Genomic DNA, 288,358 nt, shown 5'->3' with positions numbered 1-288,358 from the left:
CAGACACACATGCAGACAGGCACACATGCATCTATATAGTCATTTCACAGTTTCTCACAGATTCAAACTCCAAAATGTGAGTCATGAAGTCTAAACACCTCATGATACAAGTCATTCTGATCTTTCAGAAACAATTTCCATTTTCCTTCCTTCTCTTGCTTTCTTTTGGAATAACTTTACTGTATGCTCATAGAACAGACATGTTACAAATGAGATTTCTTTATCATCACAGTTGTTCTTCAGAGAGAGTAATAAAGTTAACTAGTACAATAGGTAAGCTATTTGTAGGTTGGTTTTCCGCAGTAGTTACTGTTTTTGTTTGATCTGTTCAAAACTTTCCGCAGTTTTTTTGAATATCCCAATGTGTCAGACAATGCAACAATGACTTAACCAATGATATGAGTTTGGGGCGGGACTATCTGTTCATCTGACCAATAGCAGACTGAGCAGTCTGTTTGAAATCAGTCATAGAGTCATATCACTAGAAAACTTAAACTTCTGGTCCCAGATTCATTTCTTTAATGTGTTTTTGGTGAAATGTCTGAAATAAGGTAAGCCTGAAAGCTTTTTGTCAAGGGAAGCAGGGTATTGGGCTACAAAATGACATCATCCCTGCAGCACTCTATTATTTTAGCAGTTCTGTTTGGTGAAAAAAAATGGAAAAATGACAGTAGGAAAAATCTTACGGTGTCTTATTGCAGTGATTTACGTGAACAAAGACATTTTAGTGTACATCAAGTTCGATCCACCAGATTATAAATGACAAAGAGGGAATACTTCAGGGAATACGGGTGTAATTTTTGTTCACACAAAACTATTGCATGACTTCATAAGATTTAAACTAAGCAAATTAGTCAAATAGACTTGCTTTTTGTGTTTTAAAAAGGGAACGTAACAAACAACACATTTGAAAACCATTGTTTTATTCTAGTACAGTACGAAAGGACAGTATTAATTTAAATCTCATTAAAACACCATCTGAGAATAACTCAAATGTTTGTATGCATTATGCTAATGAGAATTTGTACTGTAGGTGAAAACCTCATGTTTTTGTGAGATTCATCCTTTAGCCTCATTTGAATGCTTAATATCATGGACAGAGAGAATAAGAAGGTTTTAAGCTGAACATATTCACCGTCTTTTCTGCAACCCCATCAATCTCAGTCACAGTCCATCACTCTCCTAAAGTCTCATACACTCTCAAACACACTCAGAGAACCAGCTGATTAAAGAGCGCTGAATGAACCACAGGTTTCCCCACGCGTCCGGGTGCAAGCAGGGTGCATTGAGCCGGCGTGGCCTGCAGCAACGGCCTCCTGACCCCAGCTTTCACTGCCTAACTCAGCGTGAACGCTCACCGTAATTAGATATGGTGTGACAGCGGCTCATTATTCCTGGAATGCCTACAACTGAAGGTGAGCGTGTGTGCGAAGATTGTCATACAGCCTGTGGAGAGCATCTGCTGTGAGAACGGGCTCTTTGCTTGAAAGATCCAGGAAGATCAGCTTTGATAAATGACGGCTCTATCATGCCCTAGATCGATCTAGTGGAGAAAAAAAAAAACACCTGGATGGAGAAGCGAGAAGATTTTCTGGCCATCGCAGTGCTAAAAAGAGGACAAGGGGGAAAAAAATGTGCACTCATTTCTTCTCGCTGACCTTGTCTCATAAGCTTCGGCTCCTTTTCAGCACACAGACACACACGGACTGTAAACACAACATTCACGTCATCTACTGTATGCCACAGAGAGACAGAGCTTGTGACAGCACATCACACATACTCATACTCACTCAAGTGTGTCAGCACAAGACACAAAACTGCCCTCTACTTATGAAGTTCAAACTCTAAGCTGTGTTGAGTTTCCCAGAAGACATTTCTGCAGGAGAACGTAATGAGATTTCATCCAACATAGCAAGATTTCACCTCTATAATACATATCTGCAAGATAAAAACACTCACATAGCTAATTTAACTGCACATGATTCCACAGGAACAAATGTTTGTTTTCATTCAAATCTAATAAACTTCTTTGCCTTTTCTCCTCTGCTGATGCAATCAGAGCAGTGTGGGTGGGGCAAATAATATTAACCAATAAAATCGTCATCTAACATCCAATAGTGTCAAAATATAAATCACAACTATAATGATAACAACACAGATGAATATCATTGGACTCACTTTTAGGACATTTTGCCAGTACATTCCCATTTTTTGGTTGTCAAAACATTGACAACCAATCAGAATACATCCTTGCTTTAAAGAGCTTGAACATTTAAAGTGGCAGATGACAAAACATGTTTGTGCAGTGCCTGCTTGATAAACAGGATATTATTGTGCATTGTTGTGGATGCTAATTAAGTTATAATTATAGGGTCACACTTTATTTTAGGGTCCAATTCTCACTATTAACTAACCATTAACTTTGACTTTTGCCTCAATTAACTCCTTATTTGCTGCTTATTAATAGTATATAAGGTAGTTGTTAAGTTTAGGGTATTGGGTATGATTATGGATGTCATGCATTATATGTACTTTATAATGCATTATATGTACTAATAAACAGCCAATATGTTAATAAAAGACATGCTAATATGCAACTAGTTATTAGTGTGAATTGGACCCTATACTAAAGTGTTACCAAAAGAATTTACATACTGCTAACGAAACAGTACACAATGTATACAGTTACTTTTTCAAATAGCAGAAAAAACTATATAATATCAAACACTACAAATGTCAAACAGTATTATGCCAAATTGTTGTCTCATGCATTTCGATACAGCATACTGTATGTGTATTATGCATCATCTCTAAATGAAATTTAGGCTTTTTTCTAAACATTTAACACTGGGCAGTCCAATCAAATTAAAATTCTAGAAATTAAAATTAAATATAATTTCAGTTCATTTCTTTCATTGAAACTGAAATGTTAACTTGATCAAACTGCATTATCAGACATTATATACTGCACATATGCACTAGATCATTCATGTGTGTAGTCTCATCAGTATGCATACTAGCATAAGCTCAATAGCACAATACAGGTATGATAGCTTTGATACCTTGTTAGTAGGGATTCACACAGAACACATTTTTGCTTTAAAAAAAAGTGTTCTGTGTGGGCACTGGAATGGGGAAAAACACAAGGTCTCAAAATGTTTCTTTTTAAGCTGAACTTATTTTAACTTGAGTGCCATATTTTTTTTTTTTAGAATATTATGTAATGCACGGGATGCTGCAAAAGATGTAAGATGCAAATGCAACAGTTAAACGGGTCCATCTAGCACATTTACATAGAAAAACAATGGAAAGGCAGCACCGTGGAATGGAAGAACGTGTTCTGTGTGAACATCCCCTTATACATTCTAATCAATACCCTGCAATAATACCTCAAAACCCTAACACACACTGTATCCTACACAAATATTAAGAGTACATTTACATTCAAGCGTTTGTAGATGCTTTCGTCAATAGCAACTTACGAAGGATTCAATGTATAGATTTCATGTATTCTCTGGGAATCGAACCCATGTTATTAAGCTACATTAGCGCTGTAGCATGACAGTATGCTGCTCTGAACATTGCCACTGTCTTCCCACCAGACCAGACACATTGCTGAAACATCAATGCGCTCCGTCTGTACATACTCGGCTCTCTACTGTGTCATCTTCTGTCTTATCCAGTAAGACTCTGAGAAGAACAACTGGTCCTTTGTTTGAAGTGTTCTGATATTTTTCAAGGCTTGTTTTTTCTCTCTTTTTTCATTTCTTTTTTATGTGAAGGTCTCGACTGGTTTAGAGAGGCTTGGTAATTGAATGCTGAACACTTCATGAAAAGAGACTTGACTTTTCACCAAGTTCTGATACAGTGGACAAAGGTGTCAGTTTCCATAACGCGTCACCTCTTGCTAACAAACAGTCAGAAAAGTAAAGAGTAAAAAACCACAGATACATACATAGATGCCTCATTAGCAGCTGTTTCTAAAGGCAGCTATACTAAGGGTGACCAAACGTGCCATTTTCCCAGGACAAATCCTGGCCAGGATTTATATATTGCCTAAAATATCCACGTTTTGGCTTTGTTTGTGCTGTGCAGAACAATTGTTGTATGAGAAAGTACTGTGATGTCATACACCAATCGGTATGCTCAGTGCTCCTACAAGTCCAACAGTAATATGTGCACGTATTTGCATTGCTTTGACCGTTCTCTATAGATCCCACCTTCTCACTCACCACGACTGGTCAATTACGTACAATGTCTGCATGTTACTGGTCAAACGATCATTACCTTGCTTGATAAACAGGATATTATTGTGCGTTGTTGTGGATGCTAATTAAGTTATAATTATAGTTATCTTAATAGATTTTTTTTATTTGAACGGGCCTTTATAAATAAGTAATTTAGCTTCTGTTTCATAAAAAAAAAAAAAAATTACATACTGCTAACGAAACAGTACACAATGTATACAGTTACTTTTTCACATAGCAGATAAAACTATATAATATCAAACACTACAAATGTCAAACAGTATTGTGCCACATTGTTGTCTCATGCATTTCGATACAGCATAATGTATGTGTATTATGCATCATCTCCAAATCATATTTAGGGTTTTTTCTAAACATTTAACATTGGACAGTCCAATCAAATTAAAATTCTAGAAAAACGATCATTACCTTCATTAAGTATGAAAACAGGAAACCAAAGCCAAAACGTGGATATTTTAGGCAATATAGAAATGTCCAGTCCTGGGAAAAAGGCCCTTTCGGTCACCCTAAGCTATACAAGTCCATGAACACTTAATAATAAATGTCTTTACTGACACATTTGATCAATTGGGTACTTTCTGTATAAAATTATTATATTACATTAAATTATATTATAATATAATACACACATTTTTGCTTCCAGAAGACATTTATTATAATTATATAATTATATAATTATAATTATTATATTATATTATATTATATTATATTATATTATATTATATTATATTATATTATATTATATTATATTATATTATATTATATTATATTATATTATATTATATTACAAACATTTCCAGAAGACCACCGAAGACCCAAATTACACACCTCTTTATACTACCTGGAGGTGAGGAAGGAAAGAAAGAAAGAAAGAAAGAAAGAAAGAAAGAAAGAAAGAAAGAAAGAAAGAAAGAAAGAAAGAAAAATACTTGGTCTGTCACACAACTCTACAATATTAATTACATCAGAGCAGCTTGTGAATAATTAAGAATGCCTATTTAACAGCTCTGAATAATTTAGTTCTAGTCAGGGCATGTGTGCATAATGTGATCGATAAGCACAGAGTTTAACCAATGAATCAGCAAAGGTCTCTATAAGAAGGCGGTGTGCCTGCGTATCTATCCACTGCTGAGGCAGTCAATCATAACGTGTGAAAGCCATGATTTCTATATCTGTGCTTTTCCTGCAGCAATTAAACAAAGCATTTCTACAATGCAGTACATTTTCATTCATGAGATATTTTAAAATAAAACAAATATTTATAAACATGCAAATCATATAAGTCAATTTCATATATCAAATATCACAAAAAGCTAAATATAATCCTGCAATTATATATATATATATATATATATATATATATATATATATATATATATATATATATATATATATATATATATATATAGCTCACTATTTCCATCTCTTCTGACTGCATTCTTGCTATTGTGTACAGTAAATGTAAATAATCGAGACACAATTAATAAAGTGGCGGAACAACTTTCAATCATTCACACAAGCACTAACAGAAAGACATACAGAATGTCAGACAGAAGTCGTCTTGTAAAAGCCTGTGAATCATACAGCAATTTCCGATGTGGACACAAAAAACGATATTAGTATTCTATGGAAGTTGTTCTCCCTCACTGAAACATGTTATTGAAGCTATAGCAAAACCCCGCGGCACTTTGTGCTAATGTGCGCTCGGACTTGGTTTGCGTGTCCTCTGCAGAAGCGGCGTGTTAAAGCGTGTGACCGCTGACAGCTTCCTAAATGGTTTGTGGCTGTGGAATGAGGAGAAAGCCAGCTTTTCATGATATCTATTACAGTTTATTTAGGAAAGTGTCAGGAGGGATATTGCTGTGTCAAAACAGAAAACACACACGCTGGAGGAATGCTATAGACAGGCTACAAAACAGATTTACTGGAAAAGTGTCAGAAATGCGACCGCCTCACTTTCAGGCTCGCAGGAGAGGCCGACTGTGGAACAGATGTGTTTAGAAAAATCACAGGGAATATCAGTGGCGTGTTACATTGCATTTGCAAATGAGCGATGCTGATAAAATATTAAGGTATGATGCGTTAATTTATGCCTGACAGTAAGAGGAATGTGTCCTGAAATGTTCTTAACAGGTGGTACTGAAAATTAATCTGATGTCTCTAAAGAAATCATCTTTAATACAGGTTAAGCTCTATGAACAGCACCTGTTGCATTTTGTTGGAATGAAAAAGTGAAGTGCAGAAATCTATTGTAATCTTTTTACATTTTTAATTTCACTTTGAATCAATATGATGCATACTTGCTGAATAAAAGTAATAATTCCTTAAAAAATACAAAATTTTGACCCCCAATAATAAAACTTTTCCTCAGCAAGGATACATTTAATTGATAAAAGGGCTGGTAAAGACATTTAAATGTTACAAATATTTTCTAATATCTAATATTTTGTTCTTTTATGTAATAAGGAATCCTGAAATCATGTTTTACACGAAAAAAAAAAAAAATTAAGCAGTTTCAACAGTGATAATAACAAGAAATAATAAGAAGACATGAGTAGCTGTAGCTTTGCATCAAATAAATACATTGCATTTTAAAATGTATTACTTAAGAAGACAGTTATTTTCAAATGTAATAATATTTCATATTATTAGTATTTTAACTGTATTTATGTTCAAATAAATGCTGACATGGTGAACACAAGAGACTTCTTTCAACAATTATCTTTGACCCCTAACTATATTTATATCCATATAAATAAATATAAAACAGACATAAATATAAAAACTAAACATACATTTTAAACTATATATGAAGAAAATATGACTATGGCTGGTTGCTTTACATGCATCTTCCTGTTGGAAATACAGTCAAAAGGTTTTATGAAGGAAATCTGACTACAATAATATGCATTCATTTCTGTCAAGTCAATCGCATATGTGAGTCTAAATCAGCGCAGCTTTCAGACACACTGAGTAGGTTCATTAATACATGAGAAACATTGACATCCTGAGAATAACTTGCAAATTAACTCAGAGCTGCTCCTGTGTACACACAAGTGTGTGTGTGTGTGTGTGTGCAGAAAAAGGACAATACAATTAATCAGACCGGAGCGTGGCTCTAGTCCCAGAGAAACTGATGTATACACACAGTAAAGGACTTAATTCACAAATAAACAGGGTTATAATTCAGAGAGAGCAGAGGACAGTGAAAGCAGGCCATAAATATGTATTGCATTGGGAGCAATATCATACATGCCAGAGAGAGAATAAAGAGAAAGACAGAGAGAAAGACGGAGAGATGAAGGGGGAGGAAACTTCAGAGGAACAGACACTGCATGCATATATCATCATAAAATGTGCTCTTTCAAACACACACAGAGTGATATTCCACGTCCTGTCCTCAAGCTATAACAGGTAGTAGTCACATGCTCACAGGAAAGAAGAATCACAAATGAGATCATCAGAAGTCTCGTTTGTTTCTCTTAGACAGGAATTAAATGAACTGAGACATTTGCACACTTATTTTTCTCCTGGGACAAAGCCTCAGTTATCTCATATGTAAAACTATTAGAGTTTCAGAAGATGGCTGTGCTCAGATTTACATAGATACTGAAGTCTGTGATCAAAAGTCTGAGGGCCCTATTCATACGCCCGGTGCAATATGGCACTAGGTGCAGCACAAGTGTGCGCCCATTTGTGGATTCATGGGCGTGCTGGTCTAAAAAAGAGGTGTGTTTAGGTGCATTGCTGGTACCTTGCTAACTGAAAATAGACTGCACCATAGACCAACTCAAACCTGGTCTAAAGTCTAAAGTCAATGCTGCAATATATACATACATACATACATATAAATATATATATATATAAAACATTATGTTATTTAAAGAGTGCGTTTGTAGAAAATGCACCTCTGGGAAGGTCCACATCGCGCATTCACTTTGCTTATTACACACAGGGATGCGCAGCAGCACACAAACATTTTTAAATATGAAGCAATAAAAGATTAAAATGTAAAAGATTATTATTGTGTAGGCTACATGAATATAAAAGTGCCTACATGTTACAATGGATAGCCATTGCATGTATCAGAAATAGACTACCTATTCGCTTGAACACAAGCAGCTCCGTTTCATCTCAGAGACGTGTTCTGTCTTTGCGCTCCTCCGTGTAAATAGCAAATCCATCATGGCACGAGCACAACTGCCTCTTAAAGGGAATGGGAGATGACACTCTGATTGGTTTATTGCACGTTATGCCCAAAAAACACTGATAGGGACAACCCATTAGACCATGCACCAGTTTTCCTTAGGTTACAAAATGAAAAAAAAAAAAAAGATACATTTATGTATTTACAACACCAAAGTTGTGTTCCTAAAGGACAGATATCAGAAAATCTAATATGTGCAAGTACATTTTTTACTTTTTTTCAAATCAGGAGGAAACCAATCTGACCCTATTTCCTTTCTTAAAGCATGTTCTTGGTTTTACTGTGAATGATTCATTGGTAAATGTGTGTTTGTAATCTTACCAGCTACCACCGTTTACAGAGCACAGAATTATCTATAAAATAAAATCCATCAAATCAGAGAAGTAAAATGGGCTGTGAATGTTATTTCATGTTCACTGATAGTAGCAGGAAGTGGAAGAAGACTGTATGTTAAGATTGCTATAGCACCCCTCGTGGCAACACTGATAATGCAATGCACATTTTCAATTGTGTTATGACACGTTTATAGTTGGCTTCAGGCCTTACACTCGCACACACACACACACACACACATATGTACAACAAAGTGAGATGTGGTACAGTAGACAATCAGCTTTTCATAAGTAAATTCAATAACCTACTCTCTCATTTCACAGCTACAGAGAGTCTGATGAAAGCAATAACAGCTTTTAGCGGCTCATGAGACTTAATGCACAGAAAGATCATCTGGCTATTCATTAGAGAGAGTTTCCTTCTGGATTCTGTGTGTGTGTGTGGTGTGTGTGTGTGTGTGTGTGTGTGTGTGTGTGTGTGTGTGTGTGTGTGCGTGTGTGTGTGTGTGTGTGTGTGTGTGTGTGTGTGTGTGAGCTGCAATCTCATTACACGTATCTAATCTAACTATTACATTCAGCTTCCTACTCTGAGAGCTTTTAAATTACATCACACTCATGTACACACAGAGATGCATCTCAGTGAACACATATAAATGCATGTAACACAGACCCATGTATAAAACTTTGCATAGATTTCATCCTAAAAGTTATATTTTGCATACGTACAAAAGTTTTCAGGTTTTTAAAACCCCGCATTCGCCAGAACATGCGCAAAAATCCCTTTATGAATCCCAGTCAGCAGAAGATTGTGCGCACGTGCCTCTCCACCCTGAAATCACTATAAATGGAGCTTACAACGTCGAGTTTTACTATGCATAACCATGACACCATGATTAACACAGTTAACACACTGTGATGGAAATGACTTAAAATTTACACTAGCTTTCAGAATTGAAATAACTCTCTTACTCTCACCAAGGCTGCATTTATTTAATCAAAAATGCAGTAAAACAGAAATACTGTGAAATATTAGCCTACTTATTTCAAGTTAAGATGACTTGATTCCATTTGACTATATTTTAAACAGTAGTTTATCCCTGTGATGACAAAGCTGATTTTTCAGCAGTCAATATTCCAGTCTTCAGCGAAGTCCTATTAATCATCATAATATGCTAAACTGGCTCTCAAGAAACATTTATTATTATTCATGTTTAAAATAGTTGTGTAGCAGTTCCGTGCAATTTAATGCATGCTCGCTGAACCAAAGTATGAAATGCTTTCAAACCAAAAACTTCACTGATCCCAAACATTTGATTGGTATAGTGTATTCCTGTTTGATTACTGTTGCATGTTTTTAAATTAAAATAAAGAGTTTAAAGTGCAAAAAGTCTAGAAAAAGCCAAACATGGCATAGAGTTTACCACTGAACTGAGATCAGCCTGCTGACCTATTTTTTAACATTTTCAGCATTTTGACTGAAGAAAATATTCCAACATTTTCCAAATGTATTTAAACAAGATAAAATGTGTAAAGCAAAGTGTACCATATTCCATTCATTAAAAGCATAATCAAATCAGCCAAAATGCTTAAGTAAACATGCAACTGATGAGTAGCCTATGTGTATATCTTTGTGAATGACTACAGTCACTAAAGTCTCAAATCCTCAAGCTTCCTGTGGAGTTCTGCAGGCACAGTTTCCGCGTGGGCCAGTAATGAGACACACTCCTGCTCATCTCATACACACACACTCGTTTCATATAGAGAAAAAAGACAGACTCTCTACCATTCAATTCCTCTGTCACTAAAGCACAAGACATTCAGCCCCTTCACTGATTGAATACATCTCTCTCATCTACTCGGCTTCTCATTTTTGGGATGTAACTGCTGAGAAACAATGAAACTCTTTTCCATCATCCCTCATTTTATGTATTGTCCCATCACACTGTCTTTCATTTTTCTCCCTTTCTTTGCACGTCCATCTTTTCCCATTTCTCTGTGCACTCAAAGTTTACAGTTCTGTACCTCAAATCATCCTGCAGTGCAAACGGTCCACATTTTACTTTCAATAAGTGGTCATTTTTGGACTGTTTCGCAGAAGGATTTGAGTTCTGAAAGTTTCAATACAGTACTTATTCATAGTATGATGAACGGAATAAATAGAAACCGTAATTTAAGCTTTAGGGGCCGTTCACATATCGTGCCTAAAACGCGTGGAAAACGATATGCGCGCCGCTTTCTCCTTCTTTCCAAAGCGCTCGGGCAGTTGCGCCCCTGAGGTGTCTGCCTTTGCTAAGCAACCATGACGTGCTCTCTCCATGAAGACGCGGAAATTTCAGCAAAGGATAAATAGATTTGCAGCTCTAAAAATCGCTTGCAGTAGCTCTGCTACTAAATTAATTTCAAAATTGCAATCCATATACAACTATGATCAGCTGTTTCTTCATCTTGGCTGAGCTTTCAACATTGTTACGGGAAAGGATGAAGCTGATTGGTTAGTTCTTGTCACATGACCCGTGGTGCGCTTGCGGCATTCTGAAAAGTTGAGATGTTTTTAACTCGATGTGGTGTGGACGCGCCTGGAAAAAACAGGCGTGTCGCACCGCGTGCTTCCTTTATGAGCGTGCATACCGCGCGCCTACATTGGAAATAATGAACTTGCACGCGCAAAAGACGCGATATGTGAACGTCCCCTAAATTTGGCCAAATATAAACTTTAATTATCAATTAATTTAATTGATTAACTTTAAGTTAATCAAAACTTTCATTGTATCAATTAAAAACTCAAATAAAATCTTAGCCTTATGCAAACATTAAACTGCAGTTTTTATATTAACTTTTTAATTATATAAATATGTTTCTACTCCAATACCTTTTTGAAATATAAACATTTAAATAGTGGCTGTAATTAACACTTGCTTTCAAGACATTAAATAATTAATAACGATAAAATAATACATCTCATCTTCATATAAGGCTTCATATTAACGTTTTTTTTTTTCATCCATCAACTGAAAACAGCATAGACTAAAATATTAAGAATATATCTATTTTTTGTAATTAAAGAATTGCTGTAGGTTTAACAAAATAAATGTAAAAAATAAAATCAATGTGGAATTGTAAATCAACATGATTTTGGCTGTTTTTCTTATTTTTGCTTTTGTTTTTTTGCTGTTTCAGATGGATATTTTGCATGTGTGCATCACTGCTTATTTCAAAATATCAAGAGAAATATGATGCATGGCCCATTCAAAGAATGGGTTTTATCACAATATATATGTTTTAAGCCTTTAAAAGAACATGAAAAAATAATGTACACATTTGTAAATGATATGAAAAACAGTGTTTGCTCATTCCTGCTGTTAACGCAGGATACAGATACATTAGAGCCGTTACTCCGATCACACACATTCCTAACAGAAAGGCGACCAAGGTTTATTTTGTGCTCTAACTGCTAATCCATCAAAGTCTTCCCTATCTTTACAAGAATGAAAATGCACTGAGCAGAAAATCCAGCGTATGTCTTACAAACTTGCAAGAGTTTTCAGCTAATTCTCACTAAAGAGGGGATTTGAGTGCTGCTCTCATGTGCAAACCTACGTGCCGATGCCCTGCAGTCAGATTGCGGTTTAAAGCCTTTTTAGCACAGCCTCAGTTAAACTAAAGATTAGGCTTAAATGCAATTGGGTGTCTCATAAGGGTTCAGAGGCAGTGTTATGAGAAGTGATGCTGTGTGCGTATGGATGGACTGGTATCTTCTGGAAGAAATGAGAGAGATAGATGAGAAGCATATTGTCTCGTTCAGGCAGCAGTTAGTGGGAATTTATTGTTGGCAGAATGTGTGCGTGTGGATATGAATGTAGTGTTGATGTTTGTGTTCACACTTACAGAGAGGTTGACGTGTGCGTGTGCAATAGCGGCCCACTAATCTGGCAATTTTAAGATTATCAGACAGTAACTGCACCCAACTGACCAAATTTCCTATATACCTCTCAACCCTATTGCATACTAACAACAAGGCTTCAGCTGCTCTCAGTTCTTCTGTACTTTTGTTTGACTTCTTTGACCGGAAAGGCCTCCTTTGTTGGCCCAGCAATCTAACTGACCTGATATGAGACAAACCACTCCAAATATACCTCCATTCTCCTCCCTCACTTCCAAAAAAAATAGGAAGTACAAGACAGAAGACTAACTCAGGAGTCAAGTGCAAAGAAAAGGAGAGCAGGGGAGAGTAAGAGTATCATTCTCTAAAAAGACATGCTATGTTCAGTGTGTTAGAATAGCATACTACTTTTACTTATTCTGCAGATTACAGTATATATACAACACATTTTTAACATCTCTAAGTTCTTATTGAATGCATGTTCAGAATAGCATATCCCCATAATGCTCAAACTGTACTATGTGCATTGTGCTAATTTTCTGATTGCACCAGAAAAAAATTATTGATGAAAATTGCTAAATGTGCAGCAGACAGTGCACACTGCACGTCACAGTGTATCCCACAATGCAATGCACTCTCGATCTCCCTCATTCAGTGTGGTAAAATAACTGCATGTAATACAAGCTGCAACTTGTTGGAAGAAAATGCACTTACAGGAATACCTGGGAATCAATACAAGTCAAGCTCATCCATCAGCATTTGTGGAATAAAAGTGATTATCACCAAAAAAAAGTGAAGAAGGCCAATCTGTAAATACTCAATGTTTCAATAGTTTAGCAAAAATACATAAACAATATGTGTTGTTGGACAACAACAATTTTACAACTTTGTTTCCATCATGCCATGACAAAGAAATGCAGCTGTCACTGGGACGAAATCCTTTCAACTAAAATGTATCATTTAGGAACTAATATGTATACTAATATGCATACTTAATGTATTAAAATGTGAACTTTAGGTGTAAACATGGTACAAAGGTGCATCTTTTAATAAGGTCCTGCTCCATTGATTCAGATTTTGTATTTTTTTAAAGTGTACTGTATATGTAAATGTTAACCCTCATGGTTGTCTAGTTTACTTGCTACCATGTACTTCAAACAAAACTCAAAGTTCTGATGCCACTGACATGACAAACAACGCAAATCCAGTGACCAGTTCTTTCTCAAAAGCACTCATTGCATAAACACGACTTTGCTCCAATAAGTCAGTCAGATGAAAGTGCCGTTTAAGTGCAGTGTGCATCAAACGGTCAGTGAAGGGACTTTGAGGCTGACGCATCTTTACTGTCCAACAAACAGAGCATGTGGAAAGTGGCAGAAATGATTAGTGCAGGCCAGACATGTGTGTGCATTTCCTCTAGTGTAAAAGCATGAGGTTTTCATCTCGTGCAGATCTCTCCGTCTCAGAACAGAGTTGATGATCAGAGACTTTCCCAGGATCTACACTGCTGAGCTGCTGCTTCATCATGGAGAGTTTCTCAGAAGAGAATGTGTGTCGTGTTGCATCTCTGGAGTCCAAAGCAGGTGCAGGAGTGTGTCTCTCTCACACACACACACACACACACACACACACACTCACACACTCACACACTCACAGCCAAAATCTTGGCACGCAGACAGGCATTAATTTTCTCTCGTTCATCAAGCACAAATCACAGCAAACAATGCTTAATCAATGAGCAGGCCTCATTGACAAACGTCTGCAGTGAGACACAAGTGAACAAAGAGCTCAAACCAGAGGAGAAAAGAGCGAAATCATTCACCCAGTGAAATTAGGCACACCTGCAATCTCCTCTGAGGACGAACACACACGTGTACGTGTTCACAAGGCCAGTGCTAATGGGGTGAGCAGTGGGAATGATTCTAGGGGTCCATGGGGACCCCACAAATTTTCCAGGAGGATTCAGTGGAGTAATACAATGTACTTTTTACGTCACAACAAAATTGACTAATTCATACTCCATCCACTACGTGATGCAAGTAAATTTAAAGGAACAGTGCATCCAAAAATTTTACTTCTGTTAACATTTATTCACCCCTAAATATAATTTATAAGAAATTTGTATTTTATTCAGCAAAGATATTGATCAAAATTGACAGTGTAGAAACTTATAATGTTACAGTTTCCTTTAAAATGTCTATTCATTACAGAATCCTGGGAGAAAAAGTATCACAGTCTCCACAAAAACATTAAGCAGCACAACTGTTTTCAACTTTATTAATAAAAAGAAATGTTTCTTGAGCAGCAAATCAGCATATTAGAATGATTTCTGAAGGAACATGTGACACTGAAGACTGAAGGAATGATGCTGACAATTCAGCTGTGCATCACATGAATAAATATAAGAAATCTTTATTTTATTTTATTTTTTTATGATCCCAAGTTTTTGATGAAAGATCAAATAAAAAGTGTCAACAGGGCCAATATAGGATCATTTTTAATTTAAACTTTGCACTATGACTCAACACGCTCACAAACATGCACACTGTCCTTTTCTATCAAGACTCAGCAGACCTGTCAGTCATATCGCTGCCCTGATACCCACAACCATGGTGACTACATATCTCGGGATATCTTCACAAAAATAGACATATGCTGATTTGATTTTTCATTTTTGGTCCTGAGGATACGTGTGAGTCACACCATAGAGAGCATCGAATCCTACTTTCCTGACAGCGGCGTGTGTGTGCGTACTGAGCGACGGTGACGTGGTCTGTCCTGCGTTTGGCTTCACCGCTCAAGAAACACTTGTTGAGCTCTGATCACATGTGTATTCATCAGTGTGTAAGAGAGAAATGAGAGTCAGACTGAGTCAGAGATGAGTAAGGAAACACACACTACGCTCACAGAATAAACGCCATAATCCATGAATACAGTATGCTTCGGTGGGAATTTAATAAAGCACTACAGACACAAATCTCATTACCCATCCAAAAATCACATCCATTTATTTATTTATTTTTTTGCCCTTATCCCATCTCAGAGGTCTTAACCTTCTTGAAGGTATTGTTCAAAATTCAAATCATACAAAAGAATCATAACTATGACATATCTACTGAAAACTTCTAATTAATTCAATGGAGCAAAATTAGAGGATTAATTATTGCATTCAAAAAAATGTACAAATTATTTCATATTCCTTAAATATTAATTATTATTTACTCATGTTACTGACCAAAAATTGTATATATGGTACCGTAACTGTCCCACATTCTGTGCATGGCTTAAGTAAATAAACTCTATTTTCTATACTCTTCCTTTTACATTTATATTAATTACATTTTAAAATATATTCAAATATAAAAGTTATTTTATAACAACATTTCATAATATTACTGTTTTACTAAATGTTTTATCTATTATTTCCTCAGTGAGAAAAAAAAAATCTTACATTAAAAAAAATAATATATATATATATATATATATATATATATATATATATATATATATATATATCATTTTTATTTTACTTTTTACCAGTAGTGTAAGAAAATATTGCTTGTATAAAATAAATAAGTCATTTAAATAAATAATACATTTATTCATATTTACTTTGACCTCCTGAGGCTGACAATCCATATTTTCCAAAGGTTAACCACCTCCTTTTGCTGAACATTGGTTGAAAGCAAAAAGATAGAAAGCAGAGTGTATAAGAGTCTTTAAAATAACTGGCTATGGAATATGATGAGCACTGTTGGGAACGTTACTTTAAAAAAGTAATTAGTTATAGTTACTCACTACTTGTTCCAAAAAGTAATTGAGTTAGTAACTAAATTACTCTATAATAAAAGTAACTCGTTAACAGGGAAAGTAAGTATTTGCGTTATTGTAGAAAAAAAAAAAGAAAGAAATTGATAAATGTCAAAGAATGTTGTTTTTTTTTAAGCAGTTTTCACAAGTCATTTAAAATGAGTAGGACAGACATAACTTTCGATATTTATTGCACGTCAACAGACAGCAAGAGTTTTATCCTGCACTTCAAGTATTATCTTTGTAAGAACAGTGTTTTTGGCCACTAGCTTTGGATGCGTGTGACACACATTATGTACACATTACATGCACGTTCTTGCCTTTGACCACATTTAATTTGAATTAGTGCTTATATCTTCACCTTGAAAATGCCAACTTTTCATCGGATTGCTCCTGACTCGCCATCTCTGCTGCTGCTGCGAATCTCTGTGTAGCTGAGCTGTTGTGTGTTTGTGTATGTGTGTGTGTGTGTGTGTGTTTGGCGCCACTGATAAAGTGGCGCCAAAGTAAATAAAGAAACACAGTGCAAATGCTCACAATATGGGGAGAAAATAAAGAATTTTTTTAAGTGTATTTTGCAGCACTTTATTTGATTGTGTTGTGAGCATTTGCAGCACGCGTGTTGTCAAACTGATTAAGTTGTTTTCTTAATTTGAGCCCTCTTGGCCACCATACAGTGCAGTAATACAATCTTTCATCAATTATTCAATGCTTCTTACTTTTGCATTTACTTCTAGATTTATATATAAAGTTGCTAAAACAAAACATTTAAACTACTTTTCTTACTTTATCACAAACATTCTAAATTAAAACTTACCATTGACAGAAACAGTCAGGTCTACTGCCCTTTCTTTTGCATTTAAATCTTTATCACAAGAAATCTTGCGGTTCATAAAGAACTTTAATTAAGAACTTTAAAATTATTGCCTTGTTTATAAAAATAAAAAAATACAATTTATAAACTTTAATGAGGATCCGACACTGCCTTGATAGTGCAAGTGACTATTCGTGTGTCAACTGTGCAGCTCACTTTAGAGCAGACGTGATGTGATTTCAAGCCATTTGCATTTTGAGAGAGAAAGAGAGAGCGTGCTGTGATTCATTCACGCTGTTTGTGAAATTATGTCTTACAGAAACTTTTTCAAATTACTTTATAAGTTATTTAATGAAGAAATATGAATTGTACCTTACCTAAAGCATTATAATTATTTCAGCCTTTTTAGAGACCACCGATCAATTTTCCCAAAGAGAATATCGGCCAATTGTGATCTGTAGCCGATCCATCCGAGCACCCAGAAATATAATATTATTTAATTTGGGGTCTAAAAAAGTTATGTTTTCATGAAAATCACCTACATAATAAACATAAGTCAAACAGAAAACATGCATTTGAGTGATCTCACACCCCTACAGCCCCTACTCACACACACACACACACACACACACACGCCCCAGTTCTGCTGTGTAGTGGTGCTAAAGCATTAATAATGCAGAGCTGTTTGGAGGAGGTGCTGTTTATTCTGCATGAAGAACGAGAGGGAACAAGAAAGAAAAGAGTGAGCTGTACAGAGAAGTTTAGGTAAAGAATCAATGATCGAGGTGAGGAACGCGTGAGCTGAAGGCAAGAAACGTCTGAGGAAGAAGCACTGACAGACAACAGCAGGAACAAACAGATGATAGATGAATGATGCTGCTCTGAAAGACTGAGGGACACACAGACAGGAGAAAGACAATCTGTGGGCCGACAACTCTTTCTTCCTCCAACCAGGCAACATGCTCAATTCCAAAAAGTTACGCTGCCTCCGTGTGTGAAGCGTTCCCTGTACATATGTCAGTCCTGTGGGTTGTCATTACCTCATCATGATCTCATCGTAACCTCCTTTGGCCGCGTCGGGGCCGGCTACTAAAAGCATGAGCAGACTGTAAACACATGCAAGGGGGCTTTGGGAATAGGCCTCTGCTGGTAGATGCCACAACCACATCAATATGTGGGCAAAAAAGCATATTTTTCTGACTAATTAAATAAAAGCAACAAATAAATTCCAAAACCGCAACAAAACAAGTAAAGACGAGAGCAACGGGTCACATACTTCTGGAAGAGCTGAGATTGGAGATGAACTGTGATGCTCACCACTTTCTCCAGGTATATAACAGCTTCCTGAGTCTAGCTGGTGAAAACAAATCTATTTAAACGTATATAAACAAAGATATACAAAGAGAGAAATGTGGATTAAATGTGAATCATGCTGTCAGGGTTTGATATTAACAACTACTTTAGGATGGAAACTGAGGCAAAAAAGAAGAGCCGTTCAGGTCAAGTTAATCAAGTCGGTAAAACCATGTGAAAGAAGTTTAGATAAAACAGATGAGACAGTCAGATGTGCTGCTTTTACTTTGTTTCCTGAAAATTAAATCTAATCGTGCAGGATTTTATTTTGAGACCCTATGATCTCATTGCAAGACTTTTACATTTTGACCACATAAACATTGTACCTTATAATACAGTTTGGTTTTTGTATCTAATCTGCCTTGGCAATGTAAAACCAGCCATTCCAGAAATATGAGCATATACTACTTCAAAATGTAATCAAGATACTTTACAAGATACAGTAAAGTATTTAAATGTCTTTAAAATAAGTTGTGCTCAACAAGGTTGCATTTATTTAAATAATAATAAAAGAGTATTTTTTTTCTATTTGGATATACTGTAAAATGCATCATCACTCCAGACTTCTGTGTCACATGATCTTCAGAAATCATTCTAGTATACTGATTTGCTGCTCATGAAACATTTAATATTATTATCAATGTTGAAAAAATTTGCTTCTTAATGTTTTTGTTGAAACTGTGAATTTTTGTATTTATTTTTTTAGAATTCCATGTTAAATAAAAACCTTTTTTTAACATTATAAATGTCTTTACCCTCACTTTTGATCAATGTAATGCATCTTTTCTGAAAAGGGTATTCATTTCTCTTTAAAAAAAAAAAGAAAAACCTTACTAACCTAAAAACTTTTGCACAGTAGTGTACTGTATGTTACGGGATTAGAACATGTACTGTAGGTCAAAGGTCCCGGGCTGTTGTGGCGCAGGAGATAATGTATGGCAGACTAAGTGAAAAGGCAAGGAATCCTATGAATGACAGACTCCAGTTTCTCTTTCTGGAGGATTCTGATAAACAGGGATTACAGGGCAGTTTCTGACTGACAGACAGCAGCCATCTGCTTCTCAAACCCTTTCTTCCAGTCCACACACTAACTACTAGGAAAAGCTAGAGGTGGAGAAGCGTTCCTCCTCTCAACTAGATACCTTGAACCAAACTGTGATTAATGAAATTTGACACGTTATATATACACATGATGTCCACAGGCAGGTGGACAGAAGTACACCTTCTGTCTATATACTCCTGTCTCTCTTCTTGACCTTTCCACCAAATCACTTCCTGAACAAATACCTGCCAGTTTCTCACTGCCAGAAACTGATGTTTTTTCCCCTCGACCACAAAAAATACATACACACCTCAAACAGAGATGAATGAGAGGAGTCGTGTTGTATTATTGAACACAAGAGCTGGTCTGAGAGAGAGAGAGAGAGAGAGATAGAGAGATAGAGAGAGAGAGGGGCCTTGGTTACTAACAGAGAATTCTGTTTATATATTGAATTATGCTGTACCAGACATCTGCACTTTCGAATAGATCTCTCATCATGTGACGTTAAAGAAAAAGCAATGAAAGGAATATGTTGAAAATGCCACTAAAAACAGTCTAAAATTAAATCTAATCACACTAAAAATTAAGCTTCTTTGTTTAACATTTGAACATAGTTGTGACTGGATTCAGATTACAGTAAAACGAAAGTTACACAATTATTTTTACGACTGAACATTTCTGACATTTTCAAAAACTCAAATACTAGTTCTGATCTCTAATAAGTTCACATGCCTTTGTAATTGCAAATGCTTTTAAAATGCTTCCTTGTTTGACTCGTGGTTATAAAGCTCTGTTCAAGAGCATTTGACATGACAAAAGTATCCAATGTGAATCCACTGGGATCAGACCTAGCACTTGAGTCCTTGGAAGTGTTAGTATGCAATGTAAACTAGTACATATTGCTTATCCCAGGGCATAAAGGAGTTTTAAACTGACTTTAATGGTCTTAAAGGGTTAGTTCACCTGCGCAAACAGTTGTACGGCTTCATTTACAACTGTGAGGAGAAGCTAGATTCAAGTGATTCAAGTAAGTTTTGAATTTGGATATTTTTCTTACAAAAACGCATCGATTCACACCAGGAAGTGTGCAAGACAATTTTTTTGTATGCGCTTTTTATTAAACTTCTCTTGGACTGATGCATTGAGACACCCGCTGACAGGCAAACAGCTTGAAAGATCAAAGACAATTTTTAAAATAACTCTGACTGGATTTGTCTGAAAGTCATATACTTCAGGGTGAAACTTCAGAAGGAGTAATTTATGGCCTAATTTTCATTTCTGAGTGAATTAACCCTTTACTAACATGCTTAATTTACTTAAAAATATAGTTTTTAACTTAATAAATATCATTTTAATGTATAATACATTTTATTTAGAAAATAAAATAATTTTAATATATCATAATAAATATATCAAATAAATAATTAAAAAAATAATACAATTTAAATTGTACTTTTGATTGTCACTGGGACAGTATCATCAAAGGTACACCACTGTGCCTTATTTACCACTAACATTGCAAATAAATTCCACAATGCAAATATCAATGTCTTTAAATTAAATTAAATTAAATTAAATTAAATTAAATTAAATTAAATTAAATTAAATTAAATTAAATTAAATTAAATTAAATTAAATTAAATTAAATTGAATTGAATTAAATTAAATTAAAAATTAACCCAGGATATAACCCACACTGTCAGAAAAAAATACTTCACAATCGCAGCTTTGATGCCATCCGCTGAATCTGTGCTTTTCAATGGTGTGGATATTCTATGTCAGGCTTGAAGAGATGTTGCAAAGTCAACGGTCTGAAGAAGAAAGATTCGGAGGAATTGGCATTCAGTGCTGCTTTACAGAAGCCAGACAGCCAACCACTATTCACACACTCGAACGCTGCCGCTATTTCCCCCCAGCATCCGTGCACCCCATACTTTCAGAACCACTGCCTCAAAGTAATAATATTCATACTTTAAGCACTAATGTGTACCCTTTAAGATGCTCATTTGCATCCTTTAGGGGTAGATAAGGCACAACAGTGTAGCTTTGAGAGTACTGCCCCTGTAAAAGCAGTTACACCCCTAAAGTTGTCGTTTTACTATTTTCTCTGGCAGTGCAGAATATTATGAAATGCCTGTAGTCTTTTTGGATAGTCTTTGATGGTATCTTCTTCCCCCTGCCCAGATTCTCATGCATTAGTCAAAGTATGCCAACTGTTCACTCTCACAAACTCTTTGTCATGTCCGCCTGTGGACAAGCACACATCACCTTCTGTCCACTCACACTGCGCACATTTACCCACACTTCTTTGTGTTTGCATAACCATTCACCTCTGACCTATATCCAGACGTAAACCAGGTGAAAATACACTGAGTTGCTTTCAGTGTCATAAAATTCAGCTTCAGGGTTGATCGCCATTGATCCCCGGAGAATCCCCTTCACTGACACATACATGGCATGGACAGCTAAAGCTAAAATAAAACTGCAGTCACCATAAGCCAAACATGCTGACCCACAGGTTAATAGAATTTTAGCAGAGTGACAAACACACATACACATCAAAACTACACAGTAAATAACTGAAGCAGAGAACTGTAGAGAAACGCAGTACAGATGGGAAGAGGAAGATGAAAAGAGTGACAAAGCAGAGAAGAAGGAGAGAGTGCATGACAGGCCATGGAAAAAAGCAAGCAAGAGAGATAGTCTGATGAGATAGTAACGAAACCATTCAGCTGCATGGAGAAACATACTGGATTCAATGAGAAGAAAGAGTGAGAGGAGGGACATTAACACACAAGAGACACAGATCTTCTGAGAGGGGGGACGCCGAAAACTTCCAACAGAATATTCAGGACATATTTGATCCCAAAAATTAAAAGAAAAAATATGATTTGCTGAAAGAAAATGTCAACATGAAATGCAGTTAACAATCATAAAAAACTGCCCAATTATTTGAGGCAGGAATTTTTAAGTTGGCTGAAATAGAAAGTTGTTTGAGAAAATATATTTTTAATAACATACACAGATTATTTATGCACTGTAAGACCAGAAACATTATATTATAATTTAAACAGGGTCATTATTCAAGTTGATTTTTGCATCATTTTAGTATCTTTTTTTACAAAGATAACAATACATTACTGTATTAGCATTAATTATATTACTATTTTTATGTTAAAACGTTAAAATGTTAAATATTAAAATGACACTTTTTGATTATTGTTAAATAATACAAATAGAAATTAGCATAGCCATAGAGAATAACAGGGATTACAAACAAACAAATAAAAAAATAAGTTAAGCATCCAGAGATTTTTGGATAGGGAAAAATACTTAATTATGTAATTACTGTCAGTCACAATGAAAAAAAAAATGTCTTAATAATATTTCACAATGCTTTTATTTACTTTAATAATAATTATGAAAAAATGTTAGTATATAATAAAATATCATTTTATTCTGTAATTATTTAAAAAATAATTACGTTTTTTTTTTTTAAGTTTGAAAAATAAAATAAAATAATCAACCTACATGACTTGGACATGTTTTGTGAGATGAATCCAGTAAAAGTAAAGCATCTGAACACTGATTAAAGTCACAATCCCAGAGAGTTAACAGCCCCCATAGCAGAGACATAAAGTGGGAAGAGGAGTGCGAGTGAAGTCTCGCTCACTCTGGGGCTTTGCCGCCCTTAATTAACTGAGCTGGCATTCTCTCTCGCACCATTAAGGAGGTTCTTACTCCGCTCCCAGCAAGGAGGCCTTCACAACAAAATTAAACTTGGCGCACTCGGATGACTAAAAGTAATAAAGACTAAAAAGGTCAGTCAACATTGTCTTACTGTGATTGGGGTAGAAACGCATTGCTTGACATTAATTTTAAAAGTCGGATGGCGTGTGCGTGATGAGATATGAAGATAAAAAGATGAGAGTGTGAGAGGAAGATGTCATCCAGCTACACATAGAGGACTTATAGAGGACTTAAAGAGCCACACAGATGGGAAATCAAAAATTACCTGTTTTACAGTGTATGATGTAGCTGTCCATCAGTGTAAACAATGTGCGAAGTAATTAAACCAAAAAGTACACGATTTATAAAGTTATTGGCTTCTAAAGTAAGGAATCGACTCTGAATCACTGAAACGAGTCGTTATAGATTTAAAATCTTTTACCCATCTCTATGTACGTCACTAGGAACACTTTGCATAATAATCTCCGCCTACCGTCTTGGGAGAAACGAAGCTCTGACCTGCCCCACCCCCCCACACAGACGCTCTGGTTGGTGTTATAGCATCATGTCGAGGAGACAGTGTGTTTTTAATTGTAAAGGCAAGTTTGTTTTATTTTCACTTCCAAAGAATGAAGATCAGAAGAACCAATGGCTAAAATTCATTTTTACCACAATACCAGAGCAGTACAACAAATCCCTTTTGTTGTGTTCACAACATTTCACTGCTTTTCTAATCTCGGTGAGTACAGCGGGATTTTCAAAGCGTTTGGCCATAAAAGAGGGTTCATTACCAACTTTATTTAGACCAACAAGCATCTACGAATCACAACGCGAAGTATGATTATGAAGTTATGTGTTTGTTTTCTCCCGAGCGTCTTATCAGTATGTGTGCTGTCTGCAGCCTTTGTCTGTGCTGATCTTCATTTAAAAACACGTCATTAAAATGAAGTGTAACAAGTGCTGCTAACAGATATTCTGTGATAAAGTAATCCATATGAAAACAACGCGATGTCCGTTTTTCACGTCTCCCTTCATTATATCTAATGTGACCACGCCTCCGCGCTGAACGCGCTATTCAGATTCAAACTGAAGCGCACGGCTTGAATACACCCACACAGAAGAAAAAGCAGCGAGACTGTTCAAGTTTTTTATTTTACTGTTTGCTTCGCGATGAGAGGAATAAGACATAATTCACCCCAAAAAGATGCAAACGCATTTTTTACCATGAAGTTGTGTGCGGAACAACCAATCAAAACTGACCATGTTAGTTGACCAATCAGAACACAGTATGCTACCGAAAGGTAGGGTTTAAGGAAACAGAAACTTCTGAACACCTTTGCGCGAACCGTTTGGGGATCTCTGAGAATTGAGGTAATTTTAAAATGATATTTTGACAAAATGACAATGTTTTTTAACCTTGGATGGATTAAAACCTATTGTACATGACTTATAAACAGTGATAGGAAGCTTAGAATTTTCATCTTACTGGCTCTTTAATAAAGTAAATTAATATTCTGGGTGAAATACAAGCATATAGTTTAAACTCATTCTGCAGTTTACTAAAAGACCACTCGTGGTGGACTAGCAGAATGCAATCTAAACAACCAAAGGCAAATATCACACATTTGCATTCTTTATTTCTTAAATGGAACTTAAACACTGCTGCTTTTACACAAAGATGGATACATTAGTGTAATGCAATGCAGATATTACTGAATACCACAAAAATGCAATGTCTTATTTGTGCCATCACGAATGTACTACACATAATATCGACGAAGATCCTACAGAGAGTGAATAATTAGAGTTCACCGTTCATTTGGTATTCGAGATTTTAACATCTTAAAAAAAAAAAAAACAAACCAAATAACCTTTTTTTTTTTAACATGGCATAATGTTCCAGAGGCTCTAAATGTTCTCTCAATTTGACAAACTGAGACAAGTGTTTCTCTCTTCACCGCACATTTAATTGAGCTCTTTAAAGTCCTTTTACAAACTGACAGTAAGTGCAGTAAATGCAGACGGTACACCAATATAAAAAGATTAATTATGCAAAGAAGAAATCATTTTTGGCAAGCACCGAGGTGAATGAGTGTCTTCCCAGACAGAAATTACTGCACATTTACGCGAACGCGACCTTGCAGCGTAACAAATGGAGAAAAAACGTGAATAACGCTACAGTCTACAATTATCATAATCATGTGATGTAATAAGAGTCTTTGATGAACGCTCCTAAAGATTTTTAAGTATTTATCCTACTTAAAAAATGGTCTAATTGAACAGAGTCATTGAGTTTGTGTTAATAGACTGATATCACTCTGCAAAACTGTCATACCTGCTTGCGATGACCTACTACTAGTTACATTTGTCATATCTGAAATTCCAACAGGCATAGCATCTCTCATGAGAGAGAAAAACTATGTTGGGATGTTGAATGTGCTGGAAACGAGTGTGGCACGGTCTTGTCATGCAGGAAATACCAATATCCTGTAACAGGATGCCCTGTGACCACTGTAGCACAACTCAGGTGAGACTAACCCACCCAACCCCTAAAAAGACACATATTTTCTCCTTACCGTAAACTCCTTGCGTTTGCACGTAGCGAAGGAATACAGAAAAGAATATAATCCAGAAAAGCTCCATCTTCAGGTGCGATCCCTCATTACCTGCAGGGAAAAACAAGGATAGCCCAAATCACTGCACAGGACACCACAGCACCGCAAGAGCTCAAGCGTTAAAATGAGTGCTCCTGCAGCCAGAATCATTCCATCATCATCCTCATCATTAAAGTGGCCTAACAAAACATTATTCACCGGTTGAAGTATTTTTATCCTTGCATTGTTCCAGTGCATGCATGCACGGGGGTTAAGAACAGACAATTCATTTGCCAAACCTTGGATTATCTGCAGATTACAGGAACTGTGCTATTGTTTGATGGGATTGAATGCGGCAATCATGGGTTATTTCTGAAATTGGTGGGCGGTTAAGGACAATCGAATACATGATTTATTAAACCTGACCGGAATTAAGTGTCATGCTGGTCAGGGCAAGAAAGACAACTTTTTGCTGTGAAAAAAAATAAATAAATCTCTATTTTGGTTTCTAGATTTCCAACCATCTTGGACCAGAATCAAAACCTGCTACCAGCAGGTAATATCAGTTTAGGGTGGTCAAACTGTTTTTTGTTGGTTTGGTTGATGTTGTTGTTTTTTTTTTTTTTTTTGTAAAATGGTAACATTAGCTTCAGCGAATGGTCATCTTAAACTGTTTTTCCAAAAGAGGTCTGAGAAATTATGTTAGAAGGTTGTTCAATCAACTTTATGACTGGTTCGGACTGTATTTGTTTGATCTAAACATCGAAAAGAGCATTTAGTAACTAATAGGCATTGACAATAAACAAATAATGACATTATTTAGCACTTTACATTTCACATAGGCCTACAAAACGCTAATATTTTACAAAATGATTAATAAATTTCAACAACACAGAAATCTCTAAAGAAATTCTTCAGAAATAGTCATTAAAAACACTTCAATTCTATTAGCAAGTAGGCTATACTTTGAATACATAGAGCTATACTACGCTACATAACTTAAATGTGCAATAAAACATCTTAAAGACAGTTTTAAAAAACACAAACGTTTTCTGTGATAAATTTGCCGCTTAAAAATATTTATCCTGACGAAGAGTCCTCGCGCAGCGTACTGTTGCTATAGTAACTGCCTCAGGCGACCGCGACTTCGAGGATGTCTATTGTTCTACTCACTTCTAAGTCTTACTTTTATGGTCATTAAAATGCTGTTAAAAGTTATATACGTGTATGTTTTTAAGACCCCCAACCACTGTTTGCCTTTTTTGAACGTTGAAGCCTGAATCAAGCGGACGTTGAACCCCCAGATGTCGCGATAGGAATAAACCTGTGGTAAGTGTAACGTTACTAGAAGCACCAGTTCAGCGAGGCATGTTAGTATAAGAATTCAAGAGTTAATAATATTTCAGAATTTCTCAACAGTCTGAAGTTTAAATTCATGAACACTTAGTCGCAGCTCATTTGAAATCCATCTGAACAGGTTCATACATTAATAATCTAGCAGCGCTAAAAGTCACACACTCGTTAGTAAGAAAAGTTCTCTCGTGTCTGGTACGCAGTATTAAAAGTGAGAATGTGTATCAACTTCTACCTGATTTTAATGTTAAAAATGAATTTCAGTTATGTTGTTTATGCAGTCTGGCTATTTGGGACTAAACCCGTGTTAAATGAGATGATGCGTTTTTAGGATACCTCACAAAACACCCCAGTATTTGGGTGTGGACGTCGAGCGTTTACATTTCAAAACCTCTCTAAAGAAAAAAAAACAAGTAGCGCCTACCTTTCTCAGTCTGTAGAGCGCTGCCTTTCGAAATAATTCCCTTAGAAAAGCACGACTTTCAGCAGAACGCTAGAGTTCCAGGTGTTTAGTTTGTTGCGTGCTCGGCGGGAGCGCGCCGGTGTCTCTGCGTCCAGAAGATGAAGACTAAATTCCAACACATTCTTCCGAGCAACTTCAGCTGAGGTGAAACTCTCGAAGGCGGCGCTCATCCACACATCCAAGAGCGAAATCGAGGAAAGCGATGTGATCTCCGACTGAAACTCTTGTCCTGTGATGCTCTCCTGTCAGAGGCGTGCTCGTCGGTGGCTCTCTCAAGAGTGAGGCGGATGGAGAGGTTGCGCGTCAGTGTGGAGATGCGCGCACAGATCTCACTGGGTGATGCGCGTCTGAGATCTGGAGTGTCTCTGCGTAAAGCGTGTCCAGGTCTGCTGATGTGGTTTATAAGAAGTGACCGGGGTCTAAACTGTATAAACTCTGGGCTTTTTCCAATAGTGTTTTGGTGGAATCTCCAGCTGCGCAGCTGCGAACGAAGGACTCGCCCCGGTTCCCGGAGGACCAATTAAAGAAGAAGAAGAAAATAAATCACAATGTCTCAGCCACCCCTCCTCTTTATTCCCCCTCTCTCCTCCTCCCGCTTTCTACTCCATCTCCCTTTCCATCAGTTTATCGGTGTCTGTCGTCACTGATGGTGCGGATACTTTTTGAACTGAAGTGCGCTGCTGCTCTTGGCCGATAGGTGGCGTGTTTGAGCTAATTATAATTCCAGAGAGCGCTCGCCATCACTCCTGCCCTTATTCATGACGGGGAAAAAAATCGTTCGTTAGTTCAAGAATCGAAAGGCTCTGTAATACGTCAGTATATTATATCAAGACATCGTGTAGGGTGTGTGGTGTCAGAGTTGTCTTGTGGTTTTGTTTCGAGGTGAATGTCACTAAAACATGTCTTTAGGTTACATGTGTTCAGGTAACATTTCACCTCAGATTCAAAAAGCAAAAAAATAATAATAAAAAAAAAAAAAAAAATCAAATATTTCTAAATATATTTTGCCTAATAAATACCTTTCCTTACTATGGAATTTTTTTCTCAAAATGTATAGACATTTTATTTTTTAACTAACGTTATTTATTTAATCATAAAAGCTAATACAGCAAACAGGGCCATAATAAATATACCTTTTCGTAAATGTATGACACATTCAGTATTGCAACATAAACACATAATCAAACACGCTAACTTTGGAATAAATTTGAGCTAATTCAAGCTAAATTAAGTGGTTTTCTTATGGTCATTACAAATATTACTTATGAATTAAAAAACCTGACTAAATAAAGTAATTTTAAGGTTTAGATCATAGATAGAAACACGCTCTTGAAAAGTTTTGAAAATTTCACAAATAAAATGTCTCTACCTGAATAGCTGAATTGTCCTTGGGGGCGGGGCTTTGCAAAGGGGGCGTGCCACTTGGGAAAAAAAGACAGTTTAGTGAAAAACTTCATTGTTACAGAAAACGTCATATTACCTGATGCATATTTCTAAAATAAGTGTGCTGAGACACCACACAAATCTCAGTGAAAGTAGAGAAAACAGTTTTTCTTAGATCTCAAATATAATGACATTAATGGCATTTTTATCCTATCAGAAACACTCTCTGGCCATCAATCGTTTTTCATGTCGGAGCTTGCTGACCTGTTTTTGGAGGGTGCAGTTTTCCAGAGAAGGTGAGTCAGTTTTAAAAATTTAGCAAAAAACTACATTTTCACTTTTTAAAGTGAGAGATAGTACATCCGAATCCAGAGAATTAACGCCATTCTCAAATCCACTGGGAAGCCCTGCCTGGGACGGAGAGAAATTAAACATCAGTTTAATGTACAGACAAATCTAGAAGCAGAAAATATGCTGAAATTAAAAATCAGTTCCAGGATGTACTGTAGAAGAGACCGCCAGTCTGTCTAAATCCTCCTCTCTCTCCCTTTTTCCGTCTTGCTCCCGTGTTTGGGAGACAGCCAGCAGCCTTGGCAAGGATCGTGAAGAGAACATCATAGTTTAGTTCATCACAGTAAATGTGTGTGAGAGGCTGGCAGAGCCGGACGGGCGGCTGACATGCCCGCTGCACGCCCCAGGTGTGTCCTCTCCTGCCCAGGGCTAGCGCATGGCACATGAAAGCAGGATGAGTGCTCTCTGGACTAGAGTGGAAGACAGAGAAATACTCTGGCCAAATGAATGTGTGAGCCAGGGGAATGCTGTCAGCAAGCATGTGTCAGTGTGTGGGAGGATGTCAGCTTTCCCAGACTCCTCTTGTGCGGGCCACAAAGGAGTACACTTCTCTTACTTCAGATTGAAAAATTTTCTCAACGAAACGTTAATTAACGGGATGCTCTGCTTACAGTTTGCATCGCCACAAATCCCTGGGTTTATTCTTGTTTATACATATTTAACATTTAAAGGGAAAGTTCACGCAGAAATTAAATTTCTGACATCACTCATCCTGCATGATTTTCTTTCTTCTGTGGGACAGAAAATGAAACTTTTGAGTAATGAAAAAATGGATGGTGGATTACTGTTAGTACAATAAAAGACAAAACAGCAGCATATAATTATCATACAGTACAGACCAAAAGTTTGGAAACATTACTATTTATAATGTTTTTGAAAGAAGTTTCTTCTGCTCATCAAGCCTGCATTTGATCAAAAATACAGAAAAAAACTTTGATACTTTGATACTTCGATGAATAAAAAGTGGACAAAAAAAAAAGAAGCAGCAGCCATGTTTTTAAAATGAAATTCAGCTTTGCATCACAGGATTAAACTATTATTTTTAAGTATATTCAAATAGAAAACTATTATTTTGAGTTGTAATAATATTTCACAATATTACTGTTTTTCTGTATTTTTGATCAAATAAATGCAGGCTATATATATATATATATATATATATATATATATATATATATATATATATATATATATATATATATATATATAAATTAATACATTTGCTTATTTATTTTTCTGAAGCCATGTGAAAAGTACAGGCCAATTTAAATAGCACTTTACTTCAATTCTTGCTTTCTATCATTGTTTTCAAAAGTAAAACTTTCACTTATTCAGACCTTATGTGTTTGGAGTCTCTAAGATCAATCTTGACACAACATTTCATATTTACTTTATAAATGTATATATGAGATTGAGATGTAAAACGAAAAGAGAACTTTTCAGGGAACAATGAATCTTGACAATGAATGTGTTCTTCAGAAGTATTTCTGCAGATTATATAAATAGAGGAACAGAAGACAATTGATTTTGTAATTAAGATTTTAATTGAAACAATTTCTTATATATAAGAACTTTATTTTTCTAATTTATACTTTTGTAATTAAGAACTTTCTCTTTGTAACTTGCAAAGAAAAGACATCTGTTTTCATAATTTTCATTAGGGAGGCACTACAGCAGAATAGGTTAAAAATACAATATCCAAATGATTATTACAATTTTATTTGGTATTTCAATTAGTATTTTATTTAGTATTACAATAATATATGTGTGTGTGCTGTATATATTTATTATGTATATATAAATACACACAAATGCATGTATATATTTCAGAAAAATATGTTGTTTATATATTAAATATATTTATTTATTATATAAATTAGATGAATATAAATATAGACATATAAATGCACATAAATATTTTCCAAATATATACTGTATGATTGTGTATTTAAATTAAAAATATATATATATGCATTTAGCAGACGCTTTTATCCAAAGCGACTTACAGTGCATTCAGGCTATAAATTTTTACCTATCATGTATCTATATTGTGTATTTATATATACATAATAAATATACACAGAATACACACATATTATGCAGACAAAAACTTTTATTTTGTATGCAATTATTATTATTATTATTATTTGCAAAAAAAAATGTGTAAGTGGACATCAGAGAGCAAAAAATGTATTTTTTTTTTATAAAACTTATGTTTGACTCTTAAAAAAAAACAAAAAACGGGAGGTACTACAGCAGAATAGGTTAAAAATACAATATTCCTTTGAAATATCCTTTTAAAAAATCCAAATGCTTTTTCAAAATTTTATTTTTGCCACCATAACACTACTTTTTCAGAATTTACAATATTTCAAGAAAAAAAAAATGTATGACAGGTTCCACAAATATGACAGGTTTCAATTTATTTCTAAAAGTCTTACAGATGCCAAACTTTTGAGTTGTAGCGCGACAAAACAACTATCCCAGAACCTTAACAAATATAGAAAAAAAGGGGTAAAAACACTGTTTTGGCAAGTGACAGCAGCCTAAATCACAAACCCTAGAGAGCAAGAGCCACTAAAGCTGGACTGCTCTAATAGAGAAGCATTTACAGAGTCTGCCAGATGTTCACACTTTCAGAAACGTGAACACAGACTTCTCAGCAGCAGCACAAAAGTTTGGTTAACTCTGCAGCTTAAAGCTAGAATAAAGAATAAACACTGAAAACTTCAAGTATGTAAGATCACATCAATTGAAAGTAGCAGCTTACTAAAATAAGGCTGTAATCGATTGGTTCTAAATAGTATGGCTGAGTAACTGATTTGAAAAAGTGTTACAAAAAAAAGGTTACAGTTGATAAGGCGCTAATAATGGGAGATTTTAATATTCACGTTGATAATTCAAATGATGCATTAGGACTTGCGTTTACTGACCTAATAAACTCTTCTCACTCATCATTTTAATCATACACTAGATTTAATTATATCTCATGGAATCGATCTTACTGATATAGATATCGTACCTCAGTGTGATGATGTTACAGACCATTTCCTTGTATCGTGCATGCTGCGTATCACTGATATTAACTATATGTCTCAGCGTTACCGTCTGGGCAGAGCTATTGTTCCAGTCACCAAAGACAGATTCGCAAATAACCTCGCGATCTATCTCAACTGCTATTTGTACCCAAAAATACACATGAACTATAGACGAAATGACTGGTAACATGGGCACTATTTTCTCTAATACATTAGAAGCTGTTGCCCCCATTAAATTGAAAAAGGTTAGAGAAAAACGTACTGTGCCATGGTATAACAGTAATACTCACTCTCTCAAGAAACAAACTCGTAGTCTTGAACGCAAATGGAGAAAAACTAACTTGGAAGTCCAGCTATAGACAGGCTCTAAAATCTGCTAGGTGATGATCAATAATTTTCGCCTATTAAATTCAGATAAGACAGAGATATTAATTATTAGACCAAAAAAACCGTACACAGAATCTTGTAGATTACAATTTACAACTAGACAGATGTACTGTTACTACCTTACAAGTCAAAAATCTGGGTGTTATATTAGACAGCAAATTGTCTTTTAAAAATCATATTTCCCAGTGTTACAAAAACTGCATTCTTCCATCTGAGAAACATTGCCAAGCTACGAAACATGTTATCTGTGTCTGATGCAGAAAAGCTAGTTCATGCATTCATGACCTCTAGACTGGACTATTGTAATGCACTTCTAGGTGGTTGTCCTGCTTCATCAATAAACAAGCTACAGGTATACATGTAGTCCAAAATGCAGCAGCTAGAGTCCTTAACAGGTCAAGAAAATACGATCATATTACCCCAATTTTACAGTCTCTGCACTGGCTACATATTAAGTTCTGTATCAGTTACAAATTATCATTACTTACCTTTAAGGCCCTAAATTGTTTAGCTCCAGTGTACCTAACTAGCCTTCTACCACGCTACAACCCATCACTCAACCTAAAGTCACAAAATGCTGGACTTTTGTTAGTTCCTAGGATAGCAGAGTCCACTAAAGGAGGTAGAGCTTTTTCACATTTGGCCCCACAAACTCTGGAATAGCCTTCCAGGTAATGTTCAGGGTTCAGACACACACTCTCTGTTTAAATCTAGATTAAAAACACATCTCTTTCGCCAAGCATTCGCATAATGTATCTCTTAAATTGTGAGTGTAGTTGCATCTGATCAAATGTGCATTCTTATTCTTTAGCTTGGGTTAAACTAATTAATTTTACTTTGTTGGAACAGCAGCTATGCTAATGATGTCTCTATTTGTTTCTATGTTTTGCCACATAACTAGGATTAACACAAGCTCCAGTCTGGATCCAGAACACCTGAGAAGAGATGATGCTGACCCTCAGAGGACCTCAGATGATGCTAACCCTGAATCAAAAACAGAACTAACAAATATTGCTACAGGTGTGACTGCATCATATAATAATTGCTGTAACTAATGTTCATCGTCTAGCTGACTACGTCTTGTATTAATTTTTCTGGAAAATCCTGTCATACGTGCACAAACTGACAGTCACCACTTATAAGCTACTACTAAATATTGTAGAAACGTAATTTCCTGTAAAGTTGCTTTGTAACGATTTGTATTGTAAAAAGCACTGTACAAATAAACTTAAATTGAATTGAATTGAAATAAATGGAAAAGTGCACTCTTCAACTCGGATTGCAATGACGTCTTTCCAGTCAGACCTGACTGCGCCTAATTTCCGGTCCAGTCAGAGTTCTGGTCAGGTCTGGTCATCCTCTGGTGTATATATACTGTATGTATCAGACTCCAGCTGAGGCATGTCAGCCGCCTCCATGGGGGCAATTATTCAGAGGTGTAATTGGCAGAGCGGCGCACGGAGATGCCCTTGGGAGCCAACAATTCATAACTCGCTCAAAGCCAATATCCGATACCTGAAAATGTGCTGAGACAAGAGACGGGTGTGTGAGAAGAGATCACATAGTGAGATGGACTGCTTCACCAGAGAGAAGTAATGGCTGTGTATTGATTGCTCTCAGCCCGATACTCCGATTTCATGTTTAAAACAACACTGATCCTCATTAGGCCGGGGAGGGAGTACAGAGAGACAAACACTCAGCTATCACTTCCAAGGACACACAAGTGCACAGAGAAAGAGGTGAAACCAGGAGGAGAGGAGCAGTTGAGGACAAGAACGGCCAGGAGTTTCAATCCTTAAAGGGGTCAAAATATGAGGCATCAAATTTTCATTGATCTTTTGAGGTGAAAGAGTTCAATGTAGCATGAAAACATTCTGTTACACTTTCATTACTTCAAACATCCTCCACGGTGGAAAGAAAAAAAAAGTGTATGTTCAGAAACTTATCTACGGAAATGATTCACATGAACTTCCCAAAACTTTCTGACATCTAGCACATGAATCATCTCAACATGACCACTCACATTCAACACCTATGAGACATACAGAAACTCTTTACTGGATATATATTACTGTTACAATTATTATTAACATAAAAACTGTATTCTGTCATTAGTTTTTCATTAGTTTTTCAAATGTTTATGAATAATAATTATTATTATTGTTGTATTATGGTAACAATAATAATAAAAATAACAACAACAACAACAATAATAATTAAAGCTGCAAGCAGCATTTTACGGGGTTCAAGCATTTAAGGCCTCTGAGGTGGTCTGAGCCAACCTGGATGTACGGATGACAGTTAAACACATCCAAAACGGAGAATAGGCTGACAGACAGACACACGCACTGAAATTAAATGATTAAACTAGTTTTAAGAGTTTGGATGTCATTTTCAGGTTTCACTGTAATCATAATTTGGCAAAATTTTAAAAACTGGTAAGTCTGTATGAACAAAATGGAAAACTTTAACTCAGTGAGATTTAAAATGTTGTAACAGTGTTTTTTTTTTATTGTTTAGGCATGAATTCATAAATCTTCTCAAAAGTACTGTTTCAATTTGCTGAATGAGCCCATTAGTGGTCTTCCGCTGCCATCTAGTGGTTGCATTTACTCAAACAACACTGTTTTTAAACATAACTGTTATAGTGTAAAGTTTTTTGCCCAATCTCTCTTAAATTTTGCATGCTTGTTTAGAATGAAATTAGGCTTTATTTTACACAGTTTTGATAGTTTGTGGGCTTTCTGTTTGTATAAATAGGCCTTTGTGTACACTGTGAAAAGAACATATTATACAATCACTGGTTTATAGTTGTCCAAATGCAATTTTTCAACATGTTTTTCATTATTATTGACCTTCAGAGTCTAGAGAATTGTACTTCAGTGGTTTTATTGATTTTCAGCTTAAAGCCTTGGACTACTTTGCCAAAGTAACTTTTTTAAATAATCTTCAATATTTAATTAACAGCTTTATTGAAAACATTGGTCCCAAAAGTTGTTCAGAATGAGGAGATCTATCATATGATATGAAGATCTAGTGTTTATGTGAATATATAAGCATTTTCAGACAATTTGAGGCCATTTACCATATCAATCTTATGTTTTGAGACCTTTTCTACTGTCATAGCGCCACCTGTGGTCCGATCTCCATGAAAATTTGCATGCTTGTTAAGAGTCACCTGATACATGATTCCACGAAGTTTCATAAAGTTTTGAGTTTTCGTTTAGGTTTTATATGCTTTTGGGTATGTTTGGCCACACCCCTTTTACTAAATTACTAACCCTTTTCTAATTTAGCCAGTTAAAGCTAACCAAAGGACAAAATTCAACATTTTTTTGATAATTATTGATCTAGAGAGTCCAGAGAAAATTACTGCAGTGGTTTGGTTTCGATCGGGTAAAAAATCTGGGACTAGTTCGCAAAAGTAAGTTTTTAACATATTTGTGAATAACAATTGAACGATTTGATTGACATCTTCGCTCCTTGAGGCAAAGTTGTTCACCAAGAGGAGATCTATCATATGATATGAAGATCTAGTGTTTGTGTGAATGTATGAACATGTCCTACAAATTGTGATCATTTTCTATTGAAAATGTGTGTTTTTGAGGCTTTTTCAACTGTTATAGCGCCACCTATGATCCGATCTCCATGAAACTTTGCATGCTTGTTAAGAGTCACCTGATACATGATTCCACGAAGTTTCATAAAGTTTTGAGTTTTCGTTTAGGTTTTATAGGCTTTGGGGTATGTTTGGCCACACCCCTTTTACTAAATTACCCCTTTACAGCTAACCAAAGGACAAAATTCAAATTTTTTTTGATAATTATTGATCTAGAGAGTCCACAGAATATTACTGCAGTGGTTTGGTTCCGATCGGACAAAAAACCTAGGACTAGTTCGTAAAAGTAGGTTTTTAACATATTTGTGAATAACATTTGAACGATTTGATTGACAGCAATGGTTCTTGTGGCAAAGTTGTGCATTATGAGGAGATCTATCAAATGATATGCATATTGTGTTGATAAGTGAAACACCACGTGATTACAGAGCCAATAAACTCGTTAGCGCCAACTAGTGGCCGATTTCTTTCAAAATTCTTACAGACCTTAAGGTTCATGAGTCGAACGCACCCAGCGAGTTTCGTTCCGATCAACATCCGTTAACCCTTTCAAATAGGTGCTTAAAATTGTTTGGCCAATGGCGGCCATGTTTTTTGAGATATGCAAATGTCCTCATAGGTACTTGTGCCGCTTCAAACAAAGACACTGCATACCAATTTTTAGGTCGATCGAGCCAACGGTAGCCTAGTTATAGCCATTTATGTGTTTTTTCTTTTTATAGCGCCCCCAAGTGGCAGAGGTGTGCAATTTTTTTTTATTTGACCAAAGTTTTAGGTCTTACAAATGTGTAGCAAGTTTGGTTAAGATATCTTATTTCTTTCACGAGTTATAGCCTGTTGCGTAAAATTGCTCCTCGACTTTCGAACGTTTTGGCATCCCATTACGACAGCGAGTCGAAATTTCAACTTTTTTTTGATAATTATTGATATTCCCTGGCCAGAGAACATTTCTGCAGTGGTTTGGTTCAGATTGGGCGAAAAACCTAGGACTAGTTCGCAAAAGTAGGTTTTGGACATACGTCAAATTTGCGAAAAAACGAGGCCTCCTAGACCCAAAATCAGAGTGACCGTTTTTAATTTCGGTTGACCCACAGATTCCAGAAATGTAAAATTTTTGGGTCTATGACAAGCGGTTTAGGAGCTATTAGCAAAAACGCACTTTTGATCACTGTAGCGCCCCCCATAGGCCAATTAAGCTGAGACTTTGTCAGAATGTCCCCTCGGGGAGCTCTACCTTCTGGCCAAGTTTCAGCTCTCTAGGCCTTACGGTTTGGTCTGCACGATCAGTTTTAGCGGAGAAAAATAATAATAATTAAAGCTGCAAGCAGCATTTACCGGGGTTCAAGCACATTAAGGCCTCTGAGGTGGTCAGAGCCAACCTGGATGTTTGGATGACATTTAAACACATCCAAAATGGAGAACAGGCTAACAGACAGACACACACACTGACAGCAAATGATTAGACTAATATATGTATACTCTATAAGCATATGCACACACACACACACACAAAGACACACATATACATGGACACACATTTTGTTGCAGATATAGGTATTTGAAATAAGTGATAGGTGACAAACTTATTGCAAGTCTTCTCTTTTTTAGAGTTTAGATGTCATTTTCAGGTTAAACTGTAATCATAATGTGGCAAAATTGTAAAAACTGATACATCTGTATGAACAAAATGGAAAACATTGATTCAGTAAGATTTAAAATGTTATAACAGTTAATTTATTAATGTTTTGGCAAGAATTCATGAAAACAGTGCTGTTCAACTTAGCTGAATGAGCCCATTAGTGGTCTTCCGCTGCCATCTAGTGGTTATAAATTGCATTTACTCAAACAACCCTGGTTTTGAACATAACTGTTATAGTGTTGTTATTTTTTTTTCCCAATCTCTCTTAAATTTTGCATGCTTGTTTAGAATGAAATTATGCATTATTTTACACAGTTTTGATAATTTGTGGGCTTTCTGTTTGTATTAATAGGCCTTTGTGTACACTATGCAAATAACATATTATAAAATTATTGGTTTATAGTTGCCCAAATGCAATTGTTCAACATGTTTTTGATAATTATTGACCTTCTGAGTCTAGAGAATTGTACTTCAGTGGTTTTATAGATTTTCATCTTAAACCGTATCACAAGTATGCCAAAGTAACTTTTTTAAATAATCTTGAATATTTAATTAACAGCTTTATTGACAACATTGGTCCCAGAGGCAAAGTTGTTCAGAATGAGGAGATTTATCATATGATATGAAGATCTAGTGTTTTTGAGTGAATATATTAACATTTTCAAACACTTTGAGGCCTTTTACCATATAAATCTTGTGTTTTGAGACCTTTTCTACTGTTATAGCGCCACCTATGGTCTGATCTCCATGAAACTTTGCATGCTTGTTAAGAGTCACCTGCTACATGATTTCACTGAGTTTCATAAAGTTTTGAGTTTTCGTTTAGGTTTTATAGGCTTTGGGGTATGTTTGGCCACACCCCTTTTTCTATATTACCCCTTTACAGCTAACCAAAGGACAAAATTCAACATTTTTTTAATAATTATTGATCTAGAGAGTCCACAGAATATTACTGCAGTGGTTTGGTTCCGATCGGACAAAAAACCAAGGACTAGTTCGCAAAAGTAGGTTTTTAACATATTTGTGAATAACAATTGAACGATTTGATTGACAGCAATGGTTCTTGAGGCAAAGTTGTGCATTACGAGGAGATCTATCAAATGATATGCATATTGTGTTGATATGTGAAACACCACGTGATTACAGAGCCATAAAACTCGTTAGCGACAACTAGTGGCCGATTTCTTTCAAAATTCTTACAGACCTTAAGGTTCATGAGTCGAACGTACCCAGCGAGTTTTGTTCCGATCAACATCCGTTAACCCTTTCAAATAGGTGCTTAAATTTGTTTGGCCAATGGCGGCCATGTTTTTTGAGATATGCAAATGTCCTCATAGGTACTTGTGCCCCTTCAGACCAAGACACTACATACCGATTTTCAAGTCGATCGAGCCAACGGTTGCCTAGTTATAGCAATTTATGTGTTTTTTCTATCTTATAGCGCCCCCAAGTGGCAGAGATGCGCAATTTTTTTGATTTGACCAAAGATTGAGCTCATACATATGTGTACCGAGTTTGGTGAAGATATCTCATTCCGTACAAGAGTTATAGTCAAAATAGCATTTGGCTAACGTTAGCATAGACGCTTTTTGGTGGACTGTTTCGCGTGAGAATTGAAATTTCAACTTTTTTTTGATAATTATTGATATTGAGTGTCCAGGGAATATTTATGAATTGGTTTGGTTCTGATTGGTTGAAAATCCTAGGACTAGTTCGCAAAAGTAGGTTTCGGATATAGCTCGATTTTGCGAGAAAACGGTGCGTCGTAGACCCCAAAAAGGCGCCGTGCACTTTTGTTCGGGCTAACCCAAGGATTGCAACAATGCCATGTTTTTGAGTCTATGGCTAACGGTTTACACTTTACGGCCAAAAATGTCAAAATTTTTTGTTTTTTGCGCTGTAGCGCCCCCGTTAGGCCGATTGGGTCGAGACTCGGTATCTAACAAGAAGGCCGGACTACTACATTCTGACCAAATTTCAGCTTTCTAGGACTTACGGTTTGGGCTGCACGAACAGTTTGAGTGGAGAATAATAATAATAATAATAATAATTAAAGCTGCAAGCAGCATTTTACCGGGGTTCAAGCATTTAAGGCATCTGAAGTGGTCAGAGCCAACCTGGATGTTTGGATGACATTTAAACACATCCAAAATGGAGAACAGGTTAACAGACAGGCACACACACTGAAAGTAAATGATTAGACTAATATATGTATACTCTATAAGCATATGCACACACACACACACACAAAGACACACATATACATGCACAAACATTTTGTTGCAGATATAGGTATTTGAAATAAGCACATTAAGGCCTCTGAGGTGGTCAGAGCCAACCTGGATGTTTGGATGACATTTAAACACATCCAAAATGGAGAACAGGCTAACAGACAGACACACACACTGACAGCAAATGATTAGACTAATATATGTATACTCTATAAGCATATGCACACACAAACACACACACAAAGACACACATATACATGGACACACATTTTGTTGCAGATATAGGTATTTGACATAAGTGATAGGTGACAATAAACTTATTGCAAGTCTTCTCTTTTTTAGAGTTTAGATGTCATTTTCAGGTTAAACTGTAATCATAATGTGGCAAAATTGTAAAAACTGATACATCTGTATGAACAAAATGGAAAACATTGACTCAATGAGATTTAAAATGTTATAAAAGTTCATTTTTTAATGTGTTGGCATGAATTCATGAATCCTTTCAACAGTACTGTTCAACTTTACTGAATGAGCCCATTAGTGTTCTTCCGCTGCCATCTAGTGGTTATAAATTGCATTTACTCAAACAACACTGTGTTTTAAACATAAATGTTATAGTGTTGTTATTTTTTTTTTGCCCAATCTCTCTTAAATTTTGCATGCTTGTTTAGAATGAAATCATGCGTTATTTTACACAGTTTTGATAATTTGTGGGCTTTCTGTTTGTATTAATAGGCCTTTGTGTACACTATGCAAATAACATATTATAAAATTACTGGTTTATAGTTGTCTAAATGCAATTGTTCAACATGTTTTTGATAATTATTGACCTTCAGAGTCTAGAGAATTGTACTTCAGTGGTTTTATTGATTTTCATCTTAAACCCTTTCACTAGTATGCCAAAGTAACTTTTTAAAATAATCTTGAATATTTAATTAACAGCTTTATTGACAACATTGGTCCCAAAGGCAAAGTTGTTCAGAATGAGGAGATCTATCATATGATATGAATATCTAGTGTTTTTGAGTGAATATATGATCATTTTCAAACAATTTGAGGCCATTTACCATCTAAATATTGTGTTTTGAGACCTGTTGTACTGTTTTAGCGCCACCTATGCTTCGATCTCCATGAAACTTTGCATGCTTGTTAAGAGTCACCTGTTACATGTTCTCACCGAGTTTCATAAAGTTTTGAGTTTTCGTTTAGGTTTTATAGACTTTGGAGTATGTTTGGCCACACCCCTTTTTCTAAATTATCCCTTAACAGCTAACCAGAGGACAAAATTCAACATTTTTTTAATAATTATTGATCTAGAGAGTCCACAGAATATTACTGCAGTGGTTTGGTTCTGATCGGACAAAAAACCTAGGACTAGTTCGCAAAAGTAGGTTTTTAACAAATTTGTTAATAACAATTGAACGATTTGATTGACAGCAATGGTTCTTGAGGCAAAGTTGTGCATTATGAGGAGATCTATCAAATGATATGCATATTGTGTTGATAGGTAAAACACCACGTGATTACAGAGCCATAAAACTCGTTAGCGCCAACTAGTGGCCGATTTCTTTCAAAATTCTTACAGACCTTAAGGTTCATGAGTCGAACGTACCCAGCGAGTTTCGTTCCGATCAACATCCGTTAACCCTTTCAAATAGGTGCTTAAAGTTTTTTGGCCAATGGCGGCCATGTTTTTTTGAGATATGCAAATGTCCTCATAGGTACTTGTGTCCCATCAGACCAAGACACTGCATACCAATTTTCAAGTCGATCGAGCCAACGGTTGCCTAGTTATAGCCATTTATGTGGTTTTTCTATCATATTGCGCCCCCAAGTGGCAGAGATGCGCAATTTTTTTTATTTGACCCAAAATTGAGCTCATACATATGTGTACCAAGTTTGGTGAAGTTATCTCATTCCGTTCAAGAGTTATAGTTAAAATAGCATTTGGCCAACGTTAGCATAGACACTTTTTGGCGTACTGTTTCGCGTAAGAATTGAAATTTCAACTTTTTTTTGATAATTATTGATATTGAGTGTCCAGGGAATATATCTGAAGTGGTCTGGTTCTGATTGGTTGAAAATCCTAGGACTAGTTCGCAAAAGTAGGTTTCAGATATAGCTCGATTTTGCGAGAAAACGGTGCGTCGCAGACCCCAAAAAGGCGCCGTACACTTTTGTTCGGGCTAACCCAAGGATTGCTACGATGCCATGTTTTTGAGTTTATGGCTAACGGTTTACGATTCACGGCCAAAAATGTCCAAAATTTTTGTTTTTTGCGCTGTAGCGCCCCCGTTTGGCCGATTGGGCTGAGACTTTGATAAGTTCTCCCCAAAATGAGCTCTACGATCTGTCCAAATTTCAGCTCTCTAGGCCTTACGGTTTGGGCTGCACGTTCAGTTCTAGGGCGGAAGAATAATAATAATAATAATAATAAAAATCCTAACAATTACAATAGGGTTTCAGCACTGCGTGCTTGAACCCCTAATAAAAATCCTAACAATTACAATAGGGTTTCAGCACTGCGTGCTTGAACCCCTAATTAAAGCTGCAAGCAGCATTTTACGGGGTTCAAGCATTTAAGGCCTCTGAGGTGGTCTTGGCTAACCTGGATGCATGGATGACAGTTAAAGACATCCAAAATGAAGAATAGGCTGGCAGACAGACACAAACACTGAAATTAAATGATTAAACTAGTTTTTAACAGTTTAGATGTCATTTTCAGGTTAAACTGTAATCACAATGTGGCAAAATTGTAAAAACTGATATATCTGTATGAACAAAATGGAAAACATTGACTCAATGAGATTTAAAATGTTATAACAGTTAATTTTGTTTATGTTTTGGCATGAATTAATGAATCCTTTCAACAGTACTGTTCAACTTTGCTGAATGAGCCCATTAGTGGTCTCCCGCTGCCATCTAGTGGTTCTAAATTGCATTTACTCAAGCAACACTGTGTTTTTAAATATAACTGTTATAGTGTTGTTATTTTTTTTGACCAATCTCTCTTAAATTTTGCATGCTTGTTTAGAATGAAATTATGCATTATTTTACACAGTTTTGATAATTTGTGGGCTTTCTGTTTGTATTAATAGGCCTTAGTGTACACTATGCAAATAACATATTATAAAATTACTGGTTTATAGTTGTCCAAATGCAACTGTTCAACATGTTTTTGATAATTATTGACCTTCAGAGTCTAGAGAATTGTACTTCAGTGGTTTTATTGATTTTCAGCTTATACCCTATCACTAGTTTGCCAAAGTAACTTTTTGAAATAATCTTGAATATTTAATTAACAGCTTTATTGACAACATTGGTCCCAGAGGCAAAGTTGTTCAGAATGAGGAGATCTATCATATGATATGAAGATCTAGTGTTTTTGAGTGAATATATGAGCATTTTCAAACAATTTGAGGCCATTTACCATATAAATCTTGTGTTTTGAGACCTTTTCTACTGTTATAGCGCCACCTATGGTGCGATCTCCATGAAACTTTGCATGCTTGTTAAGAGTTACCTGTTACATGTTCTCACCACGTTTCATAAAGTTTTGAGTTTTCGTTTAGGTTTTATAGGCTTTGGGGTATGTTTGGCCACACCCCTTTTCTTAATTACCCATTTAACGCTAACCAAAGTACAAAATTGAAAATTTTTTTGATAATTATTGATCTAGACAGTCCACAGAATATTACTGCAGTGGTTTGGTTCCGATCGGACAAAAAACCTAGGACTAGTTCGCAAAAGTAGTTTTTTAACATATTTGTGAATAACAATTGAACGATTTGATTGACAGCAATGGTTCTTGAGGCAAAGTTGTGCATTATGAGGAGATCTATCAAATGATATGCATATTGTGTTGATATGTGAAACACCACGTGATTACAGAGCCATAAAACTCGTTAGCGCCAACTAGTGGCCGATTTCTTTCAAAATTCTTACAGACCTTAAGGTTCATGAGTCGAACGTACCCAGCGAGTTTCGTTCCGAACAACATCCGTTAACCCTTTCAAATAGGTGCTTAAAATTGTTTGGCCAATGGCAGCCATGTTTTTTGAGATATGCAAATGTCCTCATAGGTACTTGTGCCCCTTCAGACCAAGACACTGCATACCAATTTTCAAGTCGATCGAGCCAACGGTTGCCTAGTTATAGCCATTTATGTGTTTTTTCTATCTTATTGCGCCCCCAAGTGGCAGAGATGCGCAATTTTTTTTTATTTGACCAAAGATTTAGCTCATACATATGTGTACCAAGTTTGGTCAAGATATCTCATTCCGTTCAAGAGTTATAGTCAAAATAACATTTGGCTAACGTTAGCATAGACGCTTCTTGGCGTACTGTTTCGCGTAAGAATCGAAATTTCAACTTTTTTTTGATAATTATTTATATTGAGTGTCCAGGGAATATTTCTGCAGTGGTTTCGTTCCGATTGGTTGAAAATCCTAGGACTAGTTCGCAAAAGTAGGTTTCGGATATAGCTCGATTTTGCGAGAAAACGGTGCGTCGTAGAGCAAAAAATGCAGCTGTGCACTTTTGTTCGGGCTAACCCAAGGATTGCAACGATGCCTTGTTTTTGAGTCTACGGCTAACGGTTTACGACCTGCGGCCAAAAATGTCAAAAATTTTAGTTTTTTGCGCTGTAGCGCCCCCGTTAGGCCGATTGGGCCGGTTCTTTGTATCTGAGTAGCGAGCAAGACTACTACCATCTGACCAAGTTTCAGCTCTCTAGGCCTTACGGTTTGGGCTGCACGTTCAGTTTTAAGGCGGAAAAATAATAATAATAATAAAAATCTTAACAATTACAATAGGGTTTCAGCACTGCGTGCTTGAACCCCTAATAATAATAAAAATCCTAACAAATACAATAGGGTTTCAGCACTGCGTGCTTGAACCCCTAATAATAATTAAAGCTGCAAGCAGCATTTTACCGGGGTTCAAGCACATTAAGGCCTCTGAGGTGGTCAGAGCCAACCTGGATGCATGGATGACAGTTAAACACATCCAAAATGGAGAACAGGCTAACAGACAGACACACACACACAATGAAAGTAAATGATTAGACTAATATATTAATACTCTATAAGCATATGCACACACACACACACACACACACACACACACACACACACAAAGACACACATATACATGGACACACATTTTGTTGCAGATACAGGTATTTGAAATAAGGTGACAATAAACTTATTGCAAGTCTTCTCTTTTTTAGAGTTTAGATGTCATTTTCAGGTTAAACTGTAATCATAATGTGGCAAAATTGTAAAAACTGATACATATGTATGAACAAAATGGAAAACATTGATTCAGTAAGATATAAAATGTTATAACAGTTAATTTATTAATGTTTTGGCAAGAATTCATGAAAACAGTGCTGTTCAACTTAGCTGAATGAGCCCATTAGTGGTCTTCCGCTGCCATCTAGTGGTTATAAATTGCATTTACTCAAACAACCCTGGTTTAAAACATAACTGTTATAGTGTTGTTATTTTTTTTTGCCCAATCTCTCTTAAATTTTGCATGCTTGTTTAGAATGAAATTATGCATTATTTTACACAGTTTTGATAATTTGTGGGCTTTCTGTTTGTATTAATAGGCCTTTGTGTACACTATGCAAATAACATATTATAAAATTATTGATTTATAGTTGCCCAAATGCAATTGTTCAACATGTTTTTGATAATTATTGACCTTCAGAGTCTAGAGAATTGTACTTCAGTGGTTTTATTGATTTTCATCTTAAACTGTATCACAAGTATGCCAAAGTAACTTTTTTAAATAATCTTGAATATTTAATTAACAGCTTCATTGACAACATTGGTCCCAGAGGCAAAGTTTTCAGAATGAGGAGATTTATCATATGATATGAAGATTTAGTGTTTTTGAGTGAATATATGAACATTTTCAAACAATTTGAGGCCATTTACCATATAAATCTTGTGTTTTGAGACATTTTCTACTGTTATAGCGCCACCTATGGTCTGATCTCCATGAAACTTTGCATGCTTGTTAAGAGTCACCTGTTACATGATTTCCCTGAGTTTCATAAAGTTTTGAGTTTTCCTTTAGGTTTTATAGGCTTTGGGGTATGTTTGGCCACACCCCTTTTTCTAAATTACCCCGTTACAGCTAACCAAAGGACAAAATTCAACATTTTTTTAATAATTATTGATCTAGAGAGTCCACAGAATATTACTGCAGTGGTTTGGTTCCGATCGGGCAAAAAACCTAGGACTAGTTCGCAAAAGTAGGTTTTTAACATATTTGTGAATAACAATTGAACGATTTGATTGACAGCAATGGTTCTTGAGGCAAAGTTGTGCATTACGAGGAGATCTATCAAATGTTATGCATATTGTGTTGATATGTGAAACACCACGTGATTACAGAGCCATAAAACTCTTTAGCGCCAACTAGTGGCCGATTTCTTTCAAAATTCTTACAGACCTTAAGGTTCATGAGTCGAACGTACCCAGCGAGTTTTGTTCCGATCAACATCCGTTAACCCTTTCAAATAGGTGCTTAAATTTGTTTGGCCAATGGCGGCCATGTTTTTTGAGATATGCAAATGTCCTCATAGGTACTTGTGCCCCTTCAGACCAAGACACTGCATACCGATTTTCAAGTCGATCGAGCCAACGGTTGCCTAGTTATAGCAATTTATGTGTTTTTTCTATCTTATTGCGCCCCCAAGTGGCAGAGATGCGCAATTTTTTTGATTTGACCAAAGATTGAGCTCATACATATGTATACCGAGTTTGGTGAAGATATCTCATTCCGTTCAAGAGTTATAGTTAAAATAGCATTTGGCTAACGTTAGCATAGATGCTTTTTGGTGTACTGTTTCGCGTAAGAATTGAAATTTCAACTTTTTTTTAATAATTATTGATATTGAGTGTCCAGGGAATATTTCTGAAGTGGTTTGGTTCTGATTGGTTGAAAATCCTAGGACTAGTTCGCAAAAGTAGGTTTCGGATATAGCTCGATTTTGCGAGAAAACGGTGCGTCGTAGACCCCAAAAAGGCGCCGTGCACTTTTGTTCGGGCTAACCCAAGGATTGCAACAATGCCATGTTTTTGAGTTTATGGCTAACGGTATACGATTTACGGCCAAAAATGTCCAAAATTTTTGTTTTTTGCGCTGTAGCGCCCCCGTTAGGCCGATTGGGCCGGTTCTTTGTATCTGAGTAGCGAGCAAGACTACTACGATCTGACCAAGTTTCAGCTCTCTAGGCCTTACGGTTTGGGCTGCACGTTCAGTTTTAAGGCGGAAGAATAATAATAATAATTAAAGCTGCAAGCAGCATTTACGGGGTTCAAGCACATTAAGGCCTCTGAGGTGGTCTGAGCCAACCTGGATGTATGGATGACAGTTAAACACATCCAAAATGGAGAATAGGCTGACAGACTGACACACGCACTGAATTTAAATGATTAAACTAGTTTGTAAGAGTTTGGATGTCATTTTCAGGTTTCACTGTAATCACAATGTGGCCAAATTTTAAAAACTGATAAGTCTGTATGAACAAAATGGAAAACTTTAACTCAGTGAGATTTAAAATGTTGTAACAGTGTTTTTTTTTTTTATTGTTTAGGCATGAATTCATAAATCTTTTCAAAAGTACGGTTTCATTTTGCTGAATCAGCCCATTAGTGGTCTTCCGCTGCCATCTAGTGGTTATAAATTGCTTTTACTCAAACAACACTGTTTTTAAACATAACTGTTATAGTGTTATGTTTTTTGCCCAATCTCTCTTAAATTTTGCATGCTTGTTTAGAATGAAATTAGGCATTATTTTACACAGTTTTGATAATTTGTGGGCTTTCTGTTTGTATTAATAGGCCTTTGTGTACACTGTGAAAAGAACATATTATACAATCACTGGTTTATAGTTGTCCAAATGCAATTGTAATTATTGACCTTCAGAGTCTATAGAATTGTACTTCAGTGGTTTTATTGATTTTCAGCTTAAAGCCTTGGACTACTTTACCAAAGTAACTTTTTAAAATAATCTTGAATATTTAATTAACAGCTTTATTGACAACATTGGTCCCAGAAGTTGTTCAGAATGAGGAGATCTATCATATGATATGAAGATCTAGTGTTTATGTGAATATATGAGCATTTTCAGACAATTTAAGGCCATTTACCATGTAAATCTTATGTTTTGAGACCTTTTCTACTGTTATAGCGCCACCTATGGTCCGATCTCCATGAAAATTTGCTTGCTTGTTAAGAGTCACCTTTTACATGTTTTCACCAAGTTTCATAAAGTTTTGAGTTTTCGTTTAGGTATTTTGGTCACGCCCCTTTTCTAATTTAGCCGGTTATGGCTAACCAAAGGACAAAATTCAACATTTTTTTGATAATTATTGATCTAGACAGTCCAGAGAAAATTACTGCAGTGGTTTGGTTTCGATCAGGTAAAAAACCTGGGACTAGTTCGCAAAAGTAAGTTTTTAACATATTTGTGAATAACAATTGAAAGATTTGATTGACATCTTAGCTCCTTGAGGCAAAGTTGTTCACAGAGAGGAGATCTATCATATGATATGAAGATTTAGTGTTTGTGTGAATGTATGAACATGTCCTACAAATTGTGATCATTTTCCATTGAAAATGTGTGTTTTTGAGGCTTTTTCAACTGTGATAGCGCCACCTATGATCCGATCTCCATGACACTTTGCATGCTTGTTAAGAGTAATGTGTTACATGTTTTCACCTAGTTTCATAAAGTTTTGAGTTTTCGTTTAGGTTTTATAGGCTTTGGGGTATGTTTGGCCACACCCCTTTTCTAAATTACCCATTTAAAGCTAACCAAAGGACAAAATTCAACATTTTATTGATAATTATTGATCTAGAGAGTCCACAGAATATTACTGCAGTGGTTTGGTTCCGATCGGGCAAAAAACCTAGGACTAGTTCGCAAAAGTAGGTTTTAAACATATTTATGAATAACAATTGAACGATTTGATTGACAGCGATGGTTCTTGAGGCAAAGTTGTGCATTATGAGGAGATCTATCAAATGATATGCATATTGTGTTGATATGTGAAACACCACGTGATTACAGAGCCATAAAACTCGTTAGCGCCAACTAGTGGCCGATTTCTTTCAAAATTCTTACAGACCTTAAGGTTCATGAGTCGAACGTACCCAGCGAGTTTCGTTCCGATCAACATCCGTTAACCCTTTCAAATAGGTGCTTAAAATTGTTTGGCCAATGGCAGCCATGTTTTTTGAGATATGCAAATGTCCTCATTGGTACTTGTGCCCCTTCAGACCAAGACACTGCATACCAATTTTCAAGTCGATCGAGCCAACGGTTGCCTAGTTATAGCAATTAATGTGTTTTTTCTATCTTATAGCGCCCCCAAGTGGCAGAGATGCGCAATTTTTTTGATTTTTCCAAGGATTGAGCTCATACATATGTGTACCGAGTTTGGTGAAGATATCTCATTCTGTTCAAGAGTTATAGTCAAAATAGCATTTGGCTAACGTTAGCATAGACGCTTTTTGGTGTACTGTTTCGCGTAAGAATTGAAATTTCAACTTTTTTTTGATAATTATTGATATTGAGTGTCCAGGGAATATTTATGAAGTGGTTTGGTTCTGATTGGTTGAAAATCCTAGGACTAGTTCGCAAAAGTAGGTTTCGGATATAGCTCGATTTTGCGAGAAAACGGTGCGTCGTAGACCCCAAAAAGGCACCGTGCACTTTTGTTCGGGCTAACCCAAGGATTGCAACGATGCCTTGTTTTTGAGTCTACGGCTAACGGTTTACGATCTGCGGCCAAAAATGTCCAAAATTTTAGTTTTTTGCGCTGTAGCGCCCCCGTTAGGCCGATTGGGCTGAGACTTTGATAAGTTCTCCCCAAAATGAGCTCTACGATCTGTCCAAATTTCAGCTCTCTAGGCCTTACGGTTTGGGCTGCACGTTCAGTTCTAGGGCAGAAGAATAATAATAATAATTAAAGCTGCAAGCAGCATTTACCGGGGTTCAAGCACATTAAGGCCTCTGAGGTGGTCTGAGCCAACCTGGATGCATGGATGACATTTAAACACATCCAAAATGGAGAACAGGCTAACAGACAGACACACACACTGAAAGTAAATGATTAGACTAATATATGTATACTCTATAAGCATATGCACACACACACACACAGAAAGACACACATATACATGCACAAACATTTTGTTGCAGATATAGGTATTTGAAATAAGTGATAGGTGACAATAAACTTATTGCAAGTCTTCTCTTTTTAAGAGTTTAGATGTCATTTTCAGGTTAAACTGTAATCACAATTTGGCAAAATAGTAAAAACTGATATATCTGTAAGAACAAAATGGAAAACATTGACTCAATGAGATTTAAAATGTTATAACAGTTACATTGTTAATGTTTTGGGATGAATTCATGAATCCTTTCAACAGTACTGTTCAACTTAACTGAATGAGCCCATTAGTGGTCTTCCACTGCCATCTAGAGGTTATAAATTGCATTTACTCAAGCAACACTGTTTTTAAACATAACTGTTATAGTGTTTTTTTTTTTTTTGCCCAATCTCTCTTAAATTTTGCATGCTTGTTTAGAATGAAATTATGCATTGTTTTACACAGTTTTGATAATGTGTGGGCTTTCTGTTTGTATTAATAGGCCTTTGTGTACACTATGAAAAGAACATATTATAAAATTACTGGTTTATAGTTGTCCAAATGCAATTGTTCAACATGTTTTTGATAATTATTGACCTTCAGAGTCTACAGAATTGTACTTCAGTGGTTTTATTGATTTTCATCTTAAACCGTATCACAAGTATGCCAAAGTAACTTTTTAAAATAATCTTGAATATTTAATTAACAGCTTTATTGACAACATTGGTCCCAAAAGTTGTTCAGAATGAGGAGATCTATCATATGATATGAAGATTTAGTGTTTTTGAGTGAATATATGAGCATTTTCAAACAATTTGATGCCATTTACCATATAAATCTTGTGTTTTGAGACCTTTTCTACTGTTATAGCGCCACCTATGGTCTGATCTCCATGAAACTTTGCATGCTTGTTAAGAGTCATCTGTTACATGATTTCACGAAGGCTCATAAAGTTTTGAGTTTTCCTTTAGGTTTTATAGGCTTTGGGGTATGCTTGGCCACACCCCTTTTCCTAAATTACCCCTTTACAGCTAACCAAAGGACAAAATTCAACATTTTTTTAATAATTATTGATCTAGAGAGTCCACAGAATATTACTGCAGTGGTTTGGTTCCGATCGGACAAAAAACCTAGGACTAGTTCGCAAAAGTAGGTTTTTAACATATTTGTGAATAACAATTGAACGATTTGATTGACAGCAATGGTTCTTGAGGCAAAGTTGTGCATTATGAGGAGATCTATCAAATGATATGCATATTGTGTTGATATGTGAAACACCACGTGATTACAGAGCCATAAAACTCGTTAGCGCCAACTAGTGGCCGATTTCTTTCAAAATTCTTACAGACCTTAAGGTTCATGAGTCGAACGTACCCAGCGAGTTTCGTTCCGATCAACATCCGTTAACCCTTTCAAATAGGTGCTTAAATTTGTTTGGCCAATGGCGGCCATGTTTTTTGAGATATGCAAATGTCCTCATAGGTACTTGTGCCCCTTCAGACCAAGACACTGCATACCAATTTTCAAGTCGATCGAGCCAACGGTTGCCTAGTTATAGCAATTTATGTGTTTTTTCTATCTTATAGCGCCCCCAAGTGGCAGAGATGCGCAATTTTTTTGATTTGACCAAAGATTGAGCTCGTACATATGTATACCGAGTTTGGTGAAGATATCTCATTCCGTTCAAGAGTTATAGTCAAAATAGCATTTGGCTAACGTTAGCATAGACGCTTTTTGGTGTACTGTTTCGCGTAAGAATTGAAATTTCAACTTTTTTTTGATAATTATTGATATTGAGTGTCCAGGGAATATTTCTGAAGTGGTTTGGTTCTGATTGGTTGAAAATCCTAGGACTAGTTCGCAAAAGTAGGTTTCGGATATAGCTCGATTTTGCGAGAAAACGGTGCGTCGTAGACCCCAAAAAGGCGCCGTTCACTTTTGTTCGGGCTAACCCAAGGATTGCAACAATGCCATGTTTTTGAGTCTACGGCTAACGGTATACGATTTACGGCCAAAAATGTCCAAAAATTTTGCTTTTTGCGCTGTAGCGCCCCCGTTAGGCCGATTGGGCTGAGACTTTGATAAGTTCTCCCCAAATTGAGCTCTACGATCTGTCCAAATTTCAGCTCTCTAGGCCTTACGGTTTGGGCTGCACGTTCAGTTCTAGGGCAGAAGAATAATAATAATAATTAAAGCTGCAAGCAGCATTTTACCGGGGTTCAAGCATTTAAGGCATCTGAGGTGGTTAGAGCCAACCTGGATGTTTGGATGACATTTAAACACATCCAAAATGGAGAACAGGTTAACAGACAGACACACACACTGAAAGTAAATGATTAGACTAATATATGTATACTCTATAAGCATATGCACAAAGACACACATATACATGCACAAACATTTTGTTGCAGATATAGGTATTTGAAATAAGTGATAGGTGACATTAAATTATTGCAAGTCCTCTCTTTTTCAGAGTTTAGATGTCATTTTCAGGTTAAACTGTAAACATAATGTGGCAAAATTGTAAAAACTGATACATCTGTATAAACAAAATGGAAAACATCAATTCAATGAGATTTAAAATGTTATAACAGTTAATTTATTAATGTTTTGTCATGAATTCATGAAAACAGTACTGTTTAACTTAGCTGAATGAGCCCATTAGTGGTCTTCCGCTGCCATCTAGTGGTTATAAATTGCATTTACTCAAACAACACTGTGTTTTAAAACATAACTGTTATAGTGTTGTAATTTTTTTTTGCCCAATCTCTCTTAAATTTTGTATGCTTGTTTAGAATGAAATCATGCATTATTTTACACAGTTTTGATAATTTGTGGGCTTTCTGTTTGTATAAATAGGCCTTTGTGTACACAATGCAAATAACATATTATAAAATTATTGGTTTATAGTTGCCCAAATGCAATTGTTCAACATGTTTTTGATAATTATTGACCTTCAGAGTCTAGAGAATTGTACTTCAGTGGTTTTATTGATTTTCAGCTTAAACCGTATCACAAGTATGCCAAAGTAACTTTTAAAAATAATCTTGAATATTTAATTAACAGCTTTATTGACAACATTGGTCCCAGAGGCAAAGTTGTTCAGAATGAGGAGATTTATCATATGATATGAAGATTTAGTGTTTTTGAGTGAATATATGAACATTTTCAAACAATTTGAGGCCATTTACCATATAAATCTTGTGTTTTGAGACCTTTTCTACTGTTATAGCGCCACCTATGGTCTGATCTCCATGAAACTTTGCATGCTTGTTAAGAGTCACCTGTTACATGATTTCACTTAGTTTCATAAAGTTTTGAGTTTTCCTTTAGGTTTTATAGGCTTTGGGGTATGTTTGGCCACACCCCTTTTTTTAATTACCCCGTTACAGCTAACCAAAGGACAAAATTCAACATTTTTTTAATAATTATTGATCTAGAGAGTCCACAGAATATTATTGCAGTGGTTTGGTTCCGATCGGACAAAAAACCTAGGACTAGTTCGCAAAAGTAGGTTTTTAACATATTTGTGAATAACAATTGAACGATTTGATTGACAGCAATGGTTCTTGAGGCAAAGTTGTGCACTATGAGGAGATCTATCAAATGATATGCATATTGTGTTGATATGTGTAATACCACGTGATTACAGAGCCATAAAACTCGTTAGCGCCAACTAGTGGCCGATTTCTTTCAAAATTCTTACAGACCTTAAGGTTCATGAGTTGAACGTACCCAGTGAGTTTCGTTCCGATCAACATCCGTTAACCCTTTCAAATAGGTGCTTAAAATTGTTTGGCCAATGGCAGCCATGTTTTTTGAGATATGCAAATGTCCTCATAGGTACTTGTGCCCCTTCAGACCAAGACACTACATACCGATTTTCAAGTCGATCGAGTCAACGGTTGCCTAGTTATAGCCATTTATGTGTTTTTTCTTTTAATAGCGCCCCCAAGTGGCAGAGGTGTGCAATTTTTTTTATTTGACCAAAGATTGAGCTCATAGATATGTATACCGAGTTTGGTTAAGATATCTCATTTCATTCATGAGTTATAGCCTGTTGCGTAAAATTGGTCCTCGACTTTCGGACATTTTGGCGTCCCATTACGACAGAGAGTCGAAATTTCTACTTTTTTTTGATAATTATTGATATTCACTGGACAGAGAACATTTCTGCAGTGGTTTGGTTCAGATTGGGCGAAAAACCTAGGACTAGTTCGCAAAAGTAGGTTTTGGACATACGTCAAGTTTGCGAAAAAACGAGGCCTCCTAGACCCAAATTCAGAGTGACCGTTTTTAATTTCGCATGACCCACGGATTCCAGAAATGTAAAATTTTTGGCTCTATCACAAGCGGTTTAGGAGCTATTAGCAAAAACGCATTTTCGATCACTGTAGCGCCCCCTATTGGCCAATTGGGCTGAGACTTTGATAGGTTCTCCCCAAATTGAGCTCTATCATCTGACCAAGTTTCAAGTCTCTAGGCCTTACGGTTTGGGCTGCACGTTCAGTTCTAGGGCAGAAGAATAATAATAATAATAATAAAAATCCTAACAATTACAATAGGGTTTCAGCACTGCGTGCTTGAACCCCTAATTAAAGCTGCAAGCAGCATTTTACCGGGGTTCAAGCACATTAAGGCCTCTGAGGTGGTCAGAGCCAACCTGGATGTTTGGATGACAGTTAAACACATCCAAAATGGAGAACAGGCTAACAGACACACACACTGAAAGCAAATGATTAGACTAATATATGTATACTCTATAAGCATATGCACACACACACACACACACACACACACAAAGACACACAAAGATACACATATACATGCACAAACATTTTGTTGCAGATATAGGTATTTGAAATTAGTGATAGGTGACAATAAACTTATTGCAAGTCTTCTCTTTTTTAGAGTTTAAATGTCATTTTCAGATTAAACTGTAATCATAATGTGGCAAAATTGTTAAAACTGATACATCTGTATGAACAAAATGGAAAACATCAATTCAATGAGATTTAAAATGTTATAACAGTTAATTTATTAATGTTTTGGCATGAATAAATAAAAACAGTACTAGCTGAATGAGCCCATTAGTGGTCTTCCAGTGCCATCTAGTGGTTATAAATTGCATTTACTCAAACAACACTGTGTTTTTAAACATAACTGTTAAAGTGTTGTTGTTGGTTTTTTTTGCCCTATCTCTCTTAAATTTTGCATGCTTGTTTAGAATGAAATTATGCATTACTTTACACAGTTTTGATAATTTGTGGGATTTCTGTTTGTATTAATAGGCCTTTGTGCCTCTGGGATGGTCTCTGCCAACCAGGATGTATGGATGACATTTAAACACATCCAAAAGACAGACACACACACACTGAAACTAGTTTAAATGATTAAACTAGTTTTTAAGAGTTTAGATGTCATTCAGGTTTCACTGTAATTACAATGTGGCAAAATTGTAAAAAATGATGTGTCTGTATGAACAAAATGGAAAACATTGATTCAATAAGATTTAACATGTTATAACAGTTAATTTATTAATGTTTTGGCATGAATTCATGAATCCTTTCTACAGTACTGTTCATTTTAACTGAATGAGCCCATTAGTGGTCTTCCGCTGCCATCTAGTGGTTATAAATTGCATTTACTAAAACAACACTATGTTTCTAAACATAACTGTTATAGTGTTGTTATTTTTTTTTTTTTGCCCAATCTCTCTTAAATTTTGCATGCTTGTTTAGAATGAAATCATGCATTATTTTACACAGTTTTGATCATTTCTGGGATTTCTGTTTGTATTAATAGGCCTTTGTGTACACTATGCAAATAACATATTATAAAATGACTGGTTTACAGTTGTCTAAATGCAATTGTTCAACATGTTTTTGATAATTATTGACCTTCAGAGTCTAGAGAATTGTACTTCAATGGTTTTATTGATTTTCATCTTATACCCTATCACTAGTTTGCCAAAGTATCTTTTTAAAATAATCTTGAATATTTAATTAACAACTTTATTGACAACATTGGTCCCAGAGGCAAAGTTGTTCAGAATGAGGAGATCTGTCATATGATATGAAGATCTAGTGTTTTTGAGTGAATATATGAGCATTTTCAAACAATTTGAGGCCATTTACCATATAAATCTTGTGTTTTGAGACCTTTTCTACTGTTATAGCGCCACCTATGGTCCGATCTCCATGAAACGTTGCATGCTTGTTAAGAGTCACCTGTTACATGTTCTCACCTAGTTTCATAAAGTTTTGAGTTTTCGTTTAGGTTTTATAGGCTTTGGGGTATGTTTGGCCACACCCCTTTTTCTAAATTATCCCTTTACAGCTAACCAAAGGACAAAATTCAACATTTTTTTAATAATTATTGATCTAGAGAGTCCACAGAATATTACTGCAGTGGTTTGGTTCCGATCGGGCAAAAAACCTAGGACTAGTTCGCAAAAGTAGGTTTTTAACATATTTGTGAATAACAATTGAACGATTTGATTGACAGCAATGGTTCTTGAGGCAAAGTTGTGCATTATGAGGATATCTATCAAATGATATGCATATTGCGTTGATATGTGAAACACCACGTGATTACAGAGCCATAAAACTCGTTAGCGCCAACTAGTGGCCGATTTCTTTCAAAATTCTTACAGACCTTAAGGTTCATGAGTCGAACGTACCCAGCGAGTTTCGTTCCGAACAACCTCCGTTAACCCTTTCAAATGGGTGCTTAAAATTGTTTGGCCAATGGCGGCCATGTTTTTTTGAGATATGCAAATGTCCTCATAGGTACTTGTGCCCCTTCAGACCAAGACACTGCATACCAATTTTCAAGTCGATCGAGCCAACGGTTGCCTAGTTATAGCCATTTATGTGTTTTTTCTATCTTATTGCGCCCCCAAGTGGCAGAGATGCGCAATTTTTTTTGTTTGACCAAAGATTGAGCTCATACATATATGTACCGAGTTTGGTGAAGATATCTCATTCCGTTCAAGAGTTATAGTCAAAATAGCATTTGGCTAACGTTAGCATAGACACTTTTTGGTGTACTGTTTCGCATAAGAATTGAAATTTCAACTTTTTTTTGATAATTATTGATATTGAGTGTCCAGGGAATATTTATGAAGCGGTTTGGTTCTGATTGGTTGAAAATCCTAGGACTAGTTCGCAAAAGTAGGTTTCGGATATAGCTCGATTTTGCGAGAAAACGGTGCGTCGTAGACCCCAAAAAGGCGCCGTGCACTTTTGTTCGTGCTAACCCAAGGATTGCAACAATGGCATGTTTTTGAGTCTACGGCTAACGGTTTAAGTTTTACGCCCAAAATTGTCCAAAATTTTTGTTTTTTGCGCTGTAGCGCCCCCGTTAGGCTGATTGGGCCGGTTCTTTGTATCTGAGTAGCGAGCAAGACTACTACCATCTGACCAAGTTTCAGCTTTCTAGGCCTTACGGTTTGGGCTGCACGTTCAGTTTTAAGGCGGAAGAATAATAATAATAATAATAATAATAATAATAAAAATCCTAACAAATACAATAGGGTTTCAGCACTGCGTGCTTGAACCCCTAATAATAATTAAAGCTGCAAGCAGCATTTACGGGGTTCAAGCATTTAAGGCATCTTAGGTGGTCAGAGCCAACCTGGACGTATGGATGACCGTTAAACACATCAAAAATGGAGAATAGGCTAACAGACAGACACACACACTGAAATTAAATGATTAAACTCGTTTTTAAGATTTTAGATGTCATTTTCAGGTTTCACTGTAATCATAATGTGGCAAAATTTTAAAAACTGATATGTCTGAATGAACAAAATGGAAAACTTTAACTCAATGAGATTTGAAATGTTGTAAGAGTGTTTTTTTATTGTTTAGGCATTAATTCATACATCTTTTCAACTGTACTGTTTAAGTTAGCTGAATGAGCCCATTAAGTGGTTTTCCGCTGCCATCTAGTGGTTATAAATGGCAATTTCTCATACATCAATGTGTTAATCCTTTATAACTCTTAGTGTTTTTTTGCCCAATGTTTCTTAAATATTGCATGCTTGTTTAGAATGAAATTATGCATTATTTTACACATTTTTATAATTTGTGGGCTTTCTGTTTGTATTAATAGGCCTTTGTGTACACTATAAAAATAACATATTATAAAATTACTGGTTTATAGTTGTCCGAATTCAATTGTTCAACATGTTTTTGATAATTATTGACCTTCAGAGTCTAGAGAATTGTTCTTCAGTGGTTTTATTGATTTTCATCTTAAACCGTATCACAAGTATGCCAAAGTAATTTTTTAAAATAATCTTGAATATTTAATTAACAGCTTTATTGACAACATTGGTCCCAGAGGCAAAGTTGTTCAGAATGAAGAGATTTATCATATGATATGAAGATCTAGTGTTTTTGAGTGAATATATGAACATTTTCAAACAATTTGAGGCCATTTACCATATAAATCTTGTGTTTTGAGACCTTTTCTACTGTTATAGCGCCACCTATGGTCTGATGTCCATGAAACTTTGCATGCTTGTTAAGAGTCACCTGTTACATGATTTCACTGAGTTTCATAAAGTTTTGAGTTTTCGTTTAGGTTTTATAGGCTTTGGGGTATGTTTGGCCACACCCCTTTTTCTATATTGCCCCTTTACAGCTAACCAAAGTACAAAATTCAACATTTTTTTGATAATTATTGATCTAGAGAGTCCACAGAATATTACTGCAGTAGTTTGGTTCCGATCGGGCAAAAAACCTAGGACTAGTTCGTAAAAGTAGGTTTTTAACATATTTGTGAATAACAATTGAACGATTTCATTGACAGCAATGGTTCTTGAGGCAAAGTTGTGCATTATGAGGAGATCTATCAAATGATATGCATATTGTGTTGATATGTGAAACACCACGTGATTACAGAGCCATAAAACTCGTTAGCGCCAACTAGTGGCCAATTTCTTTCAAAATTCTTACAGACCTTAAGGTTCATGAGTCGAACGTACCCAGCGAGTTTCGTTCCAATCAACATCCGTTAACCCTTTCAAATAGGTGCTTAAAATTGTTTGGCCAATGGCGGCCATGTTTTTTGAGATATGCAAATGTCCTCATAGGTACTTATGCCCCTTCAGACCAAGACACTGCATACCAATTTTCAAGTCGATCGAGCGAACGGTTGCCTAGTTATAGCCATTTATGTGTTTTTTAAATCTCATTGCGCCCCCAAGTGGCAGAGCTGCGCAATTTTTTTTATTTGACCAAAGATTGAGCTCATACATATGTGTACCAATTTTGGTGAAGATATCTCATTCCGTTCAAGAGTTATAGTCAAAATAGCATTTGGCTAACGTTAGCATAGACGCTTTTTGGTGTACTGTTTCGCGTAAGAATTGAAATTTCAACCTTTTTTTGATAATTATTGATATTGAGTGTCCAGGGAATATTTCTGAAGTGGTTTGGTTCTGATTGGTTGAAAATCCTAGGACTAGTTCGCAAAAGTAGGTTTCGGATATAGCTCGATTTTGCGAGAAAACGGTGCGTCGTAGACCCCAAAAAGGCGCCATACACTTTTGTTCGGGCTAACCAAAGGATTGCAACGATGCCATGTTTTTGAGTCTACGGCTAACGGTTTACGATTTACGGCCCAAAATGTCAAATTTTTTTGTTTTTTTGCGCTGTAGCGCCCCCATTTGGCCGATTGGGGTGAGACTTTGTCAGAATGTCCCCTCGGGGAGCTCTACATTCTGGCCAAGTTTCAGCTCTCTAGGCCTTACGGTTTGGTCTGCACAATCAGTTTTAGCGGAGAAAAATAATAATAATAAATTAAAGCTGCAAGCAGCATTTACGGGGTTCAAGCACATTAAGGCCTCTGAGGTGGTCAGAGCCAACCTGGATGTATGGATGACAGTTAAACACATCCAAAACGGAGAATAGGCTGACAGACAGACACATGCACTGAAATTAAATGATTAAACTAGTTTTTAAGAGTTTGGATGTCATTTTCAGGTTTCACTGTAATCATAATGTGGCAAAATTTTAAAAACTGGTAAGTCTGTATGAACAAAATGGAAAACTTTAACTCAGTGAGATTTAAAATGTTGTAACAGTGTTTTTTTTTTATTGTTTAGCCATGAATTCATAAATCTTCTCAAAAGTACTGTTTCAATTTGCTGAATGAGCCCATTAGTGGTCTTCCGCTGCCATCTAGTGGTTGCATTTACTCAAACAACACTGTTTTTAAACATAACTGTTATAGTGTAAAGTTTTTTGCCCAATCTCTCTTAAATTTTGCATGCTTGTTTAGAATGAAATTAGGCTTTATTTTACACAGTTTTGATAATTTGTGGGCTTTCTGTTTGTATAAATAGGCCTTTGTGTACACTGTGAAAAGAACATATTATACAATCACTGGTTTATAGTTGTCCAAATGCAATTTTTCAACATGTTTTTAATTATTATTGACCTTCAGAGTCTAGAGAATTGTACTTCAGTGGTTTTATTGATTATCAGCTTAAAGCCTTGGACTACTTTGCCAAAGTAACTTTTTTAAATAATCTTCAATATTTAATTAACAGCTTTATTGACAACATTGGTCCCAAAAGTTGTTCAGAATGAGGAGATCTATCATATGATATGAAGATCTAGTGTTTATGTGAATATATGAGCATTTTCAGACAATTTGAGGCCATTTACCATATCAATCTTATGTTTTGAGACCTTTTCTACTGTTATAGCGCCACCTGTGGTCCGATCTCCATGAAAATTTGCATGCTTGTTAAGAGTCACCTGTTACATGTTTTCACCAAGTTTCATAAAGTTTTGAGTTTTCGTTTAGGTTTTATATGCTTTTGGGTATTTTGGTCACGCCCCTTTTCTAATTTAGCCAGTTAAAGCTAACCAAAGGACAAAATTCAACATTTTTTTGATAATTATTGATCTAGAGAGTCCAGATAAAATTACTGCAGTGGTTTGGTTTTGATCGGGTAAAAAATCTGGGACTAGTTCGCAAAAGTAAGTTTTTAACATATTTGTGAATAACAATTGAACGATTTGATTGACATCTTCGCTCCTTGAGGCAAAGTTGTTCACAAAGAGGAGATCTATCATATGATATGAAGATCTAGTGTTTGTGTGAATGTATGAACATGTCCTACAAATTGAGATCATTTTCTATTGAAAATGTGTGTTTTTGAGGCTTTTTCAACTGTTATAGCGCCACCTATGATCCGATCTCCATGAAACTTTGCATGCTTGTTAAGAGTCACCTGATACATGATTCCACGAAGTTTCATAAAGTTTTGAGTTTTCGTTTAGGTTTTATAGGCTTTGGGGTATGTTTGGCCACACCCCTTTTACTAAATTACCCCTTTACAGCTAACCAAAGGACAAAATTCAACATTTTTTTGATAATTTTTGATCTAGAGAGTCCACAGAATATTACTGCAGTGGTTTGGTTCCGATCGGACAAAAAACCTAGGACTAGTTCATAAAAGTAGGTTTTTAACATATTTGTGAATAACATTTGAACAATTTGATTGACAGCAATGGTTCTTGAGGCAAAGTTGTGCATTATGAGGAGATCTATCAAATGATATGCATATTGTGTTGATAAGTGAAACACCACGTGATTACAGAGCCAATAAACTCGTTAGCGCCAACTAGTGGCCGATTTCTTTCAAAATTCTTACAGACCTTAAGGTTCATGAGTCGAACGCACCCAGTGAGTTTCGTTCCGATCAACATCCGTTAACCCTTTCAAATAGGTGCTTAAAATTGTTTGGCCAATGGCGGCCATGTTTTTTGAGATATGCAAATGTCCTCATAGGCACTTGTGCCCCTTCAAACAAAGACACTGCATACCAATTTTTAGGTCGATCGAGCCAACGGTAGCCTAGTTATAGCCATTTATGTGTTTTTTCTTTTTATAGCGCCCCCAAGTGGCAGAGGTGTGCAATTTTTTTTATTTGACCAAAGTTTTAGGTCTTACAAATGTGTAGCAAGTTTGGTTAAGATATCTTATTTCTTTTACGAGTTATAGCCTGTTGCGTAAAATTGCTCCTCGACTTTCGAACGTTTTGGCATCCCATTACGACAGCGAGTCGAAATTTCAACTTTTTTTTGATAATTATTGATAATCCCTGGCCAGAGAACATTTCTGCAGTGGTTTGGTTCAGATTGGGCGAAAAACCTAGGACTAGTTCGCAAAAGTAGGTTTTGGACATACGTCAAGTTTGTGAAAAAACGAGGCCTCCTAGACCCAAAATCAGAGTGACCGTTTTTAATTTCGCTTGACCCAAGGATTCCAGAAATGTTAAATTTTTGGGTCTATGACAAGCGGTTTAGGAGCTATAAGCAAAAACGCATTTTTGATCACTGTAGCGCCCCCCATAGGCCAATTAAGCTGAGACTTTGTCAGAATGTCCCCTCGGGGAGCTCTACCTTCTGGCCAAGTTTCAGCTCTCTAAGCCTTACGGTTTGGTCTGCACGATCAGTTTTAGCGGAGAAAAATAATAATAATAATAAAAAAAATCCTAACAGATACAATAGGGTTTCAGCACTGCGTGCTTGAACCCCTAATTAAAGCTGCAAGCAGCATTTACGGGGTTCAAGCACATTAAGGCCTCTGAGGTGGTCTGAGCCAACCTGGATGTATGGATGACAGTTAAACACATCCAAAACGGAGAATAGGCTGACAGACAGACACACGCACTGAAATTAAATGATTAAACTAGTTTTTAAGAGTTTGGATGTCATTTTCAGGTTTCACTGTAATCATTAAGTGGCAAAATTTTAAAAACTGATAAGTCTGTATGAAAAAAATGGAAAACTTTAACTCAGTGAGATTTAAAATGTTGTAACAGTGTTTTTTTTTTCTATTGTTTAAGCATGAATTCATAAATCTTTTCAAAAGTACGCTTTCAATTTGCTGAATGAGCCCATTAGTGGTCTTCCGCTGCCATCTAGTGGTTATAAATTGCATTTACTCAAACAGCACTGTGTTTAAACATAACTGATATAGTGTTGTTTTTTGCCCGAACTCTCTTGAATTTTGCATGCTTGTTTAGAATGAAGTTAGGCATTATTTTACACAGTTTTGATCATTTGTGGGCTTTCTGTTTGTATTAATAGGCCTTTGTGTACACTGTGAAAAGAACATATTATACAATCACTGGTTTATAGTTGTCCAAATGCAATTGTTCAACATGTTTTTGATAATTATTGTCCTTCAGAGTCTAGAGAATTGTACTTCAGTGGTTTTATTGATTTTCAGCTTAAAGCCTTGGACTACTTTGCCTAAGTAACTTTTTTAAATAATCTTGAATATTTAATTAACAGCTTTATTGACAACATTGGTCCCAGAAGTTGTTCAGAATGAGGAGATCTATCATATGATATGAAGATCTAGTGTTTATGTGAATTTATGAGCATTTTCAGACAATTTGAGGCCATTTACCATATAAATCTTATGTTTTGAGACCTTTTCTACTGTTATAGCGCCACCTATGATCCGATCTCCATGAAAATTTGCATGCTTGTTAAGAGTCACCTGTTACATGTTTTCACCAAGTTTCATAAAGTTTTGAGTTTTCGTTTAGGTTTTATATGCTTTGGGGTATTTTGGTCACGCCCCTTTTCTAATTTAGCCAGTTATAGCTAACCAAAGGATAAAATTCAACAATTTTTTGATAATTATTGATCTAGAGAGTCCAGAGAAAATTACTGCAGTGGTTTGGTTTCAATCGAGTAAAAAACCTGGGACTAGTTCGCAAAAGTAAGTTTTTCACATATTTGTGAATAACAATTGAACGATTTGATTGACATCTTCGCTCCTTGAGGCAAAGTTGTTCACAAAGAGGAGATCTATCATATGATATGAAGACCTAGTGTTTGTGTGAATGTATGAACATGTCCTACAAATTGTGATCATTTTCTATTGAAAATGTGTGTTTTTGAGGCTTTTTCAACTGTTATAGCGCCACCTAAGATCCGATCTCCATGAAACTTTGCATGCTTGTTAAGAGTCACCTGATACATGATTCCACGAAGTTTCATAAAGTTTTGAGTTTTCGTTTAGGTTTTATAGGCTTTGGGGTATGTTTGGCCACACCCCTTTTACTAAATTACCCCTTTACAGCTAACCAAAGAACAAAATTAAACATTTTTTTGATAATTATTGATCTAGAGAGTCCACAGAATATTACTGCAGTGGTTTGGTTCCGATCGGACAAAAAACCTAGGACTAGTTCGTAAAAGTAGGTTTTTAACATATTTGTGAATAACATTTGAACGATTTGATTGACAGCAATGGTTCTTGAGGCAAAGTTGTGCATTATGAGGAGATCTATCAAATGATATGCATATTGTGTTGATAAGTGAAACACCACGTGATTACAGAGCCAATAAACTCGTTAGCGCCAACTAGTGGCCGATTTCTTTCAAAATTCTTACAGACCTTAAGGTTCATGAGTCGAACGCACCCAGCGAGTTTCGTTCCGATCAACATCCGTTAACCCTTTCAAATAGGTGCTTAAAATTGTTGGGCCAATGGTGGCCATGTTTTTTGAGATATGCAAATGTCCTCATAGGTACTTGTGCCCCTTCAGACAAAGACACTGCATACCAATTTTTAGGTCGATCGAGCCAACGGTAGCCTAGTTATAGCCATTTATGTGTTTTTTCTTTTTATAGCGCCCCCAAGTGGCAGAGGTGTGCAATTTTTTTTATTTGACCAAAGTTTTAGGTCTTACAAATGTGTAGCAAGTTTGGTTAAGATATCTTATTTCTTTCACGAGTTATAGCCTGTTGCGTAAAATTGCTCCTCGACTTTCGAACGTTTTGGCATCCCATTACGACAGCGAGTCGAAATTTCAACTTTTTTTTGATAATTATTGATATTCCCTGGCCAGAGAACATTTCTGCAGTGGTTTGGTTCAGATTGGGCGAAAAACCTAGGACTAGTTCGCAAAAGTAGGTTTTGGACATACGTCAAATTTGCGAAAAAACGAGGCCTCCTAGACCCAAAATCAGAGTGACCGTTTTTAATTTCGCATGACCCACGGATTCCGGAAATGTAAAATTTTTGGCTCTATGATAAGCGGTTTAGGAGTTATTAGCACTAACGCATTTTTGATCACTGTAGCGCCCCCTTTAGGCCGATTGGGGCGAGCCTTTGGATCTGACAAGAAGGCCGGACTTCTACCATCTGACCAAGTTTCAGCTCTCTAGGCTTTACGGTTTGGGCTGCACGATCAGTTTGAGTGGAGAATAATAATAATAATAATTAAAGCTGCAAGCAGCATTTTACGGGGTTCAAGCATTTAAGGCCTCTGAGGTGGTCTTGGCTAACCTGGATGCATGGATGACAGTTAAAGACATCCAAAATGAAGAATAGGCTGGCAGACAGACACAAACACTGAAATTAAATGATTAAACTAGTTTTTAACAGTTTAGATGTCATTTTCAGGTTAAACTGTAATCACAATGTGGCAAAATTGTAAAAACTGATATATCTGTATGAACAAAATGGAAAACATTGACTCAATGAGATTTAAAATGTTATAACAGTTAATTTTTTTTATGTTTTGGCATGAATTAATGAATCCTTTCAACAGTACTGTTCAACTTTGCTGAATGAGCCCATTAGTGGTCTCCCGCTGCCATCTAGTGGTTCTAAATTGCATTTACTCAAGCAACACTGTGTTTTTAAATATAACTGTTATAGTGTTGTTATTTTTTTTTGACCAATCTCTCTTAAATTTTGCATGCTTGTTTAGAATGAAATTATGCATTATTTTACACAGTTTTGATAATTTGTGGGCTTTCTGTTTGTATTAATAGGCCTTAGTGTACACTATGCAAATAACATATTATAAAATTACTGGTTTATAGTTGTCCAAATGCAACTGTTCAACATGTTTTTGATAATTATTGACCTTCAGAGTCTAGAGAATTGTACTTCAGTGGTTTTATTGATTTTCAGCTTATACCCTATCACTAGTTTGCCAAAGTAACTTTTTGAAATAATCTTGAATATTTAATTAACAGCTTTATTGACAACATTGGTCCCAGAGGCAAAGTTGTTCAGAATGAGGAGATCTATCATATGATATGAAGATCTAGTGTTTTTGAGTGAATATATGAGCATTTTCAAACAATTTGAGGCCATTTACCATATAAATCTTGTGTTTTGAGACCTTTTCTACTGTTATAGCGCCACCTATGGTGCGATCTCCATGAAACTTTGCATGCTTGTTAAGAGTTACCTGTTACATGTTCTCACCACGTTTCATAAAGTTTTGAGTTTTCGTTTAGGTTTTATAGGCTTTGGGGTATGTTTGGCCACACCCCTTTTCTTAATTACCCATTTAACGCTAACCAAAGTACAAAATTGAACATTTTTTTGATAATTATTGATCTAGACAGTCCACAGAATATTACTGCAGTGGTTTGGTTCCGATCGGACAAAAAACCTAGGACTAGTTCGCAAAAGTAGTTTTTTAACATATTTGTGAATAACAATTGAACGATTTGATTGACAGCAATGGTTCTTGAGGCAAAGTTGTGCATTATGAGGAGATCTATCAAATGATATGCATATTGTGTTGATATGTGAAACACCACGTGATTACAGAGCCATAAAACTCGTTAGCGCCAACTAGTGGCCGATTTCTTTCAAAATTCTTACAGACCTTAAGGTTCATGAGTCGAACGTACCCAGCGAGTTTCGTTCCGAACAACGTCCGTTAACCCTTTCAAATAGGTGCTTAAAATTGTTTGGCCAATGGCAGCCATGTTTTTTGAGATATGCAAATGTCCTCATAGGTACTTGTGCCCCTTCAGACCAAGACACTGCATACCAATTTTCAAGTCGATCGAGCCAACGGTTGCCTAGTTATAGCCATTTATGTGTTTTTTTAATCTTATTGCGCCCCCAAGTGGCAGAGATGCGCAATTTTTTTTTATTTGACCAAAGATTGAGCTCATACATATGTGTACCAAGTTTGGTCAAGATATCTCATTCCGTTCAAGAGTTATAGTCAAAATAACATTTGGCTAACGTTAGCATAGACGCTTTTTGGCGTACTGTTTCGCGTAAGAATCGAAATTTCAACTTTTTTTTGATAATTATTTATATTGAGTGTCCAGGGAATATTTCTGCAGTGGTTTCGTTCCGATTGGTTGAAAATCCTAGGACTAGTTCGCAAAAGTAGGTTTCGGATATAGCTCGATTTTGCGAGAAAACGGTGCGTCGTAGAGCAAAAAATGCAGTTGTGCACTTTTGTTCGGGCTAACCCAAGGATTGCAACGATGCCTTGTTTTTGAGTCTACGGCTAACGGTTTACGACCTGCGGCCAAAAATGTCAAAAATTTTAGTTTTTTGCGCTGTAGCGCCCCCGTTAGGCCGATTGGGCCGGTTCTTTGTATCTGAGTAGCGAGCAAGACTACTACCATCTGACCAAGTTTCAGCTCTCTAGGCCTTACGGTTTGGGCTGCACGTTCAGTTTTAAGGCGGAAAAATAATAATAATAATAAAAATCTTAACAATTACAATAGGGTTTCAGCACTGCGTGCTTGAACCCCTAATAAAAATCCTAACAATTACAATAGGGTTTCAGCACTGCGTGCTTGAACCCCTAATAAAAATCCTAACAATTACAATAGGGTTTCAGCACTGCGTGCTTGAACCCCTAATAATAATTAAAGCTGCAAGCAGCATTTTACCGGGGTTCAAGCACATTAAGGCCTCTGAGGTGGTCAGAGCCAACCTGGATGTTTGGATGACATTGAAACACATCCAAAATGTAGTACAGGCTGGCAGACAGACACAAACACTGAAATTAAATGATTAGACTTATATATTAATTCTATATAAACATGTGCACACACACAAACACAAAGACAAAGACACACATTTACATGCACACACATTTTGTTGCAGATATATGTATTTGACATAAGTGATAGGTGACTAACTTATTGCAAGTCTTCTCTTTTTTTAGAGTTTTAATGTCATTTTCAGGTTAAACTGTAATCATAATGTGGCAAAATTGTAAAAACTGATATATCTGTATGAACAAAATGTAAAACATTGACTCAATGAGATTTAAAATGTTATAACAGTTCATTTTTTAATGTGTTGGCATGAATTCATGAATAATTTCAACAGTACTGTTCAACTTTACTGAATGAGCCCATTAGTGGTCTTCCGCTGCCATCTAGTGGTTATAAATTGCATTTACTCAAACAACACTGTGTTTTAAAACACAACTGTTATAGTGTTGTAATTTTTTTTTGCCCAATCTCTCTTAAATTTTGCATGCTTGTTTAGAATGAAATCATGCATTATTTTACACAGTTTTGATAATTTGTGGGCTTTCTGTTTGTATAAATAGGCCTTTGTGTACACTATGCAAATAACATATTATAAAATTATTGGTTTATAGTTGCCCAAATGCAATTGTTCAACATGTTTTTGATAATTATTGACCTTCAGAGTCTAGAGAATTGTACTTCAGTGGTTTTATTGATTTTCATCTTAAACCGTATCACAAGTATGCCAAAGTAACTTTTTTAAATAATCTTGAATATTTAATTAACAGCTTTATTGACAACATAGGTCCCAGAGGCAAAGTTGTTCAGAATGAGGAGATTTATCATATGATATGAAGATTTAGTGTTTTTGAGTGAATATATGGACATTTTCAAACAATTTGAGGCCATTTACCATATAAATCTTGTGTTTTGAGACCTTTTCTACTGTTATAGCGCCACCTATGGTCTGATCTACATGAAACTTTGCATGCTTGTTAAGAGTCACATGTTACATGATTTCACTGAGTTTCATAAAGTTTGGAGTTTTCCTTTAGGTTTTATAGGCTTTGGGGTATGTTTGGCCACACCCCTTTTTCTAAATTACCCCGTTACAGCTAACCAAAAGACAAAATTCAACATTTTTTTAATAATTATTGATCTACACAGTCCACAGAATATTACTGCAGTGGTTTGGTTCCGATCGGGCAAAAAACCTAGGACTAGTTCGCAAAAGTAGGTTTTTAACATATTTGTGAATAACAATTGAACGATTTGATTGACAGCAATGGTTCTTGAGGCAAAGTTGTGCATTATGAGGAGATCTATCAAATGATATGCATATTGTGTTGATATGTGAAACACCACGTGATTACAGAGCCATAAAACTCGTTAGCGCCAACTAGTGGCCGATTTCTTTCAAAATTCTTGCAGTCCTTTAGGGCTATGAGTCAAACATGCCCACCGAGTTTCGTTCCGATTGACATCCGTTAACCTTGTTAAATAGATGCTCAAACTTCTTTGGCCAATGGCGGCCATGTTTTTTGAGATACGCGAATGTCCTCATAGATACTTGTGCCACTTCTGACAAAGACATGACATGCCAATTTTCAAGTCGATCGGACCAACGGTTGCTTAGTTATAGCCATTTATGTGTTTTTTCTGTCTTATAGCGCCCCCAAGTGGCAGAGGTGTGCAATTTTTTTTATTTGATCAAAGTTTTTGCTCTTACAAATGTCCAGCAAGTTTGGTTAAGATATCTCATTTCATTCACAAGTTATAGCCTGTTGCTTAAAATTGGTCCTCGACTTTCAAACGTTTTGGCAGCCCATTACAACAGTGAGTCGAAATTTCAACTTTTTTTTGATAATTATTGATATTCACTGTCCAGAGAAAACTTCTGCAGTAGTTTGGTTCTGATTGGGTGAAAAACCTAGGACTAGTTCGCAAAAGTAGGTTTTGGACATACGTGAAGTTTGCGAAAAAACGAGGCCTCCTAGACCCAAAATCAGAGTGACCGTTTTTAATTTCGCTTGACCCAAGGATTCCAGAAATGTTAAATTTTTGAGTCTACGATAAGCGGTTTAGGAGCTATTAGCAAAAACGCATATTTGATCGCTGTAGCGCCCCCCACTGGCCGAATGGGCTGGATCTTTGTATCTGAGTAGCGAGCAAGACTACTACCGTTTGACCAAGTTTCAGCTCTCTAGGCCTTACGGTTTGGGCTGACCGTTCAGTTTTAAGGCGGAAGAATAATAATAATAATAATAAAAATCCTAACAATTACAATAGGGTTTCAGCACTGCGTGCTTGAACCCCTAATTAAAGCTGCAAGCAGCATTTACGGGGTTCAAGCATTTAAGGCATCTTAGGTGGTCAGAGCCAACCTAGACGTATGGATGACCGTTAAACACATCCAAAATGGAGAATAGGCTAACAGACAGACACACACACTGAAATTAAATGATTAAACTCATTTTTAAGATTTTCGATGTCATTTTCAGGTTTCACTGTAATCATAATGTGGCAAAATTTTAAAAACTGATACGTCTGAATGAACAAAATGGAAAACTTTAACTCAATGAGATTTGAAATGTTGTAAGAGTGTTTTTTTATTGTTTAGGCATTAATTCATACATCCTTTCAACTGTACTGTTTAAGTTAGCTGAATGAGCCCATTAGTGGTTTTCCACTGCCATCTAGTGGTTATAAATGGCAATTTCTCATACATCAATGTGTTAATCCTTTATAACTCTTAGTGTTTTTTTGCCCAATCTCTCTCAAATTTTGCATGCTTGTTTAGAATGAATTTATGCATTATTTTACACAGTTTTGATAACTTGTGGACTTTCTGTTTGTATTAATAGGCCTTTGTGTACACTATGCAAATAACATATTATAAAATTACAGGTTTATAGTTGTCCAAATGCAATTGTTCAACATGTTTTTGATAATTATTGACCTTCAGAGTCTAGAGAATTGTACTTCAGTGGTTTTATTGATTTTCATCTTAAATCCTATCAGTAGTATGCCAAAGTAACTTTTTAAAATAATCTTGAATATTTAATTAACAGCTTTATTGACAACATTGGTCCCAGAGGCAAAGTTGTTCAGAATGAGGAGATTTATCAAATGATATGAAGATTTAGTGTTTTTGAGTGAATATATGAGCATTTTCAAACAATTTGTGGTCATTTAACATATAAATCTTGTGTTTTGAGACCTTTTCTACTGTTATAGCGCCACCTATGGTCTGATCTCCATAAAACTTTGCATGCTTGTTAAGAGTCACCTGTTACATGATTTACCCGAGTTTCATAAAGTTTAGAGTTTTCGTTTAGGTTTTATAGGCTTTGGGGTATGTTTGGCCACACCCCTTTTTCTAAATGACCCCTTTACAGCTAACCAAAGGACAAAATTCAACATTTTTTTGATAATTATTGATCTAGAGAGTCCACAGAATATTACTGCAGTGGTTTGATTCCGATCGGGCAAAAAACCTAGGACTAGTTCGCAAAAGTAGGTTTTTAACATATTTGTGAATAACAATTGAACGATTTGATTGACCGCAATGGTTCTTGAGGCAAAGTTGTGCATTATGAGGAGATCTATCAAATGATATGCATATTGTGTTGATATGTGAAACACCACGTGATAACAGAGCCATAAAACTCGTTAGCGCCAACTAGTGGCCGATTTCTTTCAAAATTCTTACAGACCTTAAGGTTCATGAGTCGAACGTACCCAGCGGCGAGTTTCGTTCCGATCAACATCCATTAACCCTTTCAAATAGGAGCTTAAAATTGTTTGGCCAATGGCGGCCATGTTTTTTGAGATATGCAAATGTCCTCATAGGTACTTGTGCCCCTTCAGACCAAGACACTGCATACCATTTTTCAAGTCGATCGAGCCAACGGTTGCCTAGTTATAGCCATTTATGTGTTTTTTCTATCTTATTGCGCCCCCAAGTGGCAGAGATGCGCAATTTTTTTGATTTGACCAAAGATTGAGCTCATAGATATGTGTACCGAGTTTGGTGAAGATATCTCATTCCGTTCAAGAGTTATAGTTAAAATAGCATTTGACTAACGTTAGCATAGACGCTTTTTGGCGTATAGTTTTGCGTAAAAATTGAAATTTCAACTTTTTTTTGATAATTATTGATATTGAGTGTCGAGGGAATATTTCTGCAGTGGTTTGGTTTCGAATGGTTGAAAATCCTATGACTAGTTCGCAAAAGTAGGTTTCGGATATAGCTCGATTTTGCACGAAAACGGTGCGTCGTAGAGCAAAAAATGCAGCTGTGCACTTTTGTTCGGACTAACCCAAGGATTGCAATGATGCCATGTTTTTGAGTCTACGGCTAACGGTTTACGTCCTGCGGCCAAAAATGTCCAAAATTTTAGTTTTTTGCGCTATAGCGCCCCCGTTAGGCCGATTGGGCCGGTTTTTTGTATCTGAGTAGCGAGCAGGACTACTACCATCTGACCAAGTTTCAGCTCTCTAGGCCTTACGGTTTGGGCTGCACGTTCAGTTTTAAGGCGGAAGAATAATAATAATAATAAAAATCTTAACAATTACAATAGGGTTTCAGCACTGCGTGCTTGAACCCCTAATTAAAGCTGCAAGCAGCATTTTACCGGGGTTCAAGCACATTAAGGCCTCTGAGGTGGTCAGAGCCAACCTGGATGTATGGATGACAGTTAAACACATCCAAAATGGAGAACAGGCTAACAGACAGACACGCACACTGAAAGTAAATGATTAGACTAATATATGTATACTCTATAAGCATATGCACACACACACACACACACACACACACACAAAGACACACAAAGATACACATATACATGCACAAACATTTTGTGGCAGATATAGGTATTTGATAAAAAGTGATAGGTGACAATAAGCTTATTGCAAGTCTTCTCTTTTTTTAGAGTTTAGATGTCATTTTCAGATTAAACTGTAATCATAATGTGGCAAAATTGTTAAAACTGATACATCTGTATGAACAAAATGGAAAACATCAATTCAATGAGATACAAAATGTTATAACAGTTAATTTATTAATGTTTTGGCATGAATTCATAAAAACAGTACTAGCTGAAAGAGCCCATTAGTGGTCTTCCGCTGCCATCTAGTGGTTATAAATTGCATTTACTCAAACAACACTGTGTTTTTAAACATAACTGTTAAAGTGTTGTTGTTGGGTTTTTTTGCCCTATCTCTCTTAAATGTTGCATGCTTGTTTAGAATGAAATTATGCATTACTTTACACAGTTTTGATAATTTGTGGGATTTCTGTTTGTATTAATAGGTCTTTGTGCCTCTGGGGTGGTCTCGGCCAACCAGGATGTATGGATGACATTTAAATACATCCAAAAGACAGACACACACACACTGAAATTAAATGATTAAACTAGTTTTTAAGAGTTTAGATGTCATTCAGGTTTCACTGTAATCACAATGTGGCAAAATTGTAAAAAATGATGTGTCTGTATGAACAAAATGGAAAACATTGATTCAATAAGATGTAACATGTTATAACAGTTAATTTATTAATGTTTTGGCATGAATTCATGAATCCTTTCTACAGTACTGTTCATTTTAACTGAATGAGCCCATTAGTGGTCTTCCGCTGCCATCTAGTGGTTATAAATTGCATTTACTGAAACAACACTGTGTTTCTAAACATAACTGTTATAGTGTTGTTATTTTTTTTTATTTTTGCCCAATCTCTCTTAAATTTTGCATGCTTGTTTAGAATGAAATCATGCATTATTTTACACAGTTTTGATCATTTGTGGGATTTCTGTTTGTATTAATAGGCCTTTGTGTACACTATGCAAATAACATAATATAAAATTACTGGTTTATAGTTGTCTAAATGCAATTGTTCAACATGTTTTTGATAATTATTGACCTTCAGAGTCTAGAGAATTGTACTTCAGTGGTTTTATTGATTTTCATCTTATACCCGATCACTAGTTTGCCAAAGTACCTTTTTAAAATAATCTTGAATGTTTAATTAACAGCTTTATTGACAACGTTGGTCCCAGAGGCAAAGTTGTTCAGAATGAGGATATTTATCAAATGATATAAAGATTTAGTGTTTTTGAGTGAATATATGAGCATTTACAAACAATTTGAGGCCATTTACCATATAAATCTTGTGTTTTGAGACCTTTTCTACTGTTATAGCGCCACCTATGGTCTGATCTCCATGAAACTTTGCATGCTTGTTAAGAGTCACAAGTTAGATGATTTCACCGAGTTTCATAAAGTTTTGAGTTTTCGTTAAGGTTTTATAGGCTTTGGGGTATGTTTGGCCACACCCCTTTTTCTAAATTACCCCCTTACAGCTGACCAAAGGACAAAATTCAACATTTTTTTAATAATTATTGATCTAGAGAGTCCACAGAATATTACTGCAGTGGTTTGGTTCCGATCGGACAAAAAACCTAGGACTAGTTCGCAAAAGTAGGTTTTTAACATATTTGTGAATAACAATTGAATGATTTGATTGACAGCAATGGTTCTTGAGGCAAAGTTGTGCATTATGAGGAGATCTATCAAATGATATGCATACTGTGTTGATATGTGAAACACCACGTGATTACAGAGCCATAAAACTCGTTAGCGCCAACTAGTGGCCGATTTCTTTCAAAATTCTTACAGACCTTAAGGTTCATGAGTCGAACGTACCCAGTGAGTTTCGTTCCGATCAACATCCGTTAACCCTTTCAAATAGGTGCTTAAAATTGTTTGGCCAATGGCGGCCATGTTTTTTTTAGATATGCAAATGTCCTCATATGTACTTGTGCCCCTTCAGACCGAGACATTGCATACCAATTTTTAAGTCGATCGAGGCAACAGTTGCCTAGTTATAGCCATTTATGTGTTTTTTCTATCTTATAGCGCCCCCAAGTGGCAGAGATGCGCAATATTTTTGATTTGACCAAAGATTGAGCTTATACATATGTATACCGAGTTTGGTGAAGATATCTCATTCCGTTCAAGAGTTATAGTTAAAATAGCATTTGGCTAACGTTAGCATAGACGCTTTTTGGTGTACTGTTTCGCGTAAGAATTGAAATTTCAACTTTTTTTTGATAATTATTGATATTGAGTGTCCAGGGAATATTTATGAAGTGGTTTGGTTCTGATTGGTTGAAAATCCTAGGACTAGTTCGCAAAAGTAGGTTTCGGATTTAGCTCGATTTTGCGAGAAAACGGTGCGTCGTAGACCCCAAAAAGGCGCCGTGCACTTTTGTTCGGACTAACCCAAGGATTGCAACAATGCCATGTTTTTGAGTCTATGGCTAACGGTTTACACTTTACGGCCAAAATTGTCCAAAATTTTTGTTTTTTGCGCTGTAGCGCCCCCGTTAGGCCGATTGGGCCGGTTCTTTGTATCTGAGTAGCGAGCAAGACTACTACCATCTGACCAAGTTTCAGCTCTCTAGGCCTTACGGTTTGGGCTGCACGTTCAGTTTTAAGGCGGAAGAATAATAATAATAATTAAAGCTGCAAGCAGCATTTACCGGGGTTCAAGCACATTAAGGCCTCTGAGGTGGTCTGAGCCAACCTGGATGCATGGATGACAGTTAAACACATCCAAAATGGAGAACAGGCTAACAGACAGACACACACACTGAAAGTAAATGATTAGACTAATATATGTATACTCTATAAGCATATGCTCACACACACACACACACACACACACAAAAAAAAAGACACACATATACATGCACAAACATTTTGTTGCAGATATAGGTATTTGAAATAAGTGATAGGTGATAATAAACTTATTGCAAGTCTTTTCTTTTTAAGAGTTTAGATGTCATTTTCAGGTTAAACTGTAATCATAATGTGGCAAAATTTTAAAAACTGATATATCTGTATGAACAAAATGGAAAACATTGACTCAATGAGATTTAAAATGTTATAACAGTTCATTTTTTAATGTTTTGGCATGAATTCATGAATCCTTTCAACAGTACTGTTCAACTTTACTGAATGAGCCCATTAGTGGTCTTCCGCTGCCATCTAGTGGTTATAAATTGCATTTACTCCAACAACACTGTTTTTAAACATAACTGTTATAGTGTTTTTTTTTTTTTGCCCAATCTCTCTTAAATTTTGCATGCTTGTTTAGAATGAAATTATGCATTATTTTACACAGTTTTGATAATTTGTGGGCTTTCTGATTGTATTAATAAGCCTTTGTGTGCACTATGAAAAGAACATATTATAAAATGACTGGTTTATAGTTGCCCAAATGCAATTGTTCAACATGTTTTTGATAATTATTGACCTTCAGAGTCTAGAGAATTGTACTTCAGTGGTTTTATTGATTTTCATCTTAAACTGTATCACAAGTATGCCAAAGTAACTTTTTTAAATAATCTTGAATATTTAATTAACAGCTTTATTGACAACATTGGTCCCAGAGGCAAAGTTGTTCAGAATGAGGAGATATATCATATGATATGAAGATTTGGTGTTTTTGAGTGAATATATGAGCATTTTCAAACAATTTGAGGCCATTTACCATAGAAATCTTGTGTTTTGAGACCTTTTCTACTGTTATAGCGCCACCTGTGGTCTGATCTCCATGAAACTTTGCATGCTTGTTAAGAGTAACCTGTTACATGATTTCACTGAGTTTCATAAAGTTTTGAGTTTTCGTTTAGGTTTTATAGGCTTTGGGGTATGTTTGGCCACACCCCTTTTTCTATATTACCGCTTTACAGCTAACCAAAGGACAAAATTCAACATTTTTTTAATAATTATTGATCTACAGAGTCCACAGAATATTACTGCAGTGGTTTGGTTCCGATCGGACAAAAAACCTAGGACTAGTTCGCAAAAGTAGGTTTTTAACATATTTGTGAATAACAATTGAACGATTTGATTGACAGCAATGGTTCTTGAGGCAAAGTTGTGCATTATGAGGAGATCTATCAAATGATATGCATATTGTGTTGATATGTGAAACACCACGTGATTACAGAGCCATAAAACTCGTTAGCGCCAACTAGTGGCCGATTTCTTTCAAAATTCTTACAGACCTTAAGGTTCATGAGTCGAACGTACCCAGCGAGTTTCGTTCCGATCAACATCTGTTAACCCTTTCAAATAGGTGCTTAAAATTGTTTGGCCAATGGCGGCCATGTTTTTTGAGATATGCAAATGTCCTCATAGGTACTTGTGCCCCTTCAGACCAAGACACTGCATACCAATTTTCAAGTCGATCGAGCCAACGGTTGTTTAGTTATAGCCATTTATGTGTTTTTTCTATCTTAAAGCGCCCCCAAGTGGCAGAGATGCGCATTTTTTTTTATTTGACCAAAGATTGAGCTCATACATATGTGTACCGAGTTTGGTGAAGATATCTCATTCCGTTCAAGAGTTATAGTCAAAATAGTATTTGGCTAACGTTAGCATAGACGCTTTTTGGCGTACTGTTTCGCATAAGAATTGAAATTTCAACTTTTTTTTAATAATTATTGATATTGAGTGTCCAGGGAATATTTATGAAGTGGTTTGGTTCTGATTGGTTGAAAATCCTAGGACTAGTTCGCAAAAGTAGGTTTCGGATATAGCTCGATTTTGCGAGAAAACGGTGCGTCGTAGACCCCAAAAAGGCGCCGTGCACTTTTGTTCGGGCTATCCCAAGGATTGCAACAATGCCATGTTTTTGAGTGTACGGCTAACGGTATACGATTTACGGCCAAAAATGTCCAAAATTTTTGCTTTTTGCGCTGTAGCGCCCCCGTTAGGCCGATTGGGCTGAGACTTTGATAAGTTCTCCCCAAATTGAGCTCTACGATCTGTCCAAATTTCAGCTCTCTAGGCCTTACGGTTTGGGCTGCACGTTCAGTTCTAGGGCAGAAGAATAATAATAATAATAATAATAAAAATTCTAACAAATACAATAGGGTTTCAGCACTGCGTGCTTGAACCCCTAATTAAAGCTGCAAGCAGCATTTTACCGGGGTTCAAGCACATTAAGGCCTCTGAGGTGGTCAGAGCCAACCTGGATGTTTGGATGACAGTTAAACACATCCAAAATGGAGAACAGGCTAACAGACAGACACACACACTGAAAGTAAATGATTAGACTAATATATGTATACTCTATAAGCATATGCACACACACACACACACACACACACACAAAGATACACGTATACATGCACAAACATTTTGTTGCAGATATAGGTATTTGAAATAAGTGATAGGTGACAATCAACTTATTGCAAGTCTTCTCTTTTTTAGAGTTTAGATGTCATTTTCAGGTTAAAATGTAATCATAATGTGCCAAAATTGTTAAAACTGATACATCTGTATGAACAAAATGGAAAACATCAATTCGATGAGATTTAAAATGTTATAACAGTTAATTTATTAATGTTTTGGCATGAATTCATATAAACAGTACTAGCTGAATGAGCCCATTAGTGGTCTTCCGCTGCCATCTAGTGGTTATAAATTGCATTTACTCAAACAACACTGTGTTTTTAAACATAACTGTTAAAGTGTTGTTGTTGTTGTTTTTTTTGCCCCATCTCTCTTAAATTTTGCATGATTGTTTAGAATTAAATTATGCATTACCTTACACAGTTTTGATAATTTGTGGGATTTCTGTTTGTATTAATAGGCCTTTGTGCCTCTGGGGTGGTCTCGGGCAACCAGGATGTATGGATGACATTTAAACACATCCAAAAGACAGACACACACACACACTGAAATTAAATGATTAAACTAGTTTTAGATGTCATTCAGGTTTCACTGTAATCATAATGTGGCAAAATTGTAAAAACTGATATATCCGTATGAACAATATGGAAAACATTGACTCAATGAGATTTAAAATGTTATAACAGCTAATTTTTTAATGTTTTGGCATGAATTCATGAATTCTTTCAACAGTACTGTTCAACTTAGCTGAATGAGCCAATTAGTTGTCTTCCGCTGCCATCTAGCGGTTATAAATTGCACTTACTCAAGCAACACTGTGTTTTTAAACATAACTGTTATAGTGTTGTTATTTTTTTTTTTTTTTGCCCAATCTCTCTTAAATTTTGCATGCTTGTTTAGAATGAAATCATGCATTATTTTACATTATTTTACACAGTTTTGATAATTTGTGGGCTTTGTGTTTGTATTAATAGGCCTTTGTGTACACTATGCAAATAACATATTATAAAATCACTGGTTTATAGTTGTCCAAATGCAATTGTTCATCATGTTTTTGATAATTATTGACCATCAGAGTCTAGAGAATTGTACTTCAGTGGTTTTATTGATTTTCATCTGAAACCCTATCACTAGTATGCCAAAGTAACTTTTTAAAATAATCTTGAATGTTTAATTAACAGCTTTATTGACAACATTGGTCCCAGAGGCAAAGTTGTTCAGAATGAGGAGATTTATCAAATGATATGAAGATTTAGTGTTTTTGAGTGAATATATGAGCATTTTCAAACAATTTGAGGCCATTTACCATATAAATCTTGTGTTTTGAGACCTTTTCTACTGTTATAGCGCCACCTATGGTCTGATCTCCATGAAACTTTGCATGCTTGTTAAGAGTCACATGTTACATGATTTCACTGAGGTTTCATAAAGTTTTGAGTTTTCCTTTAGGTTTTATAGGCTTTGGGGTATGTTTGGCCACACCCCTTTTCTAAATTACCCCGTTACAGCTAACCAAAGGACAAAATTCAACATTTTTTTAATAATTATTGATCTAGAGAGTCCACAGAATATTACTGCAGTGGTTTGGTTCCGATCGGGCAAAAAACCTAGGACTAGTTCGCAAAAGTAGGTTTTTAACATATTTGTGAATAACAATTGAACGATTTGATTGACAGCAATGGTTCTTGAGGCAAAGTTGTGCATTATGAGGAGATCTATCAAATGATATGCATATTGTGTTGATATGTGAAACACCACGTGATTACAGAGCCATAAAACTCGTTAGCGCCAACTAGTGGCCGATTTCTTTCAAAATTCTTACAGTCCTTTAGGGCTATGAGTCAAACATGCCCATCGAGTTTCGTTCCGACTGACATCCGTTAACCTTGTTAAATAGGTGCTCAAACTTCTTTGGCCAATGGCGGCCATGTTTTTTGAGATACGTGAATGTCCTCATAGATACTTGTGCCACTTCTGACAAAGACATGACATGCCAATTTTGAAGTCGATCGGACCAACGGTTGCTTAGTTATAGCCATTTATGTGTTTTTTCTGTCCTATAGCGCCCCCAAGTGGCTGAGGTGTGCAATTTTTTTTATTTGACCAAAGTTTTTGCTCTTACAAATGTCCAGCAAGTTTGGTTAAGATATCTCATTTCATTCACAAGTTATAGCCTGTTGCGTAAAATTGGTCCTCGACTTTCGAACGTTTTGGCAGCCCATTACAACAGTGAGTCGAAATTTCAACTTTTTTTTGATAATTATTGATAGTCACTTTCCAGAGAAATCTTCTGCAGTAGTTTGGTTCCGATTGGGTGAAAAACCTAGGACTAGTTCGCAAAAGTAGGTTTTGGACATACTTCAAGTTTGCGAAAAAACGAGGCCTCCTAGACCCCAAATCAGAGTGACCGTTTTTAATTTCGCTTGACCCAAGGATTCCAGAAATGTTAAATTTTTTAGTCTACGACAAGCGGTTTAGGAGCTATTAGCAAAAACGCATTTTTGATCGCTGTAGCGCCCCCCACTGGCCGAATGGGCTGGATCTTTGTATCTGAGTAGCGAGCAAGACTACTACCTTTTGACCAAGTTTCAGCTCTCTAGGCCTTACCGTTTGGGCCGCCCGTTCAGTTTTAAGGCGGAAGAATAATAATAATAATAATAATTAAAGCTGCAAGCAGCATTTACGGGGTTCAAGCATTTAAGGCATCTTAGGTGGTCAGAGCCAACCTGGACGTATGGATGACCGTTAAACACATCCAAAATGGAGAATAGGCTAACAGACAGACACACACACTGAAATTAAATGATTAAACTCGTTTTTAAGATTTTAGATGTCATTTTCAGGTTTCACTAATCATAATGTGGCAAAATTTTAAAAACTGATATGTCTGAATTAACAAAATGGAAAACTTTAACTCAATGAGATTTGAAATGTTGTAAGAGTGTTTTTTTATTGTTTAGGCATTAATTCATACATCTTTTCAACTGTACTGTTTAAGTTAGCTGAATGAGCCCATTAGTGGTTTTCCGCTGCCATCTAGTGTTTATAAATGGCAATTTCTCATACATCAATGTGTTAATCCTTTATAACTCTTACTGTTTTTTTACCCAATGTCTCTTAAATATGGCATGCTTGTTTAGAATGAAATTATGCATTATTTTACACATTTTTTATAATTTGTGGGGTTTCTGTTTGTATTAATAGGACTTTGTGTACACTATGCAAATAACATATTATAAAATTACTAGTTTATAGTTGTCCAAATGCAATTGTTCAACATGTTTTTAATAATTGTTGACCTTCAGAGTCTAGAGAATTGTACTTCAGTGGTTTTATTGATTTTCAGCTTATACCTTATCACTAGTTTGCCAAAGTAACTTTTTCAAGTAATATTGAATATTTAATTAACAGCTTTATTGACAACATTGGTCCCAGAGACAAAGTTGTGCAGAATGAGGAGATCTATCATATGATTTGAAGATCTAGTGTTTTTGAGTGAATATATGAGCATTTTCAAACAATTTGTGGCCATTTACCATATAAATCTTGTGTTTTGAGACCTTTTCTACTGTTATAGCGCCACCTATGGTCTGATCTCCATAAAACTTTGTATGCTTGTTAAGAGTCACCTGTTACATGACTTCACTGAGTTTCATAAAGTTTTGAGTTTTCGTTTAGGTTTTATAGGCTTTGGGGTATGTTTGGCCACACCCCTTTTTCTAAATTACCCCTTTAACGTTAACCAAAGTACAAAATTCAACATTTTTTTGATAATTATTGATCTAGAGAGTCCACAGAATATTACTGCAGTGGTTTGGTTCCGATCGGGCAAAAAACCTAGGACTAGTTCGCAAAAGTAGGTTTTTAACATATTTGTGAATAACAATTGAACGATTTCATTGGCCACAATGGTTCTTGAGGCAAAGTTGTGCATTATGAGGAGATCTATCAAATGATATGCATACTGTGTTGATATGTGAAACACCACGTGATTACAGAGCCATAAAACTTGTTAGCGCCAACTAGTGGCCGATTTCTTTCAAAATTCTTACAGACCTTAAGGTTCATGAGTCGAACGTACCCAGCGAGTTTCGTTCCGATCAACATCCGTTAACCCTTTCAAATAGGTGCTTAAAATTGTTTGGCCAATGGCGGCCATGTTTTTTGAGATATGCAAATGTCCTCATAGGTACTTGTGCCCCTTCAGACCAAGACACTACATACCGATTTTCAAGTCGATCGAGCCAACGGTTGCCTAGTTATAGCAATTTATGTGTTTTTTCTATCTTATAGCGCCCCCAAGTGGCAGAGATGCGCCATTTTTTTGATTTGACCAAAGATTGAGCTCATACATATGTGTACCGAGTTTGGTGAAGATATCTCATTCCGTACAAGAGTTATAGTCAAAATAGCATTTGGCTAACGTTAGCATAGACGCTTTTTGATGTACTGTTTCGCGTAAGAATTGAAATTTCAACTTTTTTTTGATAATTATTGATATTGAGTGTCCAGGGAATATTTATGAATTGGTTTGGTTCTGATTGGTTGAAAATCCTAGGACTAGTTCGCAAAAGTAGGTTTCGGATATAGCTCGATTTTGCGAGAAAACGGTGCGTCGTAGACCCCAAAAAGGCGCCGTTCACTTTTGTTCGGGCTAACCCAAGGATTGCAACAATGCCATGTTTTTGAGTCTACGGCTAACGGTTTACGATTTACGGCCAAAAATGTCAAAAATTTTAGTTTTTTGCGCTGTAGCGCCCCCGTTAGGCCGATTGGGTCGAGACTCGGTATCTGACAAGAAGGCCGGACTACTACATTCTGACCAAATTTCAGCTTTCTAGGCCTTACGGTTTGGGCTGCACGAACAGTTTGAGTGGAGAATAATAATAATAATAATAATAATAATAATAATAATAATAATAATAATAATAATAAAAATCCTAACAAATACAATAGGGTTTCAGCACTGCGTGCTTGAACCCCTAAAAATCCTAACAATTACAATAGGGTTTCAGCACTGCGTGCTTGAACCCCTAATTAAAGCTGCAAGCAGCATTTACCGGGGTTCAAGCACATTAAGGCCTCTGAGGTGGTCTGAGCCAACCTGGATGCATGGATGACATTTAAACACATCCAAAATGGAGAACAGGTTAACAGACAGACACACACACTGAAAGTAAATGATTAGACTAATATATGTATACTCTATAAGCATATGCACACACACACACACACAGAAAGACACACATATACATGCACAAACATTTTGTTGCAAATATAGGTATTTGAAATAAGTGATAGGTGACAATAAACTTATTGCAAGTCTTCTCTTTTTAAGAGTTTAGATGTCATTTTCAGGTTAAACTGTAATCATAATGTGGCAAAATTGTAAAAACTGATACATCTGTATGAACAAAATGGAAAACATTGATTCAGTAAAATTTAAAATGTTATAACAGTTAATTTATTAATGTTTTGGCAAGAATTCATGAAAACAGTGCTGTTCAACTTAGCTGAATGAGCCCATTAGTGGTCTTCCGCTGCCATCTAGTGGTTATAAATTGCGATTACTGAAACAACCCTGGTTTTAAACATAACTGTTATAGTGTTGTAATTTTTTTTTTGCCCAATCTCTCTTAAATTTTGCATGCTTGTTTAGAATGAAATTATGCATTATTTTACACAGTTTTGATAATTTGTGGGCTTTCTGTTTGTATTAATAGGCCTTTGTGTACACTATGCAAATAACATATTATAAAATTATTGGTTTATAGTTGCCCAAATGCAATTGTTCAACATCTTTTTGATAATTATTGACCTTCAGAGTCTAGAGAATTGTACTTCAGTGGTTTTATTGATTTTCATCTTAAACCGTATCACAACTATACCAAAGTAACTTTTTAAAATAATCTTGAATATTTAATTAACAGCTTTATTGACAACATTGGTCCCAGAGGCAAAGTTGTTCAGAATAAGGAGATGTATCATATGATATGAAGATCTAGTGTTTTTGAGTGAATATATGAACATTTTCAAACAATTTGAGGCCATTTACCATATAAATCTTGTGTTTTGAGACCTTTTCTACTGTTATAGCGCCACCTATGGTCTGATCTCCATGAAACTTTGCATGCTTGTTAAGAGTCATCTGTTACATGATTTCACGAAGGCTCATAAAGTTTTGAGTTTTCGTTTAGGTTTTATAGGCTTTGGAGTGTGTTTGGCCACACCGCTTTTTCTAAATTATCCCTTTACAGCTAACCAAAGGACAAAATTCAACATTTTTTTAATAATTATTGATCTAGAGAGTCCACAGAATATTACTGCAGTGGTTTGGTTCCGATCGGACAAAAAACCTAGGACTAGTTCGCAAAAGTAGGTTTTTAACATATTTGTGAATAACAATTGAACGATTTGATTGACAGCAATGGTTCTTGAGGCAAAGTTGTGCATTATGAGGAGATCTATCAAATGATATGCATATTGTGTTGATATGTGAAACACCACGTGATAACGGAGCCATAAAACTCGTTAGCGCCAACTAGTGGCCGATTTCTTTCAAAATTCTTACAGACCTTAAGGTTCATGAGTCGAACGTACCCAGCGAGTTTCGTTCCGATCAACATCCGTTAACCCTTTCAAATAGGTGCTTAAAATTGTTTGGCCAATGGCGGCCATGTTTTTTTGAGATATACAAATGTCCTCATAGGTACTTGTGCCCCTTCAGACCAAGACATTGCATACCAATTTTCAAGTCGATTGAGCCAACGGTTGCTTAGTTATAGCCATTTATGTGTTTTTTCTATCTTATTGCGCCCCCAAGTGGCAGAGATGCGCAATTTTTTTGATTTGACCAAAGATTGAGCTCGTACATATGCATACCGAGTTTGGTGAAGATATCTCATTCCGTTCAAGAGTTATAGTTAAAATAGCATTTGGCTAACGTTAGCATAGACGCTTTTTGGTGTACTGTTTCGCGTATGAATTGAAATTTCAACTTTTTTTTGATAATTATTGATATTGAGTGTCCAGGGAATATTTATGAAGTGGTTTGGTTCTGATTGGTTGAAAATCCTAGGACTAGTTCGCAAAAGTAGGTTTCGGATATAGCTCGATTTTGCGAGAAAACGGTGCGTCGTAGACCCCAAAAAGGCACCGTGCACTTTTGTTCGGGCTAACCCAAGGATTGCAACAGTGCCATGTTTTTGAGTCTACGGCTAACGGTATACGATTTACGGCCAAAACTGTCCAAAATTTTTGTTTTTTGCGCTGTAGCGCCCCCGTTAGGCCGATTGGGCTGAGACTTTGATAAGTTCTCCCCAAAATGAGCTCTACGATCTGTCCAAATTTCAGCTCTCTAGGCCTTACGGTTTGGGCTGCACGTTCAGTTCTAGGGCGGAAGAATAATAATAATAATAATAATTAAAGCTGCAAGCAGCATTTACCGGGGTTCAAGCACATTAAGGCCTCTGAGGTGGTCTGAGCCAACCTGGATGCATGGATGACAGTTAAACACATCCCAAATGGAGAACAGGCTAACAGACAGACACACACACTGAAAGTAAATGATTAGACTAATATATGTATACTCTATAAGCATATGCTCTCACACACACACACACACACACACAAACAAAGACACACATATACATGCACAAACATTTTGTTGCAGATATAGGTATTTGAAATAAGTGATAGGTGATAATAAACTTATTGCAAGTCTTTTCTTTTTAAGAGTTTAGATGTCATTTTCAGGTTAAACTGTAATCATAATGTGGCAAAATTTTAAAAACTGATATATCTGTATGATCAAAATGGAAAACATTGACTCAATGAGATTTAAAATGTTATAACAGTTCATTTTTTAATGTTTTGGCATGAATTCATGAATCCTTTCAACAGTACTGTTCAACTTTACTGAATGAGCCCATTAGTGGTCTTCCGCTGCCATCTAGTGGTTATAAATTGCATTTACTCCAACAACACTGTGTTTTTAAACATAACTGTTATAGTGTTATTTTTTTTTGCCCAATCTCTCTTAAATTTTGCATGCTTGTTTAGAATAAAATTATGCATTATTTTACACAGTTTTGATAATTTGTGGGCTTTCTGTTTGTATTAATAGGCCTTTGTGTGCACTATGAAAAGAACATATTATAAAATGACTGGTTTATAGTTGCCCAAATGCAATTGTTCAACATGTTTTTGATAATTATTTACCTTCAGAGTCTAGAGAATTGTACTTCAGTGGTTTTATTGATTTTCAGCTTAAACCGTATCACAAGTATGCCAAAGTAACTTTTTAAAATAATCTTGAATATTTAATTAACAGCTTTATTGACAACATTGGTCCCAGAGGCAAAGTTGTTCAGAATGAGGAGATGTATCATATGATATGAAGATTTAGTGTTTTTGAGTGAATATATGAACATTTTCAAACAATTTGAGGCCATTTACCATATAAATCTTGTGTTTTGAGACCTTTTCTACTGTTATAGCGCCACCTATGGTCCGATCTCCATGAAACTTCGCATGCTTGTTTAGAGTCACCGGTTACATGATTTCACTTAGTTTCATAAAGTTTTGAGTTTTCCTTTAGGTTTTATAGGCTTTGGGGTATGTTTGGCCACACCCCTTTTTCTAAATTACCCTGTAACAGCTAACCAAAGGACAAAATTCAACATTTTTTTAATAATTATTGATCTAGAGAGTCCACAGAATATTTCTGCAGTGGTTTGGTTCCGATTGGACAAAAAACCTAGGACTAGTTCGCAAAAGTAGGTTTTTAACATATTTGTGAATAACAATTGAACGATTTGATTGACAGCAATGGTTCTTGAGGCAAAGTTGTGCATTATGAGGAGATCTATCAAATGATATGCATATTGTGTTGATATGTGAAACACCACGTGATTACAGAGCCATAAAACTCGTTAGCGCCAACTAGTGGCCGATTTCTTTCAAAATTCTTACAGACCTTAAGGTTAATGAGTCGAACGTACCCAGTGAGTTTCGTTCAGATCAACATCCGTTAACCCTTTCAAAAAGGTGCTTAAAATTGTTTGGCCAATGGCAGCCATGTTTTTTGAGATATGCAAATGTCCTCATAGGTACTTGTGCCCCTTCAGACCAAGACACTGCATACCAATTTTCAAGTCGATCGAGTCAACGGTTGCCTAGTTATAGCCATTTATGTGTTTTTTCTTTTTATAGCGCCCCCAAGTGGCAGAGGTGTGCAATTTTTTTTTATTTGACCAAAGATTGAGGTCATAGATATGTATACCGAGTTTGGTTAAGATATCTCATTTCATTCATGAGTTATAGCCTGTTGCGTAAAATTGGTCCTCGACTTTCGAACATTTTGGCATCCCATTACGACAGTGAGTCAAAATTTCTACTTTTTTTTGATAATTATTGATAATAACTGGACAGAGAACATTTCTGCAGTGGTTTGGTTCAGATTGGGTGAAAAACCTAGGACTAGTTCGCAAAAGTAGGTTTTGGACATACGTCAAGTTTGCGAAAAAACGAGGCCTCCTAGACCCAAATTCAGAGTGACCGTTTTTAATTTCGCATGACCCACGGATTCCAGAAATGTAAAATTTTTGGCTCTATCACAAGCGGTTTAGGAGCTATTAGCAAAAACGCATTTTCGATCACTGTAGCGCCCCCTATTGGCCAATTGGGCTGAGACTTTGATAGGTTCTCCCCAAATTGAGCTCTATCATCTGACCAAGTTTCAAGTCTCTAGGCCTTACGGTTTGGGCTGCACGTTCAGTTCTAGGGCAGAAGAATAATAATAATAATAATAATTAAAGCTGCAAGCAGCATTTTACCGGGGTTCAAGCACATTAAGGCCTCTGAGGTGGTCTGAGCCAACCTGGATGCATGGATGACATTTAAACACATCCAAAATGGAGAACAGGTTAACAGACAGACACACACACTGAAAGTAAATGATTAGACTAATATATGTATACTCTATAAGCATATGCACACACACACACACAGAAAGACACACATATACATGCACAAACATTTTGTTGCAGATATAGGTATTTGAAATAAGTGATAGGTGACAATAAACTTATTGCAAGTCTTCTCTTTTTAAGAGTTTAGATGTCATTTTCAGGTTAAACTGTAATCACAATGTGGCAAAATAGTAAAAACTGATATATCTGTAAGAACAAAATGGAAAACATTGACTCAATGAGATTTAAAATGTTATAACAGTTACATTTTTAATGTTTTGGGATGAATTCATGAATCCTTTCAACAGTACTGTTCAACTTAACTGAATGAGCCCATTAGTGGTCTTCCACTGCCATCTAGAGGTTATAAATTGCATTTACTCAAGCAACACTGTTTTTAAACATAACTGTTATAGTGTTTTTTGTTTTTTTTGCCCAATCTCTCTTAAATGTTGCATGCTTGTTTAGAATGAAATTATGCATTGTTTTACACAGTTTTGATAATGTGTGGGCTTTCTGTTTGTATTAATAGGCCTTTGTGTACACTATGAAAAGAACATATTATAAAATTACTGGTTTATAGTTGTCCAAATGCAATTGTTCAACATGTTTTTGATAATTATTGACCTTCAGAGTCTACAGAATTGTACTTCAGTGGTTTTATTGATTTTCATCTTAAACCGTATCACAAGTATGCCAAAGTAACTTTTTAAAATAATCTTGAATATTTAATTAACAGCTTTATTGACAACATTGGTCCCAGAGGCAAAGTTGTTCAGAATGAGGAGATCTATCATATGATATGAAGATTTAGTGTTTTTGAGTGAATATATGAGCATTTTCAAACAATTTGGGGCCATTTACCATATAAATCCTGTGTTTTGAGACCTTTTCTACTGTTATAGCGCCACCTATGGTCTGATCTCCATGAAACTTTGCATGCTTGTTAAGAGTCACCTGATACATGATTTCACTGAGTTTCATACAGTTTTGAGTTTTCCTTTAGGTTTTATAGGCTTTGGGGTATGTTTGGCCAAACCCCTTTTCCTAAATTACCCAGTTACAGCTAACCAAAGGACAAAATTCAACATTTTTTTAATAATTATTGATCTAGAGAGTCCACAGAATATTACTGCAGTGGTTTGGTTCCGATCGGGCAAAAAACCTAGGACTAGTTCGCAAAAGTAGGTTTTTAACATATTTGTGAATAACAATTGAACGATTTGATTGACAGCAATGGTTCTTGAGGCAAAGTTGTGCATTACGAGGAGATCTATCAAATGATATGCATATTGTGTTGATATGTGAAACACCACGTGATTACAGAGCCATAAAACTCGTTAGCGCCAACTAGTGGCCGATTTCTTTCAAAATTCTTACAGACCTTAAGGTTCATGAGTCGAACGTACCCAGCGAGTTTCGTTCAGATAAACATCCGTTAACCCTTTCAAATAGGTGCTTAAATTTGTTTGGCCAATGACGGCCATGTTTTTTGAGATATGCAAATGTCCTCATAAGTACTTGTGCCCCTTCAGACCAAGACACTGCATACCGATTTTCAAGTTGATCGAGCCAACGGTTGCCTAGTTATAGCAATTTATGTGTTTTTTCTATCTTATAGCGCCCCCAAGTGGCAGAGATGCGCAATTTTTTTGATTTGACCAAAGATTGAGCTCATACATATGTGTACCGAGTTTGGTGAAGATATCTCATTCCCTTCAAGAGTTATAGTCAAAATAGTATTTGGCTAACGTTAGCATAGACGCTTTTTGGCGTACTGTTTCGCGTAAGAATTGAAATTTCAACTTTTTTTTAATAATTATTGATATTGAGTGTCCAGGGAATATTTATGAAGTGGTTTGGTTCTGATTGGTTGAAAATCCTAGGACTAGTTCGCAAAAGTAGGTTTCGAATATAGCTCGATTTTGCGAGAAAACGGTGCGTCGTAGACCCCAAAAAGGCGCCGTGCACTTTTGTTCGGGCTAACCCAAGGATTGCAACAATGCCATGTTTTTGAGTCTACGGCTAACGGTATACGATTTACGGCCAAAAATGTCCAAAATTTTTGTTTTTTGCGCTGTAGCGCCCCCGTTAGGCCGATTGGGCTGAGACTTTGATAAGTTCTCCCCAAATTGAGCTCTACGATCTGTCCAAATTTCAGCTCTCTACGCCTTACGGTTTGGGCTGCACGTTCAGTTCTAGGGCAGAAGAATAATAATAATAATAATAATTAAAGCTGCAAGCAGCATTTTACCGGGGTTCAAGCATTTAAGGCATCTGAGGTGGTCAGAGCCAACCTGGATGTTTGGATGACATTTAAACACATCCAAAATGGAGAACAGGCTAACAGACAGACACACACACTGACAGCAAATGATTAGACTAATATATGTATACTCTATAAGCATATGCACACACACACACACACACACACACAAAGACACACATATACATGGACACACATTTTGTTGCAGATATAGGTATTTGAAATAAGTGATAGGTGACAATAAACTTATTGCAAGTCTTCTCTTTTTTAGAGTTTAGATGTCATTTTCAGGTTAAACTGTAATCATAATGTGGCAAAATTGTAAAAACTGATACATCTGTATGAACAAAATGGAAAACATTGATTCAGTAAGATTTAAAATGTTATAACAGTTAATTTATTAATGTTTTGGCAAGAATTCATGAAAACAGTGCTGTTCAACTTAGCTGAATGAGCCCATTAGTGGTCTTCCGCTGCCATCTAGTGGTTATAAATTGCATTTACTCAAACAACACTGGTTTTAAACATAACTGTTATAGTGTTGTTATTTTTTTGTTGTTGCCCAATCTCTCTTAAATTTTGCATGCTTGTTTAGAATGAAATTATGCATTATTTTACACAGTTTTGATAATTTGTGGGCTTTCTGTTTGTATTAATAGGCCTTTGTGTACACTATGCAAATAACATATTATAAAATTAATGGTTTATAGTTGTCCAAATGCAATTGTTCAGCATGTTTTTGATAATTATTGACCTTCAGAGTCTAGAGAATTGTACTTCTGTGGTTTTATTGATTTTCATCTTAAACCGTATCACAAGGATGCCAAAGTAACTTTTTAAAATAATCTTGAATATTTAATTAACAGCTTTATTGACAACATTGGTCCCAGAGGCAAAGTTGTTCAGAATGAGGAAATTTATCATATGATATGAAGATTTAGTGTTTTTGAGTGAATATATGAGCATTTTCAAACAATTTGGGGCCATTTACCATATAAATCTTGTGTTTTGAGACCTTTTCTACTGTTATAGCGCCACCTATGGTCTGATCTCCATGAAACTTTGCATGCTTGTTAAGAGTCACCTGATACATGATTTCACTGAGTTTCATACAGTTTTGAGTTTTCCTTTAGGTTTTATAGGCTTTGGGGTATGTTTGGCCACACCCATTTTTCTAAATTACCCGGTTACAGCTAACCAAAGGACAAAATTCAACATTTTTTTAATAATTATTGATCTAGAGAGTCCACAGAATATTACTGCAGTGGTTTGGTTCCGATCGGGCAAAAAACCTAGGACTAGTTCGCAAAAGTAGGTTTTTAACATATTTGTGAATAACAATTGAACGATTTGATTGACAGCAATGGTTCTTGAGGCAAAGTTGTGCATTACGAGGAGATCTATCAAATGATATGCATATTGTGTTGATATGTGAAACACCACGTGATTACAGAGCCATAAAACTCGTTAGCGCCAACTAGTGGCCGATTTCTTTCAAAATTCTTACAGACCTTAAGGTTCATGAGTCGAACGTACCCAGCGAGTTTCGTTCCGATCAACATCCGTTAACCCTTTCAAATAGGTGCTTAAATTTGTTTGGCCAATGACGGCCATGTTTTTTGAGATATGCAAATGTCCTCATAAGTACTTGTGCCCCTTCAGACCAAGACACTGCATACCGATTTTCAAGTTGATCGAACCAACGGTTGCCTAGTTATAGCAATTTATGTGTTTTTTCTATCTTATAGCGCCCCCAAGTGGCAGAGATGCGCAATTTTTTTGATTTGACCAAAGATTGAGCTCATACATATGTGTACCGAGTTTGGTGAAGATATCTCATTCCGTTCAAGAGTTATAGTCAAAATAGTATTTGGCTAACGTTAGCATAGACGCTTTTTGGCGTACTGTTTCGCGTAAGAATTGAAATTTCAACTTTTTTTTAATAATTATTGATATTGAGTGTCCAGGGAATATTTATGAAGTGGTTTGGTTCTGATTGGTTGAAAATCCTAGGACTAGTTCGCAAAAGTAGGTTTCGGATATAGCTCGATTTTGCGAGAAAACGGTGCGTCGTAGACCCCGAAAAGGCGCCGTGCACTTTTGTTCGGGCTAACCCAAGGATTGCAACAATGCCATGTTTTTGAGTCTATGGCTAACGGTATACGATTTACGGCCAAAAATGTCCAAAATTTTTGCTTTTTGCGCTGTAGCGCCCCCGTTAGGCCGATTGGGCTGAGACTTTGATAAGTTCTCCCCAAATTGAGCTCTACGATCTGTCCAAATTTCAGCTCTCTAGGCCTTACGGTTTGGGCTGCACGTTCAGTTTTAGGGCAGAAGAATAATAATAATAATAATAATAATAATAATAATAATAATAAAAATCCTAACAAATACAATAGGGTTTCAGCACTGCGTGCTTGAACCCCTAATAATAATAATAATAATAAAAATCCTAACAAATACAATAGGGTTTCAGCACTGCGTGCTTGAACCCCTAAAAATCCTAACAATTACAATAGGGTTTCAGCACTGCGTGCTTGAACCCCTAATTAAAGCTGCAAGCAGCATTTACCGGGGTTCAAGCACATTAAGGCCTCTGAGGTGGTCAGAGCCAACCTGGATGCATGGATGACAGTTAAACACATCCAAAATGGAGAACAGGCTAACAGACAGACACACACACTGAAAGTAAATAATTAGACTAATATATTAATACTCTATAAGCATATGCACACACACACACACACACACACACACAAAGACACACATATACATGCACAAACATTTTGTTGCAGATATAGGTATTTGAAATAAGTGATAGGTGATAAACTTATTGCAAGTCTTCTCTTTTTAAGAGTTTAGATGTCATTTTGAGGTTAAACTGTAATCATAATGTGGCAAAATTTTAAAAACTGTTATATCTGTATGAACAGAATGGAAAACATTGACTCAATGAGATTTAAAATGTAATAGCAGTTCATTTTTTAATGTTTTGGCATGAATTCATAAATCCTTTCAACAGTACTGTTCAACTTTACTGAATGAGCCCATTAGTGGTCTTCCGCTGCCATCTAGTGGTTATAAATTGCATTTACTCCAAGAACACTGTGTTTTTAAACATAACTGTTATAGTGTTTTTTTTTTTTTTTTTGCCCAATCTCTCTTAAATTTTGCATGCTTGTTTAGAATGAAATTATGCATTATTTTACACAGTTTTGATTATTTGTGGGCTTTCTGATTGTATTAATAGGCCTTTGTGTGCACTATGAAAAGAACATATTATGAAATGACTGGTTTATAGTTGCCCAAATGCAATTGTTCAACATGTTTTTGATAATTATTGACCTTCAGAGTCTAGAGAATTGTACTTCAGTGGTTTTATTGATTTTCATCTTAAACCGTATCACAAGTATGCCAAAGTAACTTTTTTAAATAATCTTGAATATTTAATTAACAGCTTTATTGACAACATTGGTCCCAGAGGCAAAGTTGTTCAGAATGAGGAGATTTATCATATGATATGAAGATTTAGTGTTTTTGAGTGAATATATGAACATTTTCAAACAATTTGAGGCCATTTACCATATAAATCTTGTGTTTTGAGACCTTTTCTACTGTTATAGCGCCACCTATGGTCTGATCTCCATGAAACTTTGCATGCCTGTTAAGAGTCACCTGTTACATGATTTCAGTGAGTTTCATAAAGTTTTGAGTTTTCGTTTAGGTTTTATAGGCTTTGGAGTATGTTTGGCCACACCCCTTTTTCTATATTACCCCCTTACAGCTAACCAAAGGACAAAATTCAACATTTTTTTAATAATTATTGATCTACAGAGTCCACAGAATATTACTGCAGTGGTTTGGTTCCGATCGGACAAAAAACCTAGGACTAGTTCGCAAAAGTAGGTTTTTAACATATTTGTGAATAACAATTGAACGATTTGATTGACAGCAATGGTTCTTGAGGCAAAGTTGTGCATTATGAGGAGATCTATCAAATGATATGCATATTGTGTTGATATGTGAAACACCACGTGATTACAGAGCCATAAAACTCGTTAGCGCCAACTAGTGGCCGATTTCTTTCAAAATTCTTACAGACCTTGAGGTTCATGAGTCGAACGTACCCAGCGAGTATCGTTCCGATCGACATCCGTTAACCCTTTCAAATAGGTGCTTAAAATTGTTTGGCCAATGGCGGCCATGTTTTTTGAGATATGCAAATGTCCTCATAGGTACTTGTGCCCCTTCAGACCAAGACACTGCATACCAATTTTCAAGTCGATCGAGCCAACGGGTGCCTAGTTATAGCCATTTATGTGTTTTTTCTATCTTATAGCGCCCCCAAGTGGCAGAGATGCGCAAATTTTTTTGATTTGACCAAAGATTGTGCTCATACATATGTGTACTGAGTTTGGTGAAGATATCTCATTCTGTTCAAGAGTTATAGTCAAAATAGCATTTGGCTAACGTTAGCATAGACGCTTTTTGGTGTACTGTTTCGCGTAAGAATTGAAATTTCAACTTTTTTTTGATAATTATTGATATTGAGTGTCCAGGGAATATTTATGAAGTGGTTTGGTTCTGATTGGTTGAAAAACCTAGGACTAGTTCGCAAAAGTAGATTTCGGATATAGCTCGATTTTGCGAGAAAACGGTGCGTCGTAGACCCCAAAAAGGCGCCGTGCACTTTTGTTCGGGCTAACTCAAGGATTGCTAGGATGCGATGTTTTTGAGTTTATGGCTAACGGTTTACGATTCACGGCCAAAAATGTTGAAAATTTTTGTTTTTTGCGCTGTGGCGCCCCCGTTTGGCCGATTGGGCTGAGACTTTGATAAGTTCTCCCCAAATTGAGCTCTACGATCTGTCCAAATTTCAGCTCTCTAGGCCTTACGGTTTGGGCTGCACGTTCAGTTCTAGGGCGGAAGAATAATAATAATAATAATAATTAAAGCTGCAAGCAGCATTTTACGGGGTTCAAGCAGATTAAGGCCTCTGAGGTGGTCTGAGCCAACCTGGATGTACGGATGACAGTTAAACACATCCAAAACGGAGAATAGGCTGACAGACAGACACACGCACTGAAATTAAATGATTAAACTAGTTTTAAGAGTTTGGATGTCATTTTCAGGTTTCACTGTAATCATAATGTGGCAAAATTTTAAAAACTGGTAAGTCTGTATGAACAAAATGGAAAACTTTAACTCAGTGAGATTTAAAATGTTGTAACAGTGTTTTTTTTTACTGTTTAGGCATGAATTCATAAATCTTCTCAAAAGTACTGTTTCAATTTGCTGAATGAGCCCATTAGTGGTCTTCCGCTGCCATCTAGTGGTTGCATTTACTCAAACAACACTGTTTTTAAACATAACTGTTATAGTGTAATGTTTTTTGCCCAATCTCTCTTAAATTTTGCATGCTTGTTTAGAATGAAATTAGGCTTTATTTTACACAGTTTTGATAGTTTGTGGGCTTTCTGTTTGTATAAATAGGCCTTTGTGTACACTGTGAAAAGAACATATTATACAATCACTGGTTTATAGTTGTCCAAATGCAATTTTTCAACATGTTTTTGATTATTATTGACCTTCAGAGTCTAGAGAATTGTACTTCAGTGGTTTTATTGATTTTCAGCTTAAAGCCTTGGACTACTTTGCCAAAGTAACTTTTTTAAATAATCTTCAATATTTAATTAACAGCTTTATTGACAACATTGGTCCCAAAAGTTGTTCAGAATGAGGAGATCTATCATATGATATGAAGATCTAGTGTTTATGTGAATATATGAGCATTTTCAGACAATTTGAGGCCATTTACCATATCAATCTTATGTTTTGAGACCTTTTCTACTGTCATAGCGCCACCTGTGGTCCGATCTCCATGAAAATTTGCATGCTTGTTAAGAGTCACCGGTTACATGTTTTCACCAAGTTTCATAAAGTTTTGAGTTTTCGTTTAGGTTTTATATGCTTTTGGGTATTTTGGTCACGCCCCTTTTCTAATTTAGCCAGTTAAAGCTAACCAAAGGACAAAATTCAACATTTTTTTGATAATTATTGATCTCGAGAGTCCAGAGAAAATTACTGCAGTGGTTTGGTTTCGATCGGGTAAAAAATCTGGGACTAGTTCGCAAAAGTAAGTTTTTAACATATTTGTGAATAACAATTGAACGATTTGATTGACATCTTCGCTCCTTGAGGCAAAGTTGTTCACAAAGAGGAGATCTATCATATGATATGAAGATCTAGTGTTTGTGTGAATGTATGAACATGTCATACAAATTGTGATCATTTTCTATTGAAAATGTGTGTTTTTGAGGCTTTTTCAACTGTTATAGCGCCACCTATGATCCGATCTCCATGAAACTTTGCATGCTTGTTAAGAGTCACCTGATACATGAATCCACGAAGTTTCATAAAGTTTTGAGTTTTCGTTTAAGTTTTATAGGCTTTGGGGTATGTTTGGCCACACCCCTTTTACTAAATTACCCCTTTACAGCTAACCAAAGGACAAAATTCAACATTTTTTTGATAATTATTGATCTAGAGAGTCCACAGAATATTACTGCAGTGGTTTGGTTCCGATCGGACAAAAAACCTAGGACTAGTTCGTAAAAGTAGGTTTTTAACATATTTGTGAATAACATTTGAACGATTTGATTGACAGCAATGGTTCTTGAGGCAAAGTTGTGCATTATGAGGAGATCTATCAAATGATATGCATATTGTGTTGATAAGTGAAACACCACGTGATTACAGAGCCAATAAACTCGTTAGCGCCAACTAGTGGCCGATTTCTTTCAAAATTCTTACAGACCTTAAGGTTCATGAGTCGAACGTACCCAGCGAGTTTCGTTCCGATCAACATCCGTTAACCCTTTCAAATAGGTGCTTAAAATTGTTTGGCCAATGGCGGCCATGTTTTTTGAGATATGCAAATGTCCTCATAGGTACTTGTGCCCCTTCAGACAAAGACACTGCATACCAATTTTTAGGTCGATCGAGCCAACGGTAGCCTAGTTACAGCCATTTATGTGTTTTTTCTTTTTATAGCGCCCCCAAGTGGCAGAGGTGTGCAATTTTTTTTTATTTGACCAAAGTTTTAGGTCTTACAAATGTGTAGCAAGTTTGGTTAAGATATCTTATTTCTTTCACGAGTTATAGCCTGTTGCGTAAAATTGCTCCTCGACTTTCGAACGTTTTGGCATCCCATTACGACAGCGAGTCGAAATTTCAACTTTTTTTTGATAATTATTGATATTCCCTGGCCAGAGAACATTTCTGCAGTGGTTTGGTTCAGATTGGGCGAAAAACCTAGGACTAGTTCGCAAAAGTAGGTTTTGGACATACGTCAAATTTGCGAAAAAACGAGGCCTCCTAGACCCAAAATCAGAGTGACCGTTTTTAATTTCGCATGACCCACGGATTCCGGAAATGTTAAATTTTTGGCTCTATGATAAGCGGTTTAGGAGTTATTAGCACTAACGCATTTTTGATCACTGTAGCGCCCCCTTTAGGCCGATTGGGGCGAGCCTTTGGATCTGACAAGAAGGCCGGACTTCTACCATCTGACCAAGTTTCAGCTCTCTAGGCCTTACGGTTTGGGCTGCACGATCAGTTTGAGTGGAGAATAATAATAATAATAATAATAAAAATCCTAACAGATACAATAGGGTTTCAGCACTGCGTGCTTGAACCCCTAATTAAAGCTGCAAGCAGCATTTACGGGGTTCAAGCACATTAAGGCCTCTGAGGTGGTCTGAGCCAACCTGGACGTATGGATGACAGTTAAACACATCCAAAACGGAGAATAGGCTGACAGACAGACACACGCACTGAAATTAAATGATTAAACTAGTTTTTAAGAGTTTGGATGTCATTTTCAGGTTTCACTGTAATCATATGTGGCAAAATTTTAAAAACTGATAAGTCTGTATGAACAAAATGGAAAACTTTAACTCAGTGAGATTTAAAATGTTGTAACAGTGTTTTTTTATTTATTGTTTAGGCATGAATTCATAAATCTTCTCAAAAGTACTGTTTCAATTTGCTTAATGAGCCCATTAGTGGTCTTCCGCTGCCATCTAGTGGTTATAAATTGCATTTACTCAAACAACACTGTTTTTAAACATAACTGTTATAGTGTAATGTTTTTTGCCCAATCTCTCTTAAATTTTGAATGCTTGTTTAGAATGAAATTAGGCATTATTTTACACAGTTTTGATAATTTGGGGCTTTCTGTTTGTATTAATAGGCCTTTGTGTACACTGTGAAAATAACATATTATAAAATTATTGGTTTATAGTTGTCCAAATGCAATTGTTCAACATGTTTTTGATAATTATTGACCTTCAGAGTCTAGAGAATTGTACTTCAGTGGTTTTATTGATTTTCAGCTTAAAGCCTTGGACTACTTTGGCAAAGTAACTTTTTTTAAATAATCTTGAATATTTAATTAACAGCTTTATTGACAACATTGGTCCCAGAGGCAAAGTTGTTCAGAATGAGGAGATCTATCATTTGATGTGAAGATCTAGTGTTTTTGAGAGAATATATTAGCATTTTCAAACAATTTGAGGCCATTTACCATATAAATCTTGTGTTTTGAGACCTTTTCTACTGTTATAGCGCCACCTATGGTCCGATCTCCTTGAAACTTTGCATGCTTGTTAAGAGTCACCTGTTACATGTTTTTCCCTAGTTTCATAAAGTTTAGAGTTTTTGTTTAGGTTTTATAGGCTTTGGGGTATGTTTGGCCACACCCCTTTTCTTAATTACCCCTTTAACGCTAACCAAAGTACAAAATTTAACATTTTTTTGATAATTATTGATCTAGAGAGTCCACAGATTATTACTGCAGTGGTTTGGTTCCGATCGGACAAAAAACCTAGGACTAGTTCGCAAAAGTAGGTTTTTAACATATTTGTGAATAACAATTGAACGATTTGATTGACAGCAATGGTTCTTGAGGCAAAGTTGTGCATTATGAGGAGATCTATCAAATGATATGCATATTGTGTTGATATGTGAAACACCACGTGATTACAGAGCCATAAAACTCGTTAGCGCCAACTAGTGGCCAATTTCTTTCAAAATTCTTACAGACCTTAAGGTTCATGAGTCGAACGTACCCAGCGAGTTTCGTTCCGATGAACATCCGTTAACCCTTTCAAATAGGTGCTTAAATTTGTTTGGCCAATGGCGGCCATGTTTTTTGAGATATGCAAATGTCCTCATAGGTACTTGTGCCCCTTCAGACCAAGACACTGCATACCAATTTTCAAGTCGATCGAGCCAACGGTTGCCTGGTTATAGCCATTTATGTGTTTTTTAAATCTTATTGCGCCCCCAAGTGGCAGAGATATGCAATTTTTTTTATTTGACCAAAGATTGAGCTCATACATATGTGTACCAATTTTGGTGAAGATATCTCATTCCGTTCAAGAGTTATAGTCAAAATAGTATTTGGCTAACGTTAGCATAGACGCTTTTTGGTGTACTGTTTCGCGTAAGAATTGAAATTTCAACTTTTTTTTGATAATTATTGATATTGAGTGTCCAGGGAAAATTTATGAAGTGGTTTGGTTCTGATTGGTTGAAAATCCTAGGACTAGTTCGCAAAAGTAGGTTTCGGATATAGCTCGATTTTGCGAGAAAACGGTGCGTCGTAGACCCCAAAAAGGCGCCGTGCACTTTTGTTCGGGCTAACCCAAGGATTGCTATGATGCCATGTTTTTGAGTTTATGGCTAACGGTTTACGATTCACGGCCAACAACGTCCAAAATTTTTGTTTTTTGCGCTATAGCGCCCCCGTTTGGCCGATTGGGCTGAGACTTTGATAAGTTCTCCCCAAAATGAGCTCTACGATCTGTCCAAATTTCAGCTCTCTAGGCCTTACGGTTTGGGCTGCACGTTCAGTTCTAGGGCGGAAGAATAATAATAATAATTAAAGCTGCAAGCAGCATTTACGGGGTTCAAGCACATTAAGGCCTCTGAGGTGGTCTGAGCCAACCTGGATGTATGGATGACAGTTAAACACATCCAAAACGGAGAATAGGCTGACAGACTGACACACGCACTGAATTTAAATGATTAAACTAGTTTGTAAGAGTTTGGATGTCATTTTCAGGTTTCACTGTAATCACAATGTGGCTAAATTTTAAAAACTGATAAGTCTGTATGAACAAAATGGAAAACTTTAACTCAGTGATATTTAAAATGTTGTAACAGTGTTTTTTTTATTGTTTAGGCATGAATTCATAAATCTTTTCAAAAGTACTGTTTCAATTTGCTGAATCAGCCCATTAGTGGTCTTCCGCTGCCATCTAGTGGTTATAAATTGCATTTACTCAAACAACACTGTTTTTAAACATAACTGTTATAGTGTTATGTTTTTTGCCCAATCTCTCTTAAATTTTGCATGCTTGTTTAGAATGAAATTAGGCTTTATTTTGCACAGTTTTGATAATTTGTGGGCTTTCTGTTTGTATTAATAGGCCTTTGTGTACACTGTGAAAAGAACATATTATACAATCACTGGTTTATAGTTGTCCAAATGCAATTGTAGTTATTGACCTTCAGAGTCTATAGAATTGTACTTCAGTGGTTTTATTGATTTTCAGCTTAAAGCCTTGGACTACTTTGCCAAAGTAATTTTTTTAAATAATCTTGAATATTTAATTAACAGCTTTATTGACAACATTGGTCCCAGAAGTTGTTCAGAATGAGGAGATCTATCATATGATATGAAGATCTAGTGTTTATGTGAATATATGAGCATTTTCAGACAATTTGAGGCCATTTACCATGTAAATCTTATGTTTTGAGACCTTTTCTACTGTCATAGCGCCACCTGTGGTCCGATCTCCATGAAAATTTGCATGGTTGTTAAGGGTCAGCTGTTACATGTTTTCACCAAGTTTCATAAAGTTTTGAGTTTTCGTTTAGGTTTTATATGCTTTTGGGTATTTTGGTCATGCCCCTTTTCTAATTTAGCCAGTTATAGCTAACCAAAGGACAAAATTATTTTTTTTTTTGATAATTATTGATCTATAGAGTCCAGAGAAAATTACTGCAGTGGTTTGGTTTCGATCGGGTAAAAAACCTGGGACTAGTTCGTAAAAGTAGCTTTTTGACATATTTGTGAATTGCAATTGAACGATTTGATTGACATCTTCGCTCCTTGAGGCAAAGTTGTTCACAAAGAGGAGATCTATCATATGATATGAAGATCTAGTGTTTGTGTGAATGTATGAACATGTCCTACAAATTGTGATCATTTTCCATTGAAAATGTGTGTTTTTGAGGCTTTTTCAACTGTTATAGCGCCACCTATGGTCCGATCTCCATGAAACTTTGCATGCTTGTTAAGAGTCACGTGTTAAATGTTTTCACCGAGTTTCATAAAGTTTTGAGTTTTCGTTTAGGTTTTATAGGCTTTGGGGTATGTTTGGCCACACCCCTTTTCTAAATTACCCACTTAAAGCTAATCAAACGACAAAATTCAACATTTTTTTGATAATTATTGATCTAGAGAGTCCACAGAATATTACTGCAGTGGTTTGGTTCCGATCGGACAAAAAACCTAGGACTAGTTCGTAAAAGTAGGTTTTTAACATATTTGTGAATAACATTTGAACGATTTGATTGACAGCAATGGTTCTTGAGGCAAAGTTGTGCATTATGAGGAGATCTATCAAATGATATGCATATTGTGTTGATATGTGAAACACCACGTGATTACAGAGCCAATAAACTCGTTAGCGCCAACTAGTGGCCGATTTCTTTCAAAATTCTTACAGACCTTAAGGTTCATGAGTCGAACGCACCCAGCGAGTTTCGTTCCGATCAACATCCGTTAACCCTTTCAAATAGGTGCTTAAAATTGTTTGGCCAATGGCGGCCATGTTTTTTGAGATATGCAAATGTCCTCATAGGTACTTGTGCCCCTTCAGACAAAGACACTGCATACCAATTTTTAGGTCGATCGAGCCAACGGTAGCCTAGTTATAGCCATTTATGTGTTTTTTCTTTTTATAGCGCCCCCAAGTGGCAGAGGTGTGCAATTTTTTTTATTTGACCAAAGTTTTAGGTCTTACAAATGTGTAGCAAGTTTGGTTAAGATATCTTATTTCTTTCACGAGTTATAGCCTGTTGCGTAAAATTGCTCCTCGACTTTCGAACGTTTTGGCATCCCATTACGACAGCGAGTCGAAATTTCAACTTTTTTTTGATAATTATTGATAAACCCTGGCCAGAGAACATTTCTGCAGTGGTTTGGTTCAGATTGGGCGAAAAACCTAGGACTAGTTCGCAAAAGTAGGTTTTGGACATAGGTCAAATTTGCGAAAAAACGAGGCCTCCTAGACCCAAAATCAGAGTGACCGTTTTTAATTTCGCATGACCCACGGATTCCGGAAATGTTAAATTTTTGGCTCTATGATAAGCGGTTTAGGAGTTATTAGCACTAACGCATTTTTGATCACTGTAGCGCCCCCTTTAGGCCGATTGGGGCGAGCCTTTGGATCTGACAAGAAGGCCGGACTTCTACCATCTGACCAAGTTTCAGCTCTCTAGGCCTTACGGTTTGGGCTGCACGATCAGTTTGAGTGGAGAATAATAATAATAATAATAATAATAAAAATCCTAACAGATACAATAGGGTTTCAGCACTGCGTGCTTGAACCCCTAATTAAAGCTGCAAGCAGCATTTTACCGGGGTTCAAGCACATTAAGGCCTCTGAGGTGGTCTGAGCCAACCTGGATGTACGGATGACAGTTAAACACATCCAAAACGGAGAATAGGCTGACAGACAGACACACGCACTGAAATTAAATGATTAAACTAGTTTTAAGAGTTTGGATGTCATTTTCAGGTTTCACTGTAATTATAATGTGGTAAAATTTTAAAAACTGGTAAGTCTGTATGAACAAAATGGAAAACTTTAACTCAGTGAGATTTAAAATGTTGTAACAGTGTTTTTTTTTTATTGTTTAGGCATGAATTCATAAATCTTCATAAAAGTACTGTTTCAATTTGCTGAATGAGCCCATTAGTGGTCTTCCGCTGCCATCTAGTGGTTGCATTTACTCAAACAACACTGTTTTTAAACATAACTGTTATAGTGTAAAGTTTTTTGCCCAATCTCTCTTAAATTTTGCATGCTTGTTTAGAATGAAATTAGGCTTTATTTTACACAGTTTTGATAGTTTGTGGGCTTTCTGTTTGTATAAATAGGCCTTTGTGTACACTGTGAAAAGAACATATTATACAATCACTGGTTTATAGTTGTCCAAATGCAATTTTTCAACATGTTTTTGATCATTATTGACCTTCAGAGTCTAGAGAATTGTACTTCAGTGGTTTTATTGATTTTCAGCTTAAAGCCTTGGACTACTTTGCCAAAGTAACTTTTTTAAATAATCTTCAATATTTAACTAACAGCTTTATTGACAACATTGGTCCCAAAAGTTGTTCAGAATGAGGAGACCTATCATATGATATGAAGATCTAGTGTTTATGTGAATATATGAGCATTTTCAGACAATTTGAGGCCATTTACCATATCAATCTTATGTTTTGAGACCTTTTCTACTGTCATAGCGCCACCTATGATCCGATCTCCATGAAAATTTGCATGCTTGTTAAGAGTCACCTGTTACATGTTTTCACCAAGTTTCATAAAGTTTTGAGTTTTCGTTTAGGTTTTATATGCTTTTGGGTATTTTGGCCACACCCCTTTTACTAAATTACCCCTTTACAGCTAACCAAAGGACAAAATTCAACATTTTTTTGATAATTATTGATCTAGAGAGTCCAGAGAAAATTACTGCAGTGGTTTGGTTGCGATCGGGTAAAAAATCTGGGACTAGTTCGCAAAAGTAAGTTTTTAACATATTTGTGAATAACAATTGAACGATTTGTTTGACATCTTCGCTCCTTGAGGCAAAGTTGTTCACAAAGAGGAGATCTATCATATGATATGAAGATCTAGTGTTTGTGTGAATGTATGAACATGTCCTACAAATTGTGATCATTTTCGATTGAAAATGTGTGTTTTTGAGGCTTTTTCAACTGTTATAGCGCCACCTATGATCCGATCTCCATGAAACTTTGCATGCTTGTTAAGAGTCACCTGATACATGATTCCACGAAGTTTCATAAAGTTTTGAGTTTTCGTTTAGGTTTTATAGGCTTTGGGGTATGTTTGGCCACACCCCTTTTACTAAATTACCCCTTTACAGCTAACCAAAGGACAAAATTCAACATTTTTTTGATAATTATTGATCTAGAGAGTCCACAGAATATTACTGCAGTGGTTTGGTTCCGATCGGACAAAAAACCTAGGACTAGTTCGTAAAAGTAGGTTTTTAACATATTTGTGAATAACATTTGAACGATTTGATTGACAGCAATGGTTCTTGAGGCAAAGTTGTGCATTATGAGGAGATCTATCAAATGATATGCATATTGTGTTGATAAGTGAAACACCACGTGATTACAGAGCCAATAAACTCGTTAGCGCCAACTAGTGGACGATTTCTTTCAAAATTCTTACAGACCTTAAGGTGCATGAGTCGAACGCACCCAGCGAGTTTCGTTCCGATCAACATCCGTTAACCCCTTTCAAATAGGTGCTTAAAATTGTTTGGCCAATGGCGGCCATGTTTTTTGAGATATGCAAATGTCCTCATAGGTACTTGTGCCCCCTCAATCAAAGACACTGCATACCAATTTTTAGGTCGATCGAGCCAACGGTAGCCTAGTTATAGCCATTTATGTGTTTTTTCTTTTTATAGCGCCCCCAAGTGGCAGAGGTGTGCAATTTTTTTTATTTGACCAAAGTTTTAGGTCTTACAAATGTGTAGCAAGTTTGGTTAAGATATCTTATTTCTTTCACGAGTTATAGCCTGTTGCGTAAAATTGCTCCTCGACTTTCGAACGTTTTGGCATCCCATTACGACAGCGAGTCGAAATTTCAACTTTTTTTTGATAATTATTGATATTCCCTGGCCAGAGAACATTTCTGCAGTGGTTTGGTTCAGATTGGGCGAAAAACCTAGGACTAGTTCGCAAAAGTAGGTTTTGGACATACGTCAAATTTGCGAAAAAACGAGGCCTCCTAGACCCAAAATCAGAGTGACCGTTTTTAATTTCGCATGACCCAAGGATTCCAGAAATGTAAAATTTTTGGGTCTATGACAAGCGGTTTAGGAGCTATTAGCAAAAACGCACTTTTGATCTCTGTAGCGCCCCCCATAGGCCAATTAAGCTGAGACTTTGTCAGAATGTCCCCTCGGGGAGCTCTACCTTCTGGCCAAGTTTCAGCTCTCTAGGCCTTACGGTTTGGTCTGCACGATCAGTTTTAGCGGAGAAAAATAATAATAATAATAAAAAAAATCCTAACAGATACAATAGGGTTTCAGCACTGCGTGCTTGAACCCCTAATAATAATAAAAATCCTAACAATTACAATAGGGTTTCAGCACTGCGTGCTTGAACCCCTAATAATAAAAATCCTAACAATTACAATAGGGTTTCAGCACTGCGTGCTTGAACCCCTAATAATAATTAAAGCTGCAAGCAGCATTTACGGGGTTCAAGCACATTAAGGCCTCTGAGGTGGTCTGAGCCAACCTGGACGTATGGATGACAGTTAAACACATCCAAAACGGAGAATAGGCTGACAGACAGACACACGCACTGAAATTAAATGATTAAACTAGTTTTTAAGAGTTTGGATGTCATTTTCAGGTTTCACTGTAATCATAATGTGGCTAAATTTTAAAAACTGATAAGTCTGTATGAACAAAATGGAAAACTTTAACTCAGTGAGATTTAAAATGTTGTAACAGTGTTTTTTTATTTATTGTTTAGGCATGAATTCATAAATCTTCTCAAAAGTACTGTTTCAATTTGCTGAATGAGTCCATTAGTGGTCTTCCGCCGCCATCTAGTGGTTATATAAATTGCATTTAGTCAAACAACACTGTTTTTAAACATAACTGTTATAGTGTAATGTTTTTTGCCCAATCTCTCTTAAATTTTGCATGCTTGTTTAGAATGAAATTAGGCATTATTTTACACAGTTTTGATAATTTGTAGGCTTTCTGTTTGTAATAATAGGCCTTTGTGTACACTGTGAAAATAACATATTATAAAATTACTGGTTTATAGTTGTCCAAATGCAATTGTTCAACATGTTTTTGATAATTATTGACCTTCAGAGTCTAGAGAATTGTACTTCAGTGGTTTTATTGATTTTCAGCTTAACGCCTTGAACTACTTTGCCAAAGTAACTTTTTTAAATCATCTTGAATATTTTATTTACAGTTTTATTGACAACATTGGTCACAGAGGCAAAGTTGTTCAGAATGAGGAGATCTATCATATGATGTGAAGATCTAGTGTTTTTGAGTGAATATATGAGCATTTTCAAACAATTTGAGGCCATTTACCATATAAATCTTGTGTTCTGAGACCTTTTCTACTGTTATAGCGCCACCTATGGTCCGATCTCCATGAAACTTTGCATGCTTGTTAAGAGTCACCTGTTACATGTTTTCCCTGAGTTTCATAAAGTTTAGAGTTTTTGTTTAGGTTTTATAGGCTTTGGGGTATGTTTGGCCACACCCCTTTTCTTAATTACCCCTTTAACGCTAACCAAAGTACAAAATGCAAATTTTTTTTGATAATTATTGATCTAGAGGGTCCACAGATTATTACTGCAGTGGTTTGGTTCCGATCGGACAAAAAACCTAGGACTAGTTCGCAAAAGTACGTTTTTAACATATTTGTGAATAACAATTGAACGATTTGATTGACAGCAATGGTTCTTGAGGCAAAGTTGTGCATTATGAGGAGATCTATCAAATGATGTGCATATTGTGTTGATATGTGAAACACCACGTGATTACAGAGCCATAAAACTCGTTAGCGCCAACTAGTGGCTGATTTCTTTCAAAATTCTTACAGACCTTAAGGTTCATGAGTCGAATGTACCCAGCGAGTTTTGTTCTGATCAACATCCGTTAACCCTTTCAAATAGGTGCTTAAAATTGTTTGGCCAATGGCGGCCATGTTTTTTGAGATATGCAAATGTCCTCATAGGTACTTGTGCCCCTTCAGACCAAGACACTGCATACCAATTTTCAAGTCGATCGAGCCAACGGTTGCCTAGTTATAGCCATTTATGTGTTTTTTCGATCTTATAGCGCCCCCAAGTGGCAGAGATGCGCATTTTTTTTTTGTTTGACCAAAGATTGAGCTCATACATATGTGTACCAAGTTTGGTGAAGATATCTCATTCCGTTCAAGAGTTATAGTCAAAATAGCATTTGGCTAACGTTAGCATAGACGCTTTTTGGTGTACTGTTTCGCGTAAGAATTGAAATTTCAACTTTTTTTTGATAATTATTGATATTGAGTGTCCAGGGAATATTTCTGAAGTGGTTTGATTCCGATTGTTTAAAAATCCTAGGACTAGTTCGCAAAAGTAGGTTTCGGATATAGCTCGATTTTGCGAGAAAACGGTGCGTCGTAGAGCAAAAAATGCAGCTGTGCACTTTTGTTCGGGCTAACCCAAGGATTGCAACGATGCCTTGTTTTTGAGTCTACGGCTAACGGTTTACGATCTTCGGCCAAAAATGTCCAAAATTTTAGTTTTTTGCGCTGTAGCGCCCCCGTTAGGCCGATTGGGCTGAGACTTTGATAAGTTCTCCCCAAAATGAGCTCTACGATCTGTCCAAATTTCAGCTCTCTAGGCCTTACGGTTTGGGCTGCACTTTCAGTTCTAGGGCAGAAGAATAATAATAATAATAAAAATCCTAACAATTACAAGAGGGTTTCAGCACTGCGTGCTTGAACCCCTAATAATTAAAGCTGCAAGCAGCGTTTACCGGGGTTCAAGCACATTAAGGCCTCTGAGGTGGTTTCGGCCAACCTGGATGTACGGATGACAGTTAAACACATCCAAAATGGAGAACAGGGTAACAGACACACACACACACACACACACACACTGAAAGTAAATGATTAGACTAATATATTAATACTCTATAAGTATATGCACAGACACACACACACAAAGAGACACATATACATGCACACACATTTTGTTGCAGATATAGGTATTTGACATAAGTGATAGGTGACAATAAACTTATTGCAAGTCTTCTGTTTGTAAGAGTTTAGATGTCATTTTCAGGTTAAACTATAATCATAATGTTGAAAAATGTTAAAAACTGATATAACTGTATGAACAAAATGGAAAACATTGACTCGATGAGATTTAAAATGATATAACAGTTAATTTATTAATATTTTGGCATGAATTCATGAAACCTTTGAACAGTACTGTTTAACTTAGCTGAATGAGCCCATTAGTGGTCTTCCGCTGCCATCTAGTGGTTATAAATTGCATTTACTCAAAGAACACTGTGTTTTTAAACATAACTGTAAGTTGTACTCACCAATTGTTTTTCTTGCATTGTTCAGTTTGATGGGAGTTTTGTTCTTTTGATCTGTAACAATGCTGATGTATTTTTCTGGAGTGAAAAAATACGGCTTGGTGGTATTCCTGTCTTGCTGTTTGGACTTTAGCATTGAAATAACGTGTATTTTTTTTAATGTTTTTATCGGAGAGACTGCATGAAAGTACCCCACTATTGGGTCATTCTCGCTGACGTCTGTCTTCTTTTCCATTTTTCTTGAAATTTCTGAAGAAGTTTTATTTTACTTCTGCTTACTTCTGTGGATGTCTTGAGTGCAGCTGTAGCTATATTTGAAAATAGCGGGTTTTATATTTGTATTTTTTAAATTGAGATGGGCGTATTCAACTGCTTGTTTGTGATTGGTTGAAAACCAGTTAGTAGTTTTTGTACACAAAATGTAGCCTATCACATTAAGACTACGTTAGTTTGAATTTGTTTTGCATCATTTTACGATTGAAGTTTAAATAAACATTAAATTGTTTCACAGGTTATGTAGACTATGTAGAATAAATTATTTTTACTAATTTTATTTACATTTTTTCCAATGTAAATTCAAAAAAGGTAGCCTACTATACATTTGATGTAGGGCTATTTGTTTAGCCATCAAAGATATTAAGCATTCTGAAGTTTGGGGTGGGCCTATATGTTTTATTGGCAGCGAGGGCCGTTGTTGTCATGGCACTGGGTTAAAATATTATTTTTTTATTATTATTTTTGCTGTTTTTTTATTATTATTTTTGCAGTTTGCTGCTAACAGTGAATAGCAAGGACCAGTAACGTTCCCAAGCTACAGTCATGAGCCCAACACACCAGAATGGGCAGGTAGGATTGTCATTCAGAAGAACTAATAGTTATAGATTTTTTTTTTTTTTTATATTGTGCTGAATAATTTTTGGTCCCAATTTTATTATTATTATCATTATCAATATTATTATTATAATAATACAATCTATTTTACAATCTAATTATTATAATAATTCAATAACTGTATGAAGAATTTTTGGGTATAATATGTCACAGTTCACTTTATTTTGTTATACACACCTGCATAAATGTATTATAGTGTTCTGCACCTACTAGTAAAAAAAATATATAAAAATATATATTTGGTGTCTGAATAATTGCTGGTTTGACGGTGCATTAATTCTTGTTAAAACTACAACGTAATTCAATCAAGAGCAGTGTGTGATTTTTCTTTCTTTCATTTTCTTGGATTAACATTACAGCAGCTATATAGCTAAATTAGGCGTGGTCACTTTAAGAGACAATAAACCCATCCAATATATATATATATATATATATATATATATATATATATATATATATATATATATATATATATATATATATATATATATATATATATATATATATGTATGTACACTCATTATGACGACATTTCATAGGTGTAATGGGTTTTAATCTACGCTAATGGCATTTTCTTGCCCCTTAAAACTGCACATCCCAGAAAACTTGAGCATTTTGACTTTTTTGCCATCCACTAGAGGGCGCGTGCTGTATTGTTCCGTTTTTTACCGGAAAGGAAGCCATTTTCTCTACTTTCTGGTAAGGTAAGACATGCGGTGTGGTTGTTCTTTGTGTAATCTTAATAATCTGTATCATATTTAACGTTTTTAGGCCAGTTTAAGTTGTCTTTTTGTCTTTTTGAATATTTTGTGGTTGTATTTTGTGATTAATTGTATAAAGACAGCGTTTTGTTATAGTGATAAATTATTCTTATTCATCTGGCCAGCATTTTGATTAGAACAAGAAATAAGTTATTGTTGAAACATGTTTGGTGTTGTGGTTGTTCTTATTAGTTTAAAAGTTAAGTTAAATTAGTTAATTTTTATTAGTTCAAATTTCGATTCCTCTTATCGTTTCCTTTGTGAGCATTTCAATATGAGTTTATACAATAAAAGTGCAAGACGACTTTTTTGTGCTGCCTCGTGCGCTGTTTTCTATGCACATTGAAGCGCAGTCACAGAAAATTTGATTTGTAAAATTGATATTAAACTCAAACTAGAGCTGTTTTCTATGATGTAGTCTATCTACATGTGAAGTACGTGAGCGCGAGACGGCTCGCGCGGTGTCTTCAGTGCTACAGGCGTATTGGCCAAGTCTTAAAGTGACAGGAGCGGCTGTCTCTATAATAACAGTATTCAAAGGACAAAGAGAAAATTCACTCGTTCTTGACTAAATAACTTTTGTAACTGTTTTTGTACCTTATTTATAAAAACTGTACTGTTATTTTACACTTGAATTACAGCTTTTTGTACCTGAATACCTGAAAATCTTAAAACACTGTTTATTTCAATCATATATTTGTTCAGTTTTATCTATATTTGCAATTGGTAATTTTTTATTTGTTCTCTTTTAATTATTGAGTGTTTACTTATCTTTATTAATGTTTTAATGTATATTTTGTTAGGCTAGTTGTTTTACTATGGTATTTTTAAACCACAGGCAGAATTTATTGGTAAGCACATAAAATTGGCAATCGTTAAAATTTAAACCATGGTATAATATACACTGCGGTATATGCTTGGTGTTAAAATGTTAGTGCTCGTAATGATCATAATCAGCTCATGATTCCGAATTAGATCTGTGCATGAGGTTTTAAAAGTGTCAGTTCCTTAATACTCTTTCTGTAGTTTATGTCCTTGAGATAAAGTAAAAAAGTTGCTGCTCTTGGCACTTAAGTAGTTGAAATAAATATCAATGTATATTTAATTCATGCATGCACAGATTACAATTCTATTAAGACTTTCATTCTATTGTTATATTAACTGATACTGAAAGTAAGGTAATTTTTGTTGTATTTTTTTGTAATTTGCTTGTATTGTGAAAAAATTAAAAATCTAGTAGTCGATATAAAAAATCTAGTAGTCAGTTCGAGACTACAGAGAAAAAAAATGTGTGAAATACACTGTGTTCTCTTTGGTTGAGTGTTCATTGACTGAAGACTGTCTCTGAGAACTTGCGAGTACATTATAGTTTAAAATCGCTTAAATTTGTAAATTGGTATGATGTAAAATGATGTGCCATAGAGTCATGTGGATACTATGAAGCCAGTTGTGCATTCTGAGCGTACAATATATAAAATATATAATATTTTTGTAAAATGTAATGCTTTTGTTTTAATCAAATTGTTGTTGTTGTTATTTTTTTGCAGAATACTGAGAAACTTGATTTTGAGGTAAGATGTTACTTTTTTTATAAAATTTAGTGATAACAGTCAATAGTGTATAGTATAAGGATACATCTGGATAAAGTTGTGAATGCACGGAGAGCTTCAGTCAGTTGTCAAATTACAGCTCTAAATAACGCATTTCTGTGGAGAAAATAACAGAGGAAACAGAGTGAGCTTCTGCTGTAAACTTGCATGATCTAAGCTGATCAAAACATGAAGAAAAATGATTTCTAGGTTAACTAATGCATTAACAATGTTAAAGGATTAGTTCACCTCAAAATGAAAATTTCCTGATAATGTGATTTATATATAGTATATCAATTTTTTTTTTGTAAATTATTTAAGTTCACTAGATAAGACCCTATTCCTAAGCTAGGATCGTGCGGAGCCATTTATTGACACGTTTATATTCTAGCATAAACAAACATACTTTTTTTTTTATATATGCCATGTGCAATGTATATCTATTTCATTGCACAATACTGTTATATGGTAATTTTATTTGATGAATACATACTCTGAACACTGAATAAACCACTTCATACATCACCCAGTCTTTGAATGAAGTAGGCTGTTGTCATGTGATGTTTGGAGGAGCACCATATATTTTAACGAGAAAATGACATATCTGGCAATCCTGTTGTTTCATTTGTCCTGTCACAGATACTGTCCGGACAGTAAGGTTCAGTTTTTCCATGTTTCAGAACTGATTCTACGTAGGCTATACTGGGTTAACACAACGCTTTTCCAGTCAGGGGAAAAGGATTGTTTTCCCCCACGTCAACTCCACCCAGCTATAACACGACACACCGACCAAGTCTATTACAGACAAAGAGTTAAAATTCAGAGCAAAAATATAAATTTTGCTGAAATATCTGTTGTTGGACATTAAATTTAGGTTTAAAAGTCACCATGTAGTTACATTTGTTTTTAAGAGAGTAGCAACTATAAAAGAACAATAGCATGCAATTGAATGAAAATGTAAATTAGGAAAACTAATGTTTGTCTTTGGAGAACATTTGTCTTATCTGTTAACAACATTTTTTTCTTTATTGTTATCTTCATTTTTAATTTAGAGATATAAACTTTTGCTTTATAACTCATATAATGTATATCATAGATATATTCACTCTATATATTTTTCCGGGCAGGATGTGTGTTTTGTCAATAAAAGAAAATTGGGGAAATGTATTTAAAATCTAATAAGAGGATAAAGGTCTTAACTGTTATAAAGATGTAAATAAAATGAAAAAACTTGGTTCTACTGAAATCTACTGGTAAAACAGGGTCATGCAATCTGGTTGCTTTTAGAAGTGTTTCAGATATACGGTTATTTCTGGGGATTCAGAGCATTGCTGATTATGGTATTAGTGCACTCACATTATGTTCTCTAAAACACAAAGTTTATTTACTAGCACATTTACTATGTAGATTAATGGTATTATCTTTGTTACATATGTGTAAAATTAATTTAGTTCTGTGTTGGTATTATAAGCTGATAAATTTTAAATTAAACATAGCAAAATTATCATAATTAATAGAAGACCTTGTTTTAATGTGAACAAACACTAATTTATATTTTAATGCATTTTATTTTTATATTTTTTATTCTTTATTGTACTGTTTGTGAATTGTGATGCAATAATGTGTAATTTAATTTGTTTTTATGTTTTTGTGTGTACAGATGCCTCGCACAAAGCAAGCCCGGCGCTCCCAGGCCGCAAAGAAGAGGATGGCAGACCGGATGGCTGCTGATCCTGAAGAGGCTCTGCCACCTCTTAAAAAATTGGCAGAAGTAACAGAACGTTGTGTACATCACAACGGGGATATAAAACTGGGTCATAACAGTGGTCATAACCGTGGTCATAACCTTGGGCTAACAAGTGGTCAAACAAGTGGTCAAACAAGTGGTCAAACAAGTGGTCTAACAAGTGGTCAAACAAGTGGTCAAACAAGTGGTCAAACAAGTGGTCAAACAAGTGGTCAAACAAGCGGTCTAACAAGCGGTCTAACAAGTGGTCTAAACAATGATGCTAAAAACACGGATCATAAAAGTACTGTTAACATGACCATGAAAGCTGTTTCTGATTTGTGTCCACAGAAATCGTACATCAGTGGCTCTTTCCATCAAGGAGATTACCGTTTTGGCCGGAATAGGGGAAGTCAATGTGGTGCAAACTGTTTAACTGCAATTTTGATGAGTAAGATGAAAAATGTGTTGCAGTGGACGAGAAATGACCTGGATGCTGTTCTGATCCATGGAGATGACCTGTACAGTGCCATGAGAGACGCAGGGAAAATCAACGATCCTGAATCCGGCTTCATAGCTGTTCATGAGCTACCAGACACACACACACTTAAAGATAGTCGGTTTTCAATAAACTATGGTGAAACATTGACTGGCTTGTTTGGTATCAATAAATATGATGGGGAACTACAAGGGTATGCTATGTCTTTTGATGAAGCAGTAAATCGAGCATTCCAGAGGTTTGATGCTGTTTTAGTGAATATTAAGCTAGCCATATGTGCAGCTGTCAGAGAAGGTTCCTGGTATGCAGTGATTGATCCACATTCAAGACGAGGTGATGGCAGATGTGTAGCTGACGGTAAGAGTGTAGTGGTTTACCATCGTAACTTGCACTCGATGATTGTTCATTTCCGGAAACTAGCTGCGTCTATAAATGCACGTTATCAGGAGTTTGAGGTAACTGGGGTCAACGCGGTTATGACTGGATTAAAACAGCCATTCTGGCAAGTGATCGAGAACGCTGGTCCAGCAGAAAATGAGAGTGAAGGTGAGAAGTCGGACGTGGAAGTTGATGTTGGGTGCAGTCAATTTCTGAATGATTTCATGGACAAAACATCTGTGAAAGAAACTTGTGCACAACAGAGAATGAAAACGACATACCCAACTAATGAAAATGCAGGTGATGTTACATTCCTTTCACAAACTGCTAGTGTTTCTTTAAGGTTTAGTCCATTAACATTTGAGCAACAAAAGGGTGTTTGCTCAAAGTTAAACATTGCAAACATTGTAAAACCATCTGAGTACAATCCACCTGAGACTGTTGAAGTGGTTGAGCCTTGTGAAACGAACAAGACTGTTGCGGATGGAAACTCTTTTTTTAGAGCATTAGCCTTTGCTGTAAGTGGATCAGAACGAGAACACCGAAAAGTGAGACGGGCTGTCGTTACACACATTCTGCAGAATGAAGAAAAGTACGTACAGTATCTCAGACAAGGATACAGCTCTGTACCAGACTACATTGCCAAAACAAGAATGAAATTCGTTGGAAATCGGGCAACAGAGATGGAAATACAAGCAGCCAGTGATTTAATTGGCACAGACATATTTACATACAGTCGAGAGAAATGGTTTAGATTTTCATCTTTAAATGCTTCCTTTACTGCACATGGTTGTCAAGACAGTGGCATATATTTGAAATATGAAAACAGCTGCCATTATGAAGTTGTTGTATGTGGAAAGAGCAAGGATGGTAACTGTGTATTATTTTGTAAATCACCATCTCAACATTCACTGTCTGATCTAGCATCAAATGTGTCTTTAAAGTCACGTGAGGATTCTAGTGAGAAACTTGACTGCAGCAATAGTACAGAGTTCAAACAAGAAAAACAAATGAAGGCAAAGAAAAGATTACATGAGGATGAAACTTACATTTCAATTATGAAATCCATCAATAAAAAATACAAGAAAAATGAACAGCATAAAGGAAAAGTGAAGAAAAGTGTGAACAAATACAAATCAAATGATTTACACTGCAAAGCTGTGTCAGAAATGGAAGCGGATGTTGACTGCAGTCAATCTTTGACTTATGTCACAAACACAGATAAGATATCTGGGAATGAAACGTGTGTAGAACAGAAAACAGAAACGCCTTCTTTATACCCAACAAAAGAAAATTCAGGTGATGTTGAATTTGTTTCAGAAACTGTCAATGTTTCTTTAAAGTTTAGTCCATTGACATTACAGCAACAAAAGAGTGTTTGCTTAAAGCTGAACATTGTAAATACCATAAAAGAAGACAATAATCCACATGAGATTATTGAAATGGCTGAACCTTGTGAAACAAAAAGTATTTTGGGTGATGGTAATTGCTTTTTTAGAGCAGTAGCTTTTGCTGTAAGTGGAAGTGAAGAAGAACACAGAAAAGTGAGACGGGCTGTAGTTACTCACATACTGGAGAATGAAGATAAATATGTACAGAATCTTAGACAAGGATACAGCTCTGTACCAGAGTACATTGCCACATCAAGAATGAAATATGTTGGAACTTGGGCGACAGAGATGGAAATACAAGCAGCCAGTGATTTAATTGGTGTAGACATTTTTACATATACTCGAGAGAAATGGCTTAAATATAAATCTTCAAACGTCTCATCTAATAGACAGAATTATCAAGACAAGGGAATTTATTTGAAGCATGTGAATAGCTGTCATTATGAAGTGGTTGTATGTGTAAAAACCAACAACAACACATGTGCTTGTTTTTGTAAAGCATCTTCTCAAGGTTCAACCTATAATATACATTTAAAAGCTAGCTCAGACCCTCGTAAGCTTTATAAGCAGAGACTGCAATATAGTCGTGATCATGATTTTAAAGAAAAGAAAAAAATTGAAACTAAGCAAAGATATGATGAGAATGAAACTTATAAAGAGACAAAAATTAAATGCAGTACTAAAAAGTACAAGGTAAACAAATGGCATCAAGAAAAAATACGCAAATACAGCACAGATAAATACAGATTGAATGATTTACATTGTGAGGCTGTAAAACAATACAGTATCCAAAAGTACCATACTGACAAAGCACATAAAGACACTGTCAAACAGTTGAGTATTCAAAAGTATGATGAAAATATAGCACACAGGGAGACTGTTAAAAAGATGAGCATTCAAAAATATAATGAAAACACAGAACACAGAGAGTCGGTCAAAAAGACGAGCATTCAAAAATATAATGCAAATAAAACACACAAAGAGATGGTTATAAATTACAACGTTCAAAAATATAAAACTGACATAGCTTTTGTCAATAATATAAAAATGAGAAATGCTGCAAGACAGTATGAATCACAGCTAAAAATGAAAGAGATAGACTATGTAATTGAACAGTTTAAACAAAAGATATCTACAGGTCCTGAATATGTTTGTTCAGTATGTCATCGTTGCTGCTTTAAAATGCAGGTAAAAAAGTGCAATATAAATAAATACCTTCAAAAATCAATCCATGCTGGATGTATGGCAGAAAAATGTATTACACTGAGATATCTGCACGAGTGTAATAAAGACTGTAGAGAAAACTGTGTCTATAAGAACAGTCCTGCTGCGTCTTTATGGATTTGTCACACATGTGATACAAAAATCTATGAAGGTAAAATGCCAGCTGAAAGTGTAGCAAATAATCTAAGTTTGGATCCTATTCCCACTGAACTGAGTTCTTTAAACTCTCTTGAGCAACATCTAATAGGAATGAATATTCCATTCATGAAAATGCTGGCTTTGCCACGAGGAGGACAGAATGGAATTTGTGGCCCTGTCGTGTGCATTCCATCTAATGTTTCAGAAGTAGTGAATGTTTTACCAAGATCAGAAAATGATTTTATGATACCAATAAAGCTTAAGAGAAAACTGACATACAAAGGGCATTATGAGTATAAATTTGTGAATAGTGATAAAATTAAAACAGCATTGACATATTTAAAGGAGAATAACAAATGGTATACAGATGTTGAGTTTAACAAGACTTGGATTAATCCTCTGGGTAAAACAGAAGAGGAAATGACTGATAAAACTGAAAACAATGATATGGATTTGGACAATTGTGAAGATGTGCGTATTAATGAAGAGCAAAACATTGACAATGATAATGAGATGAGTGATGAAACACTTCATGATCGACAGCAGCATGGTTTGTTTATGGATTCATGTTTGCAGCCAGTGGACATTGCTCAAGAAATCTTAGATCAACACTTTGATGGCATTATGTCACTTGCACCAGCAGAAGGAAATAATCCAGTGAGAATGTTAATGGATGAAACTAATGAAGCCAAATGTTTTCCAGTTCTGTTCCCAAAAGGAAAAGGTACATTTCATGATTCAAGACCTGAGAAATTAACACTGTCTAGATATTTAAACAACAGAATTTTAAATGCAGATGGACGTTTTGCCCAAAACCTCGATTACATCTTTTATGGACAATATTTGTCTGAGCTCAATCAAATTATGTCTAATGTATCCATTGCTTTGAGGAAAGGCTATGATTCAAGCAACAAAAGAAAAATTACCTCAGAAATACTGACAAACAAAGATTCACTTCAAATGATTTTAAATTATGATGAGGGTTACAAGTTTTTAAGGCCAGTGAGAGGCAGTCCTGTTTTTTGGCAAGCTGTTCAGAAGGATTTGTTTGCAATGGTAAGGCAACTTGGGATCCCAACATGGTTTTGCTCATTTTCCTCAGCTGATTTGAGATGGCCAGAATTATTGCAGTGTATTGTGAAACAAGAGGGTTGTCAAACTCCTATTGATGAACTGGATTGGTCTGACAGATGTGGGATGCTGAAACGAAACCCAGTAACTGCTGCCAGAATGTTTGATCATCGATTCCACTGTTTTCTGAAAGATGTGATTATGTCACCCGCTCAACCCATTGGAAAAATAATAGATTATTTCTATCGAATTGAATTTCAACAACGTGGATCACCTCACACACACTGTCTGTTTTGGGTTGAGAATGCACCTCAAGTGGACAGAGAGGATGATGATGAAGTTGCAGCATTTGTTGATCGTTATGTCACTTGTGAAATGCCACCTGAAAATGAAACAGAAATGCATGAAATTGTGAGCACTGTCCAACAGCACAGCAAAAGACATGCAAAAACGTGTAGAAAGAAAGGTACTACATGTAGATTTAACTTTCCACGTCCACCAAGCCAAAATACTTTCATTACAAGAAGCAGACAAACAGATAAGAATGGAAATACAACAGATGATGGACAATGTGAAAGTAAAGACAAAAGAGTAAACTATTCTAAAGACATATCAAAAGAATTAGCTGAATCTATAATGAAAAGAGTAAGAGAATGTTTGCTGAACACTGATGCTGTCTTTGACTCTGTTGATTCTATGTTTGCATCTATTGGTATAAATCAAGAGATATTTGAATGCGCTTATAACAAAATGACAAAGAAAACAAATGTTGTGCTAAAAAGGAAACCAAGTGATGTGTGGGTAAATCAGTATAATGAAGATCTTTTGCGATGCTGGAATGCAAACATGGACATACAGTTTGTTGTTGATGCTTACTCTTGCATAGTGTATATAGTTTCCTACATTTCCAAAGCAGAGAGAGAAATGGGATTGCTGCTGGCAAATGCACAGAAAGAAGCACACAAGGATGGCAATATGGATGCAAAACAAGCTTTAAGAAAACTTGGAAGTGTTTTCCTCCACAATAGAGAAGTGTCCGCCCAAGAGAGCGTTTATCGCTTGACTAATATGAGATTAAAAGAAGGATCGAGGAAAGTGGTTTTCATTCCAACTGGTCTTAATACAGTAAAAATGAGTTTACCTTTAAATATCATAAATAAAAAGGCTGAAAAGGAAGAAACTGACAATGATGAAATATGGATGAAAAGCATCACAGACAGATACAGAGCTCGTCCAAAAACTCAAGACTTTACAGGAATGTGTTTAGCGTCCTTTGCATCAGAATACAGAGTTCTGTCCAAATCTGAAAAGTCATGCTCAGACAGAGTAAAACTGGAAAATGACATGGGGTTTGTGAGAAAAAGAACTCGAACAGATTTTGCAGTTGTACGATATGCTCGTTTTTCACCAACTAAAAATCCTGAAAATTATTATCAAAGTATTTTGGAGTTATTTTTGCCTCATATTTTGCAAAGTCAACTGAAACCACCAAATTTCACTTCATATCAGGAGTTTTATGAGACTGGATTTGTCACATTGTATAATGATGAACTTGAGTCAGTGAAAATCATAGTGGACACAAACAGGTCAAAATTTGAAAAAGAAGCAGACAGTATACAAAGAGCTCAAGATGACTTAGAACAACATGGACCGATGGAAGACGCTTGGGCCCAAATCTGTCCAGAAGCAGAACTTGAGCGTTTAGAATGTCTAGATACTAGAAAAGAACAACCAATAGAAACAGAGGAAGGTGATGATGTCATTCCTGATCTATTACCAAATGTTCATGGGTTCACATTAGAAAAGAATCCTTGTGCTATGACAAAGAAAGATGCAATGTGTTTGCTGCGTTCTTTGAATGAGAAACAGTCACAAATCTTTTATAAAGTGCGGCAGTGGTGTCTAGCAAAAGTACAAGGTGAAAACCCAGAACCATTTCATGTGTTCATATCTGGGCCTGGAGGAGTTGGAAAGTCAGTTTTGATTAAAGCTATGTATTATGAAACCTCACGCATTCTATCAAAGTTATCAGAAAACCCAGATGAGACACATGTGCTCTTAACAGCTCCGACCGGTGTCAGTGCCTTTAACATTAGTGCAAAAACTATACATTCAACTTTCTCTATTGGAACGAATGCTACATTGCCATATCAGCCACTTGGTGACGAAAAAATTAATTCCTTGAGAGCAAAATTTGGAAAACTGCAAATATTAATAATTGATGAAATTTCAATGGTTGATCATAAACTTTTGGCATATATTCATGGCAGATTGAGACAAATCAAACAAACAGGAGATTATTCAGCATTTGGAAAAGTCTCAGTAATAGCAGTCGGAGATTTTTATCAACTTTCTCCCGTCAAAGGAAAACCACTTTATACTGAACCAGTGAACAGTGTGAATCTTTGGGAAACTCACTTTAGTGTTGTTGAACTCACAGAGATCATGAGGCAGAAGGACAAAGAATTTGCTGAATTACTGAGTCGTTTAAGACTACGTAAAAAGGATGAACCAATGCGTGAAGATGACGTTGCTATGCTTAAAAAATGTGAAACAGGTGATGGTGATGATAGTACAGATATCCACATTTATGCAACCAACAGTGAAGTTGACGTACACAACATACATATGCTGCATAAATTATGCTCAGACACAGTTACTGTGAAAGCACAAGACTTTGAGAGAAATGCTAAAACTGGCCGAATGGAAGAAAAAGATGGGCATCATTTCAGAGTTCATAACAGCTGTTTAGAAAAATCCCTTGAATTAGCTATTGATGCTCGAATAATGCTTATAAAAAATATTAATGTTTCAGATGGTCTTGTGAATGGTATTTTTGGCACAATTAAAGAATTCTGTTATGAAGATAATGAAACATTTCCCTCAAAAATATATATTGAATTTGACAATGAGCAAGTTGGTAAAGAAGCAAGAGCCAAACATCCGTGTTTAAAACCTGGACTAGAGAAAGCAACACCAATTGAACCTGAAGAAGAGAAAGTAACCAATGATGGTGGTGTCAGAAGGCAGTATCCTATCAGACTAGCTTGGGCTTGCACAGTTCATAAAGTACAAGGCCTAACAGTGGACAAAGCTGTTGTTTCAATGAAAAAGATATTTGCTGCAGGACAAGCGTATGTAGCATTAAGTCGAGTGACCTCTCTTGATGGACTCATCATTGAAGATTTCAAAGAAAACGTTATTTTTGCGAAGGATAACATTGAGCAAGCACTACAGAATATGCCTCCATTTATTCTTCCATGTGAAACAACAGAAAGTTTCAAATACAAAATTATGTTACACAATGTTGAAGGATTAATCCCACATATATTAGATATTCGCCAAGATAACAGATACTTTGAAGCAGATATGATATGTGTAACAGAGACATGGTTGAAACCAAACAATTTGGAGAATGAAGTGAGTCTTGATGGGTACTATTTCCATGGAAAAACACGTAGTGCTGCATATGACACAAGTGAGGATGTTTTTGCTAAACTAAAAGAGGAAAATCATGGTGGTGTTGGAATATATCACAAAGAAAAAGTCAAAGTTGCTCTAATGGATTTACCGTGCATTAACATTGAATGTATGATGTGCAGAATAGAACATCTGGACACAACTGTGGCAGTTGTATATAGACCGCCATCATATAACATTGACCTGTTTCAAGAGAAGTTGACTAACTTAGTTCATGAAATTAACTGCTTACCAGGTGGGAAAATAATTCTAGGAGATTTCAATGAAAACCTTTTCAATTACTCAAGTATTTATCATCTTATGCAACATTCTGGTTTCACACAAATTGTTGAGAAACCAACAACTGAAAATAATACACTAATTGATCATGTATATGTGAAAGACATTGACTTGGATAAAATAAAGATTGATATTATGCCCACTTACTTCAGCTATCATGATTGTGTTGTGCTGAAATGGTTAGCATAATCAAATCGTCCAACAAGATGGGGGGAGGGGGATACAGAGGTGATTTTTAAATGTGGACGGCCTCTGTGGGAAAACATACTGCCTTCACATGCTATCGGAATTAGTGGTGTGCACCAAACTCCCTTTAAATCAGTGGTTCTTAATTCTGGGGCCTCATTTATAAAATGTGTACAGAAATCTTCCTAAAGTTAATCTTATGATTACTTGTCAAATTTGCAGCTTACAATTTCAAAAACTTGATATACTCAAAAAAGAAAAACTGTGTACATATGCTGCTACAAATATAAATGCTGGCTTGGATTTAGGCATATGCACACAGGGTTTATAAATGTCATCCCAGCTGTTTGTGACCCCCACTGTACATATTTTGCATGTCTCTGTTCTTTATCAAAGCTGATTCAAATCACAAGAATGTTACAAAACAGCTGCATATATGAATGGAGTTTCAACTGACATGCTTCGTATACAGTGTTCATTGCTCTACCCATTTAATCTGTCTTCAGAATTTTCAGGCAAACATAAATCCTACTACAAAATTGTGAATTGTATTGTGCAGAGCAGGGGTTATGATGAACAAGATTAAGAACTGCTGCTTTAAAAGGATTGGCCTCAAACTCAGTACCCTATTTCACTACTAGCTCTACCTGAGTCTGTCTTCCTAACTAATAATTGTAACATGTGTTTCTTAATCATATGTAATGCCACCTGAATGGTACTTGACTGACATCTATCTTTGTCCTCTTTAAGTTCTTTTGATGAATTACTGTTTTGGTAGTATCAAGGCGCCTCTATAATGTAAATGCCGTTTTAACTGTGAAATACCTGATTTTGTTCTGGTCCCTAAGTAGGCCTGTGCATGCCACTAATGAGAAGAAATATAAATTTCCTAGTTGAAAATTTAAAACCAATATAATATTGAGTAAATGTCTTCAATAGCAAAGTATCAATCAGTAAGATTTTGTAAACATCAAATAAGCAAAAATCATCTTGTCTACCAACAAAATTCATATTGTTTTACACATAAAAATACATAAACATGAACAGGTCATGATTTTCTGTTCAAACGTTCAAACGTAAAAGGTATTTCCGATAGCATGTGAAGGCAGTATGTAGCACTATACATTTACTGGGTGTTAAGGCCTTGAATGTTTTCACACTGAAATTGCAATTATAATATTCAGCTGTTAATATAAGTAGTTTTTAATATATATATATATGTGTGTGTGTGTGTGTGTGTGTGTGTGTGTGTGTGTTTGTGCATATAAATGATTGTTTTTTTATTATATTATCAGTACTTTTCATTAATTTACTAATTCATTCATTCATTCATTCATTTTTTTCTTTCATATATTTTTGTTGTACAAAATGTTTATGCAATGTCCTTTTACCATAAATGTATATGCAAACTTTATTATACTGTTACTTCTAATGAAATTCCTAATGAATTGCTTAAAAAAATTATGTACAGTAAAAATAGTTTCCAGCAAAGTGATGAAATATTTGCAGCTTCATCGTCATCAACACTGAAAATATTGAGAAAGAGGTAAGATGATTTTTATCATTTAACATAATGATGAGTTTTATTATATTGATATAATGTAAAAAACATTTAGCATTTTGCAATGTTTATATTTGAAACATAATGTCTTAAATCATTACATATTGTAGTTAAATTGACTATTTACTCATTTAATACATTAAAAAATATAGCATTTGTGAGTATTTTTTTTTTCTCTAATCATCAGGTACACCACAGCATGTTCACAATGATGACAACATTCTATTCAATGTAACTGCATGGATAACTACGCAAGAAAGAATGCTTTGACTGCACAGAACTTTTGAAACACCACCATGGACATCTTTGGACAAGTAACTAAAGGCAGGCTGCTTTCATGGATTCATTTTGTAAACACCAAATATTGACTATCGTCTGTATGCCTCAATTCAGCACCAACTGACATTCATGGGATGATACTACAATTTTTCTCTGTCCAATTTTATTGACTTTGCACTGGCTGGAGCTTTAGATTTCTGATCTTGGATCTCATCAGTGGAAAGCAACATAGTACTGTGCTCTTATACTGGCATTGATGTCAAATTCTGTTGTCCTGGACATTGTTAAATGGTAATCTTTTGGATGCAACTATTGTTTATTGCTCCATAAATGCACTCTGTAGACCTGGAACTACACCTGACACCATTCACCTCAAGGCAACCTACTCGAAGAGACAAGTAGCACAGATACTCTGTGGTGTTGGTATTATCTGGATGTCTGGATTTATTTACTTATTTATTACTTTTTTAACTTTTTATTTGTTTTATTTAATTTTATTTCAAAATTCTGTAATTTCAAATGTTTCCAATACTTCACAACCATTATTTAGTATTTACTCTTATTATATTATTTAATGTATCATGTATAATTTTTCATGCAGTGTGTTAATGGGTCATAGTTTTCTAGCATATCTATTAACAAAAGTCTTTGAATTGAACTGAATTGAGCTGAACTGAATTAAGCAAATGAATGAATGAATGAATGAAAAAAACTAATAAATACTGGACATATTTTATAAGCTACATTTTAAATAATTTAAAATGTATTTAAATACAATTGTGAAGATATTTTCATGTATTGTCATATAGACCTCCTTTAAACTAATAAACGTATGGGTTTATAATTCATATATAAATTATTTTATTGCCAATGTCATATTAAAAATGTTTGTTTCTTTCATATGATAATTTGTGTGTTTTTCTACAAAGAAAAAAAGAGAAATGCTATGAATTGTGCAAAGCTATTGTGTTAAATAAATTTTGTGATATTGTTTAAGGAGACTTGTTTTAAATGTACTTTTTTACAACAGTTCAAAAATATCAATAAACATTACTATTGCAAAGAATATTATAATGAATAAGAATACCATAAGAATAGAATAGGAATAGAATAATAATAGTAACACTTGCCTGTTAATTGTTTTTCATTTATTTCATTTCATTTATTTCAACCTTGCTATATGTACTGTGCCAAAAGTCAGAGACTTTAAAATCATGACACAAAAAGCAGATTCCAGTTCATCAGATTTAAACGGCCATTTTATTGTGGAACTAGTCTTAATCTTTTTCCAAAAAACCATCCTTAGAGGTTTTAAACCTTTATAACAATCACAGCGTTCATTTTTCTCCAATCTCCATAAGATTCTCCATTTTTATTTAGAATCATGTAATGCATGAATTTATACAAGTTTTCAAATGTCTTTTTTGTACATGATAGTAATTTGAAATTTTTACCACTAACAAAATACTTACAGGAATTTTTCTTTTTATAATATTCTTTTCAGTTTTAAATGTAATGATAATATGGCACAATTATCAAAACTGATAGATTTTATGAAGTGGTAAATCATGAGCTTTGACTAATCATGATTTTAAATGTAATAATGACACAAATGTCACTACATCATTAAACCTGAAAAAATAAATAAGCGATAGAATGAGCCAATGGGTGATACTTTCCTGCCATCTAGTGGCTGTATTTGCATTTCCAGGTAATCCAAAGATAGACAGATACTTTTTTTTAAAAGGGTTCCTTTTTTTTGTTCATAGCAAATAAAGTGTTGATTGATAGAATTGGTCCCAAAGGCAAAGTTGTTCTGACTAAAGAGATCTATCATATGATTTGAAGATCTAGTATTTGTGTGAATATTTGAGATTTTTTTTTTTTTGTTGTTGTTGTTGTTTTTTTTGCAATCTGCAATAAGCTTTTGGTTGCATGTGCCCCCCACCCCCACTCCTTTCTAAATGATCCCTTAATACTAACCAAGGGACAAACTTTTCAGGTTTCAATGTAATCATAATGTGCCAAAATTGTAAAAAGTGATATATCTGTATGAACAAAATGGAAAACATTGACTCAATGAGATTTAAAATGTTATAACAGTTAATGTTTTAATGTTTTGGCATGAATTCATGAATCCTTTCAATAGTACTGTTCAACTTAACTGAATGAGCCCATTAGTGGTCTTCAGCTGCCATCTAGTGGTTATAAATTGCATTTACTCAAGCAACACTGTGTTTTTAAACATAACTGTTATTGTGTATTTTTTTTTTTTTTTTTTTTTTTTTGCCCAATCTCTCTTAAATTTTGCATGCTTGTTTAGAATGAAATTATGCATTATTTTACACAGTTTTGATAATTTGTGGGCTTTCTGTTTGTATTAATAGGCCTTTGTGTACACTATGAAAAGAACATATTATAAAATTACTGGTTTATAGTTGCCCAAATGCAATTGTTCAACATTTACCGGGGTTCAAGTAGTTTAGGCCTCTGGGGTGGTCTCGGCCAACCAGGATGTATGGATGACATTTGAACACATCCAAAAGACAGACACACACACACACTGAAATTAAATTATTAAACTAGTTTTTAAGACTTTAGATGTCATTCAGGTTTCACTGTAATCACAATGTGGCAAAATTGTAAAAACTGATGTGTCTGTATGAACAAAATGGAAAACACTGATTCAATGAGATTTAAAATGTTATAACAGTTCATTTATTAATGTTTTGGCAAGAATTAATGAAAACAGTGCTGTTCAACTTACCTGAATGAGCCCATTAGTGGTCTTCCGCTGCCATCTAGTGGTTATAAATTGCATTTACTCAAACAACACTGTGTTTTTAAACATAACTGTTATAGTGTTGTTATTTTTTTTGTCCAATCTCTCTTAAATTTTGCATGCTTGTTTAGAATGAAATTATGCATTATTTTACACAGTTTTGATAATTTGTGGGCTTTCTGTTTGAATTAATATGCCTTTGTGTACACTGTGAAAAGAACATATTATAAAATTACTGGTTTATAGTTGTCCAAATGCAATTGTTCAACATGTTTTTGATAATTATTGACCTTCAGAGTCTAGAGAATTGTACTTCAGTGGTTTCATTGATTTTCATCTTAAACCCTATCACTAGTTTACCAAAGTAACTTTTTTAAATAATCTTGAATATTTAATTAACAGCTTTATTGACAACATTGGTCCCAGAGGCAAAGTTGTTCAGAATGAGGAAATCTATCATATGATATGAAGATCTAGTGTTTTTGAATGAATATATGAGCATTTTCAAACAATTTGAGGCCATTTACCACATAAATCTTGTGTTTTGAGACCTTTTCTACTGTTATAGCGCCACCTATGGTCTGATCTCCATGAAACTTTGCATACTTGTTAAGAGTCACCTGTTACATGATTTCACTGACTTTCATAAAGTTTTGAGTTTTCGTTTAGGTTTTATAGGCTTTGGGGTATGTTTGGCCACACCCCTTTTTCTAAATTACCCCTTTACAGCTAACCAAAGGACAAAATTCAACATTTTTTTAATAATTATTGATCTAGAGAGTCCACAGAATATTACTACAGTGGTTTGGTTCCGATCGGGCAAAAAACCTAGGACTAGTTCGCAAAAGTAGGTTTATAACATATTTGTGAATAACAATTGAACAATTTGATTGACAGTGATGGTTCTTGAGGCAAAGTTGTGCATTATGAGGAGATCTATCAAATGATATGCATATTGTGTTGATATGTGAAACACCACGTGATTACAGAGCCATAAAACTCGTTAGCGCCAACTAGTGGCCGATTTCTTTCAAAATTCTTACAGACCTTAAGGTTCATGAGTCGAACGTACTCAGCGAGTTTCGTTCCGATCAACATCCGTTAACCCTTTCAAATAGGTGCTTAAAATTGTTTGGCCAATGGCGGCCATGTCTTTTGAGATATGCAAATGTCCTCATAGGTACTTGTGCCCCTTCAAACCAAGACACTGCATACCAATTTTCAAGTCGATCGAGTCAACGGTTGCCTAGTTATAGCCATTTATGTGTTTTTTCTTTTTATAGCGCCCCCAAGTGGCAGAGGTGTGCAATTTTTTTTATTTGACCAAAGATTGAGGTCATAGATATGTATACCGAGTTTGGTTAAGATATCTCATTTCATTCATGAGTTATAGCCTGTTGCGTAAAATTGGTCCTCGACTTTCAAACATTTTGGCATCCCATTACGATAGTGAGTCGAAATTTCTACTTTTTTTTTGATAATTATTGATATTCACTGGACAGAGAACATTTCTGCAGTGGTTTGGTTCAGATTGGGTGAAAAACCTAGGACTAGTTCGCAAAAGTAGGTTTTGGACATACGTCAAGTTTGCGAAAAAACGAGGCCTCCTAGACCCAAATTCAGAGTGACCGTTTTTAATTTCGCATGACCCACGGATTCCAGAAATGTAAAATTTTTGGCTCTATCACAAGCGGTTTAGGAGCTATTAGCAAAAACGCATTTTCGATCACTGTAGCGCCCCCTATTGGCCAATTGGGCTGAGACTTTGATAGGTTCTCCCCAAATTGAGCTCTATTATCTGACCAAGTTTCAAGTCTCTAGGCCTTACGGTTTGGGCTGCACGTTCAGTTCTAGGGCAGAAGAATAATAATAATAATAATAAAAATCCTAACAATTACAATAGGGTTTCAGCACTGCGTGCTTGAACCCCTAATAATAATAATTAAAGCTGCAAGCAGCATTTACGGGGTTCAAGCACATTAAGGCCTCTGAGGTGGTCTGAGCCAACCTGGACGTATGGATGACAGTTAAACACATCCAAAACGGAGAATAGGCTGACAGACAGACACACGCACTGAAATTAAATGATTAAAGTAGTTTTTAAGAGTTTGGATGTCATTTTCAGGTTTCACTGTAATCATAATGTGGCAAAATTTTAAAAACTGATAAGTCTGTATGAACAAAATGGAAAACTTTAACTCAGTGAGATTTAAAATGTTGTAACAGTGTTTTTTTATTTATTGTTTAGGCATGAATTCATAAATCTTCTCAAAAGTACTGTTTCAATTTGCTTAATGAGCCCATTAGTGGTCTTCCGCTGCCATCTAGTGGTTATAAATTGCATTTACTCAAACAACACTGTTTTTAAACATAACTGTTATAGTGTAATGTTTTTTGCCCAATCTCTCTTAAATTTTGAATGCTTGTTTAGAATGAAATTAGGCATTATTTTACACAGTTTTGATAATTTGTGGGCTTTCTGTTTGTATTAATAGGCCTTTGTGTACACTTTGAAAATAACATATTATAAAATTACTGGTTTATAGTTGTCCAAATGCAATTGTTCAACATGTTTTTGATAATTATTGACCTTCAGAGTCTAGAGAATTGTACTTCAGTGGTTTTATTGATTTTCAGCTTAAAGCCTTGGACTACTTTGGCAAAGTAACTTTTTTAAATAATCTTGAATATTTAATTAACAGCTTTATTGACAACATTGGTCCCAGAGGCAAAGTTGTTCAGAATGAGGAGATCTATCATTTGATGTGAAGATCTAGTGTTTTTGAGAGAATATATTAGCATTTTCAAACAATTTGAGGCCATTTACCATATAAATCTTGTGTTTTGAGACCTTTTCTACTGTTATAGCGCCACCTATGGTCCGATCTCCATGAAACTTTGCATGCTTGTTAAGAGTCACCTGTTACATGTTTTTCCCTAGTTTCATAAAGTTTAGAGTTTTTGTTTAGGTTTTATAGGCTTTGGGGTATGTTTGGCCACACCCCTTTTCTTAATTACCCCTTTAACGCTAACCAAAGTACAAAATTTAACATTTTTTTGATAATTATTGATCTAGAGAGTCCACAGATTATTACTGCAGTGGTTTGGTTCCGATCGGACAAAAAACCTAGGACTAGTTCGCAAAAGTAGGTTTTTAACATATTTGTGAATAACAATTGAACGATTTGATTGACAGCAATGGTTCTTGAGGCAAAGTTGTGCATTATGAGAAGATCTATCAAATGATATGAATATTGTGTTGATATGTGAAACACCACGTGATTACAGAGCCATAAAACTCGTTAGCGCCAACTAGTGGCCAATTTCTTTCAAAATTCTTACAGACCTTAAGGTTCATGAGTCGAACGTACCCAGCGAGTTTCGTTCCGATGAACATCCGTTAACCCTTTCAAATAGGTGCTTAAAGTTGTTTGGCCAATGGCGGCCATGTTTTTTGAGATATGCAAATGTCCTCATAGGTACTTGTGTCCCTTCAGACCAAGACACTGCATACCAATTTTCAAGTCGATCGAGCCAACGGTTGCCTGGTTATAGCCATTTATGTGTTTTTTAAATCTTATTGCGCCCCCAAGTGGCAGAGATATGCAATTTTTTTTATTTGACCAAAGATTGAGCTCATACATATGTGTACCAATTTTGGTGAAGATATCTCATTCCGTTCAAGAGTTATAGTCAAAATAGTATTTGGCTAACGTTAGCATAGACGCTTTTTGGTGTACTGTTTCGCGTAAGAATTGAAATTTCAACTTTTTTTTGATAATTATTGATATTGAGTGTCCAGGGAATATTTATGAAGTGGTTTGGTTCTGATTGGTTGAAAATCCTAGGACTAGTTCGCAAAAGTAGGTTTCGGATATAGCTCGATTTTGCGAGAAAACGGTGCGTCGTAGACCCCAAAAAGGCGCCGTACACTTTTGTTCGGGCTAACCCAAGGATTGCTATGATGCAATGTTTTTGAGTTTATGGCTAACGGTTTACGATTCACGGCCAAAAACGTCCAAAATTTTTGTTTTTTGCGCTATAGCGCCCCCGTTTGGCCGATTGGGCTGAGACTTTGATAAGTTCTCCCCAAAATGAGCTCTACGATCTGTCCAAATTTCAGCTCTCTAGGCCTTACGGTTTGGGCTGCACGTTCAGTTCTAGGGCGGAAGAATAATAATAATAATTAAAGCTGCAAGCAGCATTTTACGGGGTTCAAGCATTTACGGCCTCTGAGGTGGTCTTGGCTAACCTGGATGCATGGATGACAGTTAAAGACATCCAAAATTAAGAATAGGCTGGCAGACAGACACAAACACTGAAATTAAATGATTAAACTAGTTTTTAACAGTTTAGATGTCATTTTCAGGTTAAACTGTAATCACAATGTGGCAAAATTGTAAAAACTGATATATCTGTATGAACAAAATGGAAAACATTGACTCAATGAGATTTAAAATGTTATAACAGTTAATTTTTTTTATGTTTTGGCATGAATTAATGAATCCTTTCAACAGTACTGTTCAACTTTGCTGAATGAGCCCATTAGTGGTCTCCCGCTGCCATCTAGTGGTTCTAAATTGCATTTACTCAAGCAACACTGTGTTTTTAAATATAACTGTTATAGTGTTGTTATTTTTTTTGACCAATCTCTCTTAAATTTTGCATGCTTGTTTAGAATGAAATTTTGCATTATTTTACACAGTTTTGATAATTTGTGGGCTTTCTGTTTGTATTAATAGGCCTTAGTGTACACTATGCAAATAACATATTATAAAATTACTGGTTTATAGTTGTCCAAATGCAACTGTTCAACATGTTTTTGATAATTATTGACCTTCAGAGTCTAGAGAATTGTACTTCAGTGGTTTTATTGATTTTCAGCTTATACCCTATCACTAGTTTGCCAAAGTAACTTTTTGAAATAATCTTGAATATTTAATTAACAGCTTTATTGACAACATTGGTCCCAGAGGCAAAGTTGTTCAGAATGAGGAGATCTATCATATGATATGAAGATCTAGTGTTTTTGAGTGAATATATGAGCATTTTCAAACAATTTGAGGCCATTTACCATATAAATCTTGTGTTTTGAGACCTTTTCTACTGTTATAGCGCCACCTATGGTGCGATCTCCATGAAACTTTGCATGCTTGTTAAGAGTTACCTGTTACATGTTCTCACCACGTTTCATAAAGTTTTGAGTTTTCGTTTAGGTTTTATAGGCTTTGGGGTATGTTTGGCCACACCTCTTTTCTTAATTACCCATTTAACGCTAACCAAAGTACAAAATTGAACATTTTTTTGATAATTATTGATCTAGACAGTCCACAGAATATTACTGCAGTGGTTTGGTTCCGATCAGACAAAAAACCTAGGACTAGTTCGCAAAAGTAGTTTTTTAACATATTTGTGAATAACAATTGAACGATTTGATTGACAGCAATGGTTCTTGAGGCAAAGTTGTGCATTATGAGGAGATCTATCAAATGATATGCATATTGTGTTGATATGTGAAACACCACGTGATTACAGAGCCATAAAACTCGTTAGCGCCAACTAGTGGCCGATTTCTTTCAAAATTCTTACAGACCTTAAGGTTCATGAGTTGAACGTACCCAGCGAGTTTCGTTCCGAACAACATCCGTTAACCCTTTCAAATAGGTGCTTAAAATTGTTTGGCCAATGGCAGCCATGTTTTTTGAGATATGCAAATGTCCTCATAGGTACTTGTGCCCCTTCAGACCAAGACACTGCATACCAATTTTCAAGTCGATCGAGCCAACGGTTGCCTAGTTATAGCCATTTATGTGTTTTTTAAATCTTATTGCGCCCCCAAGTGGCAGAGATGCGCAATTTTTTTTTATTTGACCAAAGATTGAGCTCATACATATGTGTACCAAGTTTGGTCAAGATATCTCATTCCGTTCAAGAGTTATAGTCAAAATAACATTTGGCTAACGTTAGCATAGACGCTTTTTGGCGTACTGTTTCGCGTAACAATCGAAATGTCAACTTTTTTTTGATAATTATTTATATTGAGTGTCCAGGGAATATTTCTGCAGTGGTTTCGTTCCGATTGGTTGAAAATCCTAGGACTAGTTCGCAAAAGTAGGTTTCGGATATAGCTCGATTTTGCGAGAAAACGGTGTGTCGTAGAGCAAAAAATGCAACTGTGCACTTTTGTTCGGGCTAACCCAAGGATTGCAACGATGCCTTGTTTTTGAGTCTACGGCTAACGGTTTACGACCTGCGGCCAAAAATGTCAAAAATTTTAGTTTTTTGCGCTGTAGCGCCCCCGTTAGGCCGATTGGGCCGGTTCTTTGTATCTGAGTAGCGAGCAAGACTACTACCATCTGACCAAGTTTCAGCTCTCTAGGCCTTACGGTTTGGGCTGCACGTTCAGTTTTAAGGCGGAAAAATAATAATAATAATAAAAATCTTAACAATTACAATAGGGTTTCAGCACTGCGTGCTTGAACCCCTAATAATAATAATTAAAGCTGCAAGCAGCATTTACCGGGGTTCAAGCACATTAAGGCCTCTGAGGTGGTCTGAGCCAACCTGGATGCATGGATGACAGTTAAACACATCCAAAATGGAGAACAGGCTAACAGACAGACACACACACTGAAAGTAAATAATTAGACTAATATATGTATACTCTATAAGCATATGCTCACACACACACACACACAAAGACACACATATACATGCACAAACATTTTGTTGCAGATATAGGTATTTGAAATAAGTGATAGGTGATAATAAACTTATTGCAAGTCTTTTCTTTTTAAGAGTTTAGATGTCATTTTGAGGTTAAACTGTAATCATAATGTGGCAAAATTTTAAAAACTGATATATCTGTATGAACAAAATGGAAAACATTGACTCAATGAGATTTAAAATGTTATAACAGTTCATTTTTAATGTTTTGGCATGAATTCATGAATCCTTTCAACAGTACTGTTCAACTTTACTGAATGAGCCCATTAGTGGTCTTCCGCTGCCATCTAGTGGTTATAAATTGCATTTACTCAAACGACCCTGGTTTTAAACATAACTGTTATAAGTGTTGTAATTTTTTTTTGCCCAATCTCTCTTAAATTTTGCATGCTTGTTTAGAATGAAATCATGCATTATTTTACACAGTTTTGATAATTTGTGGGCTTTCTGATTGTATTAATAGGCCTTTGTGTGCACTATGAAAAGAACATATTATGAAATGACTGGTTTATAGTTGCCCAAATGCAATTGTTCAACATGTTTTTGATAATTATTGACCTTCAGAGTCTAGAGAATTGTACTTCAGTGGTTTTATTGATTTTCATCTTAAACTGTATCACAAGTATGCCAAAGTAACTTTTTTAAATAATCTTGAATATTTAATTAACAGCTTTATTGACAACATTGGTCCCAGAGGCAAAGTTGTTCAGAATGAGGAGATTTATCATATGATATGAAGATCTAGTGTTTTTGAGTGAATATATGAACATTTTCAAACAATTTGAGGCCATTTACCATCTAAATCTTGTGTTTTGAGACCTGTTGTACTGTTATAGCGCCAACTATGGTCTGATCTCCATGAAACTTTGCATGCTTGTTAAGAGTCACCTGTTACATGTTCTCACCGAGTTTCATAAAGTTTTGAGTTTTCGTTTAGGTTTTATAGGCTTTGGGGTATGTTTGGCCACACCCCTTTTTCTAAATTACCCCTTTACAGCTAACCAAAGGACAAAATTCAACATTTTTTAAATAATTATTGATCTAGAGAGTCCACAGAATATTACTGCAGTGGTTTGGTTCCGATCGGGCAAAAAACCTAGGACTAGTTCGCAAAAGTAGGTTTTTAACATATTTGTGAATAACAATTGAATGATTTGATTGACAGCAATGGTTCTTGAGGCAAAGTTGTGCATTATGAGGAGATCTATCAAATGATATGCATATTGTGTTGATATGTGAAACACCACGTGATTACAGAGCCAATAAACTCGTTAGCGCCAACTAGTGGCCGATTTCTTTCAAAATTCTTACAGACCTTAAGGTTCATGAGTCGAACGTACCCAGCGAGTTTCTTTCCGATCAACATCCGTTAACCCTTTCAAATAGGTGCTTAAAATTGTTTGGCCAATGGCGGCCATGTTTTTTGAGATATGCAAATGTCCTCATAGGTACTTGTGCCCCTTCAGACCAAGACACTGCATACCAATTTTCAAGTCGATCGAGCCAACGGTTGCCTAGTTATAGCAATTTATGTGTTTTTTCTATCTTATAGCGCCCCCAAGTGGCAGAGATGCGCAATTTTTTTTTGTTTGACCAAAGATTGAGCTCATACATATGCGTACCAAGTTTGGTGAAGATATCTCATTCCGTTCAAGAGTTATAGATAAAATAGCATTTGGCTAACGTTAGCATAGACGCTTTTTGGTGTACTGTTTCGCGTAAGAATTGAAATTTCAACTTTTTTTTGATAATTATTGATATTGAGTGTCCAGGGAATATTTCTGAAGTGGTTTGATTCCGATTGGTTAAAAATCCTAAGACTAGTTCGCAAAAGTAGGTTTCGGATATAGCTCGATTTTGCGAGAAAACGGTGCGTCGTAGAGCAAAAAATGCAACTGTGCACTTTTGTTCGGGCTAACCCAAGGATTGCAACGATGCCTTGTTTTTGAGTCTACGGCTAACGGTTTACGATCTGCGGCCAAAAATGTCCAAAATTTTAGTTTTTTGCGCTGTAGCGCCCCCGTTAGGCCGATTGGGCTAAGACTTTGATAAGTTCTCCCCAAAATGAGCTCTACGATCTGTCCAAATTTCAGCTCTCTAGGCCTTACGGTTTGGGCTGCACGTTCAGTTCTAGGGCGGAAGAATAATAATAATAATAAAAATCCTAACAATTACAAGAGGGTTTCAGCACTGCGTGCTTGAACCCCTAATAATAATAATTAAAGCTGCAAGCAGCATTTTACCGGGGTTCAAGCACATTAAGGCCTCTGAGGTGGTCAGAGCCAACCTGGATGCATGGATGACAGTTAAACACATCCAAAATGGAGAACAGGCTAACAGACAGACACACACACTGAAAGTAAATAATTAGACTAATATATTAATACTCTATAAGCATATGCACACACACACACACACACACACACAAAAACACACATATACATACACAAACATTTTGTTGCAGATATAGGTATTTGAAATAAGTGATAGGTGATAATAAACTTATTGCAAGTCTTCTCTTTTTAAGAGTTTAGATGTCATTTTGAGGTTAAACTGTAATCATAATGTGGCAAAATTTTAAAAACTGATATATCTGTATGAACAAAATGGAAAACATTGACTCAATGAGATTTAAAATGTTATAACAGTTCATTTTTAATGTTTTGGCATGAATTCATAAATCCTTTCAACAGTACTGTTCAACTTTACTGAATGAGCCCATTAGTGGTCTTCCGCTGCCATCTAGTGGTTATAAATTGCATTTACTCCAAGAACACTGTGTTTTAAAACATAACTGTTATAGTGTTGTAATTTTTTTTTGCCCAATCTCTCTTAAATTTTGCATGCTTGTTTAGAATGAAATCATGCATTATTTTACACAGTTTTGATAATTTGTGGGCTTTCTGTTTGTATAAATAGGCCTTTGTGTACACTATGCAAATAACATATTATAAAATTATTGGTTTATAGTTGCCCAAATGCAATTGTTCAACATGTTTTTGATAATTATTGACCTTCAGAGTCTAGAGAATTATACTTCAGTGGTTTTATTGATTTTCATCTTAAACCGTATCACAAGTATGCCAAAGTAACTTTTTAAAATAATCTTGAATATTTAATTAACAGCTTTATTGACAACATTGGTCCCAGAGGCAAAGTTGTTCAGAATGAGGAGATGTATCATATGATATGAAGATTTAGTGTTTTTGAGTGAAAATATGAACATTTTCAAACAATTTGAGGCCATTTACCATATAAATCTTGTGTTTTGAGACATTTTCTACTGTTATAGCGCCACCTATGGTCTGATCTCCATGAAACTTTGCATGCTTGTTAAGAGTCACCTGTTACATGATTTCACCAAGGCTCATAAAGTTTTGAGTTTTCGTTTAGGTTTTATATGCTTTGGGGTATGTTTGGCCACACCCCTTTTTCTAAATTACCCCTTTACAGCTAACCAAAGGACAAAATTCAACATTTTTTTAATAATTATTGATCTAGAGAGTCCACAGAATATTACTGCAGTGGTTTGGTTCCGATCGGACAAAAAACCTAGGACTAGTTCGCAAAAGTAGGTTTTTAACATATTTGTGAATAACAATTGAACGATTTGATTGACAGCAATGGTTCTTGAGGCAAAGTTGTGCATTACGAGGAGATCTATCAAATGATATGCATATTGTGTTGATATGTGAAACACCACGTGATTACAGAGCCATAAAACTCGTTAGCGCCAACTAGTGGCCGATTTCTTTCAAAATTCTTACAGACCTTAAGGTTCATGAGTCGAACGTACCCAGCGAGTTTCGTTCCGATCAACATCCGTTAACCCTTTCAAATAGGTGCTTAAATTTGTTTAGCCAATGGCGGCCATGTTTTTTGAGATATGCAAATGTCCTCATAGGTACTTGTGCCCCTTCAGACCAAGACACTGCATACCGATTTTCAAGTCGATCGAGCCAACGGTTGCCTAGTTATAGCAATTTATGTGTTTTTTCTATCTTATAGCGCCCCCAAGTGGCAGAGATGCGCAATTTTTTTGATTTCACCAAAGATTGAGCTCATACATATGTATACCGAGTTTGGTGAAGATATCTCATTCCGTTCAAGAGTTATAGTCAAAAGAGCATTTGGCTAACGTTAGCATAGACGCTTTTTGGCGTACTGTTTCGCGTAAGAATTGAAATTTCAACTTTTTTTTGATAATTATTGATATTGAGTGTCCAGGGAATATTTATGAAGTGGTTTGGTTCTGATTGGTTGAAAATCCTAGGACTAGTTCGCAAAAGTAGGTTTCGGATATAGCTCGATTTTGCGAGAAAACGGTGCGTCGTAGACCCCAAAAAGGCGCCGTGCACTTTTGTTCGGGCTAACCCAAGGATTGCAACAATGCCATGTTTTTGAGTCTACGGCTAACGGTATACGATTTACGGCCAAAAATGTCCAAAATTTTTGCTTTTTGCGCTGTAGCGCCCCCGTTAGGCCGATTGGGCTGAGACTTTGATAAGTTCTCCCCAAATTGAGCTCTACAATCTGTCCAAATTTCAGCTCTCTAGGCCTTACGGTTTAGGCTGCACGTTCAGTTTTAGGGCAGAAGAATAATAATAATAATAATAATAATTAAAGCTGCAAGCAGCATTTTACCGGGGTTCAAGCACATTAAGGCCTCTGAGGTGGTCAGAGCCAACCTGGATGTTTGGATGACATTTAAACACATCCAAAATGGAGAACAGGTTAACAGACAGACACACACACTGAAAGTAAATGATTAGACTAATATATGTATACTCTATAAGTAGGGGTGCACCGAAATTTCGGCCACCGAAAATTTTCGGCCGAAAATGGCCTTTTCGGTTTTCGGCCGATAGACTTTTATCACCGAAACAACACGGCCGAAATGTTGTGATGACGCAAACAGAAACCGCGACCTACACGTGCACCTGCATAGCGCAGACCACGAGCTCCCCGCGACATTCACTTAACACCAGTGAGAACATTCTCTCTCTTCTTACTCCTTTATTCGCAGCACTAAAGCGTCTCCTAACAGAGATTAAGACGGACCACGAAGTGAAAACAAAGAAAAGTAGGCTACAGTCTTATAGAGTCTGTTAGCACACGTCTCACCGAGATCTTGTCGGATCCTCTGCACTTCATCGCGAATGTGCTTGATCCGCGTTATAAAGACCATTACTTGGATGCGGAAATAAGGCAGCGCGCACGAGAAATGATCCAGGCCGCGCTGGATGCGGAGAACCCGCGTGGAGACGGAGAAGCGCCAAGCGCAGGAGACAGATCAGAGCGCAGAAAAAAAGACTGGTCTCTGCACCAGATGAGTGGCATGCACCATCGTTGTCTGATATGTTCAGTGGAATTCTGCAAGAAAGTGCCTCAAATAATAATAATACGTTGGCTATTTTGTTCTTTAGGCTACTATATATATATATATATATATATATATATATATATATATATATATATATATATATATATACACACACACACACACACACACACATACATAATATCAGATTGTAGCCATATTTATGCTAGATTTCTGCTTTAATTTGATAAAAATGTTTATTTATGCCCTGGCCCTATTTAAATACACTCTCTCAAATATTTCTCAAATGTCAGGCAGATGACAAGCTCAACTGCTCAAAAGCTAGATGTTATCTGTCTAAAGTCCCCATCCCCAGAAGTGATAACAGTCTTGCCTACTGGAGAAGTAATGCACTTTCTAGTCCTACAGAGAACAATTTCAAATGCACTTCACCTAAATGCACTTTGTTTTTATGAGATAACTGTTCATTTTAAAACCTTTCTGCAGGCCAGTAGGCCTGTACATTATTATTAAATATACACATGAGTGGGATAAATTTTTAGTTTGAATTTTATTTTATACTGTGCATTGTTGCAATGTGCTTAATAAATATTTGCATCATTTGTAATTATGTATTTTTATGTTGTTGTTTTTTTTTAATAAGTTATGTAATTGTAATTATCTTTGAAACTTTATTAATTTATGCAATTGCAATGTCTTAATTTTAGTAAAGTTAGTACACGGTCATAGCAATAAATGCAATGATACTAATAATTGGCATAATTTCTTTCGGTGTTTCGGTTTCGGTTTTCGGCCTTGGTTTTCTCTTTTTCGGTTTTCGGTTTCGGCCAAGAATTTTCATTTCGGTGCATCCCTATCTATAAGCATATGCACACACACACACACAAAGACACACATATACATGCACAAACATTTTGTTGCAGATATAGGTATTTGAAATAAGTGATAGGTGACATAAAATTATTGCAAGTCTTCTCTTTTTCAGAGTTTAGATGTCATTTTCAGGTTAAACTGTAATCATAATGTGGCAAAATTGTAAAAACTGATACATCTGTATAAACAAAATGGAAAACATCAATTCAATGAGATTTAAAATGTTATAACAGTTAATTTATTAATGTTTTGGCATGAATTCATGAAAACAGTACTGTTTAACTAGCTGAATGAGCCCATTAGTGGTCTTCCGCTGCCATCTAGTGGTTATAAATTGCATTTACTCAAACAACACTGTGTTTTAAAACATAACTGTTATAGTGTTGTAATTTTTTTTTGCCCAATCTCTCTTAAATTTTGCATGCTTGTTTAGAATGAAATCATGCATTATTTTACACAGTTTTGATAATTTGTGGGCTTTCTGTTTGTATAAATAGGCCTTTGTGTACACTATGCAAATAACATATTATAAAATTATTGGTTTATAGTTGCCCAAATGCAATTGTTCAACATGTTTTTGATAATTATTGACCTTCAGAGTCTAGAGAATTGTACTTCAGTGGTTTTATTGATTTTCATCTTAAACCGTATCACAAGTATGCCAAAGTAACTTTTTAAAATAATCTTGAATATTTAATTAACAGCTTTATAGACAACATTGGTCCCAGAGGCAAAGTTGTTCAGAATGAGGAGATTTATCATATGATATGAAGATTTAGTGTTTTTGAATGAATATATGAACATTTTCAAACAATTTGAGGCCATTTACCATATAAATCTTGTGTTTTGAGACCTTTTCTACTGTTATAGCGCCACCTATGGTCTGATCTCCATGAAACCTTGCATGCTTGTTAAGAGTCACCTGATACATGATTTCACTGAGTTTCATAAAGTTTTGAGTTTTCCTTTAGGTTTTATAGGCTTTGGGGTATGTTTGGCCACACCCCTTTTACTAAATTACCCCTTTACAGCTAACCAAAGGACAAAATTCAACATTTTTTTGATAATTATTGATCTAGAGAGTCCACAGAATATTACTGCAGTGGTTTGGTTCCGATCGGGCAAAGAATCTAGGACTAGTTCGCAAAAGTAGGTTTTTAACATATTTGTGAATAACAATTGAACGATTTGATTGACAGCAATGGTTCTAGAGGCAAAGTTGTGCATTATGAGGAGGTCTATCAAATGATATGCATATTGTGTTGATCCGTGAAACACCATGTGATTACAGAGCCATAAAACTCGTTAGCGACAACTAGTGGCCGATTTCTTTCAAAATTCTTACAGACCTTAAGGTTCATGAGTCGAACGTACCCAGCGAGTTTCGTTCCGATCAACATCCGTTAACCCTTTCAAATAGGTGCTTAAAATTGTTTGGCCAATGGCGGCCATGTTTTTTGAGATATGCAAATGTCCTCATAGGTACTTGTGCCCCTTCAGACCAAGACACTGCATACCAATTTTCAAGTCGATCGAGCCAACAGTTGCCTAGTTATATCCATTTATGTGTTTTTTCTATCTTATTGCGCCCCCAAGTGGCAGAGATGCGCAATTTTTTTTGTTTGACCAAAGATTGAGCTCATACATATATGTACCAAGTTTGGTGAAGATATCTCATTCCGTTCAAGAGTTATAGTCAAAATAGCATTTGGCTAACGTTAGCATAGACGCTTTTTGGTGTACTGTTTCGCGTAAGAATTTAAATTTCAACTTTTTTTTGATAATTATTGATATTGAGTGTCCAGGGAATATTTCTGAAGTGGTTTGGTTCCGATTGGTTGAAAATCCTAGGACTAGTTCGCAAAAGTAGGTTTCGGATATAGCTCGATTTTGCGAGAAAACGGTGCGTCGTAGAGAAAAAAATGCAGCTGTCCACTTTTGTTCGGACTAACCCAAGGATTGCAACGATGGCTTGTTTTTGAGTCTACGGCTAACGGTTTACGATCTGTGGCCAAAAATGTCCAAAATTTTTGTTTTTTGCGCTGTAGCGCCCCCGTTAGGCCGATTGGGCTGAGACTTTGATAAGTTCTCCCCAAAATGAGCTCTACGATCTGTCCAAATTTCAGCTCTCTAGGCCTTACGGTTTGGGCTGCAGCTTCAGTTCTAGGGCAGAAGAATAATAATAATAATAAAAATCTTAACAATTACAATAGGGTTTCAGCACTGCGTGCTTGAACCCCTAATAATTAAAGCTGCAAGCAGCATTTACGGGGTTCAAGCACATTAAGGCCTCTGAGGTGGTCTGAGCCAACCTGGATGTACGGATGACAGTTAAACACATACAAAACGGAGAATAGGCTGACAGACAGACACACGCACTGAAATTAAATGATTAAACTAGTTTTAAGAGTTTGGATGTCATTTTCAGGTTTCACTGTAATCATAATGTGGCAAAATGTTAAAAACTGGTAAGTCTGTATGAACAAAATGGAAAACTTTAACTCAGTGAGATTTAAAATGTTGTAACAGTGGTTTTTTTTTTATTGTTTAGGCATGAATTCATAAATCTTCTCAAAAGTACTGTTTCAATTTGCTGAATGAGCCCATTAGTGGTCTTCCGCTGCCATCTAGTGGTTGCATTTACTCAAACAACACTGTTTTTAAACATAACTGTTATAGTGTAATGTTTTTTGCCCAATCTCTCTTAAATTTTGCATGCTTGTTTAGAATGAAATTAGGCTTTATTTTACACAGACACTTCAGAGTCTAGAGAATTGTACTTCAGTGGTTTTATTGATTTTCAGCTTAAAGCCTTGGACTACTTTGCCAAAGTAACTTTTTTAAATAATCTTCAATATTTAATTAACAGCTTTATTGACAACATTGGTCCCAAAAGTTGTTCAGAATGAGGAGATCTATCATATGACATGAAGATCTAGTTTTTATGTGAATATATGAGCATTTTCAGACAATTTGAGGCCATTTACCATATCAATCTTATGTTTTGAGACCTTTTCTACTGTCATAGCGCCACCTGTGGTCCGATCTCCATGAAAATTTGCATGCTTGTTAAGAGTCACCTGTTACATGTTTTCACCAAGTTTCATAAAGTTTTGAGTTTTTGTTTAGGTGTTATATGCTTTTGGGTATTTTGGTCACGCCCCTTTTCTAATTTAGCCAGTTAAAGCTAACCAAAGGACAAAATTCAACATTTTTTTGATAATTATTGATCTAGAGAGTCCAGAGAAAATTACTGCAGTGGTTTGGTTTCGATCGGGTAAAAAATCTGGGACTAGTTCGCAAAAGTACGTTTTTAACATATTTGTGAATAACAATTGAACGATTTGATTGACATCTTCGCTCCTTGAGGCAAAGTTGTTCACAAAGAGGAGATCTATCATATGATATGAAGATCTAGTGTTTGTGTGAATGTATGAACATGTCCTACAAATTGTGATCATTTTCTATTGAAAATGTGTGTTTTTGAGGATTTTTCAACTGTTATAGCGCCACCTATGATCCGATCTCCATGAAACTTTGCATGCTTGTTAAGAGTCACCTGATACATGATTCCACGAAGTTTCATAAAGTTTTGAGTTTTCGTTTAGGTTTTATAGGCTTTGGGGTATGTTTGGCCACACCCCTTTTACTAAATTACCCCTTTACAGCTAACCAAAAGACAAAATTCAACATTTTTTTGATAATTATTGATCTAGAGCGTCCACAGAATATTACTGCAGTGGTTTGGTTCCGATCGGACAAAAAACCTAGGACTAGTTCGTAAAAGTAGGTTTTTAACATATTTGTGAATAACATTTGAACGATTTGATTGACAGCAATGGTTCTTGAGGCAAAGTTGTGCATTATGAGGAGATCTATCAAATGATATGCATATTGTGTTGATAAGTGAAACACCACGTGATTACAGAGCCAATAAACTCGTTAGCGCCAACTAGTGGCCGATTTCTTTCAAAATTCTTACAGACCTTAAGGTTCATGAGTCGAACGCACCCAGCGAGTTTCGTTCCGATCAACATCCGTTAACCCTTTCAAATAGGTGCTTAAAATTGTTTGGCCAATGGCGGCCATGTTTTTTGAGATATGCAAATGTCCTCATAGGTACTTGTGCCCCTTCAGACAAAGACACTGCATACCAATTTTTAGGTCGATCGAGCCAACGGTAGCCTAGTTATAGCCATTTATGTGTTTTTTCTTTTTATAGCGCCCCTAAGTGGCAGAGGTGTGCAATTTTTTTTTATTTGACCAAAGTTTTAGGTCTTACAAATGTGTAGCAAGTTTGGTTAAGATATCTTATTTCTTTCACGAGTTATAGCCTGTTGCGTAAAATTGCTCCTCGACTTTCGAACGTTCTGGCATCCCATTACGACAGCGAGTCGAAATTTCAACTTTTTTTTGATAATTATTGATATTCCCTGGACAGAGAACATTTCTGCAGTGGTTTGGTTCAGATTGGGCGAAAAACCTAGAACTAGTTCGCAAAAGTAGGTTTTGGACATACGTCAAATTTGCGAAAAAACGAGGCCTCCTAGACCCAAAATCAGAGTGACCGTTTTTAATTTCGCATGACCCACGGATTCCGGAAATGTTAAATTTTTGGCTCTATGATAAGCGGTTTAGGAGTTATTAGCACTAACGCATTTTTTATCACTGTAGCGCCCCCTTTAGGCCGATTGGGGCGAGCCTTTGGATCTGACAAGAAGGCCGGACTTCTACCATCTGACCAAGTTTCAGCTCTCTAGGCCTTACGGTTTGGGCTGCACGATCAGTTTGAGTGGAGAATAATAATAATTAAAGCTGCAAGCAGCATTTACGGGGTTCAAGCACATTAAGGCCTCTGAGGTGGTCTGAGCCAACCTGGATGTATGGAAGACAGTTAAACACATCCAAAACGGAGAATAGGCTGACAGACAGACACACACGCACTGAAATTAAATGATTAAACTAGTTTTAAGAGTTTGGATGTCATTTTCAGGTTTCACTGTAATCATAATGTGGCAAAATTTTAAAAACTGATAAGTCTGTATGAACAAAATGGAAAACTTTTAACTCAGTGAGATTTAAAATGTTGTAACAGTGTTTTTTTTTTATTGTTTAGGCATGAATTCATAAATCTTCTCAAAAGTACTGTTTCAATTTGCTGAATGAGCCCATTAGTGGTCTTCCGCTGCCATCTAGTGGTTGCATTTACTCAAACAACACTGTTTTTAAACATAACTGTTATAGTGTAATGTTTTTTGCCCAATCTCTCTTAAATATTGCATGCTTATTTAGAATGAAATTAGGCATTATTTTACACATTTTTTATAATTTGTGGGCTTTCTGTTTGTATTAATAGGCCTTTGTGTACACTGTGAAAAGTACATATTATACAATCACTGGTTTATAGTTGTCCAAATGCAATTGTTCAACATGTTTTGGATAATTATTGACCTTCAGAGTCTAGAGAATTGTACTTCAGTGGTTTTATTGATTTTCAGCTTAAAGCCTTGGACTACTTTACCAAAGTAACTTTTTAAAATAATCTTGAATATTTAATTAACAGCTTTATTGACAACATTGGTCCCAAAAGTTGTTCAGAATGAGGAGATCTATCATATGATATGAAGATCTAGTGTTTATGTGAATATATGAGCATTTTCAGACAATTTGAGGCCATTTACCATGTAAATCTTATGTTTTGAGACCTTTTCTACTGTTATTGCGCCACCTATGGTCCGATCTCCATAAAAATTTGCATGCTTGTTAAGAGTCACCTGTTACATGTTTTCACCAAGTTTCATAAAGTTTTGAGTTTTCGTTTAGGTTTTATATGCTTTTGGGTACTTTGGTCACGCTCCCTTTCCAATTTAGCCGGTTATAGTTAACCAAAGGACAAAATTCAACATTTTTTTTTGATAATTATTGATCTAGAGAGTCCAGAGAAAATTACTGCAGTAGTTTGGTTTCGATCGGGTAAAAAACCTGGGACTAGTTCGCAAAAGTACGTTTTTAACATATTTGTGAATAACAATTGAACGATTTGATTGACATCTTCGCTCCTTGAGGCAAAGTTGCTCACAAAGAGGAGATCTATTATATGATATGAATATCTAGTGTTTGTGTGAATGTATGAACATGTCCTACAAATTGTAATCATTTTCTATTGAAAATGTGTGTTTTTGAGGCTTTTTCAACTGTTATAGCGCCACCTATGATCCGATCTCCATGACACTTTGCATGCTTGTTAAGAGTCACGTGTTACATGTTTTCACCGAGTTTCATAAAGTTTTGAGTTTTCGTTTAGGTTTTATAGGCTTTGGGGTATGTTTGGCCACACCCCTTTTCTAAATTACCCATTTAAAGCTAACCAAAGGACAAAATTCAACATTTTTTTGATAATTATTGATCTAGAGAGTCCACAGAATATTACTGCAGTGGTTTGGTCCCGATCGGACAAAAAACCTAGGACTAGTTCGCAAAAGTAGGTTTTTAACATATAAGTAAATAACAATTGAACGATTTGATTGACAGTAATGGTTCTTGAGGCAAAGTTGTGCATTATGAGGAGATCTATCAAATGATATGCATATTGTGTTGATATGTGAAACACCACGTGATTACAGAGCCATAAAACTCGTTAGCGCCAACTAGTGGCCGATTTCTTTCAAAATTCTTACAGACCTTAAGGTTCATGAGTCGAACGTACCCAGTGAGTTTCGTTCCGATCAACATCCGTTAACCCTTTCAAATAGGTGCTTAAAATTGTTTGGCCAATGGCGGCCATGTTTTTTGAGATATGCAAATGTCCTCATAGGTACTTGTGCCCCTTCAGACCAAGACACTGCATACCAATTTTCAAGTCGATCGAGCGAACGGTTGCCTAGTTATAGCCATTTATGTGTTTTTTAAATCTTATTGCGCCCCCAAGTGGCAGAGCTGCGCAATTTTTTTTATTTGACCAAAGATTGAGCTTATACATATGTGTACCGAGTTTGGTGAAGATATCTCATTCCGTTCAAGAGTTATAGTCAAAATAGCATTTGGCTAACGTTAGTATAGACGCTTTTTGGTGTACTGTTTCGCGTAAGAATTGAAATTTCAACTTTTTTTTGATAATTATTGATATTGAGTGTCCAGGGAATATTTCTGAAGTGGTTTGATTCCGATTGGTTAAAAATCCTAAGACTAGTTCGCAAAAGTAGGTTTCGGATATAGCTCGATTTTGCGAGAAAACGGTGCGTCGTAGAGCAAAAAATGCAGCTGTGCACTTTTGTTCGGGCTAACCCAAGGATTGCAACGATGCCTTGTTTTTGAGTCTACGGCTAACGGTTTACGATCTGCTGCCAAAAATGTCCAAAATTTTAGTTTTTTGCGCTGTAGCGCCCCCGTTAGGCCGATTGGGCTGAGACTTTGATAAGTTCTCCCCAAAATGAGCTCTACGATCTGTCCAAATTTCAGCTCTCTAGGCCTTACGGTTTGGGCTGCACGTTCAGTTCTAGGGCAGAAGAATAATAATAATAATAAAAATCCTAACAATTACAAGAGGGTTTCAGCACTGCGTGCTTGAACCCCTAATAATAATAATTAAAGCTGCAAGCAGCATTTTACGGGGTTCAAGCATTTAAGGCCTCTGAGGTGGTCTTGGCTAACCTGGATGCATGGATGACAGTTAAAGACATCCAAAATGAAGAATAGGCTGGCAGACAGACACAAACACTGAAATTAAATGATTAAACTAGTTTTTAACAGTTTAGATGTCATTTTCAGGTTAAACTGTAATCACAATGTGGCAAAATTGTAAAAACTGATATATCTGTATGAACAAAATGGAAAACATTGACTCAATGAGATTTAAAATGTTATAACAGTTAATTTTTTTTATGTTTTGGCATGAATTAATGAATCCTTTCAACAGTACTGTTCAACTTTGCTGAATGAGCCCATTAGTGGTCTCCCGCTGCCATCTAGTGGTTCTAAATTGCATTTACTCAAGCAACACTGTGTTTTTAAATATAACTGTTATAGTGTTGTTATTTTTTTTGACCAATCTCTCTTAAATTTTGCATGCTTGTTTAGAATGAAATTATGCATTATTTTACACAGTTTTGATAATTTGTGGGCTTTCTGTTTGTATTAATAGGCCTTAGTGTACACTATGCAAATAACATATTATAAAATTACTGGTTTATAGTTGTCCAAATGCAACTGTTCAACATGTTTTTGATAATTATTGACCTTCAGAGTCTAGAGAATTGTACTTCAGTGGTTTTATTGATTTTCAGCTTATACCCTATCACTAGTTTGCCAAAGTAACTTTTTGAAATAATCTTGAATATTTAATTAACAGCTTTATTGACAACATTGGTCCCAGAGGCAAAGTTGTTCAGAATGAGGAGATCTATCATATGATATGAAGATCTAGTGTTTTTGAGTGAATATATGAGCATTTTCAAACAATTTGAGGCCATTTACCATATAAATCTTGTGTTTTGAGACCTTTTCTACTGTTATAGCGCCACCTATGGTGCGATCTCCATGAAACTTTGCATGCTTGTTAAGAGTTACCTGTTACATGTTCTCACCACGTTTCATAAAGTTTTGAGTTTTCGTTTAGGTTTTATAGGCTTTGGGGTATGTTTGGCCACACCCCTTTTCTTAATTACCCATTTAACGCTAACCAAAGTACAAAATTGAACATTTTTTTGATAATTATTGATCTAGACAGTCCACAGAATATTACTGCAGTGGTTTGGTTCCGATCGGACAAAAAACCTAGGACTAGTTCGCAAAAGTAGTTTTTTAACATATTTGTGAATAACAATTGAACGATTTGATTGACAGCAATGGTTCTTGAGGCAAAGTTGTGCATTATGAGGAGATCTATCAAATGATATGCATATTGTGTTGATATGTGAAACACCACGTGATTACAGAGCCATAAAACTCGTTAGCGCCAACTAGTGGCCGATTTCTTTCAAAATTCTTACAGACCTTAAGGTTCATGAGTCGAACGTACCCAGCGAGTTTCGTTCCGAACAACATCCGTTAACCCTTTCAAATAGGTGCTTAAAATTGTTTGGCCAATGGCAGCCATGTTTTTTGAGATATGCAAATGTCCTCATAGGTACTTGTGCCCCTTCAGACCAAGACACTGCATACCAATTTTCAAGTCGATCGAGCCAACGGTTGCCTAGTTATAGCCATTTATGTGTTTTTTAAATCTTATTGCGCCCCCAAGTGGCAGAGATGCGCAATTTTTTTTTATTTGACCAAAGATTGAGCTCATACATATGTGTACCAAGTTTGGTCAAGATATCTCATTCCGTTCAAGAGTTATAGTCAAAATAACATTTGGCTAACGTTAGCATAGACGCTTTTTGGCGTACTGTTTCGCGTAAGAATCGAAATTTCAACTTTTTTTTGATAATTATTTATATTGAGTGTCCAGGGAATATTTCTGCAGTGGTTTCGTTCCGATTGGTTGAAAATCCTAGGACTAGTTCGCAAAAGTAGGTTTCGGATATAGCTCGATTTTGCGAGAAAACGGTGCGTCGTAGAGCAAAAAATGCAGCTGTACACTTTTGTTCGGGCTAACCCAAGGATTGCAACGATGCCTTGTTTTTGAGTCTACGGCTAACGGTTTACGACCTGCGGCCAAAAATGTCAAAAATTTTATTTTTTTGCACTGTAGCGCCCCCGTTAGGCCGATTGGGCCGGTTCTTTGTATCTGAGTAGCGAGCAAGACTACTACCATCTGACCAAGTTTCAGCTCTCTAGGCCTTACGGTTTGGGCTGCACGTTCAGTTTTAAGGCGGAAAAATAATAATAATAATAAAAATCTTAACAATTACAATAGGGTTTCAGCACTGCGTGCTTGAACCCCTAATTAAAGCTGCAAGCAGCATTTACGGGGTTCAAGCACATTAAGGCCTCTGAGGTGGTCTGAGCCAACCTGGACGTATGGATGACCGTTAAACACATCCAATATGGAGAATAGGCTGACAGACAGACACACGCACTGAAATTAAATGATTAAACTAGTTTTTAAGAGTTTGGATGTCATTTTCAGGTTTCACTGTAATCATAATGTGGCAAAATTTTAAAAACTGATAAGTCTGTATGAAGAAAATTGAAAACTTTAACAGTGAGATTTAAAACGTTGCAACAGTGGGTTTTTTTTATTGTTTGGGCATGAATTCATAAATCTTTTCAAAAGTACTGTTTCAATTTGCAGAATGAGCCCATTAGTGGTCTTCCGCTGCCATCTAGTGGTTATAAATTGCATTTACTCAAACAACACTGTTTTTAAACATAACTGTTATAGTATAGTGTTATGTTTTTTGCCCAATCTCTCTTAAATTTTACATACTTGTTTAGGATGAAATTAGGCATTATTTTACACAGTTTTGATAATTTGTGGGCTTTCTGTTTGTATTAATAGGCCTTTGTGTACACTATGAAAAGAACATATTATAAAATTACTGGTTTATAGTTGTCCAAATAAAATTGTTCAACATGTTTTTGATAATTATTGACCTTCAGAGTCTAGAGAATTGTACTTCAGTGGTTTTATTGATTTAATTTTCAGCTTAAAGCCTTGGACTACTTTGCCAAAGTAACTTTTTTAAATAATCTTCAATATTTAATTAACAGCTTTATTGACAACATTGGTCCCATGTTTTGAGACCTTTTCTACTGTTATAGCGCCACCTATGGTCCGATCTCCATGAAAATTTGCATGGTTGTTAAGGGTCAGCTGTTACATGTTTTCATCAAGTTTCATAAAGTTTTGAGTTTTCGTTTAGGTTTTATATGCTTTTGGGTATTTTGGTCACGCCCCTTTTCTAATTTAGCCAGTTATAGCTAACCAAAGGACAAAATTCTGAAAATATTTTGATAATTATTGATCTAGAGAGTCCAGAGAAAATTACTGCAGTGGTTTGGTTTCGATCGGGTAAAAAACCTGGGACTAGTTCGCAAAAGTAGCTTGTTGACATATTTGTGAATTGCAATTGAACGATTTGATTGACATCTTCGCTCCTTGAGGCAAAGTTGTTCACAAAGAGGAGATCTATCATATGATATGAAGATCTAGTGTTTGTGTGAATGTATGAACATGTCCAACAAATTGTGATCATTTTCTATTGAAAATGTGTGTTTTTGAGGCTTTTTCAAATGTTATAGCGCCACCTATGATCCGATCTCCATGACACTTTGCATGCTTGTTAAGAGTCACCTGTTACATGTTCTCACCGAGTTTCATAAAGTTTTGAGTTTTCGTTTAGGTTTTATAGGCTTTGGGGTGTGTTTGGCCACACCCCTTTTCTAAATGACTGATTTAAAGCTAGCCAAACGACAAAATTCAACATTTTTTTGATAATTATTGATCTAGAGAGTCCACAGAATATTACTGCAGTAGTTTGGTTCCGATCGGACAAAAAACCTAGGACTAGTTCGCAAAAGTAGGTTTTTAACATATTTGTGAATAACAATTGAACGATTTGATTGACAGCAATGGTTCTTGAGGCAAAGTTGTGCATTATGAGGAGATCTATCAAATGATATGCATATTGTGTTGATATGTGAAACACCACGTGATTACAGAGCCATAAAACTCGTTAGCGCCAACTAGTGGCCGATTTCTTTCAAAATTTTTACAGACCTTAAGGTTCATGAGTCGAACGTACCCAGCGAGTTTCGTTCCGATCAACATCCGTTAACCCTTTCAAATAGGTGCTTAAAATTGTTTGGCCAATGGCGGCCATGTTTTTTGAGATATGCAAATGTCCTCATAGGTACTTGTGCCCCTTCAGACCAAGACACTGCATACCAATTTTCAAGTCGATCGAGCCAACGGTTGCCTAGTTATAGCCATTTATGTGTTTTTTCTATCTTATTACGCCCCCAAGTGGCAGAGATGAGCAATTTTTTTGATTTGACCAAAGATTGAGCTCATACATATGTGTACCGAGTTTGGTGAAGATATCTCATTCCGTTCAAGAGTTATAGTTAAAATAGCATTTGGCTAACGTCAGCATAGACGCTTTTTGGCATACTGTTTCGCGTAAGAATTGAAATTTCAACTTTTTTTTGATAATTATTGATATTGAGTGTCCAGGGAATATTTCTGAAGTAGTTTGGTTCTGATTGGTTGAAAATCCTAGGACTAGTTCGCAAAAGTAGGTTTTCGGATATAGCTCGATTTTGCGCGAAAACGGTGCCTCGTAGAGCAAAAAATGCAGCTGTGCACTTTTGTTCGGACTAACCCAAGGATTGCAACGATGCCATGTTTTTGAGTCTACGGCTAACGGTTTACGATCTGCGGCCAAAAATGTCAAAAATTTTAGTTTTTTGCGCAGTAGCGCCCCCATTAGGCCGATTGGGCTGGTTTTTTGTATCTGAGTAGCGAGCAGGACTACTACCATCTGACCAAGTTTCAGCTCTCTAGGCCTTACGGTTTGGGCTGCACGTTCAGTTTTAAGGCGGAAAAATAATAATAATAATAAAAATCTTAACAATTACAATAGGGTTTCAGCACTGCGTGCTTGAACCCCTAATAAAAATCCTAACAGATACAATAGGGTTTCAGCACTGCGTGCTTGAACCCCTAAAAATCCTAACAATTACAATAGGGTTTCAGCACTGCGTGCTTGAACCCCTAATTAAAGCTGCAAGCAGCATTTACGGGGTTCAAGCACGTTAAGGCCTCTGAGGTGGTCTGAGCCAACCTGGATGTATGGATGACAGTTAAACACATCCAAAACGGAGAATAGGCTGACAGACAGACACATGCACTGAAATTAAATGATTAAACTAGTTTTTAAGAGTTTGGATGTCATTTTCAGGTTTCACTGTAATCATAATGTGGCAAAATTTTAAAAACTGATAAGTCTGTATGAACAAAATGGAAAACTTTAACTCAGTGAGATTTAAAATGTTGTGACAGTGTTTTTTTTTTATTGTTTAGGCATGAATGCATAAATCTTTTCAAAAGTACTGTTTAAATTTTCTGAATGAGCCCATTTAGTGGTCTTCCGCTGCCATCTAGTGGTTATGAATTGCATTTACTCAAACAACACTGTTTTTAAACATAACTGTTTTAGTGTTATGTTTTTTGCCCAATCTCTCTTAAATTTTGCATGCTTGTTTAGAATGAAATTAGGCATTATTTTACACAGTTTTGATAATTTGTGGGCTTTCTGTTTGTATTAATAGGCCTTTGTGTACACTGTGAAAAGAACATATTATACAATCACTGGTTTATAGTTGTCCAAATGCAATTGTTCAACATGTTTTGGATAATTATTGACCTTCAGAGTCTAGAGAATTGTACTTCAGTGGATTTATTGATTTTCAGCTTAAAGCCTTGGACTGCTTTGACAAAGTAACTTTTTAAAATAATCTTGAATATTTAATTAACAGCTTTATTGACAACATTGGTCCCAGAAGTTGTTCAGAATGAGGAGATCTATCATTTGATATGAAGATCTAGTGTTTATGTGAATATATGAGCATTTTCAGACAATTTGAGGCCATTTACCATATAAATCTTATGTTTGGAGACCTTTTCTACTGTTATAGCGCCACCTATGGTCCGATCTCCATGAAAAGTTGCATGGTTGTTAAGGGTCAGCTGTTACATGTTTTCACCAAGTTTCATAAAGTTTTGAGTTTTTGTTTAGGTTTTATATGCTTTTGGGTATTTTGGTCACGCCCCTTTTCTAATTTAGCCAGTTATAGCTAACCAAAGGACAAATTATTTTTTTTTTTAAATAATTATTGATCTAGAGAGTCCAGAGAAAATTACTGCAGTGGTTTGGTTTCGATCGGGTAAAAAACCTGGGACTAGTTCGCAAAAGTAGCTTTTTGACATATTTGTGAATTGCAATTGAACGATTTGATTGACATCTTCGCTCCTTGAGGCAAAGTTGTTCACAAAGAGGAGATCTATCATATGATATGAAGATCTAGTGTTTGTGTGAATGTATGAACATGTCCTACAAACTGTGATAATTTTCTATTTAAAATGTGTGTTTTTGAGGCTTTTTCAACTGTTATAGCGCCACCTATGATCCGATCTCCATGACATTTTGCATGCTTGTTAAGAGTCACGTGTTAAATGTTCTCACTGAGTTTCATAAAGTTTTGAGTTTTCGTTTCGGTTTTATAGGCTTTGGGGTATTTTTGGCCACACCCCTTTTCTAAATTACCCATTTAAAGCTAACCAAACGACAAAATTCAACATTTTTTTGATAATTATTGATCTAGAGAGTCCACAGAATATTACTGCAGTGGTTTGGTTCCGATCGGGCAAAAAACCTAGGACTAGTTCGCAAAAGTAGGTCTTTAACATATATGTGAATAACAATTGAACGATTTGATTGACAGCAATGGTTCTTGAGGCAAAGTTGTGCATTATGAGGAGATCTATCAAATGATATGCATATTGTGTTGATAAGTGAAACACCACGTGATTACAGAGCCAATAAACTCGTTAGCGCCAACTACTGGCCGATTTCTTTCAAAATTCTTACAGACCTTAAGGTTCATGAGTCGAACGTACCCAGCGAGTTTCGTTCCGATCAACATCCGTTAACCCTTTCAAATAGGTGCTTAAAATTGTTTGGCCAATGGTGGCCATGTTTTTTGAGATATGCAAATGTCCTCATAGGTACTTGTGCCCCTTCAGACCAAGACATTGCATACCAATTTTCAAGTCGATCGAGCCAACGGTTGCCTAGTTATATCCATTTATGTGTTTTTTCTATCTTATTGCGCCCCCAAGTGGAAGAGATGCGCAATTTTTTTTGTTTGACCAAAGATTGAGCTCATACATATGTGTACCAAGTTTGGTGAAGATATCTCATTCCGTTCAAGAGTTAAAGTCAAAATAGCATTTGGCTAACGTTACTATAGGTGCTTTTTGGCATACTGTTTCGTGTAAGAATTGAAATTTCAACTTTTTTTTGATAATTATTGATATTGAGTGTCCAGGGAATATTTCTGAAGTGGTTTGGTTCCGATTGGTTGAAAATCCTAGGACTAGTTCGCAAAAGTAGGTTTCGGACATAGCTTGATTTTGCGAGAAAACGGTGCGTCGTAGAGCAAAAAATGCAGCTGTGCACTTTTGTTCAGACTAACCCAAGGATTGCAACGATGCCTTGTTTTTGAGTCTACGGCTAACGGTTTACGATCTGCGGCCAAAAATGTCCAAAATTTTTGTTTTTTGCGCTGTAGCGCCCCCGTTAGGCCGATTGGGCTGAGACTTTGATAAGTTCTCCCCAAAATGAGTTCTACGATCTGTCCAAATTTCAGCTCTCTAGGCCTTACGGTTTGGGCTGCACGTTCAGTTCTAGGGCAGAAGAATAATAATAATAATAATTAAAGCTGCAAGCAGCATTTACCGGGGTTCAAGCACATTAAGGCCTCTGAGGTGGTCTGAGCCAACCTGGATGCATGGATGACAGTTAAACACATCCAAAATGGAGAACAGGCTAACAGACAGACACACACACTGAAAGTAAATGATTAGACTAATATATGTATACTCTATAAGCATATGCACACACACATACACACACACACACAGAAAGACACACATATACATGCACAAACATTTTGTTGCAGATATAGGTATTTGAAATAAGTGATAGGTGACAATAAACTTATTGCAAGTCTTCTCTTTTTAAGAGTTTAGATGTCATTTTCAGGTTAAACTGTAATCACAATGTGGCAAAATAGTAAAAACTGATATATCTGTAAGAACAAAATGGAAAACATTGACTCAATGAGATTTAAAATGTTATAACAATTACATTTTTAATGTTTTGGGATGAATTCATGAATCCTTTCAACAGTACTGTTCAACTTAACTGAATGAGCCCATTAGTGGTCTTCCACTGCCATCTAGAGGTTATAAATTGCATTTACTCAAGCAACACTGTTTTTAAACATAACTGTTATAGTGTTTTTTTTTTTTTTTTTTTGCCCAATCTCTCTTAAATTTTGCATGCTTGTTTAGAATGAAATTATGCATTGTTTTACACAGTTTTGATAGTGTGGGCTTTCTCTTTGTATTAATAGGCCTTTGTGTACACTATGAAAAGAACATATTATAAAATTACTGGTTTATAGTTGTCCAAATGCAATTGTTCAACATGTTTTTGATAATTATTGACCTTCAGAGTCTACAGAATTGTACTTCAGTGGTTTTATTGATTTTCATCTTAAACCGTATCACAAGTATGCCAAAGTAACTTTTTAAAATAATCTTGAATATTTAATTAACAGCTTTATTGACAACATTGGTCCCAGAGGCAAAGTTGTTCAGAATGAGGAGATCTATCATATGATATGAAGATTTAGTGTTTTTGAGTGAATATATGAGCATTTTCAAACAATTTGGGGCCATTTACCATATAAATCTTGTGTTTTGAGACCTTTTCTACTGTTATAGCGCCACCTATGGTCTGATCTCCATGAAACTTTGCATGCTTGTTAAGAGTCACCTGTTACATGATTTCACCAAGGCTCATAAAGTTTTGAGTTTTCGTTTAGGTTTTATAGGCTTTGGGGTATGTTTGGCCACACCCCTTTTCATAAATTATCCCCTTACAGCTAACCAAAGGACAAAATTCAACATTTTTTTAATAATTATTGATCTAGAGAGTCCACAGAATATTACTGCAGTGGTTTGGTTCCGATCGGACAAAAAACCTAGGACTAGTTTGCAAAAGTAGGTTTTTAACATATTTGTAAACAACAATTGAATGATTTGATTGACAGCAATGGTTCTTGAGGGAAAGTTGTGCATTACGAGGAGATCTATCAAATGATATGCATATTGTGTTGATATGTGAAACACCACGTGATTACAGAGCCATGAAACTCGTTAGCGCCAACTAGTGGCCGATTTCTTTCAAAATTCTTACAGACCTTAAGGTTCATGAGTCGAACGTACCCAGCGAGTTTCGTTCTGATCAACATCCGTTAACCCTTTCAAATAGGTGCTTAAATTTGTTTGGCCAATGGCGGCCATGTTTTTTGAGATATGCAAATGTCCTCATAGGTGCTTGTGCCCTTTCAGACCAAGGCACTGCATACCGATTTTCAAGTCGATCGAGCCAACGGTTGCCTAGTTATAGCAATTTATGTGTTTTTTCTATCTTATAGCGCCCCCAAGTGGCAGAGATGCGCAATTTTTTTTGATTTGACCAAAGTTTGAGCTCATACATATGTGTACTGAGTTTGGTGAAGATATCTCATTCTGTTCAAGAGTTATAGTCAAAATAGCATTTGGCTAACGTTAGCATAGACGCTTTTTGGTGTACTGTTTCGCGTAAGAATTGAAATTTCAACTTTTTTTTGATAATTATTGATATTGAGTGTCCAGGGAATATTTATGAAGTGGTTTGGTTCTGATTGGTTGAAAAACCTAGGACTAGTTCGCAAAAGTAGGTTTCGGATATAGCTCGATTTTGCGAGAAAACGGTGCGTCGTAGACCCCAAAAAGGCGCCGTGCACTTTTGTTCGGGCAAACCCAAGGATTGCAACAATGCCATGTTTTTGAGTCTACGGCTAACGGTATACGATTCACGGCCAAAAATGTCCAAAATTTTAGTTTTTTGCGCTATAGCGCCCCCGTTTGGCCGATTGGGCTGAGACTTTGATAAGTTCTCCCCAAAATGAGCTCTACGATCTGTCCAAATTTCAGCTTTCTAGGCCTTACGGTTTGGGCTGCACGTTCAGTTCTAGGGCGGAAGAATAATAATAATAATAATAATTAAAGCTGCAAGCAGCATTTTACCGGGGTTCAAGCACATTAAGGCCTCTGAGGTGGTCAGAGCCAACCTGGATGCATGGATGACAGTTAAACACATCCAAAATGGAGAACAGGCTAACAGACAGACACACACTGAAAGTAAATGATTAGACTAATATATTAATACTCTATAAGCATATGCACACACACACACACACACACACACACACACACACACACACACACAAAGACTCACGTATACATGCACAAACATTTTGTTGCAGATATAGGTATTTGAAATAAGTGATAGGTGATAATAAACTTATTGCAAGTCTTCTCTTTTTAAGAGTTTAGATGTCATTTTTTAGGTTAAACTGTAATCATAATGTGGCAAAATTTTAAAAACTGATACATCTGTATGAAAAAAATGGAAAACATTGACTCAATGAGATTTAAAATGTTATAACAGTTCGTTTTTTAATGTTTTGGCATGAATTCATGAATCATTTCAACAGTACTGTTCAACTTTACTGAATGAGCCCATTAGTGGTCTTCCGCTGCCATCTAGTGGTTATAAATTGCATTTACTCCAACAACACTGTGTTTTTAAACATAACTGTTATAGTGTTATTTTTTTTTTTTGCCCAATCTCTCCTAAATTTTGCATGCTTGTTTAGAATGAAATTATGCATTATTTTACACAGTTTTGATAATTTGTGGGCTTTCTGATTGTATTAATAGGCCTTTGTGTGCACTATGAAAAGAACATATCATAAAATGACTGGTTTATAGTTGCCCAAATGCAATTGTTCAACATGTTTTTGATAATTATTGACCTTCAGAGTCTAGAGAATTGTACTTCAGTGGTTTTATTGATTTTCATCTTAAACCGCATCACAAGTATGCCAAAGTAACTTTTTCAAATAATCTTGAATATTTAATTAACAGCTTTATTGACAACATTGGTCCCAGAGGCAAAGTTGTTCAGAATGAGGAGATCTATCATATGATATGAAGATTTAGTGTTTTTGAGTGAATATATGAGCATTTTCAAACAATTTGAGGCCATTTACCATATAAATCTTGTGTTTTGAGACCTTTTCTACTGTTATAGCGCCACCTATGATCCGATCTCCATGAAACTTTGCATGCTTGTTAAGAGTCACCTGATACATGATTCCACGAAGTTTCATAAAGTTTTGAGTTTTCGTTTAGGTTTTATAGGCTTTGGGGTATGTTTGGCCACACCCCTTTTACTAAATTACCTTTTTACAGCTAACCAAAGGACAAAATTCAACATTTTTTTGATAATTATTGATCTAGAGAGTCCACAGAATATTACTGCAGTGGTTTGGTTCCGATCGGACAAAAAACCTAGGACTAGTTCGTAAAAGTAGGTTTTTAACATATTTGTGAATAACATTTGAACAATTTGATTGACAGCAATGGTTCTTGAGGCAAAGTTGTGCATTATGAGGAGATCTATCAAATGATATGCATATTTCGTTGATATGTGAAACACCACGTGATTACAGAGCCATAAAACTCGTTAGCGCCAACTAGTGGCCGATTTCTTTCAAAATTCTTACAGACCTTAAGGTTCATGAGTTGAACGTACCCAGCGAGTTTTTTTCCGATCAACATCCGTTAACCCTTTCAAATAGGTGCTTAAAATTGTTTGGCCAATGGCGGCCATGTTTTTTTGAGATATGCAAATGTCCTCATAGGTACTTGTGCCCCTTCAGACCAAGACACTGCATACCAATTTTCAAGTCGATCGAGCCAACGGTTGCCTAGTTATAGCCATTTATGTGTTTTTTCAATATTATAGCGCCCCCAAGTGGCAGAGATGCGCAATTTTTTTTGATTTGACCAAAGATTGAGCTCATACATATGTGTACCAAGTTTGGTGAAGATATCTCATTCCGTTCAAGAGTTATAGCTAAAATAGCATTTGGCTAACGTTAGCATAGACGCTTTTTGGTGTACTGTTTCGCGTAAGAATTGAAATTTCAACTTTTTTTTGATAATTATTGATATTGAGTGTCCAGGGAATATTTCTGAAGTGGTTTGATTCCGATTGGTTAAAAATCCTAAGACTAGTTCGCAAAAGTAGGTTTCGGATATAGCTCGATTTTGCGAGAAAACGGTGCGTCGTAGAGCAAAAAATGCAGCTGTGCACTTTTGTTCGGGCTAACCCAAGGATTGCAACGATGCCTTGTTTTTGAGTCTACGGCTAACGGTTTACGATCTGCGGCCAAAAATGTCCAAAATTTTAGTTTTTTGCGCTGTAGCGCCCCCGTTAGGCCGATTGGGCTAAGACTTTGATAAGTTCTCCCCAAAATGAGCTCTACGATCTGTCCAAATTTCAGCTCTCTAGGCCTTACGGTTTGGGCTGCACGTTCAGTTCTAGGGCGGAAGAATAATAATAATAATAAAAATCCTAACAATTACAAGAGGGTTTCAGCACTGCGTGCTTGAACCCCTAATAATAATAATAATTAAAGCTGCAAGCAGCATTTACCGGGGTTCAAGCACATTAAGGCCTCTGAGGTGGTCTGAGCCAACCTGGATGCATGGATGACATTTAAACACATCCAAAATGGAGAACAGGCTAACAGACAGACACACACACTGAAAGTAAATGATTAGACTAATATATGTATACTCTATAAGCATATGCACACACACACACACAGAAAGACACACATATACATGCACAAACATTTTGTTGAAGATATAGGTATTTGAAATAAGTGATAGGTGACAATAAACTTATTGCAAGTCTTCTCTTTTTAAGAGTTTAGATGTCATTTTCAGGTTAAACTGTAATCACAATGTGGCAAAATAGTAAAAACTGATATATCTGTAAGAACAAAATGGAAAACATTGACTCAATGAGATGTAAAATGTTATAACAGTTACATTTTTAATGTTTTGGGATGAATTCATGAATCCTTTCAACAGTACTGTTCAACTTAACTGAATGAGCCCATTAGTGGTCTTCCACTGCCATCTAGAGGTTATAAATTGCATTTACTCAAGCAACACTGTTTTTAAACATAACTGTTATAGTGTTTTTTTTTTTTTTTTTTGCCCAATCTCTCTTAAATTTTGCATGCTTGTTTAGAATGAAATTATGCATTGTTTTACACAGTTTTGATAATGTGTGGGCTTTCTGTTTGTATTAATAGGCCTTTGTGTACACTATGAAAAGAACATATTATAAAATTACTGGTTTATAGTTGTCCAAATGCAATTGTTCAACATGTTTTTGATAATTATTGACCTTCAGAGTCTACAGAATTGTACTTCAGTGGTTTTATTGATTTTCATCTTAAACCGTATCACAAGTATGCCAAAGTAACTTTTTAAAATAATCTTGAATATTTAATTAATAGCTTTATTGACAACATTGGTCCCAGAGGCAAAGTTGTTCAGAATGAGGAGATCTATCATATGATATGAAGATTTAGTGTTTTTGAGTGAATATATGAGCATTTTCAAACAATTTGGGGCCATTTACCATATAAATCTTGTGTTTTGAGACCTTTTCTACTGTTATAGCGCCACCTATGGTCTGATCTCCATGAAACTTTGCATGCTTGTTAAGAGTCACCTGATACATGATTTCACTGAGTTTCATACAGTTTTGAGTTTTCCTTTAGATTTTATAGGCTTTGGGGTATGTTTGGCCACACCCCTTTTTCTAAATTACCCGGTTACAGCTAACCAAAGGACAAAATTCAACATTTTTTTAATAATTATTGATCTAGAGAGTCCACAGAATATTACTGCAGTGGTTTGGTTCCGATCGGGCAAAAAACCTAGGACTAGTTCGCAAAAGTAGGTTTTTAACATATTTGTGAATAACAATTGAACGATTTGATTGACAGCAATGGTTCTTGAGGCAAAGTTGTGCATTACGAGGAGATCTATCAAATGATATGCATATTGTGTTGATATGTGAAACACCACGTGATTACAGAGCCATAAAACTCGTTAGCGCCAACTAGTGGCCGATTTCTTTCAAAATTCTTACAGACCTTAAGGTTCATGAGTCGAACGTACCCAGCGAGTTTCGTTCCGATCAACATCCGTTAACCCTTTCAAATAGGTGCTTAAAATTGTTTGGCCAATGGCGGCCATGTTTTTTGAGATATGCAAATGTCCTCATAAGTACTTGTGCCCCTTCAGACCAAGACAGTGCATACCGATTTTCAAGTCGATCGAGCCAACGGTTGCCTAGTTATAGCAATTTATGTGTTTTTTCTATCTTATAGCGCCCCCAAGTGGCAGAGATGCGCAATTTTTTTGATTTGACCAAAGATTGAGCTCATACATATGTGTACCGAGTTTGGTGAAGATATCTCATTCCGTTCAAGAGTTATAGTCAAAATAGCATTTGGCTAACGTTAGCATAGACGCTTTTTGGTGTACTGTTTCGCGTAAGAATTGAAATTTCAACTTTTTTTTGATAATTATTCATATTGAGTGTCCAGGGAATATTTATGAATTGGTTTGGTTCTGATTGGTTGAAAATCCTAGGACTAGTTCGCAAAAGTAGGTTTCGGATATAGCTCGATTTTGCGAGAAAACGGTGCGTCGTAGACCCCAAAAAGGCGCCGTGCACTTTTGTTCGGGCGAACCCAAGGATTGCAGCAATGCCATGTTTTTGAGTCTACGGCTAACGGTTTACGATTTACGGCCAAAAATGTCCAAAATTTTAGTTTTTTGCGCTGTAGCGCCCCCGTTAGGCCGATTGGGTCGAGACTCGGTATCTGACAAGAAGGCCGGACTACTACAATCTGACCAAATTTCAGCTTTCTAGGCCTTACGGTTTGGGCTGCACGAACAGTTTGAGTGGAGAATAATAATAATAATAATAATAATAATAATAATAATAATAAAAATCCTAACAAATACAATAGGGTTTCAGCACTGCGTGCTTGAACCCCTAATAATAAAAATCCTAACAATTACAATAGGGTTTCAGCACTGCGTGCTTGAACCCCTAATAAAAATCCTAACAATTACAATAGGGTTTCAGCACTGCGTGCTTGAACCCCTAATAATTAAAGCTGCAAGCAGCATTTACGGGGTTCAAGCATTTAAGGCATCTTAGGTGGTCAGAGCCAACCTGGACGTATGGATGACCGTTAAAGACATCCAAAATGGAGAATAGGCTAACAGACAGACACACACACTGAAATTAAATGATTAAACTCGTTTTTAAGATTTTAGATGTCATTTTCAGGTTTCACTGTAATCATAATGTGGTAAAATTTTAAAAACTGATATGTCTGTATGAACAAAATGGAAAACTTTAACTCGGTGAGATTTGAAATGTTGTAACAGTGTTTTTTTATTGTTTAGGCATTAATTCATACATCCTTTCAACTGTACTGTTTAAGTTAGCTGAATGAGCCCATTAGTGGTTTCCGCTGCCATCAAGTGGTTATAAATGGCAATATCTCATACATCAATGTGTTAATCCTTTATAACTCTTAGTGTTTTTTTGCCTAATCCCTCTTAAATGTTGCATGCTTGTTTAGAATGAAATTAGGCATTATTTTACACAGTTTTGATCATTTGTGGGCTTTCTGTTTGTATTGATAGGCCTTTGTGTACACTGTGACAAGAACATACTATACATCACTGGTTTATAGTTGTCCAAATGCAATTGTTCAACATGTTTTTGATAATTATTGACCTTCAGAGTCTAGAGAATTGTACTTCAGTGGTTTTATTGATTTTCAGCTTAAAGCCTTGGACTACTTTGCCAAAGTAACTTTTTTAAATAACCTTGAATATTTCATTAACAGCTTTATTGACAACATTGGTCCCAGAAGTTGTTCAGAATGAGGAGATCTATCATATGATATGAAGATCTAGTGTTTATGTGAATAAATGAGCATTTTCAGACAATTTGAAGCCATTTACCATATAAATCTTATGTTTTGAGACCTTTTTTACTGTTATAGCGCCACCTATGGTCCGATCTCCATGAAACTTTGCATGCTTGTTAAGAGTCACCTGTTACATGTTTTCAACAAGTTTCATAAAGTTTTGAGTTTTCGTTTAGGTTTTATATGCTCTTGGGTATTTTGGTCACGCCCCTTTTCTAATTTAGCCAGTTATAGCTAACCAAAAGACAAAATTCAATATTTTTTTGATAATTATTGATCTAGAGTGTCCAGAGAAAATTACTGCAGTGGTTTGGTTTCGATCAGGTAAAAAACCTAGGACTAGTTCGCAAAAGTAAGTTTTTAATATATTTGTGAATAACAATTGAACGATTTGATTGACATCTTCGCTCCTTGAGGCAAAGTTGTTCACAAAGAGGAGATATATCATATGATATGAAGATCTAGTGTTTGTGTGAATGTATGAACATGTTCTACAAATTGTGATCATTTTCTATTGAAAATGTGTGTTATTGAGGCTTTTTCAACTGTTAAAGCGCCACCTATGATCCGATCTCCATGAAACTTTGCATGCTTGTTAAGAGTCACGTGTTACATGTTTTCACCAAGGTTCATAAAGTTTTGAGTTTTCGTTTAGGTTTTATAGGCTTTGGGGTATGTTTGGCCATCCCCCTTTTCTAAATTACCCATTTAAAGCTAACCAAAGTACAAAATTCAACATTTTTTTGATAATTATTGATCTAGAGAGTCCACAGAATATTACTGCAGTGGTTTGGTTCCGATCGGACAAAAAACCTAGGACTAGTTCGCAAAAGTAGGTTTTTAACATATTTGTGAATAACAATTGAACGATTTGATTGACAGCAATGGTTCTTGAGGCAAAGTTGTGCATTATGAGGAGATCTATCAAATGATATGCATATTGTGTTGATATGTGAAACACCACGTGGTTACAGAGCCATAAAACTCGTTAGCGCCAACTAGTGGCCGATTTCTTTCAAAATTCTTACAGCCCTTAAGGTTCATGAGTCGAACGTACCCAGTGAGTTTCGTTCCGATCAACTTCCGTTAACCCTTTCAAATAGGTGCTTAAATTTGTTTGGCCAATGGCGGCCATGTTTTTTGAGATATGCAAATGTCCTCATAGGTACTTGTGCCCCTTCAGACCAAGACATTGCATACCAATTTTCAAGTCAATCGAGCCAACGATTGCCTAGTTATAGCCATTTATGTGTTTTTTCTATCTTATAGCGCCCCCAAGTGGCAAAGATGTGCAATTTTTTTGATTTGACCAAAGATTGAGCTCATACATACGTGTACCAAGTTTGGTGAAGATATCTCATTCCGTTCAAGAGTTATAGTCAAAATAACACTTGGCTAATGTTAGCATAGACGCTTTTTGACGTACTGTTTCGCGTAAGAATCGAAATTTCAACTTTTTTTTGATAATTATTGATATTGAGTGTCCAGGGAATATTTCTGCAGTGGTTTGGTTCCGATTGGTTGAAAATCCTAGGACTAGTTCTCAAAAGTAGGTTTCGGATATAGCTCGATTTTGCGCGAAAACGGTGCGTCGTAGAGCTAAAAAAGCAGCTGTGCACTTTTGTTCGGGCTAACCCAAGGATTGCAACGATGCCATGTTTTTGAGTCTATGGCTAACGGTTTACGACCTGCGGCCAAAAATGTCTAAAATTTTAGTTTTTTGCGCAGTAGCGCCCCCGTTAGGCCGATTGGGCCGGTTTTTTGTATCTGAGTAGCGAGCAGGACTACTACCATCTGACCAAGTTTCAGCTCTCTAGGCCTTACGGTTTGGGCTGCACGTTCAGTTTTAAGGCGGAAGAATAATAATAATAATAAAAATCTTAACAATTACAATAGGGTTTCAGCACTGCGTGCTTGAACCCCTAAAAATCCTAACAAAAACAATAGGGTTTCAGCACTGCGTGCTTGAACCCCTAATTAAAGCTGCAAGCAGCATTTTACCGGGGTTCAAGCACATTAAGGCCTCTGAGGTGGTCAGAGCCAACCTGGATGCATGGATGACAGTTAAACACATCCAAAATGGAGAACAGGCTAACAGACAGACACACACACTGAAAGTAAATGATTAGACTAATATATGTATACTCTATAAGCATATGCACACACACACACACATTTTGTTGCAGATATAGGTATTTGAAATAAGTTATTGGTGGCAGTAAACTTATTGCAAGTCTGCTCTTTTTTAGAGTTTAGATGTCATTTTCAGGTTAAACTGTAATCATAATGTGGCAAAATTGTTAAAACTGATACATCTGTATGAACAAAATGGAAAACATCAATTCAATGAGATTTAAAATGTTATAACAGTTAATTTATTAATGTTTTGGCATGAATTCATAAAAACAGTACTAGCTGATTGAGCCAATTAGTGGTCTTCTGCTGCCATCTAGTGGTTATAAATTGCATTTACTCAAACAACACTGTGTTTTTAAACATAACTGTTATAGTGTTGTTATTTTTTTTTGCCCAATCTCTCTTAAATTTTGCATGCTTGTTTAGAATGAAATTATGCATTATTTTACACAGTTTTGATAATTTGTGGGCTTTCTGATTGTATTAATAGGCCTTTGTGTGGACTATGAAAAGAACATATTATAAAATGACTGGTTTATAGTTGCCCAAATGCAATTGTTCAACATGGTTTTGATAATTATTGACCTTCAGAGTCTAGAGAATTGTACTTCAGTGGTTTTATTGATTTTCATCTTAAACTGTATCACAAGTATGCCAAAGTAACTTTTTTAAATAATCTTGAATATTTAATTAACAGCTTTATTGACAACATTGGTCCCATAGGCAAAGTTGTTCAGAATGAGGAGATCTATCATATGATATGAAGATTTAGTGTTTTTGAGTGAATATATGAGCATTTTCAAACAATTTGAGGCCATTTACCATATAAATCTTGTGTTTTGAGACCTTTTCTACTGTTATAGCGCCACCTATGGTCTGATCTCCATGAAACTTTACATGCTTGTTAAGAGTCACCTGTTATATGATTTTACGTAGTTTCATAAAATTTTGAGTTTTCGTTTAGGTTTTATAGGCTTTGGGGTATGTTTGGCCACACCCTTTTTTCTAAATTACCCCTTTACAGCTAACCAAAGGACAAAATTCAACATTTTTTTGATAATTATTGATCTAGAGAGTCCACAGAATATTACTGCAGTGGTTTGGTTCCGATTGGGCAAAAAACCTAGGACTAGTTCGCAAAAGTAGGTTTTAAACATATTTGTGAATAACAATTGAACGATTTGATTGACAGCAATGGTTCTTGAGGCAAAGTTGTGCATTATGAGGAGATCTATCAAATGATATGCATATTGTGTTGATATGTGAAACACCACGTGATTACAGAGCCATAAAACTCGTTAGCGCCAACTAGTGGCCGATTTCTTTCAAAATTCCTACAGACCTTAAGGTTCATGAGTTGAACGTACCCAGCGAGTTTTGTTCCGATCAACATCTGTTAACCCTTTCAAATAGGTGCTTAAAATTGTTTGGCCAATGGCGGCCATGTTTTTTTGAGATATGCAAATGTCCTCATAGGTACTTGTGCCCCTTCAGACCAAGACACTGCATACCAATTTGCAAGTCGATCGAGCCAACGGTTGCCTATTTATAGCCATTTATGTGTTTTTTCGATCTTATAGCGCCCCCAAGTGGCAGAGATGCGCAATTTTTTTTTTTGACCAAAGATTGAGCTCATACATATGTGTACCAAGTTTGGTGAAGATATCTCATTCCGTTCAAGAGTTATAGATAAAATAGCATTTGGCTAACGTTAGCATAGACGCTTTTTGGTGTACAGTTTCGCGTAAGAATTGAAATTTCAACTTTTTTTTGATAATTATTGATATTGAGTGTCCAGGGAATATTTCTGAAGTGGTTTGATTCCGATTGGTTAAAAATCCTAAGACTAGTTCGCAAAAGTAGGTTTCGGATATAGCTCGATTTTGCGAGAAAACGGTGCGTCGTAGAGCAAAAAATGCAGCTGTACACTTTTGTTCGGGCTAACCCAAGGATTGCAACGATGCCTTGTTTTTGAGTCTACGGCTAACGGTTTACGATCTGCGGCCAAAAATGTCCAAAATTTTAGTTTTTTGCGCTGTAGCGCCCCCGTTAGGCCGATTGGGCTAAGACTTTGATAAGTTCTCCCCAAAATGAGCTCTACGATCTGTCCAAATTTCAGCTCTCTAGGCTTTACGGTTTGGGCTGCACGTTCAGTTCTAGGGCGGAAGAATAATAATAACTAGAAGGTACATTTCCTGAAGAAAATGTGAGTGGTGCTTGCAGTGGCAAAACTCGCCCCTCTGTTGCTAGGGTGTTGCAATGAGGTTGCTAGGGTACATGGGGTGGTTGCTAGGGCGGTTGCTAGGGTCCCCATGATGGTTGCTAGGGCCGTTGCTAAGGTACCCAGGGTGGTTGCTAGGGTAATCGGGATGGTTGCTAGGGTGTTGCTATGTGGTTGCTAGGGCGGTTGCTAGGGTACCCATGATGGTTGCTAGGGCGGTTGCTAGGGTACCCAGGGTGGTTGCAAGGGTAATCGGGGCGGTTGCCAGGGTGTTGCTATGTGGTTGCTAGGGTACCCGGGGTGGTTGCTAGGGCGGTTGCTAGGGTCCCCATGATGGTTGCTAGGGCCGTTGCTAGGGTACTCAGGGTGGTTGCTAGGGTAATCGAGGCGGTTGCTAGGGTGTTGCTATGTGGTTGCTAGGGTACCCGGGGTGGTTGCTAGGGCGGTTGCTATGGTCCACATGATGGTTGCTAGGGCCGTTGCTAGGGTACTCAGGGTGGTTGCTAGGGTAATCGGGGTGGTTACTAGGGTGTTGCTATGTGGTTGCTAGGGTACCCGGGGTGGTTGCTAGGGCGGTTGCTAGGGTCCCCATGATGGTTGCTAGGGCCGTTGCTAGGGTACTCAGGGTGGTTGCTAGGGTAATCGAGGCGGTTGCTAGGGTGTTGCTATGTGGTTGCTAGGGTACCCGGGGTGGTTGCTAGGGCGGTTGCTAGGGTCCCCATGATGGTTGCTAGGGCCGTTGCTAGGGTACTCAGGGTGGTTGCTAGGGTAATCGGGGTGGTTGCTAGGGTGTTGCTATGTGGTTGCTAGGGTCCCCATGATGGTTGCTAGGGCCGTTGCTAAGGTACCCAGGGTGGTTGCTAGGGTAATTGGGGCGGTTGCTAGGGTGTTGCTATGTGGTTGCTAGGGTACCCAGGGTGGTTGCTAGGCAGTTGCTACGGTACTTGGGGTGGTTGCTAAGGTGTTGCTAGGCGGTTGCTAGGGTGTTTTGGCTGGTTGCTAGGCAGTTGCTATGGTATCCTGGGTGGTTGCTATGATGTTACTAGGTGGTGGGTAGTTGTCACAGATAGTCACTATGTAGTCATTATAGAGTTCTTAGCCCATTTGAGCACTTAGCTAATCACTATTAGCATGTAGCTAATCACTGCTAGCATGACTAGCATGTTGGAAGTCCAGTGTGCTAGCATGAGTCAAAATATCCAACCGCCATGTCTGTACGATGTTCTGATGCAGAGATATAGGTCGTGCAAAACGGTTGCTAGGGTACTGTGTTTGGTTGCTATGGAGTGGCCTGGCAGCTGCCAATGATGAAACTCCAAAGGCTGCTCGCCAATATAATCCAACCCCCATGCCTCGACGATGTACTGATGCGGAGATATAGATCTTGCAAAACGGTTGCTAGGGTACTGTGTTTGGTTGCTAGGGAGTGGCCTGGCAGCTGCCAATGATGATACTCCAATGGTAGCTTGCTAATATAAACCAACCCCCATGCTTCTATGTCTTTCAGATGTTAAGATATCTCTCTATACTTTGGGTTGCTAGGTAGCTCTTAATGGTTGCTAGGGCGTGGCTAGGTTGTCTTGAAGGAGATACATGATTGGCCGTTTGCTGCCCGAGTCAAACGTGCCCACCCTCATGTTTCTATGACACTTCTATCCAAAGTTATTAATTTGATCTTTTTCAATGGAAGTCTATGGGGCTTGTTGCTATGGCGCTCTATATGGTTGCTAGGGCGTGGCTTGATAGATTCACAGTGATCCTGAGAGGCTGATTGGTTGCCTGATTCAAATGAGCCCACCCCCTTGTCTCTATGACTATGTGATCCATAGTTATGTTCAATGCAAAATCCCTATGTAATTTCCCATAGTAGCCCTCCCTATACTTTGTATTAGGGGCAAATTTGGGGGTCTCTTGCGCCCCAGGGGTACAACTTATACCCCAATGCGGGGTATGTTCTCACACAGCCTGATAGCCTCTCCAAATGTGGTGATTTACGTGTTTCTGCGAAATTCTCTCTCGGAGCTACGATCCGTCAAAATTGGCCGCAATGCATTGTCTATGGGATTTTTCGCCCGTTTTTTCGCCCGGTGTGCGAACATCGTACACACGATCGCTTATAAAAGTCATAGCACACCATTCCCGATTAGGGCGCACGATTTGACGCCTGTTTTGTTGGTCTGTGACGAAAACTGCGGGACTAGTTACGCGCCGAAAATCGTACGGAAGAAGTAAGAATAATAACTAGAAGGTACATTTCCTGAAGAAAATGTGAGTGGTGCTTGCAGTGGCAAAACTCGGCGCCCTGTTGCTAGGTTGTTGCAATGAGGTTGCTATGATGGTTGCTAAGGTACCCTGGGTGGTTGCTAGGGCGGTTGCTAGGGTCCCCATGATGGTTGCTAAGGTACCCAGGGTGGTTGCTAGGGTAATCTGAATGGTTGCTAGGGTCCCCATGATGGTTGCTAGGGTCGTTGCTAGGTTACCCAGGGTGGTTGCTAGAGTAATCGGGGTGGTTGCTAGGGTGTTGCTATGTGGTTGCTAGGGTACCCGGGGTGGTTGCTAAGGCGGTTGCTAGGGTCCCCATGATGGTTGCTAGGGCCGTTGCTAGGGTACTCAGGGTGGTTGCTAGGGTAATTGGGGTGGTTGCTAGGGTGTTGCTATGTGGTTGCTAGGGTACCCGGGGTGGTTGCTAGGGCGGTTGCTAGGGTCCCCATGATGGTTGCTAGGGCTGTTGCTAGGGTACCCAGGTTGGTTGCTAGGGTAATCGGGGTGGTTGCTAGGGTGTTGCTATGTGGTTGCTAGGGTACCCGGGGTGGTTGCTAGGGCGGTTGCTAGGGTCCCCATGATGGTTGCTAGGGCCGTTGCTAGGGTACCCAGGTTGGTTGCTAGGGTAATCGGGGTGGTTGCTAGGGTGTTGCTATGTGGTTGCTAGGGTACCCGGGGTGGTTGCTAGGGCGGTTGCTAGGGTCCCCATGATGGTTGCTAGGGCCGTTGCTAGGGTACCCAGGGTGGTTGCTAGGGTAATCGGGGTGGTTGCTAAGGTGTTGCTAGGCGGTTGCTAGGGTACCCGGGGTGGTTGCTAGGCAGTTGCTATGGTCTCCTGGGTGGTTGCTATGATGTTACTAGGTGGTTGGTAGTTGTCACAGATGGTCACTATGTAGTTATTATAGAGTTCTTAGCCCATTTGAGCACTTAGCTAATCACTATTAGCATGTAGCTAATCACTGCTAGCATGACTAGCATGTTGGAAGTCCAGTGTGCTAGCATGAGTCAAAAAATCCAACCGCCATGTCTGTACGATGTTCTGATGCAGAGATATAGGTCGTGCAAAACGGTTGCTAGGGTACTCTGTTTGGTTGCTATGGAGTGGCTTGGCAGCTGCCAATGGTGATACTCCAAAGGCTGCTCGCCAATATAAACCAACCCCCATGCCTCTACGATGTTCTGATGCGGAGATATAGATCTTGCAAAACGGTTGCTAGGGTACTGTGTTTGGTTGCTAGGGAGTGGCCTGGCAACTGCCAATGATGATACTCCGAAGTCTGCTTGCTAGTATGAATTACATAAACCAACCCCCATGCCTTTATGATATTCAGATTTGAAGATATCTCTCTATGCTTTTGGTCGCTAGGGAGGTCCAAATGGTTGCTAGGGCGTGGCTATGAAGTGCTGAAGGTGATTCGTGATTGGCCATTTGCCGCCCCGAGTCAAACGAGCCCACCCTCATGTTTCTATGACACTTCTATCCAAAGTTATTCATTTTAACTTTTTCAATGGAAGTCTATGGAGCTTGTTGCTATGGTGTTCTATATGGTTGCTAGGGCGTGGCTTGATAGCTTCATAATGATCCTGAGAGACTGATTGGTTGCCTGATTCAAATGAGCCCACCCCCTTGTCTCTATGACTATGTGATCCATAGTTATGTTCAATGCAAAATCCCTATGTAATTTCCCACAGTAGGAAAAACACATTGTTTCATGGGCGATCCCTCCCCATTGGCTTAGTATGGGGCAACTTTGGGGGGCTCTAGCACCCCAGGGGTACAACTTGTACCCCTCTGCGGGGTATCCTCTCGCACAGCCTGATAGCCTCTCCAAATGTGGTGATTCGCGTGTTTCTGCGATATTCTCTCTCGGAGCTACGATCCGTCAAAGTTGGCCGTAATGCATTGTCTATGGGATTTTTCGCCCGTTTTTTCGCCCGGTGTACGAACATCGTACGCCCGATCGCTTATAAAAGTCATAGCACACCATTCCCGATTAGGCCGCACGATTTGACGCCTGTTTTGTTGGTCTGCGACGAAAACTGCGGGACTAGTTACGCGCCGAAAATCGTACGGAAGAAAAAGAATAATAAGAATAATAAGTATGTGAGATAATAATAGTGATGCTTTGCCTCCGGCAAGCACCACTAATAAGTATGTGAGATAATAGTAGTAGTGCTTTGCCTCCGGCAAGCACCACTAATAATAAAAATCCTAACAATTACAAGAGGGTTTCAGCACTGCGTGCTTGAACCCCTAATAAAAATCCTAACAAATACAATAGGGTTTCAGCACTGCGTGCTTGAACCCCTAAAAATTAAAGCTGCAAGCAGCATTTTACCGGGGTTCAAGCATTTAAGGCATCTGAGGTGGTCAGAGCCAACCTGGATGTTTGGATGACATTTAAACACATCCAAAATGGAGAATAAGTTAACAGACAGACACACACACTGAAAGTAAATGATTAGACTAATATATGTATACTCTATAAGCATATGCACACACACACACACAAAGACACACATATACATGCACAAACATTTTGTTGCAGATATAGGTATTTGAAATAAGTGATAGGTGACATAAAATTATTGCAAGTCTTCTCTTTTTCAGAGTTTAGATGTCATTTTCAGGTTAAACTGTAAACATAATGTGGCAAAATTGTAAAAACTGATACATCTGTATAAACAAAATGGAAAACATCAATTCAATGAGATTTAAAATGTTATAACAGTTAATTTATTAATGTTTTGGCATGAATTCATGAAAACAGTACTGTTTAACTAGCTGAATGAGCCCATTAGTGGTCTTCCGCTGCCATCTAGTGGTTATAAATTGCATTTACTCAAACAACACTGTGTTTTAAAACATAACTGTTATAGTGTTGTAATTTTTTTTTGCCCAATCTCTCTTAAATTTTGCATGCTTGTTAAGAATGAAATCATGCATTATTTTACACAGTTTTGATAATTTGTGGGCTTTCTGTTTGTATAAATAGGCCTTTGTGTACACTATGCAAATAACATATTATAAAATTATTGGTTTATAGTTGCCCAAATGCAATTGTTCAACATGTTTTTGATAATTATTGACCTTCAGAGTCTAGAGAATTGTACTTCAGTGGTTTTATTGATTTTCAGCTTAAACCTTATCACAAGTATGCCAAAGTAACTTTTTAAAATAATCTTGAATATTTAATTAACAGCTTTATTGACAACATTGGTCCCAGAGGCAAAGTTGTTCAGAAGGAGGAGATTTATCATATGATATGAAGATTTAGTGTTTTTGAGTGAATATATGAACATTTTCAAACAATTTGAGGCCATTTACCATATAAATCTTGTGTTTTGAGACCTTTTCTACTGTTATAGCGCCACCTATGGTCTGATCTCCATGAAACTTTGCATGCTTGTTAAGAGTCACCTGTTACATGATTTCACTTAGTTTCATAAAGTTTTGAGTTTTCCTTTAGGTTTTATAGGCTTTGGGGTATGTTTGGCCACACCCCTTTTTCTAAATTACCCCGTTACAGCTAACCAAAGGACAAAATTCAACATTTTTTTAATAATTATTGATCTAGAGAGTCCACAGAATATTACTGCAGTGGTTTGGTTCCGATCGGACAAAAAACCTAGGACTAGTTCGCAAAAGTAGGTTTTTAACATATTTGTGAATAACAATTGAACGATTTGATTGACAGCAATGGTTCTTGAGGCAAAGTTGTGCATTATGAGGAGATCTATCAAATGATATGCATATTGTGTTGATATGTGAAACACCACGTGATTACAGAGCCATAAAACTCGTTAGCGCCAACTAGTGGCCGATTTCTTTCAAAATTCTTACAGACCTTAAGGTTCATGAGTTGAACGTACCCAGTGAGTTTCGTTCTGATCAACATCCGTTAACCCTTTCAAATAGGTGCTTAAAATTATTTGGCCAATGGCAGCCATGTTTTTTGAGATATGCAAATGTCCTCATAGGTACTTGTGCCCCTTCAGACCAAGACACTGCATACAAATTTTCAAGTCGATCGAGTCAACGGTTGCCTAGTTATAGCCATTTATGTGTTTTTTCTTTTTATAGCGCCCCCAAGTGGCAGAGGTGTGCAATTTTTTTTATTTGACCAAAGATTGAGCTCATAGATATGTATACCGAGTTTGGTTAAGATATCTCATTTCATTCATGAGTTATAGCCTGTTGCGTAAAATTGGTCCTCGACTTTCGGACATTTTGGCGTCCCATTACGACAATGAGTCGAAATTTCTACTTTTTTTTGATAATTATTGATATTCACTGGACAGAGAACATTTCTGCAGTAGTTTGGTTCAGATTGGGCGAAAAACCTAGGACTAGTTCGCAAAAGTAGGTTTTGGACATACGTCAAGTTTGCGAAAAAACGAGGCCTCCTAGACCCAAATTCAGAGTGACCGTTTTTAATTTCGCATGACCCACGGATTCCAGAAATGTAAAATTTTTGGATCTATCACAAGCGGTTTAGGAGCTATTAGCAAAAACGCATTTTCGATCACTGTAGCGCCCCCTATTGGCCAATTGGGCTGAGACTTTGATAGGTTCTCCCCAAATTGAGCTCTATCATCTGACCAAGTTTCAAGTCTCTAGGCCTTACGGTTTGGGCTGCACGTTCAGTTCTAGGGCAGAAGAATAATAATAATAATAATAATTAAAGCTGCAAGCAGCATTTTACCGGGGTTCAAGCATTTAAGGCATCTGAGGTGGTCAGAGCCAACCTGGATGTTTGGATGACATTTAAACACATCCAAAATGGAGAACAGGTTAACAGACAGACACACACACTGAAAGTAAATGATTAGACTAATATATGTATACTCTATAAGCATATGCACACACACACACACACAAAGACACACATATACATGCACAAACATTTTGTTGCAGATATAGGTATTTGAAATAAGTGATAGGTGACATAAAATTATTGCAAGTCTTCTCTTTTTCAGAGTTTAGATGTCATTTTCAGGTTAAACTGTAATCATAATGTGGCAAAATTGTAAAAACTGATACATCTGTATAAACAAAATGGAAAACATCAATTCAATGAGATTTAAATTGTTATAACAGTTAATTTATTAATGTTTTGGCATGAATTCATGAAAACAGTACTGTTTAACTAGCTGAATGAGCCCATTAGTGGTCTTCCGCTGCCATCTAGTGGTTATAAATTGCATTTACTCAAACAACACTGTGTTTTAAAACATAACTGTTATAGTGTTGTAATTTTTTTTTGCCCAATCTCTCTTAAATTTTGCATGCTTGTTTAGAATGAAATCATGCATTATTTTACACAGTTTTGATAATTTGTGGGCTTTCTGTTTGTATAAATAGGCCTTTGTGTACACTATGCAAAAAACATATTATAAAATTATTGGTTTATAGTTGCCCAAATGCAATTGTTCAACATGTTTTTGATAATTATTGACCTTCAGAGTCTAGAGAATTGTACTTCAGTGGTTTTATTGATTTTCATCTTAAACTGTATCACAAGTATGCCAAAGTAACTTTTTAAAATAATCTTGAATATTTAATTAACAGCTTTATTGACAACATTGGTCACAGAAGTTGTTCAGAATGAGGAGATCTATCATATGATATGAAGATCTAGTGTTTATGTGAACATATGAGCATTTTCAGACAATTTGAGGCCATTTCCCTTCTAAATCTTATGTTTTGAGACCTTTTCTACTGTTATAGCACCACCTATGGTCCGATCTCCATGACAATTTGCATGGTTGTTAAGGGTCAGCTGTTACATGTTTTCACCAAGTTTCATAAAGTTTTGAGTTTTCGTTTAGGTTTTATATGCTTTTGGGTATTTTGGTCACGCCCCTTTTCTAATTTAGCCAGTTATAGCTAACCAAAGGACAAAATTCAAATATTTTTTGATAATTATTGATCTAGAGAGTCCAGAGAAAATTACTGCAGTGGTTTGGTTTCGATCGGGTAAAAAACCTGGGACTAGTTCGCAAAAGTAGCTTGTTGACATATTTGTGAATTGCAATTGAACGATTTGATTGACATCTTCGCTCCTTGAGGCAAAGTTGTTCACAAAGAGGAGATCTATCATATGATATGAAGATCTAGTGTTTGTGTGAATGTATGAACATGTCCAACAAATTGTGATCATTTTCTATTGAAAATGTGTGTTTTTGAGGCTTTTTCAACTGTTATAGCGCCACCTATGATCCGATCTCCATGACACTTTGCATGCTTGTTAAGAGTAACGTGTTAAATGTTTTCACCGAGTTTCATAAAGTTTTGAGTTTTCTTTTAGGTTTTATAGGCTTTGGGGTATGTTTGGCCACACCCCTTTTCTAAATTACCCATTTAAAGCTAACCAAACTACAAAATTCAACATTTTTTTGATAATTATTGATCTAGAGAGTCCACAGAATATTACTGCAGTGGTTTGGTTCTGATCGGGCATAAAACCTAGGACTAGTTCGCAAAAGTAGCTTTTTGACATATTTGTGAATTGCAATTGAACGATTTGATTGACAGCAATAGTTCTTGAGGCAAAGTTGTGCATTATGAGGAGATCTATCAAATGATATGCATATTGTGTTGATAAGTGAAACACCACGTGATTACAGAGCCAATAAACTCGTTAGCGCCAACTAGTGGCCGATTTCTTTCAAAATTCTTACAGACCTTAAGGTTCATGAGTCAAACGTACCCAGCGAGTTTCGTTCCGATCAACATCCGTTAACCCTTTCAAATAGGTGCTTAAAATTGTTTGGCCAATGGCGGCCATGTTTTTTGAGATATGCAAATGTCCTCATAGGTACTTGTGCCCCTTCAGACCAAGACACTGCACACCAATTTTCAAGTTGATTGAGCCAACGGTTGCCTAGTTATAGCCATTTATGTGTTTTTTAAATCTTATTGCGCCCCCAAGTGGCAGAGATGCGCATTTTTTTTTGTTTGACCAAAGATTGAGCTCATACATATGTGTACCAAGTTTGGTGAAGATATCTCATTCCGTTCAAGAGTTATAGTCAAAATAGCATTTGGCTAACGTTAGCATAGACGCTTCTTGGCGTACTGTTTCGCGTAAGAATCGAAATTTCAACTTTTTTTTGATAATTATTGATATTGAGTGTTCAGGGAATATTTCTGAAGTGGTTTGGTTCCGATTGGTTGAAAATCCTAGGACTAGTTTGCAAAAGTAGGTTTCGGACATAGCTCGATTTTGCGAGAAAACGGTGCGTCGTAGAGCAAAAAATGAAGCTGTGCACTTTTGTTCGGACTAACCCAAGGATTGCAACGATGCCTTGTTTTTGAGTCTAAGGCTAACGGTTTACGATCTGCGGCCAAAAATGTCCAAAATTTTTGTTTTTTGCGCTGTAGCGCCCCCGTTAGGCCGATTGGGCTGAGACTTTGATAAGTTCTCCCCAAAATGAGCTCTACGATCTGTCCAAATTTCAGCTCTCTAGGCCTTACGGTTTGGGCTGCACGTTCAGTTCTAGGGCAGAAGAATAATAATAATAATAAAAATCCTAACAGATACAATAGGGTTTCAGCACTGCGTGCTTGAACCCCTAATTAAAGCTGCAAGCAGCATTTTACCGGGGTTCAAGCACATTAAGGCCTCTGAGGTGGTCAGAGCCAACCTGGATGTTTGGATGACATTTAAACACATCCAAAATGGAGAATAGGCTAACAGACAGACACACACACTGAAAGCAAATGATTAGACTAATATATTAATTCTATATAAACATATGAACACTCACACACACACACACACAAAGAAAAAGACACACATTTACATGCACACACATTTTGTTGTAGATATAGGTATTTGACATAAGTGATAGGTGACAATAAACTTATTGCAAGTCTTCTCTTTTTTAGAGTTTAGATGTCATTTTCAGGTTAAACTGTAATCATAATGTGGCAAAATTGGAAAAACTGATGCATCTGTATGAACAAAATTGAAAACATCAAATCAATGAGATTTAAAATGTTATAACAGTTAATTTATTAATGTTTTGCCATGAATTCATAAAAACAGTACTAGCTGAATGAGCCCATTAGTTGTCTTCCGCTGCCATCTAGTGGTTAATAATTGCATTTACTCAAACAACACTGTGTTTTTAAACATAACTGTTAAAGCGTTGTTGTTGTTGTTGTTTTTGCCCTATCTCTCTTAAATTTTGCATGCTTGTTTAGAATGAAATTATGCATTACTTTACACAGTTTTGATAATTTGTGGGATTTCTGTTTGTATTAATAGGCCTTTGTGCCTCTGGGGTGGTCTCGGCCAACCAGGATGTATGGATGACATCTAAACACATCCAAAAGACAGACACACACACACACACTGAAATTAAATGATTAAACTAGTTTTTAAGCGTTTAGATGTCATTCAGGTTTCCCTGTAATCCCAATGTGGCAAAATTGTAAAAAAAAAATGATGTGTCTCTATGAACAAAATGGAAAACATTGATTCAGTAAGATTTAAAATGTTATAACAGTTAATTTATTAATGTTTTGGCAAGAATTCATGAAAACAGTGCTGTTCAACTTAGCTGAATGAGCCCATTAGTGGTCTTCCGCTGCCATCTAGTGGTTGCATTTACTGAAACAACACTGTTTTTAAACATAACTGTTATAGTGTAATGTTTTTTGCCCAATCTCTCTTAAATTTTGCATGCTTGTTTAGAATGAAATTATGCATTATTTTTCACAGTTTTGATAATTTGTGGGCTTTCTGTTTGTATTAATAGGCCTTTGTGTACATTATGCAAACAACATATTATAACATTACTGGTTTATAGTTGTCCAAATGCAATTGTTCAACATGTTTTTGATAATTATTGACCTTCAGAGTCTAGAGAATTGTACTTCAGTGGTTTTATTGATTTTCATCTTAAACCCTATCACAAGTATGCCAAAGTAACTTTTTAAAATAATCTTGAATATTTAATTAACAGCTCTATTGACAACATTGGTCCCAGAGGCAAAGTTGTTCAGAATGAGGAGATTTATCATATGATATGAAGATTTAGTGTTTTTGAGTGAATATATGAACATTTTCAAACAGTTTGAGGCCATTTACCATATAAATCTTGTGTTTTGAGACCTTTTCTACTGTTATAGCGCCACCTATGGTCTGATCTCCATAAAACTTTGCATGCTTGTTAGGAGTCACCTGTTACATGATTTCACTGAGTTTCATAAAGTTTTGAGTTTTCCTTTAGGTTTTATAGGCTTTGGGGTATGTTTGGCCACACCCATTTTATAAATTACCCCGTTACAGCTAACCAAAGGACAAAATTCAACATTTTTTTAATAATTATTGATCTAGAGAGTCCACAGAATATTACTGCAGTGGTTTGGTTCCGATCGGACAAAAAACCTAGGACTAGTTCGCAAAAGTAGGTTTTTAACATATTTGTGAATAACAATTGAACGATTTGATTGACAGCAATGGTTCTTGAGGCAAAGTTGTGCATCATGAGGAGATCTATCAAATGATATGCATATTGTGTTGATATGTGAAACACCACGTGATTACAGAGCCATAAAACTCGTTAGCGCCAACTAGTGGCTGATTTCTTTCAAAATTCTTACAGACCTTAAGGTTCATGAGTCGAACGTACCCAGCGAGTTTCGTTCCGATCAACATCCGTTAACCCTTTCAAATAGGTGCTTAAATTTGTTTGGCCAATGGCGGCTATGTTTTTTTGAGATATGCAAATGTCCTCATAGGTACTTGTGCCCCTTCAGACCAAGACATTGCATACCAATTTTCAAGTCGATCGAGCCAACGGTTGCCTAGTTATAGCCATTTATGTGTTTTTTAAATCTTATTGCGCCCCCAAGTGGCAGAGATGCGCATTTTTTTTGATTTGACCAAAGATTGAGCTCATACATATGTGTACCAATTTTGGTGAAGATATCTCATTCCGTTCAAGAGTTATAGTCAAAATAGCATTTGGCTAACGTTAGCATAGACGCTTTTTGGTGTACTGTTTCGCGTAAGAATTGAAATTTCAACTTTTTTTTGATAATTATTGATATTGAGTGTCCAGGGAATATTTTTGAAGTGGTTTGGTTCTGATTGGTTGAAAATCCTAGGACTAGTTCGCAAAAGTGGGTTTCGGATATAGCTCGATTTTGCGAGAAAACGGTGCGTCGTAGACCCCAAAAAGGCGCCGTGCACTTTTGTTCGGGTTAACCCAAGGATTGCAACAATGCCATATTTTTGAGTCTATGGCTAACGGTTTACACTTTACGGCCAAAAATGTCCAAAATTTTTGTTTTTTGCGCTGTAGCGCCCCCGTTAGGCCGATTGGGCCGGTTCTTTGTATCTGAGTAGCGAGCAAGACTACTACGATCTGACCAAGTTTCAGCTCTCTAGTCCTTACGGTTTGGGCTGCACGTTCAGTTTTAAGGCGGAAGAATAATAATAATAATTAAAGCTGCAAGCAGCATTTTACCGGGGTTCAAGCACATTAAGGCCTCTGAGGTGGTCAGAGCCAACCTGGATGTATGGATGACAGTTAAACACATCCAAAATGGAGAACAGGCTGGCAGACAGACACAAACACTGAAATTAAATGATTAGACTAATATATTAATTTTCTATAAGCATGTGCACACACACACACACACACACAAAGACAAAGACACACATTTACATGCACACACATTTTATTGCAGATATAGGTATTTGAAATAAGTGATAGGTGACAATAAACGTATTGCAAGACTTCTCTTTTTAAGAGTTTAGATGTCATTTTCAGGTTAAACTGTAATCACAATGTGGCAAAATTGTAAAAACTGATATATCTGTATGAACAAAATGGAAAACATTGACTCAATGAGATTTAAAATGTTATAACAGTTAATTTTTTTTATGTTTTGGCATGAATTAATGAATCCTTTCAACAGTACTGTTCAACTTTGCTGAATGAGCCCATTAGTGGTCTCCGGCTGCCATCTAGTGGTTCTAAATTGCATTTACTCAAGCAACACTGTGTTTTTAAATATAACTGTTATAGTGTTGTTATTTTTTTTGACCAATCTCTCTTAAATTTTGCATGCTTGTTTAGAATGAAATTATGCATTATTTTACACAGTTTTGATAATTTGTGGGCTTTCTGTTTGTATTAATAGGCCTTAGTGTACACTATGCAAATAACATATTATAAAATTACTGGTTTATAGTTGTCCAAATGCAACTGTTCAACATGTTTTTGATAATTATTGACCTTCAGAGTCTAGAGAATTGTACTTCAGTGGTTTTATTGATTTTCAGCTTATACCCTATCACTAGTTTGCCAAAGTAACTTTTTGAAATAATCTTGAATATTTAATTAACAGCTTTATTGACAACATTGGTCCCAGAGGCAAAGTTGTTCAGAATGAGGAGATTTATCATATGATATGAAGATCTAGTGTTTTTGAGTGAATATATGAGCATTTTCAAACAATTTGAGGCCATTTACCATATAAATCTTGTGTTTTGAGACCTTTTCTACTGTTATAGCGCCACCTATGGTGCGATCTCCATGAAACTTTGCATGCTTGTTAAGAGTTACCTGTTACATGTTCTCACCACGTTTCATAAAGTTTTGAGTTTTCGTTAAGGTTTTATAGGCTTTGGGGTATGTTTGGCCACACCCCTTTTCTTAATTACCCATTTAACGCTAACCAAAGTACAAAATTGAACATTTTTTTGATAATTATTGATCTAGACAGTCCACAGAATATTACTGCAGTGGTTTGGTTCCGATCGGACAAAAAACCTAGGACTAGTTCGCAAAAGTAGTTTTTTAACATATTTGTGAATAACAATTGAACGATTTGATTGACAGCAATGGTTCTTGAGGCAAAGTTGTGCATTATGAGGAGATCTATCAAATGATATGCATATTGTGTTGATATGTGAAACACCACGTGATTACAGAGCCATAAAACTCGTTAGCGCCAACTAGTGGCCGATTTCTTTCAAAATTCTTACAGACCTTAAGGTTCATGAGTCGAACGTACCCAGCGAGTTTCGTTCCGAACAACATCCGTTAACCCTTTCAAATAGGTGCTTAAAATTGTTTGGCCAATGGCAGCCATGTTTTTTGAGATATGCAAATGTCCTCATAGGTACTTGTGCCCCTTCAGACCAAGACACTGCATACCAATTTTCAAGTCGATCGAGCCAACGGTTGCCTAGTTATAGCCATTTATGTGTTTTTTAAATCTTATTGCGCCCCCAAGTGGTAGAGATGCGCAATTTTTTTTTATTTGACCAAAGATTGAGCTCATACATATGTGTACCAAGTTTGGTCAAGATATCTCATTCCGTTCAAGAGTTATAGTCAAAATAACATTTGGCTAACGTTAGCATAGACGCTTTTTGGCGTACTGTTTCGCGTAAGAATCGAAATTTCAACTTTTTTTTGATAATTATTTATATTGAGTGTCCAGGGAATATTTCTGCAGTGGTTTCGTTCCGATTGGTTGAAAATCCTAGGACTAGTTCGCAAAAGTAGGTTTCGGATATAGCTCGATTTTGCGAGAAAACGGTGCGTCGTAGAGCAAAAAATGCAGCTGTGCACTTTTGTTCGGGCTAACCCAAGGATTGCAACGATGCCTTGTTTTTGAGTCTACGGCTAACGGTTTACGACCTGCGGCCAAAAATGTCAAAAAATTTAGTTTTTTGCGCTGTAGCGCCCCCGTTAGGCCGATTGGGCCGGTTCTTTGTATCTGAGTAGCGAGCAAGACTACTACCATCTGACCAAGTTTCAGCTCTCTAGGCCTTACGGTTTGGGCTGCACGTTCAGTTTTAAGGCGGAAAAATAATAATAATAATAAAAATCTTAACAATTACAATAGGGTTTCAGCACTGCGTGCTTGAACCCCTAATAATTAAAGCTGCAAGCAGCATTTTACCGGGGTTCAAGCACATTAAGGCCTCTGAGGTGGTCAGACCCAACCTGGACATATATGGATGGCCGTTAAACACATCCAAAATGGAGAATAGGCTAACAGACAGACACACACACTGAAATTAAATGATTAAACTCGTTTTTAAGATTTTAGATGTCATTTTCAGGTTTCACTGTATTCATAATGTGGCAAAATTTTAAAAACTGATATGTCTGAATGAACAAAATGGAAAACTTTAACTCAATGAGATTTGAAATGTTGTAAGAGTGTTTTTTGTATTGTTTAGGCATTACATCCTTTCAACTGTACAGTTTAAGTTAGCTGAATGAGCCCATTAGTGGTTTTCCGCTGCCATCTAGTGGTTATAAATGGCAATTTCTCATACATCAATGTGTTAATCCTTTTAACTCTTAGTGTTTTTTGCCCAATATCTCTTAAATATGGCATGCTCGTTTAGAATGAAATTATGCATTATTTTACACAGTTTTGATAATTTGTGGGCTTTCTGTTTGTATTAATAGGCCTTTGTGTACACTATGCAAATAACATATTATAAAATTACTGGTTTATAGTTGTCCAAATGCAATTGTTCAACATGTTTTTGATAATTATTGACCTTCTGAGTCTAGAGAATTGTACTTCAGTGGTTTTATTGATTTTCAGCTTAAAGCCTTGGAATACTTTGCCAAAGTAACTTTTTCAAATAATCTTGAATATTTAATTAACAGATTTATTGACAAAATTGGTCCCAGAGGCAAAGTTTTTCAGAATGAGGAGATCTATCATATGATATGAAGATTTAGTGTTTTTGAGTGAATATATGTGCATTTTCAAACAGTTTGAGGCCATTTACCATCTAAATCTTGTGTTATGAGACCTTTTCTACTGTTATAGCGCCACCTATGGATCAATCTCCATGAAACTTTGCAGCCTTGTTGAGAGTCACCTGTTACATGATTTCACCTAGTTTCATAAAGTTTTGAGTTTTCGTTTAGGTTTTATAGGCTTTGGGGTATGTTTGGCCACACCCCTTTTTCTAAATTACCCCTTTACAGCTAACCAAAGGACAAAATTCAACATTTTTTTGATAATTATTGATCTAGAGAGTCCACAGAATATTACTGCAGTGGTTTGGTTCTGATCGGGCAAAAAATCTAGGACTAGTTCGCAAAAGTAGGTTTTTAACATATTTGTGAGTAACAATTGAACGATTTGATTGACAGCAATGGTTCTTGAGGCAAAGTTGTGCATTATGAGGAGATCTATCAAATGATATGCATATTGTGTTGATATGTGAAACACCACGTGATTACGGAGCCATAAAACTCGTTAGCGCCAACTAGTGGCCGATTTCTTTCAAAATTCGTACAGACCTTAAGGTTCATGAGTCGAACGTACCCAGCGAGTTTCGTTCCGATCAACATCCGTTAACCCTTTCAAATAGGTGCTTAAAATTGTTTGGCCAATGGCGGCCATGTTTTTTGAGATATGCAAATGTCCTCATAGGTACTTGTGCCCCTTCAGACCAAGACACTGCATACCAATTTTCAAGTCGATCGAGCCAACGGTTGCCTAGTTATAGCCATTTATGTGTCTTTTCTATCTTATTGCGCCCCCAAGTGGCAGAGATGCGCAATTTTTTTTATTTTACCCAAAATTGAGCTCATACATATGTGTACCAAGTTTCGTGAAGTTATCTCATTCCGTTCAAGAGTTATAGTTAAAATAGCATTTGGCCAACGTTACTATAGACGCTTTTTGGCGTACTGTTTCGCGTAAAAATTGAAATTTCAACTTTTTTTTGATAATTATTGATATTGAGTTTCCAGGGAATATTTCTGAAGTGGTTTGGTTCTGATTGGTTGAAAATCCTAGGACTAGTTCGCAAAAGTAGGTTTCGGATATAGCTCGATTTTGCGAGAAAACGGTGCGTCGTAGACCCCAAAAAGGCGCTGTACACTTTTGTTCGGGCTAACCCAAGGATTGCAACAATGCCATGTTTTTGAGTTTAAGGCTAACGGTTTACGATTCACGGCCAAAAACGTCCAAAATTTTTGTTTTTTGCGCTATAGCGCCCCCGTTTGGCCGATTGGGCTGAGACTTTGATACGTTCTCCCCAAATTGAGCTCTACGATCTGTCCAAATTTCAGCTCTCTAGGCCTTACGGTTTGGGCTGCACGTTCAGTTCTAGGGCGGAAGAATAATAATAATAATAATAATTAAAGCTGCAAGCAGCATTTTACCGGGGTTCAAGCACATTAAGGCCTCTGAGGTGGTCTCGGCCAACCTGGATGTATGGATGACAGTTAAACACATCCAAAATGGAGAACAGGCTAACAGACAGACACACACACTGAAAGCAAATGATTAGACTAAAATATTAATTCTCTATAAACATGTGCCCACACACACACACACACACAGAAACACACACACAAAGACAAAGACACACATTTACATGCACACACATTTTGTTGTAGATATAGGTATTTGACAAAAGTAATAGGTGACAATAAACTTATTGCAAGTCTTCTCTTTTTTAGAGTTTAGATGTCATTTTCAGGTTAAACTGTAATCATAATGTGCCAAAATTGGAAAAACTGATGCATCTGTATGAACAAAATTGAAAACATCAAATCAATGAGATTTAAAATGTTATAACAGTTAATTTATTAATGTTTTGCCATGAATTCATAAAATCAGTACTGTTTAACTAGCTGAATGAGCCCATTAGTGGTCTTCTGCTGCCATCTAGTGGTTATAAATTGCATTTACTCAAACAACACTTGTGTTTTTAAACATAACTGTTAAAGTGTTGTTGTTGTTGTTGTTTTGCCCTATCTCTCTTAAATTTGGCATGCTTTGTTTAGAATGAAATTATGCATTACTTTACACAGTTTTGATAATTTGTGGGATTTCTGTTTGTATTAATAGGCCTTTGTGCCTCTGGGGTGGTCTCGGCCAACCAGGATGTATGGATGACATCTAAACACATCCAAAAAGACAGACACACACACACACTGAAATTAAATGATTAAACTTGTTTTTAAGCGTTTAGATGTCATTCAGGTTTCACTGTAATCACAATGTGGCAAGATTGTAAAAAAATGATGTGTCTCTATGAACAAAATGGAAAACATTGATTCAGTAAGATTTAAAATGTTATACCAGTTAATTTATTAATGTTTTGGCAAGAATTCATTACATTATTTTCAGTACTGTTTAACTAGCTGAATGAGCCCATTAGTGGTCTTCCGCTGCCATCTAGTGGTTATAAATTGCATTTACTCAAACAACACTCTGTTTTTAAACATAAGTATTATAGTGTTGTTATTTTTTTTTTGCCCAATCTCTCTTAAATTTTGCATGCTTGTTTAGAATGAAATCATGCATTATTTTACACAGTTTTGATATTTTGTGGGCTTTCTGTTTGTATTAATAGGCCTTTGTGTACACTATGCAAATAACATATTATAAAATTATTGGTTTATAGTTGCCCAAATGCAATTGTTCAACATGTTTTTGATAATTATTGACCTTCAGAGTCTAGAGAATTGTACTTCAGTGGTTTTATTGATTTTCATCTTAAACCGTATCACAAGTATGCCAAAGTAACTTTTTTAAATAATCTTGAATATTTAATTAACAGCTTTATTGACAACATTGGTCCCAGAGGCAAAGTTGTTCAGAATGAGGAGATTTATCATATGATATGAAGATTTAGTGTTTTTGAGTGAATATATGAACATTTTCAAACAATTTGAGGCCATTTACCATATAAATCTTGTGTTTTGAGACCTTTTCTACTGTTATAGCGCCACCTATGGTCTGATCTCCATGAAACTTTGCATGCTTGTTAAGAGTCACCTGATACATGATTTCACTGAGTTTCATAAAGCTTTGAGCTTTCCTTTAGGTTTTATAGGCTTTGGGGTATGTTTGGCCACACCCCTTTTTCTAAATTACCCCGTTACAGCTAACCAAAGGACAAAATTCAACATTTTTTTAATAATTATTGATCTAGAGAGTCCACAGAATATTACTGCAGTGGTTTGGTTCCGATCGGGCAAAAAACCTAGGACTAGTTCGCAAAAGTAGGTTTTTAACATATTTGTGAATAACAATTGAACGATTTGATTGAGAGCAATGGTTCTTGAGGCAAAGTTGTGCATTACGAGGAGATCTATCAAATGATATGCATATTGTGTTAATATGTGAAACACCACGTGATTACAGAGCCATAAAACTCGTTAACGCCAACTAGTGGCCGATTTCTTTCAAAATTCTTACAGACCTTAAGGTTCATGAGTCAAACGTACCCAGCGAGTTTCGTTCCGATCAACATCCGTTAACCCTTTCAAATAGGTGCTTAAATTTGTTTGGCCAATGGCGGCCATGTTTTTTGAGATATGCAAATGTCCTCATAGGTACTTGTGCCCCTTCAGACCAAGACACTGCATACCGATTTTCAAGTCGATCGAGCCAACGGTTGCCTAGTTATAGCAATTTATGTGTTTCTTCTATCTTATAGCGCCCCCAAGTGGCAGAGATGCGCAATTTTTTTGATTTGACCAAAGATTGAGCTCATACATATGTGTACCGAGTTTGGTGAAGATATCTCATTCCGTTCAAGAGTTATAGTCAAAATAGCATTTGGCTAACGTTAGCATAGACGCTTTTTGGCGTACTGTTTCGCGTAAGAATTGAAATTTCTACTTTTTTTTGATAATTATTGATATTGAGTGTCCAGGGAATATTTATGAAGTGGTTTGGTTCTGATTGGTTGAAAATCCTAGGACTAGTTCGCAAAAGTAGGTTTCGGATATAGCTCGATTTTGCGAGAAAACTGTGCGTCGTAGAGAAAAAAATGCAGCTGTGCACTTTTGTTCGGACTAACCCAAGGATTGCAACGATGGCTTGTTTTTGAGTCTACGGCTAACGGTTTACGATCTGTGGCCAAAAATGTCCAAAATTTTTGTTTTTTGCGCTGTAGCGCCCCCGTTAGGCCGATTGGGCTGAGACTTTGATAAGTTCTCCCCAAAATGAGCTCTACGATCTGTCCAAATTTCAGCTCTCTAGGCCTTACGGTTTGGGCTGCACGTTCAGTTCTAGGGCAGAAGAATAATAATAATAATAAAAATCTTAACAATTACAATAGGGTTTCAGCACTGCGTGCTTGAACCCCTAATAAAAATCCTAACAATTACAATAGGGTTTCAGCACTGCGTGCTTGAACCCCTAATAATAATAATAAAAATCCTAACAATTACAATAGGGTTTCAGCACTGCGTGCTTGAACCCCTAAAAATCCTAACAATTACAATAGGGTTTCAGCACTGCGTGCTTGAACCCCTAAAAATCCTAACAGATACAATAGGGTTTCAGCACTGCGTGCTTGAACCCCTAATTATAATAGAAAACTAACATTTAAACGACTGAAGGAATTAATGAAATATGACCTCTTTAAGAGTCAAGTGGAAAATTGTCTTAAAGTTTAAGTTCTACGCAGGGGCGGATCTACCGGGGTGGCATAGGTGGCAAATGCCACCCTAAAAGAAAGCCTTGCCACCCCTGCTGGCAGCAACGAATTAAAGGTTATGCCAATTTGAAAATTTACGAGCGCGAATCTTTCGTGATTCGTGATCCCGCTCCGAACTCCCGAACTGATTTAAATGATTCGCGAACCCGCTTTGAACTCCCGAATTGATTAAAATGATCCGCGAAGCCGCTCCGAACTCCCGAACTGATTCAAATGATTTGCGATCCCCAAACTGACTCAAATGATTTGCGATCCCGCTCCGAACTCCCGAACTGACTCAAATGATTCGCGATCCCCATAACTGACTCAAATGATTCGCGAACCCGCTCCGAACTCCCGAACTGACTCAAATGATTCGCGATCCAGCTCCGAACTCCCGAACTGACTCAAATGATTCGCGAACCCGCTCCGAACTCTGACATATAGTCAGATATAAATGTAATAAAAAAAAATTAAATTAACCTGTCAAAATAAAATTTCGGTATAACTTGAAGAAATTCAAACTGAAATATAGTACTATTGCCCAGTAGAGCATGCTACAGGCCTACGTCAAGTTGGCCTATTAGCTAATAATAATAATAATAGTTAATTAAAAAACACTTGAAACTCTGTATCAAGACATTGATTGCATGAGATTAAGTTTGTAAATGATAGCCTGTGCCCTTTTGTAGTGTGCACATATATTTATCATCAAACTGTGATAACTGTGACTAAATTCAGTATATATACATCTGCCATTTGTTGCCACCCCTCAAAAATTCTTGCTCCCTTTCTGCCACCCCATCAATATTTTTCTAGATCCGCCCCTGGTTCTACGTTGTTGTTGTTTTTTTGTTTTGTTTTTTTTTGCACAAAAACTTGGTAACATTATAACCTGGACCTCAAAGGGGGAATCATAACATAAATAATAAAACTATTATATGACACTCTTTCAAAAAGATTCACAACAGTTCACCTAATCCTTTATCATACTATCCAGAAAAGAAAAAACAGAGGAAAAAAAAGGGGAAAAAAAAGATTTCCAAACAGATAGTGACAGAGAGGACGAGGGCGAATCTTTGGAAATCTATAAGCACTGCTGCAGAAACAGACTAATTCCTGTTTTTTTCCCTCTCGTTAAGAAGCATTCATTTGGTAGCTGGACTCCGTATTGATCCTCAAGGCCTTGAAAGAGTCTAAAAACAGGACTCAACAGTGAACTTGGATACTTCAATACACTCTGATAAGAATAAACACACTCACACATAAAGTAAATGTACACTGTGCACAACTTTGCTACTTAAACTGCTCTCCAATCAAATGAGCAAATCCAAGGCCTAATGCATGAAGATCTACTTGAATTTGAAAATCTCATTCTAAGCATATTATAGAAAATAAGACAAAATGGGTAACTTTATTGTTTTGTTTTTCTTTTTATATATATATATATATATATATATATATATATATATATATATATATATATATATATATATATATATATATATATATAAATGGGTAACTTTATTGTTTTGTTTTTCTTTATATATATATATACCCAATACAATACCCAATACATAGTTTTTTTTAGATAAAACAAGCTCCACACAAAAACAGAAATGCTTCCGTATCTTAATCTAATTGAAATGTGAAATGAAATGACATTATTTTCATCTCCATGCACACACACACACACACACACACACACTCAATCTTTCCCTCTCGTGCATTCTGTGTTCTTGAACGGCCGTGTCTTTGTGTTTCTCTCTGATAAGACATGGCCACTCTTCACTATCACTGATTATAGATCCTCCTTCAGAGATACTGTCAGCTATACTGATCTCACATCACAGCACAGCAGACGCCCTCCCACTACACAGTTATCAGACTGATCTCAGAGCAGCTGGCACTGAAGAGAAAGCAGGAGATGATGGCTGAGGCTGTGGCTGAGGCCGGGGTCTTGTGAAGATGAAGAGTGCATAGACACACCTGTTTAAAGAGTTTTAAACCTTCATGCTTCAGATGTTACAAAACGCCAGTAAATTTTGGTGGGCAGATCACAGCTGCTGGGGCCTTTGCGATACGCTTCTCACACTGTGGTTTCACCATATCAGAGCATTTGAAATCACTGTGAGGTTAACACTTGCTTTATCATGCACCTTTCATTTGAGCAAATCTATATACATACATATTTGGATACAGACTTGAATCTCCTTTTGACAAATCTGGACAAATTAACTTTTTAATTTTGGGTAAGATGTACATAAGGTACACAAGTGGGGACAAAAATCATTAGAAATTGTCAACACCAGTTTTGATATTGTGTTGACTTTGCATTTATAAGGTGACGACACAAACTATGAAGCCTTTTGATAACACTTTACAATAAGGTCACATTTGTTAACATTATTAATGCATTCACTAACATGAACTAATAGTGCTATTATAGTATTGAGAGAATTTTATTCATATTTTGATTTTAATTTTAACGTTATTTTGTTGTGTATGTCATTCTTTTATATGTCATTTTATTCATTATTAATTGTTTGTTTATCGATTCATTGATTATTTTTATTTCAGCTAGAATTTTAATTTTAGCTTCCGTTTTAGTTTTATTTAACTATGATAACACTGACATGAAGTGAGCCATTTATTTTTTACATTATTTAATAATCTTTGTCAATGTTAGTTAATAAAAATACAATTTTTCCTTGTTCGTTCATTTAACGTTACATTATGTTAACTATTGTTAACTTACATTTTAATAAATATTTTTTTTTTAATAAATGTTGAAATTTACATAAAAATGTATAAATGTTGTAAAATTTATATTCATTGTTAATTCATGTTAATTAATGTTAAAAAGGGAATCTTTACCAGAATTTAACTAAATTACAAAAAAAGAAATTCAGGACAACATTAAATCATTATTGTTGCTCGTGAACTGCTTTATGTTTGAATGATGGATCCTTACTCTAAAATGTTAAGGATTTATACTAATATTTTCCAAAACCATTATTTTTATTGTCCAAAAAAGTGTTCCTGTATCTCAGAAAAGCTTGCCAAGGTCACAGGTTTGATCCCAAGTGAAGCATAAAAATGTGTAGCATTCAATGAAGTGTAAGTCATTTTGGAGAAAAGCATCTGCCAAATGCATAAAAGTAAATCTCAGGCCAACTCGCCACACAAAAAGCACCACTCACATTTTTAATTAAAAGTAAAAATCTAATTATAACTGGGCAGATATACCTAAAAAAAAAAGATTTATAAAAAAAAAAAAAAAAAAAAAAAACACTGGCTATTGGTAGCTCTAACATTCATCAAAATGTAAGATGTGTGCTATTCAATTCATTCCTTTAAAATTAGATGTTGGGTCTACATAAAAGATATTGTTATGCAGGTTTCAATTCTGGCCTGTGTCTTGATTCTGTTCCCTCGCTCTACCCAAGAGACTGCTCTCTCTCCATTTATCTCCAATAAAAGAAGCAAAGGCCAAAAAAGCCTGTTTAACACAACCAGCACAGCATTCGACAAGGAAAAAATGTGCCTCAGCTCACAAGCCATATCAGAAGCCTTCAGGGTCACCGTTAAACCCCACAAGAGTAAATTAAGGAGCACAACCTCTGGGAATTACAAGAGACTGGGTTGGGATGTAGAGGGAGACCATACAGTGTGCTAATGAACAAACCATCAAAGTGTGTATACAAAGAGATTATTCACATGACCATCCGGTCACACATGGGCCAAACCGTGTTAAGAGCCTGTGAAGAGACTATTAGAAAAAGAGAGAGAGAGAGAGAGAGAGAGAGAGAGAGAGAGAAGGCCACTTGAGCCAAGCAGTGTACAGTACAGCACTCTCTAAATGTCAGACAATAATCTCCTGTTCCTTTTTTTCCCTCAATAAAGTAGGACTAGTGGTTAATTATCCATTTTCTAACAGGAATAAGTGCATATCAGACATTAGACTGCAAGCAATGGCATCTCTCAGTGGTTTCGAAAACAGCTGGGAAGTAAAGTGGACCGTAAATGGCATTATGAGGAAATTATAACAGTGATTGAACATGATTATCACATGCTATAATACAGCATAAACACATCTAGAGGTGGACCGTATGACCAACATGTTTAGATAATTTGCTTATCATGGTACGAGCAGATTTCTGTTATGGCAACAGTATTTCTGCTGGAAATTCACTGGGGACAAAATAGGTTTTCAAAAGTTTGGACTCCTTAAGGAATTAGGACTTTTTTTCTGCATTAAACTGATATAAAGTTAGAGTAAAGAGATTTATGATGTTACATTAGATTTGGACTTTCTATCCATCAAAGAATCCTGAAACAAAAGTTTCCACACAATTATCATCACAATTGTTTTTAACATTAATAACAATATCAAACATATGAGCAGCTAATCAGCATATCACAAGGATTATGTGACACGGAAGACTGGAGTGATAATGCTGAAAATTCAGCTGTGCATCACAGGAATAAAAGTAGAACACAATCCTTTAAAATGTAAATAATATTTCACAATATTACTGTATTTTTAATCAAATGCAGCTTGAGCACGAGTGTGTATTAAATGCAGATTCTTGAAAAATTCAGTAAATAAATTACTTTCGGTATTTGATTTGAAAGATTTTCTTTTTATTCAGAATGTGCTACATGCAAACCAAAAAGAATGATTCCGATTGGATGAGAAAGTGTGAAATAGTTTATAATAGTTTAAGCACATTTTCACATTATGTTTCTGAAGCACTTACATGTTAATAATGTCAATCCTAACATAAAGTCCTAGCCATGGACATATATTGTAATATACAGTGAATAGTAAAGCTAAATATAACACACACTCTCATACTCATGCTCTATTCCAACTTCAACTTTCCACATGGGTGCAAAGCATTAATTTGATCATTCTCTCTGCACATATAGCGAAGCCTGGAAGATTGCTCATTATATTTGAATTACGACTATATAACTGACGACTTTTTATTGATGAATTGGTTGTACAAAGGTTGTGCAGCTAATGGCATTTAACAGCAGACAGTCAATTAGCCTGCAGATGGTCTTAAAGACCAATTAACACAGCCATGCACAATGAACAGCAGTCACTCAAAGGAGATTCTCATATCTGCCGGCTCCTGTGTGTTGTGTTAGGACAATCTCTCTCCGATCTAAAAGGCACCAGCACAAAAAAAAAAAAAAAAACCTTCAGGACCTCATCACATTTGCAATGTTACCATGGCAGCGAGTGTTACACCTCAAATCTTACATTGACCACAAACTACAAGCATATTGTATGACAGGCATTAATAATAGCAATTTTTGCAAGGGCTGAAGGAAGAGGACTGAACAGCTGTCCTCCAGTCCACTTCAGACGTGAGTCAAACACACTCAGGCTAAAAGATACACAAGTGTTAATCACACCTGTGTTAAAATGAACTGCTAGAAGACAGCTCTGCGGTGCGGTGGTTAGATAACAGCTGAGAAGGTGTCCGTAAATCAAGCAGAGAGCATCATGGACATTGTGTACTGATGTTAGCCATGGATATGGCAGATTGGAAAGCAGATCCATAACTCTTATGCATACTTAATTCTTAAAAATAAAAGTTCACTATAGGCATCGATGGTTCCATTTAACAACCATTGAAACTTCCCACTGAACATTTCTTTAAAGTGGAAAACTGTTCTTTATATTATTAAAATATTATCTGTGCAAGTAAAGAGGGTACTTTTAAGAACCAAGAAATGGTTATTCAATGGCATTTCAGCAAAAAAAAAAGATTTTGATAGATTTTATGCATTATAATCTTGCATTCGTGTAGAATTTCCTGGGTGCCTCATGCTAACACTCAGCTAGCAAAATCTGCCTTCCTGTAAATCAGTTCGCCCAAACATCACATAACATAATTAATATTCATGACCCAAGCCACGCCTGGCACAGTATGTTCACAGAAGCGCTCCTGAGGAGAGACGATGTGCACTACAGGACAGAATGGTTGTCTGCAACAAAAATATGCAGTTTTATATTTTACAGATGTTGCAACTTTTTGGCATTTGTTTTGTATATGTTTGTGTTTCATGTATACACCACCATTTAAATGACTGGGGACAGTGAGATTTTTTTTTTTTTAAAGTAATACTTTTATGCAGCAAGCATTGCAGTAAAGACTTTAAATTGTTACAAAAAATATATTTAAAATAATGAATATCATAACAGTTAAAGGAAGTTATTCAGCATTGATAATAATAAGAAATGTTTCAAATTAGCATATTAGAATGATTTCTGGATTAACTGACAGATGAAGACTGGAATGCTGAAAATTCAGCTTTGCCATCAAAGGAATAAATGACACTTTAAAATACATACACATTAAAATATATATTTTTTAAATTGCAATAATATTTCACAATGTTACTGTTGTTCTGCTTGGTGAGCAGAAGAAACTTAAAACTTACTTTGACCAATCCCAAACTTAGTGTATGTACGAAAAACACCGTAGTGTATGTACTAAAAAGTTATTTTTATTATAATTTAAGCATATATGTCACTTTGTCTGATATTTTGTATATAATGCAAAGAAATCTGTAAGTGTCCTTATACTGAAAATAGTCTTTTAGTTTATTGTTGACCACATAAGGACTCTGAAAGTAAAAGAAACCACAAAATACGCACTGCAGATGTATATGGAAAGATCACTCATGCAATTAAAACTAAAATCACTCAAATATATATAGAAACAGCATTTACAGGCTAGAACTTGCAATATATCGGCCTTCTTTTGGCAGAGGCATTTGACAGGTGTTGTCTGAGCATCAGTGTATTGGTGGGAGGCAGAACTCATATCTGAATCTGGAAACGATGCATCACACAGCAGGAGTTTACACATGGTTAGTAGACCACCTCTCCCTGCCACACACTACACACATGCTCACGTCCTCTCTCTGTCTCTCTGTCTCTCCATCTGACAGTGGTGTGAGCTGCACTAATGATAAGATCACTCATGCCCCAGTTAAAATAAAAACAGAGAGAGCACCTTCCTGCTATTCTTGAAGAGGTTACAGAGAGAAGCCACACTCACGGATGCAAAGCACCTCTGCAGAACTCATTATTAACAAAAGAACACTGTACGACTGCATAATTATCTCATTTGTCTAGCACAGACAGACAAATAGACAGAACAACATATAGACAAACAGAATTACACAACAACAGCAATGACAGACAGAACAACTGACATGTAGACAGACCGATGGAATGACAGACATACAAACAAAATGTCAGACAGATAGAACAACAGATATGCAGACAGAAGACAGAACAACAAGCCGACAGAAAGAAAGACAGAACAGCCATACAAACAGAGCAACATACAAAAAAGATAGAATAACAGAGAACAAAAGACCTACAGAAACATAAATGACAGAAGGACAAACAGAACAGCAGCCATGCAGGCAATGTATACATGTCATGTATACAGACAGACAGAATGACAGACAGATAGAACAACTTACAGAACAACAGCCAACAGATAGACATACAAAAATATAGTATGGCAGACAGATAGAAGGACATACAGAACAACAGACATGTATAGACAGAATGACAGACAGACATACAGATAGTATGACAGAGAAGGACATACAGAACAACAAACATGCAGACAGACAAACAGACAGACAAACAGAAAAACAGACATGTATAGACAGACTGATATAGAATGACAGACATACCTACAAAAAGATAGTATGACATAGAGAAGGACATACAGAACAACAGACAGGTATGGACAGACCAATAGAACGACAAACAGACATACAAAAGAGATGAGACAGACAGAGAGAAGGCCATACAGAACAACAGACATGCAGACAGACAGACAGAAAAACAGAATGACAGACAAGTATAGACAGACCAGAAGAATGACAGACAGACTGACAGACAGATAGAACGAGAATGACAGTAAGAAGAACAGCAATGCAGACAAACAGGTAGAAAAACAGACAGATATACAAAAATAGATAGACAGACAGACAGAACAATAGACATTCAGACAGACTAATAGAAGGACAGACGAGATGTACAGACAGATAGAATGACATATAAAACAACAGACTGAACAACAGATATGCAGACAGACAGGTAGAACAATGACAGACATACAGACAGAGAGAAGGACCTACAGAACAACAGACATGCAGACAGGCAAACAGAATAACAGACATGTATAGACAGACCGATCGAACAACAGACAGACATACAAAAAAGACAGAATGACAGACAGATAGAACAGCATACAGAATACCAGATACACAGACAGAGAGAACAACAGTAAGAAGAACATCAATGCAGACAGACAGGTAGAAAAACAGACAGACATACAAAAATAGAATGACAGACAGAATGACATACAGAACAACAAACATACAGACAGAACAATATCATTTAGACAGACCAGTAGAAGGACAGACAGATAGAATGATAGATAAAACAACATACTGAATAACAGATATGCAGACAGACAGGTAGAACAATGACAGACAGACAAAAAAAAAAGGTTTTTAAAAAGGTAGACAGACCGGAAGACAGACAGACAAATAGAACGACAGAGCAACAGACATGAAAACAGACCGATATACAGAACAGAAAGGCAGGCAAATAGAACAACATATCTTTTCACATCTTGTTTCTCTTATTCTGTTTGTTCAGATCCTTTATTATCCTGGTTGTATGAAATGATCGTATGTTTATCTGTATAGTGTATTTGCTGTCATGTTTATTTACTATATTATTGTAAAGTGACCTTGAGTTTTTTAGAAAGATGCTATATAAAGTAAACATATTATTTAAGATTAAGAACAACAGACATAGAAACAAAAAAAAAAGACAAAGACAGACAGACATACAGACTGTTAGAACAGCAGACATATATCGAACGACAGACAATCACAGATCCCTCTCTGTCGGAGGTATGAGGAGCAAAAGATTTTAATATAAACAAAAGGACACTACAACTGCAAAAACATCTCATTGTCTAGCACAGACAGACAGCACTTACTCTCACCAGAGTACTCAGATATATGTCAAAACTAGTTGACAGAGCCTGAAAATGCAAGCAAGTTTTCAACACTTTTCTCCCAAAGAGAGGAACTATCATCTGTTCATTATCTCCTCCATTTCTTCAGACCTGTGCTGGGGTCCTGGGTGGCGTATATTGAGACGATCTGTTGGCATTTCACTCAGACTGCAAGTAGAGCTCTGGGAAACATCAACAGACACAGTCCTAGGAAATACTGCTCTTTCTCACTATGCTGCATTCAATCAAACAGAACTTTCCCCGAGAGTGAGAGAGGAAAGGGCAGTGGAGGTGGTTGACTGCTTTTCTCACTGACATACTCCATCACAACTTCTCAAATTTGCATACACACACACTCACAAACAAACCTGCTTCTACACAACAGGGGAATGGATGAATGAAACTGACATTTAGACCCTCATCTGCAGAGAATAAAAGTGAAACTGCATGATGATTGTTCACATTAACAATCATGTTATCTCTGTATTTGCATTTATGATAAAGATTCACATTTGTAAAATTTTAGCATTGTAGTAGGTTGCATTTTCAAAAAGTAGGGCTAAGTATAAACATGCATTTTTTTTTACCTTTAATTAAATATTACATCGATTCTTAAAATTTCAAGGTCGATATTTTACTCTTCGCCAGAGTTTTCTGCTGAATCTATAGCCAACTATAGAGTTGAATGTGACTTGTGCAGCGAAATAACAGCAAGAAATCTAGTCTTTCTAGAGAACCGTCCTTGCAAAATGTTTGTGCAAAAACAATGTTAACAGTGCAGGTTTGATTTCTATACAAAGCCAAACAAAAACATACAGTGCAATTCACAAACAAATGACTCTATTGAGCAGATCATTTTAATATTTTTTTCTTTTAAAATACTTGAAATGAAGAGTGTTTACTGAATTTTTATTACTATTGAGTGTATTAATACATTGAATCACTTTTAATCAGACAACAGGTACTTTTTATTGATTACACAATAACACATTATTCACACAATAGCAATAAATTATTCTACATTTTATTCTCCATAAATCTGCTTTTTCAAAAAATATCTAAAAATAGTCTGATTATATTACCAAAAATGTGTAGCGTAATAGATTACATTACAGACTACAATTTGCAAGTAATCTAACCATAATATACATAATATTTAACTATTGTTATATATTATATACTCCTTTTTCACATCCAACTTGAATTAGAAGGATAGAGAGCCCTGACACTGAAGAAACATGCAAACCTGCATTTAAAATCTCTTCAGGTACTCAGGTGCCCGAAAAGTATTTCACATCCAGCATCGTTGTGATCCCTCAACACATAATCTGAACACATTTCCTGTGATCTGCTGCATGCCACTGACAGGCCTGAAATGAGAGCTGAAATCAATTCACATGAAGGTCCAAACGAAAGCTGGATGTGTAACAACCACCCTATTATCCCTGTGCCGCATCCTAAACACTATAGACGACTTCCCAGACACAGATTGAGCCAATAATCCAATTACCAACTTAATGTCCTTCAATGCAGCATATTTTATATCACAATCGTTACTACTTAAGATGGAACAAAATGGTCGTTTACATAAAAGCTGAACAAATGCACTTGCGGGAAGCAAATCAGTGTCTCCCAGTTCATCTTTTCATTTTATTTTTGGCAGGAAGTCAGGAAGCGGTGGAGAGAAGAGGGAGGAACAGGATCTAGGAATGTCTCGAGTCAGACTCAAACACGAATCTCCCACATTAGCACCAGGGCTCGATGCATCAGATCGGCACCCATTCATTGCAGAGGATCCATTGGTGAGCAAGTGATGGACGGAAACACCTCAAGGCTGATCCGGCGAAACTGGAATGACCCTGACCTATATTTCAAGTGTCAAAGAAAATACTTATGCAAAGCATTTATTATTTTAGGTCTACCATTAAATTTGCAGTTACCACAAATTAGTTTTTTGCTCTGTCATGATTGGTGGTATGAATACTTCAGCAGGGCACTATATATATATATATATACTAGGGCTGCAACTAACGATTATTTTGATAATCGATTAATCTGTCGATTATTTTTACGATTAATCGATTAATCGGTTTATGTACTTATATTTTAGTTTTTTCCATTTTTTCCCCAAGTAAATTATTAATAAAGGGTCTTTATCATTCAGCATAGATTTTTAAGAGATTTTAACCATTTTGCATTCTCATATCCTCATCAAAAATATACCTTGAGTTGTTTTATTATGTTAGTAATCCTTTGTCGAACTCTTCTGCAATCAAAACACTGACCCATACTCTAGCAAAATTCACAAGGAGATTTCAAATATTGTTTTCACCATGGCAGTCCTTAGAGCTCCTAAAGTAGTTTAACATCCCAAACAAAGCTTAAGGAATCTTTGAGAACATATTTTCAAGAAGTATAAGGATAAAACAGAATAAAATTGCAGTGCATTGTATTTTATTATTTACTGGGAAAAAGCTTTATAGCTTATGCTGTGAAATTGTAAACAATCCTTCGAAAAAAAAGTGCCAATGGCATGAAACCTGAATGGAACTCACAATTTAAAGTAAAATCCATCAGAAGGTTGTCCAGAAAAAAAAAACTGGGACACACACAAAAAACCTGCTGTGTGAAAAAGAGCAGTGAATACTTAGAAAAGAAGTGCATTTTAAATATACTCAAACATTTACCTCTCTCATTCAGTCATAATTAGGCTGCAAGTCTGAATTATGAACTGGTAAACGACAAACTGATCACATAACATGTTTTAAAGCTTTAAATGTTAACTGTTAAAAAGCAATGTTATCAGCTTTTAGGACTAAACATTTGCAAACAACCTTGTACTGGAGAATCTGCACAAATAAAATTCTTAGGGGCCGTTCACACATCGCACCTAAAAACGCGTGGAAAACGCAAGTCCCGCCGCTTTCTCTTTCTTTCCAAAGCGCTCGGGCAGAAGCGCCCCTGAGGCGTCTGCCTTTGCTAAGCAACCATGACGTGCTCTCTCCATGACGTGCCCTCTCCATGAAGACCCGGAAATTTCAGCAAAGGATAAATGGATGCGGTGTGGACGCGCCTGGAAAAACGGGCGCATCGCACCGCGTGCGTGTCGCGACCGCGTCGCTTCCATTATGAGAGTGCATACTGCGCGCCTACATGGGAAATAACGAACTTGAGCACGCAAAAGACACGATATGTGAACGGCCACTTAAACAGTTCAGTAGTGCAGAGTTTACAGGTTACTCTTCATTTTGAAGGCTCAAAGTAAAGTACTCCCACTTCCCGCTGAATGCTGCAGAGACGCTGTTCGGGAAGCACGTGACATAAAACGAGGCCAGCTATTGGCTATTCGCTACTTCACCTGCTGTACTGGCTGAGTAAAACCTCCGGTGGCTCATTACTGCCACACTTTGGTCACCGCAGATTTGAAATATGCACGAAATGAGCCGCTTATGGCAAATAAAATTTATTTAGCGACGAATCGATTACTAAATTAGTTGACAACTATTTTAATAATCGATTTTAATCGATTAAATCGATTCGTTGTTTCAGCTCTAATATATACACACACACTATTCTTCTGTAATCTGAGTTTTTTAGCTTTTAGCAATTACTGTAGATTATTTGTGCATGAGCAAGAGGGGGAGAAATGATATCATATCATTAGGAAATCTTATCTATTTGTTGATAATGGAATCCAGGAACAGCAAAGAGACTGCTCTGACAACACACTCTGACAAATAAGTAAAGGTGTATGATCTGCACATGCATTGAACCAGGGCCATGTACATACGTGAGCTGAACCAGGTCAGGAGGGGTTTTGTTGGGAGATTTCCAGCAGGCAGTTTCACATACTGCAGCAACAAAGATCACATGTGTGAATGTGAACAGACACACACTTTTAGACAATGGCGGATCAATAATGATCAGAGGTTTTCACTGAAGGGTAATGGATGAGGCACACATGCAAGGATCAATATGCAGGCCTCATTTCCGCAGACATTTGCAGTGTGACATAACCATTAAGCCTATTAAAGTTCCCACACGTAACTTGTCTTGCATTATTTGTGCTATTGACATGCTACTGCTGTTATTCTATACAATAAAGCGTGTGATTTATGCATGGTGGATGATGGAATAGACAAAAAAAAAAAAAAAACTCAGGCACCTAGCAACCATTCAGAACACCCTAGCAACCAAACAGCTACGAATTAAATAACAATACCACAGCAAATGCATAGCAACATCCTGGCAACCACCTACAACACCATAAAACCATCATGGCAGTTACTGTTATACAAAAATTACCAAAAGAAAACGTAATTATGATAATAATAAATGGATTTATTTATTATTGTTACTACATTTATTTATTATTAATTTATTATTGATTAAATTAATATAAGTTGAAAGTAATGTTTACATAACATTACCTGAAAATGTTATTTCTTACTAGCCTAATTTGCTACACAATTTTAAATGTAATTTGAAAAAAATAAATAAAATTGAAAAAGTTATTATTAGTCCAATTAAGATTAAGGTTAAATTAATAATAATATTTTAGATCCTTTTGCAGTGTTTTTATTTTATTTATTTTTTCATTGTATACTGCCAAGCTCCAAACAACTATGAACTTCCAATTTGTTAACATGCCAACAAAACACACTAAATTGAAAACTGATATTGAATTGAGAGATAGGGGGGATTAAAGATAAAGATGTTTGAAAGCGTTCAAGGATATCTAAGCACTGCTGTGTGGTCGTAGGTGGGCACTGAACCACCTTTATCTCTCCACCAATCAGACGTGAGCGGCTCCAGACAGAGCCGGACTCCCTCTGGGCTGAGGAGCTCTCACTCTCTCTCTCTATCTCTCTTTCTCCATCAGTCTGCCATCAGATGAATCTGTTAGTTTTCCTGCTGGTTCACTCGCAGCGGCTGATTGATATTCCAAAGCCATCCGCTCCGAACGCACCAAACACTAAAGCTCTCCATGACACCAGTGCCCTCTCGACCCACGAACAACAGAAAGCAGATAGACCCCGGAAAAGACCCCCTGTCATAGAGAGAGAGAGAGAGAGAGAGAGAGAGAGAACTCTTCCAAAGAAAACAATCTTCTCCACTTTGGTTTGTTTTAAGAGTCCAAGGGACAGAAAAATCAATAAGAGAAGCCACCGAGACACGGAGAGAGAGGTAGATGAGAAAAAGGAGGAGGAGAGAGAGGAAAAGACAGAGGAGGTGTGACAGGAGAAATTAAAATGTTGAAATTCACTGCAAACCCTATTATCATGAGAACAGCAGCAACAGAGCCGCCTGCACACAATTACACACCAAACTTAACACTTTTCAGAGCTACTCTGGCCTTTTTATTTTCTGATATCACATTACCATTAAAAAGTTTGGAGTCGGTAGATTTTTTTTTCATACTTTTTTACACTTTTATTCAGCAGGGATGCATTCAATTGATCATTCATTTATAATATCTTTATTTGAAACCAATGTGTTTCATAAAAAATTATTAAGCAGCACATATTTTCAACACTGATAATAATAAGAAATATTTCTTGAGTAACAAGCCTGCATATGAGAATGAGTTCTGAAGGATCATATGACATCGATGCCTGGAGTAATTATGATGAAACTTCAGCTTTACATCACAGGAATAAATTACATTTCATATATTTTCAAACAGAAATATGTTATTTTAAATTAAAAATATTTTTTTTTAATATTTCACAATTTTATAGTTGTAGACTGTATTTTTGATCAAATAAATACATACTCTGTGCACAGAAGATACTTCTTTTTTTTATCTTACTGACCCCCCGGTAGTGTATGTGTGAACTGACTGCTGTGAATATTGTGCAACATAAATGAAAATAAACCTCTGACCATTACCTTACAGCTATAGCTGTGGTCTGCTTAATTCATTAATCATTGGGGTTTTTTTTAACCTCATGTTAAATGTTTAATACACACTGGATCTGCCAGAGATTGACAGATTCAAGGCCACATACTGTAAAAGTAATTAAACTACATATTCACAGTCAGCCTGAGAAATAATCACCAGACATTCTGACTGCTGATTCCATACTTGCGGTTTCTGTACTTCTGCTGGTTTCTGTGCGTCCTCTAGAGATTTCTATGCCATATTTTGAAAGAGATATTTTAACTGTTATTGTGTCTGTTATTGTGATCTGATCTAATTCAGTTTGACCAAAATGTTTTTGGCCCGTTGTTCATGTCGGTCAGACGTTCTCTTCCTGCTCCTGTTGAAAAGCTGCAAAGTGAACCAAACTAGACTAGCAATGCAAGACTACAAAAAGTTACATCGGGTCTGACTATGAAACACGACCAGAATTTAAACCGCTCTTAAAACCATCATGAAGTCAATTATTGCAGTCACCGAGTCAAGTTCGGGAGTTCGTATAGCGGGATCGCGAATCATTTGAGTCAGTTATGGGGATCGCGAATCGTTTGAGTCAGTTTGGGAGTTCAGAGCGGGATCGCGAATCATTTGAGTCAGTTATGGGGATCGCGAATCATTTGAGTCAGTTCGGGAGTTCGGAGAGGGTTCGCGAATCATTTGAGTCAGTTTGGGGATCGCGAAATCATTTGAATCAGTTCGGGAGTTCGTAGCGGGATCGCGAATCATTTGAGTCAGTTCGGAGCGGGATAGCGAATCATTTGAGTCAGTTCGGAGCGGGATAGCGAATCATTTGAGTCAGTTTGGGGATCGCAAATCATTTGAATTAGTTCGGGAGTTCGAAACAACTTCGCGGATAATTTGAATCAATTCGAGAGTTCGGAGCGGGTTCGCGAATCATTTGAATCAGTTCGGGAGTTTGTAGCGGGTTCGCGAATCATTTGAGTCAGTTCGGGAGTTCAAAGCGGGTTCGCGAATCATTTGAATCAGTTCGGGAGTTCTGAGCGGGATCACGAATCAAGAAAGATTCGCCCTTGTAAATTATCAAATTGGCCATAACCTTTAATTCGTTGCTGCCAACTGGGGTGGCAGCAGGGGTGGCAATGCTTTCTTTTAGGGTGGCATTTGCCACCCCGGTAGATCCTCCCCTGACAGAGAACAAACATTCTATCAACATTCCTGGAAAAATGTTTGTTCATAACTTTGAGAGAACCTTGCTAGGACATTAGTCAAAGTTTCTTGTCAAAGTTTCTCATTAGTCAGAATGTTTCTTGTTAGCAGTGATTAGGCAGGAATTTTATGAATTTAATCTATATCATCCACTTTACATGAGAATCATATATATATATTTTTTTATTTTTTATTTTTTTAATCGCCTTTGTTTTTAGATGCAGTCATATCCCTTTATTTCCAGGCATCTGTTCAGTGTCCACTCCACATCAACAGGATTGAATTTGATGTTGACTATAGGGTCACTATGAGTGATGTAAGAGTGTTGATGTGTCAGACAAACAGTTAAATACTTACTCAACATATTGAGCATGTATGAACAGTGCTGAAATGAGACAGATCACAGCAATTCACTTAAATTCAATAAACAGAAATCTGTGTTAATGAACAGCAAATGTCACTCTAATTCAACACATTTTATTAAAAGAGCAAAACTACCACCACACATAGGCTATATTGAATTTGAATTTTTTTTACATAATTAACCATGATCATCTTTAAACTAACCACAATAAAATGTTAAATGCATTTTCTGTTACACATTATCAAACAAACTACCCCAGGGCTGTACTGGGAATTAAATTCTAACTATTCTATACAATCTATAGTGCACACTGTCTACTAATGGTATACAGGTATATTATGCATCGCTAAATATTTAAAACAGTTGTGTGTCATGTCACATTGCAGTTGTGTCCAGTCATTGCAGCACTAAACAGTTATTTATTGAACCAAGTTTAATGCCTTTATGTTCAGTATGTATGAATTGTATACGAATTGCTATAGGGCACATCTTACTGCACATACTAATTAGTGTAAAATACTGTTATTTCAAAATGAATCTGGATAAAGATGTAAGCGGAATGCAATGGTAAAACATTTTAAACTGTAAAACACAGAAGTTGAATGCTTTACATATTGTATGCTGCAGAAATAGTATGGTAGTAGTATGCTATTCCAAACAGAGCCAATCAATTGGGATAATCAAACCATGAGAATTTGTATGATGCAAATAAAAATAATAATAATAAAATAAAATATTGAACAAAAAATTAAACTAACTTTAAATTAAAAAATAATAATAATACAAATGATAAAAACACAAACAAACAAAATCTGAAATTACAAATATTATAACTGCTGAACTCACAACTAAAAATTCAGAATGCAGCGCAAGACAGCACTAAAGGTCATGTGCATCAAGTCAGCACATCTCACTGACACCACTCTCGTCTTTGAGCACTAAACACTCATCATTCCTTTATCCAGCTGAACTTCTCTCTTCACTACTGTTCATCTGAGATGAATCCCTTCACTTATCTGTTTTATCCTTTCCAGCACTGATGTGTCATTAAATATTTATCCATTTTATTGGTTTATCTCGGAGCTGTCCACAAGTAATCCTCAGCAGCCATTGGAAAGGGCATGAAAGAAACGGACAGAGAAAGAGAGAGCTCAGATGACAATAGGGGGAAAAACAGAGAGACTTGCAAAAGACATCCTTACAGCATCTGTAAAGTAGCTATTTTTGACTGTTCCAGGAGAATACAGGAACTAATTCCCTTTGAATAATTTGAGATAGAAAAATTTGCACTAATGCATAAACGTTTACGATTTCTGTTTTAAATGAATGCTGTTCCTTTAAACTTTCTATTCATCAAAGAAGCCTTAAACTCCTGAAATTCCACAAAAATATGAAGCAGCACAACTAAATGTATTTATTAGAGCAGCATATAGGAATGATTTCTGAAAGCTTATATGACACTGAAGACCGGAGTAATGATGCTGAAAAATTTAGCTTTGAATCACAGGAATCTAATTACTTCTTAAAATATGTTCCAATAGTAAATAGTTGTTTTAAATTGTAATAATATTTCACAATGTATTATTTATTTTTGTAACAAATATATGCAGCCTTTGAGCATAATATACTTATTTTAAAAAAATGTAAATCTTACCAACCCCAAATTATTGAATGGCAGTGTAGATGATGCACAAAAAAAAAGCTAAATTATAGGTCTATGAAAAAAATGGAGATAGTTACTAAACATCACAAAAGAGAGAGAGTGAGTGAGTGAGTGAGTGAGTGAGTGAGTGAGTGTGTGTGTGTGTGTGTGTGTGTGTGTGTGTGTGTGTGTGTGTGTGTGCGCGCATGTGCTAATAAATAGAATAATCAACCATCAGAACAAATTGTTTTGTCTCAAGAAAACTATTTATTAACGCAGGAGGTTTTATTTTAATATATATTAGCAGTTTTTTGAAAACTTTCAACTGAAATTCAGGTAAATAAATATAGTTTAAACCATGTGTTATTTTGGGTTTGTTTTTATTTTGTTTTGTTTTATAAAAATGAACATTATGCATGACAGAAAATTAATGTATTAATCAATAAATTACATAATATCTTAATCAAGCATCAAAACAATAGACATTTAAAACGGCTTTACAGTTTTTCATACTTTAGAATGTGTCCTTGTATGGATTTATTTATTTAGCTGAAATATTTCACCAAAAAAATCTTGTCAGGCATATCAAGAATCATTAGATGATATTAAAACTCCATTTAAGGATCACAGTGCAGCTCATAAAGACTAATTCATTGTCATTTTAAATCTTTATATATCTTTGCCACTGTCCTTCAAACCACTAGGTCCTACCCATTTGTCAGCAAGAAGTTTTTAATCTCTTAAAATATAATAAAATTAGCATGATAACTAGTTGTATATTTGAATAAATGGGGTCTACAGATCAGAATAAGTATGCGGTTTCATTTTTTACATCTGCTGAAGTATGATGGAACAATATTTCACCCATTTTATTTTCACAAAAGTAACTTGAATCATTATAATATATATCATAGATTAAGTGGCAGGAATGGTATTGAATAAATGCAAAGAGCAGAAGATTAAGAGAGATACGAGAGAGGTCACTGTCAACACTAAAAGCCTAAGATTGATTGTTCAATTAAGACTCGGAGTGAACAAAGAGATGTAATTTCAGCTTGACTCTTAGAGATAATGAACGCAAATCACATCAGACACCCTGCAGTCTCTCCTCCCTCATCCTCAACACAGATATCTGACTAATATGACAGTAAATAAGGACGTCCACTGCTGGCCATCTTAATTTGATTAGGAAAACATCCTCATACACGCACACAAGGCCTAAAAGCGCACACACACTCACTCCATTAATCCGGTGGTAATTTGCTTTCACTTGCTATCAGCCAGAACAAATCGTTCTGTCTCAGGAAAACATTTGCAAGAAGTGCAAGAGAAACATGAGGCTAATTGGGGGAGAACAGCATTAGGACGCGGCGGGACGCTGTTACTGGATGCTGTGGAGAATCTGTCTGGATTACAGCCACATGACCGGCCAACCGCTGGCCGTCAGAGGATCAGGGTTTGAGTGGATTACAAGTGGACAAATCCTCTACAGCACTACAATATCCTATCAAGATAAGACTACAACAGGCTCTGTGCGGACTGAGGGCCAATCTGAGGCCTCACAATACAATATAGATACAATGTGTGTAATGATTTTGAAAAGTAATGGCCTTTTCATGAATCTTTTGATTCAGATCGGAGTGGGTTTGTGAATTGAATGAATCTCAAGATCTGTGCTCTGAAGTCCCAATCTGAAAGCTTGGATCATGAATCCTATATTTTTTATTGCCATACAATACAAAACATCAAACCATTAATGCAGCACAGTTATAAAAACAAAAAGAAAGAGAGAAAGAAAGAAAGAAAGAAAAGCAACAAAGAAATAATATACAAATACAAATCCCTTTAGAAAAATAACCCTGGTTTTATTACAGTAAAAGCGTAAGTAACCATGTTTTTTTACAGGACATATAGGCTAGTTTGAATAGAGATGGCCTTTTCACTGCTTTACCATTACCAGAATTTTGAATAGTTTCAGTGTAGTTATCTAGATCAACTTTGAATAAAGAAAAAAAGAGGTTTAGAGGCAGATTTATGTTTATGTATGTTATTAATTCTGATTTTTTTTTTTCTTTAGAATTCAAGAAAAAAAGAAAAAGAAAAAAAGTTAAAATCTTGAGGGAAAAAAAGTCTGAATTGATAAAAAGGTCACAATTAACTTTATTTATACCTTCCATTCTTAAGTGTTGCAATACAATGAACTGAATAGGAAGAACTAAAGTTTCTCAGTGAGGGGTTGGCAGTTGTTTTTCAATGAGTGTGTGGAATTAAAGAGAATTTATTTTTTTGTTTTAATCATCCTGAAATGATGATCAAAATGATTTCTGAAAATGTTATCCAACAAGATGTGAGACAGTTTAACACATACAACAAAAATCCTAGCTTTTCATCAGATCCGCTGCTAATACTTACTAAAGTTTGTGCTGTTGATTTCATCAGTTTCCTCCAAAATGATGTCACTTCCTGGATGATGTCATTAAGGAAGTGGCTGGTGTTAGTTAAAAGTTTTTTTTTTTTTTTTAAGAATGTAAAAATAAAGGAACACCCAGATTTAAATAATTTGTAGTAAAAAAAAAAAGAATGAAAAAAGCTTGTTTTTCCAATTTAAAATATAATACAGTAGCCTACAAAATAAATGTTCAAATTCACCCATATACATATATAGCACATATAAAATGACCTGATCACACAAGAACACTCTCCATCTGTTTTTGTTCAGTAAATGCTGAGCACTGCACAGTATGCAGTTCCTTCGTTTGAACGTTTCAGCACAGTGAGCCACATATTTATCAAAAGTCTCTGTTTATGAGGAATATTTTGTCTCCATTTATTTGATTGATCTGCCCATCTGCCTCTGGAGCGGCTGGCAGTGCTGCAGTGGCCTGTTTGAGTCTCAGCACACCGGCTGGCCGCGCTGCATCTGAAGGTGCTATTTGATTAGAGATCCGCGTCTTTGCTGACACAGAGCTGCGAGACTGATGTCTGAGAAGATTCAACACTCATCATCCGCTTACATTACATCCATCACAACACAACACAACTGACAACTGCTTCCCACTTTCTATGAACACACAACATATTATGAAGTCTGCTTTTTCATCAAAAGAAATATAGGAATATTGTGAAATATTGTTGCAATTGAAAATAAATGTTTTCTATTTGAGAAAATTATTAATTGAATAAAATATAAATTAAAGCACCAATAATAACTGGATCATTGAGGCACCAAATCAGCCTAGAATGATTTGGGTTATATTTATATATATATATATATATATATATATATATATATACACACACACACACACACACATAAAAATGTCTAAATAGTTTAAAACCCTGATGAGCTCAGTATTTTATTTTTTTTGCACCCCTCAGATTCCAGATTTCCAAATATTGTCCGATCCTAATAAACCATACATCAATAGAAAGCTTATTTAGATGATATATAAATCTCAATTTGGAGAAACTGACCCTTATGACTGGTTGTGTGGTCCAGGGTCACATATTATTAACACATTGATATTGCATTAATTTATTTATATGTAGTTGAAAAGAGCTTGCAGATATTTAATGAATATAAAAATAGATGATTTTCATGTTGTAGGTGAATAACATTTTTGACGTAAGTTTATCAAACATATGATAAATTGAGTATAATTAAGACATTTATCAAAGTCATGTCAATGATAACGTTTTCCCCCAATTTATCTAAATTCACTCCGTCTAATAGGTCTCATAATAAAAAAGTCAGCAGACATTAAAATGTAGCACATTCATGGAACATGCAGTTTTATTTATGTACCACCGTGTGACCCAACGAAATGTTGGCTGTGCCTGAAATAACAGAAAAAGCCCTCTATGAAGTCACTGGCTGTCTTGGCAGTAAGACAGCTGCCTTTGGTTTCAGACAGAGCCATCATGAGTTCATGGCTGAGCTCAAAGCTTCCAGCCCACAGAAGCCTCTGCTGCACTCATGGGATCCAGGATCAGAGCTTCTCCACCACATGTTACACATCACTGACCTTAAACAGCAGCGCTTTATGAATGGTCGCCATCAGATCCATATTTGCGGGGCGCATGATGCAGGTTTTGTGGAAACTGGGTCACAGGTGTTCATTGCATCCAGGGGAATTTATGAAGCCATTCCTCCAGAACGCTAATTTCTGTCTGTCCCGCGCTCGTGCTTCCAGCTTTAACAGCTAACCTATTTGTCAAAGATATTCATGTTGGGCTTATGTTGGTCCACATTTTTCTTTTTAACCGCATTAAAAATATGAGAATTGTTGTCAGCCCCATTCCAAATCAGGCTTGGTTAACTTTTTGGAGCTGCATGCATGTTCAAGCAGTCTTTTTCTTTAAGTATCTCCTGCACAGAAAAGGTCTTTTGTAATTATTATGGCTAAAACCGTTATTGAAGAAAGTTTTTCAGAAAGTCACACACTTTTTTTTTAATTACTAGTTACGTTCAGCAAAGATGCATTGAATTAATCAAAAGTGACAGTAAAAATATTTAGTGTTACAACAGATTTCAGTTTTTCAGATTTCCTGCTGTTCTTTTGAACTTTCTATTCATTATAATAATGATAATCTTTATTTTCTATAGCGCCTTTCAATTTTAGGGTTATATCTTAAAGTGCTTTACATAAGTAAAACAAATTACAAGGATATCCTTAAAAACAGATCACTAGTTTTCACAAAATATTAAGCATTGCAACTCTTTTCAACATTGACGATGATTCTTGAGCACAAAACAGCAAATTAGAATGATTTCTGGAATATTGATGCTGTAAAAAATTAAACCGGAATAAATTCCATTCTACATTAAAACAGAAAGTGGTTATTTTAAATTGTAAAAATATTTTACAATATTACTGTTTTTACTTTATTTTTAATCCAACAAATGCAGCTTTGGTGAGCATAAGAAATTTCATTCCAAAACACACACACAAAAAAAGTTTATATTGACCCACCAAACTTGCTAGTGTATTAGTACATTTATGAATTCTTCGCATATTTCATTCTACAGCTATAAGTTTTTGCACAAAATCTGTTTATGTAAATGAAAAACACTCTTAATACATTAAAAACCAAAAAAAAAAAAAAAAAAGCAAACCACACATCCTCTAATCCAGTTTTATTCTTTTTCAGCAAAAGATGAAAGGGAAAAAAAGGAAAACAAGAAAACAAAAAAAAGAAAGGCTACAAGACTTTATCTTATCCATATCTTCATTTTTTGTATGTTTTTTTTTTTTTTGTTAACCTAAAAAGGGCAAAGTAATGCAGCTCTATGCTTAGAGTGAGAGTTAACCAGAAACACAAAGGAGGTTAAATAAGGATTTTTCTTAAGATACACAATATTCATCTCTTTTCTTCAGTTCTGTCCATGTCGATATCTCAACAGAAAACCAGTCAAAGTAATAATAATAAAAAAACTAATTAAAACAAACAAAAAAGCGCGGGTAAATTGAACCTCCGCCTTCCTCGTTCCCACCAGAGCTGAACACATCCCCCTCCCATAATGCAAATGATGAAGGGAAGAAAAAAAAGAAAGAAAGAAAGAAAACGAATCAAGAGAATATTGAAAGAAGGTTAGCATGAGCAGGCAGGAGAAAGAACAGGAACTAGTGAGAATGAAGGAGAGGAAGCGAGAAAAAAGGGCAAAAAAAGCCACCGAGATCTTCAGCTGCTTTAAAAGAGGCAGAGTGTATAATGCAAGGGCTGATGGGAGTCGTACGAGGTTACAGAGTGTGTTTATTCAGACCTGAAGGAACTAGTTCTCAGATGAGCTGTGGGTGGCCCTTTCCCAACCGAACCCAAACCAAAGGGTACCGTCTGGCTTGTCCTCGGCCCTCGTGCTGAGCGGCGTTTGAAAACACGGCTGTAAGTGCATCTGTGAGTGTGAGTGTACGCCAGTGAACGGCACGGCTCTGACTCAGCTCGAGCTCGAGCCTACGGGCCGTGGCAGAGCCGGCCTTTTTTGGCGTTGTCCAGGGACGGGGTGACTCGTGTGATCCAAGTCACCCTCCCTTCCCTCGGTCGCTGTCTGTCATCAGAACATCCGGAGTAGAGGATCCCAGAGGTCTCGATCGATCGATGTGTTTCCCCTGGAGTCGATCGCAGCCTCTGAGACTCCAAAGTACAGACCGCCAAATTAGTCTGACCTGCGTTTGGGTGTGTGGATGGACAGATAACAGAAATTAAGGCTGTGCGGGTCGCCTGTGTGTGATGAGCACGAGGCTACAATGAGGGGTCAGAGGTCAAGCAGGGGTGTAGGTCCTCTGAGATGTGTTGGGAGGGAAAAAAGATGCCACTAACAGGTGAGTCGTGTGGTGTGTGTGTGTTTGTGAGTGAGAGAGAGTATGTGTGTGTGTGTGTGTGTGTGTGTGTGCAGGGGGCGTTCAAGAGCACTCCTCTCCGATGCGCTGGCAGGTTCGGCCCACCTTACGGTCCAGTTTCACCATCTTCAGCACAGCTTCCTCTCGGCCGCGGCCCAGATGGTCAAACATACAGTTGTGTTGCTCCGGCAACCGGTGCAACATGCAGAACACATAACCTGAGAACGAGAGAGAGGGATCAGGATGAGATGAAAGAGTTGTGTAATCTGCTCAAGGTTGATTTTAATAGCACGAGCACGTCTTGTTCCTCACACGTGCCGACTCTTTGAGACATCCGGAACGGCTCTGAAAAGTCACTAATTACGTCAGCGTTAACCCTGCTGAAGTCTGGGCTTTTTTAAATGAATGCCAGAGAGCTGGCACAGAGATTACAATGATCTCAGATCTTTTAGCAGTAAAAGGAAATGGATTTGAGTGGTGCTTTCCTATGCAGTGCAACACTGGCGTGATGGTAGAGTTTTTAGAAAAAAAGTAAAAAGAGCCTACTTCCAAGTCTCTATATCCAAAAGTAAGAGAGTGATCGGGCGGCCTTTCATTGCAGTTCTGTTTAGAGCTTTTTAGCCATTTTTCCCCTCTACAAATCTAATTTTAGTTTTCATTTTAGTGTTAATTTGGTCTGAAAATAATTGTGCATTAAGCTTAGCTGTGTTATAAGCTAAATAATATGGAACAACATTTAAAAAATATATACAGAAAAACTTAAATATTTATACATTTTGCAAAAAAAAAAAAAAGTTAAATAAAGATCTCTGTGTGGCGGTCGGTCGTGTGAATTGAATGCTTGTTATATTGTTACATTATATACTTTTATATTCGACCACTACAAATTATTAAATGCCAATGAGATATTCAAAACTAACACAATACAGAAATTGCAAAGTTAAGGCATAACCTTTTATTTATGAAAACTAAAATATTTATATATAAATATAAAAAAAATGAAATCTGAAATTAACAGTACAAGCAATATCTATGCAAGCAAACACCACTAACTACAGGTAGGCCAAATGTAGTCTGAATTCTTATGTAAAAACTGTGATCTGAGCTCATTTCCATCAGCTCTGCACACAGAGGAGGATCCATTCCATCTTAAGAGCCTCATTAAGAAGAAAGTCTCGTTAAGCAGTTTAATATATTCATTAATACACATGGTGTTTTTAATGAGTCCGAGATGATTAAAAGCTTACAATGTTTCAATTACTGCAGCCACAGAAGAGCTGCATGGCACTGCACACATCAGTGCATCACGTAGCGTTATTCAAGAGCGACATCGCTGAAGCTGCATCCACACGGTAAAAATGTGCATATATATTGTCTTTTGAATTGACTGATGAGAAAGAAAAACATAATGTGGCGTTGTTAACGGCATGCTACCATGACCAAAGCTTAATATGCTACCCGATTCATGAAAGATTCGCTCAAATGAGGCAGTTCATATGAATGCATTAGTTGAATCAACTAACAGAAGTCTAAATCAGTCAAACACTTGGAGTACTTCAGCCAAAAATTAAAACTAGCTAAATTTTGACTGATGGCTAAATTAACCCTCATTAATTTGTTTTTTCATTGGAACAGATTTGGAAAATTTTAGCATTACATCACGTGCTCACAAATGAATCCTGTGCAGTGAATGGGTGCCATCAGAATGAGAGTCCAAAGAGCTGATAAAGACATCAAAATAATCCACACAACTCCAGTTCATCAGATAACATCTTGTGAAGCGCAAACTTAAAAACATTACTTCTGTCCTCTAACCATAATATTGCTTTCTGAATTAGGAGAAAAATATGCACAGTTCAAACACTATTTATAAATTAGCCAAAACAGTCCCAAACAGTTCTGAACAAACATGCTTGTGGGTCTTCATGTGGATTATTTCATTGAGAAATTACTATGGATTATGGTCTTGGCTGGAACCAATGGGTTAAAAAATAAAAACGCCTTTTTGGATTTGGTTCTTATAAACATGCAGACTATGTTATCAGCTGTTTGGACTCATTCTGACGGCACCCATTCACTGCAGAGGATCCATTGGTGAGCAAGTGATGGAATGATAAATGTTCTAATGATATAAAAACATACTCACCTAAATCTCGGATGGCCTGAGGGTGAGTATATATTTTTGACAAATTTAAATTATTTGGCTAAACAATTCCTTTAAATCTACTCAAGATTACTCACTCACTGGACTGCAGGGTATTTTACATTATTGTACATCCAAACAGATTTTCCTAACCCTTGGAGGAAAATGCTGCAGAGTTTTTGGCGTCAAATAACGGCAGGAATCCTATCTGAGATAAATCCTGGCGGGATAATGACTCCGATGCGAGCTGTCACGGGAACAGTCAGATCCATAAGTGTATTAGCAGAGCTGTGGGAATTGTCATTAGACTGATGACTTACAATAGCACCTTCAGTTTAACAAACAAGACAAAAAAATAACAAGCACAGCCAGGAGGGACTGATGTTAACGGCGCAATTATGTTTACATGCTCCCTTTATTTCATCACCTACAGAAAGTGTCTAAAATTTGGGGGGGTAATGTACTCCTTTAGTTCTGTAGGGATCTAAAAGTTCTCGCTGAAATTGCAAACAGTCAGGTGAGGAATGAACAAGCCCGTATGGAATCGACAGAATCAGAAAGCCCATCATTTACATCATTCTGCACGTCTCGGAACTAGTGATGTGATGCGGCAAAACTAAAAAACTTTCGTTGTCATCAACAAAGCTGTCCAGACTTCACGCATGCTAATCGGGAGGCATTACAGCTTTGTCACATCATCTCGCAGATGACGGCCATACTAACCACAGCGACAGGACCCCAGCTCCTGTTGTACGAGCTCCAGTTTGGTTTGGCAGCGATGGCACCGCCGACGGTTCTTCTGCTTGGGAACTCGTGGAGAATCTTCAGAACATGAGGCCTCTCCCACACGAACACGCTTCTCGGGAGACGACTCGCTCTCCGAACCTGAGGCTGGAAACACAAATACGCACTTTTCAATGCTTTTGCAGTTGCAAGTGCATCTCCGTTTGAGGTTTGAAGGATGTAGGTCAATCTAGATGCATGCCAAGTTGGATTGCCACTCAGTAAGCAAGACCTTATACAAGTTTACGAATACGAATTTAAGTAAATATGAGTTTTTCAGGTCTATTTAACAGTAACATTTAAAGGGATAGTTCACACACAAATTTAAATTCTGCCATGATTTACTCATCCTCCTCTTGTTCCAAACCTGTATGAGTTTCTTTCTTCTGTTGAACACAAAAGACGACAATGTGGAAAATATTCAGAGCCAAACCGTTGCTGGTAGCCACTGACTTCCGTGGTATTTTTTTCCATACTATAAAAGTAAATGGCTACCGTCAACTGTTTGGTTACCGTTTCCATTGAACATGTTTTAAATTTTTCAGAAACTGACAGAGGTTTGGAAGATTTTCAAGAGAACTATTACTAAGTAATAAATGATGCACAAATTAATTAAAAGCTACATAATCTTCACTGTATGAATTAAATACATGATTCCGGTTAAAGCTACAGGAGCAATTCAGTCAAGAGCAGTGAGCCATTCTCTCTTTTTCATTTGTTGACTGATTAGCATTATTCAACACAGACAGCAGAAAGTAAATCAGGCTGCTGTCCCTTTAAGATGTAATGCACAGATGTAATATACTGACACACATTCAATTTTGAAATAACCAACCATGTTGCAAATACACTAGACAGTTCAACTCCATTGATTTAGCTCCCTCTGACCTTGGTAAGTCAGTGTAAACCAAAGCTTGCAGTGGTTTCACAACTTTAAAACGTTTTTTTTTCTTGAGGGTGGAGAAGTGATAAGGAATGTGTAAAGCATGGATCTTCAAATCTGGCCCTTCCTGTAGAGTTTAGCTCTAACCCTAATCTAACACACCGCATTCTAATCAATGTCTTCAGGATCATAAGAAAATCACAGGTAGGTGAGTCTGATAAGGGTTACAGCTAAACTCTGCACCACAATGGCCCTCCAGGGAAAGATTTAAGGAACCCTGGTGTAACGTAATGATGCATCACATTTCTACACTGACTCAAAAATATATATTTTGACAACTGGATTTGTAAACTAACTGAATTATGTTCTCAAAAAAAAAAAAGGATAAATGGTACAACATAACATTCCAGATGAAGATAACTGTGCAGTTTGTAACACCTGATTACCTTCAAACAGCTGCTTGGAGTCTTTATAAGCACATTTGTATGCTGCTGTACATTTACAACTCATTTCCTCAGTGGTGTGATGTGCTAGACTATTAAAAGCTGTCAGACACACACATACACAAGAGCGGTGGTGAGGTGTACCTGAGTCGCAGGGTCGTTTTGTAGGAGTGGATAGCGTGCCTCGAGCTGTGTCTGTACTGGAGACTTCTGGAAGAGAGAGAGAATGACAGAAGATTTAAATTTATGCATTTGGCAAATGCATTTATCTGAAGCGATGTACACTGCATTTATCAACTCATGCACTCCCTGGAAATCAAACCCATGACCTTGGCATTGCTATTTAGAAGCGTTTTACCCACCGTTTGAGAACCCACTAGTCTACATCTCTAAGGTTTCAGACTTTCTGGTTGTCCTCAACTCATATTTTGGGATTTGACATTCCCAAAAGTTCATAAACACGATATAATAAGCCTGTGGTTCTTTTTCATCTGCAGTATCTCTATGACTGCTGTGTGATATTAAAACAATTAGAGTCCATCCGAGACTAGATGCAGTGAGCGCTGAAATATCATCTCCTTTATTAGAAGACAGAATTTGTGTGTCCTCACCGTCCTGTGCAGGAAGAGGTGTGGCTTCTGTCGAGGGCTCATCAGAGCTAGCTGGCTTGGAGGACAGGGTTTGGCTACTGCTGCTGCTCGTCTCATTACAGAAGACTGCTGATTGGCTATTGCTTGAGCTGGGGGCGGGCTCTGGAGTGCAGTCTTCATCTGGTGGTTTCTTCTGTATGTCTGAAGGAGAGAACAGAGGGCGTGAAAGTCTCTCAGACAAATTGATTCAAGTATAATCATAATCATATAGACCATGTGATAACAGTATCTTACCAGCAAAACATTTGGAGCAAAGGTTCATGGTTTTGCTGGACCTGGAAAAAGAAAAGACAAAGCAAATATTCTTTTTAATATCTGTATGGGGAAAAGTACATCTCTTTATGAAATAATTATCATAACACCAAAATATTAGCAGTTGAATCCAATAGTAAGGATATTTCATGATTCCTGATACACACTTAATGTGCTGGGGAATTCCTTTATTTAGAAAACGTACATATTAATTTATTAATGTACTAAATATAAAAAAAATCAATATTGACTATTTTAGATTTAAATAAAAATAATAACATTTTAAATAAAAAATGACTTGGGTAAATACGCTATAAAAACAACAAATTAAAAGTATCCCATTCTTTTATTCAATGAATTTCCTGCATAACCCCGATCTGTTTGTGATTACTGGATAAATATGTGTAAAAGTGAATTGGATTCAGAAATTTTGATTCTGAAAAGATTCATTTGACTCACACAAAAGAACAATAAGATAACACAACCAACAACACTATGGCTTTGTGATTAAGTTTTACTCTACACAAGAGCAATCCCTATTTAATGAGATCTTTTAGTGGGGACAGTTGAAACACAAATCTGAATTGTTTGCTGACTGAACAAAGCCTCAGATGCCTCTTCAGTGGAGAGCTCTTCACTGTTCCTTACCTGCAGGCTGAGGGTGGTGACATATCAAACAATTTATGGACACACACAGACACACACAAACAGTTATTGCACTTCCTTCATGCGCCTCAAAAGTCTCTCTCAGAGTGACACAGGTTAGCAATGAAAACAACATCAACAGCACAAGAGCAATCATAATCAGTGCCCAATCAATGAGGCGGAAGGAAGCATGGGGAGAGAGCAGGCATTGTGGGTAGGAATAATGCATATTAAGAAGATGAGCATGAAGAGCACATCACTACATGAAAACACTGAAGGGGCAGCCATGTGTGAATGAGCAATAAAAATGTGTCATCGACAGTGCTGATTGAGTAACATATGATGGTTGTCCTTAAAATAAGCTAAAATGGTTCAATATGTTGATATGTTTCGATTAAATCCAAAATGTAACGACTATAAGAATCAGTGAAAGAGTTCATTTTGAGCAGCCATTTGGATCAATTAAATAAAGCAACACTCCATCCTTGCGACTTTCATTACCATTGCAATGTTTACCAAGGATTTGCTGGCTAATGATCTAAAAAGGCAGCGATTGTATCAGTAATTAAAGCTATATAATGACACCTAGTAGTAACAAAAACGATACTTGCTACTATATTACGTAGCTACTGAGTAAATGATTGCATAAAAAGCAAGTAAAAAAGTCTTTTAAAACAGATAAAAGTATTTCATGTCAGCTAAATTAATTGTAAAATCTGTAAATGATTGCATAAAAGTAAAAAAAGTTAGATAAAAAAATCATAAGTTAATGAATTAAATTGTAAATGATTACATGAAAAACAGAACAATGGCAAGTAGGCTCAAAAATAACATTTTAAAAATTACATAATTACATTAGCAAAACATTCAACTTCTGTCGAATAAAACAAATCACACAAAAAAATTGGGCAGCCAAACTTATATTAAATACAAAAAAAAAAATCTGGAAATGCGACGGTGTGCGTGTATGTGCGCGCACGGTTTTCCTCGGTCACATGACTCCAAGCCAATCAAGCTGGCCTCTCTCTGGATTAATCTGACATCTCCTGTTAAATGTCATCTGCAATTATGGCTTATGAAAAGAGGCAAGAGCCCAATCAAGACTCCAGTGCACACACACCTCAGCCCACCTTCTGAAGAGTTACTGTGTGTGTGGCATATTCAACAAATCACATCACACCATTAATCAAGCCATTTTACTAAATAACCACAATAACACTGAATCTAATTTAGAGACGTGATTGATGCCATGCTTCCTACAGAAGGAACCCACCTGCCAATAATTGGCTCGAACTACATACTAAACAAAACAACACTAACATTTTCAATACTAACATTTCTACCAGCAACTGTTTGGTTGCTAACATACTTCAAAATATCATCTTGAAACTCATACAGGTTTGGAAGAACATCATGGGAGTAAATAATTTTTATTTTTGAATTAACTACTACTTTAAAATAACAGCTTTATTTATTTGTATTATTTCATCGTCTTTTCTTGCCACATTCAGCATACGTTTGATAAGGCAAGCATCAGTTTTATTGGTCATTTTGTGTTAGGAAATTAAAATCCCAAATATTAAAATGATTAATATGTGTAGTCTCTATGTGTATGAGATCAACATCTACAGCGCCTCAGCAAGCAACAGGAATGCTGCACGTTTTAAAAAGTAGCTGCTGTTCAAGGCCTGATATTAATGCACTTACCTTGAACATAAAATTAAAGCAACGATGAAATGGTGAAGGCTTTCTTTAGGAATAATGAGAGTATTCTGTGGGAATCACAGGGGACGGCGCATCCAAACACAACAGATGATCTCACTCTCTACACTCATTCCCTGGCCGCACCAGCTCCCAAAAGATAACGCATGCTTGAAAATGAGAAGACCGATGTGCTAACAGGTGTTAAAATGGAAGATGCCAGATGGAAGTTCAGAAATGGGATGAAAAATGAAACACCACTCCTGCCCTTCACACTTCAGCCCCTCTGAACTGCAGCGCCCTCTATCTACACACAGAGAAATGTCTATGGAACAGTACAGATATTACTCCAAATTTAATACCAGACATTTGTGTTGTGAATCATTTGATTATCTGGTTTGCAGCCATATAGTTCTAAAAACATAACTTAAATATGATCAAATGAGTTACATATTTTATTTACTAGAACATACATAAACTTTTTTTTATCAATTTTCCAGCAAAATAGTTTTAATTTGGCATATAATGTTGCAATGACTTAAAATTACATTAAAGGGATAGTTAACCGAAAAATTAAAATTCTGTCATCACAAACCAAAGAAAATAAAAATGTAACCAAATAGTTAATGGTCTCCATTGACTTTCATTGGTTAAACATTTTTCTAAATATCATCTATGTTCAAAAGAAGAAAGAAACTCAAATAGGGTTTGGAACAACTTGAGGCTGAGTAAATTATTTTTGTCATTTTGTGTGTGTGAACTACTCTTTTAATAAAATCAACGCAGCTATAACTATTGTATTTGCTTTAGTGCATTTCAGATAACATGCACTAAGGATGGGCTGAGTTTACTCACGTGACTTATCATCAGATAATTCATAGGCGTCAGGTTAATCTTGACATGTTAGTGAGGATGTGTTTTAGAATTCAAGTATTGTGCAAAATTTTTCTTGACACTGGTTATCAAAACAGAGCCGCATTTGCTTGTGTCATTCAACACCAGTTGGGCAAGTCTACACAAGGTTGAGGGAAGAACCAGTCACGTTTTGAGACTGCTTTTACACATGCAACAGGTTAGCTGAAACCTTTCCCTCAAGTATCGGTTTACTAGGTTTTATGTTCTGCCCAATCAAATAACTACTTTACAAAAGCTGCTCGGTTTAATGCATGCAAGGGATAACAAATATTAGGCCTATACTTCAGATTTTGATGAAAAATGTGATTACTGACATCAGATGTCATTAGTATTTTAAGTAAACTATAATTTAGTCCACATTAGACCATTCAAACTACAGCTAAAACCAGATATAAACAAGAAATTGTCCACATTGGTGCTCTAAAGAACTAAGAGCAATATATGGAGGAAATGTATAAGATAATGATTAATATAACAGAGACTGTGGCTCTTCATTTGACCATACGAGTAAAATTATCCATCTGGAAATTTAGAAAACAGAGACAAACCCCTTCACGGTTTATAAGGTGGATGATTAACTTTAAAATTTCAACATAACATAAAATAATTTTTAACAACAATTTCGACCCAACAGGTTTTATTACCATTTGTACTAGTAATAATGCTGAAATACAGTTTTAAAAGTTGCAGAGTTTTATATTAAACAATCACAAGTATGCCATTTAATTATTGTCATTTATATGCACCAATACACCAAAAACCGTAAAACAACAAACTACCAGCAGATAGTTTTTGCATAGCAAACAAAGCAGGAAGCAATGACAAACAAATGTGCAGCTTTAACTGAATGACAAATGAGTCAAACTTTACAAATCCTTATTTACTCACCCTCTTGTCATTCCCAAACTGTATGATTTCTTTTTCATTGAACACAAAAGGAGAACTGCCATGACATATTGACATCTTCGTCTCTTTATCTAAAACTACTGTATATCTTCAGTGAAGTGGACTTTTTACCTAAAATTGTGTTTTCTTTGGAGCTTGCAGTTATTAAAATAAAAAACACAGTAAAGGGAAAACTGCATCTTTTGTGTTCGGCAAAAATACTGTTTGTGTGTAAATTTCAGACTAACTTGCAACATATAAATCATATGCAACTAATTATTATACACCAAACAATCCACCATGACAAATTGTCCATAGTTAAACTTAAAAAATCTGATATACAAGCAAACAGAACCATGTATTGTCAATTCTTACAAGGCTGATTCAACATACTCCCTTTTTAGGACATTTACTGTATCGTTTCATATATCTCTGCACAAAGCAAACCAGACAGTTTATTAAAGTCTGAGTCTGAATGGGAAAAACAGTCAAGAATTCAGAATAGAGATGGGCTGTGGTTTAAATCTGCCAATATAAAGCCAGATATTATGTGCCATGTTAACATCCGGTTTCAAATGTCATGTGCATCTTCAATGACAGTAACTGTGCCACTTGAATAAAGAGTCCAAAATAAACCACTGCTACAATCTATTTGAGTCTTTCAGTCACACAAACATGAAACATTTAAAGAACAGAGATGAAAATGAATACAGTGATCATAATGATGATGAAGAGACCAATCTGTATATTATTCATCCTGTGTCATCATAAAGTGCACACACCTCTGTACACTCACACATACACACCTTGAAGTAAACCTTGACTTCAGTCCAGAAAATGCTTCTGAACAAATGACAATGACAGCACTCGCCTGGGTCATTAATACAGTATTGCTATTACTTATTTGCACTCAAATATCATCTTAACATAAATGCATTTTAGATTTCTGTGAAAAGTAAGATTTCCCGTAAAACCAGTTGCAATGGTAAACACTGCATTCATTTTATTGTCACATGAGCTGGACTGAAACATCACATTGCATTTTACTATTTTTCGGCACTAGCAGCACCTAAGAAAATCACTCACACAAAAAATATGACCGTCTTCAAACAGGTAGTCTCACCCCAAATTCCCAACATTGGTTCAGTGAAGCTTGCCCTGTTGGACTGGATGAACATCAATGGTCTTCTAATTGGTTTTTGAATGACAAGTTGATAAATGTGTACGATTTACCATTGATTAGTCTATTTCGAAAATATATATGTAGAATTAGTAGGCATCACTATCACATTTCCATCACATTCAGTTCCCTAAATGCCTATTTGTGAAACCCTGACCTAGCAAATCAGGGACACCATCCACAGATTCACAATCTAATTTACACAAAACAGAAGGTTGAGCCTGTTTTATAATAGCTTAGTCACTGGTAAAGTGAGAGGGGTTTTATGTGATTAAATTACCTGATACTTGAGCCATAAAACATGTAATTACTGGTGTACCATCAGCATTCAATCCAACCATTACTATGTCATCTCTTTTTTTTTTTTATGAAAGCAAACGGACAAATGGCTAATGAAAGCCTGCTGAATGATCACTTGTCATGGGTCTGTCTTCGTCTTGCCCAAATCTGATGCATTTGTTTCCAGCACAGACAGCAAGGAGTGTCAAATGACTGCACCTGTGAGACTGTAACACGTGCTCGAAGAAGAGCATGATTAATGTGTCACTCAAGAAAAAGTCATTCTGTCATTGGCTTTTCCTGGCTGTGTTTCAAAACCCAGGGAGGTGTCTACCTAGACAGCATTTCAAGTCACTGGAGGCATGTATAAAATGTTCAATATGCTGTCTAGATAGGCCATCAAATAGGTTTTGACATACAGCACTTAATGCTTATCTCAATGATGCCAAAACCTGATGCTGTCTATGTAGGAAACATGCACATAAAAAGAAAAGAAAAGTAAAATCCCTAATTTTGGATAGGACAAGAGTTCCCAAACTGGGGCAAAAGGACCCCAGGGAGGCTCTAACGTAGTGTTAGGGATCCATGGAAAAGCTAACAGGAAAGAGTTTCAATAAATAGTAAATTTTAAAAATATAAATAAATATATGATTTAAAAACTAATGATTTAATTTATACCCCCCGACGACGTCAAATTTGATGCCAAAAAAACATCCTGCAAACGCCTATGATACTAAAAACGTCAAGTTCACTACGTTTTTACGTTTTCACAATCTGTAATGCCAAAACAGCTGTCTAGATAGTGTTTTCAAACACAGCCAGTGGTTGAGATAGAGGGCAGTGAGAAATGAGTCCATCTCACAAGGCTCGTTAAAAACCACTAAATCGCCCAAAATCTGCTTTTGATAAGCCTACAATTTAAAATGTAATGTGTGTTTGTTGGGTCTATGTGTTTTAAGTGTGTGTTCAAGGGGAAACAGCAGCTGTGGATGTAAAAAACAGGAGTGGTTGTTCCCCACCCCCATCCATCGGCCTACAACAATGAACAACAAACAGACCACATTTCATTCACATTTAACGCCTTTTCCGCATCAAATTCGGCGTAAATGTACACTCACGTGTAAAATGAATCGTCTTACCCCCAAAATCCACAAGGGCAGCGGGGAGGAATGCTAGGCGGCTTGCTGCGCTCGCTTCCTGTGTCCCCCATGGTGGCGATGTGAAGGCGGTAGGTCTCTCCAGGAAACACCGGGGATCCGCTCGCGGCCTAGTGCTTGTGCGGGAATTCCTCGACTCGACGTTTGATCAAAAATCCTTTACAACGAAATCCCCGAGCTGAAAACGCAGCGTAATAAGTAAAGGACGCGGACACGAGCGGCCGTTACTATGAATTCGATGTAATTTAGACAAAAATCAAGAAATTAACGGCCGCGTACAGTCCGACGGACCGCACCGGGAGTCGAGGCCGATCAGCTGGCGAGTGGAAGATACCAACTTCCGAGTAGGGTTTTGTTAATCAGGAGTAAAATCAATTTAAATCCAGATATTCCAGTTTTAATCATATTTACACAAGATCATGTTGTTAGAAGGTGAAATACATAATACGATGCTTAACTATTGGTCTACATACATTAACATCACGTGTTAATAACGCTTTAACGAACCACTGTTCCCCCAAAAGAAAGTGGAACGTCCCAAGCTGTATTCCTTGTTTGTAAAAGGGGATTTGTGCTTTAAAGCTGTTTAAGTACAAGACCTGCTACAGACCCCTACATAAGATGAACCGCTCGCGATGGCTTTGACTACAACAGATATTGAAACAAGACACAAAAATTACATTAAAAGTATTAAATAACAATACAAATACATGACACTGACTTGCACATTGACAACACACTGGCTCAAGGCCATACAGTAATGTCTTCTTTCTCTCCTTCTGTACTGGAAGGGGGATTCCAGTGATTGAACTGTATACAAAGAATTGTTAACTGATATTATATTTGGACCTTTTCAAAAGTTGTGTTGAAAATATTCTGGGTAAAACTATTATTGTCTACACACTTGAAGGAAAGTGCATTAATCTGTTGTTGGTTCACCTGAATGTCTCGAATACGTTTTGACTTTGAATGTTGTATATGCTTAATGTACCTTATACTTACAGATTTATTTACTTACAGTTGTAAGTGACATACAGATAAATATATAATAATAATAATACTGTCAAAAATGTACACCTTATACTAGGGATGCACGATATTGGATTTTGGCCGATATTCGATATGCCGATATTTTCAAAATAATTTTGGCCGATGCCGATACCGATATATATACAAATATATACTGATATATTTAAACTTTAATTTTACTGAAGAGAAATCCATGTATCTCTTCTGTACTGATTCTACCATAAATTTATTATTTTACAAATGTAGACAGACATTCACATCTGAAAAACAGGTCAATTATTTCACTTGGAGAATATCGGTTTGGCTCATCGGCAGAAATATTCATATCGGCCGATACCGATAATGGTAATTTTAAGCTTTTATCGGCCGATACCGATATTGTGCCGATATTATCGTGCATCCCTACCTTATACAGATAAACACTATATTATAGCAGAATCTGGAGATAGTTGATAGCGGTTACACAGGAAATAAAAAAAAGTACATGTTCATTTCAAATTATATTTTCTTGTGACAACATTTCCCAATAGCAATAGTAATAAGGGCAGAATTCATAAAACAGCAAATATGTATGTATTTAAAATGATGTAATAATATGCTCTTTATATATATATATATATATATATATATATATATATATATATATATATAAAGAGCATATTATTACATTATTGTGGAAAATATAGTTTTTTTATCAGTAATTTTAATAGTACAATTAGATATATAAACAGACTTTTTCCCCAATTGTAGTAAGAGCATAATTAATAAAACAGCAAATAACATAAAAAGTATGCACTCATGTGTCTACTAGAAATTGTAATTCATAACTACAATAACAAAATTACAACATATAAAGCCTGTTACTGGATTAGTATACAGTATTACATTGATTTGCTGCAAATATTCAGGGTATGAATCTGAATTTTGTTTACAGAATGTGTAGATCAAATGCAGCCAATGTATCATGACCTACCAAACATTAGAGCAAATGATCCTTTCATTATCATGTGATAGTTGTACATGAGCGGAGGGTGGATGACTCCCTTTCAAAACAACATCTCCTCCCTCATCACTGGCTAAATCCAGCCTGAGGCCTCCAGGTCTCCTGAGATGCTCCACACAACTTCAAAGACAATTTTCCCCTCATTTCTACACAAAAAACTTTAGGAATTAATGAGAAAATGTTTCAAACATGACAGAGCTATAATGTAGCTTGAGCGCATCAAGAGTGTCATGGATTTGCTTTCTTTCACAACGTTGCATTCACAAACAGTCACTGAGGAAAATAACCATTAGACTGATATTCATATTCATGATGGTTTACAAGAGTTCACGTCAACTTTTCAACTTTTTGCAGAGTTAGAAATCCCTCTTTACTCTCTGTGTTGTTTCCTGCCTGAAGAGAGACTACAAAGAAGACGCTCTCAGAGGAGGTTTGATTATTTAATGGGGAAAATCAGAAGGTACGGAGCAGCGGGACATTGTAGATGCATTGATGTGAAAAAAAAGGAGAGACAGAGGCACAAGGTGCCTGGAAAAGGGAGGAAAAACAACTGTGATGATTTTGCAGTAAATCGGTGAACACGGGTGAACTTTCATGCTTTTCAAAAACACTGCAACAAGACATTTCAGTAAAATATTCTCAGATTTAACTTTCATATCAAGGTAGGTACATTCAAAAGCATCTTTAAAGCACTACATTGAACGATGATGATCCTTTCAGAGTTTTACACAGTGGATCCAAAGCAATTCAACAGAGCTCCTGCAGTTATAAACACACTTGAAGCAAACTGATATGAAGGGTTTTACTTTAGGACACAGTGGAAAGTTCCTGGTTCACATATACGGTCTTAAAAATGAAAGGTTTCAAAAGGGGGTTTTCACAGCAATGCCATAAATGAACCACTTTTAGTTCCCCAAAGAACCTTTCAGTAAACAGTTCTTAGTGTGAAGCACATTTTAACAGTATAAAGGCCTTTCCACAGCTACGATGACACATTGGAATTAAAACAACAGATAGCTATGGAATCTTCCACATAGAATGCAAACATTTTTTTTTCAACCAGTCTGACAAATCTTTTTAGTTTCGCAAAGAAAAATCTTTGCCATCCAATAAGATTTGAGCTAGGATCTCATGGCAGGAGCAGCTGCTGTTGCACAAAAAGGCAAGATTGGTGGCGCTGTTTTGATAACCAGAGTAAACACGAAAGAATAGTGTGACGAGTGGGCGGGGCCGAGAGGCGTGGGAACAAAGCGAGGCCAGTGGAGTGATTGGAGATGAGCGAAAACCTGCTCCACCCACCGGTCTTGAGTCCCACAGAGGAGATGGAAGGGTATAAACTGGAGCGACGACAGTGAAGGACGAGAGAGGACCAGGCCTGGGCTTTATTTTATGTTTTGGTTTTTATTTGTGCACATCAGTCGTCCATGCTGTTTTGTGTTTATTTTGATTATTAAAGTTTTGTTTTGATTGTCGGCCGGTTCCCACCTCCTTCGTCCTGATGATTATGGAGATTTTATCATTACAGTGGTGCCGAAGCCCGGGAGAAGGAGGGACATGCTGCTGAAGATCCCTCGCCGCTGTGGTGAATCCACGTGCCATCGAGCAGGCGAGGAGTGTGCCGCCATGGACGCTCTAGGCGGTGGGCTGGAGTGAGTTGTCGGGGACGGGCAGTGGGCCGGAGTCGGAGCCTGCTGCCTCCGTGAAGGAATCCGGAGGAGCAGGGAAGGGGGGACTCCTGCCGGCTGCCCAAAACCGGAGGAGCCGTCGCCATCCACCGGGCAGTGGAGGAGTGTCGTACCATCCGCCGAGGGCCGTCCAGGCACCGCGGAGGAGATCACCCAGCTGGTGGAGGGCCAAGCAGCAGTGCGTCTGGGAACCGGAATTTTTTTCTTCTTCTTCTCCTCTGTCCCCTCTCTCGTCTCTGTCGCTCCTCCTTCCATCTACTTTTCTCTCGCCTCATCTGTCCAACCCCCAGGTTCCCGTGAGCAGTCCCCCAGGAGGGAGGGGGGAGAGTAGAGTGCAGTCTCGAGGGTACCCCCCGGCCTGTGAGGGGCGATGGGGGTATGTGACGAGTGGGGCGGGGCCGAGAGGCGTGGGAACAAAGTGAGGCCGATGGAGTGATTGGAGATGAGCGACACCTGCTCCACCCACCAGTCTCGAGTCCCACGGAGGAGATGGAAGGATATAAAACTGGAGCGACGACAGTGAAGGACGAGAGAGGACCAGGCCTGGGCTTTATTTTATGTTTTGGTTTTTATTTGTGAGCATCAGTCGTCCATGAGGGTAGGGATGGGTACCGAAACCCGGTATTAAAATGGCCCCAGGGCTAAATTATGAAAGACCGTAGTATCAGTAAGATCTGACGGTATCGGTTCTGCTTTCGGTACTGGAGGGGAAAAAATTATTGTCCTATGTATTTTTGCTTAATAATGTTATCGTGCACATTTTATCTCACCAAATATTTCTAATGTGCAATCATATTAAGACGTTTGTCTGTGAAATCAGCGAGATCTCAATGCGCGCCACGGAGGCTGTCTGTCAGACACACACACACACCACAACAAGCGCAGCGCATGCACAGACATAACAGTATGAAAACTACAGCTTAATAATAAAGAGTGACGATGGCGAAGAGATTTGCTTAATGTTATCGTGCACATTTTATCTTACCAAACATTTCTAATGTGCGATCATATTAAGACGTTTGTCTGTGAAATCTGCGAGATCTCTCATGGGTGCCGCGGAGGCTGTCTGTCAGTCACACACACACAACAATAACGAGCGTGGCGCACACACACGCATAGGGGCCGTTCACATATAATGCGTGCTCAAGTTCGTCATTTCAAATGTAGGTGCGCGGTATGCGCGCTCATAATTGAAGCAACACGGTCGCACCGTGCATGCGGTGCGACGAGCTCGTTTTTTCCATGCGAGTCTGCACCGCATCGAGTTAAAAACATCTCAGCTTTTCAGAATGCCGCAAGCGCACCGCAGATCATGTGACTTCCTCACCTTTTCCGTAACAAAGTTGAAAGCTCAGCCAAGATGAAGGAAAAGCCGATAGCTGTATGTGGATTTTTAAATTAATTTAGTAGCAGAGCTACTGCAAGCAGTTTTTAGTGCTGCAAATCCATTTATCCATAGCTGAAATTTCTGCGTCTTCATGGAGAGAGCAGGTCATGGTTGCTTAGCAATGGCAAACGCCTCAGAAGTGTAAGTAACCTTAAGTAACCTTTGTATTATTATTATTTTATTTTACATTTTTTCTAAAATCCTGTCAAACGTGCACAAACTACTAGCTACTACTAAATATTGTAGAAACATAATTTTCTGTAAAGTTGCTTTGTAACGATTTGTATTGTAAAAAGCACTATACAAATAAACTTGAATTGAAAAATTTAAAAAATCAGAAAGCGGCGCGCCTAGCGTTTTCCACACGTTTTTAGACGCGATATGTGAACGGCCCCTTACAGTACGAAAACTCCTGTTTAATACAAAGAGTGAAGATGGCGGAGACAGCAAAACGTTCTGAAGTGTGGTTATACTTCACTAGAGTTGACGCAGACAATGCTGGTTGTCATAAGTGCAACAAAATTTTTGCATGTAAGGGCAGAAACACAAGCAATCTTATCAAAGCATCTTTCAAAAGTGCATTATGTGCAGACAGAGAAATTCAAAGTTTTCGACTGCCTAAACACAACACAAAGTAACACAGTAACACAAAACAAAGTACCGATAAGAATACCATTAAAGTACCGGACCGTTAAGCAGTATCGGTAAGAGTAGTAATACCGTTAAAACCTTTTTAGCAATAAAGGATGTTTATGACAAATATTAGAAGTGTAGCTTTATTGAACATACAAAGAGTGCAAGTGTCAGCTTATTAATCAAAATCAACTATAGGTCACAATTGGAAGTTATTATAAGCACTCGATGATGGTTTAAAGTGGGTAAGCAAATATATTAATTACATTTATTTTCATATGTAGCTCGATGCTAATTGTACTTCTAATTGTATTTAAGGATGTAACCTATTCTTGTAAGCATTATAGATAGTTTGTTTTGGTTTAGAACCTTGTTTATCTTAATTTAATACTGTATATTGAGTAGACATGTGCCGGTATTCGGTAATGCGATATATCACGGTATTTATATGTACAATATTGTTATCAAGGGCACTTGTTAATTAGGCATGGGCATTTTCCGCAAATATCACATTCGAATATTTGAGCTCACAAAAAATATTCGTTTATTTAAATTAAGTTTAATAAGACAGATGTTATTTTTCAGCAACATTTATTGTTTCCGTCATTTTTGAACGAGCTTACAATAAGCTTGAACATTACACATCGTGTTTTGTAGCTGAAAACCTTTAACAATGTGTGCAAACAAACAAAAGTACAGACTGAAAAAAAGTAAACAAAGAAAAAACGTAAATAAAGCAGCCTGTAGCAATTTGACTATTGTAGCTTCCACTTAACTTTGAAACCTTGAAACTGTCAGCAAATCTTTTTTGCTTTTTTTTCTATTGTTTTACATGTTCTTGTTAAGAAACACAGGCATGTAAACATGATCGGGGGAAAGTCAGTTCCTTATTCTGTTAACAATGAGGCCGGCCGCGGAGAAAACGCGCTCTGACGGCACAGACGTTGGCGGGACTCACAAATAACAGTGTGCTAAGTGAATATGTTTTGTGAAGCGCTTCGTGTTTTCGTATCACCACTGAATGGGATCTTCATCTGCTGCAATACATGGCTCCAGCAGGAACTGTTCCCTCTGGTCTCGGCTAGACTCTCTGTATAATCATCGCTGAAGAACTGGCTCAGCCTTTTCCGACGAGTGGGCATTGCATCCTCTTCATCGTTGGTGGTGGCGGCGGCTGCATCCACACCACTCGCATCACGGAAAATGTTCTGATAATGTCCAAAAAGGTTTTTTTTCTTACTTCTCTCATGTTTTCATTGAGAAACCTGAGATGTTTGGGCCGAGAAGAGGAATTTTCAGTGCATTCTCCAAGTTAGCTGTGTTTATACGTTGCTTGAGAGATGCCGCAACAATGTTCTTGAATTCGGTCACATTCTGTGATTCTCCACGGCATATTTGAAGTACTGTAGAAGACTGCAGTTCTTATTCATTCATTCATTCATTCTTTTTTGCTTGCATACATCTTCAAATATTCTGTGGAGAATCACAGAAAGTGACCGAATTAGGTTTAATTGTGGATTTTTTTTTTTATGGCAAGCAAAAATATAGCAAAATTCGAATATGATTTTAATTTTACGAACAAATAGAGAAGAACGAATATTCGAATGTTTGACTATCGATGCACAACCCCATTGTTAATAATACCGTTAATAATTATATATTACAAATTATTCAGAATTTGGAATGCATTTTAAGAATACTATTCCCATCAACTGGTCAAAATGCACAACAACGCTGTATGCTGCTTGAAATAGCGTGTGCTCTGATATAAACTAGCACACATGAGAAGCACATGGAGGAAAACGTGAGAGACGCACTGAATGAAAGCACATTCCCTGTCTGACAGCAGATGGTGCTAAACTGCAGGGGAATAAAGCAGCCTTTACTTTGGAAACCCCATAAATAAAGCAGCCTCACTACTTTCTAAAAGTATTAAAATAGCTATTTAGATTTGTGGATTTGCTATGTTGTTCATCACAGTGCCAAATACTTAAATATTAAGAATTAATAGGCTATTCATTTTCAAACTATTTTTTTCCATTTTAACTACAACACTGATTCTTTATTGTTTGTTCACACTTTACATACATAAGGACTTCATTAGTCACATAAAGTGGCAATTAAAAATTATTTTGAGCATTCACTAATCTTAGGTATTCAGATTTTTTATAACACGTTGTAAAAATTGTAAAAAAAAAAAATAATAATTTAATGAGCTAACATGAATTAACTTTTTTTTTACAAAGATTAATAACTTCTGTAGCAAATGTAGCTATTGTTAATTGTGAATGTTAATGCATTAACTAAGGTTAACTAATGCAGTCTTATTGTAAAGTGGTACCTATGGGTCTTTATAGTTCTTTAATCTGTGTAAAACTTTTAACTTAAATAAAAAAATTGTTATTTTAAGAAGTGTTCACTGAAAGGTTCTTTGACAAACCAAAAATGGTTCTTCTATGGCATCGCTGAAAAAATTTTTTTTTTTTTAAACGTAATTTCAACCACCATTGACGAGTTATCTCGTCATTTAGAAGACAACGCTTCTCCACCTTTCATAAGTTTTTATGGCTTTTCGTGTTTTCAGTGAAATAAACTCTGGGGGCTATTACACATCCTCTGAACAAGTTAAAAAAATCTTCAGAACAAAAATACATGTGAACAGGATAGAGAAACAAGCTTTTTCTTATTTAAAAAAATGCATATTTAAAATAATCTGATCATCATCAATAGACAGCATATAAATGGAAATAGCATAATGTTACAGAGTAAAATGTTGATCCAAGTGTGGTATGTGTCTGTGCAAACTTGGAAGTGTTGATGCAAGCGATTTACTCGATTTATGCTTTTGATAATCATACTGAATATTATCCAGATGTAGTTAGGGCTGTGCAAAAAATCGAATGCGATTTTCATGCACATCTCATCAGTAAAGGCCCTCCTTTAATTAGAAGTATTATCTTCAGCACGTGTGTTCAGATCAGGGTTGCCCGGTTTACACAACAAATCCTGCCCTGATGCTTCTCAAAACTAGTCCAAAACTAATCGCGATTCCAGGAGGTTCCCAGATAAAAAAAAATGCTTCCCGGGGTTAAAATATACGTTTTGTTTTTTGTCATGGTTGTCTTGGTAAAATTCGCATTTGAGGGGCTAAATATCACGTTATTGGTATTGGGGTTGCTTCAAACCGCGGACATGAAAAACAACCGCAGACTTGGCAACACTGGTTCAGGTGGAGCGGCAGTTACTACACAGAGCCGTAGTCTACCGACAACTAACACAAAATCGCTTTCAAAATTGACAAAGAATCGCCACCGATTTTAAAATCGATTTTGTGTAGATTGTCAGTGAATTACGGCTCGGTGAAGTAAATGCCAACCAATGTTGCCAAGTCTGTGGTTGTTTTTCATGTCCGCGGGTGGAAGCGACCCCAATAGAAATAACGTGATATTTAGCCCCTAAAATGCTAACTTTACCAAGGCAACCATCCCATAAAACTTACATTTTAACCCCGATTTTTTGCACATCCCTAGATGTAGTTTTTGATAAAAATGCCTTTTGCTCCAAATTATGCATTTTTATGAAACCTACCTATATTCAAGTGTTGATTAAAAAAAATAAAATAATGATAGAATCGAATGATAGAAGATAGAAAGATAGAATAAAACAGATATTTTTTATTTAAAAGTGGAGGCTCTGATCTTTATTTTGGTGTATGGCATTTTCAAATATTCATACAGAAAAATATACTCATATTTTGTTGTAGATCAAATTTGAGTGAAAATCATCAAAATCGCTGATGGTGGCTGGCAACTTTTGTCAAAAATGAATGCGGGGAAAGAGTTAAAATCGTATGGATGCTAAAAGGCTCTTTATGGAACCATTAATATCACTAAAAAACCTTTTGTTTAAGTGTCACTTTTTAAGAACAAACTTTCAAACATAAAAGTAACCTTTTAAAACAAACATTCATCAAGTATTGATCTTCAAACCTTGCTATGATTCAGACTTGTCTAGAAGAGAAAGTTTGACTTTTTAATGTTGTCTTGACCAGGCAATTATCTCAGAGTTTTAAAAGGTAGAAATGGACAGATGGACAAACAGATGGACATAGATAGATAGATAGATAGATAGATAGATAGATAGATAGACAGACAGACAGACAGACAGACAGACAGGCAGACAGACAGACAGACAGACAGACAGATAGATAGATAGATTCTTAATTTTAAAAACGCTATTATAAAAATAAAAGAAAATCTTCTACATGCTGTTCTAGAAACTCAACATGTCAATACAGCTGCTTTATTCATGAGGGCCAATTTCAGAAGAGGAATGTTTTAGATACAAACAGCCATGGATTTCATGGGAAATCTTTATGTGTGCATGTCTCTCCATAAACGAGTGCTTCTCTTATCCTTTAATTATTTCCCAAGAAAGAGCGAGAGCTTTATTGACAAGTGTTTCAGTGTTTATAGGGCTGTGGATAGGATAACAGAAAGCATCCCTCTTATAAGAAACATTAATCTGGTTATAACTGGATTGGACTCTTGTTGCAGTAATGTAATGTCTACAGTAATGTGTTATGGGGTTGTGGTGTGGGGTGTTCAACAAAATTCCCCTCTTGCCATGTTAATAATAACCTAACTAGACTAAGTGTGCAAAGTAGTTTTTCATTAAATAAATAACCACTTTTTTTTATTAAAGTATAAAGGCCTGTTCACAACAGGAATAAAAGTTGAACATGATAAGAACAATATCAACAGTTTTTTAGAAGCGTGAACTACAGTTTTGTCGCCTGCTGCTTGAGCCCTTTATAGTCTCTTTTACTGCATTTATTTGATCAAAAATAATGTGGGGAAATAATAATTAAAAAAGAACTGAATACATATTAAAACATTTAAATGGTATAAGAAATGTCTTAATTATAATTTCAAGAGGTCTTACAGTTGGGGATGACAAGACAAGAGTCGCGATAAGGCTGGATTAAACTTCAAAAGGCAATGATTTCATTGACTAAATATGAGCATTCCATGTTTCAAGTCAAAACATGGCGCAAGTGTCTCTATTTGAATTAGGGGTGTTGCGATATACCGGTATTGACGATAAGTGTGATATTCAAAGCAACAATTATTGATATTGTGTTAATTTAGTGTGTGACAATATACTGTTATTATTGCTATTAGCTATTATTGCTTATATTGCTATAACCGCAATATTTAAAATGAATAGTTCTCTTATGATAACACCACATGTAAATACTCCAGTGCCAGAACCTGGTTGAGCTCCAAGGCTCTCCTTGGAGTAGCTGCAAGCACCGTGTCTTCTTGTGTGACAGGTGTCAGCGTTAAGGCATAATACTGCCACACAAGAAGATACAGAACTTGCAGTTACTCCCAGGACAGCCTTCTTCATCAGATTACCGTAAATTGCCATTATTTTACTTGTCATAGAATGGGTAACTTTATATAAATCTTTTAACAGCGGTTGTCTGTGTTCATATATTGAAGTAAAGGGTGATTATTTTAATAAGTACCACATTTTCTTTTCTTCTCTTATTTTTGAATTTGCAATCAATACGGCCTGTTTTTGTGAAAACCTGTATCTCAAATGTAAATCATGTAATTTTATGGCTCAATACTTTATGTTACCATAGAAATTGTCCAACACCACTCATACAGTGTTCATTTTATTTGTGCAGCTCTAAGAATCGTTCATAAATTGCCTTAAATTTTTCTTTTTTAATTCTGCAGATACCCTGTAAATAGTCAAATAGAATTCCTTCCTTCATATTTGGTGATACTTGTATAGGAAAAACAGTAAGGAAGCACTTTAAAATATTTGTAAAGGAAGCACAACCCAGTAGCAGATTAAAGAAAACACGTTTTCTCCTGTGGCATGCTTGCCATCAAATTTATTACATGCAAATGTGTTAAAAGAAATGAAAATTTGCAGCAGATGTACTCAACCTCAGGCCATCTCAGATGTAAATGGTTTTTTTTCTTCACAGGAACAAATTTGGATAAATTTAGAATTTTCACTTAAGAAAGCAATATTATGGCCAGAAGCAATGGTTTGGAGTCAAAATGCCTTAATGATGGATTAGTTTCTTAACAAAATTCACAAGATATTTATTGATGGACTGGAATGGTGTGGATTAACTATGGATTACTGTGATGTTTTTATCAGCTGTTTGGACTCTTATTCTGACGGCACCCATTCACTGCAGAGGATCCATTGATGAGCAAGCAATGTAATGATATAGGGTTGTGCCGATAGACGATTGTATCGTGTATAGACGATAGTCAGAGATATCGACATAAGCTGATTTCTCTGTCGATAAGATGATATTAGGCTCATTCTCCTATTAATGTATTAGATTATAATAATAATAACTATTATTTTTATTAGGCTGCTTATTATAATTCGGCTATCAAACTGCCCAGCTATTTCACTTCATTACCGCATTTCACACGCGCGCGCAGGAGGATTAGAGCCTGTAGTCGTTGAAGTGGTACGCTTTGACTCGGATAACTCATTAAATCCATGAAATGAAAGAGAAATGGAGTTGGTGTCCCACACATTTAATGGCTGCTACACGGCATCGCGCTCTTCTCAAACATGAGAGATTAACTCTTTCTTGGCATAACAAATTAATTAAAGACAAAATAATAACAAGGCGGCAGAGCGAACTTTTCATCCATAGTGGTTCTCATGTAGTCCTTCTCTTAAAGACTGATCACTTATAACACACACTATGTGGTGATGATGTAGAAGGACTATGTGAGAACCACTATGGATGAATGTTCGCTCTGCCACCTTGTTATTATTTTCATGCACCCCGCACTATAATGTGATGCATGCAAAATACATAGTTTTGCTAGTTACAAAGTCTTCATCCACAAACAGATGTACATCGTCTGCAGACATAAGATATTTCATTGCACTTTAACAAGTAATCTGAAAGGCCTATATATGTGCAATATTTTAAACGAGCCCTCACTAACACTGAACCCTCACTAACACTGAGTTAAATGCCACAGTTATGTTAGAATGCATCTCTTATTTTTGTGGCGGTGCGTCGCTCTCGTCATAAAGCGCGCGGTCCAGAGCGCTGTATGACAGATGCATCAGTTCAATTAAATTTACTCCAAACATATGAACTTACCTGTTTTAAATACTTTATATTTAATGTGTTCAGTTATGCCCAATATTAGTGTTAAACTGCTGGACTTTAAATGAAATCTACTATTGATTTTCACCGGTTACGGACTTTACAGAACATTTAGACTGATAACTTCCAGCAGGATTTATTGTCACAGGACGCGTGATATGACAGTTGCGTCCAACTATATATGAACTAGCTGTTTTACGTTAGTTTATCAGTATGTTTGAAAGTATATTTTTTTGATTATTGGTGATTCCATAGGCTCTCTCTCGTGCACCTGCGTGGTTTAAAACACCAAATAGTTATGCTATGACACGAACAAAGCTCCACCCACGCAAGATAATACTGTGTATTGTCGATCTCACGGGCTGATGATATGACGATATGAAAAATAACCATACTGCCCAACACTATAATGATACATTTCTCCAAATATGTTCTGATGATGATGAACTCATCTACATCTCGGATAGCCTGAGGGTTAGTAAATATTGAGCCAATTTTCATTTTTGGTTGAACTACTCCTGTAATGTATCAAACGTTGACTGCTTGGCCCCTTAATGAGATATACTGGGTTTTGTTGGCACAGTGAGCTGTTCTGCTCCATTGGTGCAAATAAACAGACTGCAGACTCTGTGGCACAGCGAAGCGACCCAGCTATCGTCACGGCGGGCCGATCTACCATCGCTCGATCCACTGATCAAAGTGCTGCTAAACTGCCAGAAACTACAGAAGGCAAACAAGACTGCTGCAGCAGCCACTGAGACCATTTCTCTCTGCGTGCGAATACCAAAAAAAGGAACAAAACAAATGGAGGTGGACAGAACATGTCCGTGTCTGGTCACGTGAATTTGACTGTGGCTGACGGGTCAAGAAGAGCCAAAGCGTCTCATTAGAGCTTCTACAGGGCATGGGAAGAGGAAGGAGGAGGATCAAAGGGAATACAGAGAAAAACCTTCTGCAAATGCAATGGAAGGAAAGAGAGAGATGTTAAAACTGGAGGAGTGAAGCGATAATAATGAGATAGATTGCAGGTTAGAAGAAGGTTGGGAGGTTTTGTCTGTGTAAGATCAACACTTCGTAAGAACCAGCATTGCTGGTTCTATTACGCCATCTTGTGGAGGAGTAGTTAAGGTTTACATTTTTTAATTGATTGTACAAGCCTTTGAAAATGAACATGTTTTTTTTTCAAGACTATAGCATAAATGAGGAAGGATAGACCAATTCAGGGATGTAAAACAAACCGATGGTTGCAAAATGATGTTTCCGCCCGGTTTCGAACCGGGGACCTTTCGCGTGTGAGGCGAACGTGATAACCACTACACTACGGAAACCTACATGTATGTAACATGGTAATATTTCAAAATAAATTACATACCAAACCTGGACTAAATGGCAATATTTGGCTGTTTTATAGTGAAAACTTACATTTCTTTTTTTGTTCTATTAGTAATAACTATTTTTTGAGACTAATAACTAGTTTTTGAGAGTATTATACATTTAAAGCTTGCAACTTTACTTACAACTCTGGTAATTTTTTAATGAGTAAGAGTTTATTTCATTTTTATATTTTCGCCATGGACGATTTGCTACCATCAGTTCTCACCAGACTTTTCTCTGTTGAAAAATATTCAAAAATACTTATGTGTTTGTCTCAGATTTGTCAATTTGTTATGAGTCAAAAAAATCAAGGTAATAACACTTAATATTTTTTATCCATAGATAAATATAGGCTATTTAATGGAAAAAAGCATTTTTATAATTATTTTTAGTATTATGAAGTTAGAGATCACCTTTGTGGGGGCTAATGCTAATTTAGTACCGCATGCTAGCATACTACTCTTATTATCTTTCTACCACGGTAGTGTGCTAGTATGCTGTTCTGAATTCAACTTTAAGTCCTTAAGTCTTTAAGATACATTTTATACAGATCTTATATGTTCACATTCATAAGCTTGTGTTTAACCAATAATAATAATAAAAAATAATAACCAAAATGTGTTTCCGCCCGGTTTCGAACCGGGGACCTTTCGCGTGTTAGGCGAACGTGATAACCACTACACTACGGAAACCTACATGTATGTAACATGGTAATATTTCGAAATAAACTATAAGCTTACATACCAAACCTGGACTACAGGACAATATTTGGCTGTCTTATAATGAAAACTTAAATTTCTTAATTTTTGTCCTATTAGTAATAACAATTTTTGGAGACTAATAACTAGTTTTTGAGACTATTATACATTTAAAGCTTGCAACTTTACTCACAACTCTGGTAATTTTTTAATGAATAAGAGTTTATTTCGTTTTGATCTTTTCGCCATGGACGATTTGCTACCATCACTGCTCACAAGACTTTTCTCTGTTGAAAAATATACATCCATGGCATTGTAACGGTTTCACTAGAAACCAGTCATATTCATTAAAAGGCTATTTGACTGAAGTATAAAACATATACATGTACACTAAAAAAAACATATACATGTAAACTAAAAATATGTTGTTGCATTCAGTGGTTTTTAAACTTGTTTCGACCTCCATGTTACAAGAAAGAAACCACCGTGTAATAATGATGTAACTGGAAACCAGTCAAAGTCATTATGTGGCTATTGCACTTGGGCTAGGTTTCAGTGAATATACGATGGAAAACCTTTTTTTTCCTCTGAGAAATTGATCAAAATTAATTCAGTTAGGTTTCAGTTAAAATATGATGGAAAACCTTTTTTTCTTCTGAAAAATTGATCAAAATTAATTCAGTTTGATGAAAATAGAAACAATCACCTTCCAAAGGACACAGAAAAAAACTTCATCAAACAAGTTTTTATTCCTCATTGACCGTGAGTTCTTGTTTTAAGCATTAGATTCCAGATTCCAGATTTGTCACATACATGGTTATATGGAGAGAATATGACCAGCAGTGAAATGTAATATTGTTCAGTTTCTCAGAAAACAAGAATTCATCTCAAGTTTAAATCTAAATGTGTTTGTATGTGAATATAAATGTATCTTGATTTAATGGTGTCACAATATTTATATTGGAAAACAAAAACAAGATTTTTTTTCTGTTTGGTGCATACAATATTTATCAGGATTAAGCCAATCTTAGAATTTATTTAGGACATTTAACTTATGTTGTTTTTTTGTGTGCCTTAGAGAGAAAAATAAATAAATAAAACATAAACTTCCTTTTGTCCATCTTGATCAAAATCAGTATTACTGGCATATTTTTCTGTATGTCAGTTGAAGTTGCTTTCAGTTAAGATAGACTCAACATGCATTTTAGTTTGGGACTAACGTTCCTCTTAAACCTTGTCTTTGAAACCAGGAATAAGGGTTTCTGATCCGATTTAATACTTTGGAAGGGAGAATTAAAACCTTTTAAACTTTTAAAGGAACCCTGTAAATATTTCATTACACATCAAATGGCAATCCAAACTCCAATATATTAGCATACAAAAGTAGGCCTAACAGATAACGTTACCTCCGATTAATCAAACACTGAATTTAAATGATATCTAAATAATTTTTTAACCTCTCAGATCTGTGTCAACAATTTAATCTGGAGTTTTATCTTATTATTCAGACTCCATTATTTAGCGGAGAACGTGTTAGCAAATAATGGCGCGCGAACTTCACGAAGCGCGCGCTTGAGCCTACTAACGTTAGTTCACTCAGCACGATCTCAAATGTAAACATTTTGTTATAGAACGTGGTTTTCAGTATTTCATATGTTAAATGTGTATGAAGATGACCGTATTTAGCACTCGTAACGGTTGTCGCTGTCTTGTTACAGTGCGAACGTAACATCTTGAATTTCGAAGTTTTCGTGTAACGTTAATTAACGATCGACAATTTAGTCGACACAAACCACGTTTATCCTTAAAGTGAACATATATGTTTAGTGTGGGTTATATTAACCTTTACCTTGAGTCATTTTGGTGGTTGTTTTTGAGGATGAGGACATGTCACTGCCTGTCCATCTTGACATCGCTCGCTCTTACGTGACGTGTCTTCGTTTGCGAATGAATCTTTTACATATTGAATGAATCTTTTAAGTGAACGAATCGGATTTGAATACGTTACAAACAAATTTGTTACACAAATTGAATGGTAAAACAGTTTATTTTGTTATTCTTCATGTATGTTTTATTTATCTTTAGACAAAAAATAATAATAATAATAATCTGAAAAAAAAAATCATTTTTATGTTTTCTATCGTATTTTATAACGTACGTCAGGCTTTTACGTCGTAAACCACCGCAAAATTGTGCAATTTGGTGTCATTGTAGTTATTTACATTGGCAATAGTTAATCAAATTCTGATCGTTTGTAAATTAATTCTATTTTATAACAGCTAATATATATTGATCTGAATCTAAATATGATCTGAATAAATTGTCTAGATCTGTTTCATTGTCTGTGTTTCTCTCCATCACCTGACAATAAATCAGCCCCAATTCTAAATAGCATTATAAAAAAAACTTATGATATTCATTTGTGAGCATCCATTTGTGAGAACAAGTGATTCTTATTTGCACGTCCTGATTTTGCCAAGTCCGATGTGTTCCTAGGTCAACATATTTTGTTGACCCTGGAACAACATTTTACTCCAAAAATATATTCTTAACCATATCCCTACACCTAAACCTAACCTTAACCATGAGTAATCCCTAAAATCAGAGGAAATGATAGATGAATGACACTGATGTACAAGCACCAAACACTGATTTTAAGCATAAACGTCACAAAATCTATAAACTGGTTCTTCAAATCTGATTGGTTAATCACAATGTTGTTCCAGGGTCAACAACGATGTTATCCCAGGAACATGTCTCACTTGGTAAAATCAGGTTAGGCTTCTTATTTGGTGGGTTCGAACCCAAGTCAAGCAAAGGATAAAAAAACAAAACAATGAAAAAAAGGAAAGAGAAAACACTCATATCTTTTGTTGTCCAATCAAACTAAATTAGTTTCGATGCAAACTTTAATTTGGCATAAGATGATTTGATGCAAAAAAAAATAAAATAAGCATGAAAAAACTATTCAAAAGTAAAAGTAAATGCATCCCATTTCTCTTGTTAACCACAATATTTTATGTGTTAAAATTATTGGCGGCATTAAATCCAAGAGAGACGTTTAGAAACTAAACATTTCAAATAAAACTAAAAACCATATAAATCACGCTTATGTTGTTATGTGGTATTGTTCAGCTAGAATGATTTCAATTTTCCTATTCCACCTACTAAACAATGGTTAGTTCTAATAAATAAGACTGTATTGCAAAAAGTTTAGGTCTGTAATACTTTTATTATTATGGTTGTTATAGTTATCTGAACATCATAAAACAAGTGCATGTGACAGTCATTATTCTATTCACCATCATGTTATACATTCAGCTCAAGTATTGTCTCATAAATATAAAGTTCCTTCTTTAGCAGCACATAACCTTGAGAACATCCTTTTAAGCTGAGCATCTCAAGTGTGTCTTGTCATACTTAGTGAAAGTGAGCAGCATGGAGAAATCATCCATAGCTTATGTGTGTGGAGATGTGGAGGGTTTTTGGGACATCAGGCCCTGTGAATCTGAGTTCTGGGAGCTGCATTCTGGTTTGGGCTGATCTGGTCCAGGGCTTCCTTCTTTAACAACCATATCCGCCTGTGCGGGGCACTCAAAGTGAACGCAGTGGAAAACCTAGTGGAGACAGCATGAGGAAAAACTGCATTAGGGCTTCAGAGTTTCATCCAAAAATTTGAGTTTGATAAATATTGCATTCAATGCAACATTATAGGAACAGTTCACAAAAGAAAAAAAATTAGCTGAAAATTCACTCACCCTCAGGTCATCCAAGATGCAGATGAAATTGTTTTTGCATCTGAACAGATTTGGCTAAATATTATATCACTTGCTTACCTCTGCATTGAATGGGTACCGACAAATAATACACATCAATCCAGTCCATCCGTTAATGTCTTGTGAAGTGAAAAGCTTCACAAAAAGCTTGTTTTTAAGAAACATCAATAAAAGATTTTGACTTAATATGTTAATATTGCTTTCACATCTGAATCAGGAGAGATATATGCACAGATCAAGCACTGTTTACAAGCGAAAACAGTCAGAAGAAAAAAATATGTTGGTGGATTTTGATGTAAGAGGATAACCTGTTCAAAACACTTTAAGGATATATTTGATTCTTACAAACATGCAGCTTTTCACTTCACAAGACATTAATTAAGGGACTACAGTCATGTGGGTTACTCGTGGATTATTGTGATGTTTTTATCAGCCATGTAGACTCATTCTGACGGCACCCATTCACTGATCTTTTGGTGGGCAAGTGATGTAAATGCTATATTTCTTCAAATCTGTTCCCATTAAAAAACAAACTTATTTACATTTTGCATGGCATGAGAATCAATTTTCATCAAGTTTTAATTTTTGGATAAACTTCTCCTTTAACCTGAAGCTGGATAGAGTCACAGAACATCATGTGAGAGTGTTCAGAGAGATCACTCACCTCATTGGCGGTGTTGTGAGTTCCTACAATACGAATAAAGGATGCAGGCTGTCTGTCAAACGTCAGAGTCTGCCACGACCTGTAAGAATTACATGTGAGAACCAACTCACAATTATATGTAAACACTGGGGAGAGAAAACAGTAATGACAAATAATGAGATAATAAAGACACCCTTTACTGACCTGCATGCCACCTTAGTGCGGTCCACGACTCTCACCCAATGTTGCTGGTTTGTGGACAACTCCACATAATAACTATAGCTCCTCTCATCACAGTCCCATAACAGCAACCTATAAACACACACAGTCAGTATGTTTGTGATTGTACAGTGATTGAAAAGCATATTGAGGGTAAATCCAACTTGAAGGCATGTTTTGGGTTCTGAAACATGGGTATAACAGAAAACCATTCCTTTGTACAATAGTCAGGATGTGTAGAAACTGTTGTACAGGTTTGATTTTGATTTAAAGCTAATTGTAAAGTTTAAATTGTTTGCTTACTTTTCTAGATGTTGTATAAATCATTATTTTAGAAGTAGGACTGTAATTTTAGTCTCTAGCCTTGTGTTAACATATCTTGTGGCTATGTTTTTGGCTACACTTCTGAAATATTGTGGTTTATTAAAACTCGCCCTGTTTTCTTCCATTTTCTTCCACTTTAAGTGCTTTTGTCTCCACTGTTATTAGATTTGAGATGTGTGGCAGAGAAGGTTTTTGAAAACAACTGATTCAAAATTTCAGTTTGTTTCATGCCTTACTGTTCATGTAAGTCATATGGCCTACTTTTATGAGACTTTTAAAGGGATACTCCACCCCAAAATTAAAACTTTGTCATAAATCATTAACGCCATGTTGTTCCAAACCCATAAAAGCTTTGTTTGTCTTGATATTTTGGATGAAAACCGGGAGGCTTGTGACTGTCTCATTGACTGCCAAGTAATTTAAACTGTTAAGGTCAAGAAAAGCATACTCAGAATAGTCCATCTGCCATCAGTGGTTCAATAATAACGTTATGAATCGATTACAATTCTTTTTGAAAGCAAAGAAAACAAAAAATAAAAACTAAAGGAGACAAATTGTTGAATTAAGTCATTATTTTTCTTTTCTTTGCATACAAAATGTATGCAAAAAAAAAAAATGGATGACGGTGAGCTCTCGTACCGCATTGAGCCCAGCATGTATGGCTGAGCGAGCTGGATAACTATGGCTCCAGATCCCAGCTGGTGGCAGGTGTATCCCGAGTCCCAGTCATAGTGGCTGGTGTCCCCGTTCAGCAGGGCGTTTCTGCAGCGACTCACACCCTCTGTCACACTCGCACAAGCCTGCACAGTCGCGACGTTCTCTGTGGGAACTGCAGGGAGACATGGGATGAGTTTCAGGAGCCGAGCTAATATGTGTAACTTCCCGAAACTAGGTAAACTACATTACCCAGTATGCCTTTCTCCAACGTTAAAGGTCGCTGTGTGTACATGCACTCCAGAGCCACCAAGTGAAACACTTTGTTGACAGTGTTATGTGTCCCCACAACACGAATAAACCTGCATTGACAAAAAGGAAAACAGAAATGTTAACAAACACAGACATCAGTTACCAATATAACATCTTACAACACAGTAAGTCATTTCGGTTCTCTTCAGAGGATATATGTTTGAATTTGTCTTTTTTGCCTTACTTTAAATTTAATGTAATTGATGGAAGTAGTATGACAAAATAATGATTTTAAAAAAATAATGATTTTCAAAGATGAACAAAGCCCAGTTGGTTTTGTGTAACAGGTTCTACCTGCAGACGCGTGCTGGGAAATAAAGATGCTGCCAGGAGCGGCAAAGGAACTTGGAGTGATCCACCACACGCACCCAGTCCAGCTCATCCATAGACACTTCGATATAGTACGAGTATGACCTACGGATAAGAAAAACCACATATAACAACCTTTTTTCCCATTCATTGATTTATTTATGGCGACCCACCACAATATCAACACTGACCACCACAAATACATTTTCCAAAATGCCTTGACTTAGTTGAATAAACATGAGCTCTGCACCTTTCAAAAGTCAAAACCTAAGCGCTGCTTTGTTTACGGTCGTTACCAGGGAAACTATTATATTTCTGCCAGTCCTAAAGCGCCTCCTGCTGGCAGAGAATGAATTTGGATTTTAAATAAGCCCTTTGCTGTTTAATAATATCCTATATGTCCCTTGAGGAAAGTGCCGCCACACATAGAGTGTAAATCTGTGAGAAACACTGAACAATATAACAAACATGTAACAAAAATTTAGTAAGGATACTGTATATATTTAAAATGAGCCACAAGATGTTATGCTAAGTTTAACATTAGATCTCGTGTCTCGTATCCAAAGCAATCATATCTCATATAGCTACTTTTATGGTTCATATGGTTTTTGGGCAAATGGAGCTCATCAGCATCTATTCTCATTCCCTTTAATTATATGAAAAACAAAAGCACGGAGAATCTATTTTGGGGTTTAGAATGACACAAGGGTGAAAAATGTTGACAAAACTATCATTTTTGTGAAGGAACTAACCCGTTGTCGTTGCATTACCTGCTGTCCTTGTCCCACAGCAGCAGACGTAGGTGGTTGATGATGGAGGGTTGACCCAAGCGGACCTGGATGCCAGAGGCTCGTCCCTCTTCTTCTATGGGGTGTCTTGAGAAGCCGTGGTCCAAATCATAGTTCTGCGTGTCTCCATCCAGCAGAGCAGACTTCATCTCACCCTTCACCACCACAGCACCGTGTTTCATAGTGGCAATGTTCTCCTCTGGGACTACAAGAAACAGAGCACAGCAGTGGAAACATTTTATCACACCAAAACAGATGAAGCAGTTTCAGTTTCTTCTACCTCGGGGTATGACTCAGCTCAAACATGTTCGGCTCTATTAGAGCGCCTGCCACCTCAAGTATCAAAACACACAACTTTAGTTTCTTTCCCATACATTAGAATGTGTCCTGTTTAACTTTATTTTTTTTTCCAAGCAAAAATAAGTAAATAAAATAATATCACACATTTTTAGCACGATTTACAGAAGGCACCCACTAAAATTTCATTCTGTGTAGCAATAGTTCATATAGCAAAAAAAAATCAATCTTGTCAAGCACATTTAGAACCAGAATCATTATATGTCATTAAAAGACTCGACACAGTTACAATTCTCACTATTAACTATGATTTTTGCCTCAATAAACTCCTAATTTGTTGCAAATATTGAGACAGCTGTTAAATTTAGGTATGGGGGATCTAAAATACGGTCATATAGAATAGAGCATTAAAATGTACTAATAAACAGCCAATATGCTTCTAATATGCAAGCTTGTTAACAGTGAGAATTGGTCCTTAAAGTACTACTTACAGTTTTGTATAGCCACTTTTTCTTTCATATATTTTAATAAGCACAGGTCAGAATGAGCATATGATCATTTTTTCATTAATGTGTCTTTTACGGAACAATAGAACATTATTTCACCCATATTTCGACATTTTATTTTCACAAATATTATTTGAAACAATAGAGCAGACATTGTACTTGCATTTAATGTGGTTTCTGCGTCTATAAAATCATTTTTGTAATTTTATTTGATGCGGACACCACCCTGGGATGTCTCGTTTTTGCCCCATGTATCTACAGACTGATAAGCAGAGGGAAGTAAACGCACTGAGCATGCCGCGGTAGTTAAGGTCCATGTCTCTGCTCTCCGAGCGGGTCTGTATGGCATCGAGCAGGTCGTCTGGGCTGAGGAGGCCCGAGGGACGAACCACATTCAGCATTTCAGAGAGGGTCATCAGGGGCAGACGCACTGCTGACATCACTTCCTTCGCTTCTGGGCCGTCGCCGTTGTGGTGACACCAGCGACAGAGGGCCTGAAATATCTCCCTTTCACTTGCAGCAAAGGAATCTCTCTTCACAATGGTCAACAGGGCAAACTGCAGAGAGGAAACGAGGAAACAGACATATTATGCATTTATCTTAACTAGACGAAAAAGTTAATCAAGACAAACTTTGAAGTTGGCTTGAGAAAGCCGATCCTGAATGTTTGAAGCAGTTGCAAAAGCTTGAAATTTTTAAGTTAAATAATTAGATGTTGATACCATGTTGTTAACATCTCTTAAATGTGATTAGCATGTTGTTAGCATGTTTCTAGCATTATTACCATGTTGCTACTACATTGATGGCATGTTCTAGCATGTTACTAACATGTTGTAAACATGATTAGCATGCAGCAAGTATATTGTTAACACGTTTTTAATATGATTAGTATGTTGCTGAGGTATTTCTAGCATGGTTAACATGTTCATAACATGTTGTTTACATGATAAGCATGTTGCTGGCATGTTTTCAGCATGATTCGCATGTTGCCAGGATGGTTCTAGCATGATTAGCATATTTCTTACATGGTTAACATGTTTATAGCATGTTTCAACATGATTAACATTTTGCTGGAATTTTTTAAGCATGATAAGCATATGTTGCTTACATGTTTTTAGCATGATTAACATGTTTAACATGAACAATGTGCTGAAAGCATATTTCTAATATGTTTAGCATGTTGTTAGCATGATAAGCATGTTGCTAACATGTAAGTACATTTCTAGTCTGCTTTAACATGTTGTCCTAAACACAGAAATTTCTTATTTTATAAGTTTTGATGCCCTCGATAAAAGTCCGTTTAACAGAAATAGTAAGCAAGACATAGCAACTTGAGTCAACCCAGCTGAAGTTCTGAAACTCTAGAAGGAAATACATGTTAAATGTAATCTCAAAAGAAGAAGAATCTTATATAGTCTAAATCAGTAAGTTGGCTTTCTTAAGCCAACGTAATTATTATGTTTTAAAATTAGCATATTGGTAACGTTATTTTAAGGTGTCCTTTTTACAGTGTAATTATACATTTAAGTATTGGGTAACATTTATTAACTACATCTACTATATGGTTAGAGTTAGGATTAGTGTTTGGCTTAGAGTTACTTGCATGTTATTATGCATATTGTTATTATAATAGTAAGTGCATAAAACATATGTACCAAGGACACCTTAAAATAAAATGTTACCGTAAAATTTTCTGTCACTCACCTTTGAAAGCGTGAGAAAGCCATCTGACTTCAACACTTCAGTGGCGTTCCGGTCCATGTAGGCCATGCAGGCCTCGGCCAGCCCATTCAGACAGTACAGACTAGCCACATCAAACACCAGACAGACGTTTCGCTGGCTCAATAAAGTGCGGAGGAACTCGCATATGGAGCCCTCTAGTGGCTGGAGGTCATAGCGGTGAGCCAGCCCCAGGAAATCTAACAGAGTCTCTTCTCTGGCTTCACTCAGCGTGGCACGGCCCGTGTACAGGTATCGCAACAACATGGAAAAAGCCTCAGCACGTGTTTCCTCCAACCGAACTTCTGCCTGGTCCCGGGACTCTTTCAGCCCTCCATACAGCAGAGCCCTGAAGAGTCCAAACAAAAGACAAAGAGGAAAAAAAAGATATTAACATTCTACAAAACGGGTATCTCTCTGCAACACTGAATCTGTCATTGAACCAAATTGACTCAAAATGTGTCTCCCAATAATATGTCAAACTAAATGATTAAGAACAGCTGATGTAAATTTTATAATACAAACAAAGATCTTGTCATCTTTTTTCTTTTGTGATTTTGTGTAGAAAACATAAAAACATGTTGTTGTTTTTTAGATAATCATATCCTACTTCAGTCAGTATATGAATTAACAATTAAAAATACTTCTAAGGCATTTATTAATCTAATTTCATTTAAACATCTATTAATAAACTAATAAAGCTGTACAAGTTTTATTTAATGGACTTGAAATCATATGATGAGGCCGGACTGGATTGTGGGTGGGGGGAGTGCATGTACAGTTCTCTCTCCACCTTCAATACCACGACTTAAGTGCCCTTGAGCAAGGCATCGAACCCCCAACTGCTCCCCGGGCGCCGCAGCATAAATGGCTGCCCACTGCTCCGGGTGTGTGCTCACAGTGTGTGTGCATTTCGGATGGGTTAAATGCAGAGCACAAATTCTGAGTATGGGTCACCATACTTGGCTGAATGTCACTTCACTCACTTTTCACTCACTTTTTTTTTTAACAGTTATATTAATATTAATTAACAGATATGAATAAAACTGCTATACTTAGTTAATAATTTAATGGAATTGCATCATAAAGTGTTACAAAAATCTATTAGTTTAGCTTCAGATGACCCAATGCAATTTATTAACAAATGACTGCATGACTTTTGTCACATTATTTCTCTGAATGTTTAAAATCATACAAAAAAAATTTGATCAAAAAAAAGAAAGACATGCATCCTATTTCTTAGAATGACCTAGCTTCATTACGGTACAAAAAAATGGATTCTGTTCCTATCATAAGTGATTTAATTCAAGAAAACGCCCCAATAGACATGTAACATCTCTCAAATAATAACCTGAAATACTGGCAGCGTGCCGCTAGAATGACTCTGTGTGCAGGAAAGCGCTTCTCCTCCACCACGAAGGTGACATCGCTGTACTCTTCTCCGGGAACTAAAGCCCCGAGCTGCTCTGACAGGAGATGAAGGTGATCGATCTCAGACGCGGAGCTCATCGGTCGCAGAGGATGACTGTCACTCATGATCACTGCTGGAGAACACCTTCACACCTCAATCAGAAAGAACAAAAAAACCTTTCAATTATTCAGTGAACACTGTACAAAGAAAAGGAGTATTCCTGCTGGACAGGACATTTATGTTCGTCTATCATATGTTTTAGTATATTAGTTCTTCCCCCTTGTCTGTCACTTTCCATACTGCTAGTGTTCATCTTTTGTAAAATCTAAACATAAGCCTAAATGTTAATTGGTTCGTCTTGTTTTAAAACCTTCAATCATGGTAAATACAATTTAAAATGCAATTAAATCATCAAAATTTAAAATCAAATGTATATACATTCTGTTGCGACAAACGGTTATCAATAAGAAAAATACATAAATGAATTGAGCATAACATAGAAAACGTTACGTAATATAACACAGGAACATTCAGAAACAAAATTTTATTATATGTCCTGACACTAACACGTTTATACACTAAATAAATACTCATAAATTAACATTGATACGTTAGAATTAAAAATTAAAAATAAATAAAAAGGTGATGGTACCGTTGTGAAAACTGACTCATAACGAGAATATGTCTGACTCTTCAGCTGTAAGCTAAAAACACTCACCGACACCGATACAGATTCAGATTCAATCCGTCTCCGGCTAAAGCAGACCGAGAAGGTAACACTCTTGATTCCAGTGAATAGATGTCAAATATGTATCTCACATTAAATAAAATAGGTTATAAACACATTTGTTAGGAGCTATTAATCCTTCTGTTCCGCCCGCAGAAACCCCTACCGGATGTTTTTAAGATGTCCTCCCTGCGTTGCGTGTTAATATTGCAGCGCCCCTAGTGGACGGAAGATGAATAGTATCTACTGCCTCCGGCGCGATTGAGTGCTGAGGAAGATTATTTTATCCGACCTGGATTTCAGGAGCTTTTGGAGGTTTAGTACAAGTATACTGTGATATTTATGTGGTATTTAGGCCTTCATCAAGTTTAAACGAAAACAAAAATAAGTTTCAGTTAATGTAAAATTGTTTATTTATCTATTAATTGCATGATGAATTAGTACCTGAAGTACAATTGGACTACTCTTACACTCACAAAGATACTATAAGAGGTCTTTTACAGATTCTCAAATAAGTAAAAGTTAAAATATGCATTAAGCAAAAATACAATATTATTGTATTAACTCATACCAATATTAAGAAGCTAAATTTCAGCTCACTCTTTCTTTTTTGCTTTAAAATGCAGAAGGCTAAAAAATGTGAATTATCTTCTGTGCTTTATGACTTCTAGCAATTAACAATTAACAGTTATATTTATATGAATTAACTTCAAAAGAGTAATACTGCAAAACATATGTATTGGTTAGTTTTAGTTATCATTAGTTAATAATTTAATGGAATTGCAATGTAAAGTGTTACCAAAATCTAATAGTTTAGCTTCAGATGACCCAATGCAATTTATTAACAAATGATTAACAAACATTATTAAAATATGCATTGAGCAAAAATACAATATTAAGCTAACTCAAACCAATATTAACAAGGTAAATTTCAGCTCACTTTCTTTTTGTAATAAAATGCAGAAGGTTCAAAAATTTGAATTCTCTTCTGTGCTTTACGACTTCTAGCAGACAGACACTAAAATACTGTAGATTTATAATAACTAAATGCATTCTTACAGCTTCTCAAAAGAGTTGAATGCGGATGTTACCAGCTTGCTTATCCTGACACAAATCACGACAGCAACTGGTTGGATTGCTGCCCAGCAAGATTCTTCATTTTGGCCAACCCTATTTTGTAGCCACGCTAAAGCTTTTGTTAACAGCCATCTCTGCATAAAGACACATTTTAATCCTGGTCAGCTGTTTGCTTAATCGTCCTTAAAAGGGTTAGTTAACCCAAAAATGAAAAATTAGCCCATAAATCCTTGGTGTGTATGACTTTCTTCTTTCAGATGAATCCAGTCAGAGTTAAACTGAAAATTGTCTTCAATATAACGCATCAAGGGAGGACTTTGTTCACTCACCTGAGCCATGTGAGACACTAATGGATGGGCGCTTTTATTTCACTTCTTTTGGACTGATGCAGTGCAACACCCACTGAGTGCCATGAAACAGCTTAAAAGATCAAAGACCATTTTTAATATAACTCCAGCTGGATTCGTCTGAAAGCAGAAAGTCACATACACCTAGGATGACTTCAGGGTGAGTAATTTCTGGGCTAATTGTCATATTAGGGTGAACTAACCCTTTAAACCTGGTGAAGTGTAAACCACGTGTTCAGACACGTTCAAACATGCAAAGTATGTTTGCAGCTGCATTTTACTTTTAATTTAACTCATACAAATCTAAGTGTCTTTTTAACAGGGTACATACCAATATTGCATCCTGAAACAAATTTACTACAGGCTTCTTTAAACAGTTAGAGGAAAGAGACACAAAAATACTTGCATTGCTTTATTTTAACGAATAAAGGAAGGGTTTTAATGTTAGAATGACTGCAAAAATTCAAAAAATATTTATTTTTGTATTATTATTGTAAACTTTTAGGGTTAGACTCTATGGAGGACTGCATTATTTCAAAAAGTAAATGTCAAATTATATGGTTATATTTTATTTTCAAATGACCAGATGTCTAACACACGTGTCAGAGATTTTCAGTCTTCAAAATGCACAGCTTTCCATGCTGTCCACAGAGCAATCCCCCTTTCTGATCACCCAACTGTCCTTGATTTTCACAACTAGTGTCTTCTGATTAGGTCAAAGCATAACAACAGTCTTTAAGAAGTGATGGACACCATGTTGTTAGGGCTGAGAATCTCAATCCAGTAACCATCAGGATCCTGAATAAAGGCCAGGCCCTTCATTTTACCTGCAAGTAATAAATAGATATAAAATAAAATCACCAGTAAGCATTCCTTTTTTTTTTTTTTTTTTTTTAAAGGTCTTTGTATTGCATGTATACAGAAAATGTGCATACCGTGCACAGTACATATGCTACAGTATATAATGCATAAATAGTAAGAGTAGTATGATAGTATGCTATTGAGAACACAGTCACATATAAACATCCAAAATTAGCAAATTCTGTGGCACTAAAATAGCAGGTGGAGAAATATTATGTATCTAAAATAATCACATAGGATGATATAAAAGAAATTACCATCATCAGGCTTTTTTACAAAGGTCACTCCATTCTCTTCAAACAGCTTGCAGGCAGCATAGACATCCGGTACAGCAATTCCAATATGCCCTATGATATATAATATATATATAACATATGATATATATATATTTTTTTATATTTTAGGTTAATAATGTTATTCATAGATATTACATTACACTTTTATCTAGAACTATATTTTCACTTATGTGCAATGATTTTGCTAGCAATATAAAATAATGCATGAAGAATTCATAATATAAAATAATGCAACACTGTGATTGTCCAAATTTATCTGACCATTGCCTTTCCTACTGACTAGTGTTTCACAATCCTTTCTTTGTTTTGCGAGCCACAAGTAAGGGAGTGTTAAGACAGCTTTATTTACATCTCTGATTTAACCTTCAGTAGCCAAAAAGGCACAGGAAATAAATGTGAATTTGAATAGTGTGTGCATAACGGATAAATGTTCACTTAAGTTTTTAGTGCAATAAAACCATTAGTTAAAATATATGTAAGAATATACTGCGATTTAGTACTGTAAACAAATACAGTGAATGATATACTGAAATGCTGAAATATAGATCAAGTATTCAGGACATTTAGTTTTTCTTATTATTTATATTTAAATGTTTGAATTCAATTGGTGTTTAGACAAAATTATGGTTTCTATGATTTCATAAAATCATCCTTTAAGCTACTTTAGTGCACAAAGATCAAAGGACATAAATATAAAGATATGTCTTAATGACATATAGTGTGTGTGTGTGCATATATAGTCCAGCCCGACTATGACAGACAGAAATAGTGTCATGCATATATTTACCAAAGCCTCTTGGGTCTGAGTTGCCGTTGTGGTAAGACTGGCTGTCATCAGTCTCTGAGCCCCAGTTACTGGTAAAAAAGATAAAACACTAATGAGAAATACAGAATGGCACATAAAAATGTCTTTTTCTTTTAACTTATGTACTTTAGATGTTCAAGATCTACTACATTGCCATAATTCATAACCTGGCATATATAATGGTAAGCTTGTATGGGTGAACATGTAAGAAACGGCTGATACTGATATCTAAAGACAAGAAAGGTTTTAATATGTACTGTCACGGGAGGAACACAAGACAGACACAATGGGCGTGGCGTCAGGCCTCGGAGAGGCTTTTATTAACACAAAATCAAATAAAAACAGGGGATAAAAGGTGGCCAAAGGGGGAAAGTGTCCAAAATAACAGGGAAACTGATGTCCTCGTCGTGCTGCAGGGTTTGTGTGGGTCGGGCAGAGTTCATGGAGGAAGGGTCCAGGTAAGGGGTGGAGTCCGGCGGCTGCACGCGCTCCACTCTTCGGTCCAGGGCGCGAGGAGCGGCGGCTTCCTCTAGCGGCCACATCACTCTCGTAGGCAGCGGCGTTGGAAGGGGATGGACGGCCCGGCATCCTGGCCCGTCGGCCGTGTAAACGGGTGCGGTTCCCATCCGGATCGCGGGTCCAGCAGCTCACATCTCTTGTGGCGCGGGAATCCCTCAACGCACCCTTCCTGGACCCACGAGGACACCACTGTGCATGCACGGGGAAGAGACCGGTCTCCCGAGGAGAGGCGCGTTGGGCTTTTAAACAGCGGCGGTGATGAGGATCCATTTCCTTCAGGTGTGCCCCATCACACGCCGCCAGCCCTGACTCGTCCCGCGCCCCTCCTCTCAAACACGCACTCCAGTCGGGAGCCTGGTGAAGGGCGGCAATTTAGGACGGGGTGCTGGTGACAATCAGGGAGGGGGCAGCTGACTCGTCACAGTTCCTTAAAGCACACACACACACACTCACAAACTTACTGTGTGAGCTCTATAGTGGCTCGACGGGAGAACGTCCAGGCTGTCCTCTCCTTCACATCTGCAGGGATCTCTTTCTTATCCTCATAACCCAGAAAATACAGGGTGAATCGCATGGAGGGGAAATCAAACTTCTGTAACAGCCTACAAAGAAATCCAATTCTTAATTGCAAAGATCAGCCAACTACTGTACGTGACTGATGAACCCATTCTGTGTATTTTAATAAATTAATTTAAAAATGTCTATTTATTATTTTGGAAAAAGTGAAGTAAAATCCATTAAACATTTCTATAACCATAGCACATTTTTATATTACAAAATTATTAGCCTAAAACTAAAGTAAATCATATCAAGACTGAATTCCCATTTTGAGTAGAGAAAAAGTTTTCTCACGTCATTCCCAAAATGCGTGTGTAGAAATCCAGGGATTTAACCGGATCCTTAACCCGCAGCATCGTCTGCTGCATCATGAAGTCCTACAGCAGTGGCACAAATAACTTTTGTTAAGAATAAAAGTGATAAGGTGATGAAAAATGATAAACTGCCATCCAAAGGCCTGAGACCATAATTGAGACATTTTGTAAAGATTTGCATTAAACATTTGAGTTACATTATTAAACATTATTACTTGAATCACAGTTATGCAATTTTCAAATTATTCAGAGATATCATTCTGTAATCTCTAGAAGCTCTGCCCTGAAATATGGATGTGCTGTTACAAATTATGATTATTAACAGCTCTCTGAAACAGATGTTATTTTACAGCATCTCGTTGGTTAAAATTGCACAAAAATAAGTTAAGATTATTTATGAAATGGCTTTTCCAAGAATGCACAAAAAGCGTTAATATTTTCTAATATCACCATTTCTCCATGTTTAAAAGTAGTTAGTGTTTATATAGTAATATTTATATGCAGGCACTGCTCTGTCTGTGACACTAAAAGAGCCACAGGTCAACATTTCATCTGTGTAAAATGTCAAAGTTCACTCTAGTAAATTGCATCAGAAAACAGAATCAAGTCTGTATTGATTTTCTTATCCTTGTGACTCAGCAATACAGCACTTACACATTATACAATCTCTACAAACTCAGCTGAGAAACTAACAGACCCAGAGATGCAGATAAATGACTGTAAAGTAACATCGATATCAAAGAGATGCTATGAATCGCAAAGTTTGCCTGCAGTAAAGTTATACAGGAGAAAAGGGAAATGAGCGACGAGCTTCGCGTTTGATTGACAGGTCTCGCCCTAGTTCTGGATTTAAGTAGAGCGTCTTACTTTAGTGATGGGGTTCCCCGCTTTACACGCGGCGGCAGCTGCTTCATTCGTCAGCCCTTGGTCGGACATTTTTAGGTGCGTTCCGGCTTGTTGGTCACTCGGCGGCTGACACTTTGGCGGAAAGACACCACAAAAGGGGGCGTGGTCAATGCGCATAGAGTCAGTGGTCTGACGCAACTCTGGGAGGGGCGATAAAAGAACTGAAATGTTGTAATTTCACTTTCATTCCTGCAGAGGGCGATAAAGTGTTTCTCAGTGATTGGGTGTCCACAAACGTGTTAAAGGAACAGTACACTTTCAGAATTAAAATTCTGCCATCATTTACACACTCCCCACTTCTTTCTTCTGTTGAACCTAAAAGAAGATATTTTGAAAAAAATGTTGGGATCCGAACAGCTGATGAGCACCACTGAGTTCCATAGTAGGAAAAAAATACTATGGAAGAATGGTGCTCATCAACTGTTTAGATCCCCAAAATGTTCAAAATATCTTCTTTTGTCTAGCCTAAACCATATTAACTCGCCCACATGACCTATAATAGTTCCTTGGGGCTGTTCTTTTTTGAGGCTCAGAGTGTGGATATATGAAAAGACCCACAGGAGGCCATTGAAAAAATAAAACAACTTTTTTTGGTTTCAGTACAAAGCAGTTAATGCAAACCTCTGTTATCAGTCTCTAAACAGCAATGTTGGAATTTATTTTAATCCTTAGACTTTGCTACTTGTTGGGGATTTCTATCTCCATCATAAATTCCTCCAGTATCAATCTTTCTGTTGATCAAGTCAAGTCACCTTTATTTATATAGCCCTTTTAACAATAGAGATTGTAACAAAGCAACTGAACAGCATTAAATAAGAACATAGTGTGTCAGTAAAGCAAAAAGGCAGTTCATCATTGAATTCAGCGATGTTATCATCCAGCTCAGCTCAGTTTAAATAGTATCTGTGAAATCAAGTTGACGAAATCACTGGAAATGAAGTGTCCCCAACTAAGCAAGCCAGAGGCGACAGCGGCAAGGAACCAAAACTCCATCGGTGACAGAATGGAGAAAAAACCCTTGGGAGAAACCAGGCTCAGTTGGGGGGCCAGTTCTCCTCTGACCAGACGAAACCAGCAGTTCAATTCCAGGCTGCAGCAAAGTCAGATTATGCAGAAGAATCATCTGTTTCCTGTGGTCTTGTCCTTTCTAGGTGCCAATACACCATGTGGTCAGTTTGAAGGTTTGGGGACATATCCTAATGACAATGACTAATTAATAATAATCAGAATAGGATCTATGACTTCTGGAAGCACCTCTTTTAGGAGCTCAGATGGAATAGGGTCTAACATACATTGGTTTAGATGATTTAAAAAGTTTATTCAATTCTTCCTCTCCTATGGTAGAAAATGAGTGGAACTGTTGCTCAGGAGATCTATAATGCTCTGTCTGATGCGATACTGTAGCTGACGGCTGAATGGTTACAATATTATCTCTAATAGTATTGATCTTGGAAGTAAAGTAGTTCATAAAGTCATTACTGCTGTGCTGTTGGGAAATGTCAACACCTGTTGATGCTTTATTTTTAATTGAATTAGCCACTGTATTGAATAAAGACCTGGGGTCATGTTTGTTTGTTTTTTCTAAAAGAGATGAAAATTAATCAGATCTTGCAGTTTTTAATGCGTTTCTATAGGATAGTGTACTTTCCCGCCAAGCAATACGAAATACCTCTAGTTTTGTTTTCCTCCAGCTGCGCTCCATTTTCCAAGCTGCTCTCTTTAGGGTGCGAGTGTGCTCAGTATACCAGATTCAGATTGTTTTCCTTAATCTTCCTTAAGTGTAAACAAACAACCGTATCTAAAATGCTAGAAAAGAGAAGAGTCCATAGTTTCTGTTACATCATCAAGTTGTTCTTAGTTTTTGGATATGTTAAGGAATTGAGATAAATCAGGAAGATTAGTTACAAAGCAGTCTTTTGTGGTAAAAGTAATGGTTCTACCATACTTGTATAAAAGAGTTGAATTTACAGTTCTAGCTATATGAAGTTTACATGAGACTAGATAATGATCTGTGATATCATCACTTGGCTGCATAATTTCAACACTGTCAGCATCAGTTCCATGTGACAGTATTAAATCTAAGGTATGATTTGAAAATGACATGAAAATCAGTAGGACCTGACATGTGTTGTCTAACCCCAAGTTAAATATGTCTATGAATGCTGATCCCAATGTATCTCTTTCATTATCAATATGCATACATAAAATCAGCAAATTCTTTAATAAAGTCTGTATGGTGCCCTGGTGGTATACAGTAGTCAGTACAAACATCACAGGGGATTTATCATTAACATTTGTTTCTCTGGATAATGTTATATGAAGCACCATTACTTCAAACAAGTTATTCCTGAAGCCCACCCTCTGAGAAAAATATTTGTATAAATTGAATCATCACATCCCCCCTTACCTTTTGGATGTGGTTCATGTTTATAACAGTAATCTTGGGGGTAGACTCATTTAAAATAATGTAATCATCAGGTTTTAGCCAGGTTTCTGTCAAACAAAGCACATCTAGATTATGATCAGTGATCATATTATTTACAAAAAGTGCTTTCGTAGTAAGAGACCTGATATTCAATAAGCCAAGCTTTATCATTTGTTTATCCATATTACATCTGTTTATTATTTGTTAAACATCAATTAAATTGTTAACTCTAAGATTATGTGCCATATTTCTAGAGAGAAGAGCGGCGCCACCCCAGAAGGGATGAAGACCATCTCTTTTCAACAGGTCAGGTCTGCCCCAAAAACTCGTCCAATTGTCTATGAAACCTGTTATTCTGTGGGCACCACTTACACATCCTGCAATTGAGTGATGACATTATACTCTGTATCTCATCACCACGGTAAGCAGTGAGGAGACCAGAGCATATCACAGTGTCTGACATCATTCTTGCAAGTTCATACACCTCTTTAAAGTTATTATTAGTGATCTCCGACTGGTGATCTTCCAGTCTCTGTAACTCATGCTTAATAAGATGGATTTCCTTGCTTTGTCACTATGCTGCTGACTTTATCCAGCATTCCTCCTCCTCTTCACTGTCTTCAGCTGCCTAATATCCACTTGAGGCCGCAAAACCCTCTCTTTGTACCCTGTTTGTGGTTGATTACAAAGCATGAAACTCATGAAAACAAACTTCCACAGCTGTTGTTTTTTCATCCTGTGTTAAAGTTAAAAATGGATGTGTTGCATTCAAGAATTGTACACTCATGCATTTTATAGACGTTTTATTTTATAGGAAAAATGTAGTAACCAAATGTAGAGCCTCTCGCCTCTTTGTTTAAACAGATGACTCTGGAGCCACGTGGAGCCGGGAAACTTCTTCCCACACTCACCGCAAACATAGTTATTCGGGTTCTTTCGTTTCTCGTCAGTGTGTACGGTACGGTGCATTTTCAGCCAGGCTGCACAACGGAAACCCCTCCCACACAGACTGCAGATTAACGGTGTCTCGCCCGTGTGTATTCGCACGTGACACGCCAGATGTGTGTTGCGACTGAACTCCTTGCCGCACAAGTTGCATCTGAATTTTTTTACAGGAGACTGATAAATTCTCCTGGTCAGTATTAGGCTCCCTTATTTTGATCACAGGCTTCATATGGATGCAATCAGGACACCAGGTTGACTTGAGAAGAAGAAGAAAAAACAGAATTATTAAATTGTAACTCAAAGATGCAAGAATATAAATAAAATAAAATGAGAAGAAAGGAACATAGTTTACAATAGCCTAACTGGAGACACAAAATGTTTTGTAGTAAAACCATGGTTAATTTTCGTAAGGGGTAGACATTGTTTACAAGCTTACAATGCTGAAACACTGGCTAAGCTATTGCAAAATACATATTTTAGTAAGTTTTGTTTCTTTCAAAATATCTTCTCATGTTAATTCCTGTTTATTTCGCGCTATAACTAAGAAAGCGGAAGAGATGGTGTTTACTGAGGCGGATACAGCGATCTCTCACAGCATATTAACTGTTGGCCTATAATAAACTGGCAACATTTAAAAGCTCATATTTTGTTACACGCATCAGCAGAAAACAGCATAGAATATCGATTACAGTATTGCTAACCAAGCCATACTTTCCGCTTTACATAGATTTAAATTTTAACTTCCATAGGCTACCAATATTGTTTGTTAACTTATTTGTACTTTAACGAACTCGTTTTGAAAATTCTGGTGAAAGCACTCACTGGCAATGTTGCTGTTCACAGGAATATTCTCTCCGAGACTGTGGCCAGTGTTGCCTCATCATTTTCCGGGAAGTTGCTAAAGGAAGGTCGATTTTTTTTTATTGCAGATTTTAGAACACAGAACATAAGGACAGGAAGGTCAATTTTTTGCTCTAATGGTGCGTTCAAGTCATCTCGTATAGATCGTATTTACGAGTTGAATGCACATGTCTGGGGAGCTCGCAGGGGCGGATCTACCGGGGTCATGGGGTGGCATAGGGAGCTCTAAAAGAAAGCTTTGCCACCCCTGCTGCCACCCCAGTTGGCAGCAACGAATTAAAGGTTATGGCCAATTTGAAAATTTACTGGCGCGAATCTTTCGTGATTCATGATAAATGAATCCCGCTCCGAACTCCCGAACTGATTCAAATGATTCCCGAACCCGCTCTGAACTCCCGAAATGATTGATTTGCGATCCCCAAACTGACTCAAATGATTCGCGAACCCACTCGGAGCTGACTCAAATGATTCAATGTCCCGCTCCGAACTCCCAAACTGAATCAAAGGATTCGCGATCCCCATAACTCACTCAAATGATTCGCGATCTCGCTACGAACTCCCGAACTGATTCCAATGATTCGCGATCCCCAAACTGACTCAAATGATTCGCGATCCCGCTCCGAACTCCCGAACTGATTCAAATGATTCGCGATCCCGCTCTGAACTCCCAAACTGACTAAAATAATTCGCGATCCCCATAACTGACTCAAATGATTCGCGATCCCGCTACGAACTCCCGAACTGATTCAAATGATTCGCGATCCACAAACTGACTCAAATGATTCGCGAACCCGCTCCGAACTCCCGAACTGACTCAAATGATTCGCGATCCCGCTCCGAACTCCCGAACTGACTCAAATGATTCGCAAACCCACTCCGAACTCTGACATTTTTCAGATATAAATGTAATTTGAAAAATAAATTAATAATTTTCGATTTTCAAATATTGCACCTGCAAACATAGTTACCCACTTTTAAAAAGCGTGAGGATACGTAACAACTTCATTTTGTGTCAGAACTTTCACACTTTCACTTCATAAATTCACCCAGTTTGTGTTTGAAAAGCGACAGGGATTGAATCGCGTAAATGGAACTTGCTTTATAAAGCAGAACGTCACGGAATTCGGCCATTTTTTAATGAATAAATCAAAAGTAGATCATTTAATCAAATCTCGATATGGACTAGTGTCTGCAATATTAAAGGTGTTCAGTACCGTCGCCCTACACGCAGAGTAGGGCACAAACTCCCAGAGGGGGTGTTCTGTCAATTAGGACAGGTGTTCAGTTGCTCAAAAAAAAAAAAAAACTTTCTCCATTATCCCATCCGCGCTCGCATCCGCTCATACCTCGTGTTTGCGGTTGAATGTTCATGATTGATGGATGAACATCTATGCCCGGGTAGAGTACATCAGCAATCCAGCGAAGATAAAAGAAAACAAAAAAAACAAAAAAAAAACAGACATAAAGTTGGCTTGACATTGGACGTTGGACGAAGTCTCAATTTAGGGACCGTCTCTAAAGTTACATGCGTAGCATCAGTAGCATTTGAAGAGAATGATTTATAGTCATAAAAACAACTGTAATTGTTCATGTAGGTGTCAGCTATAATGTACAATTGTATTAAATGTTTGATATTTATTAAAATTATCTGTAAAACATATGTAAATTATGCTACTCTTTCACATGGGCTCAAACGCAAATTTGAAGCTCAATAGCATTTGAGGAGAAAGACTTGCAGTCATAAAACAATTGTAATGTGTTCATTTAGTTGTCAGCTACAATGCACGCCTTATACATTTTTCATATATATTAAAATAAAGTATAAATCATTTAGGTAAAAACAAGGCCCTTTTATCACTTTCAGGCAAATTCCTGTTAATTTTTTTTTTTTCAGGTTCCCTTACGAAAATTACCCATGGTTTTAACAATAACACCACAAATCATTGTTCTTGTAGCCATGGTAACTGCAAATTAACCATGGTTTTGTTACTTCAAATAATAATTTACAAAGTATTAATATACCGTAATATTTTTTTTGTTGTTGTTGTTGTTGCTATAAAAACAGACCTAAGCCATCATTAGCCTTTAAATTACTTAAAATTCATTATATAAAAAAATAATGAGGCAATAATGATTGGTTAATAATAACACTGTTAAAATACATAATGTAGGCAAATACAAAATAAACAATTTATGTACATGTTATACAAATTCCATGTGATTGCTGCTGTTACATTTACAGGACAATCAAATCCTTGTTTAGGCTACTGACCAAACATTTAATTCAAATATTCACTAAATCTTTCATTTTTGGCCACCTTTTTCCTATAGATGACACAGGCTTTATAATTTATTCAACAAAAAACGTGCATATCACAAGCCGTACAAAAATAAACCATGGTTTTATCATAATAAAACTGCTTAATTTACTTTGAATGATTTCTCAATGCTTGAGACAATAAAATAAATTAGAGTTATAATAAAGTTATTGCCACATGGTAAATTTCGAGAGCTACAATTGTGATTGTGAAACACCTTATAGTAGGTGTTTTTTTCATCATCATATTTGAAGAAGGGGAAACAACAATACAATCCTGCTTATGGGCACACATTTGGCCAGCAGCGGCCCTGAAGGTGTTGTTATACACGTCTCTGGGAATGTGTGCTCTACCACACACACACACACACACACTGAAGCACGCATGGTGTTTTCAGCTCTTCACTATATTGATGCATGATGTATGCTACACATGTGCACGTCAGAGCGCTATGAGAGGATTTCACTATTTAATTTGATAAAACTATAATCATTCATTCGTATCGTATACACAGACTGACAGAAATGGCAATGTCTTTACGACAACCTGTCAAAATAAAATTTCGGTATAACTTGAAGAAATTCAAACTGAAATATAGTACTATTGCACAGTAGAGTATGCTATACTTCAAGTAGGCCTATTAGCTAATAATAATAGTTAAATAAAAAACACAGAAACTCTTTCTACAAATCACAAAAATAAAAGTTTGGTCTAACTCAGAGAAATTATGGGTAACACTTTCGAATAAGGTTCCATTAGGTAATGTTAGTTAATGTATTAATTAACATGGACAAACAATGAATAAAACATTTATTACTGTATTTATTCATCTTCGTTAATGTTAGTTAATGAAAATACAGTTATTCATTGTTAGTTCATGGTAATTCACAGTGCATTAACTAATGTTAACAAGCACAACTTTTGATTTAAATAATGCATTAGTAAATGTTTAAATTAACATGAACTAAGACTTATAAATGCTGTAGAAGGATTGTTCTTGCTTATTTCATGTTAACGAAAGTAGTTAACTAACATTAACTAATGGAACCTTATTCTAAAGTGTTACCGAACAAATGTAAGAAATTGCTTAGTAAAATATACTTAAAAAAAGATATACTAAAACATTATTTTAAAGGAATATCACACAAGTTTTCATAGATGTTTTAATTTAAGCTTGCCAAAACAATAACATAATCTTTTTCAGAAACAATTTCTAAAAGTACATTTGTATTTGTGCATATATAATGCTTATTTATTTATTATTATTGTCAGCTAATAAAACCTATGCTTCAGGGACCATATTCATATAACATCTAAGGCTAAATGTAGCTCTTGACTGGTTGAGTTAGATGGTGATTAACACTTAACAGTAGAAAATCAGTTGAGTCTCCCCATCTGTAAATGTCATTTCCTGTTAAAGTCTTGTGTTTCTTATAATAAATTGACATATTGATAACACTGAACCTTTTATAATGCTCTTAATTACATGTTGATGCATACTGTATGCATTAGTGAGTGTAATTGTCAGGCTTTTCTATTTACAGCACAGTAAGTTAATCGACGACACATAATATGATGGCATTATAATATAACAATGCAACTTGTAACAATAAAGTTGGCAGCAGCTTCTTAAATTAATTTAAAACATAAAAAAACGAGGTATACCTAATGCACATTTGTTCTTCATTTTCTATTACAAGAGTTTAAGAAAATAGCTGTATTTTTGTGTTTTTAATTAAGAGAAAGTACTTCGCCATCTTGCTCCGACCAAAGTGACTTGAACGCACATGCCGTGGTAAGCACGACTTTCCTCCATAGACAGTAAAAGAAACACAGCGACCCCATTGGAACTCAATTGAGACAAGTGAAGCCCATTTTTAGCGTTTTTTAGCACTTCCGTTTCTGACGCGCAGACTCAAACTAAGCTTAATGACGTCAGCAACCTGTCTGACAGATGTAAATCTTATAGTAGCTGTGCGAGCAAACTGCCATCGTTAATCTTGCAGAGACGGCGAGCTTGAGCGGGGAGTTCTTTGGCGTGAGTGAGCAGGAATAAGTATTCTGATTAATTATTTTGTATAGTATTTTAAAATGTAACGCCACTACGACATATTAAGTTAATTGCCTGTGAGCTTCTCCTCCTGTCTGTACGGTAATGCGACAGAGAGACGAGTGGTTATGATGCAATCGTTAGCCTATTTTTACAAAAACTGTTTCTACGGGGCCATAATGTAACATAGAAGGTAATGGAGCCCTTTATACATTGTCGTGTATCTTTAGAAATAAATCAGTCTTTAAACATCTCAGATGTAAAGTTATTCGCTCTCAAAGTGACGCCAAAATGAATGGAAGTCAATGAAAATGCTAACGCAAGTGAAGTTCTGCTACAAGATGGTGGCACCCGGCCGACTTCAACTTCCGGTCGACTTCCTTGCCGCCTGCACCATAAGTTGCTTAATGACGTTTTGATGTCACTGCGCGATGACGTAATCACGACGCAAAATTATCACTGCATCAAATCTCAGCAAAAATTATGTTATGTTAAATTTGATTTGTTCGTAAAATAATATTAATGCATAATATAATAATATAAATAACTATCTTTAAATACAATATTGAATTATTGAACAAACATTTTCGAACAAATAGTTATTTTATTTTTTTTAAATAGCTAGTAACCTAGTAAAACTACACATTCTGAACATTTATAGTTTTAAGCAGCGTAGTAGTTTGTTGGTATGCTACATTGTCTCTAAAAATAGTCTACTATATGAAGGATTTTTCTGCATTGATTTTTCACAGGTTTTTTTTTACCTGCCTTTTAAATTACACATTGTATTTTGTGTTTTCGGGTTATAGCGGATAATGGATAACGGATAAAGTCCTGGAAAATGACTACCTTTTTCATTTTTCTAGATCAACTAACTGATCACCAATCACAGGTACAAGCTACTGACAAGGTGTATGATAATAAGCGTGTTTCAAGTTTCAAGTTTAATTCATTTCTAAAGCACATTTAAAAACAACAGTAGCTGACCAAAGTGATGTACATATAAAATGTTTCAATTTAAAGCAGCCCAGATAGCACACATATGTCTGCGAGATATCTGTTAAAGATCTCTTAATCTGGAAAGCATCTACTGACAGACAGACGTCTTTCAGATGACAGTTTTACATACATTCTAAATCATAAACATCTTAAAGAAATCTAATAGATGTCTATTTGACATCTAAAAAGAAACGTCCTACAGAAATATTGCAGATGTGCAAACTCTCTAAAAAAATAAGTCTTGCAGATGTAAATCCAGACGCTAAACAGCCATCTCTGAGATATGTGCTATCAGGGAGTGCTTTGCAAACCGATCAGCGTTAGACATCATAGCACAGCGAGAGTGAAGTCATGCATAGCCAACTGCTATCTATCAGCTCTCACGGTACTTTGATGTCATCATACACTGATCGATCTGCGCAGAGCCACATCAAGTCGAACATATCTAATTATTATTGAACAATTGTGAATAGCAGTTAACTTATTTTATGTTGTGTACTGCCAGGCATCTTTGGTTTCCTCTTTTTGTCCAATTTAGATGGAAAATGTGTGTCTTTTTTTATCATTTCAGTAATTCAAAAGGTGCTAAAAGTTGCCAAATATATTTTTAAATAGCTAAATTTGTTGCTAGGTGCTTTTGGAAGGAAAAAGTTGCTTGGGTAATCTGAAAAGTTGCTAAATCTAGAAACAGAATTGCTAAATTGGAAACATTGTGCCAGAAACGATATTCTCCAACTACAGACACTTGATGTACTTCACTTCACTTCAAGATAGACAACCAGTGCTGCCCCCCTTGTTATGGAAAAGTTGCTTGAAGTGTTGCTCATCAAACCTTTGCAAAGATCTGAAAAAAAAAAGCAGGTTATGTGACATATCCAGGTATGTTTGAGGATAAGCAAGTCAGTTATTTCTATGTTTTCATGTAGTGTGTCAGTACGAAATATCAGTTTAAATTTCCAAACATGATTTTTTTTTTTTCATTAAATGCAATAATCCAGTTAGATTTTTGTTTGCACAAGGAGTCTTAAAACCATCTGATCTCACCATCATCCAGTCTGTCTGGAACAACATTGATGCAAAAAAAAAAACTTCAATCCAGATCAGACGTTGTGGTGGTATTTTAGCATGCAAACTTATTCAAAGAATATAGAAAATGAGAATACAACTCATAACTTGCAAACAGATTAAGTATTAAAATCAACTTAAAATATAGAAAATGCAAACCCAAAATTAATATAGTTTTAAAAGCAATCCATATATGGTGGACTTCGCCCATCTAAGATTAATACAAATGATTATAATATTCAAAAGTAATCAAACTGTTAAAATGTAATTAAAAATAATAACACAAAGTATAAGAATACTTGTATATCAAAAGTCAAAGTAATACAATTCAAAGTATTAGAATTCAAAGTATTTAAATAAAATCAAATTCAATCTAAGTTGAATAAACCTGTGAGAAGTTCAAAGTATTCAAGTGAGCCCAAGACAAAAGATAAAGTAAAGATGAGAAACCGAAGTTCAGTCAGGTAGAGACTGAGAAAGGAGGCTATCTGCACCTCTTTATGTAGTCCTTTCAAAACGAAGAGTCTTGTGATCGAAGCAGAAGTCATGTCTCAAATAAAATGTCTCCTATCTATCCAAAAATACCAGATCAGCTTTGAAGTCCAGTTTCACTTCCACATTTGGAAGGTCAGACTGTTCTATGGTTGCCAATATTTAGAATGTATGGCCTTAAAAGGGGTAGGCTCAGTTGGATACAGAGTTACAAGTACATCAAGAGAATGTTTTCTCTTCGATAAAAAAAACAGACCTAGCAGAATCAGGAAAAGCTCAAGATACAGACATTGTGTCACTAAATGAGGTACTGCATTATCCATCAGCAGATGTCTTCTAAGGCCTCTGGAACAAATTGTTTTCTTTGTGCTGTAGAGCACGTAAGAAGTTTACACGTGGCAGAAATCAGAATCTCGATGCACCAAACATGAAGAAACAGAACAAACTGAGACAGACACAATCCAGAAAAACTGTGGCAATGCCTACAAAGATCTTTGTAAAGACTCCAGCAAGATGGATGGCACAGACTTTGAGTACTTTGCCTTCTTTGGTGAGTTCGAGCCCTCTCTTTAAGTGCTGTACAAATATTTGTCTCCAGACCTGAAGGCGGAGTCCCGTTCTTTAAATAATGACTGCACTACACATGACATCCAAGTTTTCTAGTTGGGGAAAAAACAGAATCTTGTTGTTGACAGTGACATTTCCCATGCAGTTTTGAACAAAACAGAGTCTGTGTTTTGTTCCAGGTCCTGAGGACAACTCCCAGTCTATTCATTCAAAGCAGTTCTGCAGCTGAGAGAGAGATTCCTCAGGCCTTCCATCTACTGGAATGTACACAGCAGTCAATATTACTCTGTAAATATAAGGGTCTACATATAACCGACAGCGCTTCTAAGTTAGGTGAGCAGTAAGTGTCTATAATACTGCTGTTGAAAGTTCACGTTATAGCTGATGGTGAGTTAACTGTGCTTTCTGGAATACACCTCAGGTAGTGATGGAAATTCAGATTCATAGAACACTGGTTATATGCAAACGCAACCAAATAAGAATGTTCTGGGAAAATTGGGGTAACGTGCTCTGAACCCACAGGAAGCAGTCTACTTACCTAAAAGAAGGCTTTCCCGTCTAACCATCAGAGAACGTTAGAAAGTCCCTTCTGGGAACCAGAAACAAACCACGTTCCACAAACCAGTTTCCACCTTCCTGACATTAAAAACTGATATCTGGGCTTGACTTGTAAAATTTAAACAAATGAGAAAAACAGTGAGGAAAAGGTGAATGAAAAGGTTCTTTATTTTGGCACTGAACAGGCATGATAAGATTCAGAAGGAAAATCATCAATAAAAGGGACATGGCTCAAACTAATAAAAACAAACAGAATAAATCTGAAATTCATGTGACATTCATGTGTGTGCATTACATCAGCTTTTAGCTAAGTGCCGTTTACGATGTACATTCATGCAGTATTTATTACTGAAATTCTTTCTACAGTCTGGACAAGAGAAAGGCTTCACTCTTGTGTGAGTCCGTATGTGTTTCTGCATTGTGTAAAGGCGTGAGAATCCACATCCACACACAGGGCAGCAGAAGCGTTTGTTGGCAGAATGAGAATCGGAATGATGGCGTCTAAGATAGGCCTTACTGAAGAACTTCTTGTCGCAGTGCATACAGGCGAACGGCCTCTCGCCTCTGTGTTTGTTCACATGACTCTGGAGTTCAGTGAAGCTAGTGAACTTCTTCCCACACTCGTCACAACTGTAGCCCTTTGAACGCTTTTGTTTGTTACCCGTGTGGACACTGCTGTGGAGGCGAAGCCAGTCTTTACGACGGAAGCCCTTTCCACAGAGTTCACAGACATATGGTGCCTCCCCTGTGTGTATTCGCATATGCCGCACCAGGTTTAAGTTACGGAGATACTCCTTGCCACACAGCTTACAGATGTATTTTTTAACAGGAGTCTCACTGATGATTTTTTTAACAGAAGTCTTGCAGTTTAAGGGCTGGGAGATGAAAGGTTCGGCTTCTTTTTCATCTGGGACCTGAATACTTTTTACAATATATTTCAGCCGCTGACAAAAGAGTACACCTGATTCCTCCGTTTTGCTCAGCACCAAAGTTTCAACACCCTCCTTATTCGATCCAGACCTTGGATCTCCAAGAAAAGACTTTTTGATCGCAGGCTTCATGTTGCTACAGACAGGATCGCAGTCCCTCAACTAGAGAAACAGATTGAATAGAGATGTTAATATTGAGATTTATTCCTCCACAGTATAATGCTTAAAACCCAAATTTCCCATACTTTAATAATACAATAAGCCTATAATTTAAACAGACACTTACACCACACTTGGCCTGATGCACAAGAAAGATGAACTGAGAAACATATAATGCATTACTGCCATAACAAGCAAACAACAGGAAAGAGTCAACAGATGGAAGTCAGTGAACCAATGATAGAACCTGTTTCAGGATGCAATAATAGAAATTGATGACCCATGTAGGAGAATGTACAGTTAAAACCCAAGAACCAGATATAATGAATGAAGACCAGGAGTCAGAGATGCATTCATTTAAAGAACAAATTACGGGAGTACATGGTTTGCAGTTTCAGTTCTCATGACTGAGTTCGTAGGCCGCTCTGCGTACAATTCAAAATCAACAACAATTATTCCCTGACAGAGGATACTAACTGCGTCAGTGCATAAGTCAACAAAATTCTGATTGGTTCCAAAACCTAGATAAACTAAAGACCAGATATGGATGTAAACAATTCGAATGTATCTTCTGACAACTATTTTGGTGACAAGTGATCCGAGGTCAGGTGCAATACGTCTCTCCAAAGATATCTGATATGCTGGACACTGGCAGTTGAATGTTTGTCCAGAGACTGTCTGAGCTTCTCCCTGTACAGATACTAACACGCATACAGAGAGATAGAGGATATTTCTACTCAGCATCCAGTCTTTCACCCACTACACCAGCAATGTCACCCTGCTCAAGAAGGCACATGTATAGGCCCATTTAAAGTTTGCCAAAGAACATATAATGACTCAGAGAATGCTTGTGAAATAATTCTGTGGACAGATGAGATAAAAATTGAGCTCTTTGGCATTAACTCAACTCGCCGTGTATGGAAAGAGAGAGAAATGCTGACCCCAAGAACACCATCCCTACAGTCAACCACGGAGGTGGAAACATACTTTGGGACTGTTTTAATGCTAAGGATGCAGGATGATTTCACCACATTGAGGGGAAAATGAAAGGGGTCCTTGTACTGTAAAATCTTGGATGAGTACCTCAGCCAGAACACTGAAGATGAGTCATGAATGGGTCTTCCAGCATGAGAATGACCTGAAACATATCGCCAACGCATTCAAGGAGTGGCTCTAGAAGAAGCAGATTAAGGTCATGAAGGGGTCACGCCAGTCTCCAGACCTCAATCCTATAGAAAATATATTGAGAGGGCTGAAACTTCCAGTTGCTGAATGACAGCCAAAAAAACTTAAGGACTTAGAGAGGATGTGATGTAGATGTGTGCAAACCTGGTGTTCAACTACAAAACACGTCTTAGCTCTGTGCTTGCCAACAAGGGTTTCTGTACCAAGTACATCAGGTTTTGCTTGGGGATCAAATACTTATTACACTTACTGAAATGCTAATCGATTTCTAATCTTTCTATGATGTGTTTTTTTCTGGATTTTTTGGTTGGTATTCTGTTAAAATAAACTTACCATAAAAATGACAGACCTTCATTTCTTTTTAATGGAGCCCCGCAAATGACATGCAAGAAATTGTGCTCACAATTTACTAATTTGTTCCCTCAATGTATTAAAACGTGCACATGATTGACTTCCCTCGATTTGCTAAATTGTGCGCACAATTTATAAATTGAGTGAACTAAATAGTAAATTGAGGGAATGCAATAGTAATCGTGCGCACGTTTTAGTACATTGAGGGAACGAATTAGTAAATCGTGCACACAATTTAGCCTAATATTTATTCTTCATGTCATGTGCGGGGCTCCGTACTTTTTAAGTGGGCAAACTTACAAAATCATTAGGGTTTCAAATATATATGGGTTTAATATATATATATATATATATGCTACTATTTTATATTTTAGTCACTTATGGTCATCAAGCCTGCATTTATTTGATCAAAATTTACTTAAAAGTAAATTTTATGCAATGCTGGTTTAATATCAATTTTGGAAACCTGTAATACTTTTTCATGATGAATAAAAAGTTGAAAAAAGAACTGCATTTATTTAAAATATAATTTTTGTCACAATATAAAGTACCGATAAAAAGGTCAGTACTTCAGTACTTGAGGTCAGTATTTTATTTTTTAAGAAGTTACTTTTTAAGGATTTGTTAAATTAATAGAAACAGTAGTAGTAAATTTTGATATTGTTAGAAAATATATCTATTTTGAATAAATGCTGTTCTTTTTAAATTTTAATTTATCAATGAACCCCCTTAAATGTATCACAGGTTACAACAAAATAATAATAATAATAAATAAATAAAGCAGCACAAATGTTTCCAATACTGATAAATAAATCAGCATATTAGAATGATTTCTAAAAGATCATGTGACACTGAAGAGTTCAGTAACGATGATGCTAAAAATTCAGCTTTACATCAAAGAAATAAATTATATTTTAAAGTATATTAAAATGGAAAAACATTATTTTAAATTGCAATAATATTTTCACAATATTACAGATTATTAGGCTTGATGAGCATGAGACACTTTAATGCTGCATAATTATCTTACAAAGTTGAAAGAAGCACGTGACAAAGGAGACATTGCCTACCTCAGATACGATAAACTCATCATCCATTCTCGCACTAGCACCCCTGAGTAATCTCTGTGCAACTCTGAAGGTATGACAGCACATAAAATTCATGTACTCATTACCAAGAAAAGGTTTAAGACTAGCACATATCAATATAAACAGTCTCAGGAATAAAATCAATGAAGTTGCTGAACTGTTAAATGAATATAAAATACACATTCTTGCTATCTCAGAGACTCACTTGGACTCTTCCTTTGATGACACAGAACTGTTTATTGAAGGTTACAACATATACAGAAATGACAGAAATGGTTTTGGTGGTGGAGTAGCTTTTTATATTCAGAATCATTTGCCAGTAAAAATAAGAGCTGATTTAATGAGTTTTAACATCGAAATATTATGGTTGCAAATGCATCTACCTCACCGAAAGTCTATACTTCTGTGTTGCTGTTACCGGTCACCAAGTGCCAATTGTGAATATCTTGATACTATCTGTAAAATGTTGGATATATATACTAATGTAAGTCAGGACATATATTTCATGGGTGACTTAAACATTGACTGGTTTTCTAAAGATTGCTACTTGAAAAAAAAACTGTTAACTACTGCAAATGCTTGTGGACTTACTCAACTTATAACTAAGCCTACAAGAACATGTTTTAGGAGTGATGGCTCCAGAACATCTACCTGTATAGATCATATTTTCACAAACCGACCTGAACTGTGTAAAAAGGTATTGTCTATTCCCATTGGTAGCAGTGATCATAATCTGATCATTTCTGTGTTAACAACCAAGCTGAGTGGATCTGGAACTGCAGTCTTATTTAAAAGATCTTATAAATTGTTTAAAAATGACAAGTTTATTGAAGATGTTCAAGCTATATGCTGGTCTGATGTGTTGACAGCTAGTAATCCAGAAATTGCTCTCTTTAAATTTAACAGTCTATTTTTGTCATTGATTGAGAAACATGCGCCTTTAAAGAAGTTTACTGTCAGGAATAACGTCACACCTTGGTTAGATGATGAACTGAAAAATTATATGAAAATAAGAGGTCAAATGAAAAGAACAGCAGTTACTACAGGAAATAAATGTGATTGGGACCTATATCGTAAAATGAGAAATTCTGTTACTAAACTTAATAAAAAGAAGAAGAAAATCTATTTTGATAATCAGGTTAAAAATATAGGTAATGATAGTAGGAAGTTATGGAGTGTTTTAAATCTATTGACTGGTAAGAAAAATAAAATAATTCCATCTTTTTTGGAAACAGGTGATAAATTTATAACTAAGCCAATAGATATTGCAAATTATCTTAATGATTATTTTATAAGAAAATTAGATAAACTAAGAGAAAATATGCCTAATCTAAGTAATGATATATCTCATCTATTAATAAGAAATGAACTGATGAAAAATAAAAACTTAAGGTTTAAATTAGAAAGTGTAAATATAGATCAAGTAAAGAATCTTTTAAAAGCCTGTAAAAACAAACCATCGGGTGTCGACGGTCTTGACAGCAGGCTTCTTAAACTAGCTGCTGACTTTATCGCCCCTGTTCTAACCCACATCATTAACCTCAGTTTTATCTGCTGTACCTGCCCACATGCATGGAAGCAGGCTAAAATAGTTCCTCTGCCCAAAGATAAGAAATTGCCTTTCTCTGGTCCCAACAGTCGCCCGATAAGTATATTACCTGTATTATCTAAAATAATGGAATCTATAGTACATGATCAAATTAACAACTATTTTTATACAAATGATTTATTAACAGATTTTCAGCATGCATACAGAAAAAGTCACTTCACTGCCACTGCACTGACTCACATGTCTGATGATTGGTTTAGAGAGACTGAAAAGAGAAATATTATTGGGGCTGTATTTTTAGATTTTTCTGCTGCCTTTGACATCATAGATCACGAACTGTTATTAACAAAATTATCTTGTTATGGTTTTGAGCAGTCAGCAATCACATGGATGTACAGTTATTTGTCAAACAGAACACAGACAGTGTTTTTTAATGGCAGTCTCTCAGGTATCAGAAATATCACATGTGGTGTACCCCAAGGCAGTTGTCTGGGTCCATTATTATTTAATATTTTTACTAATGATTTACCGTACACTTTACATAAGGCTAACATTGTCATGTACGCTGATGATTCAACTATATATACATCAGCAAGTACACAAATGGAACTAGAAACTGTTTTAAATATAGAATTACAATATGTAGTAGATTGGATCAAATTAAATAAACTGGCATTAAACACAGTAAAAACTAACTGCATGATTTTAGGTTCAAATTATAACATTAATCAAAATCCTGTAATTAATATTACAATTAATAATGCCATTATTAAACAGGTGCATGAGACCAAACTGCTGGGTGTAACAGTTGACTCTAGATTATCATGGAAAGAACATATTAATAATATTATTGCAAAAATGGGAAGAGGTATATCTATTATGAGAAGACATGCATATTATTTAACTTCAAATATTATGAATTATGCGATGAAAGCACTAATATTGACGTACCTGGACTATTGCCCTGCAGTTTGGTCAAATGCCACTGGTGAGTATATGAATAAATTACAACTTATACAGAATAGAGCTGCTCGTGTAGCACTTAGGTGCAGCTATAGGAGAAATATTATATTAATGCACAAAGATCTTAACTGGTTGTTGGTCAAAGATAGACTGTTGTATTCACTGTTAATTTTCATAAGAAACATTTCCATTTCAAAATCGCCTTCTGTTTTGTTTAAGTATCTTTCTTTTAGTGTAGACAATCATCAGTATAGTACCAGACATGCAACTAAAGGCAACTTCACCTTACCCATAGCAAGAACAAATGCCATAAAAAACACTGTTATATTCAGAGGTATGAAGGAATCAAATAAACTACCAACGCATATTATACTTACTAACAATATCAATAAATTTAAATTATATGTAAAGCAGCATCTATCAAAATAATACATCTGACTGTTTCGATTTATTTATTTTCATGTGTGAGCATGTGTAGGTATATATATAGGCGTATGTGTATGAATGTGTTTTTATATGTGTGTATATTTCATGCCCGTTTGAGGGTACATATGTGTACTTTGATATGTGTATATATATGTATGTGTATGTGTATTTATCTTTTTCATTTATTTGTTGCATTTTTAATGATTTATTTTTCCTTTTGTTTATGTATATATTTTTCAGGACCCCAGGAAGAATAGCTGCAGCATGGCTGTAGCTAATGGGGATCCTTTCAATAAAAACTCAAAAACTCAAAACGTCATAATTTCGCCCGCCTACATTTCACATAATAGGACTGTAGGTGGCACTTGGATTTCATTAACTATGATAGTTTCATGAAATATGCATGCATACATAAAAACAAGTGAATTGAATACTGAATCATAAGCTGCCGTCAACCTGTGGTGTGTAATGAGCCCTTCGAAACAGTGAATAATTTTGATAAGAATCAAATGAATCAGAGTTCTGAATGCTTCGTTTCTCCCATCTAGCCCAACGTCTAGGCCCGATATACATCATTCGTTTGTCAACACACTTTCACCTCCTTATAGATTTGAACTTTAAACCTATTAAAAACTACTGGTTAACAATTTCAAAGCCTATTGAGAAAGGACTTAACTTACTTGCAAAGAATTAACATTCACTGTTCCAATTAATTGAATCTTCGAGTGCTTTAAAAGCTTTCTCGTGCATGCTTCTTCATCTACTGTTAGATAGCATGACCAAAAATAGACAGTGCTGCCCCCTCCTTTTGTGGAATTACATTTGCTTCAATAAAACTGAACGAAAATTTTTCAGAAACTATCAAAAAATATGCCATTACAAAAGAAAAAAAAAATGAAAATGGAAAAAATTAACACGGTTGGACAGGTGCTCGCTGACCGGGAAGTACAGACGTCACTCAGTCAGCGGCGCCAGAGAGTGGCGCGCATATTGGAAAGCTCTTTTCTTTTAGAAAAACAGAGAAGACAGGTTTACAGTTGGAGAATTTGCATTTGTGAATGTGAAATTTGTTTAGGAAAAAAATTTAATTCATAACAAAACTGATATTTTCGTTTGTTGGGTCATAATACCCAAATATAATGTTTTTCATATGTACTGAGAAGTCTGGCAAAATCGTACACTTGACAAACACACCAATGTCATCCCAAAGTTTCTGAGTGTAGTGACATGACCAAAATAGTGTACAGTTTCTTCAGAACTCGAACAAAAAGAGCGTGTAAGATCAATATCAGATTTAAATATTTGTATAAACTTCTGTACATGATAGAACCTGTGTATGAGCTTAAAATAAATTTATTTCACTTTGTCTGTAAAAAAAATAAATTTTGCGGTAGAGACCAGATTTAATCACCACGAGAGCTTTCATATTGCGCGGCGTCTGTACTTCCCAGTCCGAGAGCACCTGTCCATCAAAAGCTCACTATCCAATCAGAGTAGATCACTGTTAACCCCGCCCCCACGAGAAGTTTGTGTCAAAACTCCAAACGAAAAACTGCGAAGCAAAAGCGAAGTCTGTGGGCAATGCATTCAAAATCCACGATTAGCGAAAACGAACCTTTGAAAAACATTAACAAAAATGAAGCATATTTGAAGAGCCTGTTACATTTGTGCGACGGAGTTAATTTTTTTTTTCGTTTTCATTGTGTTTTTTTTTTCTTTTGTAATGGCATATGTTTGATAGTTTCTAAAAAAGTTAGGTTCAGTTTTATAAAGTTACGTTCATTATTATTGAACTAAATGTAATTCCATACACGAAGAGCCTAATTTAGATGCCCGAAGTCCCCGCCTCTGAAGTCACATATGCTGATCTCTTATGCACAAGGGACACAAATGCGGAAACACGACATATAAATACCTAGACGCCTCATTGGCCGTTTTGAGCCGTTGCCGCGATACGTCAACGCGTCCGCCATGTTAGTGAGGGCAAGACTCCCTTAAAACCTTATACAGTCTATATGCTTAAAACAAATGAAAGTAAACGGGGGAGCTGTGGTTTTTACTGAATAAAAACACGATAACGTTCACATTTATCAATCGATTTCAGAGGTTTGTGATCTACGTGCAGTTAAAAAAAAACTTTGCCTCCAGTTATTTAGTTAGGTTTGGAAAATTATTAATTGAAAGCTCACGTTTGTCTCACTTGTTGATTTCGTAGATTTTTTCGATTTACAAATCTGTTAATGTAGTATAAATGTGACATATTCATGTAATGTAATTTGAATGTACATTACATGGTATGTATTTGTTTTATTGCTTTCTCTGTGTTCAATCCCAACATTTTTCTTTCTTTTTTTTCTCTCTTTCTTGTGTCTCAGGTCAGAACTCAGCTCATTCCCTTTGAAATACTGGGATAAAATCTAAATAATACATCTTTCAACACTAATGATTTACTATCGTTGAGAAAATTTAATATAACAAGTAAATACAAATCAAAAAGTGACACACTTGTAGTCTGCTAGCACTAAGCCTACAGATTAACTCCACAACAAATAATAACACATGTAGCTGATGAGGCTATGGGTCCAGTGAAAATGAAAATATGCACTGACAGTGCACAGTAGAAATATAGTAAAAGTGATATGTTATATTAAAAAGTATATGTAGTACAACTTAAAGTAAAGTGAATAATATGAAAAGCGAGTACAACGGTACAATAACATGGTACAATAACATTCCAGTATGTGATATAATAGATTTATAAAAGCATAAAATTATATGAATAATACCATAATAAATAACTGAACAACAATAGGTTAATAATAGCAAGAAGAATATGTAATAAAGGGTGGAATAATACAGAATAGACAAAAATGAAGAATAAATTAATAGTAAATTAAAGAGTAAAATAAAACAATTTGAAATGTAATTTTAAAATACTATTTGTGTAATAATTATTAATCAAATTAAGACACAACTAATGACACAACACAAAAAAATTGTAGACATGAGTTCCAAATTATGTTTACTGAGCTCCTTGAGTATAATATATACATGTACACACACATGCATACACACACACACACACACACACACACACACTCCGCCGCTTCCCTCAAGATTTTCTATTTTATTAAATTAATGAGTCAAATAAGGTAAAAAACTTGACGATGCTTGACATTTTGTTCTATAATGCACATTACACACACTCATGCAGAAAACACACACATTTTGAAACAGTGGTTTATTTTTCCATGTAAGTTAACCAGTGTTGGGTAGTAACGTGTTATTAGTAACGCGTTACTGTAACGCAGTTCCATTTGACAGTAACTAATACTGTAATGCATTACTTTTTAAATAAATTAACTCTGTTACCATTACCATATGGTGCATCGTAAGTTACTTTTTTTTAAATTAATTAATTTTGACTGAAGTGCAGCCTAACCTGTTTGCAGCAGCGATGCATTGTAGGATTGGTGGATGCCAACCACTGTAAACATGTTTCCGTTTATTCAAGTATGTGCGGCAGTCATGGCGAGTCAAGGCGAGAGCAACACGAGTTTCTCAAAGTGGAAATATGCTCATTATTTCACTTTAGTTGAGCATAAAGACAAAAACCTTTTATAATTTATGTAATGTAGGCTGTGTCTTTCTGGTTCGAATGTCCTGCCCACGAAATTTCCAATCCGTGTGCTCAGATTTTGTAAACTGTACCCTCGGTTTTTGAATCTGTATCCACAAATTCATAATCTGACGCACACTTTTGCAATCCATTCCCATGGATTTGTAAACTGTAGCCTACTCACAGATTCATGCTGCAAGCTCCTACGTGTTAACTTACAGTTTTAATGAATATTATTATGTGAAATGGGTCTACAGCAAAATGTCTTAAGTGATTCTCTGTATGTTTTTCTCATACAGGTGAAACATTGTTGAAAACATGCAGCCTGTCTCTACTGTGGAGTCGCCGGCTTTCAGTCAGCTCCTTAGCATGATAACATAGATTTCATTTTTAAACAGCACATATATATATATAAGAGAAGAGGTGGGAGTTCAAAGGAGGAATCTTTATATTACCAAACTGCATAGATATAAACAGTGTTGGGAAGGTTACTTTGGAAATGTAATAGGTTACAGATTACAAGTTACCCTGTTTAAAATGTAATAGTAGTGTAACTTTTTTAATTACTTTAAAAAAGTAATGTAACTAATTACTTTTGAGTACTTTTTGATTACTTTTATAAATTTCTAATGAATGTTTATTTGCAACTGTTAATCATCTTCAACCATTTACACCATGCAGGTTTAACCTTAAAGTAGTGCTCAACACTGTCAGACTTTCACCATCCTTCATCACTTGAATTAAGATGATCCCATTTGAACACATCCACCACACAATCAGACTTTAGTACTGCCTTTTACTTTAATGAGATTGATCTGAAGTTCGATGCAGATTTAAAATCAAAAGAAATAGTTTATAGATACTGTTTTTGAAACCAATCTTTGCATAACTACAGGCATCTAACTGCATCTAACAATGGTTTGGGGAAAAATAGTTAATAAAAGCATATACATCAACTTAAATACGGTTATCTAATAAGCATGTGTCCTATTTTGTGTACTAAACTCCTGAAACATTGGTGTCTTTTTGAAACACTGCTGTCTCTTTGTATATGATATGATGATAGTTTCTCAAAATAAAAATAAAAAAATAGGCTGGGAAATCTCACACTCATACACCCACAACCCATTCTGAAACATGGACAACCCTATTTTTTTTTTTTATGGACCTGACATGAAAAATTTGAATCCTTAGGTTGGGGGACTTGCAACATAATTAAGAGTTCTCTCCTGAACTGGACCTTCACTTCCATTATCCATCCATCTCTCTCATGACTTTAATACTGAAGATTTTTATTTGACTTTTACCATGTTGTAGGTGCATTTTTGTTTTGTTTTTTGGCAAATGAATTACCACTTGTATTTATTTTTACAACAAATTCCATGTTAAACCACGGTTAGTACCATACCATAGGCTACATTAATTTTCCTAAGGAAATATGATGATTTGTCTGCTATATTACTACTGTAACATTACAATAGATAATAATGACGTCGTTTATACAGTATTTTGAGTGAGTGTGAGCAATGTGCTGCTGCTGCTACTTGACTAATTAAACAAAGACAAAACTACATTAGCATATTTACAGATGAAACTGACCTGCACCTGAAACCCTGAACATAAGTGTCGCTTCTCTGCTCCAGCTGTGCGCTACACAGTTCACTCTGGTCTCTCTCTCGCGCATTGATTACTCCGGAGTCTGATCCAAACCGTTCAGCGGAGGCGCAGAGAGCGCGCAAGACCAACCATGGCCAGTCACAACTAACCGATTCATGATTTATTAGAGATTTAATTATCGAATGGCGGATTCGGAAATAATCGCTTTAGTATATTCGGCCTGCAATTATACAATAACAATATCAAAGTAGAGGGCCAAATCGTCTGCCAGGCCACCGGGAATAGTCCCGGTTCTCCCAAAGTCCAGTCAGCGCCTGATTTCCACAGAAACGCAGAACGTGCAGGATTCATATTGAGTCTCTTTGCGGCTTAATATTCACAGACACCAGTCCATATCGCGTTTTTATTCAAGTGTACTGACCTACTTTTGATTCATTCATCCAAAATGTGGCATATTTCGTCCGCGTTATAGGCTGAATTCCATTTTTATGACTGAATTCTACGGATTATGGGACACATGTCTTAGTGCAATTTGGGAAAGAAATAAGCTGTATGTGGATGTGTGTAAATATTCAAATGTAATCCTCTTTGTAATCATTACAATTTTCATAAGTAACTGTAATTTAATTACTCATTTTTTCTTAGTAACTGTAACTGATTACTGTTACATTTATTTTGTAATTAAATTACGTAACGCCGTTACATGTAACTAGTTACTTCCCAACACTGGATATAAATCATGATCTGCAAGATTAACCATAATCTGATGTGATCCGAACACCTCAGAGAAAACCTGTGTTGAGCTGCTGCAAGAGCATTTGAAGCACAGCAGCTGTGGTCAAAGAGTTCTCGTGTGTTCAGAGCGGGATCGCGAATCATTTTAGTCAGTTCGGAGTTCCTAGCGGCATCGCAATTCATTTGAGTCAGTTCGTCAGTTCGGAGTGGGATCGCGAATCACTAGAGTCATTTTGGGGATCGGAGCGGATCCGCGAATCATTTGAGTCAGTTTGGGGATCGCGAATCATTTGAGTCAGTTTGGGAGTTCGGAGCGGGATCGCGAATCATTTGAGTCAGTTCGGGATATCGGAGCTGATTCGCGAATAATTTGAGTCAGTTTGGGGATCGCGAATCATTTGAATCAGTTCGGGAGTTCGGAGTGGGTTTGCGAATCATTTGAGTAAACTTGGGAGTTCGGAGCGTGAATCATTTGAGTCAGTTCGGAGCGGGTTCGCGAATCATTTGAGTCAGTTTGGAAGTTTGGAGCAGGTTCGCGAATCATTTGAGTCTGTTCGGAGTTCGCGAATCATTTGAGTCAGTTTGCGGATCGCGAATCATTTGAGTCAGTTCGGGATATCGGAGCTGATTCGCGAATAATTTGAGTCAGTTTGGGGATCGCGAATCATTTGAATCAGTTCGGGAGTTCGGAGTGGGTTTGCGAATCATTTGAGTAAACTTGGGAGTTCGGAGCGTGAATCATTTGAGTCAGTTCGGAGCGGGTTCGCGAATCATTTGAGTCAGTTTGGAAGTTTGGAGCGGGATCGCGAATCATTTGAGTCAGTTCGGGATATCGGAGCTGATTCGCGAATCATTTGAGTCAGTTTGGAAGTTTGGAGCTGATTCGCGAATAATTTGAGTCAGTTTGGGGATCGCGAATCATTAGAATCAGTTCGAGAGTTCGGAGAGGGTTCGCGAATCATTTGAATCAGTTCGGGAGTTCGGAGCGGGATCGCAAATCATTTGAATCAGTTCGGGAGTTCGTAGAGGGTTTGCAAACTCTATGGCTCTATATAGAACCCTAATGAACCCTTTTTTCTAAGAGTGTTGTCCAGTGTTGGGCAGTAATGCTTACTGTAACGCAGTTACTTTTGACATTAACTAATCCTGTAAAGCATTACTTTTTAAATAAATTAAATCTGTTACCGTTACCATATGGTGCATTGTACGTTACTTTTTTAAAAATTAATTAATTTTGACTGAAGTGCAGCCTAACCTTCCCATGGATTTGTAAATTGTAGCCTACTCACAGATTCATGCAGCAAGCTCCTACATGTTAACTTAAAGTTTTAATGAATATTATTATGTGGAATGGGTCTACAGCAAAGTATCTTAAGTGATTACACTGTTAAAAAATTACTGTAAATTTTACAGTAAAATACTGGCAGCAGGGTTGCCAGCCAGGTACTGTAAATTTTACAGTAGTCGTACTGTAATTTAATTTACAGATTTTTCCTGTATTCTCAATTACAGTAAAATTCTGTAAATTAAATTACAGTAAGACTACTGTAAAATTTACAGTAACTGGCTGGCAACCCTGCTGCCAGTATTTTACTGTAAAATTTACAGTAATTTTTTTATATTTTGTATACTGCATTTTTACAAAAAAATATATTATATACTGCATTTTTAATACATTGTATATGGCATTTAACAATTATTTAAATAGCAAATGCACACTTTCAAGTAGTTTACTGTGCAAAGCAATTCTTTGAAAAAAAGCATATGTGTATTTGCTATATTTAAAGTATGTAAAATGATAGCATACAATATATTTTCCCTATTGCTGACTTAACTTTAACTGCATAAAGTGTTATATAATGCATAACTTAATTCACCAAAAAAATATAAAAAAATAACATTTTTAAAATCTAAAAAAAAACAGGTCAAAATGTTATATATCACTTTCAAATTTACATAAAAAAATGACATAAAAAGTATATTATTTTGAACTCATTTTTATTTATTTTAAAATTATTTCATTTTTTTTTAAATGGATATGAAATTTTGGCATGATTTCTTTTTTATTACTTGGAACATAATGGCCATCATGGACCTTGACACAAAGAAATATTCAAACTGCGTTATAACCGAAACATGACCAACATGGTCATATTAAAACAGTTCACCCAAAAGTGAAAATTCTGTCATTTCTCACCCTCATGTCATTCCACACCCTTAAAACCTTTGTTCATCTTCACAACACACATTAAGATATTTTTTATAAAACCTGATGGCCCAGTGATGCCTACATTGCTAGCAAGATCATTTCCCTTTCCAATGCCCAGAAAGGTACTAAAAACATATTTAAAACAGTTTATGTGACTACAGTGGTTCAACCTTAGTGTAATGAAGCAATGAAAATACTTTTTGTGTGCCAAAAAACTAAATAATGACTATTCAACAGTATCTCGTGATGGATGACACTGCTTCATGAAGCTTCAAAGCTTTATTAATCTTTCAGTTCAAATCAGAGCATATCAAACTGCCAAAGTCACATGATTTCAGTAAATGAGGCTTCGTTACGTCATAAGTGTTTTGAAATTTCAATGGTTCGTGTGACTTTTGCAGTTTGATACACGTTCTGAGCAAATGATTTGAAACAAAAGATTCGTAAAGCTTCTAAGCTTCATGAAGCAGTGTTTTGAGATCGCCCATCACTAGATATAGTTGAATAAAATCGTTGTTTTGGGAGATGGGGGTGGGGGGGGGGGTTGGCAAAAAAAGTATTCTCGTCGCTTTATAATATTTAGGTTGAACAACTGTAGTCACATGAATTGTTTTAAATGTTTTAGAGACTTTCTGGGCATTGAAAAAAAGAAATGATCTTGCTAGAAATGCACGCTTCACTGAGCCACATCTTATTATGTGTTGTGAGGATGAACGAAGATCTTACGGGTGTGAAACGACATAAGTAATTATTGACTTAATTTTCATTTTTGGGTGAACTAATCCTTTAAAAACCACAAAGACATTTTCAGATAGCTATCATCATTAAGGAATAGACCAATATTGCCAAACAAGTCATACAAAAAAAAGTGATGCATGACTGACCGGAAGGAGCCGCGCACTTGCAGAAGTCATACAAACTTTCTATCAAACAGATAAAAATCAACCAAATAACAATTATGCTCCAGATGAAGTTCCATCCCAGGATTCAAAGTGTGACTAGAAATATTGAAAAGAGTAAAGAGGACAATACATTAGATATATTACAAAACATAATAATACTTTCAGAAACAAATAGGGGGAGGACAGATACAGTCAGAGACAGATACAGGGATGAGAGGTACAGTCAGAGAGAGACAGAGGGATGAGAGGTACAGTCAAAGGCAGATAGAGAACAATAAAAGGAAGACGCAATCTTGGTGTGTGTGTATCCTTACATTTCAGAAACTCCATTGGAATTTGCACAGAAGAGTGGCAACATGTGGGTTGACTGCCACACATTTTCTTCTGTATCACTTGTACTGTTTTTATTTCGATGGCACTTTTCCCTTGGCTTTGGGTCCTCTCTCTGGATTTATGCCCAGAAAGCACCTAAAGGGTCATGAAACAGACAATATGTAATTAAGAGCGGTTTTAGGACCTCCAAGAAAGTTGGAGATGTCCACTAATAATAAAAAAAAAACATATTTAACTCAATAGCTTGCTGGTGTTAAATAGGGAGACAAATATATTCTCTTCTCGAGTTAAGACACATTGTTTTAAAGGCATCAACAGAAATAACACTGATAACATAACATTATTAAAAGGAATGTTCTGATATAACTTATCTATAAAATGCTGGTTCTGAAGTTGTTAGAATTCAACCATTACCTTTGAATGAACTCCAAGGTACACACTGCTTCCTCCTGATACTCAAGATTAAACTAGTAATAAGCAGCAAACAGAGTGGCAAGGCCGGACAGGAAACTGGGCTGAGTGCCCTCACACACCACCTCGCCTTCAATACTCAGCATCCAGTGCTCACTTTCAAAGTGTCTCCTAAAACAATCAATATCACAATAGTAATTAATACCTATACCATTTTTTTTTTTTTTTTTTTTTTGTATTTCAGATTTTTACATTTACATTACATACTATATTTAGTAGGGGTGGGATAAAAATGTGATTCTTAAATGTATCGCAATGCATAAGCAGACGATTCTGAACTGATTCACAAATGTCAAAAATAAATTTTCTAAACGTTAATTAATGTAATGTTGACGGAAAGTAAAAGGCGGATCTCTGAAACGCGGAAGTGCATGCCCAGACAGTCTGTGACATGCACATATTTCTTTTACTGTCTATGGTGTGTATCCACTGGCGCAGAGCAAGCGTTTTGAGACCTATAACGTTACTTGAGCGTTTTCAGTCCATTTAATGGAAGTTGAGCTTCCATAGTTGCATATGGTTTGTGGTGGATCGATTATGCAGCAAAATGCCTCCTAATGTGAAACAGACTGCAAGCACTTTGTTTTTTTCTTCCTGAACCTTCTGGTTGTTCGTTCATTTGAAATGACTCGAAAAAAGATTCGTTCATTTTGCTGAACGAGACTCAAAAGTCCGATTCGGTAAAATGATCCGAACTTCCCATCACTACAACTGATGATAAGATTCAAGTCATAGACGCAATAAAACAACTCGTTTGTTTATTGGTCAGTGTCGCGCTTGATCAGTTCATTTGTTCAAGTGTCACCGCACTGATAAGGAGCATTTGTGCACCCTGTGCCAAAATACACACAAGATTTGCCGGCCGACATAAATATAGACACATATATATAAATAGCATATTTAATAATTTCAAGGAAAACGTATTTGGTCGCCCTAAGGTAATAAATTAGGCTAACTATACAAAGCAGACTTTATATCAAACAGATTTGTTAAAGTTTTCACATTAACGTTACCTGAAGTTAGCAAATGCTCAAAAAAAATCTACATCTCACTGGTTACGTTAACCTCTTAGAAAAGCACCACTGAGAATTTATATGACACACACATCCTCCGTGAGCGGCCCTGACTGACCGCGAGGCTTTAGAAACGCGTTTTATTTCGGCGCCCGTGTTAACAGATGACTGCATGTGCAAAGTTGTTTTACATCATAAAATAATCACGACGAAGTGTGCTGATAAACACTAAGTTACAGTGAATATAAACTATTAGCACTGAAACATGTCATTCATAACGAAGGATTCCAGAGATTTTCTGTCCATGGCTGCTATAGCGCCGGGGGATGTGTGAAATCCTACCGCGACCGCGCTACTGAAACCCCGCGCAATTCTGCCTCGCGCCCCGCGGACGGATGATGCTTGAATCTGGGGTTACCAATATAATCCGCGAATGTAGATGCATTCATAT

At 36.3% G+C, this 288,358-nt stretch overlaps 5 protein-coding genes, 7 long non-coding RNA genes and 2 other non-coding genes across 28 annotated transcripts in view; 5 read left to right on the top strand and 9 right to left on the bottom strand.

Moving 5' to 3' along the window:
* Nucleotides 1-28,581, bottom strand: part of LOC127970304 (MAM domain-containing glycosylphosphatidylinositol anchor protein 1-like) — a 183,599-nt gene extending 155,018 nt beyond the window's left edge. Inside the window, exons 1-2 of the mRNA XM_052572802.1 lie at nucleotides 27,807-28,581; nucleotides 26,012-26,101 (exon numbers count right to left, since the gene is read on the bottom strand). Of these exons, the coding sequence (XP_052428762.1) occupies nucleotides 26,012-26,078 (67 nt within the window). The 5' untranslated portion in view covers nucleotides 26,079-26,101; nucleotides 27,807-28,581. The remainder of the gene's footprint in view (nucleotides 1-26,011; nucleotides 26,102-27,806) is intronic.
* A 23,090-nt stretch (nucleotides 28,582-51,671) lies between these two features.
* LOC127969850 (uncharacterized) lies at nucleotides 51,672-65,661 on the top strand. 2 transcript variants are annotated; one of them, XR_008156376.1, is made up of 4 exons: nucleotides 51,672-52,024; nucleotides 54,386-54,450; nucleotides 59,711-59,772; nucleotides 65,245-65,661. It is a non-coding gene; the product is annotated as an uncharacterized LOC127969850 (long non-coding RNA). The 2 variants fall into 2 exon arrangements; XR_008156375.1 differs by lacking the exons at nucleotides 59,711-59,772; nucleotides 65,245-65,661 and adding an exon at nucleotides 57,461-58,357 and having other exon boundaries at nucleotides 54,386-54,512.
* Nucleotides 65,662-65,977: 316 nt separating this feature from the next.
* On the top strand, nucleotides 65,978-103,150 carry LOC127969848 (uncharacterized). Of its 5 annotated transcripts, none has more exons than XR_008156373.1 (5): nucleotides 65,978-67,353; nucleotides 75,157-75,221; nucleotides 82,807-82,868; nucleotides 87,790-87,910; nucleotides 102,974-103,150. It is a non-coding gene; the product is annotated as an uncharacterized LOC127969848 (long non-coding RNA). The 5 variants fall into 5 exon arrangements; XR_008156372.1 differs by lacking the exon at nucleotides 82,807-82,868 and adding an exon at nucleotides 77,619-77,680; XR_008156369.1 differs by lacking the exons at nucleotides 65,978-67,353; nucleotides 75,157-75,221 and adding an exon at nucleotides 74,828-75,156 and having other exon boundaries at nucleotides 82,742-82,868.
* LOC127969847 (uncharacterized) lies at nucleotides 75,335-180,539 on the bottom strand. 2 transcript variants are annotated; one of them, XR_008156368.1, is made up of 3 exons: nucleotides 180,043-180,539; nucleotides 174,224-174,269; nucleotides 75,335-77,074 (listed from the first exon to the last, which is right to left on the bottom strand). It is a non-coding gene; the product is annotated as an uncharacterized LOC127969847 (long non-coding RNA). The 2 variants fall into 2 exon arrangements; XR_008156367.1 differs by lacking the exon at nucleotides 174,224-174,269 and adding an exon at nucleotides 161,894-161,939 and having other exon boundaries at nucleotides 180,043-180,119.
* On the top strand, nucleotides 110,882-115,000 carry LOC127969846 (uncharacterized). Its single transcript, XR_008156366.1, has 2 exons — nucleotides 110,882-112,607; nucleotides 114,286-115,000. It is a non-coding gene; the product is annotated as an uncharacterized LOC127969846 (long non-coding RNA).
* Nucleotides 135,101-160,899, top strand: LOC127969845 (uncharacterized). 2 transcript variants are annotated; one of them, XR_008156365.1, is made up of 4 exons: nucleotides 135,101-135,464; nucleotides 137,921-138,122; nucleotides 147,247-150,072; nucleotides 160,437-160,899. It is a non-coding gene; the product is annotated as an uncharacterized LOC127969845 (long non-coding RNA). The 2 variants fall into 2 exon arrangements; XR_008156364.1 differs by lacking the exons at nucleotides 135,101-135,464; nucleotides 137,921-138,122 and adding an exon at nucleotides 143,674-143,688 and having other exon boundaries at nucleotides 146,383-150,072; nucleotides 160,437-160,746.
* LOC127969849 (uncharacterized) lies at nucleotides 174,555-183,479 on the top strand. The gene is made up of 3 exons (XR_008156374.1): nucleotides 174,555-174,702; nucleotides 177,543-177,669; nucleotides 182,997-183,479. It is a non-coding gene; the product is annotated as an uncharacterized LOC127969849 (long non-coding RNA).
* A 29,119-nt stretch (nucleotides 183,480-212,598) lies between these two features.
* LOC127970364 (AN1-type zinc finger protein 3) lies at nucleotides 212,599-226,068 on the bottom strand. Of its 3 annotated transcripts, none has more exons than XM_052572906.1 (6): nucleotides 225,692-226,068; nucleotides 218,951-218,991; nucleotides 218,678-218,857; nucleotides 218,211-218,276; nucleotides 216,681-216,848; nucleotides 212,599-214,032 (listed from the first exon to the last, which is right to left on the bottom strand). In XM_052572906.1, exons 2-6 carry the CDS (start codon nucleotides 218,976-218,978, stop codon nucleotides 213,878-213,880), a joined length of 597 nt encoding a protein of 198 aa, XP_052428866.1. In that variant the 5' UTR covers nucleotides 218,979-218,991; nucleotides 225,692-226,068; the 3' UTR covers nucleotides 212,599-213,877. The 3 variants fall into 3 exon arrangements, with proteins under 3 accessions (XP_052428866.1, XP_052428864.1, XP_052428865.1); XM_052572904.1 differs by having other exon boundaries at nucleotides 225,713-226,068; XM_052572905.1 differs by having other exon boundaries at nucleotides 218,211-218,273; nucleotides 225,713-226,068.
* Nucleotides 226,069-239,893: 13,825 nt separating this feature from the next.
* Nucleotides 239,894-239,966, bottom strand: trnav-cac (transfer RNA valine (anticodon CAC)). The gene has a single exon. It is a non-coding gene; the product is annotated as a tRNA-Val (tRNA).
* Nucleotides 239,967-240,631: 665 nt separating this feature from the next.
* Nucleotides 240,632-240,704, bottom strand: trnav-aac (transfer RNA valine (anticodon AAC)). The gene has a single exon. It is a non-coding gene; the product is annotated as a tRNA-Val (tRNA).
* A 3,218-nt stretch (nucleotides 240,705-243,922) lies between these two features.
* Nucleotides 243,923-252,586, bottom strand: LOC127970646 (BTB/POZ domain-containing protein 9). 4 transcript variants are annotated; one of them, XM_052573311.1, is made up of 11 exons: nucleotides 252,387-252,586; nucleotides 251,609-251,820; nucleotides 250,243-250,606; nucleotides 248,828-249,095; nucleotides 247,718-247,940; nucleotides 246,933-247,052; nucleotides 246,579-246,688; nucleotides 246,312-246,501; nucleotides 245,334-245,441; nucleotides 245,151-245,229; nucleotides 243,923-244,327 (listed from the first exon to the last, which is right to left on the bottom strand). In XM_052573311.1, the coding sequence occupies exons 2-11, from the start codon at nucleotides 251,791-251,793 to the stop codon at nucleotides 244,169-244,171; spliced, it is 1,806 nt and encodes a 601-aa protein (XP_052429271.1). In that variant the 5' UTR covers nucleotides 251,794-251,820; nucleotides 252,387-252,586; the 3' UTR covers nucleotides 243,923-244,168. The 4 variants fall into 4 exon arrangements, with proteins under 4 accessions (XP_052429271.1, XP_052429273.1, XP_052429272.1 ...); XM_052573313.1 differs by having other exon boundaries at nucleotides 251,609-251,812; XM_052573312.1 differs by having other exon boundaries at nucleotides 251,609-251,812; nucleotides 252,393-252,586.
* A 1,632-nt stretch (nucleotides 252,587-254,218) lies between these two features.
* LOC127969634 (lactoylglutathione lyase-like) lies at nucleotides 254,219-258,208 on the bottom strand. The gene is made up of 6 exons (XM_052571680.1): nucleotides 258,040-258,208; nucleotides 257,153-257,235; nucleotides 256,762-256,902; nucleotides 255,764-255,831; nucleotides 254,938-255,027; nucleotides 254,219-254,646 (listed from the first exon to the last, which is right to left on the bottom strand). Exons 1-6 carry the CDS (start codon nucleotides 258,193-258,195, stop codon nucleotides 254,555-254,557), a joined length of 630 nt encoding a protein of 209 aa, XP_052427640.1. The 5' UTR covers nucleotides 258,196-258,208; the 3' UTR covers nucleotides 254,219-254,554.
* A 12,300-nt stretch (nucleotides 258,209-270,508) lies between these two features.
* On the bottom strand, nucleotides 270,509-277,902 carry LOC127970742 (gastrula zinc finger protein XlCGF62.1). 3 transcript variants are annotated; one of them, XM_052573440.1, is made up of 4 exons: nucleotides 277,689-277,790; nucleotides 274,053-274,116; nucleotides 272,530-272,675; nucleotides 270,509-271,449 (listed from the first exon to the last, which is right to left on the bottom strand). In XM_052573440.1, the coding sequence occupies exon 4, from the start codon at nucleotides 271,417-271,419 to the stop codon at nucleotides 270,655-270,657; it is 765 nt and encodes a 254-aa protein (XP_052429400.1). In that variant the 5' UTR covers nucleotides 271,420-271,449; nucleotides 272,530-272,675; nucleotides 274,053-274,116; nucleotides 277,689-277,790; the 3' UTR covers nucleotides 270,509-270,654. The 3 variants fall into 3 exon arrangements, with proteins under 3 accessions (XP_052429400.1, XP_052429398.1, XP_052429399.1); XM_052573438.1 differs by lacking the exon at nucleotides 272,530-272,675 and having other exon boundaries at nucleotides 277,689-277,902; XM_052573439.1 differs by lacking the exons at nucleotides 272,530-272,675; nucleotides 274,053-274,116 and having other exon boundaries at nucleotides 277,689-277,857.
* A 7,058-nt stretch (nucleotides 277,903-284,960) lies between these two features.
* LOC127969821 (uncharacterized) lies at nucleotides 284,961-286,997 on the bottom strand. The gene is made up of 3 exons (XR_008156361.1): nucleotides 286,838-286,997; nucleotides 286,405-286,558; nucleotides 284,961-286,186 (listed from the first exon to the last, which is right to left on the bottom strand). It is a non-coding gene; the product is annotated as an uncharacterized LOC127969821 (long non-coding RNA).
* Between the last annotated feature and the right edge of the window lie 1,361 nt (nucleotides 286,998-288,358).

This window comes from Carassius gibelio, chromosome B13 (assembly GCF_023724105.1).
Source record: "Carassius gibelio isolate Cgi1373 ecotype wild population from Czech Republic chromosome B13, carGib1.2-hapl.c, whole genome shotgun sequence".
Classification (NCBI taxonomy): Eukaryota; Metazoa; Chordata; class Actinopteri; order Cypriniformes; family Cyprinidae; genus Carassius; species Carassius gibelio.
The sequence above is the reverse complement of the archived record's forward strand: the minus strand, read 5'-3'. Positions and strand labels throughout refer to the sequence as shown.

Excerpts from the sequence above, each read along its gene's own strand:
- LOC127970646 (XM_052573311.1), bottom strand. The coding sequence starts at position 251,793 with ATGAGTGACAGTCATCCTCTGCGACCGATGAGCTCCGCGTCTGAGATC. Across the intron at positions 249,096-250,242 it reads GCTTTCTCACGCTTTCAAAG|TTTGCCCTGTTGACCATTGT; the intron begins GTGAGTGACAGA and ends TCCTCTCTGCAG. Across the intron at positions 247,941-248,827 it reads TAACTACCGCGGCATGCTCA|TCCCAGAGGAGAACATTGCC; the intron begins GTGCGTTTACTT and ends TGTTTCTTGTAG.
- LOC127969634 (XM_052571680.1), bottom strand. The coding sequence starts at position 258,195 with ATGCGCATTGACCACGCCCCCTTTTGTGGTGTCTTTCCGCCAAAGTGT. Across the intron at positions 256,903-257,152 it reads ACACGCATTTTGGGAATGAC|GCTGTTACAGAAGTTTGATT; the intron begins GTGAGAAAACTT and ends ATTTCTTTGTAG. Across the intron at positions 255,028-255,763 it reads CTCAGACCCAAGAGGCTTTG|GGCATATTGGAATTGCTGTA; the intron begins GTAAATATATGC and ends TATATATCATAG.
- LOC127970364 (XM_052572904.1), bottom strand. The coding sequence starts at position 225,783 with ATGGGGGACACAGGAAGCGAGCGCAGCAAGCCGCCTAGCATTCCTCCC. Across the intron at positions 218,277-218,677 it reads ACCTCTTCCTGCACAGGACG|AAGTCTCCAGTACAGACACA; the intron begins GTGAGGACACAC and ends TCTCTCTTCCAG. Across the intron at positions 216,849-218,210 it reads AAAACGACCCTGCGACTCAG|CCTCAGGTTCGGAGAGCGAG; the intron begins GTACACCTCACC and ends TTGTGTTTCCAG.
- LOC127970742 (XM_052573438.1), bottom strand. Across the intron at positions 271,450-274,052 it reads ATGAGTTTATCGTATCTGAG|TTGAGGGACTGCGATCCTGT; the intron begins GTAGGCAATGTC and ends CTGTTTCTCTAG.